Below are 247,477 nucleotides of genomic sequence, written 5' to 3'. Positions count from 1 at the left end.
CAAAATAACTGGTATTCCCCACAATTATTGCTCGCCTCTGGAAAACTCCAGGCACTGTCATTAACTTTGGATGCTTCAGTGATTAGGAAAGGTAGAAATTGAAGTTCCTGATGCTGTTCAGCCCAGCAAATTTACCCAATCATCAGAACGTACTATATAAACAAAATATTTACAGGAACTCATTAAAAAATAGCAAAAATGTTGATGTAATCCTGATTCTGTTCAATTGATTCATTTTTAAGAAGAGCCCAGGAAGTGAGACTTCCCCTTCAACTAGCTGCATGGGAAACCAAACTGATAGTTAATTGTGCTGCAGACATCACAGTACAAGTCATCCTGCCCCAAGTACTCGGTGAAACAATATTATAAACATCTTTGGTTTAAGGTTTTGGTGTTTATGGGATTTAAAGTAAGTTTACACAAGTGATGTACAAAAAGCCAAATGGATCCAAGTGTAACAGACTCATGTGAAACCAGAATCTTTTTCATCACTAGCAGATCTCTATGGTGCTGCTCATGTAAGTCAGAGGATGTACTGCTTTATGAGGACAGGAACGTTCTACCATGTGATGCACAATATATTATTCTGCAGCTAAGGTAGACCTGTGTGATGTGTTTCCCTTTAAGGCCACAGGTCTAATTGCAGTATAGCTATATCCTGACATCAATTATAGGCTAATGGCTCTTAGGAAGATCCTGAGGTCAATCAGAGAGTATTTTCTGTTGCTGGGGAAGTTTGTAGATTGATAATCCCTGACTGCTTCCTAAAGTCAAAAGAAGCCAAGAGGAAATCATTGGCCTTTTTCTCAAGTGTGACACAGAAACTTGCATGTGTGACACTTGAAGTATGGTAGACAGATCTCTGGTACCATTGCTTGCAGTGAGTCAGGGGATACGCTGTTTTATAACCATAAGGGCATTATTCCACATAATGCACCATGTGTTATCAAGCGCACTGATTTATGCAGACTAAATTAGTCAAATTCTGCTCTTATTGTGTTATTGTAGGATTTTTATTGTGTTTTGAGGATTGAATTCTATGATTGTTGATTTTCCTCTTAAAACTGTGGTCTTGATTAATCTTATTTTCATAAATGAGTGACCTTTATCTTCTTATGTATAATTTATTAAAAACCTTTTGTCTGATTGCTCTTCCTGTTCGTCACAATTACTTTCTGTTGTCACACCTTTGCCGTAACACTTTGCTGATTGGCTCAAAGCTAAACAGCAGCAAATCAGAATTGAAGAAGTAAGGAACATGCAACTCAATAGCCTGGAAAGCAGCTGGGAAACAGACAATGAAAATAACCATCCGAAATGAACACCCAGGAAACATACCAATAAAAATATTTTTTGAAAAAGTGAACCAATCAAATTACTCAATTTTTTCTTTGTAACTAAAATTTCTATTGTCCAAAATAAAGTTTTAAACAGAATTAAAAATTCAAAAAGTTACATATTTTCATAATAACCCGATTACATTTACCCATTAAATTATCTTTTAATACCTTCATTATAAGAACATAAGAAATAGGAGCAGGAGTAGGCCAATCGGCCCCTCGAGCCTGCTCCGCCATTCAATAAGATCATGGCTGATCTGATCCTAACCTCAAATCTAAATTCATGTCCAATTTCCTGCCCGCTCCCCGTAACCCCTAATTCCCTTTACTTCTAGGAAACTGTCTATTTCTGTTTTAAATTTATTTAATGATGTAGCTTCCACAGCTTCCTGGGGCAGCAAATTCCACAGACCTACTACCCTCTGAGTGAAGAAGTTTCTCCTCATCTCAGTTTTGAAAGAGCAGCCCCTTATTCTAAGATTATGCCCCCTAGTTCTAGTTTCACCCATCCTTGGGAACATCCTTACCGCATCCACCCGATCAAGCCCCTTCACAATCTTATATGTTTCAATAAGATCGCCTCTCATTCTTCTGAACTCCAATGAGTAGAGTCCCAATCTACTCAACCTCTCCTCATATGTCCGCCCCCTCATCCCCGGGATTAACCGAGTGAACCTTCTTTGTACTGCCTCGAGAGCAAGTATGTCTTTTCTTAAGTATGGAGACTAAAACTGTACGCAGTATTCCAGGTGCGGTCTCACCAATACCTTATATAACTGCAGCAATACCTCCCTGTTTTTATATTCTATCCCGTAGCAATAAAAGCCAATATTCCGTTGGCCAAATTGATCACCCGCTGCACCTGCATACTAACTTTTTGATTTTCTTGCACTAGGACCCCCAGATCCCTTTGTACTGCAGTACTTTCCAGTTTCTTGCCATTAAGATAATAACTTGCTCTCTGATTTTTCCTGCCATTATAGTTTTTATTTGAAAGTCCAAGCCTTTCCCAAAAGCCTGGCCTTAGATGTGATATTTTGCCCAGAGCTGTGACTCAATTTAGCTGATGGCAGGTACTGCAGGCTGGACATAAAGGGCTCAATTTTGAAATGGTGGCAGGTTGGCAGCGGACGGGTGAGGGTGCGTGTGGCAAACCCAAATAAAAAATACTTACCGTTTCCGACGCGATCGCAATGTAATTGATGGTGATTAAAGTTCTTTCCAGGTTTCGTGCCTGGTAGGCCCAGCCTGATTGCAGCTCCTGTTGGCAGTCAGTCTGTCAACACCGAATTTGGGAGGGTGGGGGGGGGGGGGGAAGAGGGGAAGATCGGAGGGACAGCGGGGGATAAAGAAGGGGAGATTGGGGGAACATCGGGCGGGTAAAGAGGGGGACATTGGGGAGGTGAAGAGGGGGACATTGGGGGACATTGTGGGGTGGGGGGAGGGAGAAGAGGGATGGGCAATAAATGCTGGCCTTGCCAGCGACGCCCACATCCCATGAACGAATTTAAAAAAGGGAGATTGGAGGGAGGCATAGGACATCGGAGCAGGTTGAAAAGGTAGGTTGATTTTGTGTTTTAACTTTGTGCAATGGTTTTTTATTTAATTTATTTAGTTTGTTTTTGCCTGATCTTGCCCTTCACACCTGGTTTTACCAGGCATGAATCAGAAGCCGTGGGAAAGCCGTCCAGGTAAGTTAAAAATTGTTCTAACTACCTAATATGTCACAAGTAAAGTACCTTAAGTACCTCAATGAGATACATTTGGTTCTTTAACTAGTTGAAAATAAGGAAATGCAGACTTGCTAAATAATTACTTTGTATCGGTCTTCACAGTAGAGGAAGAGAATAAAGAAACAGATAGGAGGAAACCAAAAACTAAATCACGGGTAAACCTTACTAGATTTAATATAAATAAGAAAATGGTAATGGAGAAAATAATGAGACTGAAGATTGACAAATCTCCAGGACCTGATGGTTTCCACAGGGTATTAAAAAAAGTACCTGAGAAAACTGCAGATCCTTACTCTGATCTTCCAAAACTCTCGATTGGAAAGTTGCCAATGTCACTCCATTATTTAAGACGGGTAGGAGAGATAAACTAGGAAATTATAGGCCTATTAATCTAACATCTGTTGCGGGGAAGTTACCAGAATCTGTTATTAGGGACAGAGCGATTGAGCAGAGAGAGCCAGCATGGATTTGTAAAGGGTAAGTCGTGTCTAACTAACCTAGTTGAATTTTTTTAGGCGGTTACTAGCATAGTAGATAAGGGAGTGTCTATGGATGTTATTTATATTGACTTCCAGAATGCAATCAATACAGTTCCACACAGGAGACTGTTAGCAAAAATGAAAGCATGTGGAATTGGAGGCAACCTATTGACATGGATAGGGAATTGGTTAGGAGGTAGGAGTCAGAAAGTAGGGATAATGGGCGTGTACTCAAATTGTCAGGATATGACTAGTGGTGTCCCCCAGGGATCTGCACTGGGGCCTCAGTTTTTCACTATATTTATCAATGACTTAGATGAAGGAATAGAGAGCTGTATATCCAAGTTTGCTGAAAAGTCTAAGTTAGTGGCTCAGTAAATAGTGTAGATGGGCAGCAGAAAGTTGCAAAGGGAAATTGTTAGATTAGTGAGTGGGCAAAACTGTGGCAAATGGAGTTCAATGTGGGGAAGTGTGAGGTCATCCACTTTGGACCCAAGAAAGATAGATTAGAGTATTCTCTAAATGGTGAGAAGCCAGGAACTGTGGAGGAGCAGAGAGATTTAGGGGCCCAAGTAAAGAAATCACTAAAAGCTGGTGGATAGGTACAAAAAATAATTTAAAAGGCTAATGGAATGATAGCCTTTACCTCAAGGGGGCTGGAATGCAAAGGGGTGGAAGTCATGCTACAGCTGTATAAAGGTCTGGTCAGACCGTATCTGGACTATTGTGTTCCGTTCTGGGCATTGCACTTCAGGTAAGATATATCAGCCTTGGAGGGGGTGCAGTGCAGATTCATCAGAGTGATATGGGATTAAAAGGGTTAAATTATGAGGACAGGTTGCATAGACTAGGGTTGTATTCCCTTTAGTATAGAAGATTAAGGGGTGATATAATTGAGGTGTTTCAGATTAAAGGATTTGATAGGGTAGATAGAAACTATTTCCTTTGGCGAGGGAGTCCAAAACAAGGGGCACAAAGTCTCCTCTTCTGTGATTTATAATTAACATTTCAGTGCAAGCATAAGAGGGAGTTGTTAATAAACATTACATAGAATGTTACAGTACAGTCCAAGCTCTTTGGCCTCTTGTGTTTTTCTCCACAAGCCACCCGGTCTAATTCCACACTCCTGCTCACTCCCTGCATCCTTTAATATTCCTCTTTTTCAAGCAACTATTCAATTCCCTTTTAACACAATTTATGGACTTTGCTCCAATAATGGCAGAAAATTCTAATTTCCCTCTAATTCTTTTTGTGAGGATCTTAAATTTGTGCTCCCTTGTTACTGTCTGACCAGTGAAAACAGCTGATCACACTATCATATCCCTTCATTATTTTGAAGGCTTCTAACAAGTCACCCCTTAACCTTCTCAGTCTGTCTTCATAACTGTAATCAGTGATCCTTGGTAACATCCCAGTGAATCTGCACTCCTCCTTCACTTAATTTAAAATCTCACTAAGTACTAAGACAAAAATGTCAGACAGAAAGTAGAACAACTACAGGGAGAGATAAGAACATAAGAGTTCACATAGAAACACATCCCTTTCCTGTTATGCCTTCTAATTGTATTTTGAAGAACCCCATTTCTTTGAAGTTGGCAGAACTTTCAAAAGACGTTTGATAAAGTGCTGCACGGTAGGCTTGTCATCAAGATTGCGGCCCATGGAATAAAGGGGGCAAAAGCAACATGGATACAGAATTGGCTAAGGGACAGGAAACAGTAGTGGTGAACGATTGTTTTTCGGACTGGACGGAGGTGTATTGTGCTGTTCCCCAGGGGTCGGTGCTGGGACCACTGCTTTTGTTGATATATATTAATAACTTGGACTTGGGTGTACAGGGCACAATTTCAAAATTTACAGATGACACAAAACTTGGAAGGGTAGTAAACAGTGAGGACAGAGATAGACTTCAAGATGATAGACAGGCTGATGGCATGGGCAGACGAAATTTAATGCAGAAAAATGTGAATGATACAATTCGGTAGGAAGAACGAGGAGAGGCAATATAAACTAAAGGGCACAACTCTAAATGGGGTACAGGAACAGAGAGATCCAGGGGTATTTGTGCACAAATCATTGAAGGTGGCAGGGCAGGTTGAGAAAGGTTAAAAACACAGGATTCTGGGTTTTATAAATAGAGGCAGAGTACAAAAGTATGGAAGTTACAACAAACCTTTATAAACACTGGTTTGACCACAAGTGGCATATTGTGTCCAGTTCTGGGCACCACTCTTTAGGAAAGATGTGAAGGCCTTCGAGAGGGTGCAGAAGAGATTTACTAGAATGATTCCAGGGATGAGGGACTTTAGTTACATGGATAGACTGGAGAAGCTGGGGTTGGTCTCCTTGGAACAGAGACGGTTGAGAGATTATTTGATAGAGGTATTCAAAATCATGAAGGGTCTAGACAGAGTAGATAGAGAGAAACTGTTCCCATTGGCAGAAGGGTCAAGAAACAGAGGATATAGATTCAAGGTGATTGGCAAATGAATTAAAGGTGACATGAGGAAAAGCTTTTTAACACAGCGAGTGATTAGGATCTGGAATGCACTGCCCGAGGGGGTGGTGGAGGCAGATTCAATCGCAGCCTTCAAAAGGGAACTGGATAAGTACTTGAAAGGAAAAAATTTTGCAGGGCTACAGGGATAGGGCAGGGGAGTGAGATTAGCTGGATTGCTCTTGCATAGAGCTGGCGTGGGATTAGCTGGATTGCTCTTGCATAGAGCTGGCGTGGACTTAATGGGCCAAATGGTCTCCTTCCATGCTGTAACCTTTCTATGATTCTATAAGTTGATAAAGTTGTTAAAAAAGTATATGGGATCCTTTGCTTTATAAATTAGAGGCACAGAGTACAAAAACAAGGTGGTTATAATCTTTATAAACCACATTAGGCCTCAGCTGGAGCATTGTGTCTAATTCTGGGCACCACACTTTAGGAAAGATGTCAAGGCCTTGGAGGGTGCAGAGGAGATTTGCTGGAATGAGACACTTCAGTTATATGGAGAAGCTGGGACTGTTCTCCTTAGAGCAGAGAAGGTGACAGAGTGAATTAATGGAGGCATTCACAATTATGAGGGATTTTGATACAGTAGATAGAGAGAAACTGTTTCAACTGAATCAGTAACCAGAAGAGACATTTAAGATAATTGGCAAAAGAGCCAAAGGAGAGATTAGATTTTTTTATAATGCAGCCAGTTGTTACGATCTGGAATACACTGCCTGGAAGGGCAGTGGAAGCAGTTTAATAGTAACTTCCAAAAGGGAATTGGACAAATACTTGAAAAGGAAAAATTTGCAGGGCTATGGTGAAATAGCAAGGGAGTGGGACAAATTGGATAGCTCTAAGAGCAGACACAGACACACTAGGCCCAATGGCCTCCTTCTGTGATCAAAACAGTAACAGTCACACCAGATAAGTGCCAGGCAATGACCATATCAAATAAGAGAGTCTAACCACCACCCCTTGACCTTGAACAGCATTACCATCACCAAATCCCCCACCATCAACATCCTGGGAGTCATCATTGACCAGAAACTTAACTGGACCAGCCATATAAATACTGTGGCTATGTAAGCAGGTCAGAGGCTGGGTATTCTGTGGCAAGTGGCTCACCTCCTGACTCCCCAAAGCCTTTCCACCATCTACAAGTCAGGAGTGTGATGGAATACTCTCCACTTGCCTGGATGAGTGCAGCTCCAACAACACTCAAGAAGCTCAACACCATCCAAGATAAAGCAGCCCACTTGATTGGCACCCCATCCACCACCCTAAACATTCACTCCCTTCACCACCGGCACACTGTGGCTGCAGTGTGTACCATCCACAGGATGCACTGCAGCAACTCACCAAGGCTTCTTCAACAGCACCTCCCAAACCCACAACCTCTCCCACCTAGAAGGAAAAGAGCAGCAGGTACATGGGAACAACACCATCCCAACTTGGAAATATATCACTATGCCTTCATCATCACTGGGTCAAAATCCTAGAACTCCCTTCCTAACAGCACTGTGGGAGAACCGTCACCACACAGACTGCAGCGGTTCAAGAAGGTTGCTCACCACCACCTTCTCAAGGGCAATTAGGGATGGGCAATAAATGCCAGGCTCACCAGCAACACACACATCCCATGAACAAATTTTTTAAAATTTTGAAACCAAAACTTAATGAAAGTTGTTAGATCTGCACTAGACTGCAATGCCAGCAAGCTTTTTATTAATATTTCAAAATATACTTTGTCATAGAATGTAAAGGTACACAAGTTCAAAGTAAATATCACAATTCCAGTACACTACATTTCAAACCAAGAACACCACAGACCGTACACAAAACAAGCTCATTACTACAATTCAGACACAGTCTGTCTTCTGCCGCCCTCACCGAGACCGACCAGCGCCGCCCGCGCATTCCAGCAGAGTAACGGGCTGGCCCCTGCCCTCACTATATATAGGCTGTGGCAAACCCCACCCCCTTCATGCTGATTGGTAGACAGATACATCAATCAATAGATCGACGCCCTCACTGGACACGCCTCGCCGCCGTTTAGCAGCATAGGCCCGCCCCTCTCTGCGGATTGGTCGGAGCGACTGTCACTCCGGCCGCGGGAGTCCCGCCCCTCGGGCGGCGTTGGGAGTCGGTGAAGGGCGGCAACGCGCGCGGGTCCTGAGGAGAAATTAAAACATTTTAAATTAATGTGAGTCGGCAGGAAAAGGAGCGCCATGGGGACGAGCGGGGTGCAGCCGTACGGTTAGTGACCCTTAATCCATCAATCTGTGTGAGGAAGACGGTCTGTTAGAGCGGGCTCTTAAAGGGACAACGTCCGGCTCTCTTTAAAGCTTGTGAGTGGGTCCCACAGGCTGCAGCTCAGGGTCCAGGGCTCAGGGGTCCAGGGGTCCAGGGCTCAGGCTGCAGCTCAGGGTCCAGGGGTCCAGGGCTCAGGCTGCAGCTCAGGGTCCAGGGCTCAGGGCTCAGGGGTCCAGGGCTCAGGCTGCAGCTCAGGGTCCAGGGCTCAGGGCTCAGGGGTCCAGGGCTCAGGCTGCAGCTCAGGGTCCAGGGGTCCAGGGCTCAGGGGTCCAGGGGTCCAGGGCTCAGGCTGCAGCTCAGGGTCCAGGGCTCAGGGTCCAGGGCTCAGGCTGCAGCTCAGGGTCCAGGGGTCCAGGGCTCAGGCTGAGGGCTCAGGCTGCAGCTCAGGGTCCAGGGGTCAGGCTGAGGGCTCAGGCTGCAGCTCAGGGTCCAGGGCTCAGGCTGAGGGCTCAGGCTGCAGCTCAGGGTCCAGGCTCCAGGGGTCCAGGCTTCAGGGCTGAGGCTCAGGGTCCAGGCTCCAGGGCTCAGGGCTGAGGCTCAGGGTCCAGGCTCCAGGGCTCAGGCTCTGCTGTGAACATTAATAAAAAGCTGCAGTGTGAGAATTATGCTCAGAATGAGTGAGGTGGGTTGCATGTTACTTATGTCCCAAATGGGTTACACTTCTCAACTCAGATGGAGCGAGACTTATTCCCTATGAATGGAAATTTGGATACTTGCCACGGTGCTAAATTTTCACAAGCTGCCTGTCCATTTTGCAATAGAAAAATATGATGGAACCATTTATGATTGTTTTTAATTTTCATGACACATTCATGTAAAACCCACAAAAAGAAATGTCCATGTGAACATTCCCTGATTGGCAGTGATATCTGCATGATGTTCCTAAATAAAACAGTGAGTTGCTCCACACCACTGCCCAGTAAGGATTATATTCCATCAGGATATAAGCAGATGTTAAATTGCCTTTATTTTTTGCATTGATGTTTCCTTTTTCAAAAAATAAATCCCCTCTTGCCCTTTTAACAATTGGCAGATCTCAGGCATAATTTCCATGTTTTGCTGGTTAGTGATTCAGACCACTCTTCAATTAACTTTTGTTTTTTCCACTAAGTGCTGGAAACCACACAGCAGATTTGTCAACATATGAAGGGGAAACGATGTTCCAGGTTCTCACAAGCCTGTCGGCCCAAAGCACTAAACCTGCCTTTCTCTATTTTCAATTTTTTTAATTACTCTTCTAATGATTGGTGCCCATGAGAAAATAAAGGATAAAAGATATGACATGGGTTTCTGAGCCTTTAAACTGTGAAATGTCCAGCCAACAATGCTGAAAGTATTTGTAATGGGTCTTGTCCAGCTTCTTTTAAGCACTGGAACCCATGTGCTATTCTACTTATTTAGTCACTAACTAATGTTAATGTTTGAAGAAAGCATTGCTTTATATAAAGGAAAATGATATCAGCAGAGAGCTACAATGTATTTGTGGTGATTTGATTGGTATCCTGGGAGTTGGTGTTAAGTGCTCACATTATGTGAAGCCTTTAGTTATGTTATTTGAGGTACACAGATGTAACTTTTCCAAGTTTGACTTTATTGAAGTGTTTCTGAGTTGGGATGGCTGCATTTTGTAGTTGGATTTCTTCTTTCCCCTGACTGAACCTTGACTTGAGGTGACAGCACCAGTATAAATCTGGGCATATGCCTGGCACTGCTCTGGAGGCCACGGCCATCGTGCAGAGATTGTATTGATGTTCAGACTCGCTGCTCAGGCTTTTATTAATGTGTCTGAATACCTAGTAAAGGTAAGCAATGTGATTTCCTGTTTACATCATTTATTCAGGAAGTCTGTTCTTGGGATTCAAATGAATTTGTTTTGCCAATTTTTTTCCTCCTCTCCTGAAGGCACAGACGCTTGCTGGTGTGCCGTTCCACCGGTACCAACCACTCTGCCGTACCTAACTCAAGTGACCAATCTTCAGGTGTGAGCCCAGGCACTGAGTGGATGCAGGCTGTTTACCGAGGAGCACATCACAGCCAGGTCCAGTCCTGCCTCTCCTGATGTTCACACATGTACATTTCCAGCAGGGGTAGCTAGGTAGTGACTGGGAGCAGATATCCTGGTTGATTTTTCCCTTTCTTAGCCCCAGGCTATTGAGGAGTTTGCAGTGCTCCTACCCTGCCTTGGCTAAGATCTGCTAACAGTGCAGACCAAAGATCAAATCTTGGACGTTACCATTGGGTAAACTCACTGAGCCATCGGCAGACACTTAACTGGAATGTCAGCTGTGTGTTGGACAGCTGAAGACATGGCTCAGTTTAAGTGCACTGTGTGTGATCCCTGCTTATGTATTATAAGAACATTACTGGGATTTTGAGAATACAGTCAACACATGAGTTTAGAATGCTATCTGTAAAGTACCTTAATGCCGATTATAAGGAATTAATGTTTGAAGCCAGTGAAGTTAATTTATTATCTATTATAGTGTTAAAGTACAATCTGAGATGTACTCTCTCTGACACAGAGCACAGTGTCTTTGCGCTTTGCGCTTGGATTGAAATTTCTAAACCAGGCTATTTTTAACACAGTAATTCAATTGTGTAAGGTCTAGTGACCCAAATAAAATTCGTAAAGCTCACTAATGACATTGTGCCTTTTGTGCTTTCTACATAATTTTGTTTGGTTAATAAATTGGAGTTATCTGAAAGATAGGAACAGGAGTAGGCCTCCCCTTGACATTCAACAGCATTACCATCGCCCAATCCCCCACCATCAACATCCTGGGGGTCACCATTGACCAGAAACTTAACTGGACCAGCCATATAAATACTGTGGCTACAAGAGCAGGTCAGAGGCTGGGTATTCTGCGGCGAGTGACTCACCTCCTGACTCCCCAAAGCCTTTCCACCATCTACAAGGCAGAAGTCAGGAGTGTGATGGAATACTCTCCACTTGCCTGGATGAGTGCAGCTCCAACAACACTCAAGAAACTCGACACCATCCAGGACAAAGCAGCCTGCTTGATTGGCACCCCATCCACCACCCTAAACATTCACTCCCTTCACCACCAGCGCACAGTGGCTGCAGTGTGCACCATCCACAGGATGCACTGCAGCAACTCATCAAGGCTTCTTCGATAGCACCTCCCAAACTCACAACCTCTACCACCTAGAAGGACAAGGACAAGGGCAGCAGGCATATGGGAACAACACCACCTGCACGTTCCCCTCCAAGTCACACACCATCCCGATTTGGAAATATATCACCGTTCTTTCATCGTCGCTGGGTCAAAATCCTGGAACTCCCTACCTAACAGCACTGTGGGAGAACCTTCACCACACGGACTGCAGCGGTTCAAGAAGGCGGCTCACCACCACCTTCTCAAGGGCAATTAGGGATAGGTAATAAATGCTGGCCTTGCCAGCGATGCCCACGTCCCATGAACGAATAAAAAAAAATTCAGCTCCTCGAGCCTGTTCTGTCATACAGTCAGATCATGGCTCATCTGTACCTCAACTCCATTTACCTGCTTTTGCTCCATATCCCTGGATACCCTTAACTAACAAGAATCTGTTGATCTCAATCTTTAAAATTTCAATTGACCCCCGACATCTACATCCTTTTCAGGGGAAAGAATTCCAGATTTCCACCATCCCTTGTGTGACGAAGTCCTTCTTGATTTCACTCCTAAACGGCCTAGCTGTAATTTTAAGATTGTATTCTCTTGTTCTAGATTCCCCCACCAGAGGAAATAGTTTCTCTCTATCTACCCTATCGAATTCCTTTATCATTTTGAAGACCTCGATTAAATCACTGCTCAACCTTCTAAATTCGAGGGAATACAAGCCAGGTTTATGCAATCTCTCCTTATAACTTAACCCTTGAAGCCCTGGTGTCATATCATTCTGGTGAATCTGTGCTGTACCTCCTCTAAGGCCAGTATATTCTTTCTGAGGTTCAGTGCCCAAAACTAAATGCAGAACTCCAGATAGGGCCTGACCAACGCTATTGGTTGGAGTGATGCTCTGCTGAAAAGATCCCTCTAACAACATCTTGCAACCTGGGCCAGATGTACCCGAGGGGACATGAGGCTGTAGACATTTGCTGAGATAGGGTAAGTAAGGTCATGGGGGAATTGTAGATGAAGACCAAGGTTTTAAATTTGATTTGTTGGGGGACGGGGAGCCAGTGCAGGTCAGTGAGGGTGGGGAAAGCGGGTTAGTATATCGAACAGAATGTGGGCTGTGGAGTTATGGACCAGTTGGAGTTGTTGGGCTGGAGGTCGTTGTGCTGTATAACAGGAGATGTGCACATGGGCTGTAGCTGCAGGGGTGCAGTGATGGAATCCTGAGAGGGCTGGGACTTGAATCCGAGACTGACCTTCAAACTTGGCCACCATCGCTGAGCAAGTGTTCCCAGTTTGCAGCCAGACAGATAGACGTGCTACTTACTGTTGGGGAGAGGAACGACATGGATGGGTCCCACCGAAACAAATATTGGCAACTTGCACTGGTTAGCTGCGAGTAGTGGAACTGTTGAGGTACACAGGGCAGATGCCACTCCCCCGCCTGGAAGAGGCTGCAAAGTGAGCAATTATTATTTATTACTATTTAATTTGGAAATTCAGCAGAAGTATATAGGCAGAATGCTTAAAAAAAAGACTTGCATTTATATGGTGCCTTCTGACGTCTTTCAGAAACATATTTCTGCTTCAAGTACAGTGAGTTAGCTCTGAAGTGCCGTGACTATTATGCAGGCAGTCATGTTTTTCATCTTGAAACGGCATCTTCCGCAGTGGTTCACTCCTAGGGTTCTGCTTTAGAATGTTAGCCTGCATTATAATCAACAACTGGAGACCCAGAGGCAAAAGTGCAACCAACTGAGCCACATTAAATAGCATATTTAACACAACTGTTGTTTACAGCTAGCCTGGTTTATAAGATAGTAATGGGATTTTTACTTGGGTCGCAATGAATAAAGAAAGTTATGTCTAACTTGACTGAAGTAACAGTTCAGCTGTACTGTAAGCCATTACAGATTAACCTTCTGAACGCCCAGCTCAGCTGTTTTCGTCTCGCTTCTTGTTCTTCCAAGTACTGGGCAGCGTTGCATGATAGACTGGAGCAAGTGACACCGCAGAAAAAGTAGTGAAAACTGTTGTAAATTGTCTGTACCTGTCTTTTGGTACATACCAGGTTTGAATGAGTAATAATCGTGACAAGTTTCCGCCTGCCCGGTTTGTTGCAGTTAAATTAGAAACAGAGACGTATCTGGCTCCCAGTTGTTTTGAGTAATTCCTGCCACATTCTTCCTCGTGAGTCACACTGTAATGAACCCTTCTTGGCCTGAATCTCCCAAGCAGCTTTCAAAATCCGTACCTCTATTAAATATGTAGCCTAGGGCACTTAAATCAAACCAAAGAAAGGACTTGCATTCTTGGAGCGCCTCTCTCATCCTTGGTGCACCCCAAAGGGCTTCACAACCCATTCATTACTTTTGAAGTGTAATCACTGTTGTCATGGAGAATAACAATAGGAAATTCAGGAGGAAGATTCTTATTAAAAGAGGAGTAAGTATGTGGAACAAATTACCGGCAAGGGGGTGGAACAAGAAACATTAATGGGTTTCAAGAAGGAACTCGGCAGGTTCTTGTCAACAAATGGGATTCAGGGTTATTAGAAATGCACCAACGGAATACTGTGGATAGGGGAGTTAGATGGGCCAAAGGGAATACCGTGGCTAGGTGGGCTGGAAAGACTGAAGGTCTTCTGCCTGAAACTGTTATAATGTTAGTAAACATGGCAGCGAATTTGTGATTCCACAAACAGCAATGGGATAAATGGTCAGTGAATCTGTGGTGATGGATGAAGGATAGATGTTGGTCAGGACGCCTGGACAACTCCCTGCTCTTCTTCAATTAGTGCCATTTAACATCACCTGAGCAAGCAGATGGGCCTTGCCTTAACATCACATCCAAAAGACGGCACCTCCGACAGTGCAGCATCCCCACAGTGCAGCACCCCTCAGTACCGACCCTCCGACAGGGCAGCGCTCCCTCAGTACCGACCCTCCGACGGGGCAGCGCTCCCTCAGTACCGACCCTCCGACGGGGCAGCGCTCCCTCGGTACCGACCCTCCGACGGGGCAGCGCTCCCTCGGTACCGTCCCTCCGACAGGGCAGCGCTCCCTCGGTACCGTCCCTCCGACAGGGCAGCGCTCCCTCGGCACCGTCCCTCCGACAGGGCAGCGCTCCCTCAGTACCGTCCCTCCGACAGGGCAGCGCTCCCTCAGTACCATCCCTCCGACAGGGCAGCGCTCCCTCAGTACCGTCCCTCCGACAGGGCAGCGCTCCCTCAGTACCGTCCCTCCGACAGGGCAGCGCTCCCTCAGTACCGTCCCTCCGACAGGGCAGCGCTCCCTCAGTACCGTCCCTCCGACAGGGCAGCGCTCCCTCAGTATTGTCTAATGACTTGTGTGGACAACGGGTGAGGCTTGGCTGTAATGCTCAAATCCGCTGCCGACACTCGCTGTCTGGGCTGATGTGACGAATAGTCACTTGGGTGAGGTATTGGAGGGCCTGTGAACCTGCACCCCACTCAGAGTCGGTGCCTTCAGGAGACGAGGTGGGGGGGAAGATGCACAGTTACAGAGAGTTCGGGTCCGTGTCTTGTGTGTCTGCGTCTGGTGGGTCCTGTGAACCCTCCTTCAGTGAGGTTGCTGGAGTCACTTGAGATACTCGTGTAAACAGAGCATTAACGCTCGGCTTTCTGTGTGGGTTCTTGGGTGATATTGCAGTATATATTTTAAAGAAAGGATTTTTGAGGATGCTTCTGACTGGAATTGGAAAATTGGCTAACGCAAGGCTTTAATTGCACATTATTGTAGAAATTAAATATTAATCTTTGTGAGGATTATCTCATCTCATCAGTAAAAGCTCCAGCTTTAGCTGCGGTGCACACGTGGTATTTCAGCAAAGGCTGTATTGTCTAGTTTGTTTTGAAAGAAATTGCAAAACCAAGCTAGAAAGGGGCCTTCCATGAAGTTTATAGATCGGGAAGGGAGGAAGGTTGAAATAATGGACTGCATGATACAAGAGGGGGTGATTTTTCTTTGCCAAATGTACATGTGTGATTTTCAATGCTTGCTCTGTTTATAATGTTATCAACTCCCTCTTTTATCTGGGCATTGGGCATGGGGGCATGTTTGAAAAATGTCTAAAAGCAACAGGATGTGATTTAAGAACCATGATTTTCAGTGTATGCAATTTATGGATCCCAGTAGTTACTGAAGGGTTTGGTTTCCCATCAAACACAAGTTGTGCAGAAGGACTGGGAGGAAATCACATGCACAGATGTAGCCGAGCTGTGGATTAATTTTTGATCCTATGTGGAGTTTGGGTGATTGCTTTTGTTTCTGTGGAGGGGACTAGGTTTCAGTATGGCCTTGAGAGCACTGGTGACAAGGTTTTTGTTGAATTTGTTCTCAGGATGTGGGTGATGCTGGCAAGGCCGGCATACATTGCCCATGTCTAGTTGCCCTGAGAAGGTGGTGGTGGGCTTTCTCCCCGAACTGTTGCAGTCTGTGTAGTGATGGTGCTCCCGCAATGCGGTTGGGGAAGGAGTTCCAGGATTCTGACCCAGTGACAATGATGGAACAGCGATATATGTCCAAATCAGGTTGGGGTGTGAATTGGGGGTGATGGTGATCCCAGGCCATTACTGCTCTTGTCCTTCTCGGTGGTGGAGATTGCTGGGGAGAGAGGTGCTGTCAGTAACCTTGGTTACCATCTTCAGGAAAAGAGTAAAGGGAAGAAATATGGGTGGGGGAAATGTCCTTTAATGTCAATTCTCAACCCTGAGTGGGTGATCAGATTTCCCACTGTTTAATGCACATTCCCACTCCCAGGCCATCCTGGTCATTCGGTACCAAATGGCAAAGTGGACCTGGTTGCGATGGGTGCTGATTTACTTGTTCAGTTTGGTCTGCGTGCATTGTATATGACTGGTTCCAGTGTACTTGTCTGATTAATTACAGTGATAGAACGTGCCTTATAATTAGGCTGAATGTGTTCTCTGAACAAGCGGTGGTTTGGTGAGTATGAGTGGCCTTGCTGTCGATGCACGCATTACTTCAGACCTTCATTTAGCTGCTGGCGTCAGTTCTGGGTTCCTAATTGATTCACTTAAATCATTACATTTATTGATTAAATCTGAAACGGGCAAGTCTTTTTACACAGTCTAATCAATCTATTGTGAACAGCTGACAGCAGTGCTTAAAACTGCTCTACCTATTCCAGTGAGATGATATCCATTTGTGACTTGCCCACTGATGGCAAGCTTCAGGCTGCTGGCCCTCTGCACCCTCCCTGTCTGCTTTCAGTTCTGCCGCTTGTTATTCTTGTTTTACCAGAGGCTGCTGAAGCCGCTCGTACTGGGATATGATTCCACAGGTGACAGCGACTCCCCAGCACCTTTCCCTAATGGCTGTTCTTTGCGTGTGAGTCTGGACAGTGAGCGTTGTCAGGATATTTCACGATGTGGAGATGCCGGTGATGGACTGAGGTTGACAATTGTAAACAATTTTACAACACCAAGTTATAGTCCAACAATTTTATTTTTAATCCCACAAGCTTTCGGAGGCTTCCTCCTTCCTCAGGTGAACGGTGTGGAAATAACATTTTCGAATCCTTCGCATTTTAAGATCACAGAACAATGCCTGGTGATTACTGCCCGTTGCCAAGGCAATCACAGTGAGCAGACAGAGAGGTGTCACCTAAAAAGGCCACCGAATATACAAACCCCCAAAAACAAAAAAAGAGAGAGAGAGATAAGGAAGACAGTCAATGATCCGTTATATTAAAAACAGATAACATTTGTTCGCTGGTGGGGTTACGTGTAGTGTGACATGAACCCAAGATCCCGGTTGAGGCCGTCCTCATGGGTGCGGAACTTGGCTATCAATTTCTGCTCGATGATTTTGCGTTGTCGTGTGTCTCGAAGGCCGCCTTGGAGTATGCTTACCCGAAGGTCGGTGGCTGAATGTCCATGACTGCTGAAGTGTTCCCCGACTGGGAGAGAACCCTCCTGTTTGGCGATTGTTGCGCGGTGTCCGTTCATCCGTTGTCGCAGCGTCTGCATGGTCTCGCCAATGTACCATGCTCTGGGGCATCCTTTCCTGCAACGTATGAGGTAGACAACGTTGGCCGAGTCACAGGAGTATGAACCGTGCACCTGGTGGGTGGTGTCCTCTCGTGTGATGGTGGTATCTGTGTCGATGATCTGGCATGTCTTGCAGAGGTTACCGTGGCAGGGTTGTGTGGTGTTGTGGACGCTGTTCTCCTGAAGGCTGGGTAATTTGCTGCGAACGATGGTTTGTTTGAGGTTGGGTGGCTGTTTAAAGGCGAGTAGTGGAGGTGTGGGGATGGCCATAGCGAGGTGTTCGTCATCATTGATGACATGTTGAAGGCTGCGGAGAACATGGTGTAGTTTCTCCGCTCCGGGGAAGTACTGGACGACAAAGGGTACTCCGTTGGTTGCGTCCCGTGTTAGTCTTCTGAGGAGGTCTACGCGATTTTTCGCTGTGGCCCGTCGGAACTGTCGATCGATGAGCCGAGCATCATATCCCGTTCTTACTAGGGCGTCTTTCAGCGACTGTAGGTGTCCATCGCGTTCCTCCTCGTCTGAGCAGACCCTGTGTATTCGCAGGGCCTGTCCATAGGGGATGGCCTCTTTGACGTGGTTAGGGTGGAAGCTGGAAAAGTGGAGCATCGTGAGGTTGTCCATGGGCTTGCGGTAGAGTGAGGTGCTGAGGTGCCCGTCTTTGATGGAGATTCGTGTGTCCAAGAAAGAAACTGATTCTGAGGAGTAGTCCATGGTGAGCTTGATGGTGGGATGGAACTTGTTGATGTTATCGTGTAGTCTCTTTAGTGATTCCTCACCATGGGTCCATAGAAAGAAAATGTCGTCGATGTATCTGGTGTATAGTGTTGGTTGGAGGTCCTGTGCAGTGAAGAAGTCCTGCTCGAACTTGTGCATGAAAATGTTGACGTATTGGGGTGCGAATTTGGTCCCCATGGCTGTTCCGTGTGTTTGGGTAAAGAACTGGTTATTGAAGGTGAAGACATTGTGATCTAGGATGAAGCGGATGAGTTGTAGGATGGCGTCTGGAGATTGGCTGTTGTTGGTGTTGAGTATTGATGCTGTCGCAGTGATGCCGTCATCGTGGGGGATACTGGTGTATAGTGCCGAGACGTCCATCGTGGTGAGAAGTGTTCCTGGTTCAACAGGTCCGTGGGTACTGAGTTTTTGTAGAAAGTCTGTAGTGTCGCGACAGAAGCTGGGGGTTCCCTGCACGATGGGTTTCAGGAGGTTCTCACACAGGGTTCCATTGCCTGATACGATAGGACGTCCGGGTGTGTTGGCTTTGTGTATCTTTGGGAGGCAGAAGAAGTCTCCCACGCGGGGAGGACGTGGGATGAGATTGCGTAGGATGTTTTGAAGGTCTGGATCGAAGGTCTTGATCAGTTTGTTGAGCTGATGGGTGTGTTCTTTGGTCGGGTCTGTGGGTAACCGTCTAGTGTTCCTGGTTGTCCAGTTGTCGGTATGCTTCTTTGCAATAGTCTGTTCTGTTCTGTATGACGATGGCTCCTCCTTTGTCCGCTGGTTTGATGACGATGTTGCGGTTGGTCTTGAGAGCTTTGATGGCATTGCGTTGTGCTCGGGTGACATTCTGGACTGTCTTCTGAGTGCGGCTGATGAATCTGGCATAGACGCATTTCCTGACAGCTTGAGCATACGTGTCAAGCTGAGGGCAGCGACCCTCTGGAGGAGTCCAGTGAGACTCTTTCCTCTTCGGTTGCTGTATCGCGGATCCCTCTGTCTGCTGTTCCGGATCGTTGATTGTCTCATTGGGTTCGCTGCTGAAATTTTGTGGTTTGTGGTAGAATTCCTGGAGCCTCATTCTCCTGTGCCTCAGCCTCATTCTGTGTCTGCCGCGAGACTAGTGGGGTCCATTTTGGTAGTGGGGCAGAAATTGAGCCCTCGGCTGAGAACTTCGATTTCGTCTGGTTGAAGGGTGTGGTCGGACAAATTGACGATAGACTTCCCTGTGGTTGCAACCGTGATACCAGGGGAAGCTTGGTCGATGCTGGTGGTGATGCCGAGTTTCTCAAGCTTCCTGCTCTTTGTTTTCATGTAGGCAGCGTAGTTCCGTTGCCTCGTCTGTTTGGCGGTATATCGTAGCTGGTCTGCTGTGTCCTGAGTACAGGTTGAGAGTATGGACTCTATCTTAGTTTCGAGGTTGCGGCGTCGCCTTCAAACAGCCACCCAACCTCAAACAGACCATCGTTCGCAGCAAATTACCCAGCCTTCAGGAGAACAGCGTCCACGACACCACACAACCCTGCCACGGTAACCTCTGCAAGACATGCCAGATCATCGACACAGATACCACCATCACACGAGAGGACACCACCCACCAGGTGCATGGTTCATACTCCTGTGACTCGGCCAACGTTGTCTACCTCATACGTTGCAGGAAAGGATGCCCCAGTGCATGGTACATTGGCGAGACCATGCAGACGCTGCGACAACGGATGAACGGACACCGCGCAACAATCGCCAAACAGGAGGGTTCTCTCCCTGTCTGGGAACACTTCAGCAGTCATGGACATTCAGCCACCGACCTTCGGGTAAGCATACTCCAAGGCGGCCTTCGAGACACACGACAACGCAAAATCGTCGAGCAGAAATTGATAGCCAAGTTCCGCACCCATGAGGACGGCCTCAACCGGGATCTTGGGTTCATGTCACACTACAGGTAACCCCACCAGCGAACAAATGTTATCTGTTTTTAATATAACGGGTCATTGACTGTCTTCCTTATCTCTCTCTCTTTTTTTGGGGGGGTTTGTATATTCGGTGGCCTTTTTAGGTGACACCTTTCTGTCTGCTCACTGTGATTGCCTTGGCAACGGGCAGTAATCACCAGGCATTGTTCTGTGATTTTAAAATGCGAAGGATTCGAAAATGTCATTTCCACACCACCTGAGGAAGGGGGAAGCCTCCGAAAGCTTGTGGGATTAAAAATAAAATTGTTGGACTATAACTTGGTGTTGTAAAATTGTTTACAGGATATTTCACAGTGGGGAGCATTATTAGCCAAGTCTGAGCCTGTCCTTACTCCAATCAACACACACCTGCGCTTTGCAGCAGTTGTCACTCAAGAGTGATCAGTAATGGGCATGTCTGCTGGTTTTTCCTTTTTTGGGAAGATGTAAGAGGGGGAATTGTAGAATGTGATTTAAAAATAGCTGAGTGCAGCTGGCTACTAAAACAAGCAAACAGCAGTTTAAATAAACCTCAGACTGAATGTTTTCATCACTCTTGCTAAGAACAGTCTTGTGCGCCGCTGCATTGGGATTTTCCGATTCTATGTTTTCCTGTTCAGTTTTTATAAGCTGTCCATCTCTCCAATACCTGTTCTCGTTTTAGTAACTTGCAGGCAACTTTTGGCTTGTTTCGGGAACCAGGAAAACTCCGTGGGGATGGGGGTGCTTCCTGACAGCAAGTTTATTCATCAAATAGGTGACCCATACAGACAAAGATGGTCGTAACTTAATCTGTGCTGAGCTAACCAGTGGGGGCGTGCTGAGTGGGAGGAGACTATGCTTGAACATAACAACCCTTCGTTAAGGAGAGGAATATCACCCACGGTTCCTGTTCTTGATCACTATTCACTCGTGTGGATGTGAGGCGAGGACAGGATTAGGATCGGCTGTGGATGTCCCTTGTACTTGAGTGGCCTGCTGAAACTCACTGTCCAGGCTTTAGGCCACTTCAGTGAGGTACCATGAGGTGACCAGCACCCATGGAACTGTACCCCACCATGGAGACCGCCCAGGACCTTCGGGAGAGGAGCAGAGAAAACCACTGGGGCGAAATAGGAAACTGTCCCCAAAAGCTCTGACGTTTCCTAATAAGCACAGTGTGAATGGTGGGAAACTACTGGAGCTGTGCAGCACCTCGAGGATTGTTTTCAGATTGTTGAAGCAGTTTAGAAACATACGGGATACATTTTGTTCATGTTTTCAGCTACAGACTGAGCATTGAGAGAAGCAGTTTTCTGATGCAGCGTTGTTATCTCTGCACTGGATTAATGTATTTACACTGGAGGACAAATCACACTTAAACAAATAGTTATGCTGATAAACCTTAAAATCTTCTCTCGAGACACAACCAGATTTGGAAGGGCAGAATCTAGCATTGTATTGCTGGGTACTTTTCAAATTTCAAGTGAACTCAGTATGAAAGTTTCACACCCAGCACTCCACTGAGACACACAGTCATAACAATGCTCACTGTTCCATTGAGACTATGCAGTTTCAGGGTTTGAACAGCTCCAGGGCAGGGGAGATTAAAGGCTTAAATCCACAGCCATTTGGGTGGAAGTTGGAACTCGTATCAGGATTCTACATGTACAATTAAGCTATCCTAAATATTGGATTTGTCAATAACTAGTCTGTGATTCAAATGTAAACATGCGCAGCGTAATCTGTAAATAACACTCCTGGGTGGGATTGTGACTGTGCTCTTTTTGTTGTCCTGCTCATTGTAGGGTTTTCTATCTTGTGCAGGGAGTGACCACCCACCCATTTTTGAAACTGACCGATCAGTTTTGGGAAAGTTAGCTGGTAATTTGAAGAAATGAAAACCAATTGAAAGGTCTGGTTTTCCAACAACAACAACTTGCATTTATTGCGCCTTTAACATGGCAAGAACGGCCCAGGGCGCTTCACAGGAACGTAATCAGACAAAACTTGACATAGAGCCACATAAGGAAATATTAGGACAGGCGATTAAAAGCTTGGTCAAAGAGGCGGAGAGGTTTAGAGAGGAAATTCCAGAGCTCAGGCCCTAGAGCTGAAGGCACGGCCGCAAATGGAGTGATTAAATCGGGGAATGGACAAGAGTCCAGAATTGGAGGAACACAGAGTTTTTGGAGGTTTGTAGGGCTGGAGGAGGTTACAGAGGTAGGGAGAGGACGAGGCCATGAAGGGATTTGAAAACAAGGATGAGAATTTTAAATTTGAGGCGTTGCTGGACTGGGAGCCAATGTCTGTCAACGAGCACAGGGGGTGATGGGTGAATGGGACTTCTCTTATTAACACTAGATTTATAAAAAGGTTGTGTACGTGTGAAATGGGGGGGTCGACCGTGTGTGTGTCAACGGGGGGGGGGGGTCGACCGTGTGTGTGTCAACGGGGGGGGGGGGTCGACCGTGTGTGTGTCAACGGGGGGGGGGGGGGGTCGACCGTGTGTGTGTCAACGGGGGGGGGGGGGGGGGGTCGACCGTGTGTGTGTCAACGGGGGGGGGGGGGGTCGACCGTGTGTGTGTCAACGGGGGGGGGGGGGGGGGGGTCGACCGTGTGTGTGTCAACGGGGGGGGGGGGGGTCGACCGTGTGTGTGTCAACGGGGGGGTCGTCGACCGTGTGTGTGTCAACGGGGGGGGGGGGGTCGACCGTGTGTGTGTCAACGGGGGGGGTCGTCGACCGTGTGTGTGTCAACGGGGGGGGGGGGGGGGGGTCGACCGTGTGTGTGTCAACGGGGGGGGGGGGTCGACCGTGTGTGTGTCAACGGGGGGGGGGGGTCGACCGTGTGAGTGTGTCAACGGGGGGGGGGGGGGGGGTCGACCGTGTGTGTGTCAACGGGGGGGGGGGGGGGGGGTCGACCGTGTGTGTGTCAACGGGGGGGGGTCGACCGTGTGTGTGTCAACGGGGGGGGGGGGGGGGGTCGACCGTGTGTGTGTCAACGGGGGGGTCGTCGACCGTGTGTGTGTCAACGGGGGGGGGGGGGGGGGTCGACCGTGTGTGTGTCAACGGGGGGGGGGGGGGGGGGGTTCGACCGTGTGAGCGGAGGGGGGTGGGGGGTCGACCGTGTGCGTGTGAACGCGGGGGGGGGGTCGACCGTGTGGGGGGTGGGGGTCGACCGTGTGAGCGGAGGGGGGGGGGGTCGACCGTGTAAGCGGAGGGGGGTGGGGGTCGACCGTGTGCGTGTGAAATGGTCTGCTGAGACGTACTTGGATACAATGGCCCGTTCGCGCAGTTCCATTGTTTTTTAGTTAGCCAATCCCAGGGTCGTTTTGCTTGACCCCCTTGTAGGGGATGGTTCCCATTAAAGCTGACAATCAGTTAGTCGGGTTTTTCTGGGTCAGGGTCTGTTTATCTACTTTGAAGAAATTTGAATTTAAAAAAAAATACTGCTTGTGTGTGCTTGCATGCAAGGGTTTGCATCAGACCCTGGGCAATAGTTTCTGCAATCCCTATTTATAAATTATAAATTACAGTCCAGTCCTGCCAAAACAGACAGGAACTCAAGAACGGTGTATAACAGGATCAGACTGTGTGGCAGCTGTACTGCAATGAGTGGTGAAGATAGAATTCTTTCATTTACACTTCCTTCCCCCATTCGCTCTTTCACCACTCCCACAACATGAGGGATTGCCCCATATATTATTTTTAATTTCATCTAAGATTGACTTCAGGTGGCTGCCAATTTTACTGTTTTGGTCAAGAGCAGGTAATTTTATAAGACTTTAGAGATGGTTTGTTACTTGATTATCATTGGAGAAAAGTCCAGGGGTTAGAAATGGGTTAACAGCTTGGACTAGCAACTATCCATTGAGAATGTTGGAGTCCAGATCCCCTGGGCCTTAAAGCCCTGATTCAGGGGGCACTCTGTTCATTCATCCCACATTACAGAAGGACTGCTCATGTGCAGTCAAGCACCCATCTCACCAAGGCCGACTGAATGAATTGTTAACAGTGGGTTGTACGTTATGTGCAGCATTTGATGCAGCTGGTGGAAATGGCAGTGTTCTGAACAGATATCCATGGGAATCAGTGAGACTGACTGAAGTGTTACTATACTCAGGCTCTTGCAGCTTGGGTGCGACCATTTTGAAAGTTTACTCACAGGATATTTTTCTTCCCACTGCTGATTTGCTCATTGTTCAGTTGCCAGGAACCCTGTCAGTACTTGACTATCCATCTTTTATCTGTTTCTCGGTGTGTTGCCTTGTAGGGTGCAGCATCTCGCTAATATCCCTTCTTTACACTATATCCTCTTGAAGTCTATCACTATCCTCCTCACTGTTTACTACCCTTCCAAGTTTTGTGTCATCTGCAAATTTTGAAATTGTGCCCCCAAGTCCAAGTTATTAATTTATATCAAGAAAAGCAGTGGTCCCAGCACCGACCCCTGAGGAACACCACTGTACACCTCCCTCCAGTCCGAAAAACAACTGTTCACCACTGCTCTCTGTTTCCTGTCACTTCGCCAGTTTTGTATCCATGCTGCTATTGCCCCTTTATTCCATGGGCCGCAGTCTTGATAATAAGCCTACCGTGCGGCACTTTATCAAACGCCTTTTGAATGTCCATATACACCACATCAACTGCATTGCCCTGATCTACCCTCTCTTGTTACCTCATCAAAAAACTCTATCAGGTTAGTTAAATACGATTTGCCTTTATCAAATCTGTGCTGGCTTTCCCTAATTCCTTACCTCCGAGAGCGGGAAGTGCGTCTGAGAGGTGAACGCAGTGCAAAAGGAGAGTCCGAGAGTGGGAAGAGAGTCTGAGAGGTGAATGCATTGTAAATCTAAGGCAAGTCGTGGCAGCAGAGCTCGCACCCGTGATATGCTCCTCCTGCACTCTGTGGGAAATCATGGATACTACAGGTGTCCCTGGCGACCATGTGTGCAGGAAATGTGTCCAGCTGCAGCTACTGGCTAACCGCATTTCGGAGCTGGAGCTGTGGGTGAATTCACTGTGGAGCATCCGCGATGCTGAGATTATCGTGGATAGCACGTTCAGTGAGGTGGTCACACCGCAGGTAAAGATTACGCAGGCAGAAAGGAAATGGGTGACCGCCAGGCAGAGTAAAAGGACTAGGCAGGTAGAGCAGGAGTCCCCTGGGGCCATCTCCCTCTCAAACAGATATACTGCTTTGCATACTGTTGGGGGAGATGGCTTATCAGGGGAAAGCAGCAAGAGCCAAGCTCATGGCAGCACGGGTGGCTCTGCTGCACAGGAAGGGAGGAATAAGAGTGGCAGGGCTACCTTGATCGGGGATTCAATTGTAAGGGGAACAGATAGGCATTTCTGCGGCTGCAAACATGACTCCAGGATGGTATGTTGCCTCCCTGGTGCGAGGGTCAAGGATGTTACGGAGCAGCTGCAGGACATTCTGGAGGGGGAGGGTGAACAGCCAGCAGTCGTGGTCCATATCAGCACCCACGACATAGGTTAAAAAAAAGGGATGAGGTCCTGCACGGTGAATTTAAGGAGTTAGGAGATAAATTAAAAAGCAGGACTTCAAAGGTCGTGATCTCAGGATTACTACCAGTGCCACGTGCTAGTGAGTATATGATATGTGGAGATGCCGGTGATGGACTGGGGTTGACAATTGTAAACAATTTTACAACACCAAGTTATAGTCCAGCAATTTTATTTTAAATTCACAAGCTTTCGGAGGCTTCCTCCTTCCTCAGGTGAATGTTGTGGAAAGTATAGGAACAGGAGAATAGACCAGATGAATGCGTGGCTGCAGGGATGGTGTAGGAGGGAGGGATTTAGATTCCTGGGACATTGGGACCGGTTCTGGGGAAGGTGGGACCTGTACAAGCGGGACGGGTTACACCCGAGCAGGACCGGGACCAACGTCCTCACGGGGGTGTTTGCTAGTGCTGTTGGGGAAGGTTTAAACAAGAATGGCAGGGGGATGGGAACCTGAGCAGGGAGACAGAGGAGGGGGAAACAAGGATAGAAACAAAAGACAGAAAGGGAAGAAGCAATAGTGAAAGGCAAAGAAAACAAGGGCAAAAAACAAATGGGGCCATAGCGCAAAATAAAACTAAGATGACTCGCAAGCTTAAAAAGACAAGTCTAAAGGCATTGTGTCTTAATGCGCGGAGCATTCGCAATAAGGTAGGTGAATTAACAGCGCAGATAGATATTAACGGTTATGATATAGTTGCGATTGTGGAGACATGGCTGCAGGGTGTCCAAGGATGGGAACTGAACATCCAGGGGTATTCAATATTTAGAAAGGACAGGCAAAAAGGGAAAGGAGGTGGGGTGGCGTTGTTAGTAAAGGAGGAAATCAATGCAATAGTGAGGAAGGATATTGGCTCGGAAAATCATGATAAGGGTGGAGCTGAGAAACACCAAGGGGCAGAAAATGTTGGTGGGGGTTGTCTATAGGCCCCAAAACGTAGTGGAGATGTAGGGGAGGGCATTAAACAGGAAATTAGAGATGCATGCAAGAAGGGTACAACTATAATCATGGGTGACTTTAATCTACATATAGATTGGTCAAACCAAATTAGCAATAATACTGTGGGGGAGGAATTCCTGGAGTGTGTACGTGATGGTTTTCTAGACCAATACGTTGAGGAACCAACTGGAGAACAGGCGATCCTAGACTGGGTATTGTGCAATGAGAAAGGATTAATTAACAATCTTGTTGTGGGGTCCCTTAGGGAAGAGCGACCATAACATGATAGAATTCCTCATTAAGATGGAGAGTGAAGCAGTTGAATCCGAAACTAGGGTCCTGAATCTAAATAAAGGAAATTACGAAAGTATGAGGTGCGAGTTGGCTATGATAGATTGGGGAACTTTACTAAAAGGAATGACGGTGGATAGGCAATGGCTAATATTTATAGAACGTGTGCAGGAATTACAACAATTATTCATTCCTGTCTGGTGCAAAAATCAAACAGGAAAGGTGGCTCAACCGTGGCTTACAAAAGAAGTTAGGGATGGTATTAGATCCAAAGAGGAGGCACATAAAATTGCCAGAAAAAGCGGCAAGCCTGAGGATTGGGAGCAGTTTAGAATTCAGCAAAGGAGGACAAAGAGATTGATTAAGAGGGGAAAAATAGAGTATGAGAGTAAACTAGCAGGGAACATAAAAACTGACTGTAAAAGCTTCTATGAATATGTCAAGAGAAAAAGATTAGTGATGACAAATGTAGGTCCCTTACAGTCAGAAAGGGGTGAAATTATAATGGGGAACAAAGAAATGGCGGAACAATTAGGGAACCAAGGGTCTAGTGAGAGGGAGGAACTGAAGGAAACCAGTATTAGTAAAAAACAAATAGTGCTAGGGAAGTTAATGGGGCTAAAGGCTGACAAATCCCCAGGGCCTGATAATCTACATCCCAGAGTACTAAAGGAAGTGGCCCTGGAAATAGTGGATGCATTGGTGATCATCTTCCAAAATTCGATAGACTCTGGAACAGTTCCTACAGATTGGAGGTTGGCAAATGTAACCCCACTATTTAAAAAAGGAGGGAAAGAAAAAACAGGGAATTACAGACCAGTTAGCCTAACATCAGTACTGGGGAAAATGCTAGAGTCTATTATAAAAGATGTGATAACCGAACACTTGGAAGGCATTAACGGTTTGGACAAAGTCAGCATGGGTTTATGAAAGGGAAATCATGCTAAACCAATCTACTGGAGTTTTTTGAGGATGTAACTAGTAGAATAGATAGGGGAGAACCAGTGGATGTGGTGTATTTGGATTTTCAGAAGGCTTTTGATAAGGTCCCACACAAGAGGTTAGTGTGCAAAATTAAAGCACATGGGATTGAGGGGAATATACTGGCATGGATTGAGAATTGGTTGACAGACAGGAAACAGAGAGTTGGAATAAACAGGTCTTTTTCCGGGTGGCTGGCAGTGACTAGTGGGGTACCGCAGGGATCAGTGCTTGGACCCCAGCTATTCACAATATATATCAATGATTTGGATGAGGGAACCAAATGTAATATTTCCAAGTTTGCTGACGACACAAAACTAGGTGGAATTGTGAGTTGTCAGGAGGATGCAAAGAGGCTCCAATGTGATTTGGACAAGTTGGTTGAGTGGGCAAGAACATGGCAGATGCAGTATAATGTGGATAAATGTGAGGTTATCCACTTTGGTTGTAAAAACAGAAAGGCAGATTATTATCTGAATGGTGATAGATTGTGAAAAGGGGAGGTGCAACGAGACCTGGGTGTCCTTGTACACCAGTCACTGAAAGCGAGCATTCAGGCGCAGCAAGCAGTTAGGAAGGCGAATGGTATGTTGGCCTTCATTGCAAGAGGATTTGAGTACAGGAGCAAGGATGTCTTAATGCAGTTATAAACAATTTTACAACACCAAGTTATCGTCCAACAAATTTATTTTAAATTCCACAAGCTTTCGGAGGCTTCCTCCTTCCTCAGGTGAACGGTGTGGAAACCTGACGAAGGAGGAAGCCTCCGAAAGCTTGTGGAATTTAAAATAAATTTGTTGGACTATAACTTGGTGTTGTAAAATTGTTTACAATTGTCAACCCCAGTCCGTCACCGGCATCTCCACATTAATGCAGTTATACAGGGCCTTGGTGAGACCACATCTGGAGTATTGTGTGTAGTTTTGGTCGTCTTACCTGAGGAAGGATGTCCTTGCCATGGAGGGAGTGCAACGAAGGTTTACCAGACTGATTCCTAGGATGGCAGGACTTTTTTATCTATTCGTTCATGGGATGTGGGCATCGCTGGCATGGCCAGCATTTATTGCCTATCCCTAATTGCCCTCGAGAAAGTGGTGGTGAGCCGCCGCCTTGAACCGCTGCAGTCCGTTTGGTGAAGGTTCTCCCACAGTGCTGTTAGGAAGGGAGTTCCAGGATTTTGACCCGGCGACGATGAAGGAACGGTGATATATTTCCAAGTCGGGATGGTGTGTGACTTGGAGGGGAATGTGCAGGTGGTGGTGTTCCCATTTGCCTGCTGCCCTTGTCCTAGGTGATGGGGTAGTGGGTTTGGGAGGTGCTATCGAAGAAGCCTTGGTGAGTTGATGCAGTGCATCCTGTGGATGGTACACACTGCAACCACTGTGTGCCGGTGGTGAAGGGAGTGAATATTTAGGGTGGTGCACTGTCCATCACTTTGCTGATGATTGAGAGTAGGCTGATGGGGCGGTATTTGGCCGGATTGGATTTGTCCTGCTTTTTGTGGTGAGGCCATACCTGGGCAATTTTCCAAATTGTCAGGTAGATGCCAGTGTTGTATCTATACTGGAACAGTTTGGCTAGAGGCGCGGCTAGTTCTGGAGCACAAGTCTTCAGCACTACAGCCGGGATGTTGTCGGGGCCCGTAGCCTTGGCTGAGTGCACTGGATACAGCAGTTTCTTGATATCACGTGGAGTGAATCGAATTGACTGAAGACTAGCTTCTGTGATGGTGGGGATATCGGGAGGAGGCTGAGATGGATCCATCCACTCAGCACTTCTGGCTGAAGATGGTTGCAAACGCTTCAGCCTTGTCTTTTGCACTCGCGTGCTGGACTCCGCCATCGTTGAGGATGGGGATGTTTACAGAGCCGCCTCCTCCCGTTAGTTGTTTAATTGTCCACCACCATTCACGACTGACGTATGAGGAGAGATTGGGTCAACTAGGCCTATTTTCACTCGAGTTTAGAAGAATGAGAGGTGATCTCATTGAAATATAAAATATAAAATTCTAAGAGGACTAGACAGACTAGATGCAGGGAGGATGTGCCCGATGGCTGGGGAGTCCAGAACCAGGGGTCACAGTCTCAGGATACGGGGTATGCCATTTAGAACCGAGATGAGGAGAAATTTCTTCACTCAGAGGGTGGTGAACCCGTGGAATTTTCTACCACAGAAGGCAGTGGAGGCCAAGTCATTAGATGTGTTCAAGAAGGAGATAGATATATTTCTTAATGCTAAAGGGACCAAGGGATATGGGGAAAATGCAGGAACAGGGTACTGAGTTCGACGATCAGCCATGATCATTTTGAATGGCGGAGCAGGCCCGACGGGCTGAATGGCCTACTCTTGCTCCTATCTTCTATGTTTCTAATCAATCCACACTTGTCCAAGTGAATGTTAATTTTGTCCCGGATTATCGTTTCTAAAAGTTTCCCCAGCACCAAGATTGAACTGACTGGCCTATAGTTGCTGGGTTTATCCTCACACCCTTTTTTGAACAAGGGTGTAACATTTGCAATTCTCCAGTCCTCTGGCACCACCCCCCTTATCTATGGTTGACCAGAAGAGTCCGAGTAAAATGGCTGTCTGCTCTTCGCTTCTATTACTTCTGTGGTGATACTTTGAACCTCTCCCATTTGTTAAGCTTATGACGACCAGATGTGAACAGTGTACAATACTTTTTTTGATTTGATTGAGCTATGATCCTCACTCGTTGCCTTACCAAGCACAAATTGGGACAAATTATCCCTTTCTGTTTTCTACAACATTGCACTCCTTTTTATTCACCTGTTTTTTTCACCAAAATTTTCACCAGGAAAATTCCGTATTGTTCAAACAGGATGTTAAATGTGTACTCGTTACTTCTCCTTTCCCACCTCATTTTAAAATGTCTTTAATCAGATTATGTACCATGTAAAAGGATGTGGAGATGCCGGTGATGGACTGGGGTTGACAATTGTAAACAATTTTACAACACCAAGTTATAGTCCAACAATTTTATTTGAAATTCACAAGCTTTCGGAGGCTTCCTCCTTCCTCAGGTGAATGTTGTGAATGATGTAAAAGGATGTGGAGATGCCGGTGATGGACTGGGATTGACAATTGTAAACAATTTTACGACACCAAGTTATAGTCCAACAAATTTATTTTAAATTCCACAAGCTTTCGGAGGCTTCCTCCTTCGTCAGGTGAAGGAGGAAGCCTCCGAAAGCTTGTGGAATTTAAAATAAATTTGTTGGACTATAACTTGGTGTTGTAAAATTGTTTACAGATGTAAAAGGAAGGAGAGGGGCCTTTACACAAACACCAGCAGTAAAGGCACTTGTCCAGCCACTGCTCAGAGTAATAAGAGAAACTAGCTTTTGGGTTGTGCCTCTTTTATTTCAAGTTGCTCCTTTATTTGTTGAGTTTCCAGTTAAACTGGTCTGGACAGTACTGAGCAGAGCAGCATGTTATACAGACATACAGGAAGAGACGTACTGTTCTGATCAGTGCAAGGTGCAGAGAGGACAGCAGTTCAACTCTTGTGAAGAATTTGCACAGTTTGAGACCATGAGCACGGAGGAGAATTTCTACGGGAAATATGGTAATAGTTCATGGGCCTTTGTGCATCCTGCTTGCGTACTGTGTTTGCTGATGCTGCGAGCTTCCTGTTTCTCTGGAGCGCGAAGTGCAGACTGTGTGAGAGATGCAGTTAAATAGACAGGCTTGTAACAATGTTTCCTGTAATAGAGCATTCACACAACCTTGTACCTACTTTATGCTCATGAGGCAGAAGAGGACTTGATTAAAATGTTCACTGGTCTTGTACAGACATTGGCTGGGCCTGAAATTACAAGGGACTGGGATTTTAATCAGGAAGAGTGAAACTAAATGTAATATCAGGTGCACACAGGAAACTAATTATACTTTATTTTTAAACCACAAAGAGAAACTCCTAACTGAAATGCGCAAGACTTGATGGGGCCTGATGCTGACTAGTATTTGACGAGGCTTTTAGTGAGGCTCCTGTTTGATTCTCATTAGTACAATTGCTGGAGATGTGTTTGGGTAGGTCAGTTCTTAAATTCTAAAGCAGATGTTTGACGAGTGGAGTCGTCTTCTTCTTTGGCAGTCCCTCAGGGTCGAGGATGACTTGCTTCCACTCCGGGAGGGTGGGTTCTGCGGTGGCTGAATAGTCCAATCCTGGAGCTACAGACTCTGCCACAGGTGGGGCAGGTAGTGTTTAATAAGGCGGGTGGGTGAGACGCTCTGGATTCTGCGCGTTCTTTCCGCTGTTTACACTTGGCCTTCATGTGCTCCACTCAGTGACGCTCGAGGTGATTGGCGCCTTCGTGGATGCTTCTTCTCCAGTTTGGGCGTTCTCGGGCAAGCGATTCCCACATGTCGGTGGGGATGTTGCATTTTTTTAGGGAGGCTTTGAGTGTCCTTATAGCGTTTCCTCTGCCCTCCTAGTGATCGCCTGCCATTGCGGAGCTCGGAGTAGAGCACTTGTTTCAGGAATCTTGTGTCGGGCATGCGGACAATGTGGCCCACCCATCGCAGCTGTTTGAGCATGACCAGTGCCTCGATACTAGGGATGTTAGCCTGAGAGAGAACGCTCATGTTGGTATGCCTATCCTGCCAGTGGATCAGTACCCATTGTCTCTCCAGGTGCAAGGCTTGGGAGCGGGATAACGAAATAGCATTTTTCACAAAGATTTCAAAGGTTATGAGTCACTCCAGGCCACGGGGGCGGGGTCCAGACAGAACACTTGAGTCAATACATCGGGCAGTATCGGGTGGGCTTTGCTCTGGGGTCTGCGCTCTGCTCTCTGCTTCTCGGCTTCAATCTACAGTGAGTCTCCCAAGTGGGGCTCGGCTCGATTCAACAGAACACCACTAGAAGCTGAGTACTGCTCTTCATCTCTCATCAACGGACCTGGAACTTGGATACTGCGTCGGCGGTACGGAACCAGGAGCGAGACGTGCAGGAAGAAGCTGCAAGCAAGACACCGGGCAATCGGGGTGAGCACATTGCCTGAGTCTACACATCCACAAGACCACTTAGCTGTGTGAGGGGGTGATTGTAAGTCCCAACCAAACCTTAGAGGGTTTTAGTGCTAGGGGGTTCTTGTGTTAGTTTATTTCATGGGGGTGGGGGGGTTTCTTTTATTAGGCCATGGTAATTTAACACGGTAGGGCTTATTGGACAAACCAGGGTTGTATGGTTTGTACTGTTTGCTAGTGTCATTGTTAATCTTATTAAATGCAATACGGTTGAGCTCGAAAACGTGTGTCCGAGTCTGATCTGTCCTTATAATCCCTATTGTTCCAGAATTTATAGTAAGAGGTGTGTTTTCCGCACGCCCGAGAAAACTACTTACAACTGCAGGAACATCCTGTTATTCAATTCAGCTCAAAGCTTATCCCTACAGTACAATGCATCGCCACAATACTTCAAGGTACTCCACTGCATACCGAAAACACGCCTCTTACTATTCCAGTTTGAGTCCAGGTCCGTTGATGAGGGATGAAGAGCAGCACTGAGCTTCTAGTGGTGTTCCGTTGAATTGAGCCGAGTCCCACTCGGGAGACTTGCTGTAGATTGAAGCGAGGAGCAGAGAGCAGAGCCGACCCGATACTCCCGATACTGCCCGATGTATTGACTCAAGCGATCTGTCTGGACGCCCCCCCACCCCTGCCATGGTGTGGAGTGACTCATGACCTTTGAAATCTTTGTGAAAAATGCTATTTCGTTATCCCGCTCCCAAGCCTTGCACCTGGAGAGACAATGGGTGCTGATTACTGGGTGTCTGTCGTTTCCTGAGTTGATGGCCCCCATTAGCAGGTAATGGGTTTCGATCTCAAACCGATCTTGCTTAACTGGCTTCTCTCCTGGAAGACAATGGCCCGGCCATCTCCTGCCTTCCACCAGGAGAATGAGTGTCTCGGAGTTACCTCTCGGGTTATTGTTCCCAGTAATTATGTTAAATGGTGATAACGTCAATCGGGCTGGGTTCCCTTCCACCCAGCCTGTCAGTGTGAAATGTCCGTTTGCATATGAATGCACCTTAGTCAGGTTAGCCTGGCTCGAAACTCCTGCCAGTCAATCCTATTCCCTAAGCAGCCACTCGCACAAGCTTGCCAGACAGTACAGTTCTTTCTTGGGGGTATTGGATTTAAAAATATGATTCATAAAAATGGCCAGAACGCTGGTGCTACACAGTTAAGTTTTCCTTGGCTGTTGCGCATTTTCTTCACATGTTTTAGCTCCCCATATGCTGCGATACAAATGCTGACGGTGCACGTGCCCTTTACCCTTACACTAAGTCTCATTTTAATTAGAAGTTTTATTTGCTAAAAATATCTGAGTTGTGGCACCAGCTTTAATGTCAATGTGTGAAATGCTCTGAAATTGTGATGGTAACTGGTGTTGAAGGTGCAGAGGGTGTTGCAAAGAATCACCACAATGGAGAAAGAGCAGAGGAAAGAAACTAACATTTAAAGATAGTGCCTTATCATGTCTCTCAGAAACAACCCGAAGTTCCTCTCACACAATGGATCACTCTGTGATGTAGCGACGGTTACGTCTGAGCATGAGTTGGTTTTATATTAAAGGGGTAAGTCGCTGCTTGACAAATGGTCTCCTGTTGTTGCAACACTCACAAATATAAAGCTGGCAATCTCTGGGGATGCACCAGCATCAGACACCCACCGAGCTGGCTCCTCTTACCTTTTTGAGGTGAGGGTTTTCCTGGAATGGAAGAATGAACAAACATAAACAGGGTGAGTGGGACACAGAGGTTACATAGAATTTACAGCACAGAAACAGGCCGTTCGACCCATCTGGTCCAGGCCAGTGTTTATGCTCCATGTGAGCCTTCTCCCACCCCTCTTCATCTAAGCCTATCAGCATATGTTGGTTGTGATCTCTGTTTGAGTGCTGCTTCCCTGAGACCACTTATTTAATATAAAAACATCTATTGATGTTCTTTTTTTTAAAAAAAAACTCCACGGAGCACTAGGGATGGCACAGTGGATAAATGCAGTGTGTGGTATGGTATTGAGTCATACAGACCAGGAAGGTTCTGGTTCAATCCCTGGCCTGTGCTAAGATAGCTCATCTCACCTAGACCAGCAGTAGCAGCATACAATTGACCTCAATGCCTGCCGGAGTTAGGAAAGGGAAAAAGCAGTCAGGGTGCCTGTTCTTGGTCAGTTGTCCGGCGACTTCAGCTGGGAATCCATGTGTGGACATCGGGTGAGGACGGGGTTAAGCTTGGGTGTGATATCCCCCATGGTGGACTATCCTGTCAGCATTTGCCTCAGGAAAAATGGCCACCAGAGTGAGATGCCATAGGGCTGACAACACCTATGGAACAGGAGGGGTAAGGGAAAGAAGTGGGAACAGGAGGCTCCACAGTAAATAATGGGGCATAATTACTCAGCATATTGGTGTGGAGTGAGTTGGAAGGGTAGACTGAGGGGAAGTAAAGGTGTGGGACAGAAGCTGCTCTGATAACAAGGCAACCCTGTTTCACCAAGATTCATCTGTGTAAAATTGGGAGTGTCAGGATGTGACTAGCAGAGGAGTGCAGCAAACCATGTGCTGAAAGCTGATAAACATATGAATAGGTTGCCTCGGGTGACAGAAATAGAATGAGATGGATAGTGGCAGTGAGGTTCTGGAGGAGAGAGGTGATTTTGCCTCGAACTCTCAGAAAGCTCTCTGGCTTGTCCAGAATTTTGTATTTATATTCAAAAAGTATTGAGTGAAATGTCAGGGTGAAGTGAAAATAGCAAAAAGTCTTTCTTTTCTCTGATAATATCCAGAAGGTTTATGAACAGGTTGAATTCTGACAGTTACTTTGCCTAGAAACCTTGTGCTTAGACCAGGGTTCCTGTGAAATGCTGGTCCAGCATGATAATGATCCAGTGGGCTGTGTCAAGCAAAAGGCACAACATGGTTTGATGCCTGTAATTTCTCACATAGCAAGTCCCCGTCTCTGCTGGCTTATCATGGGAAGGTGCAGAGTATACTTAACAAAAGGAGTTTTTTAAAATAAGCAAGGAGAGAAAGCATTTCATTTTGCAAATGACAATATTCTGTCCAATTTTATATTGATGCTGTCTCAGCCACTTTAATAATTGTTCCCCAAGAGACTCAGTAAAGGTTCCGTCTGGTGAGCTGTTGATCCATGCAGATCAGAAAGTTCGGCACTGAGTTAGTCAGCCAGAGCAACAGTTGGGATACTACAGTAGTTCTCGATGCCCATGGGTTAGGGAGAGGAGTTCCTGCTTTTGATTACTGTCCTTTGACCCCTGCTAGAAAAGGCACTTGTGGCCATCAGTTGAAAACAGAATTGGGTTCTGCTGTGATGACCTCGAGAGTTGAATAGCCTGCCAGCACTCACTCTGGGCCAACACATGGTGACCATGGAACTGTATAAGTCAGCATCTTTAGCAGATGAGGGGAGCAAACTAAATGTGATTAGATCGGGTATAACTTGGGTGAATTGCAGACATTGGGTCCTTTGTTGAAAAGCAGTTGCAGTGCGCAAAACACCCGGTTCAGAGAATGACTTAAAACTGTCGGGTGTGGTAAGGCTGTTCTCTATCACCTCGTTTGTTTAAACATAGAAAATAGGAGCAAGAGTAGGCCATTCAGCCCTTCGGGCCTGCTCCGCCATTCAAAATGATCATGGCTGATCGTCTGACTTTGTACCCTGTTCCCGCTTTTTCCCCATATCCCTTGATCCCTTTAGCATTAAGAAATATATCTATCTCCTTCTTGAATACTAATGACTTCGCCTCCACTGCCTTCTGTGGTAGAGAATTCCACAGGTTCACCACCCTCTGAGTGAAGAAATTTCTCCTCATCTCGGTTCTAAATGGCAAACACCATATCCTGAGACTGTGACCCCTGGTTCTGGACTCCCCAGCCATCGGGAACATCCTCCCTGCATCTGGTCAGTCTAGTCCTGACAGAATTTTATGTGTTTCGATGAGATCACCTCTCATTCTTCTAAACTCTAGTGAATATAGACCTAGTCGACCCAATCTCTCCTCATACATCAGTCCTGCCATCCCAGGAATCAGTGTGGTAAACCTTCGTTGCACTCCCTCCATGGCAAGGACATCCTCAGATAAGGAGACCAAAAATGCGCACAATAATCCAGATGTGGTCTCACCAAGGCCCTGTACAACTGCAGTAAGACATCCCTATTCCTGTACTCAAATCCTCTTGCAATGAAGGCCAACATACCATTCGCCTTCCTAACTGCTTGCTGCACCTGAATGCTCGCTTTCAGCGACTGGTGTACAAGGACACCCAGGTCTCATTGCACCTCCCCTTTTCCCAATCTATCACCATTCAGATAATAATCTGCCTTTCTGTTTTTACAACCAAAGTGGATAACCTCACATTTATCCACATTATACTGCATCTGCCATGTTCTTGCCCACTCACCCAACTTGTCTAAATCACATTGGAGCCCCTTTGCATCCTCCTCACAGCTCACATTCCACCCAGCTTTGTGTCGTCTGCAAACTTGGAAATGTTACATTTAGTTCCCTCATCCAAATCATTGATATATATTGTGAATAGCTGGGGCCCAAGCACTGATCCCTGCGGTACCCCACTAGTCACTGCCTGCCACCTGGAAAAAGACCCGTTTATTCCTACTCTCTGCTTCCTGTCTGTCAACCAATTCTCAATCTGTGCCAGTATATTCCCCTCAATCCCATGTGCTTTAATTTTGCACACTAACCCAGGGGCTGAATGGCTGGGTCCTGCTCCTACTTCTTGTGTTCTTTAGATTTGAGGTTAGGATCAGATCAGCCATGATCTTATAATGGCGGAGCAGGCTCGAGGGGCCGATTGGCCGACTCCTGCTCCTATTTCTTATGTTCTTATGTTCTAATCTCTTGTGTGGGACCTTGTCAAAAGCCTTCTGAAAATCCAAATACACCACATCCACTGGTTCTCCCCTATCTATTCTACAAGTTACCTCCTCAAAAAACTCCAGCAGATTTGTTAAGCATGATTTCCCTTTCATAAACCCCATACTGACTTTGTTCAATCCCGTTAATGCCCTCCAAGTGTTCTGTTATCACATCTTTTATAATAGACTCCAGCATTTTCCCCACTACTGATGTTAAGCTGACTGGTCTGTAATTCCCTGTTTTTTCTCTCCCTCCTTTTTTAAATAGTGGGGTTACATTTGCCACCCTCCAATCTGTAGGAACTATTCCAGAGTCTATAGAATTTTGGAAGATGATCACCAATGCATCCACTATTTCCAGGGCCACTTCCTTTAGTACTTTGGGATGTAGATTAATAGGCCCTGTGGATTTGTCAGCCTTTAGCTCCATTAATTTCCCTAGTACTATTTTTTTTACTAATACTGGTTTCCTTCGGTTCCTCCCTCTCACTAGACCCTTGGTTCCCTAACGTTTCTGGGAGGTTATTTGTGTCTTCCTTTGTGAAGGCAGAACCAAAGTATGTGTTTAATTGTTCTGCCATTTCTTTGTTCCCCATTATAATTTCCCCCATTTCTGACTGTAAGGGACCTACATTTGTCTTCACTAATCTTTTTCTCTTGACATATTTATAGAAGCTTTTACAGTCAGTTTTTATGTTCCCTGCTAGTTTACTCTCATACTCTATTTTTCCCCTCTTAATCAATCTCTTTGTCCTCCTTTGCTGAATTCTAAACTGCTCCCAATCCTCAGGCTTGCCGCTTTTTCTGGCAATTTTATGTCTCCTCTTTGGATCTAATACTATCCCTAATTTCTTTTGTAAGCCACGTTTGAGCCACCATTCCTGTTTTATTTTTGCACCAGACAGAAATGAATAATTGTTGTAATTCCTGCACACGTTGTTTAAATATTAGCCATTGCCTATCCACCGTCATCCCTTGTAGTAAAGTTCCCCAATCTATCATAGCCAACTCGCACCTCATACTTTCGTAATTTCCTTTATTTAGATTCAGGACCCTAGTTTCGGATTCAACTGCTTCACTCTCCATCTTAATGAGGAATTCTATCATGTTATGGTCGCTCTTCCCTAAGGGACCCCACAACAAGATTGTTAATTAATCCCTTCTCATTGCACAATACCCAGTCTAGGATCGCCTGTTCTCTAGTTGGTTCCTCAACATATTGGTCCAGAAAACCATCACGTACACACTCCAGGAATTCCTCCCCCACAGTATTATTGCTAATTTGGTTTGACCAATCTATGTGTAGATTAAAGTCACCCATGATTATAGTTGTACCCTTCTTGCATGCGTCTCTAATTTCCTGTTTAATGCCCTCCCCTACATCCCCACTACTGTTTGGGGGCCTATAGACAACCCCCACCAACGTTTTCTGCCCCTTGGTGTTTCTTAGCTCCACCCATACAGATTCCACATCGTGATTTTCCGAGCCAATATCCTTCCTCACTATTGCATTGATTTCCTCCTTTACTAACAACGCTACCCCACCTCCTTTCCCTTCTTTCCTGTCCTTCCTAAATATTGAATACCCCTGGATGTTCAGTTCCCATCCTTGGTCACCCTGCAGCCATGTCTCCACAATCGCAACTATATCATAACCGTTAATATCTATCTGCGCTGTTAATTCATCTACCTTATTGCGAATGCTCCGCGCATTAAGACACAATGCCTTTAGACTTGTCTTTTTAAGATTGCTAGTCATCTTAGTTTTATTTTGCGCTATGGCCCTATTTGTTTTTTGCCCTTGTTTTCTTTGCCTTCCACTATTGCTTCTTCCCTTTCTGTTTTTTGTTTCTATCCTTGTTACCCCCTCCTCTGTCTCCCTGCTCAGATTCCCATCCCCCTGCCATTCTGGTTTAAACCTTCCCCAACAGCTCTAGCAAACATCCCCGTGAGGACGTTTATCCCGGTCCTGCTTGGGTGTAACCCATCCCGCTTGTACAGGTCTCACCTTCCCCAGAACCGGTCCCAATGTCCCAGGAATCTAAATCCCTCCCTCCAACACCATCCCTGCAGCCACGCATTCATCTGGTCTATTCTCCTGTTCCTATACTCACTGGCACGTGACACTGGTAGTAATCCTGAGATCATTACCTTTGAGGTCCTGTTTTTTAATTTATCTCCTAACTCCTTAAGTTCTCCTTGCAGGACCTCATCCCTTTTTTTACCTATGTCGTTGGTACCGATATGGACCACGACTACTGGCTGTTCACCCTCCCCCTCCAGAATGCCCTGCAGCCGCTCCATGACATCCTTGACCCTAGCACCAGGGAGGCAACATACCATCCTGGAGTCACGTTTGTGGCCGCAGAAACGCCTATCTGTTCCCCTTACAATGGAATCCCCTATCACTATAGCCCTGCCACTCTTATTCCTCTCCTCCTGTGCAGCAGAGCCACCCATGGTGCCACGGACTTGGCTCTTGCTGCTTTCCCCTGATAAGCCATCTCCCCCAACAGTATCCAAAGCAGTATATCTGTTTGAGAGGGAGATGGCCCCAGGGGACTCCTGCTCTACCTGCCTAGTCCATTTACTCTGCCTGGCGGTCACCTATTTCCTTTCTGCCTGCGTAATCTTTACCTGCGGTGTGACCACCTCACTGAACGTGCTATCCACGATAATCTCAGCATCGCGGATGCTCCACAGTGAATCCACCCACAGCTCTAGCTCCGAAATGCGGTTAGCCAGTAGCTGCAGCTGGACACACTTCCTGCACACATGGTCGCCAGGGACACCAGTCGTGTCCATGACTTCCCACATAGAGCAGGAGGAGCATATCACGGGTACGAGCTTTGCTGCCATGACCTGCCTTAGTTTTACACTGCGTTCACTTCTTGGACTCTCTTCCCGCTCTCAGGACTCTCCTTTTACACTGTGCTCACCTCTCGGACTTTCCTTAACCAGAATTCTTGAATTGGTAAAGGACACAGTGATGAGTGACCTCTGTTGCAGTGTCACTGTTGCAGATGATGATGGTGACCTGCAGATTATCACCACAGAAGTGGATACAGCGGGTAGGAATTGTACAATGGGGCTGAAAAATGTGATCGTTTTTACGGCTAATGAAACTTGGAGATCTGATTTACGACGGGTCGCCAGTGAAACCCAGGACGTGTGCTTGTCCAGCTGGACCATGAGCACCGGTGGATCCTTTGGAGATATAAGTCAGAGAATTTCAGGTGCAGCAGGACAATTGAAAAAGACGACAAGCATCTGGAAATCAAAGCAATGAAGGTGACTGAAGCCAAGACTCTATCAGTGTCTCATTGCCTCGGCCATCCTTTATGGCAATAAGACATGGCCTTAAAAGGCAGAAGATAAACTAAAGGATTCTGTTTTCTAATGTTTTTCTTGTGGAAATTATTGGACATAAGCAGACTGCAACAATGATAGAAGGGGCACATCTGGTGACAATATGGACATGACTTTGTGTTACAGAATTGGGACAAGACAGCTACATTACTCAGGATACGTACAAAGAATGGCCACAGATGGATTGCTTATGTATATAATGAGCACGCACGTTAGTTGCACCATAAAGCGTGGTTTACCGGGTCAGTGGACTGATCTTATTGGAGAAGGGAGCCAGCAGTGACTGCATTCTGTAGAGGGGAGGGCTGGGCGGTGCCGAGGTGGGGTGGGAGGGCCGGGCGGTGCCGAGGCAGGGGGGGAGGGGGCGGGGGCCGGGCGGTGCCGAGGCTGGGGGGGGGGAGGGGGCCGGGCGGTGCCGAGGTAGGTGGGGGAGGGCCGGGCGGTGCTGAGGGGAGGGGGTGGGGGGGAGTGCGAGGGGAGGGGGTGGGGGGGAGTGCCAGGGGGGGTGGGCGGTGCCAGGGGGAGGGCCGGGCGGTGCCGGTGCCGGGGGCATGGGTGGTGCCAGGGGAGGACCACGTGATCGTGAGGCCTCAACAGTGGCGGCTTCAGCCCAGAGTTGGAAGAGAGGTGATGATGTGCCAGAGTTGATCTATTGCCAGCACACACATGAAACCTGCTTTGTGCCACACAAACCTCAAAGGAATGAGGATCTGGTGTACATTGATAAGTCACAAGTATATGATCAAAGAGTCAGCTGGACTGGACAATTGACACTTAGTGTGCTGAGCAGCATCAGCGCAAATAACTGGGGGACGTGGCCTACTTGGATCCACCGTGGTTGTGATCAGGATACATCATGAGGAGCAGTGGGATAAATTTTTAATTGTACAACTGGAAGTGTGGGAAAATATATTCTGGCTTTTCTGAGCCTCTTCGTCACTTTTTTTTCCCTGTTCCCCAAATTTCTCCCCTTCTGGCCCCAAGGTGCTGACCCTGGGTGGAGGATTTTTCTATGGGTTCCAGTAGCGAACCCAAGGATCTAGTTTTCACCTGAGCATACACGATGCTCGTTGGCAGATAAGAGAACTGTGAGAAAGGTATCACAAGCAAGCCTGTTCCTGCCTTCACCGGACTTGTGCATGTACAGATTTTCCAGCAGGGGTCCCAGGCTGTTGATTGAGAGCAGGAACCCTAGATGATTTTTGAATTCAGTTTTTGTTTAAAAATCTGGAAATAAAAATAAAGGTTGTATCAGTAAAGTTACCATGAAGCTGTCAGATGGCCATAGAAACCTACCTGGTTCACTGATGTCCTTCAGGGAAGGAAACCTGCTGTCCTTACTCGGCCTGGGCCTATTTGTGACTCCAGTCCCGCAACCACAAGGTTGTCTCTTAACTGCCCTCTGATATGGGCTAGCAAGCCATTCAGTTACCACCTTCTCAGCTCAACTAGAAATGGGCAATAAATACTATCCTTGCCAGCAGCACCCAGATCCCACAAATGAAAAATATATTCCTAAAGTGGAATGAGAAAAGGCCATTCAGCCCGTCAATATGCCTGGATCAGGTCTGCATTCACAGACTCCCTGTTAGTTCAGTGAATAAAATAGTGCCTGGTATTTAGTTGAGTCATATAGACCTGGAAGGTCTCCGGTCGGTGCTGATTTGATCCCTGATCTGTATTGAATAGCTAGTGGGACACTGGTGGAGATGTTACAACTGGTCTCAATCTCCCCAGGGTAGGGAAGAAGAGAGCATCAGCTGGGATTCCTGCTCTTGATCTCCATCTTGTGATCCCTCCTGGAAAGTGACATTGGTTGGGATAGGATCAGACTTGGTTGTGATGCCTCCATGGTTGAATAGTCTGTCAACATTCACCATCCAGGCTCACTGCTCGAGCTGACTTTGATGAGGTTGCAGAGGCTGCCTGGCATGTGTGGAATTTTACCTCAATATGATACAGCACTTTTAGGAGAGACGGGAAGAAAAGGAGGTGGAAATTAAGGGAGGGAGAAAATGTATGTTACTGGGAATCAACAGTGAAGGTCCTTCCCAGCCTCATGTGGAGGATGCTGAGAAATCACAGGCAAGGTTTTAAAAGTGAATCTGTAACCTACATAATACTGTTTGGTTTCCTTCAACCTTGGCCAAACACCACAGAGAGGCCTGAAATAACAGAATGTTGTGCAGGATTAATAGCTTGCCCTCCTTTGGGAGCACTGACATGGAAATTCCAACCATTTTCCATAGAAATTGGATTTAATTCTCAAAATGAAGGGAGTTTGGGCACAGTATATACAAAGCTTAGATTGGTAAGGTCAGGTTCAAACCATAAACCAGAAATTTGCAACTCCCTCAGTGGCTCAGGGTAAATCAGTTGAGTGGTGTGATACGGACCAGGAAGGTTCCAGATTCAATCCTGGAATTCCTCAGTCAGGGCAGCTTTAGGGAACTACCACTGACCTCACTACCCCTGGGTTCAGAAGGGGAAAATCAGCCAGGGTCGCTGCCTCTGATCACTACCTAGTGACTCCTGCTGGAGAGTGCGTGTTTGTGTGGTTGTCGGTGGGGATAGGATCGGGATTAGCTATGATGGCCCTGACAGTTGAATATCCCGCCAACTCTCACTCTCTAAGGGCACACGTGGGTATATGCTTAACGAGATACCAGAGGGCAGTTGGTGCCCATGAAAAGGTACACAAGCAAGGAAGCAGCAACTTCAGGAGAGGGTGAGGGGAGCGGGGTGGAATTAACAATAAATAATAAAAAAAAACATATTTTGTCTTGGTTTTCTCTCCCTTTAACTCATCAGTGTTGCTGGCTGCCGTACACTCTGATCCCCAGACTGGAGGAGGATAGTGTAGCCCAAGGACTTGGTCACGGCTGCCAACATTGGCTCCAATCTGGCCAATCCTGGCAATATCGTAGGTCGCTGCTTGTGGCTCAGCATCATTCCTGACTCCACGTCACTCCGAATATTCATACCTTTTCCCATAGAGGAGGAGGGTGAGCGTGTTGCTACAAGATACATAGTGTAATTAATGTGCCACTGTGTAGCACATTCCATTCCTTTGTCCCACATACTTCCACTGAAGTTCATTGTTCTGAGAGGCTTTAGGTGCTGGCTGTGTGTGTGTGCGTACATACATTCTCAGTAAAGACAATTCTCTGAGTATCCGTAGCAATGAGTGAGTATTCAAGTCACTTTTTTAACATTTCAAATAATATAAAGTCTGGCAAACTAGTTTTCCCCATCAATTTTGTGCACGGATCAGTCTTTCTGTATAGTGGGAGGGAGCAGGAATTATCAGAATTATACAGCGACGAGGATTTTAGTATAATGGAGACAAGATGTGGAAATGTGTTTTTTGTTGGAATTGTGTGCCTGGCAGGAGGAGGCTCTCGAGATGCTTGCTGACACCATGTTGCCAGATAGATTGCAGGGAGATGTTTGCTGTGCACTGATGGCAGTGGCAGAGTTTACAGTAAGGGCCAGTCAGTTTAGCAGAATGTTTCTTTATTTGATTCTTGTGGTGGTTGAAATAATTGAACTGTTGGGACCTGCTGCTTGTTCAGCATGACATTGCTGTCCAAGTGGCTGAAAGTGGGAGTATTTTGTGAGCCTTCTCACAGATTACATTACCAGGTTATAGTCCAACAAATTTATTTTAAAATCACAAGCTTTCGGAGATTATCCCCTTCGTCAGGTGAATGAGTGGAAGGTTCTCAAATTGCATATCTTATATTAGGCTGGGAGAGCATCACACCAATCAAAAGGTGTCGTTGTTGTTCAAACAGGCCAGTCACGGAGAACAGCACGTCCCAGTACACTGGATATACATTGTGTCAATTACACAGACAGAAAGAAAGAGACCCAAATGGCAGAGAGAGAGAGAATATTAAAACACATAACTTTTTTTTCCCTTTTTGCTGGTGGGGTTACGTGTAGCGTGACATGAACCCAAGATCCCAGTTGAGGCCGTCCTCATGGGTGCGGAACTTGGCTATCAACTTCTGCTCGACGATTTTGCGTTGTCGTGTGTCTCGAAGGCCGCCTTGGAGAACGCTGACCCGAAGATCGGTGGCTGAATATCCTTAACTGCTAAAGTGTTCCCCGACTGGGAGGGAACCCTCCTGTCTGGCAATTGTTGCGCGGTGTCCGTTCATCCGTTGTCGCAGCGTCTGCATGGTCTCGCCAATGTACCATGCTCCGGGGCATCCTTTCCTGCAACGTATGAGGTAGACAACGTTGGCCGAGTCACAGGAGTATGAACCATGTACCTGGTGGGTGGTGTCCTCTCGTGTGATGGTGGTATCTGTGTCGATGATCTGGCATGTCTTGCAGAGGTTACCGTGGCAGGGTTGTGTGGTGTCGTGGACGCTGTTCTCCTGAAAGCTGGGTAATTTGCTGCGAACGATGGTTCTCCGCAGCCTTCAACATGTCATCGATGACGACGAACACCTCGCTATGGCCATCCCCACACCTCCACTACTCGCCTTCAAACAGCCACCCAACCTCAAACAGACCATCGTTCGCAGCAAATTACCCAGCTTTCAGGAGAACAGCGTCCACGACACCACACAACCCTGCCACGGCAACCTCTGCAAGACATGCCAGATCATCGACACGGATACCACCATCGCACGAGAGGACACCACCCACCAGGTACATGGTTCATACTCCTGTGACTCGGCCAACGTTGTCTACCTCATACGTTGCAGGAAAGGATGCCCCGGAGCATGGTACATTGGCGCGACCATGCAGACACTGCGACAACGGATGAACGGACACCGCGCAACAATTGCCAGACAGGAGGGTTCCCTCCCAGTCGGGGAACACTTTAGCAGTCAAGGACATTCAGCCACCGATCTTCGGGTCAGCGTTCTCCAAGGCGGCCTTCGAGACACACGACAACGCAAAATCGTCGAGCAGAAGTTGATAGCCAAGTTCCGCACCCATGAGGACGGCCTCAACCGGGATCTTGGGTTCATGTCACGCTACACGTAACCCCACCAGCAAAAAGGGAAAAAAAAGTTGTGTTTTAATATTCTCTCTCTCTCTCTCTCTCTGCCATTTGGGTCTCTTTCTTTCTGTCTGTGTAATTGACACAATGTATATCCAGTGTACTGGGACGTGCTGTTCTCCGTGACTGGCCTGTTTGAACAACAACAACACCTTTTGATTGGTGTGATGCTGTCCCAGCCTAATATAAGATATGCGATTTGAGAACCTTCCACTCATTCACCTGACGAAGGGGATAATCTCCGAAAGCTTGTGATTTTAAAATAAATTTGTTGGACTATAACCTGGTGTTGTAAGATTCCTTACATTTGTCCACCCCAGTCCATCACCGGCATCTCCACATCACAGATTACATTGACAGTGACAGTCTGACATTTGTCCAGCCTCCTAAAGAGAAAGTGGAAGCCTCATCAAAGCAGTTGTCCACTTGGCTCAGTGGGCAACACTTGTGTTCCTGAATCAGAAGTTCTGTAGACGGCGCTGTTCCTTCGGATAAATCAATGTCTCTCTGTTGAGATGCATGCTAAGATTCCATGCCATGTCTGCCATTCAGGGCAACATTCTAATTCATAGGGTTCGTCTCTCAATAAATACCCAAACAAACAGATTAACTGGTGATTCACCTTATGCTGTTTGTAGGAGGTTGTAGTGTGCAGACTGACTGCCATGTCTGTGTGCATAACAGCAGTCACTGTCCTTCAAGAGTAATTCATGATTTGAAGCACTGTGAGATATGTTGACAGTATGATAAGTCACTGTCTTTCCAGTATTTCTGTTTTTCACATAAGTGTTTATTTCATTAATGCAAATGTCAGCAGCAGGAAGTGGGTAGCCTGAACCTTGTAGACCAACTTCCCACTCACCTTTGTACTGAATTACTCTGTTTAGTTTCTCTATTTAGCCCCCTACTCCAGGGCACTTCATTTCTTTCATTGGTTTTGTGTTGTTTTGGTTTGCGTTGATGCCATGTTGCCTGATGTTTGGCATAATGTCACCTGGCACATGCACACATGTGAAGGACAGCTGAGCTCAGACAGCAGTTAGTTTTCTGTGATGACGTTTCCTTCTGCAAAGCATTGAGTTGTTACAACCATGATTGAAGCCTTCCCGTAAAGTTGAGCAAAACATTTCTCAAGTAAAAAAAAACAGACGAATCAGCGTCTGTAAGGAGAAAAGATGGGTTAATGTTTTGTGTGGAGAACTTTCATCAGCAGTTGGCATTAGAACAGAACAGCTGTTGGATGTTCTGTGAATTTCGGCATTTATGGTTTTATCTCTAGATTCTGTTATTGGTTAACGCTGGTAGTCAGTAGGTTGTGTGGCAGGTATAAAATGGAGGGAGCACATTCTAAATGTTGCAGTGTTATTGATTTGTGTCTGAAGCCAGTACCACTGTTATTGTTAGCTTGTCTCAAACTTAAGGCATTATGCCGTTAGTTAAAAAGTATGAAAGAGGCAGTAGGAACTCCCTTTAAGTATACCACACCATATCCACCCATACCGAGTCAGTCTGGGAATTATTTGCTTCTTGGTTTCCATTTCCTGTTTATCAGATGTCAGCTGTCGCATCTGAGTCAGAAGGTTGTGGGTTCAAGTCCCACCATAGAGACTTGCGCGCATAATTTAAGCTGACACTCCAGTGCAGTACTGAGGGAGTGCTGCCCTGTTGGAAGTGGCCGTCTTTCGGATGAGACGTTAAACCGAGGCCTCATCAGGTAGATGTAAAAGATGGCACTATTCGAAGAAGAGCAAGGGAGTTCTCCCCAATGTCCCAGCCAATATTTATCCCTCTACCAATACCTAAAACAGATGATCTGGTCATTTATTTCATTGCTGTTGTGGGATCTTGTGCGCAAATTGGCTGCTGTGTTTCCTACATTACAACAGTGACTATACTTCAAAAGTAAATAATTGGCTGTAAAGGGCTTTGGGATGTCTTAACTTTAAAAAAAAGGCATTAGATTATCAATAAAGAGGGTATTGAATGTGTGATGTTATCTAGCAGACAATAATAATAGAATAAAAATTCAGAATCCTTAAGGAACTGACAGCTAAAAATAAAGTGGGTATTCCCACGTAATTGTTCAGCTGGTCCTGAGGTGCAGTGCGTTGATGTTTGTCACTTGCATTTTGTGACCACGATCTGCACAGGTTAAATGCCCCAGCTTTCACATAAAGTAAAGGGGCTACTATATGTAACAGCAATGCAAATGCAGTTAACAGCAATGTGCTTCCAATGTCATCATACACAGTTACTTAGGAACATAGGAATCGCTAAACTGAAAAAGACCAAGGTCCATCTAGTTTGCTTTCTACCATCCTGGTAATAGCATGATACAACGATCAAAGCAGTTCTTACCCTCTATGGTGAGCCTTGCTAATTGGGTGGGGGGGAGGGGGGGAGTTTGGGAGGGGTGGGTACTCAGTAGAGTCGAGGTGGTTCCAGAGAGGGATCTGAGAATTCAGGGTGGGCAGGGGGAACACATTGCATTGTTCTTGCAAGCCACCAGCCAATTGGTGAACGGCGCCGGTCCAGGACTGGGCGCGGGTTGGCCGGTCCAGGACTGGGCGCGGGTTGGCCGGTCCAGGACTGGGCGCGGGTTGGCCGGTCCAGGACTGGGCGCGGGTTGGCCGGTCCAGGACTGGGCGCGGGTTGGCCGGTCCAGGACTGGGCGCGGGTTGGCCGGTCCAGGACTGGGCGCGGGTTGGCCGGTCCAGGACTGGGCGCGGGTTGGCCGGTCCAGGACTGGGCGCGGGTTGGCCGGTCCAGGACTGGGCGCGGGTTGGCCGGTCCAGGACTGGGCGCGGGTTGGCCGGTCCAGGACTGGGCGCGGGTTGGCCGGTCCAGGACTGGGCGCGGGTTGGCCGGTCCAGGACTGGGCGCGGGTTGGCCGGTCCAGGACTGGGCGCGGGTTGGCCGGTCCAGGACTGGGCGCGGGTTGGCCGGTCCAGGACTGGGCGCGGGTTGGCCGGTCCAGGACTGGGCGCGGGTTGGCCGGTCACCCCTGTTGGTTTTGTATACATTTGAGGCACTTGAGTTCTGAATAATCTTTTTTCTGCTGCACCAGTAGAATGAGAGGCACCCCCTCGATCTCTAGAACACTGTAGTGATGCTCACTCCAAAAAGTATCGACTCCTTTTATGTAAACTCACTGCAAATGGTTCATCTGGAATATTTATTAAATGGCTGCATGTTGATTCAGGGTGAAACTTGCTGGATTTTACTTTAATTCTCTGTTTTTGGCTATTGTGCAGCTGGTGCAGATATTTTCCAGCTGATTCATTAGTCTCGAGGGTGTGTTGGAGATTTTTTTAACACAGAGAAGTGATCACATTTTCCAAAAGCGTTTTGGAAACAAAAAAGAAAAAAGAATGTGTAATTACTTTGGGCTGAGCAGAGCTAGAAGAACTGAGAGAGATGGGGCTGTTCCCAGTGCCCTACGGGGCCGGTGGTGCAGCTAGTGTAGATACTGGGTGAAAGAGAGGGTGCGGGGGAGAGGTCGTCCCTTCAATCGGGTGCAATGAAGCGTAAGTTTATTTTGGCCGGCTAGTTGTACAGCTGGACTGGTGGAGTGTATTTTGCATCATTGTCCTCTAGGCACTTTTTAAATCAAGTTGGTAACCCCTTTAATTTAAACGAGTTATTGACGTTGTTCAAACAACACCGAGAAATTTGTTGCAAGCATGTTAGCTCGTGCACTGGAAAACAGTTCACAGAAGAATCTCAATCCTTTTGTCAGATTTCTTAAGTCAGCACATGAACCCCAGCGTTCAAACTATAGATTGTGAAAACTTCATGTGAATGGCTTCCTCCCTGTGTCAGAACTTGTCACTTACATTCAGACGTGTGCTAAAGCCTCCATGTCATTACTTTATAGCACTGCTTTGTAATTAGATTCTAAAAGGCTGTCACAACCAAGGACCCTATTTAACCAACTACCAAGCATCTGTGGTGAGATTGTATATCAACAGGAAGAGTGCTAGTTATATTTCAGTTATTTGTGGTTGAAATTCTGTAACATGCTACAGCGCAAAGCTTAAACGGTATTGTGTAAATTTGCATTTGGTGTGTAATTTTGCATATAGCTTGTGTAAATTTGCATTTGAAATGTAATTTTGCATATAGCTTGTGTAAATTTGCATTTGAAATGTAATTTTGCATATAGCTTGTGTAAATTTGCATTTGGTGTGTAATTTTGCATATAGCTTGTGTAAATTTGCATTTGGTGTGTAATTTTGCATATAGCTTGCGTAAATTTGCATTTGAAATGTAATTTTGCACATAGCTTGTGTAATTTTGCATTTGAAATGTAATTTTGCATATAGCTTGTGTAAATTTGCATTTGAAATGTAATTGTGCATATAGCTTGTGTAAATTTGCATTTGTATAGATATTTTAATGTACTTTCCTTTTGTGTGTTTTAGGTGAACCAAAGAAATTTGACCCATCATTCAAAGGGCCGATTGAAAACAGGTAATCTTTTAGGAACAGGTCCAGCTGATGGTGATATTTGAGACTGGGAATGGTGTCTTGAGTTTTGCAACCCTTTTCATCCATTTTTCCCAGTTTTATTTCTGTTGCCCCCTCTTTCCCTGACTGCTGACTTCCTGGATACAGTCTCCCTCCAGTACCTACCCAAATGTCTATTCTTCGTGTGTGAGATTTGACAGTCAATGGTGACGGGATATTTGAGGCATTGCACCCAAGCCCACTCCTTTTCTTATTTGACATCTACACGCACACCCTTTGCAGCTGCTTTCACTGGATGGTGATGAGGAGCAGGAACCGTTGCAGATTTTTCTCCTTAGCTCCCATGAGTGCTGAGATCAGCTAACGCAGCGCAGATCAGGGATCAAACCCGGAGCCTTTTGCTCAGTTACATGTTGCCTTTGCAACTGGGGAGCACCCGATGAGTTTTTATCAGCAAAGCCAAGAACTCAAACCCTGCTGTCAGTCCTGTTCTGATCCCAGTTTAGGACTGGCAAAGGGTAGCAGCCCTACCCATCGGAGAACAAGTGGAGACTGGCTGGGGGCTGTGTGAAACCTCATGCTTATTTTCGCTTAAAATGTGGCATCAGTTTGCAAGCAAGAGAATACTATTAAGGCCAATGACGTGATGCAAAGCCATAGTATCCAGTGTGTGTCCTGGTTTGTTACTAACTTGTTCTGTCTCGGTCCCTGTCCCTGCAGGAGCTGCACTGACATCATGTGCTGCATCATCTTCTTTCTGGCCCTCGTAGGATACTTCATTGTGGGGATAGTGGGTAAGTGAACACTTACTAGTTGGTAGTGTGGGTGTCACAGACCAAGAAGTGACCTGTTACAAGTGTTGCTGTAGAACCAGCCCCCGGGAGCTGTGTGCAGCTCCATTATGTATTAACTCATTCTTTACCACCCTACTGTGGTGAAATATAGAGGATGGAGTCTCTGTAATGTGATAATGGGATCTTTTTCCATCCTTCCTTCCCCCACTTTTCCACCTTATATTTAGGTCCAGTTCCATGGGCGCTGGCAGCTCTCTGGGACCACACCAAAATGTTTCTTCATTCTTCAGGAACCCTGACAGTGATTGTTGACAGACGATTTGATTGTGGAGGGGCATCTGAGCTGGGCCCCACTCTGCTTGCACTCTAGGTCCACATCTGTAATTTTCCACCGGGGGAGGGGGTCATTTGGTAGCAATCTCATTTTCATTTTTCCCCTTCCTTCCCAGGGCACTGAGCTCAATTATAGACCTGGGATCAGCTGACTTCGCCAGCTTAGCCAGAACCGAACATGGAACCTGGTACCTTGGTCTGCATAGCTCAGTACCCACTGCATTCCCCCCACCCCCCCCCCCCAACTTCCCCCCCATTGGCGGTGCATTTACTCACTGAGCAATGGGGAGCTAGACATTTATAACCTGACCTGACCTGACTAATCAAAAGTTTGTAAATTGGAATTGATCCTTTTTTTATACATAAATAAGACAGCAAAGTACTTTGCTAACCTGCACACAAGCTCTCTGGGCTTGGGTAAATAGGAGTGTGTCTCTGCGGGAATAGAGTGTGCTCTATTATTTTTCAGTCTTGGGGTATGGGCATCGCTGGCAAAGCTGGCATTTATTGCCCAACCCTGGTTGCCCTTGAGGTGGTGGTGGTGGTATCAGGCAAACAGAACTCTATCTGTGTGCATTTATCAGTAGTTTGGTTTAGAGGCTCTTAAACATAGGTGATGGGGTTCTGTACATCAGACACCTGGCTGACCAATACAATTCACTCAATTACTTTGCAACAGGAAATGCACTGGTGAGAATTTAAAATAACTTTGTGTCAGTTTTATTTCCTTTAAGAATTGCCGTAGCATATTTTTGCACCTTCTCTTAAAAATAAAACCATGTAAACTTTATTCTGTTTTGATCTGACTGTAACCAGATCTGCTTCCTGTGTCTACACTCTCACTAATGTCAATATTTGCCTATTCACATTCCTGATTATATAAATTTTCTCCTCCCGCCCCCCCCCCCCACCTAAAGCTGTCAACTCTTGTCGTTTTGACAGGGGCCCAGGCACCCTCCACTGCCATACGGAGGTGGCTAGTCTTCCTTTGTGATTCCAGACAGTAAGTGTCAGCAGGATATTTGACTATGGTGGGCATCACAGAAGAATCTGATCCTGTCCACACACGCACGTATATGCACACACACGCTGCTAGTGCAGTGCTGATGATAAAGAGTTACTGACCCTTTGTGCTGTGAACTCAACACAAGTTGGATTGGGAGTGTCTGAACTGATTTTCCATAGGGTTTTAGAGTGGACAGAAAGAGGAGATTTATGGGCTGGAATCAAATCCAGCTCTCAGATGTCAAAGGATAGTGGCTATCCCAAAATACCCAGACTCTGACTGCAGGCCCATATACTTCATGTGTTGAAGGAGCAAGGGCCAATCAGTGTTGTTCTTCTGTGGAAAAATTATATTTAATCCTCAATGTATTAACAATAAATGAAGCCCACAGGAAAGCAAATCACACGTTAATTGAAAGATTATGGACTGAGTGATTCATTTAGAAACAATCTTCCCATTAACATGCCCACACTGTGCCTATTGCATTGTGCAGTAGATATTAACCTACAGGTTCTGCTTGTCGAATAAGAAATATAATGACACAACCCGCAGGCAACGTCTGTCCATTATACTGACAGTGGGGAAAATGCCTGTCTTATGGTCTGAACACTGTCCAAAAATGCTGCAACAACCCTCCCTGTTTGAAGAGATTCCAGCTTAGATTAAACTGACATTTAAAAAAAAATCATACTCTGGATGTGGGCGTCGCTGGCATGGCCGACATTTATTGCCCATCCCTAATTGCCCTTGAGAAGGTGGTGGTGAGCCGCCTTCTTGAACTGCTGCAGTCCGTGTGGTGAAGGTTCTCCCACAGTGCTGTTAGGAGGGAGTTCCAAGATTTTGACTCTGACGATGAAGGAACGGCGATATATTTCCAAGTCGGGATGATGCGTGACTTAGAGGGGAACTTGGAGGTGATGGTGTTCCCAGGACTCAATTTCTTGGCAGTCGAGCACCTTTATTCCTATCAGTGCCTTGGTTTTGCCCCTTATCTCTGACCTCCCTTTGTTAGTAACTTGCTGCATTGGGGCAGTAGTTCGAGTGACAAAGCGGGGATTTCTTCTGAAATTAAAATACTAAACTTGTTGGATATTATGTTGGATGTAGCTGTGTCTGTCTATGAGAGATTTCCAATGATTCTCCAAACATAATAGCCAGAGTATTGTACAGAGGCAGAGTGAGTGCATCACCAGACTGGCTGCTGAGTGGCTTTCATGCAACTGCTGTAGATTGGGAGGAGCTGAATTTCCTTGTCTTAGCATGTACCTGCTGTCTGACTGACTAAGCAGGGAGTGACATTCCTACATATATTCAGTAGGAATACAGTTCATAGAACCGTAGAAATTTGGTGCAAAGGAGCCCACTGTACCTGTAGTCTCATGGGTCATCTACTCTAACCCCATTTATCTGCTCATTCCTTGTAATTTTTGATGTTTTTCTTCGTGTGTAGGTTGAACATTATGACTGACCCAGCTTCCATAGCCACTGCTGATATATTCTATATTCTAATAGCCCTTTGCATGAATTCATTTCTTGTAATCTCCCCTTTATGCTTCTAATATTAATCCCAAATTACCAGAACTATTTACCCTTTCATAATTGTTTTCATTTGTTCTCAGGCTGTTGGCAACATTGACCAGACAATATTTATTGCCTGTTTCTTGTTGCCCTGAGGGTTTTCAGACCAGGCTCTGTTAGCTCTCTGCCTCCTTATTGCTCCCTGCTCCACTGAATACAGCCCAAGTGTCTCATCCTAACGGTATATTTGTCCTTCACCTCAGTGTTTGTAAACTACTGACCAATTCTTTTGAGGGGAAGGGGAATGTACACAGTAGAGGAAAAGCTATTTATTGTTTTAGTTTATTTTAAAGGATGTTGTACATATCCATAATGTAGAAGGTCAGTGTAGAATCCACAGTGTACTGGTGAAGTACTTGCTGCCTTGTGCACCAAGTATAGGATACGGTTGAGGGTGGAGGTGGTTTGGTTGTGCCCCTGGGGTTCTGTTTGGCTAAGGGTGGGGGAGAGTTTAGGCTGGGTCCTGAGGCATTTGCCTGCTTACCGTGCTGGTCTGCATGTTTCTCTTGGGGGCAATTTGTTATATTTTTCTTTTAAATAATAAAGAGAAAATTGGTACATTGACTGGTTTGGTTTACTGTGGTGATGATGTGTGCGTGTGATGGCTATTAATGAGATTTGTGTTTTCAGCATGGACACACGGAGACCCACGGAAAGTGATCTATCCGACGGACAGCCGCGGCGAGTTCTGTGGTCAAGTTGGAGGCCGGAATGAGTGAGTTTTCTTTCTTTCGCTGCATACCTGGTCAGTGACTTATGTGAGAGAGGCATAGAGCGAGTGGAATTGCAGAATCAGGTCACCAAAATGGCCATCAAAATCCCCAAATCCAATGGAATAAAAATGTCTTCAGTCACCATAAAGCAGTGGTTGACCTGTGATTTGGTTCACCGCTGGCGAACTAGGTTAAGGCACTGCCTGGGGTGACAGTGAGTCATTTAAACCAGAAGGTCCTGGATTCAAACCCTCACTCTGTACTCAGTTGGCTGATCTCAGCCAGGGTGCCAGTTGGATCCTCGAGTGGCCCTGGGCTCGATAGAGAGATAGAGAAAGTAAGAGAGGAAATGAGCCAGGGATCCCCCTCCTGATTGCTTCCCAGTGACCCCGGCTACATTAAAGAATGGTCACTTGGACAAGGTACCTTGGCAATCGACACACGTGCGTGGCTGGTACTCCAGCCAGGTGAGGAGGAGGTAAAGTACGTGTTGTAGAATAGTGCAAGGCATCACATGGGCGGGGGGGGAGGGAGGGGGGCAAGAGCCTCCTCAGGAGGAAGGTAAGAGGTAGGGTCATTGCTGGACCGCTGTTGCCTGTAAGCTGGCATTTGCATCGGGTTCCCAGCAAATGGCTGTTTACATAAGAACATAAGAAATAGGAGCAGGAGTAGGCCAATCGGCCCCTCGAGCCTGCTCCGCCATTCAATAAGATCATGGCTGATCTGATCCTAACCTCAAATCTAAATTCATGTCCAATTTCCTGCCCGCTCCCCGTTACCATCTTGGCTGCATGAGATGAGTGGCTGCGGAGGAAAATGAAGAGATTGAAACTTCAGTTTGAAAACAGTTGATGGCATTTCTCTTTTTGTGTCTTTTCCAGACACAAACCGTTTCTGTTTTATTTCAACATTCTCAAGTGCGCCAGCCCTCTGGCACTGTTGGAGTTTCAGTGCCCAACCCCACAGGTAAGAAAATTACTCCTTTCTGAGTGGAAATGGACAAAGCTTTTATGGTTTTAAATGTCACTGCCTTGCAATTATGGGAGGAAAGTTCCTCCTGTTGAGAATTTTAGCAGAAAATTTATGCGAGCACAAAAATGTCGGGGATTTTACTTTCCTAATGTGAAACGGTTACAAAATAAGATCAAGTTAAAACATTTTTGTGGATTTGTGAAAGGTAGGTCGTGCCTGACAAACCTGTGTCTTGGGGCCTCAATTATTCACAATATTTATTAACGACTTAGATGAAGGCATAGAAAGTCTCATATCTAAGTTTGCCAAAGACACAAAGATTGGTGGCATTGTAAGCAGTGGAGATGAAAACATAAAATTACAAAGCGATATTGATAGATTAGGTGAATGGGCAAAACTGTGGCAAATGGAATTCATTGTAGACAAATGTGAGGTCATCCACTTTGGATCAAAAAAGGATAGAACAGGGTACTTTCTAAATGGTAAAAAGGTAAAAACAGTGGATGTCCAAAGGGACTTTTAGGGGTTCAGGTACATAGATTATTGAAGTGTCATGAACAGGTGCAGAAAATAATCAAAAAGGCTAATGGAATGCTGGCCTTTATATCTGGAGGACTAGAGTACAAGGGGGCAGAAGTTATGCTGCAGCTATACAAAACCCTGGTTAGACTGCACCTGGAGTACTGTGAGCAGTTCTGGGCACCGCACCTTCGGAAGGACATATTGGCCTTGGAGGGAGTGCAGCGTTGGTTTACTAGAATGATACCCGGACTTCAAGGGTTAAGTTACGAGGAGAGATTACACAAATTGGGGTTGTATTCTCTAGAGTTTAGAAGGTTAAGGGGTGATCAGTTCGAAGTTTGTAAGATATTAAGGGGAACAGATAGGGTGGATAGAGAGAAACTATTTCCGCTGGTTGGGGATTCTAGGAGTAGTGGGCACAGTCTAAAAATTAGAGCCAGACCTTTCAGGAGCGAGATTAGAAAACATTTCTACACACAAAGGGTGGTAGAAGTTTGGAACTCTCTTCCGCAAACGGCAATTGATACTAGCTCAATTGATAAATTTAAATGTGAGATAGATAGCTTTTTGGCAACCAAAGGTATGAAGGGATATGGGCCAAAGGCGGGTATATGGAGTTAGATCACAGATCAGCACGAGGGGCTGAATGGCCTACTCCTGTTCCTATATTTAGATCAGCCTAGGAGGTGCACTGCAACTATCTGTGGCATAAAATGCGGCCAGGCCGGGTGTGGGTGTGATTTCCCGGGCCGGGTGTGGGTGTGATTTCCCGGGCCGGGTGTGGGTGTGATTTCCCGGGCCGGGTGTGGGTGTGATTTCCCGGGCCGGGTGTGGGTGTGATTTCCCGGGCCGGGTGTGGGTGTGATTTCCCGGGCCGGGTGTGGGTGTGATTTCCCGGGCCGGGTGTGGGTGTGATTACCCGGGCCGAGTGTGGGTGTGGGTGTGATTACCCGGGCCGGGTGTGGGTGTGATTACCCGGGCCGGGTGTGGGTGTGATTACCCGGGCCGGGTGTGGGTGTGATTACCCGGGCCGGGTGTGGGTGTGATTACCCGGGCCGGGTGTGGGTGTGATTACCCGGGCCGGGTGTGGGTGTGATTACCCGGGCCGGGTGTGGGTGTGATTACCCGGGCCGGGTGTGGGTGTGATTACCCGGGCCGGGTGTGGGTGTGATTACCCGGGGTGGGTGTGGGTGTGATTACCCGGGCCGAGTGTGGGTGTGGGTGTGATTACCCGGGCCGAGTGTGGGTGTGGGTGTGATTACCCGGGCCGGGTGTGGGTGTGATTACCCGGGCCGGGTGTGGGTGTGATTACCCGGGCCGGGTGTGGGTGTGATTACCCGGGCCGGGTGTGGGTGTGATTACCCGGGCCGAGTGTGGGTGTGGGTGTGATTACCCGGGCCGGGTGTGGGTGTGATTACCCGGGCCGGGTGTGGGTGTGATTACCCGGGCCGGGTGTGGGTGTGATTACCCGGGCCGGGTGTGGGTGTGATTACCCGGGCCGGGTGTGGGTGTGATTACCCGGGCCGGGTGTGGGGCCGGGTGTGGGTGTGATTTCCCGGGCCGGGTGTGGGTGTGATTTCCCGGGCCGGGTGTGGGTGTGATTTCCCGGGGTGGGTGTGGGTGTGATTTCCCGGGCCGGGTGTGGGTGTGGGTGTAATTGCCCGGGCCGGGTGTAGAAATAGACAAATGTCAGACTGGTGCAGTAGGCGGACCCAAGGCAAAATATGGTGTGGAATAAAGGATCTTTACTCTGTGTCTAACGCATGCTGTACCTGCCCTGGGAGTGTTTGATGGGACAGTGTAGAGGGGGCTTTACTCTGTATCTAACCCTGTACCTGCCCTGGGAGTGTTTGATGGGACAGTGTAGAGGGAGCTTTACTCTGTATCTAACCCATGCCATACCTGCCCTGGGAGTGTTTGGTGCTAACACTCGATCCATTCCCAAACACTAATGCACCTCACTTTGATGAACATATGAAAATTATTGAAAAAAATTTGATAGTCACCCTGCCCTTTGCTAATCCCATTGACTTTGTTTTTGCAGACCTGTGTTGATAAATGCCCAGATCGCTTTGATAGTTTCATAACTGCATTTGCGTTGCTGAAGATAAAACCAGAGAGGTGGAGGAATTACATCCGGTTCTGTAAACCAGGCTTTAATGATTCCGCCAAGGTGAGTTGCAATAATGTTGTTTTCACTTGTGTCTTTTTCCAGTTTTTCTCCTCCTCTCCTGGAGATGCTGATTTTGTTGGGTACAGATCCCCCCTCCTCCCCTAAAGACTCTGACTCTCCCTGGGATACAGTCCCCCCTCCTCCCCTAAAGGCACTGACTCTCCCTGGGATACAGTCCCCCTCCTCCCCTAAAGGCACTGACTCTCCCTGGGATACAGTTCCCCCTCCTCCCTTAAAGGCACTGACTCTCCCTGGGGTACAGTCCCCCCTCCTCCCCTAAAGGCTCTGACTCTCCCTGGGATACAGTCCCCCTCCTCCCCTAAAGGCTCTCACTCTCCCTGGGATACACTACCCCCTCCTCCCCTAAAGGCTCTGACTCTCCCTGGGATACACTACCCCCTCCTCCCCTAAAGGCTCTGACTCTCCCTGGGATACAGTTCCCCCTCCTCCCTTAAAGGCACTGACTCTCCCTGGAGTACAGTTCCCTCTCCACCCCTGAAGGCACTGACTCTCCCTGGGGTACAGTCCCCCCTCCTCCCCTAAAGGCTCTGACTCTCCCTGGGGTACAGTCCCCCCTCCTCCCCTAAAGGCACTGACTCTCCCTGGGGTACAGTCCCCCCTCCTCCCCTAAATGCACTGACTCTCCCTGGAGTACAGTTCCCTCTCCACCCCTGAAGGCACTGACTCTCCCTGGGATACAGTCCCCCCTCCTTCCCTAAAGGCACTGACTCTCCCTGGGATACAGTCCCCCTTCCTCCCTTAAAGGCACTGACTCTCCCTGGGGTACGGTCCCCCCTCCTCTCCTGAAGGCACTGACTCCCCCTGGGGTGCAGTTCCCAGGCACCAGCTGTCTCAGGTGACTTTCCCAAGGGGCCATTTTTCACGTGTGAGCCTAGACAATGAGTAGCAGTCGGGTACTGAATCGTAGGGAGTATCGCAGCAGAATCCCAACTCTCCTCACCCGACATCTACACACACTGGACAGCGATCGCGATCAGGAACCCTGGCAGATTTCCTTCTACTGCAGCTAACTTGGCACAGACTGGGGATGTAACCTGGGATCTTCTGGTCTTTATGGATCAGTACCACACTAGGCAGTGCATTACTTGCTGAGCCAGAGAACCCAAAAGATAACCCTGACAAAGGCAGTTGTGTGAGAAGGGGCAGAATGCAGCTTTGATTTCCTCCACTCCAAGTTCCAGATTGTTCTGTGGATCAATGTATTTTTCCAGACACAACCCAAATGTTGCTTGAAGCTGTTTTTGGGTTAATGAGCCTAAATCATCGTAAACCGTTTCCTGGAGCATACGTCGGAGGCCCACCATATTCTGCCATCGCATTGAAAGATAGAAAATGGCACATTGCAAGAGCAACACACACAGACTAAACCTCAAGCTCAGATGATATAATGTACAGAAGCAAAAAGACCCAGCATGATACCAGAGTAAAATAACCAAACTTGCCCAACTATTTTTTTTAAAGTGTGAAATGCTTGCAGTTCTCTCCAGTAAGTTCTCAGTAACAATCTCTGAATGGTGATCACAGAAGAAAAATCATTCCCAAGATTCCTATTTGTACTCCACATGAAGGCTAGATGACGTAGAATCACAGGTGGCTGGAGACCACGACAGTCCCTGGATTATATGGGTGTCCTTTCATGATATAAAAGCAAACCCTTTTAAGATGCCAGTTCACCAAACTCACATCACAGCAAACCATGCACTAATGGTCAGGGAATCTGACAGTCACACTTGCCCCGTTGCGATGATTCTCAACACCTGAGAACAGTTGGAAAGTATGAGCCCAACTGTGTGGTTGAAATGTAAACATCATCTGAAATACCCCTTGGCCTGCAAAAAAACCTATGATTTGATTAACTTGGGATCAAAGGTTTACTGAGGCTTTGATCTATAAATTTAATCTGAGACAGCTATTGCGGGGTTCTACAGAAGTGCTTGAAGTACATTTTGAGGGCATCTCGATTTTAAGGTAATATATGTGTCTAATGGGACGAAAACACTATTTTCATCATACAAGCATATTAATCAACTGTGTTACCACCTGTTAATCCTATGTTCACTGTTTGCCTTTCAGACGCCTGTACAAGTGTTTCGGGATGGAGACTGTCCTGCCTTGTTAACTCCCAGCAAGCCTTGTAAGTGTTCCTAGGTTTGATTCAGCAGCTGGGCGAGCTCTCCCGATCCCTCTTTCTGTATATTCCGTTTGATATAACCACAAAGTCTGAACCAGGAAGCAGAGGTTGGAGCTCAGAAGAGGGAAGGTGAACCGACAGTTTAGATTTGATAAACCATATCGAGGATTGAGGGGTATGAGGGACAGAGTGTAGGGTGGGATTGATCGGGTATGAGGGACAGAGTGTAGGGTGGGATTGAGGGGTATGAGGGACAGAGTGTAGGGTGGGATTGAGGGGTATGAGGGACAGAGTGTAGGGTGGGATTGATCGGGTATGAGGGACAGAGTGTAGGGTGGGATTGAGGGGTATGAGGGACAGTGTGTAGGGTGGGATTGAGGGGTATGAGGGACAGAGTGTAGGGTGGGATTGATCGGGTATGAGGGACAGAGTGTAGGGTGGGATTGAGGGGTATGAGGGACAGAGTGTAGGGTGGGATTGAGGGGTATGAGGGACAGAGTGTAGGGTGGGATTGATCGGGTATGAGGGACAGAGTGTAGGGTGGGATTGAGGGGTATGAGGGACAGTGTGTAGGGTGGGTTTGAGGGGTATGAGGGACAGAGTGTAGGGTGGGTTTGATCGGGTATGAGGGACAGTGTGTAGGGTGGGATTGAGGGGTATGAGGGACAGAGTGTAGGGTGGGTTTGATCGGGTATGAGGGACAGTGTGTAGGGTGGGATTGAGGGGTATGAGGGACAGAGTGTAGGGTGGGATTGATCGGGTATGAGGGACAAGAGTGTAGGGTGGGATTGAGGGGTATGAGGGACAGAGTGTAGGGTGGGTTTGATCGGGTATGAGGGACAGAGTGTAGGGTGGGATTGAGGGGTATGAGGGACAGAGTGTAGGGTGGGATTTTTTGAACTTTGGATCTGGCATTATGGATCATACTAGTCCTTTTCCTGTGTGCATCCATGTTTAGTGTGCATTGGTAATAGTTTGCTACCAAAATGCACTTTGTGTTTGATACCTAAGAGCAAATGTCTAGTTAATCAAAATCCTTAAATATTACTCTGACAGATGCAGCACAACAATGCCCACAGCACAGGGAGTAAGAGCAACACCCTACAAATAACAAAGGGAACCTAATCTTTATTGCGCTGTGAGGTTGAATCCTGTCAGACACGAGGAGATTGGTGTTAGGGGGCTGTGTAATGAGGCAACATCTTGCGCAAGGCATCCTACGGTGAAAATTGTTGTGTAGATGGGAGGCCAGATGTATGGAGTTTGAATAATGCCATTGCAAATGTAAGTAACATCTCCCATCACTCCACCTGTTAGTAAGTGGAACCAGTGGGCATTTATTTTAAAGAGACTTTGGCGTCCAGTTTATGTTTTTGAAATCCCAGCTCCTGGGAGGGGATGGGGGGCCAGGTTCCAACACAAGTACTAGTTGAAGTAAAGTTTCTCGCAAGCTGCAGGAAGTGTGACATCAGCTTAAGCCAGCTGACTGTTACTTAACTTCAGAATAGCAACAGAGAGGAAATGAGGCAACATGTACAGGCAATCCTGTTCTCACCTGTCACTCACATCAATATTTTTACAGCAGCGGGTCACTGTGTAGTGATGAGGAGCAGGGACCCTGGCTGATTTTTCTTTTTTTTGCCTGTGTGGGATTTAACCATATCCTCTGAAATAAACCAAGACAACTGCCCTTTGAAATGGATTCTCGGCTGCTGTTATTGGGTCTTTGTCCAGAGAGATTCCTAATGTTCCAAGGCTTACCTTAACCTCTTGTTTTGTGCAGTTACCCGGAGATGCTTCCCTGACCTAAAAACCAGTAAGGGTGTGATTACAGTGGGCAACAAGACTAATTTCAAGGCTTCAGATGGAGAATCTGTAAATGCTACACAGCTGCTGGAAGGAGCCAAGTTCGTAATCTTTTTTTCATTTTCTGGTGTGAATTTTGTTCTCATTGGAGCATGTTAGTGCTGGAGATGGGAACTCTTTCCCGCTGTGAGTACTCTTTATCAGTGCTAGCAGTGGGTGCTCCCAGGTCAGGTACGACACGGTTTAGATGCAGAGGAAAGCTCACTCTGTACTTTCAGGTCAGGCAAGTGTCAGCTTAGCTCAGTGGTAGCGCTCTCCCCTCTGAGAAAGAAAGTTGTGGGTTCAAGCCCGACTCCAAGACTTCGAGAACTTAATCTAGGCTGACGATTCAGTGCAAGACTGAAGCAGAGCTGAATTGCCAGAGGTGCCGTCTTTCGGATGAGATGTTAAACTGAGGCCTTGTCTGCCCTCTCAGTTGGACAGAAAAGATCCCAAGGCACTATTCAAAGCAAATCAGGGAGACCTCCCAGTGTCCTGGTCAACACTCACCTCTCAACCAACACCTGAAACAGATTGCCTGGCCATTCATCTCATTGCAGTTTGTACAGATTGGTGTGGAAGACAGTTTGTTCTTTCTTCTACTGCACGAATTAGATACAGAGTGAAGCTCCCTCGACACTGCCACAACAGTGTTCCTTTGTCACAAGCTCAGAGGAGTGCCTGTACTGCCTCAGTGTGATATTTTTCCATTTCACACACTTCCCTTACTGACACCGCCAAATGAGCAGCATTTGTAAGCCCCTGCCCATTACTAACGGGATTGAAGCTGCCCCGAATGCTTACAGGCAGCAGAGAGAAAAGATGTTCATGTCTTCAGCCTAAGCTGGATCTGAACCTGGTTCCAGACATAAAGGTCAATATCCTACCCGCTGTGCTACCCAGTCCCCCTCATGTACAGACCTGACAAAGGGTTAGACAGTAATGGCAACATGGACCTGTTTATGGTTCCAGCTGTTGGAATCGGTTTTAGTCCATCAGACCAAGTGGCATTGTGTTTATTCAGTGAGTACCTGACCCAGCAGACCTGTAGAGTCCCAAGTTCGATCTGTGGTCTGTGGTGAGTTAAGAGATCTCAGCTGGATAGCAGTCGGGATGCAACAAATAGCCTTGGTGTTTTTGGGCTAGGCAGAGGGCCCACTCCTCTGGACAGTCTAGTGCTTCATGCCGTAAATTTTGTTTATGTAGACATTAGGTGAGAATAGGATCAGGTTTGGCTGTGGTCGTGCACATGAGATATAGGTAACAGAGGAACATAGGGACAGGAGGAGGCCATTCAGCCCCTTGAGCCTGTTCCATCTTTCACTGAGATCGTGGCTGATCTGTATGCTAACTCCATTCACCCGCCTTGGCTCCATATCGCTTAAAACCCGTGGCCAGCAAAAATCTATCGATCTCAGATTTATAATTATTAATTGAGCTAGCATCTACTGCTTTTTGTGGGAGAGAGTTCCACACTTCTACCACCCTTTGCGTGAAAAAATGTTTCCTAACTTCTTTCCTGGCTCTGATTTTAAGGTAATGTTCCCTTGTCCTAGACTCCCCCACCAGCAGAAAAAGTTTCCCTCTATCTACCCTATCAATTCCCTTCAAAATCCTAAAAACCTCAATCAAATTACTCCTTAACCTTCAATATTCCAGGGAATACAAGCCTAGTTCATGTAATCTCTCTTCATAATTTAACCCTGGGAGCCCTGGTAACATTCTGGTGAATCTGCTCTGCACTCCTTCCAAGGCCAATATATCCTTTCTAAGGTGCGGTGCCCAGAACTGTACACAGTAGTTCCTAACCAGGGCGTTGTATCGCTGTAGCAAAACTATTTCTGTTCTACAGGGGAGCAAATATCGTTCTTGAAGCCAGAGAGGTGGCAATGAAGATATTTGAAGATTACACCAGATCTTGGTACTGGATTTTGATGTAAGTGTTTAATTAAATCTCACCTGTGCCTATAAGGTGGGACGAAATTTTACTCATTATTAGTGCGTCATTACCTCTGGAGTCCCCCATGGTTCTATCCTTGTCTCCCTTCCTATTTCTCATCTACATGCTGCCTCTTGGTGACATCATCCAAAAACACAATGTCAGGTTCCACCTGTATGCTGATGTCACCCAGCGCTACCTCACCACCACCTCTCGACCCCTCCAATTCCTTATTTGTCACGCTGCTTGTCCGACATTGGATGAGCAGAAACTTCCTCCAGTTAAACATTGGGAAGACCGCAGGCATTGTCTTCGGTCCCTGCTGCCAACTCCTTCCCACTCCCTGGCCACTGTCTGAGGCTGAACCAGTCCATTCACAACCTCGGCATCCTATTTGATCCTGAGCTGAGTTACAATTCCATATCCACTCCATCACCAAGAGCGCCTACTTCCACCTCTGTAACATCACCCGTCTCTGCCCCTGCCTCAGCTCGTATGCTGCTGAAACCCTCATGCATGTCTTTGTTACCTCCAGACTATTCCAATGCTCTCCTGGCTGGCCTCCTACATTGCACCATCCATAAACTTGAGCTTATCCAAAACTCTGCTGCTCATATCCTAACTTGCACCAAGTCTCGTTCACCCATCACCCCCTGTGCTCGCTGACCTACATTGGCTTCCGGTTCGGCAACACCTCGATTTTAAAATTCTCATCCTTGTTTTCAAATCCCTCCATGGCCTCGCCGCTCCTTATCTCTGTAATCTCCTCCAGCCCCACAACCCTCTGAGATCTCTGCGCTCCTCCGATTCTGGCCTCTTGCACACCCCCGATTTTAATCACTCCACCATTGGTGGCTGGCCCTTCAGCTACCTAGGCCCTAATCTCTAGAATTCCCTCCCTAAACCTCTCCCCCTCTTCACCTCTCTCTCCTCCTTTAAGACGCTCCTTAAAACTCTTTCACCAAGCCTTTGGTCACCTGTCCTAATATCTCCTTATGTAGCTCGGTGTCAAATTTTGTTTGATCATCGCTCCTGTGAAGCGCCTTGGGACGTTTTACTATGTTAAGGCGCTATATAAATGCAAGTTGTTGTTGTTATTGATTGGTTTTTGTCCTTGTTACTTTTGCAGTGGTATGATTATCGCGCTGGTGGTTAGTCTGCTCTTCGTCGTGTTGCTGCGTTTCATTGCCTCGGTAATGGTGTGGCTAATCATACTGATGGTCATTGCTGTCCTTGGCTACGGTACGTCAACAGCTCAGGCAAGAAGTCATCGATGCTGCCATTCCTCTTCATCTTCATAAGATCAAGACTACTCAAACTATTCTTCGACTGCCACACTCCTAGACTAATTGACAAGCACCTCCATGTGCTTGGCTTAGACCAGGAGAGCACAGCCCAGTGTAATGCTAGACCATACAGACCATGAGAGCACTGCCCAGTGTAATGGTGGGCCGGACAGACCAGGGGAACACTGCCCAGTATATTACTGGACCATACTGACCAGGGGAACACAGCCCAGTGTAATGCTGGGCCGGACAGACCAGGGGAGCACTGCCCAGTATATTACTGGACCATACAGACCAGGGGAGCACTGCCCAGTGTAATACTGGGCCGTACAGACCATGAGAGCACTGCCCAGTGTAATGGTGGGCCGGACAGACCAGGGGAACACTGCCCAGTATATTACTGGACCATACAGACCAGGGGAGCACTGCCCAGTGTAATACTGGGCCGGACAGACCAGGGGAACACTGCCCAGTATATTACTGGACCATACAGACCAGGGGAGCACTGCCCAGTGTAATACTGGGCCGTACAGACCAGGAGAGCACTGCCCAGTGTAATACTGGGCCGTACAGACCAGGGGAGCACAGCCTAGTGTAATGCTGGACCGTACAGACCAGGGGAACACGGCCCAGTGCATTACTGGACCATACAGACCTGGGGAGCACTGCCCAGTACATTACTGGACCATACAGACCAGGGGAGCACTGCCCAGTGTATTACTGGACCATACAGACCAGGGGAGCACTGCCCAGTGTATTACTGGACCATACAGATGAGGGGAGCACTGCCCAGTGTATTACTGGACCATACAGACCGGGGGAACACGGCCCAGTGCATTACTGGACCATACAGACCTGGGGAGCACTGCCCAGTACATTACTGGACCATACAGACCAGGGGAGCACTGCCCAGTGTATTACTGGACCATACAGACCAGGGGAGCACTGCCTGGTGTAATACTGGACCATACAGACCGGGGGAACACTGCCCAGTGTATTACTGGGCCATACAGACCAGGGTAGCACTGCCCAGTGCCTTACTGGACCATACAGACCAGGGGAGCACTGCCCAGTGTATTACTGGACCATACAGACCAGGGGAGCACTGCCTGGTGTAATACTGGACCATACAGATGAGGGGAGCACTGCCCAGTGTATTACTGGACCATACAGATGAGGGGAGCACTGCCCAGTGTATTACTGGACCATACAGACCTGGGGAGCACTGCCCAGTGCATTACTGGACCATACAGACCTGGGGAGCACTGCCCAGTGCATTACTGGACCATACAGACCTGGGGAGCACTGCCCAGTGTATTACTGGACCATACAGATGAGAGGAGCACTGCCCAGTGTATTACTGGATCATACAGACCTGGGGAGCACTGCCCAGTGCATTACTGGACCATACAGACCAGGGGAGCACTGCCCAGTGTATTACTGGACCATACAGCCCAGGGGAGCACTGCCCAGTGTATTACTGGACCATACAGATGAGGGGAGCACTGCCCAGTGTATTACTGGACCATACAGACCAGGGGAACACTGCCCAGTGTATTACTGGGCCATACAGACCAGGGGAGCACTGCCCAGTGCATTACTGGACCATACAGACCTGGGGAGCACTGCCCAGTGCATTACTGGACCATACAGACCTGGGGAGCACTGCCCAGTGCATTACTGGACCATACAGACCTGGGGAGCACTGCCCAGTGTATTACTGGACCAGACAGATGAGAGGAGCACTGCCCAGTGTATTACTGGACCATACAGACCAGGGGAGCACTGCCTGGTGTAATACTGGACCATACAGACCGGGGGAACACTGCCCAGTGTATTACTGGGCCATACAGACCAGGGGAGCACTGCCCGGTGTAATACTGGACCATACAGACCGGGGGAACATTGCCCAGTGTATTACTGGGCCATACAGACCAGGGGAGCACTGCCCAGTGCCTTACTGGACCATACAGACCAGGGGAGCACTGCCCAGTGTATTACTGGACCATACAGACCTGGGGAGCACTGCCCAGTGCATTACTGGACCATACAGACCTGGGGAGCACTGCCCAGTGCATTACTGGACCATACAGACCAGGGGAGCACTGCCTGGTGTAATACTGGACCATACAGACTGGGGGAACACTGCCCAGTGTATTACTGGGCCATACAGACCAGGGGAGCACTGCCCAGTGCCTTACTGGACCATACAGACCAGGGGAGCACTGCCCAGTGTATTACTGGACCATACAGACCAGTGGAGCACTGCCTGGTGTAATACTGGACCATACAGACCGGGGGAACACTGCCCAGTGTATTACTGGACCATACAGATGAGGGGAGCACTGCCTGGTGTAATACTGGACCTACAGACCAGGGGAGCACAGCCCAGTGTAATGGTGGACCGTACAGACCAGGGGAGCACTGCCCGGTGTTTTATTGGACCGTACAGACCAGGGGAGCACTGCCCGGTGTAATGGTGGACCGTACAGACCAGGGGAGCACTGCCCGGTGTTTTATTGGACTGTACAGACCAGGGGAGCACTGCCCAGTGTAATGCTGGGCCTACAGACCATGTTAGTTTCCTGGTTTGGATTGAGCTGATATCAGCTATGGCACAGTTCAGGCTCTACCATTGGCCTCAGTGCCCAGGGTCAAGGAAGGAAAAATCAGCCGGAGTTGCTGTTGTGATCATTATCCAATGCCCGTTGTTGGAACGTGTGTGGGGACATTGAGATTTGGATGAGGCTCGGCTGTGATGTCTCTGTGATCAGATCGCCTGCCTACAGTCATTGTCTAGGCTCACACTAGGAGAATGGGCATTTCATAGAATCATAGAAGTTACAACATGGAAACAGGCCCTTCGGCCCAACATGTCCATGTCGCCCAGTTTATACCACTAAGCTAGTCCCAATTGCCTGCACTTGGCCCATATCCCTCGATACCCATCTTCCCCATGTAACTGTCCAAATGCTTTTTAAAAGACAAAATTGTACCCGCCTCTACTACTGCCTCTGGCAGCTCGTTCCAGACACTCACCACCCTTTGAGTGAAAAAATTGCCCCTCTGGATCCTTTTGTATCTCTCCCCTCTCACCTTAAATCTGTGCCCCCTCGTTATAGACTCCCCTACCTTTGGGAAAAGATTTTGACTATCGACCTTATCTATGCCCCTCATTATTTTATAGACTTCTATAAGATCACCCCTTAACCTCCTACTCTCCAGGGAATAAAGTCCCAGTCTGTCTAACCTCTCCCTGTAAGTCAAACCATCAAGTCCCGGTAGCATCCTAGTAAATCTTTTCTGCACTCTTTCTAGTTTAATAATATCCTTTCTATAATAGGGTGACCAGAACTGAACACAGTACTCCAAGTGTGGCCTCACCAATGCCCTGTACAACTTCAACAAGACATCCCAACTCCTGCATTCAATGTTCTGACCAATGAAACCAAGCATGCTGAATGCCTTCTTCACCACCCTATCCACCTGTGACTCCACTTTCAAGGAGCTGTGAATCTGTACTCCTAGATCTCTTTGTTCTATAACTCTCCCCAACGCCCTACCATTAACGGAGTAGGTCCTGGCCCGATTCGATCTACCAAAATGCATCACCTCACATTTATCTAAATTAAACTCCATCTGCCATTCATCGGCCCACTGGCCCAATTTATCAAGATCCCGTTGCAATCCTAGATAACCTTCTTCACTGTCCACAATGCCACCAATCTTGGTGTCATCTGCAAACTTACTAACCATGCCTCCTAAATTCTCATCCAAATCATTAATATAAATAACAAATAACAGCGGACCCAGCACCGATCCCTGAGGCACACCGCTGGACACAGGCATCCAGTTTGAAAAACAACCCTCGACAACCACCCTCTGTCTTCTGTCGTCAAGCCAATTTTGTATCCAATTGGCTACCTCACCTTGGATCCCATGAGATTTAACCTTATGTAACAACCTACCATGCGGTACCTTGTCAAATGCTTTGCTGAAGTCCATGTAGACCACGTCTACTGCACAGCCCTCATCTATCTTCTTGGTTACCCCTTCAAAAAACTCAATCAAATTCGTGAGACATGATTTTCCTCTCACAAAACCATGCTGACTGTTCCTAATTAGTATGGTGGGAACTGTCTGAGGAGCTGCAAGAATCAGTACCTTCTGGAGAGGCAGGGAGAAATGGAAAGGAAAACAATCGAATGGAAGGTCTGTGAGGTCTGACCTATTGGGAGTTAGTGATGTTACAATGGGAATCAGTTAATTTATTTTGTTGTTGCAGGTATTTATCACTGTTTCATGGAATATCGAAGTCTGAAAGGAACGCCGGGGTCCGATGTCACAATCAAAGACCTGGGCTTCCAGACTGACTTCCGAGTGTATCTGCATCTGCGACAGACCTGGCTGGCATTCTGTAAGTCGCGGTTACTTTTACTGTGCCGTGTTACAGTGCGAGACTCTACTGTGTGAGATTGAGATTTGACCAGTCTGTTAGGGTGAGAGTATGGGGAGTTTACCAGTCATAGAGTTATACAGCACGGATAGAGGCCCTTCGGCCCATCGTGTCTGCGCCGGCCATCAGCCCTGTCTACTCTAATCCCATATTCCAGCATTTGGTCCGTAGCCTTGTATGCTATGGCATTTCAAGTGCTCATCCAAATGCTTCTTGAATGTTGTGAGGGTTCCTGCCTCCACAACCCTTTCAGGCAGTGAGTTCCAGACTCCAACCACCCTCTGGGTGAAAAAGTTCTTTCTCAAATCCCCTCTAAACCTCCTGCCTTTTACCTTGAATCTATGTCCCCTTGTTATAGTACCCTCAACGAAGGGAAAAAGCTCCTTAGTATCCATCCTATCTGTGCCCCTCATAATTTTGTACACCTCAATCATGTCCCCCCTCAGCCTCCTCTGCTCCAAGGAAAACAAACCCAATCTTCCCAGTCTCTCTTCATAGCTGAAGCGCTCCAGCCCTGGTAACATCCTGGTGAATCTCCTCTGCACCCTCTCCAAAGCGATCACATCCTTCCTGTAGTGTGGCGACCAGAACTGCACACAGTACTCCAGCTGTGGCCTAACCAGTGTTTTATACAGCTCCATCATAACCTCCTTGCTCTTATATTCTATGCCTCGGCTAATAAAGGGGTGAGAGTATGGGGAGTTTACCAGTCTGTTGGGGTGAGAGTATGGGGAGTTTACCAGTCTGCTGCATTTATTCAAGGCCCACAGGCCAGGTTTCGGAACAGCAGGGTCATTACCCAGGGATCATGTAGGGAGCACAGATTCATACTATTTCTGTTCTATTCCTTTACCAATTCGGAGAGGTTTGATCGGCTTTTGTTATTAATCAATTGCCAGTGGTCAGTATTATCATAAAATCATACAATGGTTACAGGAGAGAAGGCCATTCAGCATTCTCTAAGGCCTTCACATCCTTCCTAAAGTGCGGTGCCCAGAATTGGACACAATACTCCAGTTGTGGCCGATCCAGTGTTTTGTAAAGGTTCATCATAACTTCCTTACTTTTGTACTCTATGCCACTATTTATAAAGCCCAGGATCCCGTATGCCTTTTTAACTGCTTTCTCAACCTGCCCTGCCACCTTCAACGATTCGTGCACATATACCCCCAGGTGTCTCTGTTTCTGCACTGCCTTTAGAATTATACCCATTAGTTTATAATTCCTCTCCTTGTTCTTTCTACCAAAATGTATCACTTTGCACTTCTTTGCATTAAATTTCATCTGCCACGTGTCCGCCCATTCCACCAGCCTGTCTATGTCCTCCTGAAGTCTATCACTATCCTCCTCACTGTTCACTACACTTCCAAGTTTTGTGTCATCTGCAAATTTTGAAATTGTGCCCTGTACACCTAAGTCCAGGTCATTAATATATATCAACAAAAGCAGTGGTCCTGGTACTGACCCCTGGGGAACACCACTGTGCACCTCCCTCCAGTCCGATAAACAACCGTTTACCATTATTCTCTGTTTCCTGTCACTTAGCCAATTTCGTATCCATGCTGCCACTGCCCCGTTTATTCCATGGGCTTCAATCTTGATGACAAGCCTATTATGCAGCACTTTATCAAACACCTTTTGAAAGTCCATATACACCACATCAACTGCATTGTGGTCATCAACCCTCTCTGTTACCTCCTCAAAAAACTCTATCAGGTTAGTTAAACACGATTTGCCTTTAACAAATCCGTGCTGACTTTCCTTAATTAATCCATACTTGTCCAAGTGACTGTTAATTTTGTCCCGGATCATCGTTTCTAAAAGTTTTCCCACCACCGAGGTTAAACTGACTGGCCTGTAGTTGCTGGGTTTATCCTTACACCCTTTTTTAAACAAGGGTGTAACATTTGCAATTCTCCGGTCCTCTGGCAACACCCCTGTATCTAAGGATGTTTGAAAGATTATGGCCAGTACCTCTGCAATTTCCACCCTTACTTCCCTCAGCAATCTAGGATGCATCCCATCCGGACCAGGTGACTTATCTACTTTATGTCTTTCTAGTATCTCCTCTTTATCAATTTTTAGCCCCATCCAATATCTCAATTACCTCTTTTACTGAGACTTTGGCAGAGTTTGGCTAAAGACAGATGCAAAGTACAAATTTAGCACCTCAGCCATGCTCTCTGCCTCCATGAGTGAATCAAAAGGGACCTTTTTGGTCCCTAATTGGCCCCACCCTCCTCTTACTACCCGTTTATTATTTATATGTCTATAGAAGACTTTTGAATTCCCTTTTATGTTGGCTGCCAGTCTATTCTCATACTTGCTCTCTGCTTCTCTTATTTCCTTTTTCACTTCCCCTCTGAACTTTCTATATTCAGCCTGTTTCTCACTTGTGTTATCAACCTGACACCTGTCATACGCCCCGTTTTTCTGCTTCGTCTTACTCGCTATTTCTTTTTGTCATCCAGGGAGCACTGGCTTTCGTTGCCCTCCTTTCCCCCTCGTGGGAATGTCCCTAAACTGCACCCGAACCATCTCCTCTTTAAAGGCCGCCCATTGCTCGATTACGATCTTGCCTGCCAATCTTTGATTCCAATTTATCTGGGCCAGATTCTTTCTCAACCCACTGAAATCGTCCCTCCTCCAATTGAGTATTTTTACTCTAGATTGCTCCTTGTCCTTTTCCATAGGTAATCTAAGCCCTATGATACTATGATCACTATTCAGAGAAAATAATTAATAAGAGGTTTAAAAAACAAAGCCCTAATAATTGGGATGATGTGGAGATGCCGGTGATGGACTGGGGTGGACAAATGTACGGAGTCGTACAACACCAGGTTATAGTCCGACAGCTTTATTTGAAATCACAAGCTTTCGGAGCTTTGGGGTGAACCCTTTAAAACCTCCGGATAGTGTAATCGCCTGTATTGCGGAACCGTGTCCTAAGGAGGAGTTTCGTTTTATAACCCACACTGCCGGCTGTGCCGAAAGTCAGACAAACCACTTCCTGGTTCGGTGGCTGGTGATGTTTTTAATTTCAATCTCATCTCTGGGCCTCGAATTCCAGCCTCATTTTTTATGCCCAAATTTTAGTCATATTTTAGTTTTAATCTAGGAAAGATTGTAATAACATTTAGTTTTGCTTTCCATTATTTTTATTGTGTATTCAGGATTTTTTTTTCAAAATTTATGTTTCGGTAACCGTCTTTATTGGCGTTTCATTTCTCACACAACTCACATGAGCACAAGAAATGTTGAGAAATACTAAATCGGCTTGTATGAAAAGTGTAACTTCATTAGTTTGGTTTAATTTGTGTTCCAAAGGTCATGGATTGCTGACCAGTCCAGTGTTGCTTTAATTCTCAGTATTGAGTTGAACTATAATTTAGTCTCATCGCTCCTTTGAGTTTTAGTTTCAGAATCTAAAAGGTTGGTTCTAATTTTGATATTTGACAAAAGCACAATTTTCATCGACAAATATTTTGATTGGTTGGATCGTAGCTGCCCTTGCCCTAAATCAGGGGAAGGTCCTTAGGAGCCGACGGAATTAAACCCCCCGCCAGGCTGTAAGGGCAGGATGAGAGACCAGACCAGAAGGGTGTATCGTGCTGTGGCAGCCTCTGGAAGCAGGTAACCTTACCTTGGGATAGCAGGATTTATATTAGTGACGTTGGGTGACTTTTACCTGCCCATTCTCCTCTTCTCTAAGACAACAACAACAACTTGCATTTATATAGCGCCTTTAACATAGTAAAACCTCCCAAGGCACTTCACAGGAGCGATTATCAAACAGAATTTGACACCAAGTCACATAAGGAGATATTAGGACAGGTGACCAAAAGCTTGGTCAAAGAGGTAGATTTTAAGGAGCGTCTTAAAGGAGGGAAGAGAGGCGGAGAGATTCAGGGAGGGAATTCCAGAGTTTAGGGTCAAGGCAGCTGAAGGCACGGCCGCCAATGGTGGAACGATTAAAATCGGGGGTGCGCAAGAGGCAAGAATTTGAGGAGTGCAGAGATCTGGGAGGGTTGTAGGGCTGGAGGAGGTTACCGAGATAGGGAGGGGGAGGCCATGGAGAGATTTAAAAGCAAGGATGAGAATTTTAAATTCAAGGCATTCCCGGACCGGGAGCCAATGTAGGTCAGCGAGTACAGGGTGATGGGAGAACGGGACTTTGCGAGTTAGGATATGGGCAGCAGAGTTTTGAATGAGCTCAAGCTTATGGAGGGTGGAAGATGGGAGGACGACCAGGAGAGCATTGGAATAGTCGAGACTGGAGGCAACAAAAGCATGAATGAGGCTTTCAGCAGCAGATGAGCTGAGGCAGGGACGGAGACAGGTGATGTTAAGGAGGTGGTGGTCTTGGTGATGGAGCGGATATGTAGTCGGAAGCTCATCTCGGATGAAAATAGGAGGCTAAGGTCGCGAACGGTCAGGTTCAGTCTCAGACAGTGGCCAGGGAGAGGGATGGAGTTAGTGGCTAGGGAATGGAGTTTGCGGCGGGGACTGAAGACAGTGGCTTCGGTCTTCCCAATATTTAGTTGGAGGAAATTTTTGCTCATCCAGTACTGGATGTCAGACAAGGAGAGTGACAAATGAGAGACAGTGGAGGGGTCGAGAGAGGTAGAGCTGTACATGTGGGATCTGACATTGTGTCTTCGGATGATGTTGCCGAGGGGCAGCATGTAGATGAGAAATAGGAGGGGCCAAGGATAGATCCTTGGGGAACTCCAAAGGTAATGGTGTGGGAGCAGGAAGAGAAGCCATTTCAGGAGATTCTCTGGCTAAGACTGGATAGATAAGAATGGAACCAGGTGATGCAGTCCCACCCAGCTGGACAACGGAGGAGAGGCATTGGAGGAGGATGGTGTGGTCAACCGTGTCAAAGGCTGCATACAGGTCGAGAAGGATGAGGGGGGATAGTTTACCACGGTCACAGTCACATAGGATGTCATTGGGACTTTGATAAGGGCCGTTTCAGTACTGTGGCAGGGCGGAAACCTGATTGGAGGGATTCAAACATGGAGTTGTGGGAAAGATGGGCACGGATTTGGGAAGCGACAACACTTTCAAGGACTTTGGAGAGGAAAGGGAGGTTGGAGATAGGGCAGTAGTTTGTAAGGACAGAGGGACCAAGGGTGGGTTTTTTGAAGACTATGAAAACAAGAGATTCACTTGATTTTGTCAGACCGTGGAGGCTTGCATGAAGTCAAAACTGGACAAGAGGAATAATTAAACAACAGATCTCAAGCCTGGCGTTTAGAGTGTTGTAGTCAGTATGTGTATTTTTGATTTGTGTCTGTCCCCTGAGCCGAGAACTTACTGCCTTCTCTTTTGTTGCAGTGATCATTCTGTGCATCATTGAAGTTATAATCATTCTGATGTTAATATTCCTACGGAAAAGGATCCTAATTGCTATTGCCCTCATTAAGGAAGCAAGCAGGCGAGTTCAGTGTGATGACAGAGGGCGGGGCCGCGGAGGGTGGGCTCGGAGGGGCGGGGCCGCAGAGGGTGGGCCCGGCGGGGCCATGGAGGGTGGGCTCGGAGGGGCGGGGCCACAGAGGGTGGGCTCGGAGGGGCGGGGCCGCGGAGGGTGGGCCCGGCGGGGCCATGGAGGGTGGGCTCGGAGGGGCGGGGCTGCGGAGGGTGGGCCCGGCGGGGCCATGGAGGGTGGGCTCGGAGGGGCGGGGCCGCGGAGGGTGGGCCCGGCGGGGCCATGGAGGGTGGGCTCGGAGGGGCGGGGCCGCGGAGGGTGGGCCCGGCGGGGCCATGGAGGGTGGGCTCGGAGGGGCGGGGCCGCGGAGGGTGGGCCCGGCGGGGCCATGGAGGGTGGGCTCGGAGGGGCGGGGCCACAGAGGGTGGGCTCGGAGGGGCGGGGCCGCAGAGGGTGGGCCCGGCGGGGCCATGGAGGGTGGGCTCGGAGGGGCGGGGCCGCGGAGGGTGGGCCCGGCGGGGCCATGGAGGGTGGGCTCGGAGGGGCGGGGCCGCGGAGGGTGGGCCCGGCGGGGCCATGGAGAGTGGGCTTGGAGGGGCGGGGCCGCGGAGGGTGGGCCCGGCTTGATGCATGTGCACCGGGCTTGAAGTGTTCCCTAAGACGGAAAATTGCTATCCCATTGGAGGCAAGTGGCGCACAGCCAATGAGAGAGGGCAAACTCATCACACATCACAACGCAGGCCAGGCTGGTAGAAATTGGAGAGCTCCCCACTGATGCCAGTTCACATACTCAGCCAAAGGCAAGCATACGTGGCCTTAGAGGAGAAGGGGGATGAAAGTTTGATTAAAAGTATGAATCTTTTTAAAAACACATCAGTCACTTGTCATGTTTTCTTTGTCCTCTTTCCACAGAGCCATCGGATACATTATGTCCTCTCTGGTCTATCCTCTCATCACATTTGCCCTGCTGCTGTTCTGCATAACCTACTGGGCCATTACAGCTGTGTATCCTTCGACATAAACTAGCCCGCTAGTACTGAGAGATTTATTTAAACTAGCTGGCTATTACTGTGAGATTAAACTCGTTGGCTATCAGTTTAAACTGGTTGGTCCTGATGAGGTGGACATAAAAGATTCCACAGCACTATTCGAAGAAGAGCGGGTGAGTTTCTCCAGTGTCCTGGCCAACATTTATCCCTCAATCAACATCAGTAAAACAGATTATTTGGCCATTATCACATTGTTGTTTGTGGGAGTTTGCTGTGTGTAAATTGGCCTCCGTGTTTCCTACATTACAACAGGGCAGCGCTCCTGAACATTTACCTGAGGAAGGAGGAAGCCTCCGAAAGCTTGTGAATTTAAAATAAAATTGCTGGACTATAACTTGGTGTTGTAAAATTGTTTACAATTGTAAAGTGCTTTGGTTGTGAAAGGCACGATAGAAATGCAAGTTTCTTTCCCAGACCCTTGGAAACCCAGAGAACATGCCACAGGAAAGAAGGGAGCCCAAAACTATTCAAAAGAAATAAAAGAACTTAGTGTTTGATAATGGGATTTGGAGAGATGTTGACTGTCTCAGTGAGGAGCCTCTAACTGGTAAATGGGTAGCTAGTTGGATTTCAAGAAATGTGCCAGCCTGGCTCAGTTGGTAGCACTTGTGCTTCTGTGTCAGAAGCTTCAAGACACCCTTAATCTAGGCCGACACTCGAGTGCAGTACTGAGGGAGCGTTGCACTGTCGGAGGGTCAGTACCGAGGGAGCGCTGCCCTGTCGGAGGGTCAGTACCGAGGGAGCGCTGCCCTGTCGGAGGGTCGGTACCGAGGGAGCGCTGCCCTGTCGGAGGGTCGGTACCGAGGGAGCGCTGCCCTGTCGGAGGGTCAGTACCGAGGGAGCGCTGCCCTGTCGGAGGGTCAGTACCGAGGGAGCGCTGCCCTGTCGGAGGGTCAGTACCGAGGGAGCGCTGCCCTGTCGGAGGGTCAGTACCGAGGGAGCGCTGCCCTGTCGGAGGGTCAGTACCGAGGGAGCGCTGCCCTGTCGGAGGGTCAGTACCGAGGGAGCGCTGCCCTGTCGGAGGGTCAGTACCGAGGGAGCGCTGCCCTGTCGGAGGGTCAGTACCGAGGGAGCGCTGCCCTGTCGGAGGGTCAGTACCGAGGGAGCGCTGCCCTGTCGGAGGGTCAGTACCGAGGGAGCGCTGCCCTGTCGGAGGGTCAGTACCGAGGGAGCGCTGCCCTGTCGGAGGGTCAGTACCGAGGGAGCGCTGCCCTGTCGGAGGGTCAGTACCGAGGGAGCGCTGCCCTGTCGGAGGGTCAGTACCGAGGGAGCGCTGCCCTGTCGGAGGGTCAGTACCGAGGGAGCGCTGCCCTGTCGGAGGGTCAGTACCGAGGGAGCGCTGCCCTGTCGGAGGGTCAGTACCGAGGGAGCGCTGCCCTGTCGGAGGGTCAGTACCGAGGGAGCGCTGCCCTGTCGGAGGGTCAGTACCGAGGGAGCGCTGCCCTGTCGGAGGGTCAGTACCGAGGGAGCGCTGCCCTGTCGGAGGGTCAGTACCGAGGGAGCGCTGCCCTGTCGGAGGGTCAGTACCGAGGGAGCGCTGCCCTGTCGGAGGGTCAGTACCGAGGGAGCGCTGCCCTGTCGGAGGGTCAGTACCGAGGGAGCGCTGCCCTGTCGGAGGGTCAGTACCGAGGGAGCGCTGCCCTGTCGGAGGGTCAGTACCGAGGGAGCGCTGCCCTGTCGGAGGGTCAGTACCGAGGGAGCGCTGCCCTGTCGGAGGGTCAGTACCGAGGGAGCGCTGCCCTGTCGGAGGGTCAGTACCGAGGGAGCGCTGCCCTGTCGGAGGGTCAGTACCGAGGGAGCGCTGCCCTGTCGGAGGGTCAGTACCGAGGGAGCGCTGCCCTGTCGGAGGGTCAGTACCGAGGGAGCGCTGCCCTGTCGGAGGGTCAGTACCGAGGGAGCGCTGCCCTGTCGGAGGGTCAGTACCGAGGGAGCGCTGCCCTGTCGGAGGGTCAGTACCGAGGGAGCGCTGCCCTGTCGGAGGGTCAGTACCGAGGGAGCGCTGCCCTGTCGGAGGGTCAGTACCGAGGGAGCGCTGCCCTGTCGGAGACCCTGTCCTTTGAATGAGATGTTGAATCGAGTTCCTGTACTAAGGATTCTGTGGCAGCATTCGAAGAAGAGGAGGGATTCTCTGGTATCCTGGCCGACATTTCTCTCAAACGCCACCTAAATAAGTAACCTGTCATTCACCTCATTGCTGTCTACGGGACATTGGCTGATATATTCACTTACATAACACCTCAGAGTAATTCATAGCATGTGAAAGTCTCCTGGACAATCTGGGAACTGTGAGAAGGTGCTGTATAAATGCTCAGAGCTAATTACCACTTTTGAATTTCAAGCCCTCCATTTAAAGAAAGTCTCTAATTTCCTTGACTGCTTTTCTGAAGCTTCTTGTCAACTTCAGGCGAAGCAGTTTATAAAGTGTTTGCCAATGAGACGACCTGCAACTACAGCATGAAGACCTGTGACCCCAATGTAAGTGCTATTTTCTGTATAACAAGTGCTGAGGGAGAAGGGAATGTTTTATCCTCATTTTTTGTCACAGTGGAACCTGAAGCTGATTCCAAACCTGCCGTCACCGGCCCTCCTGACTTGCATGCACAGATTTGCCAGCCGGCATCACTGGGTGCAGTTCAGGAGCAGGAGCTCGGGCTGCTTTTTTGCAGGTCTGGTTCAGTGCAGAGTGGCCAGAGTATTCGGAGTGGTGAGAATGTGGAACTTGCTGTCACAAGGAGTAGTTGAGGTGACTAACACAGATGCATTTAATGGGAAGCTGGATAAACACATGAGGGAGAAAGAAATGGAAGGATATGCTGATAGAGTGAGATGGAGTAAGGTGGGTGGAGGCTTGTGTGGAGCATAAACCAATTGGGCTGAATGACCTGATTCTGTGCTGTAAATATTATGTAATTCTATGTATAATCCACCCCTTGTCCCACTGCCCCAGTGTCATGTTTCAATTTCTTTCTTGCGGTTGCTGCAGTCTGCCTGAGTGAGATTGTTGGATTTACATATATTTGTGATCAGTCCCATCTAGCAAAAAGGTGCTGCACCATTGTTGCCTTGTGCCCCAGGTTTACAACTGTATAGAACCATTCCAGCACCTGATGAAGAATTAACCGAAGTTCTCCCTCGGTAGCTGAGTGGGTTAATGACCTTTCTGTTGTGGTACTGAACCACACAGACCAACCAGGTCCGAGATTCTATTCCTGATCTTAGTCTGAGAAGTAGTTGAGGTGCTAAGTTGGCCTCACCACCCCTGGACTAGCGAGGGAAGAATCAGCTGGATTCTTGCTCCTGATCACTACACGGTGACCCTGCTGGAATGTGTGTGAGTGTGGCATCGGAGGAGGAACAGGAGCAGGCTCTGCCATGGACGCAGCTCACACACGATGAATGGCCATTTGGGCAAGGTGCTGGCCTCCGTGGAACCCCAGCCAGAGCCAGCACCCTACGAAGAGAATGGGCAGCGCAGATACCGCAACTGCGCAGATACCGCAACCGCGCAGATACCAGATGTGCACTGGCACTGATACCGATGTGCACTGGCGCCAGATCTACACTGACACCAGAGCCGAGCCTCAGCGAGCCTGAGTACACAGTTGCTCAGAGAGATGTGTGCCAGGACTGGATAGAGCCATATATCCACAGGGGGTTTCAGAGAGTGCAGTGGTTGGTGTATGAAATGTTTACGCTGGGTCCATCTGATCTGTTTTTAAAAAAAAGTCCAGCCTAACAATTCCAGATTCTGGGTAATGATCAGGAGAGGAAACACGTGCTGATTTGTTTGTGTCGCTCCCAACTTTAACTCGGGGCTGCTGAGTCTTCGCCTAATGCAGCATAGATCAAGGATTGAAGAATGTTGAGTCTAGTGGTGTAGAGAGAGTATGGGACAGCTCCATTGCAGTCTTAGGAGGCCTGCATGTTTTGTTACGGTTTATGAAGTGAGTATTTCTGTGAACCAAGATAATAACCTGTAGTCTCTCTCATTGCAGACATTCAATGTTTCCAACATCACAACGCAGTGCCCAGGAGCACAGTGTTTGTTTGCGTTCTATGGAGGCGAGTCCTATTATCATCGATACCTCATCTTCTTCCAATTCTACAATATCTTCCTCTTCTTCTGGCTCACCAATTTTGTCATCGCTCTGGGACAGGTTACACTAGCGGGAGCATTCGCCTCTTACTACTGGGCGTTCAATAAACCAGGCGACATGCCAACTTTCCCTGTGTTTGCTTCAATGGGACGAGCACTCAGGTAAGAGTTTAGGAACATAGCAGAAGGGGGAGACCATTCAGCATCTCGAGCCTGCTCTGCCATTTAATGGCTGATCTGTACCTCGACCCCATTTACCTGCCTTTGCTCCACATTCCTTAATGCCCTTACCCAACAAAATCTATCCATCTCCGTTTTTAATTCCCCTTCCTGAGTGGGGGAAGGGTGGCCGCGATAGGGAGAGAAGAGATAGATTGGGTCGTCATTGAGTCCCCCGTAAGCCCCATCAGAAGCACGTTCTGTTTTTAAGCTTCTGAAAACTGTGGAATTGATATGAGTTTATAAAGCAAATTGGTCCACTCTCACTGGGATCGGTAATGTATGTCTGGCTGCTTTCCGTGTTATGATGAAGCTGTTCTGTAATCCTCAGCGGGAATGTGGGAGGAGCTTCACACAGCGAACTCCACAGGCAAAGATGGAAATGGTTGCTGATTTTTCCAGTAACGCTGTATTGATCTCTCGCTGATGGCTCAGTTGGTACATTTATCAGCTGGCGTGACACTGAGCCAGAGGGCCCCACATTTCCTCCCCAGTCTGTACAAAGCCAGGATACTGTGAATGGTCTAAATACTAAAGAGCTGCACAGAAGTGGATCATTATCCAGTGAACCCTGCTGGAGAAGATCAGGGCCAAGTGTGATTGCCTCACGGTCGAATATCCCGCTGACAGGATTGAGGCTCATGCGTGAAGAATGGGCACTTGGGTGAGATACTGAATGGTGAAGCCACCCACCCGTGGAACCCGTACCCCAGGGAGAGTCAGCACCTTCAGGGGAGGAGGGGGGACTGTACCCCAGGGAGAGTCAGCACCTTCAGGGGAGATGGGGGGACTGTACCACAGGGAGAGTCAGCACCTTCAGGGGAGGAGGGGGGACTGTACCCCAGGGAGAGTCAGCACCTTCAGGGGAGGAGGGGGGACTGTACCCCAGGGAGAGTCAGCACCTTCAGGGGAGGAGGGGGGACTGTACCCCAGGGAGAGTCAGCACCTTCAGGGGAGGAGGGGGGACTGTACCCCAGGGAGAGTCAGCACCTTCAGGGGAGGAGGGGACTGTACCCCAGGGAGAGTCAGCACCTTCAGGGGAGGAGGGGGGACTGTACCCCAGGGAGAGTCAGCACCTTCAGGGGAGGAGGGGACTGTACCCCAGGGAGAGTCAGCACCTTCAGGGGAGGAGAGGGACTGTACCCCAGGGAGAGTCAGTGCCTTTAGGGGAGATGGGGGGACTGTACCCCAGGGAGAGTCAGTGCCTTTAGGGGAGGTGGGGGGACTGTACCCCAGGGAGAGTCAGTGCCTTTAGGGGAGGAGGGGGGACTGTACCCCAGGGAGAGTCAGTGCCTTCAGGGGAGGAGGGGCCAAAATATGTTACTGGGAGATTCTAAATGCTACAATTATTTTTAAGTAAATTGAAGAAAAGCCTTTCACGTAATCAGTCTTTAAACTTTCTAAAAATAACCAGTTGTTTTTTCTGCCATCCCTGACACTGTCGGCGGACCAGTGGTTTTGAACTTGCAATTCACATCTTGCTGCTTTGCTTCATTATTTAACGATGTGGAGATGCCGGTGATGGACTGGGGTTGACAATTGTAAACAATTTTACAACACCAAGTTATAGTCCAGCAATTTTATTTTAAATTCACAAGCTTTCGGAGATTTTCTCCTTCCTCAGGCAAATGTTTCAAGATCATTTAACGGTTTGTCCTGTTTGAATTTCCTGGGCCTGGAGTTTTGCAAAGGGCTGTACTTAGTGTTGTTGCTTCATCGGTGGATAATTCCCAAATCAGAATCCCCAGATCTGCCCTTCAACTGCCGTGACACCATGCATTGCTGCTTTAGGAACATAGGAACAGTGCATTGCTGTTTTAGCCATGCATTGCAGTTTTAATATGCATTGCTGCTTTACTGCAGTGCAGCGTTACTTAAATTTTAATTTCACTGAATTCTTTTTGATCAGTGCAGTGCTTGTTTCTTCTGTTCATTTTTTTTTCACTGATTTTTTTTTTCTCCTCTGGCCAGTCCACCCTCCAGATCATGTGTGTACACACACACACACACACACACACACACACACAGAACCCTGGCTGATTGTAGCGTCACGTCCTTTGTCCTAGTTAAGATCGGGTAGTTCGGCACACACCAGGTCATGAATCCACTGACTGAGCTTCCACTTGCTACAACTACTTGCATTTATATAGCACCTTAATGTAGAGAAACCTCCCAAGGCGCTGATCCAAAGAAGGATATATTAGAAGGGGTGACCAGAAGTTTTGTTGGGTGAGTTTTAAGGAGGGGAGAGAGGTGGAGTGGTTTAAGGAAGGAATTCCAGAGTGTGAGGCCGAGGTGGCTGAAGGCACAGCCGCCAGTTGTGGGGTGAAGGGGAAGGGCTGATGCACAAGAGGCCGGAATCCGAGGAATACAGACTTTGGAGAGGATTGTCGGGCTGGAGGAGGTTAGAGATGGGGAGGGGTGAGGTCATGGAGGAACACATATCCAGCATTTCTCCGAGAGGTGTTGTGATCGTGGACCAGGCCTCCACAACGGTTCGACAGGAATCCGCGGGCTGGCGCAGACATTGTTTAAATTGATCTGAATCTGGATCCACCTCAAATGTACTCGGACCTGAGCTCCTGGTTTGGTTTGTTTGGTCCGGGTGCCATCCGCTGGCTGGTTGGGGAAATGCAGCTTCAGGTTTGTGTTTCAGGCCTTTGGCCCGTCCTCAGCATTGGGAGAAATTACAGATGAGCAGCATTTAAAAAAGAACACAACGAGGCAAATAACACGGAAACACAGGAAAAGAAATAGAATGACCTGTGAAATGCTTGGATTGAAGGTGGAAGATGATTAGATGGCAGAAGTGATGGTAGCTGGAGACAAAAGGAGGCATAATGGGAGAAATCAAAGAAATACAAGATATTTGCAAGACAGGGCCTGAAACATCGACAGCTGATTTTCCACAGATTCTCCCTGACCTGCTGAGCACCTCCAGCCTTTTCTGTTTTTATTTTCCAGCATGTGCAGTATTTTATTTTTGTTCCGTTAGTGTTCACGGCCCTGACTGTGCAGCAGAAAGTGACGGAATCAGAATCCATAAAATGAAGTTCGGGATTCCTGTCCCTCCCTATAGGAATGGCAGGGAAACCGCGACAGCTTCTCTCCCCGGGCCGGGCCCGGTGCAGACGGCGGGCCGGGCCCGGTGCAGACGGCGGGCCGGGCCCGGTGCAGACGGTGTCTCCTCTGTTCTGGAATTGCAGGCTCGTGGAACAACAGAGCACATCACCAGTTGCCTGATCAGTGATGCCCCTTGTGTGTGTGTTGTGCTGTTGATGTTTTTTTTCCAATTCATTTTAAATAACCTCCTCTCTGACTCCCTCTCTCTGCAGGTATCACACCGGCACCTTGGCATTTGGGTCTCTCCTCTTAGCCATCGTCCAGGTTATCAGAGTTATATTGGAATATGTAGATCAGAAAGTAAAAGGTAAACAGCCGCAGCAATCAAAGCTTTAAACTCCCCCTTCCTTCTGCTTTACAGGCTTAAGCCCCCATCCTTTTAATTTCTCACCAGTTTCCCCCCCACCCTGCAATGGCACTGCCTCACACACGGATACAGTTTCATACATGCCACTCACCCCAACAAGTCATTCCTTGTGACGTTAAGCACTGAGTGTCAGCCTTGTGTGTGACCATGGAGGAGAATCATGTCTGAACCTGATCCTGTCCTCACCCCTCACCCAATATCCACACACCAGGACTAACGTCAGCTGCCCTTCCCACCCCACCCCCACAGCACTACTAACCCTATTTATACTGCACTGACCAGCGCACTGCTTGAGATCAGCTAACTTCAAGTATTATTTAAAGCTGGATTGGGTGATATGTGTTGAAGTTAGTTGTGCTGATGTGGTTTATTCTAGGTGACAGAGTATGAAAGTAAAATTCTGTTTCCATTTGTGGTTTACAGGTGCACAGAATAAAATTGCTAAATTTTTATTATCCTGCCTGAAATGTTGCTTCTGGTGCCTGGAGAAATTCCTGAAGTTTTTGAACAGGAATGCTTATATAATGGTGAGTGATTGCATTCCCTCCACACAGGAATTTACAGCTTGCTGGTGGTTCAGTGGTTACATTATCTGGTCATTTACCTCACCGCTGTTTCTGGGACCTTGCTCCGGCTCCCCCACGCCCTGTCTCGACCCCCCCTCCCCACGCCCTGTCTCGACCCCCCCTCCCCACGCCCTGTCTCGACCCCCCCCCTCCCCACGCCCTGTCTCGACCCCCCCTCCCCACGCCCTGTCTCGACCCCCCCTCCCCACGCCCTGTCTCGACCCCCCCCTCCCCACGCCCTGTCTCGACCCCCCCCCTCCCCACGCCCTGTCTCGACCCCCCCTCCCCACGCCCTGTCTCGACCCCCCCTCCCCACGCCCTGTCTCGACCCCCCCCCCTCCCCACGCCCTGTCTCGACCCCCCCTCCCCACGCCCTCGACCCCCTCCCCCGCGCCCTGGCTCGACCCCCTCCCCCGCGCCCTGGCTCGACCCCCTCCCCCGCGCCCTGGCTCGACCCCCTCCCCCGCGCCCTGGCTCGACCCCCTCCCCCGCGCCCTGGCTCGACCCCCTCCCCCGCGCCCTGGCTCGACCCCCTCCCCCGCGCCCTGGCTCGACCCCCTCCCCCGCGCCCTGGCTCGACCCCCTCCCCCGCGCCCTGGCTCGACCCCCTCCCCCGCGCCCTGGCTCGACCCCCTCCCCCGCGCCCTGGCTCGACCCCCTCCCCCGCGCCCTGGCTCGACCCCCTCCCCCGCGCCCTGGCTCGACCCCCTCCCCCGCGCCCTGGCTCGACCCCCTCCCCCGCGCCCTGGCTCGACCCCCTCCCCCGCGCCCTGGCTCGACCCCCTCCCCCGCGCCCTGGCTCGACCCCCTCCCCCGCGCCCTGGCTCGACCCCCTCCCCCGCGCCCTGGCTCGACCCCCTCCCCCGCGCCCTGGCTCGACCCCCTCCCCCGCGCCCTGGCTCGACCCCCTCCCCCGCGCCCTGGCTCGACCCCCTCCCCCGCGCCCTGGCTCGACCCCCTCCCCCGCGCCCTGGCTCGACCCCCCCCTCCCCACGCCCTGGCTCCATCTCTCTGCCCCTCACTGTCTCTCTCAGGCCACAGATTGAGTCACTGATCTCAGTCAGGTGCTGCTATCAGTCCCGATGTCTGTGAATTACCAACATTGTTATTTTGCTGTTTCTTTTCCTCCAGGTTGCAATTTATGGGAACAACTTCTGCACCTCAGCGAAAAATGCATTCTTCTTACTGATGAGGAATATCATCCGGTGAGTGAGTGAGTGTGGCGGGGGGGGGGGGTTTCAGGCGTGTGGTGGGGGGGTCCGGTGCGGGGGGTGGGGGATGGAGGGGTGGGGGTCTGGTGCGGGGGGAGGGGGAGGGTCCGGTGCAGGGGTGGGGGGGAGGGTCCGGTGCGGGGGGTGGGGGGGAGGGTCCGGTGCGGGGGGAGGGGGAGGGTCCGGTGCAGGGGTGGGGGGGGGAGGGTCCGGTGCGGGGGGAGGGGGAGGGTCCGGTGCAGGGGTGGGGGGGGGAGGGTCCGGTGCGGGGGGAGGGGGAGGGTCCGGTGCGGGGGGAGGGGGAGGGTCCGGTGCAGGGGTGGGGGAGGGTCCGGTGCGGGGGGAGGGGGAGGGTCCGGTGCAGGGGTGGGGGGGGGAGGGTCCGGTGCGGGGGGAGGGGGAGGGTCCGGTGCAGGGGTGGGGGGGGGAGGGTCCGGTGCGGGGGGAGGGGGAGGGTCCGGTGCAGGGGTGGGGGGGGGGAGGGTCCGGTGCTGAGCTGCAATTGGTAATCGGGTGTTGATGTTCTTTTCTCTCAGGGTGGTAGTTCTGGACAAAGTGACGGACTTCCTGCTGTTTTTGGCCAAACTGCTCATTGTTGGAGGAGTGGGTCAGTGGATGATTTTCTCTCTCTATTGTCGATGGTTTTAGTATTTGTTTAAGTAAATCACCTACCGATCGCCAGCCTGTGCTGAGTAAACTGGTCTTGGGCAGGATTGTGGCGATAGTTGGTTTCAGGGAAGGGAAATCCAGTCACTGATCCGGCTCCCGCTCCCTCTCCCCGCCCGGCGGCTCCCGCTCCCTCTCCCCGCCCAACGGCTCCCGCTCCCACTCCCGCCCGGCGGCTCCCGCTCCCGCTCCCGCCCCCCGCCCAGCGGCTCCCGCTCCCTCTCCCTGCCCCCCGCCCAACGGCTCCCGCTCCCGCTCCCCGCCCGGCAGCTCCCGCTCCCGCTCCCGCTCCCGCCCCCCGCCCGGCGGCTCCCGCTCCCTCTCCCCGCCCCCCGCCCAACGGCTCCCGCTCCCGCTCCCGCCCGGCAGCTCCCGCTCCCGCTCCCGCCCCCCGCCCGGCGGCTCCCGCCCCCCGCCCGGCAGCTCCCGCTCCCGCTCCCGCCCAACAGCTGCTGCTGGAAAGAGGACAGGATCAGGCTAAGCTGCAATGCTCGGGCTGTTGGTTCCTGTGGGAACCTTTCCCAGCAAGAGTTAGTGCCTCAGGTGAGGGGAGAAAATTGGAGGGAGAAAAATAAATCTCACTCAGTAAATGACAGAAAAGTTGAAATCAATCCTTTGCTTAAAATACTAACAGCTCCGAGATTCACGAATACACGTTCAGTGTTACTTTAAAGTTGTGTCCCTCACCCCGTTCTCAAAGTGATGAACTGGATTCTTTTACCCTCAGTCTGGTTCAGCGCAACACTGAATCGAATACACCTTTAAAGTTCAACACTATTTTATTAGAGCAGACCTTGGTCTGCAGCATTGATCTGGACTCCTGATAGAGTCCCACCTATGCTGACAGAACAAGACAAGAACATACAGAAAATACACACGTTTATACAGATCAATAGGGGTTGGAACATTGCTAACATGAGGTTCAACACCAATCATAAGCCGGGCATAGGTTGGCCATGAGGGGTTACCTAACTGCAGGCCAATCATGGACAATACAGTTAGCTGATCACGCCGCAGTGACAGACATAGATGGATGTCCCCTCATCTTCCAGCTTGGAATGTTTCCCCTAATCATCCCCATCCTTATCTGCTAACCTGGAATGTCTCTGGCCTCACTCAGCTCATTATTTTCTATTGATCAACCAGCTGTGCAGAAACACCCACACCAAACTCCCTACTCCCTAATGTTGCCATGCCAATGATGAGCATAAGCAGACCCCAACATCTAACGAGTTCCTCACACCACTATTAGCCTTGAAGGGGCCCATTGTCCAAACCTAAGCAGCTTCTAATTAACCCTTGCTTGTCATTCTTACTACTTTTCTACTTTGCCACTTAGGCATTTGTACTTTACTTACTTTACTGGACACTGACCACGTATGGGGACACTGACCATGTAGGGATTCTCAAAAGGACCGGTTCCCAACCATACTTTGTGCATCACCTGGTCAGTCGGGTACAGTTTGGGCAGTGAGATGAACCGTCCTCACTCAGGATGTTGAACCCTGTTTGATTAGGGCCCATTTGTTGTTAAATCAAAAAAAACGTAAGTCTCTGCTGTACCTTGTTACGTGTTGCACGTTGTGTAGCTGCTCCCATGTAATTATAGGTCTGAGGGGTTCCTTATCCAGCGGGTTTTATGCTACTTCGGTAAATAATACAGTAGTTGTTGTTCCACATGGTGACCCTTTCTGTAGAGTTGCAGTAGGTCTTGTAGTTTGAGTGCTCGACACCTCACCTGAGCGTATACTGAGTGGGAGCTGACGGGCCGCCTCGTCCCCTCGCTCCCGGGGCCCGCGTGCCGCCTCGTCCCCTCGCTCCCGGGGCCCGCGTGCCGCCTCGCTTCCGGGGCCCGCGTGCCGCCTCGTCCCCTCGCTCCCGGGGCCCGCGTGCCGCCTCGTCCCCTCGCTCCCGGGGCCCGCGTGCCGCCTCATCCCCTCGCTCCCGGGGCCCGCGTGCCGCCTCGTCCCCTCACCGTGCTGAGCAGGAACCTTCCATTGCCAGGCCAATCCGAGAGTACGTTGACGGTGTGGCAAAGTGAGATACTGGGCCATACAAACCCAGGATGTCTTGTGTTCCACGCCTAGTCTGTACTGAGTTTGCTGATCTCTGCCAGGGCAGTAGTCGGGGCTACAATTGGCCTCAGTACCCCTGGGCTAAGGAGGGGAAATAGCCAGAGTTCTAGACCCCGAGCGTGTGTGGTTCCAGGCGAAGGCCAGATCGGGATTGGGTATCTAATAACCTGCTGACACTCACTGTATAAGCTCACACATCAAGAATGGGCACTCGGGTGGAATCAAAGCCCAGCGAGAGTTGGCGCCGTCAGGAGAGGATGGGGGTAAACATTGTTATTCATGTTTTGACAAGGGCCCTGCTCCTGGATGCATGATGTTCCGTAATGTGAGGATCCTATAGAGTGTAGCACAATGTATTCCCTCTCCCTGCTCTCTTGGCCTTGTGTGTTTGGATTAATCACTAAGTGATTGCTCCTTCCTTCTATTCCGCAGGCGTCCTTGGATTCTTCTTCTTCACCAATCGAATAACGATAATTGAGGACAAGGCACCAACTCTGAATTACTACTGGGTTCCACTGCTGGTGAGAAATAGCCACCAGCGTTTGCTTTAAGTACAGCGTGCCCCACACAACCTTTCACGCTGGAGGTCCAGCAAGACCATGGCTCTGAGAATGTGTGCTTTTATTGGACTTGCACTGTTAAAAATATTTAGATGGAAATAAAGGTGGCGCTCAGTGTGTTTGTACTCAGTGTGTGAGTAACTGAGCCTTACAGACCAGGAAGGTCCTGTGCCTTTAATCCTCACTCTGTGCCAGTTAACTGATCTCGGCTAGCACTACAGTTGGGTTCACTGCATCGGGTGAGGGAGAGCGAAATTGGCCCAGGCTCCTGCTTCCAGTGACCATCTAGTGACCCCGGCTGGAAAATGTGTGTACGTGCACACATCAGGTGAGGGTCTTTCTGGGCTGTGATGCCCACCACAGTCCAACAGCCTGCCAACTGTCACTATAAGGAATAGCTACTTGCTGAGGTTCCGGAGGGCAGCCAGCACCCATGTAAATGTACCCCAGGGAGACTCAGTGCCTTCAGAGCATGAGGGAGGGCCATTGCTGAGGGAAATTACTGTTTCCGAGGAGTGTCGGTGATTGTAAAGTATTGGTCGCAGTGGAAAATGCGAGCGAGATATAAATCAGTATGAGCAGCATGCAGAATCCTAACTCCCTGTGATACATACTGTGCTGTACATTCCTGCGCTGGGTATTGGATATCCAGAGTATTTATTAATTGTGTAACTAACTCTAAGTTTGAATGTTGCAGCAGCTCTGAGACTAGCTCTGCAGGAGGCTGGCTGAGGCAGTAATGTATTCTGCTGTTTCTGTGTTGCAGACTCTGATTGTGGGTTCCTACCTGGTTGCACACGGATTCTTCAGCGTGTATGCAATGTGTGTGGACACACTGTTCCTCTGCTTTTGTGAGTACGCTGCAGGGCACTTTTAATCTGTGTATTTTTGAGTAACCCAGAGCTGTTGTAACTAGAGGTGGGCCAGCCAACAGATATCTGATATTTGCTTTGCTAATGATGAAAGTTGAATGGAAACTTTAATAATTGATCTTAAATAATGAAATATTGTAAGAGACTGAACTGGAAAATTGGATTTGTGTTTTTAAAATCTAACTTTAATTTTAGTCCTTTCTGGATGACTCAGCGAGTTTATCTGATGAACAGCTGATCCATACAGACCAGGAAGGCCTCGGCTTCAAACCCCAGCCTCTGCTGAATTAGCGAATCTCAGTTGCAGCGGCTGTATTGCTGCTACAATTGACCTCGGGGAGAGGCAAGAGTCAGCCTGAGGCTTCTGCTCCTGATATCCAGTGATTCCTGTTGGACAGCGCCTTTGTGTGTGGATGTCGGATGAAGACAGGATCAGGTTTGGTCCTGATGCTTCCTGATAGCTTGCCGACACTCGCATCTCGCTGTACGTGAAGAATGGCCACTTGGGGTGAGGTATTGGGGCGGCAGCTCCGCCCACTGAACTGTACCCCAGCGAGAGTCTGCACTTTCAGGACACCAATGGAGAAAACTAGCAAGAAAATAAATACCAAATTTAGCTCTGTGCCTATGAAAGGATTAAAAAAAACAGAAAACTTTAGAGTTGAGCCTTGCGGGTGTAATTGTAATGGTTTCAACATTATGCTGTCAGCCTGGATTCTGTTAAACTGCATGTTAGCAGAGACCAGAATTGTTTACAGGACATTCTGCTTAAGTTTCTTGCCAGTTTCACTGATGTTTCTGACTTACAAATGTTGTCTGCATCTGACTAGTCCTATTAGCAGAGTCAGCCAGGCCCTCATCAGGTCATTGAATCTGATCATTTACTTACAAATTCCCCTCCCCGCCACTTGTCCTCACTCCCACTGTTTCATGCTTTCTCCTATTCAGTTTGCTGTTTTATTTTCTCTGACACCACTGTTCCATCCGTTGCAATGGAATGGAATCTAAATCTACAAGGGCCGGATGGTCTGGATCAAGCACAAATCCACGACCTTTCCCCAGAGGGGTACTCTGGCCACAATTAGGTCCTGTAACCCACATGGAATCTCCCTGTTGATGCATTCCCAGCTCAACTGAAGCAAGTGACCAGCAGTCCTACAGCTCTCAGTTATAAGCAGTCGGGCACCAATAAAGACAGCTCTGAAACTGTACATCTATAAACCCAGAGGTAACCAGCAATTGGGTTTGTTGGAGCGAGCTATGAAGGTGGAGACCTGGCTACTCCTGTCAGCACGTTCAGCAAAATTGTGTCTGTAGAATTTATTAGGACCTTCACATTTGCTTCACTGTGGGGTTGGCTAGACCAGGGTGAGGTCCTGATTTATAATAGGAGAGATAAAAAGAGAAATACTGAACTACACAGCAAATCTGCTGGCATCTGATGAGAGAACAGACAGGTTAACATCCCTTTGCTGGTCTCTTTCCAGATACTGGTGGACTTGTACTTTCAGCCGGCTCTGTTTTTCCTGATCTCTAATCATTAATTGCCGGCTGACAGCCTGAACTCTGTATTTTTATGTGGTATTGTTTCCATTTACTGACTCTGATTATTACCTGCATCTTTCTCTTTTTCTCTCCCTCTCTTCTCCCTTGCTCTCACCCTGTCTCCCTCCATTCATCACTTCTGCACGGGGATGTGTTTGGATTCTTCTGCCTTTCCTCTGCTGCCGGGTAACCAGGTGAAGATCTGGAGAGGAATGACGGCTCCCCCGAGAGACCGTACTACACACTGCCAGAGCTGCGTGACATTCTGTACAAAAAGGAATGTGATTCTCCTCAGACACCAGAGTTGTAGCAAGAGTGACGAAGAGCTTCTGAACGAGGCAAAGTCACTTTTATTAAACTATTGATGAACCACATTAGCGAGACACCCTGGGAGGACCCTGTAACTAAACTATTGGCCCTGGTATCTGTTATTATGTCTCTGCAAAATTTCCCTTGTTAGTATTATAAACCAACGGTGTGATGTTGGGAATTTTTCTGTCATTACTGGGACTGCGTTGGAAGCCATTGTCTTCCTTTTACACCCAAAGGATTATCAAGTTATGGAATAAACTGGAGAGAAGGAATTGAGGGATAAGGTGAGGGGGTGGCAGCTGGGGACTGATTTGTGAAAAAAGGACAAACTAGCTGGACCTAATTCCCAGTCCCTAAAGATTCTTATAAACTTTGAGAACTTTCATTTGACATCACTGTGCGCTAGTTTAATGGAGGCTTTAACTTCTACACATAAAGTACTGTAATACAAACATGTTAGGCATTCAATTACTAATATCACTGTCATTTCTACACTTAAATTTCTTTGCAGTCTAACACTTTCACTGGAAACTATTTGTCTTTACTCGATCAACCATTAGCTGCTAAAGATCATCTTTTCTGAGCACCACCCGGGGCTCCTCCGATGAGGAACCAGTGTTTTGGGAGGCTGCTTTGTGGCGGGACAGGTTGCACGGTAGTAGGTGTTTGCGTACTGATACTGCACACGGTTTCTAGATTCTAGCCTCATTGGGATTTGTTATCTTCTTGTTTATACATTTGGTTGTGATATTGCTGTTCATGCAGTGGAAGACCAGGAGAGGAATGATGGCTCGACTGAGAAACCCTATTTCATGTCCAAGGAGCTTCTGAAGATCCTGGATAAGAAAAATGAGTGAGAACTATTGCAGATCAGGACAAGCCTGTACCTAAAGAACATGGATCCTCACTGGATCGACCCTGCCAGTGACGATGCGTGGAGCAAGACTATCCGAACATACACGTTAGAGTTCCGGCCTTTCCATGCTCTCAGCAACTGCCAGGGTCTCCTTTTGTGAGAGCTTTTTCTGCATTACAGCTGTCTCCAGCTGCACCCTACTGTGCCAAAAAAAATTTGGGTTATGGTTTGAGATAAAATTAGATTATCATCTGAGGTATTGTGTTTTATAAATATGGTTCTGCCTGGCAGACACCTGCTTCACACCTCCTGCTCTGATAACCACACAGTAAATGAGGATAAATTCAATGGTATTATTAACAAATAAGGTTATACATGGTCACATTCAAATGGCATTAAACTCCAGAGCTGTAGTTTCAGCTATATTTTGGCACACTGGCCTGGTTTTAGTGCTCTGCTTTGCCTGGAATGCTACACCTGACAATAAGGGGTGCGCATTCTCAGTTGTTAAACAAAGGTTTACTGTCTCTCTACTTGTAATGCTGATTTTTTTTTTCCCCTTTCTCCCCCCCTCCTCCTGACGGTGCTGACTCTCACTGTGGTACAGGTTCCACGGGCAGTGGGTTCCCTCCAGTACCTCACCCTCGTACTTGTTCTTCACGTGTGAGACTCGCCAGTGAGTCTTTTAAAACTGCTTAAAAACATTTTTGAGATATGCATCAGATATAATCTGGTCTTGTCCCCTGAAGTTAGTGCAATTTTTGTCCTGAAGTGGTAAGAGTAAATCAAACATTAAACGTCCGTCGTCCAAGAAATGAAAAAAAAAGGAAGTGCTTGATATGTCAGTGGTGGGTGTGCTGTAATAATGCTGCATGCAGCTCCTGGAGATTTGCTTTGAGCTGCCTTGGTCTGTTTACTGGCCAAGGCCTGTGAGTTACCCAGTTTAGGGTTGTTTTAATCATGTGATCCTCATGTCGTCACAGACGACATATTTGTCCAAAGAAAACCACCGCCTAACTGCTTGCGAGGTTTAGTGTTAATGAGTCCAGTCCTTTATGTCCACTGGAGCCTAGGCAACGGAACTCTGCACTCATATGTTAGGGGGAAGAATGCGGAATTGGCTTTATTAAATAACTGACATTTTGTGAGAATCTTGTTAAATCCAAGTTGTAGAAACAAACCTCCCTCAATCAGCAAAGACTCGGCCTAACTAAGAAGCAGTTTGCTTGTTTTATTTGTGTTTTTTAAAGGTTATGCTATTTTAACAGATGATAAATGTATAGTTTTCCTGTATAAATGGGACTGCATTATTGACTGAATGAGTGTGTGTCTAACAGGTATTATTTGCCCACATGTATATAACACATGGTGTACATACAGCCAATCTCTTTCTTGCATGTCGCAGTTATCAGCCAGTCAAATAAATTGTTGCTGTTACTCTTGTAACAGAAGGCTGGATTGGACGAGTCCATGTTAGCGGTTGCTGGAATTTATTCTTGCTCGGCAGCAGATTGATCCCACAGGATTGGTTCTTGCTATAAACAGCATTCCAAATACAATTAAAAGTGCCTGATTGAATCAGTTATTCTGTAATCATTGCTGCCTCCACTTTCTTTCATTTATTTATCTGCATGAAGTCTGTGTAGATCCAATAAATTATAATTTCCACAACCCAGTTATTTGATTTGTCAAGTCTAAAACTGGACAAGAGGTGAATGTTAGATGGGGCAGGGCTGGGACCGGGGTTCGGTGTGGGACCGGGGGGCAGGGCTAGGATCTGGGGTTTGGTGTGGGACCGGGGGGCGGGGCTGGGACCGGGGTTCGGTGTGGGACCGGGGGGCAGGGCTGGGACCGGGGGGCGGGGCTGGGATTGAGGTTCGGTGTGGGACAGGGGGCAGGGCTGGGACCAGGGTGAGGGCTGGGATCAGGGTTCGGTGTGGGACGGGGGCAGGGCTGGGGGGGGGGCAGGGCTAGGATCTGGGGTTCAGTGTGGGACCGGGGTTCAGTGTGGGACCGGGGTTCAGTGCGGGACCGGGGGCAGGGCTGGGATCAGGGTTCGGTGCGGGACCGGGGGGCAGGGCTGGGATCAGGGTTCGGTGTGGGATGGGGGCAGGGCTGGGGGGTGGCAGGGCTGGGACCGGGGGGAGGGCTAGGATCTGGGGTTCGGTGCGGGACCGGGGGCAGGGCTGGGATCTGGGGTTCGGTGCGGGACCGGGGGCTGGGCTGGGACCGGGGGCAGGGCTGGGACCGGGGGGCGGGGCTGGGATTGAGGTTCGGTGTGGGACAGGGGGCAGGGCTGGGACCAGGGTGAGGGCTAGGACGGGGGGCAGGGCTGGGACCGAGGGGCAGGGCTAGGATCTGGGGTTTGGTGTGGCGGCTGCTCTATAAATGTAAGTCTTTAAACTGAATGCTGTTATTAGTTTAGCCACTGTGTAAAATTTCATATTTTAAAACCTAGCTGTAAGAATCTGGTTTTCAATCCCTGCACTTTAGGAAATTGCTGCAACAATACAAGTGGCCCCAATACTGAACTCATTTAAGAAACAGTTGGAATGGAAGATGGTAGGGTTTGTATGCTGCAATGATGGAAAAAAAATGATTGAAGATCTTTCTTTATATGAATCTGTCTTGTGATCTTATGAAAACTTTCAATGACTTTACACACACTATTGTACCACAGAACCCCATTTTGACTTGGGCTGGTGAGGTGGGGTGAAGCATAGATCGATCCCATTTGGCTCTGTCCTGTAAGGAGCACAGCTTGTGATCCTGTGGTGTGGAGCTGGGGGTGTGTTGATATCAAAGCCACATCACATAACGTTAATGAAGGAACCAAAGTTCAGATTCACACATTGGAAAAATATTTCAAGATCAAAGTGTTCATGGTAACCCTCCAAACCCTGCCCCGCCCTATCCAAACCCCGCCCCGCCCTATCCAAACCCCGCCCCGCCCTATCCAAACCCCGCCCCGCCCTATCCAAACCCCGCCCCGCCCTATCCAAACCCCGCCCCGCCCTATCCAAACCCCGCCCCGCCCTATCCAAACCCCGCCCCGCCCTATCCAAACCCCGCCCTATCCAAACCCCGCCCCACCCTATCCAAACCCCGCCCCGCCCTATCCAAACCCCGCCCCGCCCTATCCAAACCCCGCCCCGCCCTATCCAAACCCCGCCCCGCCCTATCCAAACCCCGCCCTATCCAAACCCCGCCCCGCCCTATCCAAACCTTTTTGTGAGAGTGATTGAGATTGGTTCATTCACACCATCAGGAAGGGGTGCAGGTTATTTGTTTCAGCTCCAATAAAAAGCCTCTTGGTAGCTACTGCTGGGCGAGTTCATTAGTCTGTCAGTTCTGATCTTATTTATACAGGGCACTGGAGGTCAAAGCAGATCTGGTTCTCCATCAGCCACCAGGCACAAGCACAGCCGTTAATTACAAGCCCCCGATAAGGTGAGTCTCCGCTGCCCACGGAACAAGTCAGGTGGTTATATTCCTAACTGCAACTGATGGTGAGAAAAATGCACATTAGTTATCAGCTGCAGTTTTAAATTTAAAAGTGCGCCCAGGATAAGGTAAAGTTGCCTCTGGATTGTGAGCGGTTTGCATCGTCAGTCCCACACTATTGCTTTTGGACTGGTGTAACTCAGTGTTGATGAGAAAAATCAGTTCTTGAATATTATTAAAATAAGAGTTACCCACCATGATTTCAGTAATATCACTTTAGGTTTAAAGAAGGAACAAGAGCGTATATTCATAGTGACTTTTCCATCCTCAGGACATTTCAAAGCGCTTCACAGCCAATGAAGTACTTTTGAAGGATAATAGCAGTTATATAGTCAAACGTAGCAGCCAATTTGCATTCAGCAAGATCCCAAAAAACAGCAGTGAGATAAATGACCAGATAATCTGTTTTAGTGGTATAGTTGTGGGAGAAATGTTGGCCAAGTCACTGGTAGAACTCCCTGCTCTTTAAATAGTGCCGTGGGATCTTTTACGTCCAGTTGATAAGGTAGACGGGGCCTTCGTCAATCATCTCTTCTAAAACACGGCACCTTTGACAATGCAGCACCCCTTCATACCGCACTGTGGTGTCAGCTGAGATTGTGCTTAAATCCTGGAGTGGTTTAAACCAGCCACCTGCTGACTCGGGCGTGGGTTCCATCAACTGTGCCAAATTGGCACAGGCTTAGATGTCTTTAATGGCTCCACTTTCGTGCTCATAGTTTCCCCCCTCCCCATCCCCATCCCCATCCCCAAATCTCTTATCTTGATGGCACATGTGTAGCAACCACCCTCTAAAACCTCACCAAGTGGGTATTCTTCATGTGCAAGCCTGGGCAGTGTGTTGTTTAGTTCAGTTGTGGGAGCTATCATTGGCAAAGCTGAATGCTGTCCTTACCCAAGCATCCACACACACTTTCTAAGCAGGGGGCTGCTGGACAGTCATCCAGAAATGGCTTCTTCACTGATTTTTCTTCTCCCTAACCCAACAACACTAAGGTCTCATGTAGAACCCCATTACTGTCCTAGCTGAGCCCAACTAACTTAGCACTGACTGGGGCTCAAACCTAAGGTTGTCTGGTCTGTACGGCTCAGGTTCACACCATTTACTAACTGAACTGTTAAGGAGCTCACTCTCAAAGTTTATGTCATCTGAATCCCTCAATCATTTTATTACCTTGTAATAAAATACCTTGTAATGAAATTGATAGAGGGCAAAAATTGAATATGAGAGTAAACTAGCAAGAAATATAAAAACAGATTTAAGAGCTTCTACAAGTATCTAAAAAGGAAGAGATTAGCGAAAGTAAGCGTGGGTCCCTTAGAGGCTGAGACTGGAGAAATTATAATAGGGAATAAGGAAATGGCAGACACGTTAAATATTTTATATCTGTCTTCACAGTAGAAGACATAAAAAAAATACTGGAAATAATGGGGAACCAAGGATCTAATGAGAGGGAGGAACTTAGTGATTAAGATTAGTAAAGAAAAAGTATTAGAAAAGTTAATGGGACTAAAAGCCGACAAGTCCCCTGGACCTGATGGCCTCCATCCTAGGGTTTTAGAAGAGGTGGCTGCAGAGATAGTGGATGCATTGGTTTTGATTTTCTAGAATCTAGATTCTAGAACGGTCCCCGTGGATTGGAAGGTAGCAAAAGTAATCCCGTTATTCAAGAAAGGAGGGAGAGAGAAAACTGGGAACTACAGGCCAGTTAGTCTGACATCAGTAATAGGGAAAATGCTAGAATGAATCTATTATTAAGGACATAGTACCAGGGCACATAGAAAATCATAATATGATTAGGCAGAATCGACATGGTTTTATAAAAGGGAAATCGTATTTGACAAATTTATTAGAGTTTTTTGATGATGCAACTAGCAGGGTAGATAAGGGGGAACCAGTGAATGTAGTATATTTGGATTTTCAAAAGGCATTCGAAAAGGTCATAGAGTCATAGAGTAGAGTCATAGAGTCATACAGCACGGATAGAGGCCCTTCGGCCCATCGTGTCCGCGCCGGCCATCAGCCCTGTCTACTCTAATCCCATATTCCAGCATTTGGTCCGTAGCCTTGTATGCTATGGCATTTCAAGTGCTCATCCAAATGCTTCTTGAATGTTGTGAGGGTTCCTGCCTCCACAACCCTTTCAGGCAGTGAGTTCCAGACTCCAACCACCCTCTGGGTGAAAAAGTTCTTTCTCAAATGCCCTCTAAACCTCCCGCCTTTTACCTTGAATCTATGTCCCACATAAAAGGTTGTTACACAAGATTAGGGCTCATGGGATTGGGGATAATATTAATTAGCATGGATAGAGGATTGGTTATGGACAGAAAACAGAGAGTAGGGATAAACGGGTCATTCTCAGGTTGGCAGGCTGTAACTAGTGGGCTGTCGCAAAGGTTGGTGTTTGGGCCTCAGCTATTTACAATCTATATTAATGACTTAGATGAAGGGACCGAGAGTAATGTATCCAAGTTTGCTGACGATACAAAGCTAGGTGGGAAAGTAAGCCATGAGGAGGACACAAAGAGCCTGCAAAGGGATATGGACAGGTTAAGTGAGTGGGCAAGAAGGTGGTAGATGGAGTATAATGTGGGGAAATGTGAGGTTATTCACTTTGGTAGGAAAAATAGAAAAAACGGAATATTTCTTAAATGATGAGAAATTATTAAATGTTGGTGTTCAGAGGGATTTGGATGTCCTTGTACATGAAATACAGAATTAACATGCAGGTACAGCAAGCAGTTAGGAAGGCAAATGGTATGTTGGCCTTTATTGCAAGAGGGTTGGGGTACAAAGAGTAAGGAAGTCTTGCTGCAATTGTACAGGGCTTTGGTGAGACCACAACTGTAGTGCTGTGTACAGTTTTGGTCTCCTTACCTAAGGAAAGATATACTTGCCTTAGTGCCGGTGCAACGAAGGTTCACTAGATAAATTCCTGGGATGAGAGCATTCTCCTATGAGGAGAGATTGAGTAGAATGGGCCTATACTCTCTGGAGTTTGGAAGAATGAGAGGTGATCTCATTGAAACATGTAAAATTCTAAGAAGGCTTGACAAGGTAGATGCAGGGAGGATGTTTTCCCTGGCTAGAGAGTCTAGAATCAGGGGTCACAGTCTCAGGAGAAGGGGTCGGCCATTTAGGACTGAGATGAGGAGGAATTTCTTCACTCAGAGGATTGTAAATCTTTGGAATTCTCTACCCCAAAGGGCTGTGGATGCTCAGTCGTTGAGTATATTCAAGACTGAGATCAAAAGATTTTTGGACTCTAGGGGAATCTGGGGATCTGGCGGGAACGTGGAGTTGAGGTCAAAGATCAGCCATGATCTGATTGAATGGCACAGCAGGCTTGAGGGGCTGTCTAACCTACTCCTGCTCCTATTTCTTATGTAATAAGAATATGTGTTAAGGGTATTCAGAGCTCATCCGAATATGTGTTAAGGGTATTCAGAGCTCATCCCTATCGAACCCTAGCCTGCATCTGAGAATTCAACTCTAATTTGAACTCTAAAATCAATTTAATCATAGAAATGATAACACTGGTGGAGATCATTTGATCAATTGTGCCATAATATGGTGCTAACCTTTCAATTGGAGCTATCCTAATCTCATTTCCTTTACCCATACGATTTTGTATTCTTCCTTTTCAAATATTTATCCAGTTTCCTTCTAAGTAATGTTACAATGCCTATCTCAATAGCCGCTTGTGGTAAAGCAGCCCATGTTCTAACAATCCTCTGTGAAAACATTTCTAACTTTGTCTTTGATACTAATAATTACTGTTGTTACCAATTCATAGGAACACGAATAGGCCATCCAGCTTCTCGAGCCTGTTCTGCCATTCAATGAGATCATTGCTGATCTGTATCCTAATTCCATCCACTCGCCTTGGCTCCATATCCCTTAAAACCCTTGGCTAGCAAAAATCTATTGATCTCCGATTTAAAATGATTGATTGAGCATCTACTGCTTTTAGTGGGAGAGAGTTCCACATTTCTACCACCCTTTGCGTGAAGAAGTGTTTCCTAACTTCTCTCCTGAATGGCCTGGCTCTGATTTTAAGGTTTGTCTCCTTGTCCTAGACTCCCCCAGCAGAAAAAGTTTCTACCCTATAACTTCCTTTTCAAAATCCTAAAAACCTCAATCAAATCGCCCCATAACTTCCTATATTCCAGGGAATACAAGCCTAGTTTATGTAATCTCTCCTCATAATCGAACCCTTGTAGCCCTGGTAACATTCTGGTGAATCTGTGCTGCACTCCTTCCAAATGTACGGTGCCCAAAACTGTACACAGTAATCGAGATGTGGTCCAACCCGGGCTTTGTATAGCTGTAGCAAAATTTCCTTCCCTTTATATTCTAGCCCTCTGGATATAAAGGCTAACAAGCCTTTTTGATTTTTTTTGTACCTGATTACTACGTTTTAGTGATCTGTGTACATGGACCCCAAATCTCATTTTGGACCGCCACTATTCCTAGTGTTTCACCATTTTAAAAAAATACTTGGATTTATCCTTTTTTGGTCCAAAATGGATGACCTCACACTTATCCCACATTAAACTCCATCTGCCACAGTTTTGCCCACTCACTTAATCTATCAATGTCTCTTTGTAATTTTATGCTCCCGCCTACACTACCTACTATGCCATCAATCTCTGTATTTGGCAAACTTGGATATATGGCTCTCTATTGTGTTATCTAAGTCATTAATAAATATAGTGAATAGTCGAGGCCCCTGCACAGATCCTTGTGGGACACCACTAGTCACTTCCTTCCAATCTGAGTACATACCCATTATCCCTACTCTCTATCTTCTACAGCCTAACCAATCTCCTAACCAGGTCAATAATTTGCCTTTAATTCCATGAGCTTTAATTTTAGATAACAGTCTCTTATGTGGAACCTTATCAAATGCCTTCTGGAAGTCCATATAAACTACATCCATAGACACTCCCCCTTAGTTACTTCCTCAAAAAATTAAATTAGGTTCTTTAGACATGACCTGCCCTTTACAAATCCATGTTGGCTCTCTCTATTCAGCTCAAATTTCTCTAAGTGCTCAGTCACATGGTCCTTAATTATAGATTCCAATAACTTCCCCACAACAGATGTTAGACTAACAGGTCTATAATTTCCTGGTTTCTCTCTCTCACCTTTCTTAAATAATGGAGTTACATTTGTAATTTTCCAATCATAAGGGACACTTCCTGACTCGAGAGAACTTTGGAAGATTATGGCTAAAGCAACTGTAATTCCTCACCTACTTCCTTTAAAACCCTGGGGTGGAAACCCATCAGGTCCTGGGGATTGGTCAGTATCCAGTGCCATTATTTTTTCTAATACTGTTTTCTTGCTCACATTAACTTTACTGAGTTCCAGTCCTTGATTCGTTATTAGTTTCCCTGGAATATCAGGTATATTCTCCTCTTCCTCTGCTGTGAAGACTGACACAAAGTCATTATTCAACAAGTCTGCCATTTCCTTATTTTCATTTGAAATATTACCTGCACCTGTTTTTAAAAGGCCCACATTACCCTTGACTACGCTTTTTCTTCTAATATAATTGTAAAAACTTTTTGTGTTAATCTTGATATCCCTTGCAAGTTTCTTTTCATATTCCCTTTATGCAGCTCTTAATCTTTTTATCTTCCTTTGCTGTTCTTTATATCTCTCCCAGTCCCCTGGATTCACACTATTCTTTGCACTTTCGTGTTGTTATCTCTCATCTTTTGTCGACCATGACTTTTTTTATTTGGCAAGTAGAGCTCTTGCCCCTTAGGGGTATATACTGGTCCTGTATTAAGCTAAATTCTTTTCGAATACCTCCCACTGTTCATCTGTAGTTTTACCCAATTCACTGTCATCAGTCTCTGTCTCCTTCCATTAAAGTTAGCATTACCAAAATCTAGAATCTTAGTAACTGTGTTACGTTTCTTCTTTTCAAACCTAATGTTGAATTCGATCATATTATGTTCACTGTTAGACAAACGTTCCCTTACTGTTAGATTATTAACCAAGCCTGGCTCATTACTCATTACTAAATCTAGTATGGCCTGTCCTCTTGTTGGTTCTAGAACATATTGCTCCAGAAAACGATCTTGAATACACTCAAGAAATTCACTATCTTTCTGACTTGAGCTACTCTGCTCTTCCCAATCGATATGAAAATTAACGTCTCCCATTAAACAACTCTGATTTTGCTACAGGCCTCTCTGATCTCTGAATTAATACATTCTGGCACTTCATTACTGTTATCAGGAGGCCTGTAGACAACTTCCATTACAGTTTTAAGTCCTCTAACCATAGTTGCCGATGATTGCTTTCCCTTACCTATATCCTTTCTTACTAATATTGTAATAGTATATTTAATCAATATGGTTGATCCTCTTCCAGTTCCCCGATCCTGGAATATTTAACTCCCAATCATGACTAGCTTGCTGCCATCTCTCAGTAATGGCCACCATGTCATATCTGTATTTGAGCCTTTAAATCACTCAATTTATTTCTTATAGTGCGTTAGTATATAAAACTCTTATTTGGGCAAGAGACCCTAACCTGTCCTTCTGCATGATGCTGTCTTTTGTTCCCTATGTGTGATTTGATCGAAGTTTTCAAGATATTAAGAGGAATTGATAGGGTAGATAGAAACTATTTCCGCTGGTTGGGGAGTCCAGAACTAGGGGATGTAGCCTAAATGTTAGAGCCAAGACTTTCAAGAGTGAAGTTAGGAAACACTTCTACACCCAAAGGGTGGTAGAAATTTGGAACTCTCTTCTGCAAACGGCAGTTGATGCTAGCTCAATTATTAATTTTAAATTTGAGATTGATAGATTTTAGTTAACCAACGGTATTAAGGGATATGGGGCTAAGGCGGGTATATGGAGTTAGGTCACAGATCAGCCATGATTTCATTGAATGGCGAACAGGCTCGAGGGGCTAAATGGCCTACTTCTGTTCCTATGACATTGGTCCTGATATGGACCAAGGCAGCTGGATCTTCCCCCTCCCTTTCCAAATTCCTTTCCCAGCCACATTGAGAGATCCCTTACCGTGGCTCCAGGTAGCCAACACACCATTTGGGACTCTTGATTGTGGCTGCAGAGGATGCTATCTATCCCCCTAATTATTGAATCCCCTTTATTTACGACATTTCTATTCTGCTGCTCCCCCTCTTCAGACAGCCCTCTGCTCCACGGTGCTTGGTCAGCATTGCAGCTGTCCTCCCCGCACTCTTTCTCCTTATCCTCACAGGTATCGAGTACACTGTACCTATTGGATAGTTGTAAACAATTTTACAACACCAAGTTATAGTCCAGCAATTTTATTTTAAATTCACAAGCTTTCGGAGATTTTCTCCTTCCTCAGGCAAATGTTTCAAGATCTCCTTGATCCAATAGGACCCTGGTCCTATTGGATAGGACCAGGGTCTGTGGGATGTCCTCCTCGATCTCCCCTCTGTTCCCCCTGCCTTGTTGACTGGTAGTGGTTTCCTCTGAGGTGTGACTGTACTCTGGAGAAAACTATCCAGAAATTCCTCCTCCTTTAGGTGTCTCCAAGTTGCACTCCAACTCAAGAGCTCTGAGCTGCAGTGTCTCAAGGCACAAGAATCTTTCACTTTTTACCCATTTATAATTTTGAAAACCCTTCATCAGATTCCTCCTTTAACGGGGAGTGAGGAAACCTCTAATGTAGTTGCAGCCAGTCCTGCCCAGCTGTGCTGAGTGGAGCAGGCTGCAGCCGCCCAGCTGTGCTGAGTGGAGCAGGCTGCAGCCGCCCAGCTGTGCTGAGTGGAGCAGGCTGCAGCCGCCCAGCTGTGCTGAGTGGAGCAGGCTGCAGCCGCCCAGCTGTGCTGAGTGGAGCAGGCTGCAGCCGCCCAGCTGTGCTGAGTGGAGCAGGCTGCAGCCGCCCAGCTGTGCTGTGTGGAGCAGGCTGCAGCCGCCCAGCTGTGCTGTGTGGAGCAGGCTGCAGCCGCCCAGCTGTGCTGTGTGGAGCAGGCTGCAGCCGCCCAGCTGTGCTGTGTGGAGCAGGCTGCAGCCGCCCAGCTGTGCTGAGTGGAGCAGGCTGCAGCCGCCCAGCTGTGCTGTGTGGAGCAGGCTGCAGCCGCCCAGCTGTGCTGAGTGGAGCAGGCTGCAGCCGCCCAGCTGTGCTGTGTGGAGCAGGCTGCAGCCGCCCAGCTGTGCTGAGTGGAGCAGGCTGCAGCCGCCCAGCTGTGCTGAGTGGAGCAGGCTGCAGCCGCCCAGCTGTGCTGAGTGGAGCAGGCTGCAGCCGCCCAGCTGTGCTGTGTGGAGCAGGCTGCAGCCGCCCATTGTTAAAGTGGTGACAAAGAACTACATTGTCCAAACTGCAACGTGGGATGACGTTCAACGCACTGGGGGCGTGGCGTCCGCAGCGTCACGCGGGCTATTTGGCGCCGTGTGATTGGTGGGTTTGAATGATTCACGTGCGGCGGTGGGCGGAGCGAGCTACCTGGCGCCGCTGGTGCGCACGCGCAGTCGCGTCCATAAAAGGGGGGGGGTCCGTTGGCGGCACTGGGTCACGTGAGGCTTTTTGTCCTTTTCCCATCGAGTGTGCGGCCGGGAGCGAGTGAGGGTGAGTGAGCCGGGCCAAGGGAAAGGCGAGCTGGGCTGCTGCTAGGCCCGGAGTAGCAGGCCTGGGGCCTCGCTCCAAGTTCCCCTAACCGTCGGGCAGAGAGACCCTTGTTAGCCGTTGACCCCCCGTGTCGACAGCCTGAAGTGCGTCACTCGCGGCCTAAGCGACGAGGCGCCGGGGTAGGGGCTGTGGGGGATGGGGGAGGAGCGGGGCCGAGGCGGGTTGTGGGGGAGGTGAGTGAAGACTGTTGTCGGACCGGATCGGGGCCGGCGCGCCAGCTTGAATCCGATCCACGTTCCCTTCCCCCGCACCATGAGGCAGCGAGCGGCCGCGCTCAAAATGGCGGCGGGGCGGGGGGGAGGGGAGCCGCGCGGCGGGGAGGGGGCGGGGCCACGGCGGCAGGCCCCGCCCCCTCGCTCCACTATGTTCCTTGGGGTTATTTGCAGCTGATCAATGCCGGCCTTGGTCTCGCCCATTTCAGCTCGCTGTTTGGTACTGGTTCTGCACTGTGTCTCTGGGCATCACTCTCACTCATGGCACTGACCGAGCATCAGCATAGGTCGCCCATCTCCGGCATACAACCCTGCGGCTCAGGAGGAAGCCGTCCGGCGTGTCGTGCCTCTTCGAAAGAGCCCTCCAGTTAGTCCTGCTCTTTCCCCATTGCCCTGAATTTTTTTTTCTTTTCAAGTATTTATCCAATTCCCTTTTGAAAGTTACTATTGAATCTGCTTCCATCACCCTTTAAGGCAGTGCATTCCAGATCATCATAACTTGCTGCATAAAAAAAATTCTCCTCTCCCCTCCTGGTTCTTTTGCCCATTATCTTAAATCGGTGTCCTCTAGTTACCCACCTGCTAGTGGAAACAGTTCCTCCCTTTCTACTCTATCAAAACCCTTCATAATTTTGAACACCTCTATTAAATCTCCCCTGAACCTTCTCTGTTCTTAGAAGAGCAATCGCAGCTTCTCTAGTCTCTACGTAACAGAAGTCTGGCATTCTGATATTCTAGTAAATCTCCTCTGCACCCTCTTCCAAGACCTTGACATCCTTCCTAAAGTGCGGTGCCCAGAATTGGACACAATACTCCAGCTGAAGCCTAACCATTGATTTATACAAGCTTAGCATAACTTCCTTTTGTATTCATTATATCTATTTATAAAGCCAAGGATCCCATATGCTTTTTTAACAGCCTTCTCAACTTGTCCTGCCACCTTCATCGATGTTGTGCTGTGCCCCTTAATACCCTATGAGCTGAGCCACTAGTTTGTGGTTTTCATGGTTCTGCTGGAACCTAATTTAAAATATTCTTTTCAACATAATTAATATATTTGATCCCTATTAAGCCAGTGGTTCTGATTATAGGGAAAATGCTGGAGTTTATAATTAAGGATAGGGTGACTGAACACCTCGCAAATTTTCAGTTAATCAGAGAGAGCCAGCATGGATTTGTGAAAGGTAGGTCGTGTCTGACAAACCTGATTGAATTTTTTGAAGAGGTGACTAAAGTAGTGGACAGGGGAATGTCTATGGATGTTATTTATATGGACTTCCACAAGGCATTTGATAAGGTCCCACATAAGAGACTGTTAGCTAAGATAGAAGCCCATGGAATCGAGGGAAAAGTACGGACTTGGTTAGGAAGTTGGCTGAGCAAAAGGCGACAGAGAATAGGGATAATGGGTAGGTACGGGGGTGTTTGCTGGTGCTGTTGGGGAAGGTTTAAACTAGAGTGGCAGGGGGATGGGAACCTGAGTGGGGAGACAGAAGGGAGTAAATTTGAGAGCAGCAAGAGAGAGAAAGACCCAGGGGAAATTTACAATACAAATAGTAGAAACAGTTGTTCAAGAACAAGATAAAGGGAAAAGCGTAGAGCAGCAGAAAGAAGGTGTACTTTAGGCACTACAGATAAAGTGAAAACTAGAAGGCGTAAGGCGATTAACCCAGCATCAAAGCTGAAGGTCAGGCTATGATGTGTGGCCCAACTAAGAGTTCCATATACAAATACACAGAGTATAAGGAATAAATTAAATGAACTACAGGTTCAGGTTCAAATTCAAATTGGAGGGTGTGACATGATAGCTATTACTGAGACATGGCTGCAGGATGGTCAGGATTGGGAACTAAATATACTGGGTTATAAGGTCTACAGGAGAGATAGGGAAAATGGAAGAGGGGGAGGAGTAGCCTTAATGATTAGAGATGAAATCACTTCAATGATAAAGGAGGATATAATGAGAGGTAAGCAGCCAACAGAGACCTTATGGGTTGAATTGAGAAATAGAAAAGGATCTAAGACTATAGTGGGAATTGTGTATAGGAGCCCTGGCAGCAGCTCTGAAGTGCTAGATTGTATAAATGCAGAGATTAGCCAAGCATGTAAGAAAGGCATAGTGGTCTTAATGGGGGACTTTAACCTTCACATAGATTGGGAAAAGCAGACTAGCAACTGTTAGAAAGGTAACGAATTTCTTGTGTGTTCGGGATAGTTTTCTACAGCAGTATGTCCTAGATGCAACAAGGGGGCAAGCCATACTAGATTTAGTAATGAGTAATGAACCAGATTTAGTTAATGGCTTAACTGTATGCGAACATCTCTCCAATAGTGATCGTAACATGATCGAATTCAATGTAGTGTTTGAAAGGGAAAAGTGAATTGGCTGCTAAGATTATAGACTTGGGTAAGGCCGACTTCAATGGGATGAGACCGAGACTGTCCACAGTAAACTGGGCAAATCTGTTAATGGGCAAAACGACTGACTAACAGTGGGAAATGTTTAAAGAAACATTTAACGTGATACAGAATCGGTTTATACCCCTGAGGGGCAAGAACTCTACTTGCCAAAAAAAACAGCCATGGACGACTAAAGAGGTAAGGCACAGTATGAGAAATAAGGAAAGGGCATACAAAAAGGCAAAAAATAGCACAGATCCTGGCGAATGGGAAAGATACAAAGGGTCACAAAACAGATAGTAAGAGCTACAAAAAGAGAGTATGAAAAGAAACTTGCAAGGGATATCAAAACCAATACGAAGAACTTTTATAGTTACATTAGGAAAAAGAGGGTGGTCAGGAGCAGTGATGGCCCCTCAAAAACTGAAAGTTGGGATATTATCACTGACAATGGGGAAATGGTGGACATGTTGAACGATTACTTTGCGTCAGTATTTACAGTGGAAAAAGAGGATAGCATGCCTCTAGGTGAGCAGATTGCAGATGCCCTAACTATAATCTTTCAAAGTTCTCTAGATTTGGGAACTGTCCCTCTAGATTGGAAAATTGCACATGTCACTCCACTTTTTAAGAAAGGAGAGAGAGGAAAACTGGGAATTATAGACCGGTTAGCCTAACATCTGTTGTGGGGAAAATGCTGGAGTCTATAATTAAGGATAGGGTGACTGAACACCTCGAATTTTCAGTTAATCAGAGAGAGCCAGCGTGGATTTGTGAAAGGTAGGTCGTGCCTGACAAACCTGATTGAATTTTTTTGAAGAGGTGACTAAAGTAGTGGACAGGGGAATGCCTATGGATGTTATTTATATGGACTTCCACAAGGCATTTGATAAGGTCCCACATAAGAGACTGTTAGCTAAGATAGAAGCCCATGGAATCGAGGGAAAAGTACGGACTTGGTTAGGAAGTTGGCTGAGCGAAAGGCGACAGAGTAGGGATAATGGGTAGGTACTCACATTGGCAGGATGTGACTAGTGGAGTCCCGCAGGGATCTGTCTCGGGGCCTCAATTATTCACGATATCAACGATTTAGATGAAAGCATAGAAAGTCTCATATCTAAGTTTGCCAATGACAAAGATTGGCGGCATTGTAAGCAGTGTAGATGAAAACATAAAATTACAAAGGGATATTGATAGATTAGGTGAATGGGCAAAACTGTGGCAAATGGAATTCAATGTAGACAAATGTGAGGTCATCCACTTTGGATCAAAAAAGGATAGAACAGGGTAATTTCTACTTTCTAAATGGTAAAAAGTTAAAAACAGTGGATGTCCAAAGGGACTTATGGGTTCAGGTACATAGATCATTGAAGTGTCATGAACAGGTGCAGAAAATAATCAATAAGGCTAATGGAATGCTGGCCTTTATATCTGGAGGACTGGAGTACAAGGGGGCAGAAGTTATGCTGCAGCTGTACAAAACCCTGGTTAGACCGCACCTTCGGAAGGACATATTGGCCTTGGAGGGAGTGCAGCGTAGGTTTACTAAAATGATACCCAGACTTCACTGGTTAAGTTACGAGAAGAGATTACACAAATTGGGGTTGTATTCTCTCGAGTTTAGAAGGTTAAGGAGTGATCAGTTCGAAGGTTATAAGATATTAAGGGGAACAGATAGGGTGGATAGAGAGAAACTATTTCTGCTGGTTGGGGATTCCAGGACTAGGGGGCACAGTCTAAAAATTTGAGGAGTGAGATTAGAAAACATTTCTACACACAAAGGGTGGTTGAAGTTTGGAACTCCCTTGCGCAAACGGTAATTGATACTAGCTCAATTGCTAATTTTAAATGTGAGATAGATAGCTTTTTGGCAACCAAAGGTATTAATGGATATGGACCAAAGGCAGGTATATGGAGTTAGATCACAGATCAGCTATGATCTTATTAAATGGCAGAGCAGGCACGAGGGGCTGAATGGCCTACTCCTGTTCTTATAGAAAATAGGTACAGGTATCAAATTATATGGAGCAAAGGCAGGGAAATGGAGTTGAGGTACAGATCAGCCATGATCTAATTGAATGGTGGCACAGGCTTAAGGGGATAAATGTCCTACTCCTGTTCCTATGAAATAGGCATTTTTGTATTTTGAAGGAAAAATAGATTGTGGTGTATAACCTATAAGCATCAGGTGGGATCCTGTTTCATAAGACTAAAATTTCACTAATTGTCTGCAAATAGTAACGAAACAAAAAAACTGAAGATGCCAGAAATCTGAAACAAAAATGGAAAAAGCTGCAAACGCTCAGAGGGTCAGCAGCAGAGAGAACGGATAGTTTACATTTCAAGTGCATACCCTTCAGAACAGTTCTGAAGAAGGGTACCCATCTGAAACATAGACTCAGCTCTCTCCACGGATGTTGTTTGCTCAGTGTTTTTCCATCTTTTTCTGCTTTGTTGCTATAAACAAATGGCCTGGGCCTTTTATTAAATAAACACTAGCTGACATAGCTGCAGAATGCACTGGCAGTTATAAAGCTGAGAGGCATCTGTCTTGAAAATATTCAGCACCTTTCCTCAGTGTAGAACTTCAATGAAGACTGTTAGATAGTTGTAGTGACCTATCTGCTTTTCAACTTTTAGGCACATTAGAATTTACAATTTTTTAAAAAAGAAAAACCTGCAAATGCTGAAAATCTAAAGTTTAAAAACACAAAATGCTAGAACAACAGGAGCAGGTTAACCAGCATCTGTAAAAGGAAAGACAGGTTATGGCTACATGTGTAATTCTTCATTAGAGCCTGAAATGTTAACCTGCTTCTGTGGTGAGCCAAGTCTATGTTTCAGGTGAGTTCCCCTCAGAACTGTTACAAAGGGTACACACCTGAAATAAACACTCCGTTCTCTCAGATCCTGGCTGTGCCATGAATTTCCAGTAATCTGTGTTGAGGCTACCATGAGTTAATGCACTGCCATGAAGTTTGTACAGTTAGTTGTTGCCCTTCTCTAGTTTCATCAGTAGCTGATGTGCTTGCTCAGTTGGTTACAGGGAGGTATTTGTAGTACTTCAGTTTAAAAAAAACATAGCTTTGTATTGTAAAGTTTCTATGAAAGCAGCAGCTGTGTATTGGACCATGTGTGGAAGCAGTAACTTGGTGTTTTTAATTCTATCCCTCAGTAGATTGAGTGTTTTTCAAGATTGAAAGGGAGATGCCAAACAGAAAATGAGGGGACTAAAGTGCCAGATTTTTGAAGGAACGGAGAGGTAGGAAGGAGAAATAGAATAAATTTTGGGTAATGTGTCTACTCTAGTGAACTAGTATATATTTACAGGATTGTAAGTGTTGGAATTTTGTTATCTGACACATTATTCCCTTTTGCTTATTATACTTCGTGTTCCTCACCAGCAAGGAAACTTTGCCAATAATGTCTTTCAGTTGTGTTAATGTTAGACGGCATGTACTTAGCTTGAGTATTGAATTCTTGTCAGATGGTGATCTCCATGTGTTACATATAGCTTGATTTTGCCAGGACTTTTTGATTACATCTAGGTTATCTTATTGTACTTGGCTGTTTTAAAAAGCTGACTTGAATAGCCTATTTGAATATCTCCAGCTACTACATTCCTTTTGCTGGTGTTTGAAAATTTCTAGTTGTTGTAGTCTTTTAATACAAACCCTCCTACTGTGCAGCTAGAATCTGTTTGCTAATGTTAAAAGTTGTAGTTTTGTTTGCAGAGCTGGAAGATTCCTTAAACCTACTCACCTTGCTTCTGATTTTTGGCTTTAAACAAGTTGGCAAGTATACAGAGCACTTTCCTCACAGGCCACATCCGGCAGCTACAGACAAACTCACTGCACCTGTGATCTCATTTGTGGAACTGCCCTCTGAACAAGGTGATATTCTCACAACTTAAGATTACATAAACAAGGCTTGTATTCCCTGGAATATAGAAGTATAAGGGGTGATTTGATTAAGGCTTTTGAGGATTTTGAACTGAATTGATAGGGTAGATGGTAGCTGTGGAATCTAGGACAAGAGGATGTAACCTTAAAATCAGAGCCAGGCCATTCCAGAGAGAAGTTAGGAAACACTACTTCATGCACAGGGTGGAAAACTCGCAAAAAGCAATAGATGCTAGCTCAATGAGTAATTTTAAATCTGATTTTTGCTATCCGAGGCGGGTGGAGGGAGTTAGGATACAGATCAGCCGTGATCTCATTGAATGGCGGAACAGGCTTGAGGGGCTGAATGGCCTATTCCTGTTCCTATAACTTCTATTTCTATTTAAACACTTTTTTGTAGATGTAAAGAAACAATAAATCGTCGATTTTTGCATTAAGGGTATGTGGAATGTTAGTTTGGGAATCTGATCTCGATCTGTTGGCACTGTCTGGTTCTCCAACCACTTTCTGCCAGTTCTTGGCACAATTACATTCTGGATCTACTAATGACCGTCTTGGTGTCACATTCTTAACTCCAGCAAAGTTGAAAGCAATGTAGGAACATAGTGGTGTGGTTGCAGGTGCTTTGTTTGTATAGAGGAGAGGTGCACACTAATCTAACCTAAAAATGATTGAAGAGTGCTCCAGATGATCAGTTGCTCATCCTGATAATCCTTACAGGACAGGCCCAGTTCTTGCGTTGTTGGTAAGGCAGTATGTCACTTATGGGTGACGGTGAATGGCCAGATCTACACCTCCAAATGGTCAGAGAGACTTTGGCAAAACCCCAGGAGCAAGTTCTTTATTCTGACTTGGGCAGTGTGAGGATTAAAAACTATAATAGTTATGGTGGGCCTGAATGCTGTAGTGGTTTGTGGTTAGAGTTTTTGGAAACCTTAGCTTATATACCATGAATTAATAAACAAATGCTGATTTAAATCTGAACTCAATCATTTTTACATCCAAACTCTTGACATGTTGACTTCTGTTGTCGCTTATTCTTTAAGTTTTGTATTTTTCACTTCAGTGCCTTGCTAAGGTCTGAACATAGATGGTATCGTTTGTATTAACTTGTGTTCCTGCATGGAACTGGGGGGAGGGGGACACATTTTTAGCTGATGGTCACAGATAAGTGAGGTGGATTGCTGTTTTCAGTTGAGTAAAAACTCTTCTTAGTGAGCATGCGCTATGATATTGCGAATGAAGGTGCTGGAAGTAATTGTTATGTAGTAAAGCTGAACTTGAATTGACGACAGGATAACTCCAGCATTGGTCCATACCTCGGCTCCTGATTCGCGCTCTTGGTTGCGGAAACAGTTCTATAATTGTACAGGTTCCTGTTAAATGTCCCCTTTTTAACCACAGGGTTGATTTGGAAATGGAATTGCACCTTGCACATGCTACCAGGTTACAAGCTGGATTTTAAATTGCACATGTGGTTTGCATGTTGTGTAACTTTTATCATGCTGCTGAGACTCTTCTGGCTATTCTCTCCATGTTGATCGTCTATATGATTGCAGCTAAACCAAGACCAATCCAATGCAAGTGCTGCTGATTGCATTGGAACTTGTTTACACTACATTTTTGCTGTTGGGCATGCCCCTGTAAGGTAGAGAGCACTTAAATCCCCACAGCTCTGGAGGCAATGTTTGCTGCTTCCTGTCAGCAGGTATTGGTTGAATCTGAAGTGTTGGCTGAAACACATGAAAGATTAGATACAGCCATGGTGGGGGAGGGAGGAGGAGGTTATTTGTAAACATCACACCGGTTAACGCTGTTGATGGCTGTCAAACACTGCTAAATAGTTTTATTCCTAGTCTTCCGATCTCTAACTAAAGATTGTAAATCTTGGTAAAAGAATTTAATGGGTGTTACTTGATAAGGGGAACCCTCCAGTGGGACATACTGTGTAGAAGGCAGCAAAATGTTATACCTCAGCTGCATGATCTACACTGAAATATCTATATTAAATGGGTTTACAGATAGCATGGTTTATTTAGTAGTTGCTAAGCATTCACATCTGAAATTTATGCATTTAAGTATTAAAACAAAATGACTAAATCCAATTTGTGCTTTTTTTTTATCGTAATAAGTTTTACTTGGGTGAAATTTGTTGGCATAAGTAACTGCAGTTGTAAAATATTCTGAGCATTCTCCCTACGCCATAAGATATCTGCATGTACACTCGGCTAGAAACTTGGATTAATTGGACCTGGTTTCAGATCTCTGTACTTTTGAGTCAAGGGAGTTAACTGGAATTCAGTAGTACGTACAAATGATGTGGCAATTGCGTGAAGGTTCTAGCTCGTGCTAGAGTAATTTCTGCAGCTACACTTCTGGCACCTCACCCAGGTGGCCATTTATATTTGAGCTGAGGCAGTGAGTTTTAGCAAGTCATTATACATTGTGGAATCACAAATTAGCTCAAAGCTGCCCTCCCCTGACATCATGTCACTCCTTGGGATGACTGGAAAACAGGATTGGGAACCTTAGCAGATGAATACTGTTTGGCCCCCTACCCTGGGGCACGGAGGTAGATTGTGGCAATCCTACTGTTGCCTCAGCTGAGAGTGAACCTAGGACCTTGTGGGTAGCATAGCCTGCCAATGTGCTGACGTAGCAACTGAGCCATTAGGTAACTTGCAATTTTTTTAATAAGCTACTGTATGGAAATTGAGAACATTTAAAACAGTGACCTAGGCCCAACCATCTTCAGCTGCTTCATCAATGACCTTCCCTCCATCATAAGGTCAGAAATGGGGATATTCGCTGATGATTACACAATGTTCAGTTCCATTCGCAACCCCTCAGGTAATAAAGCAGTCTGCGCCCGTGTGCAGCAAGATCTGGACAACATTCAGGCTTGGGCTGTTAAGTGGCAAGTAACATTCGTGCCAGGCAATGACCATCTCCAACAAGAGAGAATCTAAGCACCACCTCTTGACATTCAACGGCATTAACATTCTGGGGGTTACCATTGACCAGAAACCTAACTGGACCAGCCACATAAATACTGTGGCTGCAAGAGCAAGTCAGAGGCTGGGTATTCTGCAGCGAGTGACTCACCTCCTGACTCCCCAAAGTCTTACCACCATCTACAAGGCACAAGTCAGGAGTGTGATGGAATACTCTCCACTTGCCTGGATGAGTGCAGCTCCAACAACACAAGAAGCTCGACACCATCCAGGACAAAGCAGCCCGCTTGATTGGCACCCCATCCACCACCCTAAACATTCACTCCCTTCACCACCGGCGCATTGTGGATGCAGGATGCACTGCAGCAATTTGCCAAGGCTGCATCGACAGCACTTCCCAAACCCGTGACCTCTACCACCTAGAAGGGCAGCAGGCACATGGGAACAACACCACCTGCACGTTCCCCTCCAAGTCTCTCACCATCCCGACTTGGAAATATATCGCCGTTCCTTCGTTGTCGCTGGGTCAAACTCCTGGAACTCCCTACCTAACGGCGCTGTGGGCGAACCTTCACCACACGGACTGCTGTGGCTCAAGAAGGCGGCTCACCACCACCTTCTCGAGGGCAATAAATGCTGGCCTTGCCAGTGACGCCCACATCTCATGAACAAATTTTTAAAAAACATTTAAAGCACACTTGTGTGCTTCCTTCAGCTTCTACCTTTTTAAAATCTTCTCTGCAACCTTGCATCCTGCTGCTGTAGTCCTTTTTGAGAAGTATTTGTTCTTTGCAGGTAAAATAGCCAACCACAACACTTGCTGTCTAGTAACAGCAAAGGCCAACCCTGTTCTCAGCTGACATCTCCTTGCATGCTTTCCAAGAGTTACCGAATAGTGATCAGAAACCCTTTGTTTTTTCTCCCCTTTCTTCTCTTCTTCCCCCCCCCCCCCCCCCACCCAGTTTCCTCTCTAGCACAAGAAAGGAAGCATACCATTGCTGAATTAATTCTTTAGCACAGATCAAGGATTGATTGTTTGACCTTGGTCTGCACGGCTTCATTTGTTTACCCTGTCTAAATTAGGCCATTCACCACCTAACATCAGGTAGTCTTGCTGGGCTTCTGCCAATCCTGGAGTAAGCGAACTGTAAACTGGTATGTGAAAGTGGACTAGAATTGACTGTCCTTCTAACCTTTCTTTGTTAACTCAGATGTTTGATCTGTCTGTTACATTGCAGCATGTTGATGCTCCCATAAGCCGTACCATTGATTGCTTCAGAGTAGTTTCTGCAGAGAGGTCTGAGTGCCACAGTTGTAAAGCTTCTGTTGGGATCAGGAGATAGCAATTGTTCAGTGAAATACATTCACAAAGGTAGCTAGGGAAGTGTGTAAAGCTGTAATACCATCTCAGTGCAGAGATGTATCCTTCACACTGTTGCATCATTTGGGTAAAACAAGTACTGGAAATGAACCTAACCTGCCAGTGCCTTGTAATCAGTGGAGCTTTGAAGCTTTATGCAAGGATTGCATTGAGGTCTTCCAGCAGGATTTGTACCAGTTCTAAACATGTACTTTCTAGATTATTTCAGTTGAGTTTTCATTGTGGTGGTTAGTAATTTGGAATGATAGCTGAAGATTTTCAGTTTTGATTTGATTTTTTAGGTATTTTACTCTGGAACTGAAGGCCTAACATTTTATATATCCCTTTTAAATTGAAATGCATTTTAGATTGATCACAAGTGTTGTTAATGGCAATGATGCTTTAAACTCAAATATTGAGTAATGGCTCCCCACATATTAAATGGCCAAAACTCTTGCACGTTTACTGTTGCTGTGAAGTCACTGGGACCTGCCATCCCACTGTAGAAATGGTCCTCTTTGGCTGTCTTTGTTCTGGAGGTGTATGTGCAGCCACAGCTCGTGTTGCTTTTCCAGCTTCCTGATTTTCTAGAATCTGCTCTTTGAGCAGGTGAATGTTGGTGATGAATTCCCTTAAATATTACCAGTTTTGTATCCCTCAAATATCCACAGGCAGTGATGGGAGTTCTTGTTTTGCTGTATGTGATCCTGATACTGTGTGCAATGCAGTAATGATGAATAATAGGTTAAGTTGCTTGCATTTTGGTAACAGATAAGCAGGATTGAATGGATGGAGCAGAGTGATGTGGCTTCAGAATGGCTACTTTGTAGAATGCACACACAATGGCATTAGTTCCTCTGTTCCAGTAAAGAATAGCTACTCAGGTTGATAGTGCCACATATGTCTTAACATTTGCATACCTTGATAATAGAATAACAACAACAACGTGCATTTATATAGCGCCTTTAATGTAGTAAAATGTCCCAAGGTGCTTCAGAGGAGCATAATGAGACAAATTGACACACCGCCAAAGAAGAAGTCATTAGGACAGGTGACCAAAAGCTTGGTCAAAGAGCTAGGTTTTACAGCGCATCTTGGAGAGAGAGGTTCAAGGGGGGAATTCCAGAACTTAGGACCTAGAGAGCTGATGGCGTGGCTGCCAATGGTGGGGTGAAGGAAATGGGGGATGCACAAGAGGCCAGAATTGGAGGAATGCACAGTTCTTGGTGGGTTGTAGGGATGGAGGAGGTTACAGAGATAGGGAGGGGAGGCCATGGAGAGATTTGAACACCAGGATGATAATTTTAAAATCGAGGCGTTGCTGGACTGGAAGCCAGGGGGTGATGAGTGAATGAGACTTAGGATACCAACAGCAGAGTTTTGGATGAGCTTAAGTTTATGGAAGGTGGAAGATAGGCCGGCCAGGAGAGCGTTGGAATAGTCGAATCTGGAGGTAAGGGTTTCAGCAGCCGATGGGCTGGAGCAGAGACTGAGACGGGCAATATTACAAAGGTGGAAATACTCAGCAAGTCAGGCAGCATCAGTGGAGAAAGAAACACAGTTAATGTTTTAGGTCGATGACCTTTCATCGAACTGTTTGTTTTTATTTCAGATTTCCAGCATCCGCAGTATTTTGCTTTTCATTACAAAGGTGGAAGTAGGCAGTCTTTGTGATGGAGAGGATATGGGATTGGAAGCTCAGCTCAGTCAGTCTCTATAAAAGTCTGGTTCAGCCTGAGACAGTGGCTAGGGATGAGGATGGAATGGTGACTTGGGAACGGAGTTTGTGGTGGGGACCGAAGTCAATGGCTTCAGTCTTCCCAAGGTTTAGTTGGAGGAAATTCTGGCTCATCCAGGACTGAATGTCAGACAAGCCGTTTCACAGCACAGAGGCAGTGGAGGGGTTTAGAGAAGTGGCGGCAAGGTAGAGCTGGGTGTCGTCAGCATACATGTGGATCCTAATTGTGTTTTCGGATGATGTCAGCAAGGGGCTGCATGTAGATGAGAATTAGGATCGGGCCGGGGGTGGGGGGGTGCTCCAGATGTAACTGTGCAGGGGTGGGACAAGAAACCATTGCACGAGATTCTCTGGCTATGACTGGATAGGTAAGAGTGGAACCAGGTGAGGGCAGTCCCACTCAACTGGTCAACGGAGGAGAGGCGTTGGAGCAGGATGGTGAGGTCAACCATATCAAAGGCTGCAGACAGGTCAAAGAATGAGTAGAGATATTATACCATGGTCACAGTCACATAGGATGTTATTTGGGTCTTTGATTATGGCTGTTTCAATGCTATGGCAGGGGTGGAATAGTTTGTAATGTTACAAGAGCCAAATGACTGAACACAGAGGTAAAGAAAAACTGAGTGTGTTAGAAATCTCAATTTCTAAAAGAAAATGCTGGACATACTCTGCGTTTGTTTTAGTCAGTCTGAAATATAAAATGGAGTAAAGTTTCAGATGGAGAGCCTTTATTAGAACATCAAATTATGCTGAGAATAGGTCAGTTTTAACTGTTGGTTACCTGAGTGCTTTGTAGAGGTAACTGCTAGCAGCGTTGCAAAGCAGCACTCGGCTGCATTCTAGTTTTCAGTTTATTGGGACAGTGCATATGTGGATTGGCAAGTTCAGATGAATTCTCTGACTTAGTACTTGAAGGTTGTGTTTGGGTTCCTAATATGTCAAATTTACTGTTGTGGATCCATGACCACGTAATGTGGCACTTATTGCTGTAGATTAAGAAGCTCATGGGTTTAATTTTTTTGCCAGTGCTGAGATAGTAAATTTCAGCAGAGTGGCAATGCTGGGGTGCTGCAGTTGGCCTTGGGTTTCTTGCTACTAATTGCAATTCCGGGATACCTGCTGGAAGTGCATCTGTGTGGATCATATTTGGTTATGAGCATGAGTCCTCACCTCTGCTGGATGAGAGGTAAGTAGGGGTGGGAGGGATTGTTTTTTTTTAAATCCTGATAATAGCTTTTCTTGATCCCTTGTGTTACGTACCATTCCTTCATCAAGAAGGTGCACAGATCATCTTACTGCGCTCCAAAATTCATATTTGTATGAGGATATTCAGGCCATTATAGCTGCATCAGCTCTGAGTTATCTACTTAGTCCCATTCCCATGTCTCTTCCAATATTTATCCACTTCCCTTTCAAAAGCTATTATTGATTTTGCTTCCACTGCCGTTTCTGCACTTTTTAAAAAAAAACTTTCTTAAACTCTTGCTTTGTTCTTTTAGTGATTGATCTTAGATTTATAACCTCCAGTTATCGAATCGCTGCTCATAGAATTGCATACAAATTACAACACCAAAACGGGCCAATCAGCCCAACCTGTCCCTGTTTATCCTCCCATGAGCAGTACTCCATACCCCATATGCTCACTCTGTTCCCATTTCCCCTTATTCCCCTTTCCTTCAATCATCTAACCTATTCTTAAATGATGACATGGTCTCTGATTCAATCACTAACTTATGAGTGAGACGGTGCACATTGGTAGACAGTAAAACAGTGGGGACATCAGAGCCAAACCCAACTGTGTCCCTATATGCACTTTCCAGCAGGTCACCAGATAGTGGTCTGGATTGATCTGGCTTTTCTTCCTTTCTCCTGCCCAATTAGCCTTCCATCGATCATGTAGATTAAATATGGACTAGTTCACTAATAAACTAGTAGTGGTCTTTGTTTTAGATTGTTTAGCTGGTTAGAAGTTAAGGTAGTTTAGTTGTCCTTTTTGCTGAAAGAGTATTGGTGTCGCCCATGTTTATCCTAAACCCTGCTTATCTATTGTGTCCTGTTGCCGGGTGGCTGTAGGTATTAAAGTGAACCTACATTGCAGTGCAGTAATAATTCTACGGTCGGTGGAATGCTTTCCTCGTTTGAAAGGATAAACATTTACTTGCAGGCTATGGTTCGTGGTGGCTCAAAGAAATCTCAAGGTGGTAAGAGAAAACTAAAGTTGATGCCACCACCACTGCCAATGTGGGACAAGAGGCAGGCTTACAAGGAGCTCCTGTACTGGGACGAACTCATTCGCAGTGGCAGGCGCCTGTACCTTCAGGACTACGATAGGTAAATGTTAGGCTTTACAGGTTGCCAGTTCAGAGTTTCATGACTAGCTGTGTAAAGCACATTGAAACCTGGAGGGAGGGGGCATGGGTGTCATGCTCTATCAGTCCACTGTGCCCGTGCTCAGTCTGAATTGAAGTGTGGCCTTTAAGGAATCATTGCAGCCTACATACTGCCCTTGGGATACTGTCTGCATGTTGCAGGGGGTATGATGATTACATTGATGTGCACAGCACCTTGCATTAAGGGCTGAAGAGTCTGCATCTGCAGTGCATAACATGGCCGTTGCTGTTACACTCCACTTTCATTAGCTGTTCAATCCCAAATCTGTTAGTGCTGCTCTTAACTGAGAGCATTACTAGTCATGAAGCTCCTTTCAGGGCCTGACATGAACTACTTTGACCTCTTGTCCTTGAGGCACATAGCTCTAAGGATTCTCATGCCCATATCAGTTGCCTTGATGGTAAAATACACTGCCTCACATCAAGCTTGCTTCATTGTATTTAGCGTTTTCAGTAGTTGTCTAGCTCGGTTTAATTGTAGTGTTTGTGCTGGGTCCATTTAAGTTCTTATTATTTTGAAATGAGTTCCTTTGTATATCAGAGAGTTTATATTCTGAATTTGTAATTTAGTAGCTGAACATTACAAGCATTTGTTTTAATATGTTCACCGTCAAACTTAATGTAAACTTGACCAAAACTTTTATTTAGAAGAAAAGCTGTATGGTAACTTGCCCAGTCAAATATTTCCACTTGCCCACAAGGTTGCCCAGGCAAGTTAATGTCGGGCTCTGCCAATGTTACTCCGATATGCTCACTATCAAGGACACTGAAACTAAAGTTTGAGGAAAGTGTGAATCTCATTGGATGAGAATTGAAGCATGCTTTAAATGGCGGGGAGGGTGATCAGCGCTCCTGTTGTTTTATTGTGGGTGTAACTAATTGTTGCTAGAACTGACCAAGATACGGCATCACTGAAACTGGAGTCTTATATTGGTCTGGTTGTCCACATGCCCTTATCTGAGTCCCCTTTTTTTTGTGGAACTGCTACTGTTGCTACATACATCACTGTAATCAAACATGAAAAATAAGGGGGATGAGTTGGGTCGTGCAGTGACTAGTTAATTGAATAATCGCGACCATTTTGTTTGCTGTTGAACACTGCCATGCTGAGAAATTTCCTTACTGTGTGGAAAACATGTTGGGTTGCTCCAAGTTGAGGAGGAAAGATTTAAAAACTCCAGTGATGTCTATAGAAGGAGATACAGGCATGTTTATTTGGCTGACCAGCAGCCCAAGCTTTTGTAAATGATGAAATGTATTTTGGTGGGGATGGGTAATATTGTTTTTGGGCAGCTTAATTCATGACTGCACAAAGTGATCCTGGGATCTTTGAGCATTCCCAAGTTGAAGTAGTTCTTGCTTGTGCATTGTTATCCATTTGTATAATTCCTAGACTTGAAGTGCTGTGGCTATTTTCTAATTACTGTTGTCTTTCCTGTAAGTAGATGGTGCACATAATGCATCTGTGATCAGGAATTGCAGGAACAATGTAGATTTGTGTAAAGGGGATAATAAAAGTAGAAAATTGTATCTAAATGTGATAATAGACAGGAACATAGTAGGTGGATTGATGTGGTTTAACAATGCATGATGGAGTATTACATTGAGCTATAACATTGCAGCATCAAAACTATAGCTGGGAGATACCCAGAAATCATTTGGGAAATTGCTGCAAGAGCAGGACCAGAGAGAATGTATTTGGGCTGAGGAGGAGCTTTAGAGCTGACCTTTTTTACTTTCTACTCTAGTGTAAGCAATGAACTTTTCCTCACAATCCTCCTAGATTGTACTGATCAAACAAGCCAGCTCTAAAATAGTGGTGGTTCAATTCATCCAAACTGACCTAGAAGACAAGTCTGGATAATTGGGATTATGTTTCCAGTATAAATTTAACCTTGTCTGGTTTACAGTGAGGTTGATCTAAAGGTTTGCACTGGAGCTGCAGCTTGAATATAGACACTAGCTGAATACGAAATCCTGTTATACGCTGCCTATGAGGGACGGTACAGGTTCTTATTAGTCTGTGTTTGATTGTAGATACGAGGAGCTGCGCCTGTGGTACGACTGTCTGTGCTTTGAGGAGGGGCTGAAATATTATCGTCTGAGAGCCTTAGAACAACTTCACAAAGCACCAAAGGAATCCCACAAGGAGTCAAAGGAGCCCCGCAAGGAAGAGCAGGTGGAGGCTGAAGCTACAATGGTAAGTGTAGCAGCATGGAAAGGGGAATTCTTTATCCTTATTGGCCAATGGCTGACTTAAATGTGGCATTGCTTTTAAAGGAGTAACTTGTGTTTGTCTGAGGGTGCTACAATCTTTTTTAAAATTCAAATCTGCTTCATTTGGGGAAAGACTAGTTATTTCAAATTTTATTTAGCAAAATAACTTAGGATTAATAGGAGTATTGTGTTCACCAGATGTGTCATTGTGCTCAGCTGTAAGTCTGGCTATTCAAGATGAGGAAGGCCATTCACTCCATCTTAGTTCATCCATTCATAATGACCCTAAGGATTCTGGAGTTTTCACCTCTACTACTCTATCTCATTCCAAGAGTTGATCACTGTTTTTGTGAAGAACTACTTGTTATTGGTCCTAAATTTATCTTTTACTAATTTGAACCTGTCTCACCTTGTTCTATTTTCTCAGTATAACCTATAGTAATGATCCAGATTTTGCTGTTCCGTGGCATATGCTACTGTGTATTCTACAAAGATCACTTTCTGACTTTCTTTCAAGACTGAAAAGCTCAAGTCTTTCCTTGTAACGCAGATAGCTGGCAACTGGAATCAGTCTTGGTGGCTGTTCTAACTCCATGTGATACAGAAGTACATGTACAGAATCTGTCCCTCTGTTTACCCCATTTTGACCCTTTTGACTGAATTTAAGTCAAGAATGAAGAAAATTCCCTAAAACCTACCTGGCTACGTTCGAGAGATCTGTGTTTAATACCTGTCTCGCATCCAGCTAGTGATGCATTTGATGTGAGTTGTGAGACAATCTATCCTTGGTTCATTTGCTGTAGCGAGTGAGCTTCCCAAACACTAGAATGATTTCTGAAGGAATGAGAGAAATCAAATTTCATGTTTCAAAAAGATATAACTAACCACTTAATGGCACCGTGAAGGTAGCATATTGCGGTGCTGCATACTGCAAAAATGGCTGTAATCATTGCCTCTGCATAGGAGGTTAGAAAAACAGAGAGAGTGAAAGTGAGAATAATAAAACATCAGATGGTATTTTTGGAGGGGAGGTGGAGGGGGGGGGGGGGTGGTGGGAGGAATCAATGGTTAGAGATGGCCACAATGAGGTTAGCACTTTCCACCTGGATATTAGTGTATTGGACACCGAGATTAAGAAACTGCACTTTTTCAGATTTCACTTTAAACCTGAGTAACTAGGCTTCCCTGATGCTCAGTTTGTTGAGGAGAGCCTCCTGTTGGATCCCTTCTGTGCTGAGCTGGGGTAGCAGTTGGGATGCTTCAGTGACCTAGGGCTAGGGAGGGGAAAGAACTGCTAAAGTTCACCCCCTGATTGCCGTATAGTGATCCCTGCCAAAAAGTGTGTGTGTCTATATTTGAGGATGGGATCTGGGTTAGCTGTGATGTCTGGTCATATAGCCGGTTTGTGGTCTCTGACTAGATTTACAAATGCTGCATCCTCAGTTGGATCTGGCTGGTGACCATGGGGTCGTACTCTGCAAGATTTGTATCCCCACTACCTTTAAACAGGCCGCTCAGGCATTACTGCTGTCTGCATTATCATGCAAGGGTATGTGTTCTGGATTGGGCATAAGGTGTGGTACATCCATTCAGCTTGTTTTGAAATGTGTGTATTTTCTTTTTAATGACTCCGAAGGAGAAATTGGTTCATTCTGATATTGGCATTGTATTGTAACTTGTTTATGTTCTGTCTGGCACATATGTAAAGGCTTTGCAGCCATTCACTTTTTTTCTTTTCCTTCCAGCGTCCCATGCGTATATTTGTGAATGATGACCGCCATGTAATGGCAAAACATGCTGCCATCTATCCAACTCAAGAGGAGCTGGAAGCGGTACAGAATATGGTGTCGCATACTGAGCGGGCACTGAAGGCAGTTTCTGATTGGCTGGATGAGCAGGAAAAGGCTGGTACTAAAACAGAGGTTACTGAAGTGATTGAGGCACCCACAACAGAAGGAGAGAACAAGGAGGGGTATGTAAGATTAATGTCTGAGTAAAATGGGGCAAAATGAGCTGCATGCAGTATGGAAAGCTTTGGTGTACTGTATATAATAGATTTATAAGAGGAGTGTGAATTAATGGTTACTACCAGTCCTATTCCGCTGTGGGTGATGATACTCTGCCTGTGTAAATGGTGTTGTTCAAATAACCATGTTTGCACTAAGCTTTCAAGGTTTTAGGGGCTGCAACTACCTGGAGACCTGTTTGCTTCTCCATTGTACCAAACTAGACCATTTAGCAGTAGTGTTACCAGACTGGCTTCTGTTCTTACCCACCCTCAAAAAAGTAGCTACTATCCCTAGAACTCTTTAAGAGGGAAGCTATCACCAGAGTATGATCAAACTGAATTGGAAAGCTGCAATTCTAGCAAGTATGTACTCCAGTTTGAGCAAATCAGGCTAAACTCTTCTTTAAAGTTGGGACTGTCTTTTTTTACTGATGTAATGTGATGTACTTAATTAAGGTAGGAGACTTACGTTGGCCACAGATTTGTACCATGGGCTTTTAAAATGAAGGCTTTGAATAAATCTGAATATTTTACCAACCCTGTGCTGCCATAAAAATGCTTTTTTGGAGAGGGAAGAAAAGTCTAGCGTATTTGAGGCAATATCTCTCATATGTTTTTGGCTTGAGGGGGTGAGTGTGGTTTACCCTTTAACTATACTTGGGCTCCAATGCTGTCTTGCAACTGCTGTCAGGATATCCTTTAGGCACAAAGCTATGAAGAAATTGAAAATACTTAGATATGGTATAGTTTACCTAAAGTTAGGTGGGATGGTTCAGGTTGTTAAGTAAGGCATGGATGGTGCATACGTTTCTGTGGTGACCTATTATTTTTCTTTTTCTTTCACAGAATGGAAGACCATGACAACTTTACCATGTATGCCAAATTTTATTATCATTGAATTGGTTGATTATGTGCAGAAGTAAAAGCTCTTTGACGACAAACATTAGCTCTCTGTTAACTTGTGTGATCATTCTGTAATCGTGCTACCGCCATTATCGCAAACGTAGACTTCTGAAATTATATGCACTACAATTTGAACCACTATTTTCTAACCTGATGTCTCCATAGTGCTTGCATGCTTAAACTTTGTTTTTAAAGGAGAAGGAAAAACTTTTTTTTGAAAAATTCTAATCGCCCTATTAGAAAACCCAATTTTAATGCAGTATTTTTAAACAACATGCATTTATACAGTGCCTTTAATGTTGAAAAACTTCCCAATGTGCTAGTTTCCCTTCCAGTGGTCTCTGCCAAAAGTTACACGGAATGGACTGTGTGTGTGTCCCAGAGCAACTCGTTTATGTGCACTGCAGTGTACTCAGTCATAGGTTTTCTTGGCTTGAGTAGATTAGAGCACCAGTCTGCTTTATAGCCAATGGAGCTGCATGCATGCCACTTGCATAACCAGAGCAGAAATCTGAAATGGGACTTTGCTAGAAAATACTGTAGAGATATCGCACAAGGGATGGGAAATGTTTTTTTTAAGAATTTAAAAGAATTTAGTGGAGGGTTCTCTTTCCCCACCAGCTCACTAGTCTTCTTTCTCCTTTAACATGGATACTAATCATACAGTTTCTGAATCCTGCTAAAATGTCAAAGCCTTGTATTGCAGTTAGATATTGTGGTGTTATAAATTGAAAGCTCCTTCATGGAAGAAGATTATATATTGGAGAACAGTACTGAGTTCAATTGGCAGGCCAGGAATTCCTCCAGGCAAAAATGGGGCAGCTGCTATCTGTGGAATTTCTTCGCTGGAAATCTGAAACTCCTTGTGTTAATGGAATACACGTTAAATTACCAAATATTTTGGCATCAACGGCATAACCTACAGGCCCATATAGTTAGTGGATTGCGGGCTTCCCGACTTCAGGTTGAACCTGTTACATTGCCCAGCAGACAAACTGAATATTTGGTTATATTGTCTGTCAATCAGTAACTGCCTTAATGGTTTAGAGACCCATGATTATGCACGTGAAGTTGTAATGCTAGGTAGACCTTGTGTGTATCAGCTCTGACACAGCAGCCTAGGCCATGAGCCACTTCATAGAATTTGCTACTCAATAAGCAGCTAGGAGTTACAGTCAAAGAGGTTAGGACAATTATCTTTCTACCAGGATTTCATCTAGTGGCATGGTTGAGAATGGATGACTCGGTCATGATTGGCTTGCAACCTTTAAGTCAAAGGCCGAACAACTTGAATTAATTGGGCTGGTCCAGCTTTTATCAGCTTCATCAATGACCTTCCCTCCGTCGTTAAGGTCAGAAATGGGGATGTTCGCTGATGATTGCACAGTGTTCAGTTCCATTCGCAACCCCTCAGATAATGAAGCAGTTCGTGCCCTAATGCAGCAAGACCTGGACAACATCCAGGCTTGGGCTCATAAGTGGCAAGTAACATTTGTGCCAAGCAATGACTATCTCCAACAAGTGAGAACCTAACCACCTCCCCTTGACATTCAACGGCATTACCATCGCCGAATCCCCCACCATCAACATCCTGGGGTTCACCATTGGCCAGAAACTTAACTGAACCAGCCACACGCATACTGTGGCTACAAGAGCATGTCAGAGGCTGGGTATTCTGCAGCGAGTAACTCACCTCCTGAATCCCCAAAGCCTTTCCACCATCTACAAGACACAAATCAGGAGCGTGATTGAATACTCTCCACTTGCCTGGATGAGTGCAGCTCCAACAACACTCAAGAAGCTCAAGCAGCCCGCTTGATTGGCACCCCATCCACCACCCTAAACATTTGCTCCCTTCACCACCGGCGCATTGTGGCTGCAGCGTGTACCATCCACAGGATGCACTGCGGTAACTCGCCGAGTCTTCGACAGCACTTCCCAAACACACGACCTCTACCACCTAGAAGGACAAGGGCAGCAGGCATGTGGGAACAACACCACCTGCACGTTCCCCTCCAAGTCACACACCATTCTGACTTGGAAATATATCGCCGTTCCTTCATCGTCGCTTGGTCAAACTCCTGGGACTCCCTTCCTAACAGCACTGTGGGAGAACCTTCACCACATGGACTGCAGTGGTTCAAGAAGGCGGCTCACCACCACCTTCTCAAGGGCAATTAGGGATGGGCAATAAATGCTGGCCTTGCTAGCGACGCCCACATCCCATGAACGAATATAAAAAAAAATTTGCTAACATGTCTTTACAGGTTAAGTCTTGCATGTGTATAGTTTAGTTAGTGTCCAAATTCTGAAATTACACCTTTTTAATGCTGCATATGTTTTCTGGGGTTTTAACTGCATCCAAGATTTTTAGGTAAAATTCTCCCATTGAAAGCCTCTGTTTGAGTCACTGGCTGGTCTGGGTAAAGGAAATGCAATGTTTTCAGTCCTCTTTCCCCAGTGTAGTGAAGTGTCTTCTCTTTAGCCCCCTTGACCCCAGAAGCCTATGGGTATAAACTTGCATACCATTATGCTAGTAAGTTTTATGTTCTCATCCACACTTATAAATAGTACAAAATACTTGAATTGGAAGTTTGTGACTTCAGTGCTCCTACACTAATCGATTTAAGCAATTAGATTGGATTCTATTTTAGTTGGTGTTACAGTGCTGTAGATATCATTTTGGAAGAGATTTTCTCCTGCCTCATTGGGAGTCTCTTTCCTCTATTAGGAGGTAGGATGGTCCAGCCTTTGAACATCTATCAAAACTGTTGATTGTCACTTGATGAGCCTGCTGGTACTTGCTTGACAATGTGGCAAGAACCTTACTAAAAGAAACCTGTGTGAATTTCCGGACTAATTTGGGTTTCCTTGGGTGGGAGACAACACTACCAATTTAGCGGCTGGCCTGGGGGGGTATTTTTTTTTCATCCATTTCTTTTTTTTTAAGACTCCATGCTGTATATTTTGGAAGCAAGAAAACCATGTTAGAAAATCTTTGGGTGGGAAGGAGAGTGACATGTATCTTTTTAAGTGATGATCTAGAGGTGAATTGTTTTGCTCCTTTCCCATAACAGGGAACAAAAGTCTACAGAACAGAATGCCAGCCGGACCCTACGGGGAGTGATGCGAGTTGGGCTGGTGGCCAAGGGCCTCCTTCTGAAGGGAGATCTTGACCTTGAACTTGTACTGCTGTGCAGGGACAAGCCTACCCGGACGCTATTGACAAAGGTCAAAGATAATCTGGCTGTACAATTTGCGGTAAGAAATGCCTTTTTTATTCCTGGTCAAAATTATTTACTTTTGGGAGTCCATCTTGTATTACTGGACAAAACAAGCTTCAGACTGGGTGGTCAACTTCTGGGCTATTAGAATAAATTTGGGAACATGGATGGTGGTTCTAGCAGGTGGGTCCTAAACTGATCCATTTGTCCTGGTTAAGAAAGGCAGCATCAGACTAGTCTGCAACCAGTCTTTAATAATTTGAGGTCATGGGAAGAGAAGAAATGGGCAACAAGAGTCCTGAATTGGTGTATCTAATGTTTGCTTATTTTTTCATTTATCTAGACTATTACTGAGGAAAAGTATGAAATAAATCCTTCAATTCAAGATGCAGCCATTATTATAAAGAATGACAAAGAGGAGCCACTAACCTTGAAGATTAAGTTGACCTCGCCCCTGGTCCGAGAAGAGCTTGAGAAGCAGGCTGCTGGAGGTAGGATGGGTTGTAGGTGGCAAACTCCAACCCGCAGTATACAATGTTTATTGGGCCTTCAATATAGCTTGTTCTTGGGTCATGTCTTTGAAGTTAAAGCTGCAATATATTATAGTAAGATACGAGTGACTACATGATGCTGTTCAGTGCAGTGTCTTTCCTTCTCTGGGGCCTGGTGTCGAGTGCAATGTAGACAGCAAGGACTCTTTAGTGGAGAACTGGTGTTTGAACACAGAGTTATAAACCTGGTTTCAAATCTAGCTTGGACAGAGGGGATGAAGGTCTCTTTTCTCTGAGGTTTGATTGTCCAATCTCCACTTAGTTCATTAATGCAGAAACACTACTACACAACTACCCTCCATCCAAGAATGAATAGGCAGTACTAGTGCTGTCAAATTTATTTTTGTCTGGAGTAGTTTTTCTCTGAAATAAGAGGGCCAGACTGAGTAAATTTGACCTATTACGCATAGAATCATAGAAGTTTTGTGTTGTCATTGCCAAATAGGCTGAGACTGTAATAAGATCGTAGATTGATACATTGGGGGCTGAAACTGGAACACTAACCTAGGGGGTGCTGTAATTAATCTAAGCTCTCAAATGGCATCCGTTAATGTGTCCTATTTACATTTATTGCTTAATGGTGGAGGGAGGCCTCTGTCTTATCCTTTTCCCCCCAGATGAAGGCCATGTTAGTGAGCAAATGAATAATTCTACCTGCAGTGAGATGCATTTTCCATGCTCTTTTGATGTCATTGGTCAGTAGAATTGCAAGACGGGTATGTGCATTTCTCTAGTACTATACTCTCTTCTGACCACCCTCTTCGAAAAATCTGGCTGCTGTCTCTCTAGTATGTAAAATCCACTCACCTGGTTGGCAGTTATGGGTTTATATATTTCACCATGGGCTTTGAAAATTCACTTTCTCCCGACTCCATTCCTCCATTGGGTCTGCAGAGAGGAGTAACCTAATAGGTACTGCCCATCAGTTACCTTGGGATTTGTGGTAGTGTATAAAGTTGTGTGCAGCTGGTTAACGTTTGTGATATAATTGGACTTGACTCTTTTAGACACTAGGGGGGAATGTTTTACACTTGTAGGTGCAGACCCAAATATGGAGCTGGGTTATATTGGTGAATTTTTTTTAAGCTTCTTGAGATTGTGTAGAAACAGCACTTTTCCAGTAGCATAGTCTTAGATAAATAACAGTGCCTCACTTTGAACAAATGTTAAATCTTCCAAGAGTGTTTTACTGGAGTGACTAGCCTAGTTTTGTCATATTGGAGTATGTATCAACTAATTCTATGTTATGGCCTGGAAAAGATCCGTCCCATATTAAGATGCACAATTTCCCGTAGACATTGAGATTGCTCTGATCTCCGATGACTTTTATATCTATCCCTTTAAAATTGTATTGTCTGTTACTGTGATCCTCCATGTGGTAGCTGAGGCAACAATGGTCTGTAGTATACTGCAGCTTTATATCCTGGATCTGCTTGACATGTTATCTTTGCAATTGTAGCCTTTTGATGGTCCAATACACAGTAAATGTTCTTAATACTTTAAATCTAGTTGTAATAAAATGACTTAAGGCTTCTGAACAACTAGCCCAGAAGACTTAAAGCTAAGTTGAGAATTGTCCTTGATGATCGTGCATGTGTTCAAGTTGTTCAAAACCACTGGTTTATATGTGAGTAAGTTTGCATTGCAGCAAAAATGACCATTTCTTGGGCCTTTTTCGAATGTTGCTTAGCTTCTGAAAAAGACCACCTGATACATGGCTGGCAGAGTTTTAGGTAATGTTTGGCTATTCATGGCCTGATTGGATCCAACCTTTTTATCCATTTTGAGATGTTGAAGTTGCAACATGTGTAGTGTAATCTTTATACTGTGCGGAGTCCCTAGTGAGTGACCATGTCCATTTGAGATGGTCAGTTTTATCCTCCCACTAAAGTGCTAATACTGTTTTCATCTAGGAGGCTGCTGATTAGGCATATTAAGATTCTTGGATTACTGAGCAACATTTTTTTCCAGTTGGCAGAAATAGAAGTGAAGACAAAGGTTAAATATTTGATGGTGACTAATGAGTAAATGAGCTTAAGAGCTGTGTAAATGCTCATCTATCTCTGGCTGGTAGTTCTCATTAGGCCTGAACCCTTGGGTGACAAATTATGGAGTTTCAGCACACTTTGAATCATGGCAGTTGTATATTTTTAATCTGTGATGTGACTGCTCAATTTAAATTTGTTCAGTGCTTTCCCTGGACTGGAGGAAATGCACATTACTGTCTCATATGCAGAATGTCACATTCAGAGATACTCTGGGAACTGGGTGGCTTAGTGGGTTCGACCCTGGTCTTTTACCTCCTGTGACCTGGATTCAAATCCAGCCCAATTTGATGGGATGAAATTCTCTGTCTGGCTTTACAGGCCCAATGTGAAATGGTCTGGGCAGTCACAGCAACAGTTAGTGGGCATTGGCCTATTGCACAAAACAGCCCAATTTGGCACCAGATGGCAATCTCACTCCAAGCCACTAACATGCCTCGTGTGTTTTTAAAGGCATTATTCCTTTATAAGTAAACTCTTTCTAATTGCTTTGCAATCAAACCTTTGCCTTAATTTGACATTTTAAAGCAAAGCCAGCAGTCAAGGTTAAGTACTTGGTGGCACATATAAATGGGCTCGGGGCTTTCATCTGGGAGGCGTTCAGGAAGCCATCACATTCATTTGATTAACTTGGTTGAACTATAGGAAAGGTTTTTATGTGTCAGGTAGCTGAAATTTTAACTTCACAGGGTGCAAGGGTTATATCCCAGGAAATATGTTCCCAGTGTACCAGTTCATCTCGTACTGCTGTCCTGCAACTCGTGTGGAGATGGTGGCTCGAAACTCCAGTCACAAAGCTTAAGTTATGGATGTTGGTCTAGCTTTATTTAGTATCTGTAAAATTAGCAGGTTTTTTGTATCCATGGGAGAGCTAAATTAGAAGTTTTTTTTGCAAGATACTATATTGTCTGTTACTGCTATTATCTTGTTACTTTTAATAAACCTCTTCCATAGTTTTAAAATCTACACAGTCTGATGGTGTTCCACTTTCCAAAGTCTAGAGAATTGAGAGGGCTTGTATAATCCAATAAGCTCAATATAAAATACCCCTAGAATTGAATTCAGCTGCTCCAGCACAGATAGTTTAATTCCGCACAGTCCTGAATTTGATCCTGGGACTTTTCCTGGTTCGTATGGCTCAATTCACTACAGTTACCAGGCTGGTTTGTGACTTCAGCCAGTTTTGCCAAGTATTCAATCGTCTGGCACTTAGTAAAACTGGTTTGAGGTGTACTGAATGACTTAATGTAACTGCCGGGCAACTCATAAGTTTTGTTGATGGGCGTTTGCGCTCATTAGTCAGGAATATCCATGACAAACTGACCTTATGTGAAACTCTGGTCAGTAATGGAACCACCAGACCATTCAGTTTTGCTGCAGTGCAGACGCCACCAAGTTTTGAATATGCAGTGGGAGACTGAGAAATGTAACAATGGAGCTAATATCTCATTTGATGGTGAAAGCCTGTGCACCAAACAGTTAAACTTGAGATAATGGTCTTAATCTGAACACTTAACAGCTTAAACCCACGAGACTGCTTTGTACAGACACTCTGTTTAACAGTTTCCCACTGTATATAAAATTTTATATGGTGTTTTTGATCTTTTTGATATTGCCTGTGGATTTACTATTTGATCACGTCTACCAAGCCTTCTAGTTTGTCAATTCTTTTAGGGACGCTGGACCTTTGACCAACTGGACGCTCTCTGTCATGGGGGCCTGGGCAGTCGACCCTCGTGGGCAGAGGGGGTATCCCCCGGACAGAGCCCCAAGCCTACTTGATAGTTTCCTTTTTCTGGTTCCTAGCTTAGTTCATTAAACATCCCTACACTTACTATGTGTTAGTTAATGTCTTATAACCAGTAGAACACTGTTCCCCCACACCACCACCACCACCACCACCACCAGTACCAGTACCATGAGTATAAGGCTGCAGCTACCATGTAGGACAGCATATTGAAGTGATAAGTATTGCAGACTTATAACTACAGGGATTAGTGTACATTCCTTTAGTCTATCTGCTCATTCAGTGTTCAGATGTACTCAGCTTGTATTATAAAACCTACCACTTCATGTAGACTAGTATTCTGCTCCCCGTTTAACTGCAAGAAAAAGTAGATTCAATAGAAATGTTGAGCGAGTGTTCACTGCAACTTGACTTTTGGTGGGGAGCCCTGTTTGCCCAATAGGATGCTGCCGCTCCCCGCCGCATGACAGAAACCCCTTGGTCAAACTGTGCCTGTCTTCTTATTCCACTCCATCAATAGAAACAGTAACGATGAGTGAGCCTGCGGATGTATTGGACAGGCAGAAATGCCTAACCGCCTTGGCGTCCCTGCGACACGCCAAATGGTTCCAGGTTTGGATCTTGTTCTTACATTATTGTCTAAAGTAGAAAACGTTTTTATTAAAATTTATTGATTCTGTTCAGTTTTTTAAATTACATGTGTGTGTTGAATTGATTTTGGAATTTTTAATTTCTGTGCAACATTTAGCTTCTGTCTTGACACAGCTGCTAATAAGCACTTAAGTAAATGAGTGTAACCTTTAGTAAGATGGCAGCTCTACATATGGGGGGTGGGGGTTTCAGGAATTAATATGTTGGTAAATATTTGCTTTGAGTATAATTGCATTGTTGCTGCTTTGTGTTAAGAGTAATTTTGCTCATTTTAAAATACTAGATTGATATGAATGTAGTTTTCATTTTAAATGTAAAGACTTTTACCCTTGACAAAGTAGCACTGCAGATTTGAAAGTTTTGCATTTTATGCTGAATTTACTTGCAGGTTAGTAACTGAGACACTAACTTTCTGCTCCATGGTTTTATAGGCTAGGGCAAACGGGCTGAAGTCATGTGTCATTGTCATCCGTGTTCTGCGGGATTTATGTTCAAGAGTTCCCACCTGGGCACCACTTAAAGGATGGGTATGTGGTGTTTTTTCTGTCTTATTGGTGTTGCAGTCATTAGGGCATCTCTGGTCAGACCTGCAGTCTGAAGCTTTCTGGTTGCTGGCTTTGGTGCATGGGGAATTTTTCTTAAACTGGATTCTTCAACTGAAGTTTGTTGCTCCAGTAGTTTATCCGTGTTCTGTACATACGAGTTAAGAGCAGGAGTAGGCCATTCGGGCCTGGTCTGCCATTTGATAAGATCATGGCTGATCTGATTGCGACCTCAACCCTACTTTCCCATCTACCTATTATAACCTTTGACTCCCTTGTTAATCAGGAATCTGTCTGACTCGGCCTTAAAAATATTCAATGACCCTGCCTCCACCGCTCTCTGGGGAAGGGAGTTCCACAGACTCACAACCCTCTGAGAAAAAATTTCTCCTCATTTTTAAACTGTGGCCCCTAGTTCTAGTCTCTTCCACGAGGGGAAACATCCTCTCAGGATCTTATACATCTCAATAAGATCACCTCTCATTCTTCTAAACTCCAGTGTGATGACAATTCAACTATTATCTCCTCCTCCCCCCTGCCCCCCCCCCCCACTTTTTTTTTAGAACCCTGTGACTAGTTTCAGTACTGTCATAGATGAGATCATTTTGGTTGGCTGGGGATTGAGCCTAGAACTTAATCTATCTTGGTACCATAGTGTAATCCTAACCCACTATGCCATAGTAGTACTGGCATCCTGTTCTATTGTGTTATGAGCTGTTTGTGCTTTGGTTTTTGAAGAATTCCAGCTTGCATCCTCCTACTTGTGCAGGGACTGATTTGAGTATGCATAATTAACTTCACAGCAAAGGCCAGAACTTAATCTTTGTTTTTAATTTTAGCCTTTAGAGTTGATCTGTGAAAAGGCAATTGGAACTGCAAACAGGCCTCTGGGTGCAGGAGAGGCAATGCGAAGAGTCTTGGAGTGTCTGGCTTCTGGAATTTTAATGCTAGGTACGTGCTTGGCACAGTTGATGCTTTTACCAGGCATTCACAAATAATTGAAATGTTTGTAAAAATATTTAAATTGCTTCTGCTTTTAGTTTGTTTTCTACCACTCTAGGTCCTGGCCCTTGGCATAACTGCAGGTAAACTGTACAAAATTATGTGCAGTTGCTTGGAGTCACATCACTTTTTAAAGCAACATCAGGAAGATTCCTACAGATCAATAGAGCTAAAAGTCTAAGATAGGTTAGCCAGTTGTTGCTGGTAGGGCCAATTTAACTTTACCATTGACAGCCAGAAGGCAGTGTAAAGGAGGCACAAGAGGTTGACACTAATTCGTTAGAACCATAGAAAAGATACAGCACAGAAGGGGGTCATTCGCCCCATCGTGTCCACGCCGGCTTGAAGAACAACCAGGTGCCCATTCTAATCCCACCTTCCAGCACCCGGTCCATAGCCCTGCAGCTTACAGCACTTTAGGTGCAGGTCCAGGTATTTTTTAAGAGTTGAGGGTCCCTGCCTCTACCACCAATTCGGGCAGCGAATTCCATACACCCACCCCCCTCTGGGTAAAAAAGTTTTTCCTCTTGTCCCCCCCCTAATCTTTCCGCCACTCAGCTTAAATTTATGTCCTCTAGTTCTTGAACCCTCCGCTAGGGGAAACAGGTATTTCCTGTCTACTCTATCTAGGCCCCTCATAATTTTGTACGCCTCAATCCAGTCTCCCCTCAGCCTCCTCTGCTCCAAGGAAAACAACCCCAACCTATCCAATCTCTGCTCGTAGCTGCAATTTTCAAGCCCTTGCAACATTCTTGTATATCTTCTCTGCACTTTCTCCAGACCAATGACGTCCTTCCTGTAATGTGACCAGAACTGCGCACAATACTCCAGCTGTGGCCTTACCAGCGTTTTACAGTTCCATCATTTCATCCCTGCTTTTGTATTCTATATCTCAGCTAATAACGGAGAGCATTCCGTATGCCGCCTTCACAACCTTATCTACCTGTATTGCCACCTTCAGGGACCTGTGCACATGCACTCCAAGGTCTCTCACTTCCTCTACCCCTCTCAATATATTCCCTTTTACTGTTTGCCCTCCCTAAGTGCACTACCTCACACTTCTCCGGGTTGAACTCCATTTGCCACTTTTCCGCCCATTCTACCAACCCATTGATTTCGTCTTGGAGTCTACAGCTATCCACTTCACTATCAACTACACGGCCAATTTTGTGTCGTCTGTAAATTTGCCAATTATGCCCCCTACATTCAAGTCTAGATCATTAATATATACCACAAACAGCAAGGGACCCATCACTGAGCCCTGTGGCACACCACTGGAAACGGATTTCCATTCGCAAAGACATCCATCGACTTTTACCCTTTGTTTCCTGTTACTGAGCCATTTCTCTGAATCCCATGGACTTTTACCTTTCTGACCAGTCTGCCATTGGGACCTTGTCAAATGCCTTACTCAAATCCATGTAGACAACATCCACTGCACTACCCTCATCAATCCTCCTTGTCACTTTCTCAAAGAATTTAATCAGATTTGTACGGCATGACCTTCCCTGAACAAATCCATGCTGACTATCCCTGATTAAACCATGCCTTTCCAAGTGACAGTTTATCCTATCTCTGTGTTGTTGTTCTTACGATTATCGGAATGGAGGGGAAGAGGTTTCTCTTCCTACATCATGTCTCTGATGTGATGTGTAAGGAAGTAGTCTTTTACCATTGGGAGGCCCTTTCATCTTCAATCTGGGTATGTAGTCTGATTACATACCTGTTTCTATGTCCATTGCCCTGAGTTGCCATAGCCCTAAATTGTGACATTGTCCTGGCCAACTGTCCCTATTGCTTTTCATTGGTTTTACAGATTCTGGGAAGAAATGTGTTGTGATTCTGACTTTTTCTCTCTCATGCTGGCTTTCTCTCTCTGTCTCTAGATGGGCCTGGCATCTATGATCCATGTGAAAAGGAAGCTACAGATGCCATTGGCACTCTTACCAGACAGCAAAGAGAGGACATAACCCAAAGCAGTCAGGTAAAAAATACTTTGTGTTTAACTACTTTGTTCTGTGCCTCTGAGTTGCATTATCTGAACTGTTTTAAACCATCTTTTTAAGCATGCACTGCGCCTGGCTGCTTTTGGACAGTTGCATAAGGTATTGGGAATGGATCCACTGCCTTCCAAACTCCCTAGAAAACCCAAAAATGAAAATCCAGTGGATTATACAGGTATGAAATGCAAACTGTGCAGCCCTTTAACTTCAAGATTGTAAATGTATTTGTGGTTTCACTGTTTGTATTTTTTGCATCACAACTGTACGACTTGATGATGTTTTGATCAGATTTCTGGTTCTAGCTTTTTCTCCTTGGTGCAATTCTAATAGCTAGGTGGCAATCAAGTATTGGGTGATCTGGCTTTATTAAAATTCCTTTTCTCTTCTACTCCCACCACAAACATCGATTATGATTACCTCACAGCTGTTCTGGCAGGTATTAGCTGACAGCACAGAGCAGGGATCAGATCCCAGGACATAACCTAGTCTGTGGGACTCAGTGCCACACTGTGCAGTGCATTTGCTTAATGAGCAGGGAGGGAGTGCTAGAATCAACAACCACAACTTGTATCTAGCAGTGGTTCTACAGCATCGTGCACTATTTGCTACAATTCATTTTCACGCCTCTTCTCCGTTTCTTTTCCACTTGGATTTTATGCGAAATAACATTTATCCAGAATGGCACCATCATATCTTGCCCTTTCTGTTGTGATTTTTTTTTTGCGCTCTGTTACAGCTTCTTCAAAAATGTTGACGCTCACACTTGGAGTTAAAACCTTGCGTTGGATTCCCAACCCATTCAACTCACTTAGAACTGCAGTGCGCATATCCATTGTGCATTCTGAGCACGGACTGAAGTTTTTTTTTATGTACAAACAATGACACAGTAAAAGACTCTCTGGTCTATCCAGCCTGTTCCACACAATTGTGATACCCTGTACATCACAATATATACACTCTCCACTCCACCCAAAACCATGTGATCTCCTGGGAGAGATGATAAACCAGATTAAAAAACCCAGGCCAATTGGATGGGGGGGAATCTGGAAAGTTCCTCTCTGACCCCCCTCAGCTCCCCTTTTTTTAGGCGATTGAAACTAGTCCAGGAGTTCACTGTGGCCCTGATAATTCTATGCAGTACCTATCTTTTGTGAGACGCAAGGTTACAACAAACCTAGGGGAAGGGGAACCATGAGTGCATTCTATAGTAGGAAAACAAGCTGTGCATTTAGGCCTAGAAGCTGTAGCCAGTTTTCCAACCTATTGCTATAATCTGTTTACCATTCCATTTAACGTTTGATTCTGTTCAATTTTTCAGTTCAAATTCCTCCAAGTGCATTCAGCACACCAGTGAAGCGGCCAATGGATGAAGACTCTGGTGAGGACAAGTCTCCAAACAAGAAGAAAAAGAAAACTCAAAAGAAAGGCAAGTTACTGCTGACTAGTGCTGTTTCTCAGGGTGTGATGGACAAATGAAAATATCATTTGATTAGAAAGCAGTAAAGTAGTGCACTGAATTGTGTATTGAGTACCCCACAACTACCGAGACAGGCACATCTTGTGTATAAAATGTACTGAAATAATGTCGTACAAGCTTGTACGACATGTGTGGAGGAAGGCAGAATCAAGTTCTGTTTTAAAGGGGGTCTAATGAGGAAATTACCCCTATACTTAAGGCTTTAGTAGAAAGTAAAATGTTACCATTCTGTAGAAAGTCTGCTGATGGCCATTTAGCCCCTTTAGGAAAAAACAATTTATCGGGTTTTGAAATCTGCACACCTCAGATTTGTAGTTAAGTAACAATGAACCTGTTGCTTCACTATCAATTTGAGTCTGGCAACAGTTGCTGTTGACTTATTTTCTTTTTTTGCATCCCTCATCCTAAGGTGTTGCCCCTTACTGAGGTATGGTTCAGTGGGTACCAGCAGTCCTTCATACCTTGTCCATGTGACTATTGTTCACATGCAAGCTTTGATTGGTGTCGTCAGATTATTTTTTTATGTTGAGATGGGAACATTACAGCCAAGCCCCGAGTCTGCCTTTACCTCACATCTACATGCATGTTCCAGGTTTGGACGTTGGATAATGATCTCGAGCAGGAACCCTGGCTGACTTCCCTTCCTTAGCCTAGGATTACTGAGGCTAATTATACCATCCCCATTCAGTTCAGCCAATTTCACTCAGACCAGGCCTGGTATGATATCACAGTGAATTTATGCATTGAGCCATATGAGGGGAGGGGAGGACTGAGAATGCCATTTTTTTAAGGGGGTGTCGGATTTTTCAGTAAACTCTGGATTATGTCTTACACTTGGTTTGTGACTGACAGCAGCAGAGGAAAAGGTCGAACCTGCCCAGGCAATGAATGCATTGATGAGACTCAACCAACTGCGACCAGGTCTTCAGTACAAATTGCTCTCTCAGACTGGTCCTGTCCATGCTCCAGTATTCACCATGTCTGTGGAAGTTGATGGAAAGAACTATGAAGCATCGGGGCCATCTAAAAAAACTGCGAAACTGCATGTAGCAGTCAAGGTTTGGTGCAGATTTTTATACCGAATTTAAAATACTCACCCTTCTCTATAAATCCCTCTGACCTCACCAACCCCCCCCCACTGGAAATCTGCAGCTTCTGCCTTCTTTCCCCTGCCGCCCCCACCCCACCCCCCCCCCCCCCCCCCCCCCAATCAGTAGCGGAGCCTTTAGATATCTCAGCCCTACCCTGTCATTGCTTCCTAAACCTCCTTTGCTTCTTTCCCTACCCCTTAAATGCATTCTGAGAACCCACTTCTGACCAACCCTTCAGTCCGAGCCAAATGGCCGCCTTTTGTGCCGTGAATTTTCTGTGAAACTCAAGTGGCAGTTTGAGAGGTCAAAAAGGTGTACTTTGTTATTGGTGTTTGGTCATGTGATTCAGAACACAATCAGAATTAGTCCTCCATAGAGTGATGGGTGAGCTGTATATTACAGCTGAATATGGGTCACCAAGGACTTTTTAAAAAAAAAAACTATTAACTTGAGATTGCAAATTTTTGGTAACAGAAATTCTATAAATAGCATCATATGGTCTTGAAGGGTTACAAAATACAATTCCTCCACTGCTGAGGCCGTTATTAATTTTTGTCCCTTGCAGAACTTCATCTCCCAGCTCTCTTAGCTCAGTGGTGAGACCGATGTCCACTTACATTGGCAGATGTGATCCTTTCCAACCAGCTTACTAAAATGACCAGGGAAAAGCTGCAATCTAAGCCGGTACTTGTGGAGAACAGGATCAGGGTTGGGTATGATGGCAGCTCCCCCTCCCCCTGTATTAGCTATCCAAACTCACCGATAAAGATTGGCCACATGAGCATGGTGCTGGAGGATGCCCTTCAGAAAAAGGGAGACATTGGCAGAGAAAAGTACAATCTGTGGATTTACAACCACAGCAGCAATGTCTAACTTTGCTAAGTTGCTATCTATATAATAGGTTGTCTCATCACAGCTGCCAATTTCCCTATGTGTGCCTTGCTAGTGGGAGGAATCTGGTTTGGGGAATTGGAACAGTAACGCCTGTTGAATACAGTAAATGCAGGTGCTGTTCCCGTTTTTGACTGAAAAACTAAATTACTTAGTTGACAAAATGGCAAGCATTGTACTATGTAATTGAGACGTCTCTGGCCTGTCATATAACTGGCCCACTTGTTTTCTGACAGGTTTTGCAGGATAAGGGGCTCCCGACTGGAGTGGAGCCTGAGAAAATTGAAGAAACTGTGGTTAAAGTGGAAACTAAGCCAGTTGCTCCAGTTCCCGCAGCAGTGCCTGTAAAACCACCTGCTGTAACTCCAGTGGCAGAAGCTGAGGTACATTACCCTGTCTGGCAACGTCTTTTGAGGTCTGCAAAGTTTAATAAAAGCTCCATGGTGGAGTGTACCGGGTTTCACACAGGACAGCAAAATTCACTAATTTGTCCAGTGATGAGGAGGTGGGACTCTTCTTGATGGGAATGATCCCTACATGTGTGGCGATGACCTTCAGCTGGGATAGTGATGATTGACTCTACTGTATTCTTGACTGATGGTCTGTGTACGATTATGAATACTTCTGTTTTTCAATTCAGAGTGCTCGTCAGCAAGGTCCAATTTTGACCAAACAGGGAAAAAATCCAGTTATGGAGCTGAATGAGAAGCGAAGGGGACTGAAGTATGAATTAATATCTGAGACGGGTGGCAGCCATGATAAGCGGTTTGTTATGGAGGTGAGTTGCTCCAGTTCCCGCAGCAGTGCCTGTAAAACCACCTGCTGTAACTCCAGTGGCAGAAGCTGAGGTATATTACCCTGTCTGGCAACATCTTTTGAAGTCTGCAAAATTTAATAAAAGCTCCATGGTGGAGTGTACCGGGTTTCACACAGGACAGCAAAATTCACTAATTTGTCCAGTGATTTTAGTAAGCTGGTGTTAAGTTGTAAGAATTATATATGGAAACAAGAACTATATTTTCTCTGAGGATCTTAAATCTGGTTAATGCAAATCTGAAATAATGCGAGGAATTTGCTTTTCCTCCAGGTTGAAGTTGATGGGCAGAAATTCACGGGTTCGGGCTCCAATAAAAAAGTGGCTAAAGCACATGCTGCACTGGCTGCTCTGGAAAAACTGTTCCCCCACCAGCCTCCTGTAGAAGTAAAGAAAAAGAGAATTGTTCAGGTAGGTCCTCTCTAGGGCTCTGCTTTTGCTGTTTATACAAAGAATGGAGTAAGAAAGGGCTGGCAGTGTGGACTCACTCCTTCCAAGTGACATTGTATAGTCTGCACCATCATGGATGTGCCCTAACATTGTCTCTTCTGCATTCAATCCATGTTGGGGTAATGGTTTTGTTGCTCATCTGAGCTTAGACTAGTCAACCAGAGAGCACATGTGAATGCATCCTACCCTGTTCTTGCCAACATCCATACACGCTTGTACAAGGGATCACAGGATCAGGAGTAGAAAGCTTGGGGGAAAAAAAAGCCATGCTAAAGGTTCCAGGTTCGATCACTAGGCTATGCTCACTTCAATCTGAGTGGTAATGGAGATCTTATAAAAATCAACCAGGGTTCCTGCTTCACGCTACTTGTCTAACCTCTGCGAGGATATGTGGCTGTTAGGTGAAAATGGGATCAGGCTTCACTGTTGTTACGTAGCTAACTGATACTCGTTTATCTAGGTTCCTTCGTGAGATAATGGTCGTTAAAGGGTGGCAGAACTGTACCACAATATGAGTTGGTCCTTCAGGCAAAAGGGGAGAAAATTTGAATGCAAATAAGTCAATGTATCCTGTGACACAAAAAGGCTAATGGGATACTGGGTTTTAAGGCAAGAGGTGTAGAATATAAAAGTCGAGATGTAATGGTGAATCTATATAAAACATTTAATAAGATGACTCTTAACTGTTTTTGGGCTCCACGTCATAGGTAGGATATTGAGGGTATAACACAGATTCATTAGGGTACTACCTAGTAAGAGGAAATACAAATACAAAGAAGGACTTGGAAAAATTGGGGTTGTTTTCATTAGAAGAGAGGAGATTAAGGATGATTTGATAGAGATGTTACAAAGGGTTGGAACAGACTGTGTTTCCAGAGGTTGAGGGGCCTCGAACAAGGGAACGTAAGATTAAATGTAAGAGATGTAGGGCAGAGAGTAGGAGAAACCTTTTGAGTTGAGGCTGTGGCATGCATAACCAGAGTTAGTGATTGAAGCAGAGACAACACAATTCTTGACAATGAGCTAGATAGATAATTAAAGGGATAATGGAAGAGAGTGGACAGCTCAGATTAGAGTTAATGCTCATGTGGGGGAAAATCAACAATGCAGACTGGCTGGGCCAAATGACCTGTTTCTGTATTGTAATTTCTGTCTAAATCTATGAAGTCTAAATGGTAGGCCATTTTACAGCTTGGTGTAATCTGTTTGAGTTACCTCCATTCCATGGAGCTAACCTGTATGTCCACTTCTGCATTCAGTGTTCAGTTAGTCTTTCAAGGGGCCTTGTAAACTTTTTTGTTTTATGCCCTGTTTTAGATTTATTGTTGGGCACCAGTATGTCGAGACTGTGTTTATAAAACACAAGCCCGACTGCAGATATGAAGGACTGGCACCCTGTGCTTAGCTTTTGCAACAAGGGACATTTAATCTGATATAAATTCGTAGATCCGCTCTTAGTGCATCTCCAAGTTTATACGGTGGCAATGGGGAGATTAAAATATCTGTTAGCAGCTAATGAGCAAAAACTTCAGTATTTCCCTGTGATGGTGAGAATCAAAGTAACTCGTATATCTCTCCAAACAGCCACAGCAGCACAACATGGGATTTAGTGGCGGCATGGGAATGGGAGTACTCCCTGCTGGTCCTCCTGCAGGTCCTCCTGTGCAGAGAGGTCGAGGCAGAGGCCGTGGAAGAGGTGGCAGAGGTGGTTTCAACGCATCCAACAATTCTGGCTACATGTCTTCTGGTAAGGTTTTTAATTTACTTTGTGTTCATTTAAGTTGGAGAATATAAAATCCCTCCTTCCCCCAGCAGTGTGCCACGGTGCGCCTTAGACTGCGCCCTCCTTCCCCCAGCAGTGTGCCACGGTGCGCCTTAGACTGCGCCCTAGACTGCTGATCTGTCAAAGTAGAGAGAGAATTCCTAGTTTGTCTGGTCTGCCTCGGGCCTGCAGTCTGCCTCCGTTTTCAATCAGGGCTTCATGTTCCCTGGTGAACTGTGTATAGAAACGGTGCAATTTAGGCATCTCCGCTGGGCTTCCAAATCGCTCAATTCTGGCAACTGATTTCTCACAGGTCTGACCCTTCACATTGTAGCCTGTTGGAATGGAGGGATTGCCCAAAGTCCAGTTTATGCTGCCAGAGCTGGTTTCTACGTAGTTGCGGAACCTTGCTGATGTAACATGGTTACTCAGGGCCACCGTGTTCAACGTCACTGTACTGCAGAAATGGACTCTGGATTATTGTGGCTCTTCAATCACTTACAGGACAGGGGCTGTTCTGCTGGCTCTAAGTGACAAGTGTTTCTTTTGCCCCTCAGGGACTGGCTATGGAGGTGGAAACTATGGATATGGTGGTGGAGGAGGAGGCGGAGGAGGAGGAGGAGGGGGTGGTGCTAACTACGGTTATGGATCCTCTAATTCCTCTGGTGGATACGGTAAGATTAATTGTAAAAAGTGTATCTAACTGAGCTTCATAAGATTGCGTACTGCATGTTCTTGAGCAAGAGGCTGAGGGCAATTTGCATGATCCCCTTAGGGACCTGTGTGTAAGAGAAGGGTAAAACTGAATAGAATGCATACTGCCCACACCCTCCGAGCTGGCATTGAGAATCCGCATAAATCGGCACACTCAAACTCTGATTTGACTTGATCTTTGTTACTTTCCTGTTGCATTTAAAGTTGAGTTCTGTGGAATGTGAGTGAAGCTGATTTAAAAACAAAAGGGCATGCAATCCCCGAAACCCTAGTTTAAAATTTCTGATTTCAGGCATCCTATCTAGAACATGACTTATTCAGTTACTGGCTGTAGGTGAAAAGGGGCTGGCGAGTAGTGCTGTAGACTATTAAAAAAAATAAGCATAGAAGTTTAGCATCTCAAAAGTAACCTAGCTGTGTAAAACTGCAGGAGTGAATTATCCAGGCACATCAGGTCAAGCTTCAATTCCCTTTCTCACCCTATTTGAATTATGCATGTTGCCTTGGAGCTGTCATTTTCGCAGTAGAGGCTGGCACTCTAAGGAGCTGCTGGGAAGTGGTATTGAAGTTTCAGCCAATTTTTGTTCACCTCATGTGGAGGGTAAACGCCAACACAGACTGGTTGGGCTGAATGGCCCGTTTCCATGTTGTAATTAATTTCTGTGTCTCCATCTGGGAATTATTGCCAGTTGGTCTCTTTAAATAGTGTCAATCCTGATGTTGGAGAGAGGGGCATAATCTAATTAAAACTGGATGAAAGATCCAAGACATAACTTTGTCCTCTTCAATATAGCAACTGGCTCCTATCCTTCAGCAGTCACTCTATTGGAGGTACAGCTCCATTAACGAGGACTCGTGCTGTAGATGTGCATACTCCAGGATGTGGTGTTTTAGTCCTATAAATTTTCATTTTAAGTCATGCTCTTTGTTTTAGTCTAAGAAATTCAATCTGGTTTTCCTTTTTGGATGATTAAAATGCTGCTGTGATGCTTAGAACAGCCCTTGTGTATCCTGCGCTTCCCAAGTTTCTGTAGGAGAAAGCTGTGGGTACATGCCAGAGATAGATTCTCACAGCTAATGTGGCGGGTTTTCTGCCCTTGGGTTAGTGCCAGCCTTCAGCAACCAGCTATTTGAAATGGTGGGGTTGGGTTTCTGAATATAAGGCACATTAATACAAGTGTACAGACATACTATCTCACTTGATTTTTTTCCCCCTCCTTTCCTGAAGACATCAACTCTTGCTAGATGCCCTCATCCATGTGTGGGTGAACCTAGGCAGAGACGGTCAGCAGGTTATTCTACCATGAGTGGCATCAGAGCTGAGGCTGATCCTGTCCTCACCTGACATCCTTTCATGCAGACTGTGCAGCAGCGTCACTGGGTGGTGATTAGGATGGAAACACTGGCTTCCCCTTTCTCTCCCCTCCCCCCACATTCTAGGGTGATGTACGTTGTAATCCAGTGGCTGAGATCCGTTAACTTGGCACAGACTGGACATTGTTCTGCACTTACCAACCAAGCCTCTGGTGAGCTAGGTCTTAATGCCAGAAGATTTTTCTCATTTGTATGTTTTATTTGCTGCCATTTGTACGCACTGCATATTGCTGAATTGTAGTTGGCACCTTTTATATTTCTCTGCTTTGTAAGCCACACGAAGCAAACCGCATTTATCAACAAACTGAAATCTGTACACGAGGAAGCAGCTTGCCTGAGAAAAAGCCACTTGCACGAGGTGACAGGAGCAGAGAAATCTAAAAAAATTGGCATTCTACCTATTACCAAGCACGCCTAATTTTTTTTTCTCTCTGCTCTGTCTCCCAGCTGTAGGTGACTTTTTCAAAGACAGCTTCCAAGATTTTCCCTCTGGCTAGAGGGTGAAAATTGATTCAAAAACCTGCCCCTCTCTCCCACTTTGGTCTAATTCATTTGAACTGTTGACGCCCAAAATCTGTAGACACATGCTGGACTATGCTGCTTCATCTGGACTCTGATATCTTGTCGTGCCCACCCAAATGGCAAACACCCACTGGTTTTTGACTCCGAATTCTGACATCCATCAGAGAAGTGTTTTTTGTCTGCAGTATTTGTCACCTTTGTATTGACGAGACTTTGGGGAGGAGGCTTCTACAAGACCACAAGACCTGAAAAGCAATAAATGTTAAAAGCAATGGAAAAGCAAAAGGATTTCACAGTCCAAAGAAGCAATTCTGGTTCTGAATAATTTTTACCCAGTGCTGAGTCCAGTGTGAATCAGCTCTTGGACCCCATTGAGAGTCGGCCTGAGTTTGAGTTTAAATCGGGTGCACGTTGAAGGTTGTCCTAAATGTGGTCTGTGCTGGTGATGTGCAACATTAACTGAACATGCAGCGGGAGCAGTTCAATACAGACTCCCATTTTAATTGGGTGTAGCATAGCTGCTATTCAATGTCGGGTAGTGTTCCCCGTAAATAACTAACCAGGCCAATTCTACATTTGTAAATAAATGCCAGCATAGACCAGTTGGGTCGAATGACCTGTTTCTGTGCTGTAGTTCCGATGTAACTTCACCAGCACTGTCTAGAGGCAGGACTTTGGGCCCAAAATTTAAAAATTTTAGTGCTTGAACACATTGTTGCACCAAAGTATTTTAATGCAGCTGTTTGTGGTTTCACACCTTGTAGGAGTTGTGCTGTAATGCAGTTGATACCAGTGGGAAGGGGCATGTCATTTATGCCAACTGATTTTGGGGAGGTGCTGCAGATGAGGGTGCTATGATTCTGACCAAAGTGGATATTTAACTATAGAATGCTTATAAATCTACATGTTGAAAAGGAGCACTCTGAAATTACAGCCAGGTTAGATATCCCCTGCCCCCTGCCCCCTGCCCCTGTCCCAGATTTATTTGTTACATAAAGTGTTACATTCTGTTCTGGTATTGGATTCATTTGACATCTGCTTTAGGTTCTAAAGGCAACAGAGAGGTGGAACTGAATCTGCACGTGGCATCTTGCTGCTTAAACAGCATGTAGCTTCCCTGAAAGCATTACATATCACTCTGCTAAGAACAACCTCAGTACTGATTTGGCTCGCTTTGAAATAGAATTGTCGTACTTCCCCACACTGCCCTATGGCCACTTTCCATCCCTGTAATTACATCATAAGCTATGTCCATGCATCTGTGTGTAATGGAGGCGTTTATCTGTCCAGGCAGCGAAGGGGTTTGGGCCCTCCAGTGGATATGTTGGACAACTGTATGGTATCTGGTTACTGTATAGGCAGCCACCAGTGTCAGTGCCTGTTACGTGAGTTAAGAGCAACATTTCTCGGAACAGAAAAGGCATATTGACCTAATGAGTTGTCGTTTTTCGTTAACCCAACTCATCTATCTTACCATATCCCTCAATCCCTTCGCACTGCAGAAACTCACGTTGTTATTTTATAGTTTCTGCTTCAGTGGCTTTCAATCAACTCTCTTTCCTCTGGGTGGAAAACAATGACACCTGACTTGCTGATTTTAGTTTGTCCTGTTGTTTGAGCCTTCTCTGTGGTAAACAATATGCCTGAATCAGATTAATTCTCTTCATAATTCAGTTCATGATGTGGAGCTGCCGGTGATGGACTGGGGTGGACAAATGTAAGGAGTCTTACAACACCAGGTTATAGTCCAACAGCTTTATTTGAAATGACAAGCTTTCGGAGCTTTCCTCCTTCGTCGGGTGAGTCGCCAGACGAAGGAGGAAAGCTCCGAAAGCTTGTCATTTCAAATAAAGCTGTTGGACTATAACCTGGTGTTGTAAGACTCCTTACATTAGTTCAGTTCACACAGTCTCTTCCTACTGAGCCAGCTTTGCGGGCATGGCTCTGGATGTAATGCACTGTTCGTCTCTCTGAGATTGCTAGGTTTTCGAAATGAAAATATAACTGCAGCATCTGTTGAGATGTTATTTGAAGTGCTGTTTTCCCTTTTGACGGTTTCACAGTGATTTCCAAAAGTAGAGCCTACCCCTCACACTAGAGTGCTTCTTTAACCTGCCCTTTCTGACAGTATGTGGCTCACTGCTAATAACATTGCAGTAAACTGCACAGGACCTTGTGTAAGCTGCATTTGCATGGAGTTATTTCAGTGAGTGGAATATTGTCACCAATCCAAAGTTTTACTGGCTGAAATTAACCAGAGTAATTTACACTTTTAAGGGCAGAGTGTAACATGCTGTCTGTCTGGTGGTACCTGAGTCAAAGTGACACTGCAGGGATTCCTGGCTTTGTTCTTGCTGGGCTTGATTTTAATGTCATTTCTTAGACCAATAAGTGTTTCCTACTGTAGGTCATATAAAACTTTTTTGACCCTACCCCATCAAAAAAAAATACAGGTTTCAGGTGAAGCAGTAGGGTTGCAATTCTTAATGGGATTTTCTGTATGACCTATCTTATTGTGCCTCTCTATTAGTTAACATTTTAATGCTTATTTTTATGTGTTGTAACTTTTTTTTTCTACAAGAGAGCAATTGTATAGCATCCTGAACAGGGCCGATGTCAGATTGTTTCATTCAAGTTCAATAAAAGTTTATAAGGAATACATCTGAGCTATGAGTGAAAATGGTTTTAACCGAGAATGGGGTGGGACTGTGATAGTGGTGTTTTATTCCGCCCCTGCAACACTTGGCTGAACTATTTGGGTAAATATGTTGTGTTGACTATTATTACTTGGTGTTTTGAACAAAAGAGCAGTGGTTACCCATCCTGAATTATTACACCCTCCAGCCGCTGCTCTAAAATTTTAGGACTTTTGAGAGTTATGTGGATGATCACGGACCTGTGATTTTCACAGAAAAATGAAATGGAATCATGGAAAGCGATCCCGAGAGTGCCAGTAAAAATCCCAGGTAATAAACAGAATTTGACTTGGTCACCACAAACCATGGCCCTGGTTTTGAGGCTTAAAATTGTGCAGTAGGGAAACATTTTTGCCTAATGGATGTTAAATGGCTTTTATCCAAAGTAAAAACTTTAGGGTTTGATGCACCTAAATGAGTGCTGTTAGGGTGTGGTGGGTGTGGCTATTTGAATACATCACTTGTGTAGTGCCACAAATTAATTTTGTTTTTTATTCATTCTCTGCATTGCTGGAAAGGCCAGCATTTATTGGCCATCCCTGGTTACCCTTGAGAAGGTTGTGAACTGTTGTAGTCCATGTGGTGAATGTGCTACCACCGTGCTCTTGGGTAGCCAGTTCCAGGATTTTGCCTGTGATGAAGGAGCAGTGATATATGTTCAAGTCAGGCTGGTGTGTGACTTGGAGGTGGTGGTGTTCCTATGCACCTGCTGCCTTTGTCCTTCTAGGTGGTGATAGGTGCTGGTTTGGGCGGTGTTGCCGAAGAAGCCTTGGTGAGTTTCTGCAGTGCATCCTGTAGATGGCACACACTGCAACCCTGGTATGCTGGTGGTGGAGGAAGTAGATATTTAAGCTGGTGGATGGGGTACTGTTCAAGCAGACTGCTTTGTCCTAAATTGTGTTGAGCTTCTTGAGTGTTGTTGCAGCTGCACCAATCCAGGCAAATGGAGAATATTCCATCACACTCCTGACTGGTGCTTTGTAGGTGGTGGAGAGGCTTTGGGAGTTAGGAGGTGAGCCACTTGCCACAGAATATCCAGCCTCTGACTTTCTTTAGTAGCCACAGCATTTATGTGGCTGATGCCGTTGAGTTTCTGGTCAGTGGTGATCCCCAGGATGTTCATGGGGGAGGATTCATTGATGGTTTATGCCAACTGTATGATCCGTGCTTGGATTTACCAGGAGAAAGCTGTTTTGAGTGACCAGGTAGTTTGGTGTCCTGCACTGCATGCCACTAGGAGTATTTTACCATGTGTGCCATCTCTTAGCCCTGGGAGGATTTCCTGTCCATTCAACAGCAACTAACATTTAGATAGTACCTTTCACAAGAAAAGCATTAGTGGGGGGTGGGTGGGGGAGTAGAAAGGAACAGATAATGGGCAAGTTGGGAGGTGACTGAGCAATTGAAAAGATGGGTTTTAAGAAGTCCATTCAGATGGAGAAGTGGAGATGTAGGGAGGGCTTTGCAAAGAGTAGGGCTGAGGTGATTGAAGGCTCTACCATCAAGATGCAATAAAGAGAAGTTGAGCAGACAAGGCTGATGTAGGAGAGGACTAAGGCTGGAGGAGGTTGAAGAAGTAGGTGGAGGGTTTGAAGGTGAGGGCAGGAACTTTACATTGGATTTGCTGGGATAGGGAGTCTGTGAGGATGGGCATGGAGAAGGCCAAGAGGGGATGTAATAGAGGTTTTAAAAATTACAGAGTAAATAAGGAAGGATATTCCTCTGGTTGCATAGTTGGTGACCAGGGGTCATCCAAATTGAATTATCATCTGAGTGGGGACAGAAATTTCTTTCCACACATGGTGTTGAAGCATGGTATGTTATGCCATAGGGAGTGGTTGAAGCGAAGACCATTGCATCTTCTAAGGGAAAATTGGAGTGAAGAAAGATACAGGGAGTGGGATTAGTTTTAGATTGCTTTAACAAAAAGCTGGCTCAGACGATGGACCAAATGGTCTTGTGCTGTAAACTTCTGATAGCTATTTGCACTGCAAGCTGAGCTTTGGATCGGTCAGAGTCTCTATGGCGGATTGGGGGTAGGCTAGGCAACAAGGATGTTTGAGGAATTAAGTCTAGTGATGATAAAAGCGGCTAAGGCTTTCTGTGTGGGTTCGATAGACCTGGAGGTGTCATTGTTGCAAAGGGTTATGGGATGTGGGGTTTGAAGCTCATCGTTGGGTCAGATTAGACACCAAGGTTTTCCTTGAGTGAGCAGCTGTGTGGGGATGGGGTGCGCTGGACAGGAAACTGGCTATAGTCTTCCCAATGTGTTCAATTTGGATGAAATCTGGATTTGTTATTGGGTGCAGAGGGAGAGCTGGGACTCTCGGAATGTAGCCAGTAAACCTCAACATCTGTTCTTTACAAATTACTGTATTCACGTACTCAGCGGTTTCTGTTCAAAAACTGAGTGCCACTGCTTTGTAGTTCCTGCAGTATGTATGCAAGAATAATATAACCATAACTTAAAGAACTTGATCACAGACGTGGCCATCTCCAACCACTTCCTTGTATTTCTCACCACCCAAATCCCCATAGCCCACATAATTGTGAGGTAATGCATTTTGGTAGGAAGAAAAAGGAGGCCTCATTCTGCTTGGATAATGAGTCTGAATGGGATAGAGGCGCAAAGGGGTCTAAGGATATAGGTACACAAATCACTAAACGTAGTGACGCAGATTAATATGGCTTTTTTAAAAAGACAAATGAAGCAGTTGGGGTTCATTTCTAGAGGGATAGAATTGAAAAACAAAGAAGTTATGATAAACTTGTATAGAACCTTGGTTAGACCATGCTTGGAGTATTGTGCACAGTTCTGGTCTCCATATTATAAGAAAGGATATAGAGGCACTGGAGGGGGTGTAAAAAAGATTCACAAGGATGATACCAGAACTGAGAGGAAATGTCTCAATTGGGGAAAGGCCAGTTTTAATAAGCTGAGGTGATTTAGCGAAAGTGGACTGGAAACAGCTACTTGAAGGTAAACCAGTGTCCGAACAGTGGGTGGCATTCATGGGAGAGATAGGGTTCAGAATAAACGTGTTCCCACAAAGGAAAAGGGCGGGACTGCCAAATCTAGAGCCCCCCTGGATGTCAAGGAGCATACAGGGTAAGATACGGCAAAAAGGGAAGCTTATGTCATACCGAGAGTTCAATACTGCAGAAAGCCTAGAGGAGTATAGAAAGTGCAGGGGTGAAATTATAAAGGAAATTAGGAAAGCAAAGAGAGGGCATGAAAAAAATACTGGCAAGTAAAGTCAAGAAAAACCCAAAGATGTCTTATAAATACATAAAGAGCAAGAGAGTAACTAAGCAAAGAGTAGGGCCCATTAGAGACCAAAAAGGTAACCCGTGTGTGGAGGCAGAAGATGTGGGTATGGTTCTCAATGAGTACTTGTCTGCCTTCACAAAAGAGAGGGACGATGCAGAGATTGTAGTTAAGGAGGAAGAGTGTGAAATATTGGATGGGATAAATTAGGATAGGGTTAGGGTTTCGCATCTTTGAAAGTAGATAAATCACCAGGCCCGGATGAAATTATCCCAGGCTGTTGAGAAGCAAGGAGGAAATAGCAGAGGCTCTGACCACCATTTTCCAATCCTGCCTAGCTACAAGCGGAGGATTGGAAGACTGCTAACGTTGTACTGTTGTTTAAAAAGAGAGAAAGGGATAGACCGAGTAATTATGGGCCGGTCAGCCTAACCTCGGTGGTGGGCAAATTATTGGAATCAATCCTGATGGACATCCTAAATCGTCACTTTAGAAAGGTATGGGTTAATCAAGGACAATCAGCATGGATTTGTTACGGGAAGGTTGTGTCTGACTAACTTGATTGAATTTTTTGAGGAGGTAACAAGGAGGCTCGATGAGGGTAGCGCGTTTGATGTAGTTTACATTGGATTTTAGTAAGGCTTTTGACAAGGTCTCACATGACAGACTGGTCAAAAAAGTAAAAGCCCATGGGATCCAAGGGAAAGTGGCAAGTTGGATCCAAAATTGGCTCAGTGGCAGGAAGCAAAGAGTAATGGTCATCTGGTATTTTTGTGACTGGAAGGCTGTTTCCAGTGGGGTTTCACAGGGCTCAGTGCTAGGTCCTTTTGCTTTTTGTGATTATATATTAATGATTTGGACTTGAATGTAGAGGGATTGAGCAAGAAGTTTGCAGATGGTACAAAAATTGGCCACATGGTTGATAGTGAGGAAGAAAGCTGTAGACTGCAGGAAGATGTCAATGGACTGTTCAGGTGGGCAGAAAAGTGGCAAATGGAATTCAATCCAGAGAAGTGTGAGGTAATGCATTTGGGGAGGGCAAACAAGGCAAGGGAATACACAATAAATGGGAGGATACTGAGAGGTGTAGAGGAAGTGAGGGACCTTGGAGTGCATGTCCACAGATCCCTGAAGATAGCAGGACAGGTAGATAAGGCGGTTAAGAAAGCATACAGGATACTTTCCTTTATTAGCCGAGGCATAGAATATAAGAGCAGGGAGGTTATACTAGAACTGTATAAAACACTAGTTAGGCTACAGCTTGAGTACTGTGTATAGTTCTGGTCACCACATTACAGGAAAGATGTGATTGCACTGGAGAGGGTACAGAGATTTATGAGGGTGTTGCCAGGACTGGAGAATTTTAGCTATGAGGAAAGATTGGATAGGCTGGGGTTGTTTTCTTTGGAACAAAGGAGGCTGAGGGGAGATTTAATTGAGGTGCATAAAATTATGACTGGACTAGATAGAATGGATAGGGAGGATCTTTTTCCTTTAGCAGAGGGGTCAATAACCAGGGGGCATAGATTTAAGGTAATTGGTAGAAGGATTAGAGGGGAGCTGAGGAGAAACTTTTTTTCACCCAGAGGGTGGTGGGGGTCTGGAACTCTGCCTGAAAGGGCGGTAGAAGCAGAAACCCTCAACTCATTTTAAAAAGTACTTGGATGTGCACCTGAAGTGCCGTAACCTACAGGGCTACGGACCAAGTGCTGGAAAGCAGGATTAAGCTGAATAGCTCTTTTCGATCGGTGTGGCACGATGGACCGAATGGCTTCCTTTGTACCATGGCTTTCTGTGATTCTATGACATCCTTTTCAGGAAAGGCTGAACAGACTGGGGCTCTTTTCTCTAGAAAAGGGAAGACTGAGGGGTGACCTGAGAGAGGCCTTTAAGATTATGAAAGGGTTTGATAGGGTAGACGCAGAGAAAATGTTTCCACAAATGTGGGGAGTCCAAAACTAGACCTCATAAATATAAAATAGTCACTAATAAATCCAATAGGGAATTCAGGAGAAACTTCTTTACCCAAAATGTGGAACCTACTACCACAAGGAGTAGCTGAGGCAAATAGCATAGATGCATTTAAGGGGAAGCTAGATAAGTACATGAGGGAGAAAGGAATAGACGGGTATCCGATAGGGTGAGATGAATTAGGGAGGGAGGAGGCTCATGTGGAGCATAAACACTGGCTTGGACTGAGTGGCCTGTTTCTCTGCTGTAGTTTTGATGTAACTCCAACATCACTATCTTCTGTGTCCATCCCTGGAACAAAATCTCTTTCCTCAAGTCCTCTGAATGTGTTGTCGCCTCAGCAATCCATGCCCATCTTTGGCTCAACTCCCTGTTTGAATCTCTCCAATCAGGTTTCTGCCCCTGCCACAACACACATGCCCCTAATCAAAGTCACAAATGACTGCTGCTCCATGATCTCTCTGCCGCCTTTTACACAGTCCATCCTCCTAATGCCTCCGTTCGGCTCAGTGGGACATCCCTTGCTTGGGTTCCACTATCCAATTATGGTGAGAATATCTCCAGCAATGTCTTCTCCACCCATCCCTACACATTACCTCAGGAGTCCCCATAGAATCTATCCTCCTCCTCCTCATCTACATGCTGCCCCGTTGTGACATCATCTGAAGAAATGAGGTCAGCTTCAACGTGTATGCAGATGGCATCCAGCTCTACCTCTCGACCCTTCACTGCCACTGTGCTGTCGGACTGCTTGTCTGTCATCCAGCCTTGGATTATTTCCAATTTCCTCCAATTCAACATTAGGAAGAATGAATCAATTGTCATTGGCCCCCACCCATTCCATCCCCCTTCATGACCTTGCCACTCTATCTCTGTAACCTCCTCCAGCGCTACACACATCTGTCCCTCAACTCTGGCCTCTTATGCATCCCTCCCTTTGTCTCACCATTGGTGGCCATGCTTTTGGCCACCTGGGCCCCAAGCTGTGGAATTCCCTTCCTGAGCCCTTCTACCCCTCCAAATTCATCCCTCCCCTCCTTAAACCCCACTTCTATGACCAAGCTTTTGATTGCCCTACCTAATATCTCCTTTTTCTCAGCTTTCTTTTTTGTGTGATTGCGCTGTGGACCGGTTTTCTACGTTGATGGTGCTAGATAAATGAAAGTAATCGTTGACTATCATCTGGAATGTTTTCATCCACGAACAAACGCACGCATGAGCACAATACAACCTGCAACCTGAGAAACTCAATACCTCACCTCAAATTAACCCAGTGACTGACCTGTACCCACCCTAGTGTTAGACACCTCAAAATCCAGGTGCATCCAATCTATAATTGTATTACAGTGTACTTCTCTCTGGATGTGGTGCTGGCATTGTACTGAAATCTCACTGACAGCACTGTTAGCCTTCGAATGTCTGACCTGTGAGGGTTCTTGCGGTTGCTAGTTCTAGTTTGCCCTTCGTGCCAGATTGATCTGAAGCAGTCCAACGTGTAATCCTTTCTACTGTACTGGTCAGTAAGAGTGGCCTCTTGGAAATTGTTCTTTGTAAACTTTAGATATGCTCATTTAAGCTGTACCACAAAACAAGAAAATATTTAACATCTGTCCCCAATTTCTTGCTCTCCAGTGCCTCACCCAACTGGCAGTTCTTCATGTCTGAGCCTGATGTGAGTGGCAGGCTATTTGACCATTAAGGCTGACCCTGTCCTCATGTCCAAGGCCACTGATTGTGGTTTTATGGAAAGACTAAGATGTCCAAAATACTGGTTAAGAATCCAGTGTAAAGAGAACTGAATTTGACTTGCTCCATCACCATAAAGCAGTGGCTATGTTGAGATCCACACAGGCTTTCTAGCTCACGTCACAGAGTAATGGTCAGGAGAGGGAGCGATTACTTTTTCTCTTTCTTCTCCTGCCCAGCCCACCTACACGGAGGCCAATTGTAAGATAGCTGACCGCTGCCTGAGATCCCCCAACACTGCGAACCGGGGATGCAACTTGGGGTCTTTTGGTCTTTAGCTGCGCATCACGCCAGGCAGGATGCAAGCAATATCTAAATCTTCATCTTTACTTCAATTTGGGGATCTAATGGGGTGAATTGAGCTCCTGTATTGCAGATCTGGTCCAAGATAGATTTGACTCTAGAGGAGTTTGGACAAAGTGACTGGACACTGTTAAATGTTTCCTTCTTCACCCCACAGGTAATTACTACAACAGTGGCGGCTACTCTGGTTCAGGCTCTTCAGGGGGCTACTCCTACAGTCAGAATGATGGTTACACCCCTCCGCCACCAAAGAAGCCAATCAAGCCACAACCCCCTCTGCAGAAACCATCATATGGTGGAGGTGGAGGTGGTTACCAGGCTCCTCAATCCTCATATAGCCAGAACCAGTACAGTAGCTACAGCCAACCCCCACTTCCAGCCCCAGCAAAACAGAAAGCCTACAACAGCCAGAACTATTCATATTCAGGCTCCTCCTACAGTAGTTCTTACTCTGGCCAGAATGTTGGCGCTAACGTGGAATACGAACGCAAGGGTGGTACGTATGTGAAATTTCTCTTTTTTATGTAGTTTTAGATATCCAATGGATCAGCCTGTGTGCAAAAGGATTTACGAGCAGGGTGTATTTAGTAGCAGAAACTTTTTTTTGAGAAGTGGAAGTGAGGAGCCTAGGCTTATTAATATAGGGCTACCCCCGGACCAAGGGGGGGGTGGGGTGAGGTGAGGAAATAATAGTGCCAAGCTTGGTTTGTAAGAGCCTGTTGCTTGTAGGTGGAAGGGAGGATTCCAAAGCTGTTCAAGGTCCTGTGAAAGTTTAGATTAGGGGACTTTATGGTGCATCTTGATTTCAATGCAGTAAGGATGTAGGGAGGAGGAAGAGTATGAGAGATGGAGTATGGGTATCTGCAGCTTAGGCATGAGAGAAGAAATGGCACACTTCATGTCCCTAAAGTCTGCCCCCCCATTGTCTGAAAACGCACTAGGTAGCGCCACATATGGAACTCTGTAGCTTGTTGCCTCTACCAGTAGTCTGAGGGGAGCGAGTGTTTAAACTGTTTGAGATTCAGAGCAGCTCATAGATGAGGTGCAGTGTGTCTAACCAAATGGGTGGGCAGGAGATGACTATCAGTTGGAGTGCTGTTATTTGGGCTTTGCTTCCTTTTGTCTGTTATGCAGAGAATACTGACGCTAGGCAGTGTGCATTGTAACCAACTGAAACCAGTTTCTAAATCCCTTTTGCTGTTTTGTAGGATACAGTGGCTCATCATATGGCTCCGGTGGGGGTAGTTCGTATTCTTCTAACACACAGGGAGGTTACGGAGGAGGCGGAGGCGGAGGTGCTGGTACTGGTGCTGGTGGCTCGTATTCTGGTAAGATCTGATGGAAATGCCTTGAATGTGGTCAACTGATGTGACCTTACTAATTAATTGCTGAGTTGATTCCTGCCTCATTTGTGAACTTAATGTTCTACATGGCAGGGTTTTTATTGAAACACTTTTTCCTGCTTCAAAATGTGCTAGGAAAATGGGAGCAGAGGACAACTGAAAGTAAATCCGCTATCAGGGAACAGCTACAGTACACGCTGATTAAATGTTTGGAATAATCTGTCAGGCAAGAATGTTCAGTTCAAAACAGTTTTATGCTAATGTGAGAATTGAGGTACTGGAGGAGAGAGGTTTTGGGGGCACTAAATGTCACTGATTTTTTTTTCCCTTTTTGTTTGGTATTAGTCTTGTACTGTTTCCCCTCTTCTGTCTTGAAAGCCCCCCTTGCTGGAGTAGTGTACCATCTGGTAACAATCCTCCAGTACCGTGCGCAAGTTCCTATTTGTGTGTGAGCTTGATGAATGTTGGCAGGACATTCAACTGGGGAGATGGGATACATCCAGTAACCAAAATTCACACACTTGGCATTTCCTATCTCTCTCTCTCTCTCTCTCACACCCTCACCACATAATCCTTTCCACTAGCACTGCGTACTCTTGGACACTGGGGCTAGCACCATTGAGATGGAATAACTTTGGATGGATCAAGTCTGGCACTGTCCTGTCTGCATAGTTCTGACACATTACTTCTTGACCACTGTAGGAATGTGTGGCATCACTTTTGTAGAAACTACTTGGCAACTGGCTTTGTCTGTCCAGCTGTCCCTTTATTCCTGGCTGGAGGAGATAGTAGGGTCCTGTGAGGGTGGGGGTGGCAGGTGTTATGTACCTATCCAATACTGCTAACACTGCAAATTGTTCACAGGGTATCCCTCCCAGAGTGGCTATAACGCACCATCGTCTGGGGGATATGGCTCGAGTCAGTCGTCCTATTCAAGCCCGGGTGGGGGCTATGGCCGAGGGGACCACAACATGAACACCTACCAGTACAGATAAACAATCCTGCCCAGGACCTGTTACAGAAGACCCTACACCCCTTGTTTTATTTTCTAACTGCTGTATCTTTTTTTCTTAAATGCTGCCGACAAATTTAAAAAAAACATCTTGTGTGACCACTTTCCACCAGCACTGCATACTCTTACGGTAGAGTTTAATGGCATTCCTGTAGTAAGTAGTGCTGTGGTGTGTGATGCTTCAATGTGACATTCAGGATCCAGACTTGGAATTCCAACACCACTGACCGACTGGCACATGCTGCCCTCTAGCCGGAAATCTGTTGGTGGCTTTTGATATGGCTGAGAGCCCAGTTCAGATAATTCTGCATAGTCATAATTGTATAAAATGTTAAATTATTGCGCTTGTGACTCAGATAGCGGACAGGGGCCTTGCTAGTCAGCAGTGTTCTCAACTACTGACCAAATAAAGAACCCTGCATTGGGTAATATGGCGGCTGTACTGACACAAGATCACAACAGAGCAATTTGGTGTTGGCTTGTATTGAATGAATGCTTTTTTTTTCTCTCCCCTTTTCCATCCATTTGGCCATTTTGGCTGCTAGTGCTCTTAACACTAGATCTGAACTTTTTGGTAGCTTTTATTTTTACCAGACTAGAGTGAAATTCCAATTCCTGTATTGTTGGCACCTTCAACGGTTCCTCTTTAAAATTGTTTTTAAAATAGTGTGCCGAAATAAACACTTAGGCATTTGGTTCTTGCAATCCACTTTGTAATGGTCATTTTTGCCTGGCAGTTGTGAATGCTTTAAATCTCTCCCTATCTGTAATGTATAATCTCTTAAATGATTTTCTTGCAGAGTTGTCTAGAAGTGAAGCTTTGTTCTAAAATGTACTTCTGCTTTTCCCAGTTTAGTTTTATATAATTGTGTGAATTATTTTAAGATACCATGTTTTGTACTTTTTTTTTTCTGTATTAGTTGAACAGTATTGCAGTTGACCTTCCTCTCAAAGTGGTTGAATAAAATGTTTATAAAGTAAAACAAATGCTGTGATTTGTTGGACCCTCTTTGTCATGACCGTTTGTCTTGATGCATACTTCCTTCCAAGAAGGAGGTTAGTGTGTCTGTGGGGGAGTGTAAATGGGGTGTGTTGTCACCTCTTGGGCCAGCAGTAGACATCATTAACTGAACCAGTGGCTGTTCATCGAGCAGTGTTTGCTCAGTAAGGTAACTTGCTAATAATCAGACTGTTTAATGAGTTTTTTAGGACACAGGCAAAAAGGAAGCTTCATTCATACAATAATGTAGATACAGCAATACTGCATTGAAGGGTCTTTGGGGGGTAGTCAGGGGCAGCAGTGGCAGGCATCTCTCATAGGTGGATGTTATCCTTCATCTCATAGCTCTCCTTCTCTGTCCTATTGAAGCTGCTCTTTTGACAGGTGCTGGAGACCTGAGCGAGGGGTTCCGGTCGGATGAGATACCTGATTTGAAAAAATGAAAGAAAATGCATGAGTTACACAGGAGGGACATGAGCTCGGCCTCTGATACTGTCCACGTCAGCTGAGACTGGGAGTGAGGTAACAGATGCTAGGAAGTCATAGGGCACTATTGTAGAAAATCTATTATATGTGTGAAATGAACATTTATCCTGACTGGTTGAGATTTACCCCATCTGCCCAACTCTTCCCCTTCCCACTCTGCCATTCACTCACACAATGTCGTTGAGCTCTAGTTGTGTGTCAGGGGTGGGGTTGATCAGGATGTAGGAAACAGTGTTGTCCTGGTCCTTCAGTTCAGCTGATAGAATGAATGAGGGAAAATTCAAGAGTTACAATGATGACACAACACCAATCGTCATTCTGCATTTTTAACAGAGTACAGATCCCAAAACCTAAATAAATAGTATTTTTTTTGTTGCTTAGCCTTTTTCCAAAATCCCCCCCACCCCGTCTGTCCATCTTGAAGATGCTGACTTTCCCTGGGGTACTACTCTCCCCTCCTGAAGGTGCTGACTCTCCGGGATACAGCTTCCCCCTCTCCAGAAGGCACGCACTTTCCCTGGGGTACAGCTTCCCCCTCTCCTGAAGGTGATGACTCTGAGGTACAGTTTCCTTCCACCCTCTAGTATCTAACCCAAGTTCCCAATCTGAGCCCAGCTGGTGTTCTGATGTAGTGGGGTGTCACATCCGATTTCTTCCCCACCCGATGCTCACACCCCCACTTCTCAGCAGGACTGGCTGGATATTGATCAGGAACCTGAGGCCACGGTCGCTGCCCAGCTGAGATCATCTACCTCAGTACAGACTAGGGATCAAATTTGAGCCTTTCCTCGTCCGTGCACTGAGCTCCCCAGGTGACATTTACCAACTGAGCACTTGGTTATGGAGTGGAGAGGGGCAAATTGTTCATTAGAAATTGCTTAGAGACAGCAGCATGTACAGTAACCAACCAATGACAATCCCAGATGCTTCATTCGGTTCCTCACTAATGCATTTAGCTCCTGACGCTCCGATCTCCTGTACACGGTCATGCGTTGTTGGTTGATTCTCTCTGCTGAACTTTTGCTTGAGTTTCTTGTCCCCTTCCTGCTCAACCGCCTCGCCTACTGCATGCTTTTACGTCTCAATAACGGGTGATCTGATTGGTCACTAGAGGTGGAGTTCCTGTGATTGGTGCAATAGCTGATTGGCTCTCGAGTGTCTTTGCCTTTGTTGTCCTCACTCTCTTCTCTATTGATGGAGACCTGGGACTGTCAAATGTGGGAGAGAATGTTTTTAACTACTGGTTCACAAAAACACACACTTTTACACTAATATTACATAAGAAATAGGAGCGGGAGTCGGCCACACGGCCCCTCGAACCTGCTCCACCAATCAGATCATGGCTGATCTTCAACCTCAACTCCACTTTCCCGCCAGATCCCCATATCCCTTGATTCCTCGAGAGTCCAGAAATCCATCGATCTCAGTCTTGAACAACTGAGCATCCACACATACATGTTCATAATTCCATGTATAAATGCACACATATATACATATATATACACGCCTATGTGCACACACGTGCATATAAACGGGTATATATACGTACGTGTGTACGTATACACGAGTGTACATACACATATATATATATATGCACACACAAACACACCATTGTGTGAGCACCATCACCAACGTGTGTGTATGCACGTATACATACATTATGTACACACAACACACTCTATATACACACTCCTCTACATACACACCTACACACTCCACACCTACACACACACTCCTCTACATACACACACACTACACACATACACACAATCACCAACCACTGCAGTTCAGGGAGAAAGCCCACACTACCTTAAGGCAACCAGCCCACAGATATTCGTTCTGCTTGAAGATGAAGGCTGAGTTTTCCTCCTTTGAGATGTAGATGTAGAAGCAGATATCACTGGAGGCCATGATGTGACAGGGACCAGGGTTTAGGAAAATATTGATATTACCTTCCCTGTGCATCCCAATCAAACACACCCTGTACCTGCAAACAACACAGACAGCAAACACAAAGACAGTCTTCATAACACAGAAAACCAAATGGACCAAACCCCTTCCCAGTCCCTCCCAATGTACACAATCCCAACAAACCAAACCCTTTCCCATTCTGACCCACCGTGCATACTCCAAACAAACCAAATCTCTTCCCATTTGCTCCCCTTATATTTAATCTTAATGGTCCAAATCCCTTCTCATTCGGTCCCATTGTACAGAATCCCAATGGACAAAAGCCCTTCCCATTCCTTCCCACTGTATATTGTTCTTGTCCAGCCTTTGTTCTGAAAATGACACACCTTCGTAGTGGGTTGGATTTTCCTTATACAATGACACCGTACTTGCTTTTTGTGCGCGTGAAAGGAGGCAAATGAGAAGCTCTTTCCCTCGTATTCTCCGAAGAACTTGCTCTCTCCCAGTTTGATGTGGTACTCTTCATTGGCTGAGCATCGGCTGTACATCCGCTGCCACTGGTCTGCTTGTCCCTGTGGACACAGATAGTAAATAGGATCCGATGCAGTGCTGCGTTGACACTGCAGGTACCCTGGGGAGCTCCTCCCAGCAGCTCTTTATATTTTTATGCACACACATACTCACAGATAGAAATACAAAGTTTTAGGTGCTTAAAAAGCACTGCAGAACTGATGGGAATAACCTCTGGAGCTTTTTTTGACTTCCCTGACCCTAGGCTACACACACAAAAGACAATGGCCCAAAGATGAATTTATGCTGAATTTAATTAAATAATTTACAGGTTTAACAGCTTCTACTTGAAGCATTTCTACAGCATGTTTTAGTTCCCGAGTGTCCACTCCATCTCCTGGAGTTCCAGCTCCTGGAGTTCCAGCTCCTGGAGTTCCAGCTCCTGGAGTTCCAGCTCCTGGAGTTCCAGCTCCTGGAGTTCCAGCTCCTGGAGTTCCAGCTCCTGGAGTTCCAGCTCCTGGAGTTCCAGCTCCTGGAGTTCCAGCTCCTGGAGTTCCAGCTCCTGGAGTTCCAGCTCCTGGAGTTCCAGCTCCTGGAGTAGAGGGGTTGGGGGTGCGGGTGTTGGGTGGGTGGGTGGGTGGGGGGCATTTATTTCCTGTCCCCTCTGCAACTATCACTGGTGAGCTTATCAGTCCACAGAGAGCGACACTCAATCGGCCATCTGTCCATGCACAGCGCACTGAACATTTCAGTCACTTCCGAGTTTTCACACTCTGCTGTCCCGAAAAAACCAAAGCAAACAGAATAGTTTTTTTAAAAACTTACTGTGCTGGAGGTGTGGGTGAGGAGGGTGATCAGTGTCGATGGAGCATTGCGTATTCAAACTCCTCCTCACACAGGCCCCGCCCCCTCAAGGCCCCGCCTACTCCTCACACAGGCATCGTCCCTCACAAGGCCCCGCCTACTCCTCACACAGGCCCCGCCCCTCCTCCTCACAGGCCCCGCCTACTCACAGGCCCCTCCTCCTCACAGGCCCCGCCTCCTCACAGGCCCCGCCTACTCGCACAGGCCCCACCTCCTCCTCACACGGGCCCCACCTCCTCCTCACACGGGCCCCGCCTCCTCACACGGGCCCCGCCTCCTCACACTGGCCCCGCCTCCTCACACGGGCCCCGCCTCCTCCTCCTCACACGGGCCCCGCCTCCTCCTCCTCACACGGGCCCCGCCTCCTCCTCCTCACACGGGCCCCGCCTCCTCCTCCTCACACGGGCCCCGCCTCCTCCTCCTCACACGGGCCCCGCCTCCTCCTCCTCACACGGGCCCCGCCTCCTCCTCCTCACACGGGCCCCGCCTCCTCCTCCTCACACGGGCCCCGCCTCCTCCTCCTCACACGGGCCCCGCCTCCTCCTCCTCACACGGGCCCCGCCTCCTCCTCCTCACACGGGCCCCGCCTCCTCCTCCTCACACGGGCCCCGCCTCCTCCTCCTCACACGGGCCCCGCCTCCTCCTCCTCACACGGGCCCCGCCTCCTCCTCCTCACACGGGCCCCGCCTCCTCCTCCTCACACGGGCCCCGCCTCCTCCTCCTCACACGGGCCCCGCCTCCTCCTCCTCACACGGGCCCCGCCTCCTCCTCCTCACACGGGCCCCGCCTCCTCCTCCTCACACGGGCCCCGCCTCCTCCTCCTCACACGGGCCCCGCCTCCTCCTCCTCACACGGGCCCCGCCTCCTCCTCCTCACACGGGCCCCGCCTCCTCCTCCTCACACGGGCCCCGCCTCCTCCTCCTCACACGGGCCCCGCCTCCTCCTCCTCACACGGGCCCCGCCTCCTCCTCCTCACACGGGCCCCGCCTCCTCCTCCTCACACGGGCCCCGCCTCCTCCTCCTCACACGGGCCCCGCCTCCTCCTCCTCACACGGGCCCCGCCTCCTCCTCCTCACACGGGCCCCGCCTCCTCCTCCTCACACGGGCCCCGCCTCCTCCTCCTCACACGGGCCCCGCCTCCTCCTCCTCACACGGGCCCCGCCTCCTCCTCCTCACACGGGCCCCGCCTCCTCCTCCTCACACGGGCCCCGCCTCCTCCTCCTCACACGGGCCCCGCCTCCTCCTCCTCACACGGGCCCCGCCTCCTCCTCCTCACACGGGCCCCGCCTCCTCCTCCTCACACGGGCCCCGCCTCCTCCTCCTCACACGGGCCCCGCCTCCTCCTCCTCACACGGGCCCGCAGCTAAAGATTACGCAGGCAGAAAGGAAATGGGTGACCGCCAGGCAGAGTAAATGGACTAGGCAGGTAGAGCAGGAGTCCCCTGGGGCCATCTCCCTCTCAAACAGATATACTGCTTTGGATACTGTTGGGGGAGATGGCTTATCAGGGGAAAGCAGCAAGAGCCAAGCTCATGGCAGCACGGGTGGCTCTGCTGCACAGGAGGAGAGGAATAAGAGTGGCAGGGCTATAGTGATAGGGGATTCAATTGTAAGGGGAACAGATAGGCGTTTCTGTGGCCGCAAACGTGACTCCAGGATGGTATGTTGCCTCCCTGGTGCTAGGGTCAAGGATGTCACGGAGCGGCTGCAGGACATTCTGAAGGGAGAGGGTGAACAGCCAGAGGCCGTGGTCCATATCGGTACCAACGACATAGGTAGAAAAAAGGGATGAGGTCCTGCAAGCAGAATATAGGGAGTGAGGAAATAAATTAAAAAGCAGGACCTCTAAGGTAGTAATCTCAGGATTATTCCCCGTGCCACTTGCTAGTGAGAGCAGAAATAGAATAGACCAGATGAATGTGTGGCTTGAGAGATGGTGCAGGAGGGAGGGGTTAAATTCCTGAGGCATTGGGACCGATTCTGGGAAAGGCGGGACCTGTACAAGCTGGACGGGCTGCACCCGAGCAGAACTGGGACCAATATCCTCGCGGGGGCAGTTGCTAGTTCTGTTGGGGAGGGTTTAAACTAGTATGGCAGGGGGATGGGAACCAAAGGGCAGGAACAGAAAGGACAAATTCAGACCAGGAAACGGGAAATAGAAAAGCAGTTAGTGACGTAGTTAGCGACTCAGAAAGGCAAAAGAAGCAAAGGTTAAATAGTGTTCAGCACAGGAATTTGACGGGGTTAAAGGGGATAGACTTCAATGCGAGGAATATTACAAACAAAGCAGATGAGCTAAGGGCACAGATAGACACATGGCAGCATGATATCATTGATATAACGGAAACCTGGCTTAAAGAGGGGGATAATTGGCAGCTCAGTATCCCTGGATATAGAGTTTTCAGGCAGGATAGAGTGGGTGATAAAAAAGGAGGGGGGTAGCATTATTGGTTAAAGAATCAATTACAGTTGTGAGAAGGGATGATCTGCTAAATGGATCATCAATCGAGGCCATATGGGTTGAGCTAAGAAATAAAAAAGGGGCAGTCACACTACTAGGAGTGTACTATAGACCCCCGAATAGTGAAAGGGAGATAGAAGAACAAATATGGAGGCAAATTTCTGAGTGCAAAAATAAGAGAGTAATAATAGTCGGGGACTTCAACTACCCTCACATCAACTGGGATTCAAACAGTGTGAGGGGCACAGCGGGCGCAAAATTCTTGATCAGTGTCCAGGAGAACTTTTTTAGCCAGTACGTGACAAGCCCAACAAGGGGGGATGCAATTCTAGATTTAGTCCTGGGAAATGAAGATGGGCAAGTGGGTGAAGTGACAGTGGGTGACCATATTGGGGATAGTGATCACAATTCAGTTAGTTTTAGCATTATTATGGAAAAGGACAGAGTTAAATCAGGAGTAAATGATTTAAATTGGGGGAAGGCAAATTTTACAGAACTAAGAGGTGATTTGGCAGAAGTGGACTGGACACAACTACTTGAGGAGAAATCAGTGGCAAGCCAGTGGGAGGCACTAAAAAGTGAAATTCTACGGGTACAATGCAGACACGTCCCCTCAAAGAAAAAGGGTGGCACTGGCAAATTTCGAGCCCCCTGGTTGTCTAGAGGTATATGGGGCAAGATAAAGCCGAAAAAGAAAGCTTATGACTGTCACAGAAAACTAAATACTGCGGAAAGCCTAGAGGAGTATAGAAAGTACAGGGATGACGTAAATAAGGAAAGCAAAGAGAGGGCATGAAAAAATATTAGCTAGTAAGATTAAAGAAAACCCAAAGATGTTTTATCAGTACATTAAGAACAAGAGGATAGCTAAGGAAAAGGTGGGACCTATCAGGGATGATAAGGGTAACTTGTGTGTAGAAGCAGAGGATGTGGGTAGGGTTTTAAATGAATATTTTCTCTCTGTATTCACAAAGGAAAGGGATGATCCGGACGTAGTAGTTAAAGGAGAGGTGTGAAATATTGGATAAGGTAAACATAACGAGAGAGGAAGTACTAGAGGGACTGGAATCCTTGAAAGTTGATAAGTCGCCAGGGCCGGATGGATTGTTTCCTAGGCTATTGAAGGAAGCCAGGGAGGAAATAGCGGATGCTCTGAGGATCATTTTCCAATCCTCACTAGATACAGGGGAGGTACCGGATGACTGGAAGACTGCAAACGTAGTACTATTGTTTAAAAAGGGTACGAGGGAAAGGCCGAACAATTATAGGCCGGTCAGTCTTACCTCGGTGGTGGGCAAACTATTAGAATCAATACTGAGAGATAGGATAAACTGTCACTTGGAAAGGCATGGTTTAATCAGGGATAGTCAGCATGGATTTGTTCAGGGAAGGTCATGCCTTACAAATCTGATTGAATTCTTTGAAGAAGTGACAAGGAGGATTGATGAGGGCAGTGCAGTGGATGTTATCTACATGGATTTTGGTAAGGCATGTGACAAGGTCCCACATGGCAGACTGGTCAGAAAGGTAAAAGCCCATGGGATACAGGGAAATGTGGCGAATTGGATCCAAAATTGGCTCAGTAACAGGAAACAAGGGTAAAATTCGATGGATGTCTTTGCGAATGGAAATCCGTTTCCAGTGGTGTGCCACAGGGCTCAGTGTTGGGTCCCTTGCTGTTTGTGGTATATATTAATGATTTGGACTTGAATGTAGGGGGCATGATTGGCAAATTTGCAGATGACATAAAAATTGTCCGTGTAGTTGATGGTGAAGAGGATAGCTGTAGACTCCAAGAAGATATCAATGGGTTGGTGGAGTGGGCGGAAAAGTGGCAAATGGAGTTCAACCCGGAGAAGTGTGAGGTAATGCACTTGGGGAGGACAAACAGTAAAAGGGAATACGCAGTAAACGGGAATATATTGAGAGGGGTAGTAGAAGTGAGAGACCTTGGAGTGCATGTGCACAGGTCCCTGAAGGTGGCAGTACCGGTAGATAAGGTTGTGAAGAAGGCATACGGAATGCTCTCCGTTATTAGCCGAGGTATAGAATACAAAAGCAGGGATGTAATGATGGAACTGTATAAAACGCTGGTAAGGCCACAGCTGGAGTATTGTGTGCAGTTCTGGTCACCATATTACAGGAAGGACGTAATTGCTCTGGATAGAGTGCAGAGAAGATTTACAAGAATGTTGCCAGGGCTTGAAAATTGCAGCTACGAGGAGAGATTGGATAGGCTGGGGTTGTTTTCCTTGGAGCAGAGGAGGCTGAGGGGAGACTTGATTGAGGTGTACAAAATTATGAGGGGCCCAGATAGAGTAGACAGGAAATACCTGTTTCCCCTAGCGGAGGGTTCAAGAACTAGATGACATAGATTTAAGCTGATTGGTGGAAGGATTAGAGGGGACATGAGGAAAAACCTTTTTACCCAGAGGGGGGTGGGTGTATGGAATTCGCTGCCCGAATTGGTGGTAGAGGCAGGGACCCTCAACTCTTTTAAAAAAATACCTGGACCTGCACCTAAAGTGCTGTAAGCTGCAGGGCTACGGACCGGGTGCTGGAAGGTGGGATTAGAATGGGCACCTGGTTGTTCTTCGAGCCGGCGCGGACACGATGGGCCGAATGGCCCCCTTCTATACTGTATCTTTTCTATGGTTCTATAGTGAAACGGACCTGTACCCAGCCCGTTATATGGGATGTACCTGTACTCAGCTCCTGTTATATGGGATGTACCTGTACTCAGCTCCTGTTATATGGGATGTACCTGTACTCAGCTCCTGTTATATGGGACGTACCTGTACTCAGCCCCTGTTATATGGGATGTACCTGTACTCAGCCCCTGTTATATGGGATGTACCTGTACTCAGCTCCTGTTATATGGGACGTACCTGTACTCAGCTCCTGTTATATGGGACGTACCTGTACTCAGCTCCTGTTATATGGGACGTACCTGTACTCAGCTCCTGTTATATGGGATGTACCTGTACTCAGCTCCTGTTATATGGGACGTACCTGTACTCAGCCCCTGTTATATGGGATGTACCTGTACTCAGCTCCTGTTATATGGGATGTACCTGTACTCAGCCCCTGTTATATGGGACGTACCTGTACTCAGCTCCTGTTATATGGGATGTACCTGTACTCAGCCCCTGTTATATGGGACGTACCTGTACTCAGCCCCTGTTATATGGGACGTACCTGTACTCAGCTCCTGTTATATGGGACGTACCTGTACTCAGCCCCTGTTATATGGGACGTACCTGTACTCAGCCCCTGTTATATGGGACGTACTTGCAAATTTCACATGGAACTTGTTTTCTGGTTTGAGGATCTGAACGTAGAGAGGACAGTTGGGGGCAAAGTCCTTCACGGCCCAGGCACGCAGGATAGTCTGATGATCCTGAAAGATAACAAGTGGTTTAGGAAATAATTTGCAATCAATGGAATGACCTGGGTTGATGAATGAGGAGATAATTCTCCATGTTAACCTCGAGACGGGGAAGATTTGCTCAGGTTTATTCCACAGGGGTCAGGAGCCACCTGCAGCATTGCCCAAGTGAGCAGAGACAGGATGTACCAGCGAGATATGTAACCATGGGGCCATCAGAGCCGAGCATGATCCTGTCCTCACTGGACATCTACACCGCTTTCCAGCAGCAGTCACTGGCCAGTGATCAGAGGCAGGAACCTTGGCTGATTTCCCCTCCCTAATGCAGAGGATCGGAGGACAATTGTACCCCATTTTTTGCCCCAGCTCACCCACAGATTCAGGACTCTCCCGGTCTGTACCATACTGGGCAGAGCAGGACGGAACACATGGACTGAAGTATGTTACACACAGGGTAACACATCGACTGGAGAATATTAAACACATGATAAAACACAGACTGGAATGTTCCAAATGCTCCTTAAAACCTACCTTTTTGACCAAGCATTTTGTCACCTGTCCTAATATCTCCTTATGTGGTTTGGTGTCAAATTTTGTTTGATAATCGCTCCTGTGAAGCGCCTTGGGACGTTTTACTACGTTAAAGGTGCTATATAAATGCAAGTTGCTGTTGTTGTTAACAGTTTGGAGTGCTACACACAGGTTGGGATTAGGGTTAGTGATTGAGGCTAGTGGTTAGTGACTGGGGTTAGGGGGTTAGGGTTAGTGATTGAGGCTAGTGGTTAGTGACTGGGGTTAGGGGGTTAGGGTTAGTGACTGGGGTTAGGGGGTTAGGCCAAGGGGTTAGTTGTTACAATTAGGGTTAGAAATCACTATTGACAACGTCGTTGTCATTACCTGCGTCCTTTATCATTTAATGTTTTTTTACCTCACGCAGACGAGTCACAAAACAGCCTCATGAATTGTTCATTTAAGGAACCTTCTTTCTGGCCCGAGCCCGATTTCCTCCTTTTTTTCACATCTCTACTCACAGAAAAAGACATCAGGGACATTAGACTTTGGGATTTTGGCACAAGCCCAGGCAGATCCAGGTGTTGCGCTGTTTAAATTCAATCGTCGGGCTGCCTGAAAAGGGCTTCTGACAAATAACATGTCACCATCTGATTCCACTGTCACATCTTCATCCATTACCCACCTTTCCCCTTCACTGGAGCTGGTTTCACCTCCATGGCCATTCCCCACACTGCTGATAGATTCACATTTTACAGTCTCACTGGAAGTGGTCCCTGGATTTGGTCTCAGAGAAAAACTCGCAGTCACCATCTCCTCATCCGGGGTGAAGCAGGACCTCTCCCTCTCAGACCCCCTCTGCTCTTCCATTCCCCTGCTCCACCTTTTAATGGTCAGATTTATTTAATTTAAAGCGGTGTTTAAAGGCAGAACAGAGGAGCGCAGGGCCCCGGGCGGAGGATCGAGGGCGGCAGGCGGAGGAGCGAGGGCCCTGGGCGGAGGAGCGAGGGCCCCGGGCGGAGGATCGAGGGCCCCGGGCGGAGGAGCGAGGGCGGCGGGCGGAGGAGCGAGGGCCCCGGGCGGAGGATCGAGGGCCCCGGGCGGAGGATCGAGGGCCCCGGGCGGAGGAGCGAGGGCGGCGGGCGGAGGAGCGAGGGCCCCGGGCGGAGGAGCGAGGGCCCCGGGCGGAGGAGCGAGGGCCCCGGGCGGAGGAGCGAGGGCCCCGGGCGGAGGAGCGAGGGCCCCGGGCGGAGGAGCGAGGGCCCCGGGCGGAGGAGCGAGGGCCCCGGGCGGAGGAGCGAGGGCGGCGGGCGGAGGAGCGAGGGCGGCGGGCGGAGGATCGAGGGCCCCGGGCGGAGGAGCGAGGGCCCCGGGCGGAGGAGCGAGGGCCCCGGGCGGAGGAGCGAGGGCCCCGGGCGGAGGAGCGAGGGCCCCGGGCGGAGGAGCGAGGGCCCCGGGCGGAGGATCGAGGGCCCCGGGCGGAGGAGCGAGGGCCCCGGGCGGAGGAGCGAGGGCCCCGGGCGGAGGAGCGAGGGCCCCGGGCGGAGGAGCGAGGGCCCCGGGCGGAGGAGCGAGGGCGGAGTGTGGGAAGGGCGTGAGCTGACCTCAAACCACAACGGCAAAAGTGTGAGCGGCCAGAGAGTGGGAAAAAGATAGGCTGTGATTGGAGGGTCAGCGAGCACGCGCGGGGGAGAGGTGTGGGTAGGGTGCGCAGGCAGGAGGCGCTCCCCCCAGGACAGAGCGACCTTGGAGCCCACCCGGGGGGACTGGGCGGCTTTAGGTTCGAAGCCCTGAATTCAGCTGTCAGGCTTTAGGGGGCACTCGGGAAAATTTCCCCTTTGCCAGTCTGCCTCTGAGATGTCTGCGGACCGAATGTTTGACACCCCTATGTTAGACAGTTGGAGGAAAGTGCAGCATGTGTTCGATGTACAGCTTGTGTGAGATATACAGTCGGAGGTACAGACAGCATGTTTTAGACAGACATTCAGGGGTACGTACAGCAGCTATCCTGTCCACTTCAAACCGGTTACTAAGAATAAAACAAGCTTCAGCATTATCCATTCTTCGACAGCCAATGGGAGGAAACATGGGGAGTCGAGTGAGGAGGAAAGAACAGGACGACATGTTAGCAACAATCACATCAAATCATAACCTCAGAAAAGTAACTTCACAGGAAACAAATGGCTGACAGCAAATTACTGTCTGTGTCTGTCCAGGCCTCACTTTGGGCGATGCCCTCTTACTTTGTGTCCTTCTATCTTTTTTAGTCTTATTCCTTGTTGATCTTCTTTTCTCACCCTGTTACTGTGTGTGTATTTGTGCTTCTCTGTGTATCTCTGTCTAAAGGTGTGTCTCTGTCTAGATATGTGTCCTATTTCAATGTGTATCTCTGTCTCAATGTGTTTCTTTGTCTGCCTTTGTTTCAGTATCTGTGTGTTTCTGTCGCTGTATGTCTCTTACTCTGTTACTTTCTCACTGACTGTATGTTCCTCTCTGCCAATGCGTGTGTCTTTCGCGCTGCCTCTTGTCACGTCTCTTTATGTGTATCCCTCTCTGTATGTGCCTCAGTGTCACTCTGCTCTCTATCTCTATATTAGAGTGTATCTCTATCTCTGTCTATCTATTTCTGCCTCAGTATGTGTGCGTGTCTGTCCCTTGCTCATTCTTTCTGTCTTTGTCTCGATGCATCTGTCCCTCCGCCTTCACATGTCAGCCTCTCTCTCTTTCACTCCCCACCACCTTACAGAGGAACAGGAGTGGGCCATTCGGCCCCTCGTGCCTGCTCCGCCATTTGATAAGATCATGGCTGATCTGTGATCTAACTCCATATACCTGCCTTTGGCCCATATCCCTTAATACCTTTGGTTGCCAAAAAGCTATCTATCTCAGATTTAAATTTAGCAATTGAGCTAGTATCAATTGCCGTTTGCGGAAGAGAGTTCCAAACTTCTACCACCCTTTGTGTGTAGAAATGTTTTCTAATCTCACTCCTGAAAGGTCTGGCTCTAATTTTTAGACTGTGCCCCCTACTCCGAAAATCCCCAACCAGCGGAAATAGTTTCTCTCTATCCACCCTATCTGTTCCCCTTAATATCTTATAAACTTCAATCAGATCACCCCTTAACCTTCTAAACTCCAGAGAATACAACCCCAATTTGTGTAATCTCTCCTCGTAACTTAACCCTTGAAGTCCTGGTATCATTCTAGTAAACCTACGCTGCACTCCCTCCAAGGCCAATATGTCCTTCCGAAGGTGCGGTGCCCAGAACTGCTCACAGTACTCCAGGTGCGGTCTAACCAGGGTTTTGTATAGCTGCAGCATAACTTCTGCCCCCTTGTACTCTAGTCCTCTAAATATAAAGGCCAGCATTCCATTTGCTTTCTTGATTATTTTCTGCACCTGTTCATGACACTTCAATGATCTATGTACCTGAACCCATAAGTCCCTTTGGACATCCACTGTTTTTAACTTTTTACCATTTAGAAAGTACCCTGTTCTATCCTGTTTTGATCCAAAGTGGATGACCTCACATTTGTCTACATTGAATTCCATTTGCCACAGTTTTGCCCATTCACCTAATCTATCAATATTCCTTTGTAATTTTATGTTTTCATCTACACTGCTTACAATGCCACCAATCTTTGTGTCACGGCAAACTTAGATATGAGACTTTCTATGCCTTCATCTAAGTCGTTAATAAATATTGTGAATAGTTGAGGCCCCAAGACAGATCCCTGCGGGACTCCACTAGTCACATCCTGCCAATGTGAGTACCAACCCATTATCCCTACTCTCTGTCGCCTTTCGCTCAGCCAACTTCCTAACCAAGTCCGTACTTTTCCCTCGATTCCATGGGCTTCTATCTTAGCTAACAGTCTCTTATGTGGGACCTTATCAAATAACATCCATTGACATTCCCCTGTCCACTACTTTAATCACCTCTTCAAAAAATTCAATCAGGTTTGTCAGGCACGACCTACCTTTCACAAATCCATGCTGGCTCTCTCTGATTAACTGAAAATTCTCGAGGTGTTCAGTCACCCTATCCTTAATTATAGACTCCAACAATTTCCCCACAACAGATGTTAGGCTAACTGGTCTATAATTCCCTGGTTTCCCCCTCTCTCCTTTCTTAAAAAGCGGAGTGACATGTGCAATTTTCCAATCTAGAGGGACAGTTCCTGAATCTAGAGAACTTTGAAAGATTATAGTTAGGGCATCTGCAATGTGCTCACCTACTTCCTTTAAAACCCTGGGATGGAAACCATCTGGTCCTGGGGATTTGTCACTCTTTAGTGCTATTATTTTCTTCATTACTGTTGCTTTACTTATGTTAATTTTAACAAGTCCCTGTCCCCGATTCAATATTAGTTTTCTTGGGATTTCCGGCATGCTTTCCTCTTTTTCTACTGTAAATACTGACACAAAGTAATTGTTCAACATGTCCGCCATTTACTGTCTCTGTCTGCGTGTACACCTATCTCTCGGAGTCTGCACTTTTAGTCAGTCCCCACTGAACGATGACAATCAGGATTACCAGAACTCAGCTGTCCCATTGCACAGTTTAATCTGACAGTTTAGGAGAGCCTGGCCTCCAATTTCAAATAACAGTCATATCACAACATCACCAGGTGAGCAACAGTTAGCTGAGTATGGCATGACATCAGCAGACAGCTTGTTATCACGAAAGTTTAGTTGCGTTATATTATCCTGCACAGACAAGACTAACTTTACCCTCATCAGATCCTGGTCCTTCAGTGCTGATCCGTGCAGGTAAACGACTCTTTGTGACCACAGAGGGATCTGCAGTGCGCGCCGAACCTGGAGACCCATCTCGGAGGGGCACAGAATCACAACGTAATAATCCTGGGGTCAGAACAAAATGTGCATCAGTGCAATGTGGCCGAGCCACAGGTTAACATGACCCAGTAACTGGGCAACTCTGCTACCAGACTCCGAGGAGTGGCTACTGTTCACACCATCGGCACAGACTTATCAGTCATTTTCATATCTTCCTCAACTCACAGATCCAGTTCTCTCAAGCTACAACTTTGCTCAAAACCTCGTCCTGTGACTGCAACAGTGCCCAGAATCCAAGAATATAAAGATCACCATCTCCACTCACCAGGCTCCCACCAACTGACACCCATTCACTCACTCACCAGGCGTGTACAATCGGACGCCCACACATCAGGATGTACAGCACAGGATGTACCTGTAGAATGTACAGGACAGACCCATGTAAACTGTAGGACATACATGACAGACCCATGTAAACTGTAGAACATACATGACAGACCCATGTAATCTGTAGAATGTACAGGACAGACCGTGTAGCCTGTAGAATGTACAGGACAGACCGTGTAGCCTGTACAATGTACAGGACAGACCGTGTAATCTGTAGGACATACAGGACAGACCGTGTAAACTGTAGAATGTACCGGACAGACCGTGTAAACTGTAGAATGTACAGGACAGATCCGTGTAAACTGTAGAATGAACAGGATAGACTGTGTAAACTGTAGAATGTACAGGACAGACCGTGTAAACTGTAGAATGTACAGGACAGATCCGTGTAAACTGTAGAATGAACAGGACAGACCGTGTAAACTGTAGAATGAACAGGACAGACCGTGTAAACTGTAGAATGAACAGGACAGACCGTGTAAACTGTAGAATGTACAGGATAGACCGTGTAATCTGTAGAATGTACAGGACAGATCCGTGTAAACTGTAGAATGTACAGGACAGATCCGTGTAAACTGTAGAATGTACAGGACAGATCCGTGTAAACTGTAGAATGTACAGGACAGATCCGTGTAAACTGTAGAATGAACAGGACAGACCGTGTAAACTGTAGAATGAACAGGACAGACCGTGTAAACTGTAGAATGAACAGGACAGACCGTGTAAACTGTAGAATGTACCGGACAGACCGTGTAAACTGTAGAATGTACAGGACAGACCGTGTAAACTGTAGAATGTACAGGACAGACCGTGTAAACTGTAGAATGTACAGGACAGACCGTGTAAACTGTAGAATGAACAGGATAGACTGTGTAAACTGTAGAATGAACAGGACAGACCGTGTAAACTGTAGAATGAACAGGACAGACCGTGTAAACTGTAGAATGTACCGGACAGACCGTGTAAACTGTAGAATGTACAGGACAGACCGTGTAAACTGTAGAATGTACAGGACAGACCGTGTAAACTGTAGAATGTACAGGACAGACCGTGTAAACTGTAGAATGAACAGGATAGACTGTGTAAACTGTAGAATGAACAGGACAGATCTGTGTAAACTGTAGAATGTACAGGACAGATCCGTGTAAACTGTAGAATGTACAGGAGAGATCCGTGTAATCTGTAGAATGTACAGGACAGATCCGTGTAAACTGTAGAATGTACAGGACAGATCCGTGTAAACTGTAGAATGTACAGGACAGATCCGTGTAAACTGTAGAATGTACAGGACAGATCCGTGTAAACTGTAGAATGTACCGGACAGACCGTGTAAACTGTAGAATGAACAGGATAGACCGTGTAAACTGTAGAATGTACAGGACAGACCGTGTAAACTGTAGAATGTACAGGACAGATCCGTGTAAACTGTAGAATGAACAGGACAGACAGTGTAAACTGTAGAATGAACAGGATAGACTGTGTAAACTGTAGAATGAACAGGATAGACCGTGTAAACTGTAGAATGTACAGGACAGACCGTGTAAACTGTAAAATGTACAGGACAGATCCGTGTAAACTGTAGAATGTACAGGACAGACCGTGTAAACTGTAGAATGTACAGGACAGACCGGTGTAACCTGTTGGAGGATGTACATTGCTAAGTGCCCTGTTGGAGGGACAATGCATTATGTGGACGCACTGAGGGACTGTGGTGCAAATGGTGACCTGTAATCTCGGGTGAGCATAGAATTCATTCAGAAAATCCATAAGGAGGTCGATTTTCAGCGAGCTAACGCACAGGACGACACGTCTCTCTGTCTGGGCTCTGTAACGGCTATAGTTGCCGCCAGATTTCTGCCTCTCCATCCACAGGTATGCCAGCTGCTCAAACTGGGAAAAAGCAAAAAAGAGATCAGCACATTAGAGATAGTGGAATCCCTTCACAAAGAGGCAGAAATCATTATATCACTATCCAAAATCAGGGCAATACAATCAGATATCATTACATCACCATCCAAAATCATGCAAGGAATGATTGGAAAGGTAAGTGCTCTGCTTGCTGTGATACCGAGCCATAGAGGCCGGGAAGATCATGGATTCTAATCCCAGTTTGTGTTGAGTTAGTCGTTCTCAGTCAGGGGGATGGGAGAGGCTCCAATTGGCTCAAGCACGCTTGGGTTAAAGATATCAGCCAGGGTTCCAGCCCCCGATCGTAAGTCAGTGACCCTGCTGGGAGGTGTATGTGCATGACCCCAACACAGAAGCATTGGAGGGCACCAGTGTACATGTGGAGCTGACCCCACATCTGTGGATAATGTCACCGAAGGGGATAAATGGGGCTGAGCAGGGGAACAAGGTTAAGTCCTTGCTGCTCGATGTGCTTCACTCAGCCATTGGACGAGCTGTAATAAACCAACTGAACTGTCATTGAGCATTTCAACAAAACCTAAAACTTAATCTCAGAGACCTCACTGAGAACCAGTTGGGTGAAGTTCTGTCGCACTGACTATCTTTGTCAGGAACATTTCATTCCTGCTAGACGATGGCAGGCTGCTGGCTTTCCGATTTTTCCTCATTCTTTCCCAGTCCCTCAGCTTTCCCTTCCTCTTACAATCTACAGGCTTTTAAAATCCAAGCTTGGCTTCACCCTAATGACTACAATGATTGACTTCACCATCTCCCCTGCTGATTTTCAACTTGCATTTTGGCCTCAGTCCCTCACTTAGGTTTCTCATTTTTAAAGAAGCATTCCTCCCCCCCCCACCCCCCGAGGAGCTTGCTCCCACTTCATAGCCCACCCTCCGGCAGCCCGTTCCCCCTCGGAGCTCCCCGCCACCGAAGCCTGCTTGCCCTGGCAGGTCACGCCCCCAAATTGTCCAGTATTTCACTCTTACCTGAACAGGCAACACAATCAGTGCCACGCAAATCATGATGACCACCAGGAGCTGGGACGGCCAAATCCTGGGTGTGACATCTCCAAACCCAACAGTGGAGAAGGTGACTATGCAGAAGTAAAGGGAGTCAAACAGGGTCAAGTTGTTCCCTGCTCGTTCGAGGTGCTGAATCCCGCAAATACTGAAAGAAAAACCAGTATTTCACTCAACGTTTCAGCAATACTGAATTTGTACAATGTCAGCATTAGGGATTTCCAGCTTTAATACAGGAACTGCTGCCTCACCCACCCACTCTGTTCAGTGACTCTAATACAGTGAGTAGCTCAATCAGGCAGTATCCCAGCTGGGATTTCCCTTCCCCCCAGTTGCCTGTCTGCTGTGTGAAGGGGTGGGGGGAGGTCCCAGAACAATCTCCTTCCTGTCCCGCAGCACCCGCTGGGCGTCGAGAATCCTGCCAGGAACCCACCCTGTTTATTCAATCATCCCCAACCCAGGGCTGATTTTTTTCGGGTCCTTTTCCCAGGGGCCCTGAGGCCAAATGAAGCAACTCAATCACAGACTAGGGAAAGAACAGGGGTCCGTCTGGTCTGTACGGCTCAGTTAAATGCTGCCCTTACCAAATGAGGCACGGGGGCTGTCACACGTCCTTTCTATCTCTCTTTCTTCACCCCCTCCTATCTGCTTATGTGCTCTGTCTTCCTGCCTCTCCCTCTCTATAGTGTCTCTCTCTCTCTCTCTCTCTCTCTCCTTCTGTTCTTTCTCCCATTCTGAACTCATCCACTAGATGGTGCCACAGTCTGACTTTCGTCACACGGTCAACTTTATCAGTTAATTTTCACACTTACTCTGTACAATAACACCCCAAGGTTAACTCTTCAATGGTACAGCTTTGACAGACCTTAACTGAGACCTGAAATGAGTCCTCTATTAAATTCACATTGAGAACACGCCTGGAGACTGACTGTTCATGCTGTCGTCAGGCTTTTCATGAGGCGTCAGATTAATGTGCAGTGAAAGGCAGTCTGTAGATCCCCATCACTCAGGTCCACAGTGCCGAATCAAACCACCGCATTAAAGCCCTGTAGTGAAGGCACTGAGTAACTGTGGCAGCCCCGAGTGACATGTACCTCACAGTGTACAGTGTGTGGGGGTCAGTGTATTGGATACAGGGCTCCAAATCCACATGTACTGGCTCCTCTCTGGCACTTTGCACACCTGGGCATTCTTATTGTGTGAACCTAGACAGTGAGTGTTAGCAGGATATTCAACTGTAGGGTGTATCACAGTCAAGCCTGATCCTGTCACACAGATCCTGTCACACGCTATCCAAAGGGGTTGCTGGATAGTGATCAGGAGCAGGACCTTTGACTGATTTTCCCCATTCCTAGCCCAGGGATAGACAGTTTCCTAGAAGTAAAGGGAATTAGGGCAGGAAATTGGACATGAATTTAGATTTGAGGTTAGGATCAGATCAGCCATGATCGTATTGAATGGCGGAGCAGGCTCGAGGGGCCGATTGGCCTACTCCTGCTCCTATTTCTTATGTTCTTAAGCCCATCCCACAGCCCGTGACTCACCAGGTAAACATTAGACACAGCAGGGTACAGATGAGGATGAGAACCTGGTTAAACATGGCAGAGTGAGTCCTCTGGATTGCATGGTGGAGATCATTCTAGAGTCAAGCAAACAAACATAACGAGAAGACCCTTCACCCACTCCACCAGACTTCCCTGCACTGCCCCTCAACTCACTCCCCCCCAGACACTGCCCCTCAACTCACTCCCCCCCAGACACTGCCCCTCAACTCACTCCCCCCCAGACACTGCCCCTCAACTCACTCCCCCCCAGACACTGCCCCTCAACTCACTCCCCCCCAGACACTGCCCCTCAACTCACTCCCCCCCAGACACTGCCCCTCAACTCACTCCCCCCCAGACACTGCCCCTCAACTCACTCCCCCCCAGACACTGCCCCTCAACTCACTCCCCCCCAGACACTGCCCCTCAACTCACTCCCCCCCAGACACTGCCCCTCAACTCACTCCCCCCCAGACACTGCCCCTCAACTCACTCCCCCCCAGACACTGCCCCTCAACTCACTCCCCCCCAGACACTGCCCCTCAACTCACTCCCCCCCAGACACTGCCCCTCAACTCACTCCCCCCCAGACACTGCCCCTCAACTCACTCCCCCCGACACTGCCCCTCAACTCACTCCCCCCCAGACACTGCCCCTCAACTCACTCCCCCCCAGACACTGCCCCTCAACTCACTCCCCCCCAGACACTGCCCCTCAACTCACTCCCCCCCAGACACTGCCCCTCAACTCACTCCCCCCCAGACACTGCCCCTCAACTCACTCCCCCCCAGACACTGCCCCTCAACTCACTCCCCCCCAGACACTGCCCCTCAACTCACTCCCCCCCAGACACTGCCCCTCAACTCACTCCCCCCCAGACACTGCCCCTCAACTCACTCCCCCCCAGACACTGCCCCTCAACTCACTCCCCTCTAGACACTGCCCCCACTTACTGCCCTCCAGTCTGTGGTCAGTCGAGTTATTAATTCACCACCAATGTCTGTTCCCCGGAGCCCAGGATTTTCACAGGGTTACAGCTGACGACAGGGACTCCCTTTACTCACAATCATGTTCTCCAGCGCGTGTTTGGCCAACCAGCAGTTCAGAAACACGGGGATGAAGAGATTCCTTAAGGGAAGCCAAATACCTGCAGACAGAGGGAACTGGAAAATGTTAGACTCAGAACGGGAGTAACACAGCAGGACTGGGAATAGCACACAGGGAATGGGAATATTACAACAAGCCTGGGGAAAGCAGACTGGGTACAGGAATATTACAGCAGGTCTGGGAGTAACACTGGGAATGGGAATATTACAAAGAGATGAAAAATGTTACAGATCAATTGCATAATTATAGCAAAATGGGAATATTGCAAGATAGGCAGGAATGTTATGGAGCAATTGTAATACTACAGCAGGAAGGAAATATCACAGGAAGAATGGGAATAGCGAAGGAAGAAATGGGAATGTTATCTCGTGTATCACCAACGCCCCCCCTGTCTCTCGTGTATCACCATCGTCCCCCCCCGTCTCTCGTGTATCACCATCGTCCCCCCCGTCTCTCGTGTATCACCATCGTCCCCCCCCATCTCTCGTGTATCACCATCGTCCCCCCCGTCTCTCGTGTATCACCAACGTCCCCCCCGTCTCTCGTGTATCACCAACGTCCCCCCCGTCTCTCGTGTATCACCATCGTCCCCCCCGTCTCTCGTGTATCACCAACGTCCCCCCCGTCTCTCGTGTATCACCAACGTCCCCCCCGTCTCTCGTGTATCACCAACGTCCCCCCCGTCTCTCGTGTATCACCATCGTCCCCCCCGTCTCTCGTGTATCACCATCGTCCCCCCCGTCTCTCGTGTATCACCATCGTCCCCCCCGTCTCTCGTGTATCACCATCGTCCCCCCCGTCTCTCGTGTATCACCAACGTCCCCCCCGTCTCTCGTGTATCACCAACGTCCCCCCCGTCTCTCGTGTATCACCAACGTCCCCCCCGTCTCTCGTGTATCACCAACGTCCCCCCCGTCTCTCGTGTATCACCATCGTCCCCCCCCATCTCTCGTGTATCACCATCGTCCCCCCCGTCTCTCGTGTATCACCATCGTCCCCCCCCATCTCTCGTGTATCACCAACGTCCCCCCCGTCTCTCGTGTATCACCATCGTCCCCCCCCATCTCTCGTGTATCACCATCGTCCCCCCCGTCTCTCGTGTATCACCATCGTCCCCCCCCATCTCTCGTGTATCACCAACGTCCCCCCCGTCTCTCGTGTATCACCATCGTCCCCCCCCATCTCTCGTGTATCACCAACGCCCCCCCTGTCTCTCGTGTATCACCATCGTCCCCCCCGTCTCTCGTGTATCACCATCGTCCCCCCCGTCTCTCGTGTATCACCATCGTCCCCCCCGTCTCTCGTGTATCACCAACGCCCCCCCCCCGTCTCTCGTCTATCACCAACCCCCCCCCCTGTCTCTCGTGTATCACCAACCCCCCCCCCTGTCTCTCGTGTATCACCATCGTCCCCCCTGTCTCTCGTGTATCACCAACGCCCCCCCCGTCTCTCGTGTATCACCAACGCCCCCCCGTCTCTCGTGTATCACCAACGCCCCCCCGTCTCTCGTGTATCACCAACGCCCCCCCCGTCTCTCGTGTATCACCAACGCCCCCCCGTCTCTCGTGTATCACCAACGCCCCCCCCGTCTCTCGTGTATCACCAACGCCCCCCCGTCTCTCGTCTATCACCAACGCCGCCCCCTGTCTCTCGTGTATCACCAACGCCCCCCCGTCTCTCGTGTATCACCATCTTCCCCCCCCCCGTCTCTCGTGTATTTTCAGCCTGTCTACTGTCCGCCAGGGGCAGTGTGTGGTGCAAGGAAACTGATGGGAAAGGAAATGCTTTTAACACGGCGTTTTCAGTCTCAACAAGAAGTAAATACCGAGGAAGCCACTTGTGTTGTGTTGATTGGCTGACCAGAACAGTAATGCCCTTAACCCACTATTAACCATCTCACTGCTGCTAGTGTCCAGATTGCCTGAAATTTCAAATGTCTCACTACAGGTCTTTGAAAAAAATCTCCAATAATCTCCCTTCTTCTCTGGACGGCCGCCACTCGTACTGTGTCCAATGCCCTTCACTACATCACCCCAACTGGCCACTCTTCCATGTGTGCCTAGACAGAATATTCAACCACGGACAGCATCACATCTAAGCCCGATCTTGTCCTCTCTCAATGTTCACACACCTGCATTTTGCAGCAGGAGTCACTGGATAGCGATCAGGGACAAATCTCCAGGCTAAGCCAGGGCACTGAGGCCAATTATAGACCCTGCTGCTGCCAAGACTGAGATCAACTAACTCATTAAAGAGAAGGGATTGAACCTGGACTGTGCTGCTCATATAACACCAGGTTTGGCTCCTGTTTGAGGAGCTGAATTACTGACCAAGTAACTGACTCTAAAGATCATGTATAGCTCTCCTGAAAATGCTTTCTCAATGAGGCAGAGTTCTTACCATGATGATGAAGGGGATGGTGTTCACCATCTCGAGTATGAATGGGACTCAGAGAATCTGCTCCCAGATATTTCCCTTGAAGAAGGGAAAGATCATAAGTCAAAAAGGAAGTGATGATGTGACAGGAAATGATACATTAACTTTGTTACATAAGAACACAAGAAGACAGGACCAAAACATTCTGCCCCTTGTGTACAGCACAGTCACAATCCACCTGCAATTCCTTCTTGGCTGCTTCAACCAAGCCTGCACTTGTTGTCCTAGCTCTTGGGCAGCCCATAGTTTAGCAGCTCTGCTCAATCTTTCCTTAGTTTGCAATCACATGGCCACAGTCCCAACATCAGTCCCATGGATTCCCTTTGATATGAGAGTCCTGGGCCACAAACTCTCCGAGAGCTAACAGCTCCCTCTACATTGTCCTGACATTGAAGCTTAACCAAACATCAGAGTTACTCTGCGACATTTAGAACATAACAAAAAAAATCCGGAGTGAAAAAGATATTTGGCTCATCAAACCTGCCCTTTCCACACTCTCACTCAGCCAGCCGGGTGTCCAACCCACCCACCCACCCACCCAGCCCGGTATCCAACTATATTACTACGCTGCAGTACTTGCACAGCGTTACAATGCTACAATACTACACTGCGTTACAATGCTGCAGTACTTGCACGGCGTTACAATGCTACAATACTACACTGCGTTACAATTCTGCAGTACCACAGTGCAGCAGTTCACTCACCTTGTAACTGAGGGAAACAAGCAGCATTGTCTCCAAAACACTGATCAGTGTGACAAGGACCTGTAAGAAACCATATTTATATTTTGTTCAGTACAAACTGCTCAAGAAGGGAAAGATAAATCAGGTAAGTATGGACCAGTTAGTCTCACATCATTGGTAGGCAAACGCTTAAAATAAAATTAGCGAACATTAGGAGATGCCTGGCATAATCAAGGACAGGCAGCACGGATTTGTTAAGGAAAGTTCTGTTCCACAAATTTAAGTTTTTTGAAGAAGTGACCGATTGGATAGATAAAGGGAACGCAGTAAGTGGGGTATATATGAATTTTCAAAAGGTGTTCGATAAAGTATCTCACAGCATGCTCGTTACAAAAATTCAGGCATATGGTAGATGAGAAAATCCATGAGCATGGATAGAAAGTTGATTGACAGATAGGAAACAAAGGGCTACTAGGTCCCTCTCAGATTGGAGATGAGTTCTGCTGGTGTACTCCAGGGGTCACTGCTGGCTCTGATTTTGTTCTCAATAAATAATGATGATTTCGGTGGGCCAAGGGAGCACGGTATCAAAATGTACTGACAACACAAAAGTAATGGGCTGGCAAGCTGCAAAGCAGATTGTAAAAGACTCCAGGAGGACAGTGACAGGATAGCAGAATGGGCAGACGGTGCCAGATCCAAGTTAATGCAGAGAAGTGTGAGGGAATACACTTTGGGAGGAACAACAAGGAATCGTTCTATAAACTCAAAAGAAGTGAGTCCAAGAGATAATGATAAATTTGTACAAGGCAATGGTTAGGCCAGTTTTGGGTGTCCTATTATAGAAAGGACATTAAAGCCATAAAGAGCGTACACTGTAGATTCTCCAGGATAATGCCAGGGATGGGAAACTCTGGTTACGAGGAAGGATTGAGATACTGGGACTATTTCCACTGGAGCAGAGAGGGTTAAGAGGAGATTTGATCGAGGTTTTAAAATTATAAAGAGTTTCGATCGAGTGAATAGGGAAAGACTATTACCTCTGGTTGGGGAGTCGGTGATGAGAGTGAGCAGAGAGGTTCGGAGACAGCAAAAAGTAACTAAAGGATTGATTAAGAAAGGGAAGTTAGATTATGAAAAGAAATTAGCAGGGAAGTGGCAGTAGGGATTGTGGATGCTTTGGTGATAGTTTTCCAAAATTCCCTGGACTCAGGAGAGGTCCCAGCAGATTGGAAAACTGCTAATGTAACACCGTTATTTAAAAAGGGTAGTAGGCAGAAGGCTGGAAATTAAAGGCCAGTTAGCTTAACATCTGTGGTGGGTAAAATTTTGGAGTCTATTATTAAGGAGACAGTAACGGAACATTTAGATAAGCATAATTTAATAGGACAAAGTCAGCATGGCTTTATGAAGGGGAAGTCATGTCTGACAAATTTGCTTGAGTTCTTTGAGGATATAACGTACAGGGTGGATAAAGGGGAACCAGTGGACGTAGTGTATTTAGACTTCCAGAAGGCATTCGACAAGGTGCCACATAAAAGATTATTACTTAAGATAAAAAATCACGGGATTGGGGGTAATATTCTGGCATGGGTGGAGGATTGGTTATCGAACAGGAAGCAGAGAGTTGGGATAAATGGTTCATTTTCGGACTGGCAACCAGTAACCAGTGGTGTTCCACAGGGGTCGGTGCTGGGTCCCCAACTCTTTACAATCTATATTAACGATTTGGAGGAGGGGACCGAGTGCAACATATCAAAATTTGCAGATGATACAAAGATGGGAGGGAAAGTAGAGAGTGAGGAGGACATAAAAAACCTGCAAGCGGATATAGACAGGCTGGGTGAGTGGGCGGAGATTTGGCAGATGCAATATAATATTGGAAAATGTGAGGTTATGCACTTTGGCAGGAAAAATCAGAGAGCAAGTTATTTTCTTAATGGCGAGAGACTGGAAAGTACTGCAGTACAAAGGGATCTGGGGGTCCTCGTGCAAGAAAATCAAAAAGTTGGTATGCAGGTGCAGCAGGTGATCAAGAAAGCCAACGGAATGTTGGCTTTTATTGCTAGGGGGATAGAATATAAAAACAGGGAGGTATTGCTGCAGTTATATAAGGTATTGGTGAGACCGCACCTGGAATACTGCATACAGTTTTGGTCTCCATACTTAAGAAAAGACATACTTGCTCTCGAGGCAGTACAAAGAAGGTTCACTCGGTTAATCCCGGGGATGAGGGGGCGGACATATGAGGAGAGGTTGAGTAGATTGGGACTCTACTCATTGGAGTTCAGAAGAATGAGAGGCGATCTTATTGAAACATATAAGATTGTGAAGGGTCTTGATCGGGTGGATGCGGTAAGGATGTTCCCAAAGATGGGTGAAACTAGAACTAGGGGGCATAATCTTAGAATAACGGGCTGCTCTTTCAAAACTGAGATGAGGAGAAACTTCTTCACTCAGAGGGTAGTAGGTCTGTGGAATTTGCTGCCCCAGGAAGCTGTGGAAGCTACATCATTAAATAAATTTAAAACAGAAATAGACAGTTTCCTAGAAGTAAAGGGAATTAGGGGTTATGGGGAGCGGGCAGGAAATTGGACATGAAGCTGAGTTCGGATCGGTCAATGCCCTGTGGGTGGCGGAGAGGGCCCAGGGGCTGTGTGGCCGGGTCCTGCTCCGACTTCTTGTGTTCTTTAGATTTGTGGTTGGGATCAGATCAGCCATGATCTTATTGAATGGCGGAGCAGGCTCGAGGGGCCGATTGGCCTACTCCTGCTCCAATTTCTTATGTTCTTATGTTCTTAAATGTGTTTACACAGAGGGTGTTTGGGGCATGGAATGCTTTGCTACAGGTTGAGGCAGAGACCACTGCATCTTTTAAGGTACAACTGGATAAATACTTGAGACACAAGAAGATATGGGCCTATGGGGAGAGAGTGGGATTAGTTTTGGATTGTGCTAGCAATAAGCTGGCACAGACACGATGAGCCGAGTGGCCTCCTTCTGTGCTATAAACTTCTATAGTTCTATGGACTGCAACAGGAAGGTAGCACTGGGACATTACTGATTTCTGGCTCTAATACAATCGTATGCTGCATCTCTGTAGTGTCAGTTTGGCTTAATTTATAGCTTCCTCTTATTTCTGAGTCCGAAGTTCATGGGTTCAAGCTCCACTGCAGATCTTGAGCACGTTATCTAGGCTGACCCTCAGGTGCACAGGTGCAGTACTGTGGGATTGCTGCACTGTCGGAGGTGCCATCATTCAGATGAAATCAAGGCTTGTCTGGCTGTTCAGGTGGATGTTGAAGAGTCCATGGCATTATTGAAACAAGAGTAGGGGGTTCTCATAGAATCAGAGAAAACTTACAGCACAGAAGGAGGCCATTCAGCCCATCGTGTCCGTGCTGGCTGAGAAACGAGCCACCCAGCCTAATCCCACTTTCCCGCATTTGGCCCGTAGCCCTGCAGGTCACGGCTCTTCAGGTGCACATTCCAGGGATTTTTTTTAATGAGTTGAGGGTTTCTGCCTCTCCCACCCTCTCAGGCAGTGAGTTCCAGACCCCCACCACCCTCTGGGTGAAAAATCTTTTCCTAATTTCCGCTGTAATCCTTCTACCAATCACTTTAAATCTATGCCCCCTGGTTAATGACCCCTCCGCCAAGGGAAATAGGTCCTTCCTATCCACTCTATCTCGGCCCCTCATTATTTTGTACACATCAATCAAATCACCCCTCGGCCTCCTCTGTTCCAAAGAGAACAACCCCAGCCTATCCAATCTGTCATCATAGCTAAAATTCTCCAGTCCTGGCAACATCCTTGTAAACCTCCTCTGCACCCTCTCTAGTGCGATCACATCCTTCCTGTAATGTGGTGACCAGAACAGTGCGCAGTACTCAAGCTGTGGCCTAACTAGTGTTTTATACTCCTGGTGTTTTAATCTCCTGGTGTTTTAATCTCCTGGTGTTTTAATCTCCTGGTGTTTTAATCTCCTGGTGTTTTAATCTCCTGGTGTTTTAATCTCCTGGTGTTTTAATCTCCTGGTGTTTTAATCTCCTGGTGTTTTAATCTCCTGGTGTCCTGGCCAATATTTCTCTTAAACAACATCACTAAAATGTATTAAATGGTCACTCACCTCATTGGTGCTTGTGGGATCTTGCTGTACAGATAATGGCTACCATTCTCACCCACATAACAAAACTTACAGCACTTGAATGTAATTCACTGTATGTGACGTGATTACAGATGTTGACGTGATTACAGATGTTGACGTGATTACAGATGTGCTTTGTAACTGCAAGTCATTCTAACACCTAAAGACGTTTCCTATAACACTAAGAGATCCTTACCTGTATGACCCCCTTACCTACAATACTGGGAGGCTCTGAGTCTCTTACCTGTAAAGCCCACAGAGACAGCGGTCTGTTCACCCAAATAATTGGAGACCTGTAGTCAGAAACAGTGAGTTGCCACCTTTATATATAGAGACACAAACTGGACAACATCAGTGTTAAATACACAGAGCACTCAGCTCACCCACACACAGCAAACCTCTCCCCAATGCCCGAGGGGCACATTGTCAGGCACTGGGAGCTCTTACCCAGGCTACAATTTATTACTTTGTTCAAAGAATCCTTTCTATCAGAATAGCATAGTTCCACATACCCACCATCTCCCTCATCCCTACACTCCCACCTACCCATCATCTCCCTCATCCCTACACTCCCACCATCTCCCTCAGACCCACCATCTCCCTCATCCCTACCTACCCACCATCTCCCACCTACCCACCATCTCCCTCATCCCTACCTACCCACCATCTCCCTCATCCCTACCTACCCACCATCTCCCTCATCCCTACCTACCCACCATCTCCCTCAGACCCACCTACCCACCATCTCCCTCAGACCCACCTACCCACCATCTCCCTCATCCCTACCTACCCATCATCTCCCTCAGACCCACCTACCCACCATCTCCCTCATCCCTACCTACCCACCATCTCCCTCATCCCTACCTACCCATCATCTCCCTCAGACCCACCTACCCACCATCTCCCACCTACCCACCATCTCCCTCATCCCTACCTACCCATCATCTCCCTCAGACCCACCTACCCACCATCTCCCTCATCCCTACCTACCCATCATCTCCCTCAGACCCACCTACCCACCATCTCCCTCATCCCTACCTACCCACCATCTCCCACCTACCCACCATCTCCCTCATCCCTACCTACCCACCATCTCCCTCAGGCTCAGCTACCCACCATACTCCTCATCTCCACTATCTCCGTCAGCCTCACCTACCCACCACCTCATCATATCCCTCAATTCCAACTACCCACCATCTCCCTCAGACCCACCTACCCACCATCTCCCTCAGACCCACCTACCCACCATCTCCCTCAGACCCACCTACCCACCATCTCCCTCAGACCCACCTACCCACCATCTTCCTCTCCATAAGCAAATAGCCACAAAACATGCACAAACACCTATACAACAATCTCTGGTAGTTCTGTGATCATATACTCCCTCTGCTCCAGACCACTCCTGAAGTATTTGTGAATGTCACTAGCAAAGGGGGAAAATTCCAGAGTTCAGAAATAGTGAGAGAAACTATTGACCTTTTCTGATATCAGACCTGCTAAGGCCCATTCCCGTGTTCCAAAAACATTGTTTTCAACTCGCTCCATTAAGTGTAGCGACTCGATCTACCATGTATGACGTGAAGCAGAGGGGAGTTGTTCTGCTTTCTGGAGCCAGTTCAGCCAGATCCCGAAATGCAGCTTTTGATGATGCTGCATGAACGTGGGCCGAAAAACCTGACTGACCACCATGAAAGGGATGGTGGACAACACCAACAGTTCAAATGAATAACAATGTACCTCAGCCTAAGGAGGGTGGGGTTTACTGGAGATAAGCAATAAAATGTCTAACATTCCACAGTGACTGGACACCCACTGGAGCAGCTTACAGAATGCAACACACTCACCAGTCAAAAGTCACCGTCTCCAGATGTGCAGAGTGGTTGTGTTTGGGGCAGCCCCAGCTGTGAATAAACATTGAAACTGATTATCAGCGTGTGGGACTGGAGAGTGTGATCACAGCACACTCTCAACAGTATGACTGTACACAGGAGGCAATTAGCATCTTACATTCCCTCACCCATGGCCCTTGGAAGTCTGGTTGTTCCATGTGCCTCTGGGCCTGCCTGGCTATGGCTCGGTGACTAAGCTGGGACTCAGTGCATTTCCCACTATACCAAAAAAAAGACAAGGAAATCCTATTGGGAGACAGGTTTATCCCAGAGCCACACAGCAAGAACGAGGCCCCTTCAAAATACAACTATCGGGCCAGGGGATTTTCAGCTTCATATAGCAAGCTGCCTACAAAATCAGGAGGATACCGTGTGGGGAATCACAGACACAGACCCCCGTTCCATCACCGTGTGAGGGGGAATCACAGACACAGACCCCCGTCCCATCACCGTGTGGGGGGGATCACAGACACAGACCCCCGTCCCATCACTGTGTGTGGGGGAATCACAGACACAGACCCCCCGTTCCATCACCGTGTGAGGGGGAATCACAGACACAGACCCCCCGTCCCATCACCGTGTGGGGGAATCACAGACACAGACCCCCCCGTCCCATCACCGTGTGAGGGGGAATCACAGACACAGACCCCCCGTCCCATCACCGTGTGGGGGAATCAGAGACACAGACCCCCCGTCCCATCACCGTGTGGGGGGGGATCACAGACACAGACCCCCGTCCCATCACCGTGTGGGGGGGATCACAGACACAGACCCCCGTCCCATCACCGTGTGGGGGAATCACAGACACAGACCCCCCGTCCCATCACCGTGTGGGGGAATCACAGACACAGACCCCCCGTCCCATCACCGTGTGGGGGGGAATCACAGACACAGACCCCCGTCCCATCACCGTGTGGGGAATCACAGGGACAGACCCCCCGTCCCATCACCGTGTGGGGGAATCACAGACACGGACCCCCCGTCCCATCACCGTGTGGGGAATCACAGACACAGACCCCCCGTCCCATCACCGTGTGGGGAATCACAGACACAGACCCCCCGTCCCATCACCGTGTGGGGGAATCACAGACACAGGCCCCCCGTCCCATCACCGTGTGGGGAATCACAGACACAGACCCCCCGTCCCATCACCGTGTGGGGGGGATCACAGACACAGACCCCCGTCCCATCACCGTGTGGGGGGGAATCACAGACACAGACCCCCCGTCCCATCACCGTGTGGGGGGGAATCACAGACACAGACCCCCGTCCCATCACCGTGTGGGGGGATCAGAGACACAGACCCCCCGTCCCATCACCGTGTGGGGGGGATCACAGACACAGACCCCCCGTCCCATCACCGTGTGGGGAATCACAGGGACAGACCCCCGTCCCATCACCGTGTGGGGAATCACAGACACAGACCCCCCGTCCCATCACCGTGTGGGGGGGATCACAGACACAGACCCCCCGTCCCATCACCGTGTGGGGAATCACAGGGACAGACCCCCGTCCCATCACCGTGTGGGGGAATCACAGACACAGACCCCCGTCCCATCACCGTGTGGGGGAATCACAGACACAGACCCCCGTCCCATCACCGTGTGGGGGAATCACAGACACAGACCCCCGTCCCATCACCGTGTGGGGGAATCACAGACACAGACCCCCGTCCCATCACCGTGTGGGGAATCACAGACACAGACCCCCCGTCCCATCACCGTGTGGGGGGGAATCACAGACACAGACCCCCCGTCCCATCACCGTGTGGGGGAATCACAGACACAGACCCCCCGTCCCATCACCGTGTGGGGGATCAGAGACACAGACCCCCCCGTCCCATCACCGTGTGGGGGAATCACAGACACAGACCCCCGTCCCATCACCGTGTGGGGAATCACAGACACAGACCCCCCGTCCCATCACCGTGTGGGGGGGAATCACAGACACAGACCCCCCGTCCCATCACCGTGTGGGGGAATCACAGACACAGACCCCCCGTCCCATCACCGTGTGGGGAATCACAGACACAGACCCCCCGTCCCATCACCGTGTGGGGGGGATCACAGACACAGACCCCCGTCCCATCACCGCGTGGGGGGGATCACAGACACAGACCCCCGTCCCATCACCGTGTGGGGGGGAATCACAGACACAGACCCCCCGTCCCATCACCGTGTGGGGAATCACAGACACAGACCCCCGTCCCATCACCGTGTGGGGGATCAGAGACACAGACCCCCCCGTCCCATCACCGTGTGGGGAATCACAGACACAGACCCCCGTCCCATCACCGTGTGGGGAATCACAGGGACAGACCCCCGTCCCATCACCGTGTGGGGGAATCACAGACACAGACCCCCCCGTCCCATCACCGTGTGGGGGAATCACAGACACAGACCCCCGTCCCATCACCGTGTGGGGGAATCACAGACACAGACCCCCGTCCCATCACCGTGTGGGGAATCACAGACACAGACCCCCGTCCCATCACCGTGTGGGGGGAATCACAGACACAGACCCCCGTCCCATCACCGTGTGGGGAATCACAGACACAGACCCCCGTCCCATCACCGTGTGGGGTAATCACAGACACAGACCCCCGTCCCATCACCGTGTGGGGAATCACAGACACAGACCCCCGTCCCATCACCGTGTGGGGTAATCACAGACACAGACCCCCGTCCCATCACCGTGTGGGGGATCAGAGACACAGACCCCCCCGTCCCATCACCGTGTGGGGAATCACAGACACAGACCCCCCCGTCCCATCACCGTGTGGGGAATCACAGACACAGACCCCCGTCCCATCACCGTGTGGGGGGGAATCACAGACACAGACCCCCGTCCCATCACCGTGTGGGGTAATCACAGACACAGACCCCCGTCCCATCACCGTGTGGGGGATCAGAGACACAGAACCCCCCGTCCCATCACCGTGTGGGGAATCACAGACACAGACCCCCCCGTCCCATCACCGTGTGGGGAATCACAGACACAGACCCCCGTCCCATCACCGTGTGGGGGAATCAGAGACACAGACCCCCGTCCCATCACCGTGTGGGGGAATCACAGACACAGACCCCCCGTCCCATCACCGTGTGGGGGAATCACAGGGACAGACCCCCGTCCCATCACCGTGTGGGGGAATCACAGACACAGACCCCCCGTCCCATCACCGTGTGGGGGAATCACAGACACAGACCCCCGTCCCATCACCGTGTGGGGGAATCACAGACACAGACCCCCGTCCCATCACCGTGTGGGGGAATCACAGACACAGACCCCCCGTCCCATCACCGTGTGGGGGAATCACAGACACAGACCCCCGTCCCATCACCGTGTGGGGGAATCACAGACACAGACCCCCGTCCCATCACCGTGTGGGGGAATCACAGACACAGACCCCCCGTCCCATCACCGTGTGGGGGAATCACAGACACAGACCCCCGTCCCATCACCGTGTGGGGAATCACAGGGACAGACCCCCGTCCCATCACCGTGTGGGGAATCACAGACACAGACCCCCATCCCATCACCGTGTGGGGGAATCACAGACACAGACCCCCCGTCCCATCACCGTGTGGGGGAATCACAGACACAGACCCCCCGTCCCATCACCGTGTGGGGGAATCACAGGGACAGACCCCCGTCCCATCACCGTGTGGGGAATCACAGACACAGACCCCCGTCCCATCACCGTGTGGGGGAATCACAGGGACAGACCCCCGTCCCATCACCGTGTGGGGGAATCACAGACACAGACCCCCCCGTCCCATCACCGTGTGGGGGAATCACAGACACAGACCCCCGTCCCATCACCGTGTGGGGGAATCACAGACACAGACCCCCGTCCCATCACCGTGTGGGGGAATCACAGACACAGACCCCCGTCCCATCACCGTGTGGGGAATCACAGACACAGACCCCCGTCCCATCACCGTGTGGGGGGAATCACAGACACAGACCCCCGTCCCATCACCGTGTGGGGAATCACAGACACAGACCCCCGTCCCATCACCGTGTGGGGTAATCACAGACACAGACCCCCGTCCCATCACCGTGTGGGGAATCACAGACACAGACCCCCGTCCCATCACCGTGTGGGGTAATCACAGACACAGACCCCCGTCCCATCACCGTGTGGGGGATCAGAGACACAGACCCCCCCGTCCCATCACCGTGTGGGGAATCACAGACACAGACCCCCCCGTCCCATCACCGTGTGGGGAATCACAGACACAGACCCCCGTCCCATCACCGTGTGGGGGGGAATCACAGACACAGACCCCCGTCCCATCACCGTGTGGGGTAATCACAGACACAGACCCCCGTCCCATCACCGTGTGGGGGATCAGAGACACAGAACCCCCCGTCCCATCACCGTGTGGGGAATCACAGACACAGACCCCCCCGTCCCATCACCGTGTGGGGAATCACAGACACAGACCCCCGTCCCATCACCGTGTGGGGGAATCAGAGACACAGACCCCCGTCCCATCACCGTGTGGGGGAATCACAGACACAGACCCCCCGTCCCATCACCGTGTGGGGGAATCACAGACACAGACCCCCGTCCCATCACCGTGTGGGGGAATCACAGGGACAGACCCCCGTCCCATCACCGTGTGGGGAATCACAGACACAAACCCCCCCGTCCCATCACCGTGTGGGGAATCACAGACACAGACCCCCGTCCCATCACCGTGTGGGGGAATCACAGACACAGACCCCCCGTCCCATCACCGTGTGGGGGAATCACAGACACAGACCCCCGTCCCATCACCGTGTGGGGGAATCACAGACACAGACCCCCGTCCCATCACCGTGTGGGGGAATCACAGACACAGACCCCCCGTCCCATCACCGTGTGGGGGAATCACAGACACAGACCCCCGTCCCATCACCGTGTGGGGAATCACAGGGACAGACCCCCGTCCCATCACCGTGTGGGGAATCACAGACACAGACCCCCATCCCATCACCGTGTGGGGGAATCACAGACACAGACCCCCCGTCCCATCACCGTGTGGGGGAATCACAGACACAGACCCCCGTCCCATCACCGTGTGGGGAATCACAGGGACAGACCCCCGTCCCATCACCGTGTGGGGAATCACAGACACAGACCCCCATCCCATCACCGTGTGGGGGAATCACAGACACAGGCCCCCTTCACATTACATTGTGCTGCAGTGTGTTACAGCATTGCTAAGAGTGCCTTGAGCCCCACATTGGTTGGGATTTTGACCTTTGACAAACATTCACATTGCTCTATGACTAAAAACACTATCACTGTAAGCTGTACCCACCCAGACCGTCAGTTAAATGACAGACTGCACAAATCTTTATATAATGAAGTATATATAATTACTCCAGTATAGTGCTCTTCACACTCTGTGAAAGTGATGGCCCCCTAATGAGATGTAGTTTTTGAAGATTTTTTTTTAACGTGCAAAAGTTTTTACGGGTAGAATGGAAATAAGAACCCAAACATTACAAATGCAGAATGTGGCAGAGCATGAAGGAGAGAGCTACCCAATACTTGGTGCAGATATCGTAAATATATTCAGAAAGAGTTCATCCGCTTTGTGTTTCCAACAACAGCCTGCATTTATATAGCGCCTTTAACATAGTAAAATGGCCCAGGGCGCTTCACAGGAGTGATTATCAAACAAAATTTGATACCGAGCCACATAAGGAGATATTAGGACAGGTGACCAAAAGCTTGGTCAAAGAGGTAGGTTTTAAGGAGCATCTTAAAGGAGGAGAGAGAGGCGGAGAGATTCAGGGAGGGAATTCCAGAGCTTAGGGCCTAGACAACTGAAGGCACGGCCGCCAATGGTGGAACGATTAAAATCGGGGGTGCGCAAGAGGCAAGAATTGGAGGAGCGCAGAGATCTGGGAGGGTTGTGGGGCTGGAGGAGGTTACCGAGATAGGGAGGGGGCGAGGCCATGGAGGGATTTGAACACACGGATGAGAATTTTAAATTCGAGTCATTCCCCGACTGGGAGCCAATGTAGGTCAGCGAGCACAGGGTGATGGGAGAACGGGACTTGGTGCGAGTTAGGCTACTGGCAGCAGAATTTTGGATGAGCTCAAGTTTATGGAGGGTGGAAGATGGGAGGCCGGCCAGGAGAGCATTGGAATAGTCGAGTCTGGAGGTAACAAAGGCATGGATATTCCGAGTGGAATAATAAACACTTTCAAAAAGGTGGTGCTTATTAAGGTTTGAAGATAGGCTCCAAGAGCTAAATTTACTGTCTGTCACTGGAGAAAAGCCTGAGTGGGGGGGGGGGTCGTGATCCAGGGATTGAAGACAGTGCAGGGAAACAGGTGACTTCATTTGGACAATGAGCCAGGACTGGAGAGCACCAGCACAAAATTAACAAGCCTGAGCAAGATTGGAGATTAACAAAAGTACTTCCTTACAGGATAGCGGATGTGGGGCATCCCAGAGAATCGAGCTGATTGGGTGAACTGCGATATTTAAAAGGAGCTGAATTGTTATCTTTTGGGAATTGACGGTTCGAGAAATGTTAACAGTGCTGCTTGATGTGTATTTTCAGGTGAAGTTGGAGAAGGAACTTATTGTCTCTAAAGTAGGAGATCAATAGAAGACGTAGGAGGGAATCCACGATAGAATAATCAAACATGGACTACATGGCCTTTTCCCACTTACGTTGAAAGGCCGCAGTTATAAACTGAGATGAACAAATACTCCATAAGTGATGATGGGTTCTGGATGGAGCTGGGTCTACTGACCAAGAGGCTTTTTCTTGATGTGGACCTCCTTATATTCTTATGCAGGACAGTCAGTGTATCTGAAAGAGAAAAGCCCAGGCTAATGTTCCTGCTGGGTCCTGGTGAAGGGTCTCTGCCCAAAACGTCAATCTATCTTTTCTCTTTTGGATTCAGACCAACTTGCTGTAAATTGACAGCATTTGTTTTTATTTGTGTGAGGTTTCTCTTGCACTGATGTACAGAAAGGTTCAGGGTTTATTACTCACCAGCCCCCTCCACCCTCACGGGGATGATCCAGCAGCACTCGGATTATAGAAATCAACAGCTTAATAACTCCAGAGACAATTTAAAGAGTCGAACTCTCAGACCTGCAACAGAGCAAATCATTCAACACATTACTGAAAGCACACGTCCAACATCAGCCACTCCTTGATTCCCCCCCAGCCTCCCCTCCCCCAGCCTTCCCTCCCCCCACCTCCCCCCCTCCCGCCCCAGCCACCCCTCCCCCCGCCCCAGCCTCCCCTCCCACCCAACCCTCCCCCTCCTCCTCTCCCCCCGCCCCAGCCTCCCCTCCCACCCAACCCTCCCCCTCCTCTCCCCCCACCCCCCTCCCCCCCTAGCCTCCCCTCCCCCCAGCCTCCCCTCCCACCCAACCCTCCCCTCCCCCCCACCCCTCCCCCCGCCCCAGCCTCCCCTCCCCCCCCGCCCCCGCCTCCCCTCCCCCCGCCCCAGCCTCCCCTCCCCCCGCCCCAGCCTCCCCTCCCCCCGCCTCAGCCTCCCCTCCCCCCGCCTCAGCCTCCCCTCCCCCCGCCTCAGCCTCCCCTCCCCCCGCCTCAGCCTCCCCTCCCCCCGCCTCAGCCTCCCCTCCACCCTCCACCCGCCTCCGCCTGCCTGCCGTGCACCCATCATTCCACATTCACTGAACCACCGCCTAACTAAAACTGACTCATTCAAGAGGTTCTACTTACTAGATTGTTGGTTTTTGATGAAAAATAATTTGAGTCGTTCTTTGAATGTATTTTCATTTACGTAAAACTCCACTTGCACTCTGCAGGAGAATCAAAAAAGAGATTAAATGAGAGACACCAAGGCAAGAATGGACACTAGACTGATCCAGACAATAAACACAGACCGATCTAAATGGCAAGTAACATTCGCGCCGGATAAGTGTCAGGCAATGACTATCTCCAACAAGAGAGAGTCTAACCACCTCCCCTTGACATTCAACGGCATTACCATCGCCGAATCCCCCACCATCAACATCCTGGGGGTCACCATTGACCAGAAACTGAACTGGACCAGCCATATAGAGTCATAGAGTTATACAGCACGGATAGAGGCCCTTCGGCCCATCGTGTCCACGCCGGCCATCAAGCCCTGTCTAATCTAATCCCATATTCCAGCATTTGGTCCGTAGCCTTGTATGCTATGGCATTTCAAGTGCTCATCCAAATGCTTCTTGAATGTTGTGAGGGTTCCTGCCTCCACAACCCTTTCAGGCAGTGAGTTCCAGACTCCAACCACCCTCTGGGTGAAAAAGTTCTTTCTCAAATCCCCTCTAAACCTCCCGCCTTTTACCTTGAATCTATGCCCCCTTGTTATAGAACCCTCAACGAAGGGAAAAAGCTCCTTAGTATCCATCCTATCTGTGCCCCTCATAATTTTGTACACCTCAATCATGTCCCCCCTCAGCCTCCTCTGCTCCAAGGAAAACAAACCCAATCTTCCCAGTCTCTCTTCATAGCTGAAGCGCTCCAGCCCTGGTAACATCCTGGTGAATCTCCTCTGCACCCTCTCCAAAGCGATCACATCCTTCCTGTAGTGTGGCGACCAGAACTGCACACAGTACTCCAGCTGTGGCCTAACCAGTGTTTTATACAGCTCCATCATAACCTCCTTGCTCTTATATTCTATGCCTCGGCTAATAAAGGCAAGTATCCCATATGCCTTCTTTACCACCTTATCTACCTGTTCCGCCGCCTTCAGGGATCTGTGAACTTGCACACCAAGATCCCTCTGACCCTCTGTCTTGCCTAGGGTCCTCCCATTCATTGTGTATTCCCTTGCCTTGTTAGTCCCTCCAAAGTGCATCACCTCGCACTTTTCCGGGTTAAATTCCATTTGCCACTGTTCCGCCCATCTGACCAACCCATCTATATCGTCCTGCAGACTGAGGCTATCCTCCTCGCTATTTACCACCCTACCAATTTTTGTATCATCAGCGAACTTACTGATCATACCTTTTACATTCATATCCAAGTCATTAATGTAGACCCCAAACAGCAAGGGCCCCAGCACCGATCCCTGTGGCACCCCACTGGGATCTCACACTGGAACGGTTACCAGGAGAGGCAGGAAAGCAGCTATCGTTTATCTCACTCTCCTGTTTTCCCCTGGGGTCGGCTCAACTCATCTCAGACACGGACTCAAATTCAGGGAATCACTGATGGGAAATTGTTAACACAACACCAGTGTCACCCCGCAATATAAACTGGTCCAGAGACATGGACAGCACCCAGGTCATTTACCCCACACCCCATCTCACTGAGAGTCTCCCCCATTTACCCCACACCCCATCCCACTGAGAGTCTCCCCCATTTACCCCACCCCACTGAGAGTCTTCCCCATTTACCCCCACATCCCATCCCACTGAGAGTCTCCCCCATTTACCCCACACCCCATCTCACTGAGAGTCTCCCCCATTTACCCCACCCCACTGAGAGTCTTCCCCATTTACCCCCACACCCCATCCCACTGAGAGTCTCCCCCATTTACCCCACACCCCATCCCACTGAGAGTCTCCCCAATTTACCCCATACCCCATCCCACTGAGAGTCTCCCCCATTTACCCCACACCCCACTGAGAGTCTCCCTCATTTACCCCACACCCCACTGAGAGTCTCCCCCATTTACCCCACACCCCATCTCACTGAGAGTCTCCCCCATTTACCCCACACCCCATACAACTGAGAGTCTCCCCCATTTACCCCACACCCCATCCCACTGAGAGTCTCCCCCCTTTACCCCACACCCCATCCCACTGAGAGTCTCCCTCATTTACCCCACACCCCACTGAGAGTCTCCCCCCTTTACCCCACACCCCATCCCACTGAGAGTCTCCCCCATTTACCCCACACCCCATCCCACTGAGAGTCTCCCCCATTTACCCCACACCCCATCCCACTGAGAATCACCCCCATTTACCCCACACCCCATCCCACTGAGAGTCTCCCCAATTTACACCACACCCCATCCCATTGAGAGTCTCCCCCATTTACCCCACACCCCACTGAGAGTCTCCCCCATTTACCCCACCCCACTGAGAGTCTCCCCCATTTACCCCATACCCCATCCTACTGAGAGTCTCCCCCATTTACCCCACACCCCACTGAGAGTCTCCCACATTTACCCCACACCCCATCTCATTGAGAGTCTCCCCCATTTACCACAAACCCCATCCCATTGAGAGTTTCCCCCATTTACCCCAAACCCCATCCCATTGAGAGTCTCCCTCCTTTACACCAAACCCATCCCATTGAGAGTCTCCCCCATTTACCCCACACCCCATCCCACTGAGAGTCTCCCCCATTTACCCCACACCCCATCCCACTGAGAGTCTCCCCCATTTACCCCACATCCCATCCCACTGAGAGTCTCCCCCATTTACCCCACACCCCATCCCACTGAGAGTCTCCCCCATTTACCCCACTGAGAGTCTCCCCCATTTACCCCACACCACATCCCACTGAGAGTCTCCCCCATTTACCCCACACCCCATCCCACTGAGAGTCTCCCCATTTACTCCACACCCCACTGAGAGTCTCCCCCATTTACCCCACCCCACTGAGAGTCTCCCCCATTTACCCCATCCCACTGAGAGTCTCCCCCATTTACCCCACACCCCATCCCACTGAGAGTCTCCCCCATTTACCCCACTGAGAGTCTCCCCCATTTACCCCACACCACATCCCACTGAGAGTCTCCCCCATTTACCCCACACCCCATCCCACTGAGAGTCTCCCCATTTACTCCACACCCCACTGAGAGTCTCCCCCATTTACCCCACCCCACTGAGAGTCTCCCCCATTTACCCCATCCCACTGAGAGTCTCCCCCTTTACCGCACACCCCATCCCACCGAGAATCTCCCCCATTTACCCCACACCCCATCCCACTGAGAGTCTCCCCATTTACTCCACACCCCACCAAGAGTCTCCCCCATTTACCCCACACCCCACTGAGAGTCTCCCCCATTTACCCCACACCCCATCCCACTGAGAGTCTCCCCCATTTACCCCACTGAGAGTCTCCCCCATTTACCCCACCCCACTGAGAGTCTCCCCCATTTACCCCATACCCCATCCCACTGAGAGTCTCCCCCATTTACCCCACACCCCACTGAGAGTCTCCCCCATTTACCTCACACCCCATCCCATTGAGAGTATCCCCCATTTACCCCACACCCCATCTCACTGAGAGTCTCCCCCATTTACCCCACACCCCATCCCACTGAGAGTCTCCCCCATTTACCTCACACCACATCCCATTGAGAGTCTCCCCCATTTACCCCACACCCCATCCCATTGAGAGTCTCCCCCATTTACCACAAACCCCATCCCATTGAGAGTTTCCCCCATTTACCCCAAACCCCATCCCATTGAGAGTCTCCCTCCTTTACACCAAACCCATCCCATTGAGAGTCTCCCCCATTCACCCCACACCCCATCCCACTGAGAGTCTCCCCCATTTACCCCACACCCCATCCCACTGAGAGTCTCCCCCATTTACCCCACACCCCATCCCAATGAGAGTCTCCCCCATTTACCCCACTGAGAGTCTCCCCCATTTACCCCACACCACATCCCACTGAGAGTCTCCCCCATTTACCCCACACCCCATCCCACTGAGAGTCTCCCCATTTACTCCACACCCCACTGAGAGTCTCCCCCATTTACCCCACCCCACTGAGAGTCTCCCCCATTTACCCCATACCCCATCCCACTGAGAGTCTCCCCCATTTACCCCACACCCCATCTCACTGAGAGTCTCCCCCATTTACCTCACACCCCATCCCATTGAGAGTCTCCCGCATTTACCCCACAACCCATCCCTTTGAGAGTCTCCCCCATTTACCCCACACCCCATCCCATTGAGAGTCACCCCCATTTACCCCACACTCCATCCCATTGAGAGTCTCCCCCATTTACCCCACACCCCATCCCATTGAGAGTCTCCCCCATTTACCCCACACTCCATCCCATTGAGAGTCTCCCCCATTTACCCCACACCATCCCTTCCTCCTTTATAGTTTGATTTGGTACAATGAAGCTCGACACCAGTCCTCAAACCATTTGCATCTCTCTGTTGCTCAGGAGTGATGGGCCTGCGTGCGGGAGGCAGGCGGCTGAGAGTTCTGCAGTGAGCAATGAAATACACTTCACATTAAGAGTAACGATCCTTTCAGTTCCTTATTTGGTGTCTTTAATCTAGTCTGTCATTACTGGCCACCCAGAGACATTTGAACCATTAACACATCCTAACACTGACCTCCAACTGCTGCAGCTGTACTGAATGTTAATTTACATTGCTGAGGATCATAGTCAGTGATTACATTCTGCAGATGCGTGATTCTGCAAACATTTCCCAAATCTGCTCACTCACTCTGATGATGCTGCTTCTGGATTGTTAGCTCCCAGCCTCTGCACTGTTTACACATTTTCACATGTGCACAGACACCACTGCCCTCAGACTTTAGGTTTGCTGTACTCCAGGCAACAAGATCAATGGGCTTGAAATGTTGAGTTTTTTCAAATTTGCCCCCCCTTCTGAAGGTGCCAACTCATGCTGGAATGCCATTTCCCCCTCCTCTCCTGAGGGCACTGACTCTCCCTGGGGTACAGTCCCCTCCTCTCCTGAGGGCACTGACTCTCCCTGCGGTTCAGTCCCCATCTCTCCTGAGGGCACTGACTCTCCCTGGGGTACAGTCCCCTCCTCTCCTGAGGGCACTGACTCTCCCTGGGGTACAGTCCCCTCCTCTCCTGAGGGCACTGACTCTCCCTGAGGTTCAGTCCCCTCCTCTCCTGAGGGCACTGACTCTCCCTGGGGTTCAGTCCCCTCCTCTCCTGAGGGCACTGACTCTCCCTGGGGTACAGTCCCCTCCTCTCCTGAGGGCACTGACTCTCCCTGGGGTACAGTCCCCTCCTCTCCTGAGGGCACTGACTCTCCCTGGGGTTCAGTCCCCTCCTCTCCTGAGGGCACTGACTCTCCCTGGGGTACAGTCCCCATCTCTCCTGAGGGCACTGACTCTCCCTGGGGTACAGTCCCCATCTCTCCTGAGGGCACTGACTCTCCCTGAGGTACAGTCCCCATCTCTCCTGAGGGCACTGACTCTCCCTGGGGTTCAGTCTCTGGTACCACACCCCGTTGCCCATTGTTCATGATGTGTGAGCCCAGACAGCGAATGCCAGTGGAATATTTAAGTGTGGGAGGCCTGTGGAGAGGTCGCAGTCAAGCCTGATTCTACCCTCACCCACTGCCCTAACAAGCAATCAGCAGCAGGAACCCTGATTGAGTTGTCCCCTCCCTACTGCAGGGCTGTGTCTAAGCAACTGTCCCAGTTGTAATTTTGCTCCCTCGATCCTGGATATTTTCTTGCAGATTATTACAGTCTCACTGATGTCATTGAGTTTGTAATAAGACACATCTGTGTGCAGCTCCCAGAGTTTACACAGTGACGGCATGTGATATCCTACTGACACTGACTTACTTCATGCCCAACAGTCTCTCTGCTAAAAGCACCACAGGGATACCCATTTCAGGCCCGGCTCAAATGGGAATTAAACTGCTGCCCTGAGATGAGAGGAGGGAGTGGTGCTCACTCTGGGAACTAGACAAGGCTTTCAGAGTCCAAGCTCAGAACGTAACCTTTGCCAGGTGCCCTCTCCTAGACTTCAGGGATCAGTTGACTTACCCGAAAGTGTCTGAGTCCCAGCAAAGTTGTAGGGTTCATGAATATTAAGCAGCATCTGTTCTGATTACTCGTATGGAATCATCAGCTTCCGATCTCGGATCTATAAATATCACAAACTGTCCTGTTTTTTTCTGCTGGAATCATAGAATCGTACAGCACACAGAAAGAGGCCATTCGGCCCCTCATGCCTATGCCTGCTCTTTCTTCGTAACCCTATAAATTTTTCCTTTTCAAGTATTTAACCAATTCCCTTTTGAAAGTTATTATTGAATCTGCTTCAATCGCCCTTTCAGGCAGCTCATTCCAGATCATAATAGAATCTGGAAACACATTGGTTACCGAGTGGAATAGTGTGTGAGCACTGTGCTTTCAAGATCTTGGATTTACTCAGATCAGTAACAGGTTGATTTTCCTAACCCAGAGGTGCTGTTCAATTAGAACACTGACTGCTGCTCTTCTGAGGCCATCTATCTCAGCACAGGCTGGAGACAGAACCTGAGCCCTTCCTGCTCTCTGTGGGGGTCAGTACCACACCAAATAAGACCAGCTAACAGACTGCTGGCATTATTTCACTTTAAAAATCATGCCTTTAAGTTTACGCTGGTCTGTCTAGGAAAGGGTTAAAACTGCTGAATAATCTGAAGCCCCAGGGAGCCGGCTGATGTTAATAAAGTTTCTCTATTCAGCTATTGGAATGGTAATGTCTTCTTGTTTCCATGGTCACCACTCACCAGGCAGTGATGTGGCCAGCATCAGGCACTGACACACAGAGCTCTAACCTCAGCCGATCGGGATCACATCACAATCAACACAAACCATAACGTCCCCCCACAGTGTCTCCAGGATTCTCCCTGTTCCGCAATATCCCCCAATAGCAGAATCCACCAAAATCCACCAATACCAGAATCCCCCAAATCCCCCAATACCAGAATCCCGAAAACCAGAATCCCCAAGATCCCCCAATAGCAGAATCCCCAAAATCAGAATCCCCAAAATCCCCCAAAACCAGAACCCCCAAAATCCCCCAATACCAGAATCCCCCAAAATCCCCCAATACCAGAATCCCCCAAAATCCCCCAATACCAGAATCCCCCAAAATCCCCCAATACCAGAATCCCCCAAAATCCCCCAATACCAGAATCCCCCAAACCCCCCCAATACCAGAATCAGTGACAGAGTTATCCGCTGAGTGCCAATATTCACCCCTAGTACCTGCTGCATCTCACTGTCTCTGGGTGGGGGGTGGGGGGAGGTGGGTGGCTGCTGTTATTGGCTCTTTTTTTCCCTCCAAGACTGATGACTCAAGCAGGGATTGGTTCCAAAGGTGCTGGCCCATGTTGTATTTCACCCAATCGGTGGGCCCAGACAGTGAGTGCCTATTAAATCGCGGGTCTGATCCTGTCTTCACATAACCTCCAGGCTTGGGCTGATAAGTGGCAAGTAACATTCGCGCCAGACAAGTGCCAGGCAATGACCATCTCCAACAAGAGAGAATCTAACCACCTCCCCATGACATTCAATGGCATTACCATCGCCGAATCCCCCACCATCAACATCCTGGGGGTCACCATTGACTAGAAAGTTAACTGGACCAGCCACATAAATACTGTGGCTACAAGAGTAGGTCAGAGGTTGGGTATTCTGCGGCGAGTGACTCACCTCCTGACTCCCCAAAGCCTTTCCACCATCTACAAGGCAGAAGTCAGGAGTGTGATGGAATACTCTCCACTTGCCTGGATGAGTGCAGCTCCAACAACACTCAAGAAGCTCGACGCCATCCAGGACAAAGCAGCCCGCTTGATTGGCACCCCATCCACCACCCTAAACATTCACTCCCTTCACCACCAGCGCACAGTGGCTGCAGTGTGCACCATCCACAGGATGCACTCCAGCAACTCGCCAAGGCTTCTTCGACAGCACCTCCCAAACCCACGACCTCTACCACCTAGAAGGACAAGAGCAGCAGGTGCATGGGAACAACACGACCTGCACGTTCCCCTCCAAGTCACACACCATCCCGACTTGGAAATATATCGCCGTTCCTTCATCGTCGCTGGGTCAAAATCCTGGAACTCCCTTCCTAACAGCACTGTGGGAGAACCTTCACCACACGGACTGCAGCAGTTCAAGAAGGCGGCTCACCACCACCTTCTCAAGGGCAATTAAGGATGGGCAATAAATGCCGGCCTCGCCAGCGATGCCCACATCCCATGAACGAATAAAAAGAACTGCACATCAAACTGCTTTTCCAAACACGACAGAGAGGAGATTCCCACTGGTGCCAGTACTGAGGCTGGGGTGAAAATAAATCACATCAATTGGCAGAAGGATTCACGAGAAACTCCGTGCCAGCAGGAGACAATGAGTAATGGTGCGGAGAGGGCCGGAATGGCTCGAAGGGCCGAATGGCCTACTCCTGCTCCTATTTTCTATGTTTCTGTCTTTCTCTTTCTAACAGTCTCTCTCTCTTTCTGTCATTCTCTCTCACTTGTTAGTCTCTCTTTCTATCAGTCTATCTATCAACCCAGGGATACGATGGTCCAGGAGTGTGTTAGCTGCTCCCTTAACCCTTTTAAGGGTCTGAAATTCCCTGTTGCTGTTTGAGCAGGACTGGCCCAGATTGAGCAAGATGACAGAACGGGACTGTTAATCACACCTTCATCCAGTCTCCTCAGTCCCTACATTAAACAATTTTACAACACCAAGTTATAGTCCAGCAATTTTATTTTAAATTCACAAGCTTTCGGAGGCTTCCTCCTTCGTCAGGTGAACGATGTGAAGGCTTTCGGAGGCTTCCTCATTCACCTGAGGAAGGAGGAAGCCTCCGAAAGCTTGTGAATTTAAAATAAAATTGCTGGACTATAACTTGGTGTTGTAAAATTGTTTACAATTGTCAACCCCAGTCCATCACCGGCATCTCCACATCATGACTACATTAAACAGCAGAGTGCTCTCCACACAACAAAACCAGCTTGCTCACAGAAACCTTGCTCCTTCCCCAGCACTCAACACAGTGACACCTTTCAGCCGGTCTCAGACAGGCAGCAACTGACAGCAGCTCTCAGACAGACAGCTGGTCTCAGACAGACAGCCCCACTCTCTCCTGCTTTTCCTTAGACTGCTTTTCACACCTAATTTTGTAGCCTGCAGCTATCTGTTGGACAGGAGCTGAACAATAATGATTCAGTCCTGCTGACCTGATTCCTGGGTTTGATCTCCCTTGGATTGTAATTTTAAAGGTACGGTCAGCATTTTATACTTGTGTTTGTAACTTTTTATTATACAGGTAAATAGTTTAAAGGATTTTTGTTAGATTTATGTGTCAAGATATTGACAAACATAGATTATCAACACCCATGGGCTGTGGGAACACAGGAACAGGAGGAGGCCATTCAGCCCCTGATCCGCCTGATCTGCATCTTAACTCTATCTATCTGCCTTGGTTCTGTAATCCTTAATGCCCTTGCCAAACAAAAATTTATCAATCTCAGTTTTGACATTTTGAATTGACCCGCTGGCCTACACAGCTTTTTGGGGGAGAAAGTTCCAGATTCCCACTCCCCTTTGTGTGTAGAAGTGCTTCCTGACATCACCCCTGAATGGCCTCGCTCCAATTTTATGGTTATGCTCCAGCACTAGAGTTCAGAACTGTATCCCAACAGAATCCCAGCACAAATCCCATAGGATTGGGGGCGAGGGGGTCACGGTGTTGTGGATATTGGGGGCGAGGGGGTCACGGTGTTGTGGATATTGGGGGCGAGGGGGTCACGGTGTTGTGGATATTGGGGGCGAGGGGGTCACGGTGTTGTGGATATTGGGGGTGAGGGGGCCACAGTGTTATGGATACAGTAGTAACAAAGGCTCTTGATTCTATATCAGTCATTCACTCAGCATGGCTTTACGAAGGGGAAGTCATGTCTGACAAATTTGCTTGAGTTCTTTGAGGACATAACGTACAGGGTGGATAAAGGGGAACCAGTGGACGTAGTGTATTTAGACTTCCAGAAGGAATTCGACAAGGTGCCACATAAAAGATTATTGCTCAAGATAAAGAATCACTGGATTGGGGGTAATATTCTGGCATGGGTGGAGGATTGGTTATCTAACAGGAAGCAGAGAGTTGGGATAAATGGTTCATTCTCGGACTGGCAACCAGTAGCCAGTGGTGTTCCGCAGGGGTCGGTGCTGGGTCCCCAACTCTTTACAATCTATATTAACGATTTGGAGGAGGGGACCGAGTATAACATATCAAAGTTTGCAGATGATACAAAGATGGAGGGAAAGTGGAGAGTGAGGAGGACATAAAAAACCTACAAGGGGATATAGACAGGCTGGGTGAGTGGGCGGAGATTTGGCAGATGCAATACAATATTGGAAAATGTGAGGTTATGCACTTTGGCAGGAAAAATCAGAGAGCAAGTTATTATCTTAATGGCGTGAAACTGGAAAGTACTGCAGTACAAAGGGATCTGGGGGTCCTAGTGCAAGAAAATCAAAAAGTTAGTATGCAGGTGCAGCAGGTGATCAAGAAGGCCAACGGAATGTTGGCGTTTATTGCTAGGGGGGTAGAATATAAAAACAGGGAGGTATTGGTGAGATCGCACCTGGAATACTGCATACAGTTTTGGTCTCCATACTTAAGAAAAGACATACTTGCTCTCGAGGCAGTACAAAGAAGGTTCACTCGGTTAATCCCGGGGATGAGGGGGCGGACATATGAGGAGAGGTTGAGTAGATTGGGACTCTACTCATTGGAGTTCAGAAGAATGAGAGGCGATCTTATTGAAACATATAAGATTGTGAAGGGGCTTGATCGGGTGGATGCAGTAAGGATGTTCCCAAGGATGGGTGAAACTAGAACTAGGGGGCATAATCTTAGAATAAGGGGCTGCTCTTTCAAAACTGAGATGAGGAGGAACTTCTTCACTCAGAGGGTAGTAGGTCTGTGGAATTTGCTGCCCCAGGAAGCTGTGGAAGCTACATCATTAAATAACTTTAAAACAGAAATAGACAGTTTCCTAGAAGTAAAGGGAATTAGGGGTTATGGGGAGCGGGCAGGAAATTGGACATGAATTTAGATTTGAGGTTAGGATCAGATCAGCCATGATCTTATTGAATGGCGGAGCAGGCTCGAGGGGCCGATTGGCCTACTCCTGCTCCTATTTCTTATGTTCTTATCTCTGATATCAGCTTCCAAATGTCTAGAACAAACCAGAAATTAGGAAGGCAAATGGAATGTTGTCATTTATTGCAAGGGGAATGGAATATAAAAGTAGAGATGTTTTGCTCCAGTTGTACAGGGCATTGGTGAGGCCACATCTAGAATACTGTGTGCAGTTTTGGTCGCCTTATTTAAGAAAGGACATAATTGCTTTGGAGGCGACTCAGAGAAGGTTCACTCGACTGATTCCTGGGATGAGGGGGTTATCTTATGAGGAAAGATTGGACAAGTTGGGCCTGTATACACTGGAGTTTAGAAGAATGAGAGGTGATCCTATTGAAACATATAAGATCCTGAGGGGACTGGAAGGGGTAGATGCTGAGAGGATGTTTCCCCTTGTGGGAGAGACTAGAACTAGAGGCCATGGTATAAAAATAAGGGGTCTCCCATTTAAGATGGAGATGAGGAGAATTTTTTTGTCTGAGGGTCGTGAGTCTGTGGAAGTCCCTTCCCCAGAGAGCAGTGGAGGCAGGGTCATTGAATATTTTTAAGGCTGAGTTAGAGAGATTCCTGATTAACAAGGGAGTCAATGGTTATAGTAGGTAGACGGGAAAGTAGGGTTGAGGTCATAATCAGATCAGCCATGATCTTATCAAATGGCAGAGCAGGATTGAGGGGCCGAATGGCCTTCTCCTGCTCTTAATTCGTCTGTTCGTAAGTAAACTGATCGAGATCATTGAGAGTAATTCAACCCACCTGTCCCCACTCAGCAGATGATGCTGCCTGGGACGCCACAGCAGAACGGACACAGGGAAGTACCTCATTTAATAACAAAAGATTCATTAATACCAGCTTTACAGATAAGGGACTAAGGGTTAGAACAACCTTTGCATTTTTATGGATACTATTGATAAACAGGGTAGCAGAGGCTGGAGCTGGTTCTAAAACTGGATTTTAATTGAGCTGTTCAGATACGATGGTGGACTCTGAACAGCAGTTTACTGATGTCGTCACACTGGAATGAGATTAGAGCCTCAGAAGCACTAAATTAAACAATCAACTTCTCTCTTTAAACGATGTGTTCCCCATTATAGACACACTGTGTATATTGTGTCCAATAAGTTCCACTGACATCGTTGTTGTAGAACAAACTACATCATGATTCCCAGAGTGCATCGTTAACACCAACGGCAACGTGCATTTATACAGCGCCGTTAATGTAGTGAAACGTCCCAGGGTGCTTCACAGGACCGATTATCAAACAAAACTTGACACCGAGCCACATAAGGAGATATTAGGACAGTTGAAAGAGGTAAGTTTTAAGGAGCGTCTTAAAAGGAACAGAGAGAGGTGGAGAGGTTTAGGGAGGGAATTCCAGAGCTTAGGGCTTAGAGGGCTGAAGGCACGGCCACCAATGGTGGGGCGAAGTGGGGGGGACACAAGAGGCCAGAATTGGAGGAGTGCAGAGATCTCGGAGGGTTGTAGGGCTGGGGGAGGTTACAGAGGTCGGGGGGGGCGAGGCCATGGAGGGATTTGAACACACAATCAAGGCGTCATGAACTGTTTGTAATGGTGATGGAGTTACAGTGGCTGGTTGTGTAAGAAATTAACCAGCACTTTAACCTTGAGGTCATCATTGACACCAAAAGTGCAACCAACACGAATACCGGCCCGACACAGAGACCGAATCCGAGACCGAATCCGACACAGAGACCGAATCAGAGACAGAGACCGAATCCGAGACCGAATCCGAGACCGAATCCGAGACCGAATCCGAGACCGAGACCGAATCCGAGACCGAGACCGAATCCGAGACCGAGACCGAATCAGAGACCGAATCCGAGACCGAGACCGAATCCGACACTGATAATAATCCCGATACTGACACCGACAGTGATAATAATCCCGATATTGACACCAGCACTGATAATAATCCCGATATTGACACCGGCACTGATAATAATCCCGATACTGACACCAGCACTGATAATAATCCCGATACTGACACCAGCACTGATAATAATCCCGATATTGACACTGATAATAATCCCGATATTGACACCGGCACTGATAATAATCCCGATATTGACACCAGCACTGATAATAATCCCGATACTGACACCAGCACTGATAATAATCCCGATACTGACACCAGCACTGATAATAATCCCGATATTGACACTGATAATAATCCCGATATTGACACCAGCACTGATAATAATCCCGATACTGACACCGACAGTGATAATAATCCCGATACTGACACCAGCACTGATAATAATCCCGATATTGACACTGATAATAATCCCGATATTGACACCGGCACTGATAATAATCCCGATATTGACACTGATAATAATCCCGATATTGACACCGGCACTGATAATAATCCCGATATTGACACCAGCACTGATAATAATCCCGATATTGACACCAGCACTGATAATAATCCCGATATTGACACCAGCACTGATAATAATCCCGATATTGACACCGACACTGATAATAATCCCGATATTGACACCGGCACTGATAATAATCCCGATATTGACACCGACACTGATACTATCGCTGATACCAACACTCTCAATTTTGATACTGATACCAGTTTGATGCTACAGCCAATAAACAATGGAAGAAATAAAGACCGTGAGATTCAGAGGTTTGTGAGGGAGCTCCCATTAACCTGTTGCCATAATGTTCCTTGTCCACACTTCAGATTTGCTTGGATTTAGTTTATTCAAAGACAGGTGTGAAACACAAGGAACAGACATTTCCCCCCAAGAAATACATAAATCCCTTGGAATGGGAGACACTAGTGGAGTTTGAAAGCTCTGTGCAAAATTCTGCAATCGCAGGGTTAAATCAAACAATTTAAAGCAAAAGAAAATACTATTGTACCGTCAGATTGTCAGAATTTGTTTTAATGATGTGCTAAATTGTCACTCTTGCCGTATAATTATGGAAGAACAGCTGCTTGGAATAAATCGACCTACCGCTCGTCTTCCTGCCACTCACCCAGCAGCAGGTCCCGGAATCGATACCGAGGAGGGAGGGAGAGAACATCTTTTTCCAGCTCCATCATCTTCAGCGTCAGATTTCAGTTTCTTAACAGACCCAGGGTTCCAAAGGGTCTTTTAACTCCAGTAAACAAATTGCCCAGCTGCTACCTCCCGAGCCTGGCTTCAAACTCTGCCTCCTTTCAAAGAAACAAATAAGAGTTTTAAAACAATTTTATAATTTAAGAGAAAGCGGAGACTAAGGTTCTGCTGGGCTGCTGCAGGATGACGAGGAGCAAAAGGCTTTTTCGCTTTTCAGAAGATGCTCATTACAACTGCTACTTAGTAGAGCCCCTGTTGAGCGAGAGACAAGAGGCAATGTGTGGCTTACAGCAGAGACATCATCTCCAAGCTCTGTGCATCTTTCTTACACACACAGCTGGAAATAGCCAACAGAATGCATAATGTGCAAGAATCCAAACAATAAGCTGTCCTTTGGGCTTGGATTTAGGGCAGCACAGCCTCTCACCCCTTGCAGACTGCCTCAGACCGACCGGTTCCACTATCACTTTGGCACAGGCTGAATTTCTGGCAGCATAAGATGTTCAGTTAGGAATGAGAGAGAGAATATTATCACCAAGGGGATGATCAACAAAGCAGTGACACAACAGACTGTTAATCACCATTAGTTTGAAAAACAAAAGCAGAAATGGCTTCTTGTCATTTAATAAGAATTACCCAGATTTTATGTTGTTGCCCAATCATTTCATGCCAATCATCTCTTGATTCTCAATTGATAAACTTATAAAGATTAAATGACAAACATTAACCCTCTGTGTGCCCAGTGTCACAGATCAGTGCAGCGGCTGCTGCTCATCGTCAACTTCTGTTGGCAAAGAACAAAACCGCATGAAGCTGACAGTAGATGATAGATAAATAATACTTAAGCTCGCAGGCTCTGTGAGTTTCTGCAGTAAGTAGCTGAGCCACAGAGAGGTTCAATATCCCAGATTCCATCTCCGGGCTGTGTTGAGATAGCTGGCTTCAGCTGAGGGAACAGTTGAGCTTACAATTGGCCTCAGCACTCTTGTTAAGGTTGGGAAAAGTCAGCAAGGATTCCTGGTGTGTGTCGGTGTGTATCTGTGGTGTGTATGTCTGTATCTGTCTGTGTGTGTACATGTCGAGGGAGGGACCATGCTTGGCCAGGATCAGGATGGCTGTGATGGACCTGGCCATGTTTAACAGTCTGCTGAAGGATATAGACTCTGGGTCCACGTTACTGCATGGATCAAGAATCTGGGCCGGAAACTGAATTATGGGACAATAACATATCCTGGAGAAATTGCAGGGCTGCTGGTATCTTCAGTGGTTATGGTGATGGATGGATACTGGCAGTGACTGCTGATTCCTGTGGCAGTGGTTACTATGGCTGATGATTAGCGTAATTGATGGTTACTATGGTCAGTGGTTGATGATTAGTATAATTGATGGTTACTGTGGTCAGTGGTTGATTGTTAGTATAATTGATGGTTACTGTGGTTGATTGTTAGTATAATTGATGGTTACTGTGGTCAGTGGTTGATTGTTAGTATAACTGACGGTTACTGTGGTTGATTGTTAGTTAGTATAATTGATGGTTATTGTGGTTGATGATTAGTATAATTGATGGTTACTGTGGTTGATGATTAGTATAATTGATGGTTACTGTGGTCAGTGGTTGATGATTAGTATAATTGATGGTTACTGTGGTCAGTGGTTGATGATTAGTATAATTGATGGTTACTGTGGTCAGTGGTTGATGATTAGTATAATTGATGGTTACTTGGTCAATGGTTACTGTTTTTGATGTTACTGTAACATAGTTACTGTAGTTATTGGGATATAGGAGTCAATGGTTCCCATGAATGGTGGGTCACTTTGGTCAATGATTACTATTGTTGACAATTACTGTGATCAACAGTTATTTTTCCTGATAGTTACTGAGATCGATGGTTACTCTGAGTTAGTGCACACTGTGGCTGATTGACCAAGGGAGCCATCTCTCCCACTGGTTGGGGAAATTGTAAAACTCTCGGCTGCATCATGTCCCACACATTAGACTGACCATTGGGGTCACTAAATGAATTATTCCTTTGTTCTGTTACTGGCAGCTGTAAAACAGTTGGATGTGAAGGGTTTTTAAATGCGACATATTTTCACACATTTAATGTGGTGAGTACATTAACCTTTTCTCCCTTTTTTAAAAACTTAATTTTAATGTTGATTTTGGTTCTATTAGTCTCTGTGGAAACCGCTACTGGCTCCAACTACACCATCCAGTGGAGCGAGTCACACTGCGTGTGGTTACAGTGCACACAACCACAAACCTTCATATACGGGCAAGACAATTGCTCACAAGCCCATAAGCACCTTTTGTGATAATTCTGTGCTCCATGTTCAGAAATTCAAGCCACTCCCTGGCTGGAATACACAGGTGTCTCTCTCTCCTCGCACTGCGTGGGGTCCGACCCCGGGCTCCCACCGCGTGGGGTCCGACCCCGGGCTATCACCGCGGGGGGTCCGACCCCGGGCTCCCACCGCGCGGGGTCCGACCCCGGGCTCCCACCGCGGGGGGTCCGACCCCGGGCTATCACCGCGGGGGGTCCGACCCCGGGCTCCCACCGCGCGGGGTCCGACCCCGGGCTCCCACCGCGCGGGGTCCGACCCCGGGCTCCCACCGCGCGGGGTCCGACCCCGGGCTCCCACCGCGCGGGGTCCGACCCCGGGCTCCCACCGCGGGGGGTCCGACCCCGGGCTATCACCGCGCGGGTCCGACCCCGGGCTATCACCGCGCGGGGTCCGACCCCGGGCTCCCACCGCGGGGGGTCCGACCCCGGGCTCCCACCGCGGGGGGTCCGACCCCGGGCTATCACCGCGCGGGTCCGACCCCGGGCTATCACCGCGCGGGGTCCGACCCCGGGCTCCCACCGCGGGGGGTCCGACCCCGGGCTCCCACCGCGCGGGGTCCGACCCCGGGCTCCCACCGCGGGGGGTCCGACCCCGGGCTATCACCGCGCGGGGTCCGACCCCGGGCTATCACCGCGCGGGGTCCGACCCCGGGCTCCCACCGCGCGGGGTCCGACCCCGGGCTCCCACCGCGCGGGGTCCGACCCCGGGCTATCACCGCGGGGGGTCCGACCCCGGGCTCCCACCGCGCGGGGTCCGACCCCGGGCTATCACCGCGGGGGGTCCGACCCCGGGCTATCACCGCGCGGGGTCCGACCCCGGGCTATCACCGCGGGGGGTCCGACCCCGGGCTCCCACCGCGGGGGGTCCGACCCCAGGCTGGGAGTCCATGCCCTGGGTTTGGGAAAGAATTTTTTTTTAACCAAGGTTCCTGTTCCTCATCGCTAGCTAGTGGCTCCCAGTAAAAAGGGAGTCTATGTTGGGTGAAGATATGAACGGGCTCAGCTGTGATGTCCCCACAGTTGAATATCTTAGTGACAGTCTTTGTGAAGAATGAGCACTTTGGTGAGCAAGTGTCAGCACTTTTAGAGGAGAAGATTTAATTTGGGCTGGAGCGTTAGGCTCACCTGTCACATTACAGTCGAGCAGATTGGAACAGGAAGCAGTGGTGCGAGTTGGGACCCTTCTGGTTGGAGTTTATTACCGTTAAACCCTTTGCTGCACCTTTACGTAGAAGCTCCAGTCTCGGCCTGTTCGCTATCACAACGCTCTGGGAAACAATCCATCACAGAGGCATTACGCTGGGAGCCAAGGTATCACCAGACTCGGGACAGGTCCCACGGCTTCATATTCTTATGTCAGGAGTTAGATCCAACCAACTTACAGTAAGGATCCTCCGGCCATCCCTTCCCACCTCCCCGAGCACCCTGAACACCATGAGCTTCAGGCAGACACAGGCCAGCACCAGTGTACTCCGAGAGTCAGGTGCTGGAATGTGTGTAACGCACTGCAGACTGATGAAGCATTTCTTAAAAATCACTTTTATTTTCAAAAATATATTAGACAGCGATACAACATGGGTGATTGCAACAGTGCTGTGACCACTCAGTTCACAAACACCTTGATTCTGGAGTCAGAGTGACTCACACGTGATCCTGACATTAATGAATTCGTAGTTAAGAGTGTTGAGTGAGCCCACTGGCCCTCTCACTGCCTGCTGCCAATCCTCACCCACCATCAGGCTCCTTATTAAACTCATGGACCGAGCCTGAGCCCAGGCACACTCGCCAACTAACAGTGAGTCCAGGCACACTCGCCAACTAACAGTGAGTCCAGGCACACTCGCCGACTAGCAGTGAGTCCAGACACACTCGCCGACTAGCAGTGAGCCCAGGCACACTCGCCGACTAGCAGTGAGCCCAGACACACTCGCCGACTAACAGTGAGCCCAGACACACTCGCCGACTAACAGTGAGCCCAGGCACACTCGCCAACTAACAGTGAGTCCAGGCACACTCGCCGACTAGCAGTGAGCCCAGGCACACTCGCCGACTAGCAGTGAGCCCAGACACACTCGCCGACTAGCAGCGAGCCCAGACACACTCGCCGACTAGCAGCGAGCCCAGACACACTCGCCGACTAACAGTGAGCCCAGACACACTCGCCGACTAACAGTGAGCCCAGACACACTCGCCGACTAACAGTGAGCCCAGGCACACTCGCCGACTAACAGTGAGCCCAGGCACACTCGCCGACTAGCAGTGAGCCCAGACACACTCGCCGACTAGCAGTGAGCCCAGACACACTCGCCGACTAGCAGTGAGCCCAGGCACACTCGCCGACTAGCAGTGAGTCCAGACACACTCGCCAACTAACAGTGAGCCCAGGCACACTCGCCGACTAACAGTGAGCCCAGGCACACTCGCCGACTAGCAGTGAGTCCAGACACACTCGCCGACGAACAGTGAGTCCAGACACACTCGCCGACTAACAGTGAGTCCAGACACACTCGCCGACTAGCAGCGAGCCCAGGCACACTCGCCGACTAGCAGTGAGCCCAGGCATACTCGCCGACTAGCAGTGAGTCCAGACACACTCGCCGACTAACAGTGAGCCCAGACACACTCGCCGACTAGCAGTGAGCCCAGGCACACTCGCCGACTAGCAGTGAGTCCAGACACACTCGCCGACTAACAGTGAGTCCAGGCACACTCGCCAACTAACAGTGAGCCCAGGCACACTCGCCGACTAGCAGCGAGCCCAGGCACACTCGCCAACTAACAGTGAGCCCAGGCACACTCGCCGACTAGCAGTGAGTCCAGACACACTCGCCAACTAACAGTGAGCCCAGGCACACTCGCCGACTAACAGTGAGCCCAGACACACTCGCCGACTAGCAGCGAGCCCAGACACACTCGCCGACTAGCAGCGAGCCCAGGCACACTCGCCGACTAACAGTGAGCCCAGGCACACTCGCCGACTAACAGTGAGCCCAGACACACTCGCCGACTAACAGTGAGCCCAGACACACTCGCCGACTAGCAGTGAGTCCAGACACACTCGCCGACTAACAGTGAGCCCAGGCACACTCGCCGACTAGCAGTGAGCCCAGACACACTCGCCGACTAGCAGCGAGCCCAGGCACACTCGCCGACTAACAGTGAGCCCAGACACACTCGCCGACTAACAGTGAGCCCAGGCACACTCGCCGACTAACAGTGAGCCCAGACACACTCGCCGACTAGCAGTGAGCCCAGGCACACTCGCCGACTAGCAGTGAGCCCAGACACACTCGCCGACTAACAGTGAGCCCAGACACACTCGCCGACTAACAGTGAGCCCAGGCACACTCGCCAACTAACAGTGAGTCCAGGCACACTCGCCGACTAGCAGTGAGCCCAGGCACACTCGCCGACTAGCAGTGAGCCCAGACACACTCGCCGACTAGCAGCGAGCCCAGACACACTCGCCGACTAGCAGCGAGCCCAGACACACTCGCCGACTAACAGTGAGCCCAGACACACTCGCCGACTAACAGTGAGCCCTGACACACTCGCCGACTAACAGTGAGCCCAGGCACACTCGCCGACTAACAGTGAGCCCAGGCACACTCGCCGACTAGCAGTGAGCCCAGACACACTCGCCGACTAGCAGTGAGCCCAGACACACTCGCCGACTAGCAGTGAGCCCAGGCACACTCGCCGACTAGCAGTGAGTCCAGACACACTCGCCAACTAACAGTGAGCCCAGGCACACTCGCCGACTAACAGTGAGCCCAGGCACACTCGCCGACTAGCAGTGAGTCCAGACACACTCGCCGACGAACAGTGAGTCCAGACACACTCGCCGACTAACAGTGAGTCCAGACACACTCGCCGACTAGCAGCGAGCCCAGGCACACTCGCCGACTAGCAGTGAGCCCAGGCATACTCGCCGACTAGCAGTGAGTCCAGACACACTCGCCGACTAACAGTGAGCCCAGACACACTCGCCGACTAGCAGTGAGCCCAGGCACACTCGCCGACTAGCAGTGAGTCCAGACACACTCGCCGACTAACAGTGAGTCCAGGCACACTCGCCAACTAACAGTGAGCCCAGGCACACTCGCCGACTAGCAGCGAGCCCAGGCACACTCGCCAACTAACAGTGAGCCCAGGCACACTCGCCGACTAGCAGTGAGTCCAGACACACTCGCCAACTAACAGTGAGCCCAGGCACACTCGCCGACTAACAGTGAGCCCAGACACACTCGCCGACTAGCAGCGAGCCCAGACACACTCGCCGACTAGCAGCGAGCCCAGGCACACTCGCCGACTAACAGTGAGCCCAGGCACACTCGCCGACTAACAGTGAGCCCAGACACACTCGCCGACTAACAGTGAGCCCAGACACACTCGCCGACTAGCAGTGAGTCCAGACACACTCGCCGACTAACAGTGAGCCCAGGCACACTCGCCGACTAGCAGTGAGCCCAGACACACTCGCCGACTAGCAGCGAGCCCAGGCACACTCGCCGACTAACAGTGAGCCCAGACACACTCGCCGACTAACAGTGAGCCCAGGCACACTCGCCGACTAACAGTGAGCCCAGACACACTCACCGACTAGCAGCGAGCCCAGACACACTCACCGACTAACAGTGAGCCCAGACACACTCACCGACTAGCAGCGAGCCCAGACACACTCACCGACTAACAGTGAGCCCAGGCACACTCGCCGACTAGCAGCGAGTCCAGACACACTCGCCGACTAACAGTGAGCCCAGACACACTCGCCGACTAACAGTGAGCCCAGACACACTCGCCGACTAACAGTGAGCCCAGACACACTCACCGACTAACAGTGAGCCCAGGCACACTCGCCAACTAACAGTGAGCCCAGACACACTCGCCGACTAGCAGCGAGTCCAGACACACTCGCCGACTAACAGTGAGCCCAGACACACTCACCGACTAACAGTGAGCCCAGACACACTCACCGACTAACAGTGAGCCCAGACACACTCGCCGACTAGCAGTGAGCCCAGACACACTCGCCGACTAGCAGTGAGCCCAGACACACTCGCCGACTAACAGTGAGCCCAGACACACTCACCGACTAACAGTGAGCCCAGACACACTCGCCAACTAACAGTGAGCCCAGACACACTCGCCAACTAACAGTGAGCCCAGACACACTCACCGACTAACAGTGAGCCCAGGCACACTCGCCGACTAACAGTGAGCCCAGGCACACTCGCCAACTAACAGTGAGCCCAGACACACTCACCGACTAACAGTGAGCCCAGACACACTCGCCAACTAACAGTGAGCCCAGACACACTCGCCGACTAGCAGTGAGCCCAGGCACACTCGCCGACTAGCAGTGAGTCCAGACACACTCGCCGACTAGCAGTGAGCCCAGGCACACTCGCCGACTAGCAGTGAGTCCAGACACACTCGCCGACTAGCAGTGAGCCCAGACACACTCGCCGACTAGCAGTGAGCCCAGGCACACTCGCCGACTAGCAGTGAGTCCAGACACACTCGCCGACTATCAGTGAGCCCAGGCACACTCGCCGACTAGCAGTGAGCCCAGACACACTCGCCAACTAACAGTGAGCCCAGGCACACTCGCCGACTAGCAGTGAGCCCAGACACACTCGCCAACTAGCAGCGAGTCCAGGCACACTCGCCGACTAGCAGTGAGCCCAGACACACTCGCCGACTAACAGTGAGCCCAGGCACACTCGCCGACTAGCAGTGAGCCCAGGCACACTCGCCAACTAACAGTGAGCCCAGGCACACTCGCCGACTAGCAGTGAGCCCAGGCACACTCGCCGACTAGCAGCGAGCCCAGACACACTCGCCGACTAGCAGTGAGCCCAGACACACTCGCCGACTAGCAGTGAGTCCAGACACACTCGCCGACTAGCAGTGAGTCCAGACACACTCGCCGACTAGCAGTGAGTCCAGGCACACTCGCCGACTAGCAGTGAGCCCAGGCACACTCGCCGACTAGCAGTGAGTCCAGACACACTCGCCGACTAGCAGTGAGTCCAGGCACACTCGCCGACTAGCAGCGAGCCCAGGCACACTCGCCGACTAGCAGTGAGTCCAGACACACTCACCGACTAGCAGTGAGCCCAGGCACACTCGCCGACTAGCAGCGAGCCCAGACACACTCGCCGACTAGCAGTGAGTCCAGGCACACTCACCGACTAGCAGCGAGTCCAGACACACTCGCCGACTAGCAGTGAGCCCAGGCACACTCGCCGACTAGCAGTGAGTCCAGACACACTCGCCGACTAGCAGTGAGTCCAGGCACACTCGCCGACTAGCAGCGAGTCCAGGCACACTCGCCGACTAGCAGCGAGTCCAGGCACACTCGCCGACTAGCAGCGAGCCCAGGCACACTCGCCGACTAGCAGCGAGTCCAGACACACTCGCCGACTAGCAGCGAGTCCAGACACACTCGCCGACTAGCAGCGAGTCCAGGCACACTCGCCGACTAGCAGCGAGTCCAGGCACACTCGCCGACTAGCAGCGAGTCCAGGCACACTCGCCGACTAGCAGCGAGTCCAGGCACACTCGCCGACTAGCAGTGAGTCCAGACACACTCGCCGACTAGCAGTGAGCCCAGGCACACTCACTCACTGACACCACAGTGCCCTCTGACACTCACTGACCGCTCCGTGCTGCCTGAGGATTACAAAAAATTTCAAGGTCAAAGGAGGAGCATTTCTCTGCGTAGTGATATCACAAATCCTCATCAAACAAGCCGTAACCATGGACATACACCGCCTCGCACAACATCTGGGGAATCGGAGGCTCATTTCCTGCTGGAAGGTGTCCCTTTCCCTTCAGATGTCATGAGGCGAGACCCTCACCTTCACACAGCAACAAGTGCTGGGAAGACAGGAGTTTCCCTGATTCCGATCCCTCTATTCCAGTGTAACATTGACAGTGCTGAGCGCATCAACAGCCCAGCGAGGGTATTGTTCCGCATTCCTGTACATCCTCTTCATGAACTGCTGAATGAAGACTGGGAATCGTCCCTGTTGAATACTCTCACGGATTGAGTGCATCAGGTTCAGCTGCAAAACATAAGAAAATGCCTTAGAAACAAAACCAAAACCGATGAACTCCCGAGTGCAATAATGAGTCCGTCAGAGCAGGAAGATCATAGGATCCAGCCCTGATGTACTGAGTGTTCAGGGATGCCGCTGTTACCAATGGTGCCCTGCGATGGAGCGCAGAGAAGCTGCCAGGCTTCCTGCTGCTGATCGCTTTCTTCGGAATGTGCACATGGCCAAACATCAAAAGAATAAATGTTCTTCATAGTGATACTCACACATGAAAAATGGTCATTTAACCAAGGTACTGGAAGCAGCCGGCAACTGCAGCACCGTGAGTGAGTACCATCAGGAAAGGGGAAAAAACTGTGGAGAGACACGCACCAACAGCGCGAGCCCCCTGCGCCAACAGCGCGAGCCCCCTGCGCCAACAGCGCGAGCACCACACAGCACAGAGTCAGCACTTTCAGGAAAGGGGAGAGACAGGTAGCAACAACATGGGCACCTTTGTTTGATTTTAATAATTTTGTGTCATCAAGGTGAAGGATGGTAGTTGGGTACACGGAACACTTTCCATTTCAGGTACTCACTGTCTCATCAAACACTCCCAGGGCAGGTACAGCACGGGTTAGATACAGAATAAAGCTCCCTCTACACTGTCCCATCAAACACTCCCAGGGCAGGTACAGCACGGGTTAGATACAGAGTAAAGCTCCTCACCTGCCAACTGCTCTCACTCACCTGGTAGGCGATATTGTGGACGGTAATGTGGTGGAGGGCGGCAGTGTCACTCCTGAACAGGGCGTGGAGGAATGCGCGAGTGTACCTGCCAAAGAGAGAAGAGCGGCTTAGGCAGATTAACAAGATAGCTGGGGGTAGCAGCTCCCCTCTGACCCCAAGTCCCAAAAGGCGAATTTCTTGTTTCCTGCAAAATTCTGCCCCCCTCCCCTGAAGGTACTGACTCTGCCTGGGGTGCAGTTCCAAAGGTGCATGCTGCTCTCCAATACCTTGTTCAAATGGCCATTCTTCATGTTTGAGTCTACACAGGCGGTTTATTATAGATGGTATCAAGGCTGAGCCCGATCTTGATCTCACCCGATACCCGTACACACGCACACACTTTCCAGCAGGAGTCACAGGAAACTTCCTCTAACCCAGGGGCTAAGGCTAATTGTATCACCTTAAATGCTGCTCAGCTGAGGTCAGCAAACTTAGCATGGACTGGGGATCGAACCAGGCACCTTTTGGTCTGCAGGGCTCAGAAAACAAGTAGAGAGGGCATTCACCCACAGTCACCTCCAGGCAGCAGCTGACCAGTGATGAGCAGATTGCAATCAGCCACCCATTCTCTTACCTCTTACACGTAGGACAGGAGCAGTCCTCATCGATGGGCTTGAAATCCTTGGCATATTGTCTGTGTTTCAGCTGCAGAGAACCCCAGGGAACGAGCGCAGATCCAAACCGCTGAGAGATCAGAGGGGAGAGATTAGACCAGAGCTGAAGCGAGCAATTAACAGCAACTACAGTGACAGGAGGCAGCTAACCTTCAGCCTGAGGATGTAGTGGCTCAGAGACTCCCCAATGCCCCGTATTGGCTCCATGCAGGGACTGTGTTCCTGATCTCAACATTCCCATCGCCCCAAAACCCAGGGGGACACCTGATTGGACAAGGTCTCCCCAGGGGGACATTTCTCACTCACCAAGGCCAACAGGCTCTAACTGTCTTCACCTCCGGCTTGAACCTTGAACCAGCAAAGATTATTTGATCCATTCTCAGTCTCCCTGTGCCACACCACACTCTGCCCAACCGGCCATGGTTATCAGTCTCTTGCTAGATCTCCTGTCACAGCTTACAAAGCCTCTCTAATTAGCCCTAAATCGCAGCGTATTGAGGTGCCTTGGAAGGTCCTGTGCATCTTTTGGTCCGACCCAATTCTCTCCTCAACCTTTAGACCAACAACCTGCTCTCAAGATTCTACAAAAGCTGCTCTAAGGACAGAAAACAATGATACAATCACACCTCATCGGGTCTCCCACAAGTAAAGGATTTCATATCCAACCAGCTGAGCTCGCCTGTTGTTACAAACAAAAAAATCCTTACCGCAGTCCGAGTGGGGAACACACAGTCAAACATGTCACAGCCCAGAGCCACACACACCACGAGATCCGTCGCATATCTGGGGAGAGAGAGGACCAGAGATTTTAAATACATATTGCACAGTGTTCTCATCTCTTTCATCTGTTAGACTGTACATATGGTGAGAAGGTGGTTAGATTGGGTTGTGGGATATATACACACCATCATAATTTTTGGGAATAAGAATATCCCTCAACCCCACCTTCTCACCATATCCATAGAAAGTAAGATGAATTTTTTTCTTCCTTTAATTCCAGTTGCTTGTTACTTGATTCAATTGATGTGGAGAATGGAGATGCTCATCGAGCCAGAGGTGGCCTGTGATCTGCTCTCCGTGCACTGACAGCAGGATTTTAAAATAAGCCGGCCAGCGGTTGTATCAATGGTCCACAGTTCACAAGCTCCTCTTTCAGTGGCAGATAGCACCCATGCCCACCCCACCTCCTTCCGATTCCACAGGCAGGTACTGACTGGCCTTGCAGTATAGCTGCCAGAAAGCCCTGGTCAGCTATGTTCACTCCCGCTTACAGTTGCCAGTGCTGAGTCTGTTTTATGTCCCAATGATCAACTCAGTTCTAGCCCCAGGGTTTTGTGATGAGAGCTTCTCATTTAAAATGCTCAAACTCCCAATGTGAATTTCCAACAGGAAGCCCACCCCAGAGGGAAACACACAGCATTGTTCAGTAGTACCACTGATATATATACACATGTGCACAGGCACAGGCAGGCAGGCAGAGTCACGCACACGGGCACAGGCAGGCAGAGTCACGCACAACGGGCACAGGCAGACAGTCACGCACACGGGCACAGGCAGGCAGAGTCACGCACAACGGGCACAGGCAGACAGTCACGCACACGGGCACAGGCAGGCAGAGTCACGCACACGGGCACAGGCAGACAGTCACGCACACGGGCACAGGCAGGCAGAGTCACGCACAACGGGCACAGGCAGACAGAGTCACGCACAACGGGCACAGGCAGACAGAGTCACACACACAGGCACAGGCAGACAGAGTCACACACAACGGGCACAGGCAGGCAGAGTCACGCACACAAACTGTCTCGTACCCCACTCCCATCAGGTAGCGTGGCTTTTCCCGTGGAAGGTAATCCGTGCTGAGTGTCACCATTCTCCAGAAATGGTCCTTCTCCTCTCCACCACTCAGTCCCCCGATGGCAAAACCAGGCACTTCACGCTTGATCATCTCTGAAATCATAAAGCAAATATGAATAGTGAGAAAAGGAGAGGCCAGCAATGGGCATGGAGACAGCACAAGCCAGGCTCAGCATCAGTACACAGAAAGGAGCATACAATCAATATCAGACACTGACAGCCAGTGAGCACGAGAGGGGTCAGTGTGGCAGGGTAGACCCACCTCACCTGGGCATCACCAGGAGGCACAGAATAGGCATGGGGAGGGGCAACGATTGGTGGAATAACTAATGTATCATCCATTGGAAGATCAGGTCAAATGATCCATTGTACCCCCTTCCCCTCCCGCCCGCCCCGCACCCCCCCTCGCGCCTCCCCCTCCCCCCACCCACCTCCCCCCTCCCGCCTCCCCCCACCCACCTCCCCCTCCCCCCACCCGCCTCCCCCCCCACCCGCGCCTCCCCCACCCGCCTCCCCTCCCCCACCCGCCTCCCCCCCACCCCGCTCGCGCCTCCCCCACCCGCCTCCCCCCACCCCCCCGCTCGCGCCTCCCCCACCTGCCTCCCCTCCCCCACCCGCCTCCCCCCACCCCCCCGCTCGCGCCTCCCCCCACCCCCCCATCCCCCCTCCCCCCCTCCACAAGTTGCTGATTTGTGCTCATTGTTTGTCATTTCCCTGCAGAGACAGAAGAGAGAAGCTAACTAGCCAGAGAGAGCTCGATGTCAGCACAACTCAATAACCAGGGGGCATAGATTTAAAGTAATTGGTAGAGGATTAGCGGGAAGCTGAGGAGAACTTTATTCACCCAGAGGGTGGTGGGGGTCTGGAATTCATTACCTGAGAGGGTGGTAGAGGCAGAAACCCTCATCACATTTAAAAGGTACTTGGATGTGCAGCTGAAGTGCCGTAACCTACAGGGCTACACTAAGTGCTGGAAAGTGGGATTAGGCTGGCTAGCTCTTTCTCGATCGGCACAGACACGATGGGGCGAATGGCCTCCTTCTGTGCCGTAAATTTTTCTATGTTTCTATGTAATTCCAACACAACATTGACCAACTGCTTAGAGAGCAGCCAGGAGCAGGTCAACAGCAGAGCCTGTTATAAAACAAGGCAACGAGAGGTGTCAATCAGCATCAATGTAAAAACATTTTTACAAAAAGAAATCTCCAGTTTAAAATCTAAATACAGCAGAAAAATTACAAGATCGAAGCCTCACCTTTCAGACATTTCTTACGCAGTTCAGCATCCAGACCACCCTGAATAATCGCAAACAGGTTCTGCTGGGCTGGATTCTTGTTTGCTGCAATGCAGCGATCCAGCCACCGGACAGACCTGAGAGAGAGAGAGAGAGAGAGAGAGAGACAGAGTTACTGCCACCGGACAGACCTGGGAGAGAGAGAGAGAGAGAGACAGAGTTACTGCCACCAGACAGACCTGAGAGAGAGAGGGAGTTACTGCCACCAGGCAGACCTGAGAGAGAGAGACAGAGTTACTGCCACTGGACAGACGAGAGAGAGAGAGAGAGAGAGAGAGAGAGAGAAAGAAAAAAGAATTACTGCCACCGGACTGACCTGAGAGAGAAAGAGTTACTGCCACTCAGAACAGATATGTGAGAGAGTGCGCATGCACAAGAGCGAGTGTGACAGGATGAGTGGACGTGTCAGAGTGAGAGTGAGTGTGTGCCACTGTGAGCGTGAGAGTGTGTAAGAGTGAATGTGTGTGTCAGTCAGTGTTAGAATGTGCATGTTAATGTGTGAGAATGAGTGTAATAGTGAATGTGAGAGCTAATGAGAGTGAAAATGAGTGTGTGAGCATGTATGCATATATTTGTGTTTGTTTCAGGCTTATAGTTCAAAAAGGAAAGGAGGGCTGGATTGGACTGTTGGAAACGAAGAGGGCAAGTACATAATGTAAGGATTCAAAATCATCGAGGAAACAGCAACCATAACATAATGATGTTCGATATGAGAAATGGAAAAGAGAAGAAAGAGCCAAATATAAAGGCCCCTGACTGGAATAAGACCAATTTCAATGAGATGGGAGAAAGGAGTAGAAGGATATGTTGATAGGGGTAGATGAAGTAAGGTCGGGGGGGGGTCGGGGGGGGGGGGGGGGGGGGGTAGGGGAGGAGGCTCATGTGGACCGTAAACACCGTCTTAGAGCAGTTGGGCCGAATGGCCTGTTTCTGTGCTGTAAATTCTATGTATGTAATAAAGAAAAAATACGTGGAGCTCAAAATGGAAAAGGCCCTGGGCCACGATGGCTGGACCCTAAAACAGCGAGAGACGTCAGAGAGGGAGTAGAAGAGGCTCTGACCACAATCTTTCAAACACTGCTGGATATGGAAGTTGTGACAAAGGACGAGAGGGATGTCAGTGTAACCCTTCTATTCAAAAAGAGAGAAAGGAATAAACCAAGTAACTAAAGACCAGTCAGGTTAACAACAGCAGCAGATAAACTTCTAGAGGTCACAATACAGGATAAAATGAATACTCACCTAGAAAGACAAGGATTAATTAAGGACAGCCAGGAGGAATTTGTAAAAGGCAAGTTGTGTCTGACAAATTTAATGGAGTTCTTTGAGGAAATAAGAGTGTATGGATAAAGGAAATGCAGTGAATGTTGTGTATATGATTTTTAAAAGGAGTTCGTCAAAGTGCCACATAGGAGGCTTGTTGATAAAATTAAGGCACATTGTGTGAAAGGGAATGTGGCAGCATGGTCAGAAATATGGTTAAAGGACAGGAAGCAGAAAGTTATGGTTAATGGATGTTTTTTGGACTGGAGGGATGAAAGCAGTGGTATCCCCAGGGGTCAGTGTTGGGACCATTGCTCTCTTCAATTATATATAAATGATTCGGACTTGGGTCTGAGGGTGCACGGTATCAAAATTTGCTGACGGCATCAACAGGAAGCGCGGTTAACTGTGAAATAGGCTGTATGTGACGTCTGGACGAGAGACAGGTTAGCGGATCAGGCAGATAGATGTCAGATTAAATTTAATACAGAAAAATGTGAGGCGATACATTTTAGGAGAAAGAATATATATAATAAATGGTAAAACTTTAAAATGAGCAGAGAAGCAAAAAGCCTTAGCGGTGTCAAAGAGCATTTGGGATCCCGGGTTTTATAAAAAAGGGTACAGAGTACAAAAGGGTACTAAAGGCCCTGGAAATAGTGGATGCATTGGTGATCATCTTCCAAAATTCCATAGACTCTGGAACAGTTCCTACAGATTGGAGGGTGGCAAATGTAACCCCACTATTTAAAAAAGGAGGGAGAGAAAAAACAGGGAATTACAGACCAGTCAGCTTAACATCAGTAGTGGGGAAAATGCTAGAGTCAATTGTAAAAGATGTGATAACAGGACACTTGGAAGGCATTAACGGGATTGGACAAAGTCAGCATGGGTTTATGAAAGGGAAATCATGCTTAACAAATCTACCGGAGTTTTTTGAGGATGTAACTAGTAGAATAGATAGGGGAGAACCAGTGGATGTGGTGTATTTGGATTTTCAGGAGGCTTTTGATAAGGTCCCACTCAAGAGGTTAGTGTGCAAAATTAAAGCACATGGGATTGAGGGGGAATATACTGGCATGGATTGAGAATTGGTTGACAGACAGGAAACAGAGTGTAGGAATAAACGGGTCTTTTAACCGGGTGGCAGGCAGTGACTAGTGGGGTACCGCAGGAATCAGTGCTTGGGCCCCAGCTATTCACAATATATATCAATAATTTGGATGAGGGAACTAAATGTAACATTTCCAAGTTTGCAGACAACACAAAGCTGGGGTGGAATGTGAGCTGTGAGGAGGACGCAAAGAGGCTCCAATGTGATTTAGACAAGTTGGTTGAGTGGGCAAGAACATGGCAGATGCAGTATAATGTGGATAAATGTGAGGTTATTCACTTTGGTTGTAAAAACAGAAAGGCAGATTATTATCTGAATGGTGATAGATTGGGAAAAGGGGAGGTGCAACGAGACCTGGGTGTCCTTGTACACTAGTCGCTGAAAGCAAGCATTCTGGTGCAGCAAGCAGTTAGGAAGGCGAATGGTATGTTGGCCTTCATTGCAAGAGGATTTGAGTACAGGAGCAGGGATGTCTTACTGCAGTTATACAAGGCCTTGGTGAGACCACATCTGGAGTATTGTGTGCAGTTTTGGTCTCCTTATCTGAGGAAGGATGTCCTTGCCATGGAGGGAGTGCAATGAAGGTTTACCAGACTGATTCCTGGGATGGCAGGACTGACGTATGAGGAGAGATTGGGTCGACTAGGCCTGTATTCACTAGAGTTTAGAAGAATGAGAGGTGATCTCATCGAAACACATAAAATTCTAACAGGACTAGACAGACTAGATGCAGGGAGGATGTTCCCGATGGCTGGGGAGTCCAGAACCAGGGGTCACAGTCTCAGGATACGGGGGATGCCGTTTAGAACCGAGATGAGGAGAAATTTCTTCACTCGGGGGTGGTGAACCTGTGGAATTCTCTACCACAGAAGGCAGTGGAGGCCAAGTCATTAGATGTATTCAAGAAGGAGATAGATATATTTCTTAATGCTAAAGGGATCAAGGGATATGGAGAAAAAGCCGGAACAGGGTACTGAGTTCGACGATCAGCCATGATCATTTTGAATGGCGGAGCAGGCCCGAAGGGCCGAATGGCCTACTCTTGCTCCTATTTTCTATGTTTCTAAAGCGAAGAGGCAATGCTAAACCTTCACAAATCATTGGTTAGGTCAATGTTTAAATATTGTGTCCAGTTTAGGGAGCCTTACTTTAGGGAGGTTGGAGGTTGCAGAAAAGATTCATTAAAATAGTATCAGAGTTGAGAGGCAAAGAGGAAAGACAAGAGAAATTGGGGCTCTTTTCATTCAAACAGAGAAGGTTAAGAGGAGATCTGACAGAGGTGTTCAAAGTTGTAAGGGGTTTTCACGAGGTAAATTGGGAGAAACTATTTCCACTGCTCAATGAGTTGCTAACTTAAGATCATCATCAAAAGAACAGAGAGGTTAGGGGGAAATGGTTTTACCCAGAAGGTCGTAATGCCCAGCCAGAAACAGTGAAGGAAGGAGAATCTATAATAGCTTTTAAGAGGCAAGTGGATAAATATTTTAAATAGTAAAATTTAAAGAGTTTGTGGAAAGAGCAGGGGAAAGAGATTAATTGGAGAACCCGCATCAGCACAATGGGCTGAATGGCCCCTTCTGCACTGTAAAATTCTGTAATTCTAACCACGAGTGTGCACACAGAAACAGAGTTACAGCCACATATCAGCAAACCTACAAGTGCTGGAAATCTGAAATAAAAATAAATTGCTGGAAATACACAGATCAGTCAGTGTCTGTGGAGAGAAGAGAGATCAACATTTGCATTGTGCACCTTTCAACAGCACATAAAGAGAGACAGAGTTACAGAGACAGCCAGCAAACAGTCTGTGGGACACAAAGGTCATAATAACAAGCATACAAGGCAGTTTCCCCACAAATAACTCACTTACTGACTGAAAGACCTTGTGTGAGTGGTGAGAGGTATTCCCACTGACCTGTACATGGCTTCCTCCACTCTGGGGCCTGACACTGTACTGCTCACAACATCGTCCAACTGCATCATGATGTCTGAACCTAGCTCAGCAACGAGAGCAAGAGAGAGAGACAAGTAACAATCCAGGAATAGAATCTCTCCACATTTCCCCCCTGCCCCTCCCCCCACTGCACCCCATTACCCCAATGCACCCCACCCCCACTGTATCCCTCCCTCCCCCCACTGCACCCTGCCCCATCCGTTCCCCCACTGCACCCGCACCCCTCCCCCCCACTGCAGCCTTCCCTCCCCCCACTGCACCCCCATCCCTCCCTCCCCCCACTGCACCCCCATCCATCCCTCCCCCCACTGCACCCCCATCCCTCCCTCCCCCCACTGCACCCCCATCCCTCCCTCCCCCCACTGCACCCCCATCCATCCCTCCCCCCACTGCACCCCCATCCCTCCCTCCCCCCACTGCACCCCCATCCCTCCCTCCCCCCACTGGACCCCCATCCCTCCCCCCACTGCACCCCCATCCCTCCCTCCCCCCAACCCCCATCCCTCCCCCCACTGCACCCCCATCCCTCCCTCCCCCCACTGCACCCCCATCCCTCCCTCCCCCCACTGCACCCCCATCCCTCCCTCCCCCCACTGCACCTCCAATCCTTTCTTTCTCACTTCCTTTTATAACACTGACCTCTTCCTTTAATCATAATGCATTGGGATTACACCTGGGTAACATCACAAGGATTATCGATAAATCCAGCAATCTGAGCACCTGGATACCTTGACCCAGAGTTAGTTCATCCGTCAGTCCTGTCATCACTGAGCTTTACTCAGCTACATAAACAATCCCTGTCTGTCTCCAAATGTAACAACAGAACTGTGGCTGTGACTGACTGATTGAAGGTCCCCAGATAGTTACCGAGAGCATTCTGTATTTCAATAGATTTCTCTGGTGACAGAAGAATCTCCTTCCCATCATAAGGAGAGCAGAAACGCACTCCTTCCTCTGTCACATCTGCCAACTCCACCAAAGACACCATCTGGAAGCCACCACTATCCTGCAAGGAGAAGGGATGTAAACCAGCAGCAGAGAGACATCCATCCACCAGACACCCGCTGACAAATCAGGTTGTCCCTCACACACTCGCCCACCTGCTATGCATTTATAGATTTCCCTGGTTTTATTTCAGATTGTGTTCTTTTTCTTGTTATGTAAGGGCAGGGGAATGTCCAGGAAACAGTGACCATAATACAAATAGGTCTAATATAACAACTTACCTTTATATAGAGCATTTAACATAGTAAAACGTCCCAAGGCGCTTCACGGGAGCGTATCAATTAACACGAGCCATAGAAGGAGATATTAGGACAGGTGAACAAAAGCTTGATCAAAGAGGGAGGTTTCAAGGAGCGTCTTCAAGGAGGAGAGAGAGACGGAGAGGTTCAGGGAGGGAGTTCCAGCATTTAGGGCCTTGGCAGCTGAAGGAGGGATTGGATTATGAAAAGCGAATATGTAAATTGGACATGTTCTCACTGGAAAAGAGGAGGTTGAAAGGTGATAGGCTTTCTGTTTTTAGGATTCTAAAGGGACTGGATACTGTAGACCATGAGAAGCTGTTTCACCTTGTCCAGAACAGTAGAACCAAAGGACACGGCCTGTGCTCGAAGGGGGTAAATTCAAATCTAATCTGCAGAAACAATATTTCAGTGAGCGAGTGATCAATCTATTGAAGGACTCCCTGGGGAGACGGTGGGAGCAGTTAGTATTGATTCATTCAAATGCAAATTAGAAAGATTTCTTTCATAATAACATTTTGGGATCCAGTATATGAGTAATTTGAGACATGACGTGTGGTTAAGTGTAACAGGCTTGGGAGCAACAGGTGACTTTGGACCTGTGGTTCCCAAAACTCTCCATCACTGGGGGTTTTCCTTGCATCATGTCTGGGTCTGTTGGAGACTAATTGATAGAGATTGATTACTATGATTAGTCAACAATCCGTTATCGTTGTATCATTAGAATTACATAGAATATACAGCACAGAAACAGGCCATTCGGCCCAACAGATCTATGCCAGTGTTTATGCTCCACACGAGCCTCCTCCCTCCCTACTTCATCTCACCCTATCAGGATATCCTTCTATTCCTTTCTCCCTCATGTGTTTATCTAGCTTCCCCTTAAATGCAGCTGTGCTATTCGCCTCAACTACTTCATGTGGGAGCGAGTTCCACATTCTCACCACTCTCTGGGTAAAGAAGTTTCTCCTGAATTCCCGATTAGATTTATAAGTGAATATCTTATATTTAAGGCCTCCCCCTCAAGTGGAAACATCTTCTCTACATTTACCCTATCAAACCCTTTCATAATCTTAAAGACTTCGATCAGGTCATCCCTCAGTCTTCTCTTTTCCAGAGAAAAGAGCCCCAGCCTGCTCAATCTTTCCTGATAGGTATAACCTCTCAGTTCTGGTAAATCTTTTTTGCACCTTCTCCAGTGCCTCTATATCCTTTCTATAATTTAGAGACCAGAACTGTTCACAGTACTCCAAGTGTGGTCTAACCAAGGTTCTAAACATGTTTAGCATAACTTCTCTGCTTTTCAATTCTATCCCTCTAGAAATGAACCTCAGTGTTTGGTTTGCTTTTTTATGGCCTTATTAACCTGCGTCGCTACTTTTAGTGATTTGTGTATTTGTACCCCCAGATCCCTCTGCTCCTCTACCCCATTTAGACTCTTATTATGCAAGCAGTATGTGGCCTCCTTATTCTTCCCACCAAAATGTAATACCTCACACTTATCTATATTGAAATTCATTTGCCAATTACACGCCCATTCTGCAAGTTTATTAATGTCTTCCTGTCCTCCTCGGTATTAACTACACCTCCCAATTTGGTGTCGCCCGCAAATTTTGAAATTGTACTTCCGATTCCCGAGTCCAAATTGTTGATGTAAATAGTGAACAACAGAGGTCCCAGCACCGATCCCTGTGGAACACCACTTCCCACCTTTTGCCAGTCTGAGTAACCACCTTTAACCCCTACTCTGTTTTCTGTTTTGTAGCCAGCTTGCTATCCATTCTGCTATTTGTCCCCTGACTCCACATGTTCTGACCTTAATCATGAGTCTACTATACAGTACCTTATTGAAGGCCTTTTGAAAATCCAAATATATTACATCTGCTGCATTAGATGGTTGGTCAAGCATAACCTTCCCTTTTGAAATCTTGGCTGACTGTTCTTTATTATATTTTTGGTTTCTAGATGTTTTTCTATTACATCTTTGAGTATGGATTCCATTATCTTTCCTACCACCAACATTAAGGTAACTGGTCTATAGTTCCCTGGACTGGTTCCATCTCCCTTTTTAAATACAGGAATCACATTAACTGTCCACCAGTCCTCTCTTTTCTAATGAATTTTTATATAAATGTAATCGTGCCTCTGCTATCTCTTCCCTAGCTTCTTTTAATATGCACGGATGCAATCCATCCGGACCAGGGGTTTTATCCTCTCTAAGTTTGATTAGTTTATCAATTATCTGCCCCCTTTCTATCTTAAATGTCTTTATATCTTTGTTGATCTCTTCTTCTAATGTCATGCTAGTCTCCCTGATAAATTGAGACAAAGTAATTATTTAATTTTTCTGCCATTTCGCTGTCATTACCTGTGAGTTTATCTTGTGCATCCTTAGTGGCCCTATCCCTATCCTGATTTTTCTTTTGTTATTTATGTGTCTGTAGAATACTTTATTATTTCTTTTTATATTCCTTGATAATTTAATTTTGTAGTTTCTCTTTGCCTTCCTAATTGTTTTTTTTAAACTTCTTTCCTAACTGTTTCATATTCCTTTTTGTCATTCTCTCCTTTATTGTCTCTGTACTCAGTGTTTGCCTTTTTCTTTAGTTTCAATTTTGCCTTTATTTCTTTATTCATCCAGTGTGTCATTACTGGCTAGTTTGTTCTTGATTTTAGTGGGATATATTTCTCCTGGACTCTACTGATCACCGTTTGAAATGTTTCCCACTGCTGTTCTATTTCTTTGTTTATCAGTAAATTTGTCTAGTTTATCATCATGCAACTACCAGGATGGTGGACGGTGAAGTCTATGGACCCAAGATAAAAAGGCTAGTGTCAATGATAGAGAGAAACATTGCATCTAAGTAGCAGTTCTCTAAAGTGCACATTATCTCTGGTGTTAAATGGTTCCGTTAAACACTCACCGTTAGCAACGCTCTCTTCCAGTTCATGAAACCATGCAGTCCATTTGCCTTTGCAATAAGTTCTGGCCCCTGAAAAGAAAGATTTGTCACAAGAGAGCAGGCTGTTGGTGCTGTGCATTGTGCTGGCTCAGTAACTGCTCTGCTCGGTGTAGTACTGAGTCTTAGGGAGCAGGAAGATCCCAGTTCCATTCTTGGTCTGTGCTGAGCCAGCTGATCTATCATTACCCTAAGCGCCCCAGGCTAAGCAGCAGGGAAAACAAGCCAGGGCTCATTCTCCATTGATAAAGAGAGAGAAAATTAAATACAAGAGTAAACTAGCAAGAAATACGTAAAAGGAAGACAGTTTAAGAAAGGAGAGAGAGGGAAACCAGGGAATTATAGACCTGTTAGCCTAATATCTGTTGTGGGGAAAATGCTGGAGTCTATAATAAAGGATAGGGTGACTGAACACCTCGAGAATTTTCAGTTAATCAGAGAGAGCCAGCATGGATTTGTGAAAGGTAGGTCGTGCCTGACAAACCTGATTGAATTTTTTGAAGAGATGACTAAAGTGGTGGACAGGGGAATGTCAATGGATGTTATTTATATGGACTTCCACAAGGCATTTGATAAGGTCCCACATAAAAGACTGTTGGCTAAGACAGAAGCCCATGGAATCGAGGGAAAAGTACGGACTTGGTTAGGAAGTTGGCTGAGCGAAAGGCGACAGAGAGTAGGGATAATGGGTAGGTACTCACATTGGCAGGATGTGACTAGTGGAGTCCCGCAGGGATCTGTCTTGGGGCCTCAATTATTCACAATATTTATTAACGACTTAGATGAAGGCATAGAAAGTCTAATATCTAAGTTTGCCAATGACACAAAGATTGGTGGTATTGTAAGCAGTGTAGATGAAAACATAAAATTACAAAGCGATATTGATAGATTAGGTGAATGGGCAAAACTGTGGCAAATGGAATTCAATGTAGACAAATGTGAGGTCATCCACTTTGGATCAAAAAAGGAGAGAACATGGTACTTTCTACTTTCTAAATGGTAAAAAGTTAAAAACAGTGGATGTCCAAAGGGACCTAGGGGTACAGGTACATAGATCATTGAAGTGTCATGAACAGGTGCAGAAAATAATCAAGAAGGCTAATGGAATGCTGGCCTTTATATTTAGAGGACGAGAGTACAAGGGGGCAGAAGTTATGCTGCAGCTATACAAAACCCTGGTTAGACCGCACCTGGAGTACTGTGAGCAGTTCTGGGCACCGCACCTTCGGAAGGACATATTGGCCTTGGAGGGAGTGCAGCGTAGGTTTACTAGAATGATACCAGGACTTCAAGGGTTAAGTTACGAGGAGAGATTACACAAATTGGGGTTGTATTCTCTGGAGTTTCGAAGGTTAAGGGGTGATCTGATCGAAGTTTATAAGATATTAAGGGGAACAGATAGGGTGGATAGAGAGAAACTATTTCCACTGGTTGGGGATTCTAGGAGTAGGGGGCACAGTCTAAAAATTAGAGCCAGACCTTTCAGGAGCGAGATTAGAAAACATTTCTACACACAAAGGATGGTAGAAGTTTGGAACTCTCTTCCGCAAACGGCAATTGATACCAGCTCAATTGCTAAATTTAAATCTGAGATAGATAGCTTTTTGGCAACCAAAGGTATTAAGGGATATGGGCCAAAGGCAGGTATATGGAGTTAGATCACAGATCAGCCATGATCTTATCAAATGGCGGAGCAGGCACGAGGGGCTGAATGGCCTACTCCTGTTCCTATGTTCCTAAAAGTAAACGTGGGCCTCTTGGAGGCGGAGACAGGAGAAATTATAATGGGGAATAAGGAAATGGCAGAGACGTTAAACAAATATTTTATATCTGTTTTCACAGTAGAAGACACAAAAAACATACCGGAAATAGTGGGGAACCAAGGAGCTAATGAGGGGTAGGAACTTAAAGCAATTAAGATTAGTAAAGAGAAAGAACTGGAGAAATTAATGGGACTAAAAGCCGACAAATCCCCAGGACCTGATGGCCGACATCCTATGGTTTTAAAAGAGGTGGCTGCAGAGATGGTGGATGCATTGGTTATCCGTAGACTCTAGAACTGACTCCATGGATCGGAATGTAGCAAATGTAACCCCGCTATTCAAGAAAGGAGGGAGAGAGAAAACAGGGAACTACAGGCCAGTTAGCCTGACATCAGTAGTAGGGAAAATGCTGGAATCCATTATTAAGGACATAGTAACAGGGCACTTCGAAAATCAGAATATGATTAGGCAGAGTCAACATGGTTTTATGAAAGGGAAATCGTGTTTGACAAATCTGAGATGAGGAGGAATTTCTTCACTCGGGGTTGTGAATCTTTGGAATTCTCTACCCCAGAGGCTGTGGAAGCTGAATCATTGAATATGTTCAAGGCTGAGATAGATGGATTTTTGGACTTGAGGGGAATGAAGGCAAGGGATTGGGGATCGGGCGGGAAAGTGGAGTTCACGTTGAAGATCAGCCATGATCTGATTGAATGGGGGAGCAGGGTCGAGGGGCCGAATGGCCGACTCCCGCTCCTATTGTGTCCCATCCTGAGAGCAAACACGGAGCGTGTGCCTGGGTCGCGGGTCGCGGGTCGCGGGGGTCAGGACCCTCCGCATTTGCAAACTTGGACAAACTGAGGGAATGGGGGGGGCGAGGGCTCGGTCAGGTTCCCCCCCTCTCCCCAGGCCCCGATCCCCCCCTCTCCCCAGGCCCCGATCCCCCCCTCTCCCCAGGCCCCGATCCCCCCCCTCCCCCCAGGCCCCGATCCCCCCCTCCCCCCTCTCTCCCCAGGCCCCGATCCCCCCCTCTCCCCAGGCCCCGATCCCCCCCCTCTCCCCAGGCCCCGATCCCCCCTCTCCCAGGCCCCGATCCCCCCCTCCCCCCAGGCCCCGATCCCCCCCCTCCCCCCTCTCTCCCCAGGCCCCGATCCCCCCCTCTCCCCAGGCCCCGATCCCCCCCTCCCCCCTCTCTCCCCAGGCCCCGATCCCCCCCTCTCCCCAGGCCCCGATCCCCCCCCCTCTCCCCAGGCCCCGATCCCCCCTCTCCCCAGGCCCCGATCCCCCCCTCTCTCCCCCCCCTCTCCCCCCCAGGCCCCTCTCCCCCCAGGCCCCTCTCCCCCCCCTCTCCCCCCAGGCCCCTCTCCCCCCCCCTCTCCCCCCAGGCCCCTCTCCCCAGGCCCCGATCCCCGGCTCTCTCACCGGCCGCATCCCCAGGTGGTAGGTGTTTCCCAAGCAGATCTGGCAGCCGAGCGCCTCAAGTTGCGACACCGCGATTCCCTTCAGCGTTCCCTGGGTCCCGACCGGCATAAAGACCGGGGTGTCGACGGCCTGATGCGGGAGCAGGAGGCGGCAGAGCCGGGCCCGGGTGACGGGGCACTCGGCCAGAGTGAGGAGCGAGAGCGGGGCCGCCATCGCCGGGGCGAAAGCGGAAACTGCGGAGCCCGTGGCAACCGGCGGGGGGAGGGGGGCCGACAGCTGCGGCCAACATCTGCCCGGCCCCCCCCCCGCCCAACATCTGCCCGCCCCCCCCCCCCCGCCCAACATCTGCCCGCCCCCCCCCCCCCGCCCAACATCTGCCCGGCCCGCCCCCCCCGCCCAACATCTGCCCCGGCCCCCCCCCGCCCAACATCTGCCCGGCCCCCCCCGCCCAACATCTGCCCGCCCCCTCCCCCCCCGCCCAACATCTGCCCGGCCCACCCCCCCCCGCCCAACATCTGCCCGGCCCCCCCCCGCCCAACATCTGCCCGGCCCCCCCCCGCCCAACATCTGCCCGGCCACCCCCCGCCCAACATCTGCCCGGCCCCCCCCCGCCCAACATCTGCCCGGCCCCCCCCGCCCAACATCTGCCCGCCCCCCCCCGCCCAACATCTGCCCGCCCCCCCCCGCCCAACATCTGCCCGCCCCCCCCGCCCAACATCTGCCCGACCCGCCCCCCCCCGCCCAACATCTGCCCGGCCCCCCCCCACCCAACATCTGCCCGGCCCGCCCCCCCCCGCCCAACATCTGCCCGCCCCCCCCGCCCAACATCTGCCCGCCCCCCCGCCCAACATCTGCCCGGCCCCCCCCCCCGCCCAACATCTGCCCGGCCCCCCCCGCCCAACATCTGCCCGCCCCCCCCGCCCAACATCTGCCCGCCCCCCCCCCGCCCAACATCTGCCCGGCCCCGCCCCCCCCGCCCAACATCTGCCCGGCACCCCCCCCCGCCCAACATCTGCCCGCCCCCCCGCCCAACATCTGCCCGCCCCCCCCCCCGCCCAACATCTGCCCGCCCCCCCCCGCCCAACATCTGCCCGCCCCCCCCGCCCAACATCTGCCCGGCCCCCCCGCCCAACATCTGCCCGGCCCGCCCCCCCCCGCCCAACATCTGCCCGGCCCGCCCCCCCCGCCCAACATCTGCCCGGCCCCCCCCCCGCCCAACATCTGCCCGCCCCCCCCCCGCCCAACATCTGCCCGGCCCCCCCGCCCAACATCTGCCCGGCCCGCCCCCCCCGCCCAACATCTGCCCGGCCCCCCCCGCCCAACATCTGCCCGGCCCCCCCCCGCCCCAACATCTGCCCGGCCCCCCCCCACCCAACATCTGCCCGGCCCCCCCGCCCAACATCTGCCCACATGATTCTGCACAGTTTCCAATGTATTTTAATTTGCCGATCCGGGGCCCGGGGCCCGGGGGTCGGGGCTGAGACTCTGACTGTGTTTAGAGCGATGGTTCGCCGGGTCCGACAGTGAACCTCGGCCCGGGGCCGGGGCCTGGGGCCTGGGGCCGGGGACAGGCTGCAACCCCGGCTTCAGCGGCCTTCCTCGGGAGGGTGAGAAACTGCCCGGGAATCAGACCCACCAATCCTGCTTCATCGACCCTCGTGGCCCGCATTAAAATATGAATCCACGTTCCCATTAATTCCCGTGCCCAGGGGGTCCCGACTGAGGAACAGCCTCAGGGGCCAAACTCACATAATGTACAGCACAGAAACAGGCCATTCGGCCCAACTGGTCCATGCTGGTGAAGCACTGGGGCTCATGGGCTGGGTTGCCAGTCCCAGTGTGGGGGGGGGCATTGCCAGTCCCAGTGTGAGGGGGGGGCATTGCCAGTCCCAGTGTGTGTGGGGGCATTGCCAGTCCCAGTGTGAGGGGGGGCATTGCCAGTCCCAGTGTGAGGGGGGGCATTGCCAGTCCCAGTGTGTGGGGGGCATTGCCAGTCCCAGTGTGAGGGGGGCATTGCCAGTCCCAGTGTGAGGGGGAGCATTGCCAGTCCCAGTGTGGGGGGGGCATTGCCAGTCCCAGTGTGGGGGGGAGCATTGCCAGTCCCAGTGTGGGGGGGGTATTGCCAGTCCCAGTGTGAGGGGGGGCATTGCCAGTCCCAGTGTGGGGAGGGGGCATTGCCAGTCCCAGTGTGGGGGGGAGCATTGCCAGTCCCAGTGTGGGGGGAGCATTGCCAGTCCCAGTGTGGGGGGGAGCATTGCCAGTCCCAGTGTGAGGGGGGGCATTGCCAGTCCCAGTGTGTGGGGGGGCATTGCCAGTCCCAGTGTGGGGGGGCATTGCCAGTCCCAGTGTGAGGGGGGCATTGCCAGTCCCAGTGTGGGGGGGCATTGCCAGTCCCAGTGTGAGGGGGGGCATTGCCAGTCCCAGTGTGGGGGGGCATTGCCAGTCCCAGTGTGTGGGGGGCATTGCCAGTCCCAGTGTGGGGGGGGGCATTGCCAGTCCCAGTGTGGGGGGAGCATTGCCAGTCCCAGTGTGAGGGGGGCATTGCCAGTCCCAGTGTGAGGGGGGCATTGCCAGTCCCAGTGTGTGGGGGCATTGCCAGTCCCAGTGTGAGAGGGAGCATTGCCAGTCCCAGTGTGAGGGGGAGCATTGCCAGTCCCAGTGTGAGGGGGGAGCATTGCCAGTCCCAGTGTGGGGGGGGGCATTGCCAGTCCCAGTGTGAGGGGGGCATTGCCAGTCCCAGTGTGAGGGGGGCATTGCCAGTCCCAGTGTGAGGGGGGCATTGCCAGTCCCAGTGTGTGGGGGCATTGCCAGTCCCAGTGTGAGGGGGGAGCATTGCCAGTCCCAGTGCGAGGGGGGGGCATTGCCAGTCCCAGTGTGAGGGGGGGCATTGCCAGTCCCAGTGTGAGGGGGGGCATTGCCAGTCCCAGTGTGGGGAGGGGGCATTGCCAGTCCCAGTGTGTGGGGGGGCATTGCCAGTCCCAGTGTGAGGGGGGGCATTGCCAGTCCCAGTGTGGGGAGGGGGCATTGCCAGTCCCAGTGTGGGGGGGCATTGCCAGTCCCAGTGTGAGGGGGGGCATTGCCAGTCCCAGTGTGGGGGGGCATTGCCAGTCCCAGTGTGTGGGGGGGGCATTGCCAGTCCCAGTGTGGGGGGGCATTGCCAGTCCCAGTGTGAGGGGGGCATTGCCAGTCCCAGTGTGAGGGGGGGCATTGCCAGTCCCAGTGTGTGGGGGCATTGCCAGTCCCAGTGTGAGGGGGGAGCATTGCCAGTCCCAGTGTGTGGGGGCATTGCCAGTCCCAGTGTGTGGGGGGCATTGCCAGTCCCAGTGTGAGGGGGGGCATTGCCAGTCCCAGTGTGAGGGGGGCATTGCCAGTCCCAGTGTGTGGGGGCATTGCCAGTCCCAGTGTGAGGGGGAGCATTGCCAGTCCCAGTGTGAGGGGGGCATTGCCAGTCCCAGTGTCAGGGGGGGCATTGCCAGTCCCAGTGTGAGGGGGGGCATTGCCAGTCCCAGTGTGAGGGGGGGCATTGCCAGTCCCAGTGTGAGGGGGGAGCATTGCCAGTCCCAGTGTGAGGGGGGCATTGCCAGTCCCAGTGTGTAGGGGGCATTGCCAGTCCCAGTGTGAGGGGGGGCATTGCCAGTCCCAGTGTGTGGGGGGCATTGCCAGTCCCAGTGTGACGGGGAGCATTGCCAGTCCCAGTGTGAGGGGGGGCATTGCCAGTCCCAGTGTGAGGGGGAGCATTGCCAGTCCCAGTGTGAGGGGGGAGCATTGCCAGTCCCAGTGTGTGGGGGGAGCATTGCCAGTCCCAGTGTGGGGGGCATTGCCAGTCCCAGTGTGGGGGGGGGGCATTGCCAGTCCCAGTGTGTGGGGGCATTGCCAGTCCCAGTGTGAGGGGGAGCATTGCCAGTCCCAGTGTGGGGGGGAGCATTGCCAGTCCCAGTGTGGGGGGGAGCATTGCCAGTCCCAGTGTGAGGGGGAGCATTGCCAGTCCCAGTGTGAGGGGGGCATTGCCAGTCCCAGTGTGAGGGGGAGCATTGCCAGTCCCAGTGTGGGGGGGAGCATTGCCAGTCCCAGTGTGAGGGGGGAGCATTGCCAGTCCCAGTGTGGGGGGGCATTGCCAGTCCCAGTGTGAGGGGGGGCATTGCCAGTCCTAGTGTGAGGGGGGGCATTGCCAGTCCCAGTGTGTGGGGGCATTGCCAGTCCCAGTGTGAGGGGGGAGCATTGCCAGTCCCAGTGTGTGGGGGCATTGCCAGTCCCAGTGTGAGGGGGGGCATTGCCAGTCCCAGTGTGAGGGGGAGCATTGCCAGTCCCAGTGTGAGGGGGAGCATTGCCAGTCCCAGTGTTGGGGGGCATTGCCAGTCCCAGTGTGAGGGGGGAGCATTGCCAGTCCCAGTGTGGGGGGGCATTGCCAGTCCCAGTGTGGGGGGGAGCATTGCCAGTCCCAGTGTGAGGGGGGGCATTGCCAGTCCCAGTGTGAGGGGGGGCATTGCCAGTCCCAGTGTGTGGGGGCATTGCCAGTCTCAGTGTGAGGGAGGAGCATTGCCAGTCCCAGTGTGTGGGGGCATTGCCAGTCCCAGTGTGAGGGGGGGCATTGCCAGTCCCAGTGTGAGGGGGGGCATTGCCAGTCCCAGTGTGAGGGGGGAGCATTGCCAGTCCCAGTGTGAGGGGGCATTGCCAGTCCCAGTGTGTAGGGGGCATTGCCAGTCCCAGTGTGAGGGGGGGCATTGCCAGTCCCAGTGTGTGGGGGGCATTGCCAGTCCCAGTGTGACGGGGAGCATTGCCAGTCCCAGTGTGAGGGGGGGCATTGCCAGTCCCAGTGTGAGGGGGAGCATTGCCAGTCCCAGTGTGAGGGGGGAGCATTGCCAGTCCCAGTGTGTGGGGGGAGCATTGCCAGTCCCAGTGTGGGGGGCATTGCCAGTCCCAGTGTGGGGGGGGCATTGCCAGTCCCAGTGTGTGGGGGGCATTGCCAGTCCCAGTGTGAGGGGGAGCATTGCCAGTCCCAGTGTGGGGGGGAGCATTGCCAGTCCCAGTGTGGGGGGGAGCATTGCCAGTCCCAGTGTGAGGGGGAGCATTGCCAGTCCCAGTGTGAGGGGGGCATTGCCAGTCCCAGTGTGAGGGGGAGCATTGCCAGTCCCAGTGTGGGGGGGAGCATTGCCAGTCCCAGTGTGAGGGGGGAGCATTGCCAGTCCCAGTGTGGGGGGGCATTGCCAGTCCCAGTGTGAGGGGGGGGCATTGCCAGTCCCAGTGTGAGGGGGGGCATTGCCAGTCCCAGTGTGTGGGGGCATTGCCAGTCCCAGTGTGAGGGGGGAGCATTGCCAGTCCCAGTGTGTGGGGGCATTGCCAGTCCCAGTGTGAGGGGGGGCATTGCCAGTCCCAGTGTGAGGGGGAGCATTGCCAGTCCCAGTGTGAGGGGGAGCATTGCCAGTCCCAGTGTTGGGGGGCATTGCCAGTCCCAGTGTGAGGGGGGAGCATTGCCAGTCCCAGTGTGGGGGGGCATTGCCAGTCCCAGTGTGGGGGGGAGCATTGCCAGTCCCAGTGTGAGGGGGGGCATTGCCAGTCCCAGTGTGAGGGGGGGCATTGCCAGTCCCAGTGTGTGGGGGCATTGCCAGTCCCAGTGTGAGGGAGGAGCATTGCCAGTCCCAGTGTGTGGGGGCATTGCCAGTCCCAGTGTGAGGGGGGGCATTGCCAGTCCCAGTGTGAGGGGGGCATTGCCAGTCCCAGTGTGAGGGGGGCATTGCCAGTCCCAATGTGTGGGGGCATTGCCAGTCCCAATGTGTGGGGGCATTGCCAGTCCCAGTGTGAGGGGGGGCATTGCCAGTCCCAGTGTGAGGGGGGCATTGCCAGTCCCAGTGTGTGGGGGCATTGCCAGTCCCAGTGTGAGGGGGGAGCATTGCCAGTCCCAGTGTGTGGGGGCATTGCCAGTCCCAGTGTGTGGGGGGCATTGCCAGTCCCAGTGTGAGGGGGGGCATTGCCAGTCCCAGTGTGAGGGGGGCATTGCCAGTCCCAGTGTGTGGGGGCATTGCCAGTCCCAGTGTGAGGGGGAGCATTGCCAGTCCCAGTGTGAGGGGGGAGCATTGCCAGTCCCAGTGTGGGGGGGGCATTGCCAGTCCCAGTGTGGGGGGGAGCATTGCCAGTCCCAGTGTGAGGGGGGGCATTGCCAGTCCCAGTGTGAGGGGGGGCATTGCCAGTCCCAGTGTGTGGGGGCATTGCCAGTCCCAGTGTGAGGGGGGAGCATTGCCAGTCCCAGTGTGTGGGGGCATTGCCAGTCCCAGTGTGTGGGGGGGCATTGCCTGTCCCAGTGTGAGGTGGGGCATTGCCAGTCCCAGTGTGAAGGGGGCATTGCCAGTCCCAGTGTGTGGGGGCATTGCCAGTCCCAGTGTGAGGGGGAGCATTGCCAGTCCCAGTGTGAGGGGGAGCATTGCCAGTCCCAGTGTGTGGGGGGCATTGCCAGTCCCAGTGTGAGGGGGGGCATTGCCAGTCCCAGTGTGTGGGGGGCATTGCCAGTCCCAGTGTGAGGGGGGAGCATTGCCAGTCCCAGTGTGTGGGGGCATTGCCAGTCCCAGTGTGAGGGGGGGCATTGCCAGTCCCAGTGTGAGGGGGAGCATTGCCAGTCCCAGTGTGAGGGGGAGCATTGCCAGTCCCAGTGTTGGGGGGCATTGCCAGTCCCAGTGTGAGGGGGGAGCATTGCCAGTCCCAGTGTGGGGGGGGCATTGCCAGTCCCAGTGTGGGGGGGAGCATTGCCAGTCCCAGTGTGAGGGGGGGCATTGCCAGTCCCAGTGTGAGGGGGGGCATTGCCAGTCCCAGTGTGTGGGGGCATTGCCAGTCCCAGTGTGAGGGGGGAGCATTGCCAGTCCCAGTGTGTGGGGGGCATTGCCAGTCCCAGTGTGAGGGGGGGCATTGCCAGTCCCAGTGTGAGGGGGGCATTGCCAGTCCCAGTGTGAGGGGGGCATTGCCAGTCCCAATGTGTGGGGGCATTGCCAGTCCCAGTGTGAGGGGGAGCATTGCCAGTCCCAGTGTGAGGGGGGGCATTGCCAGTCCCAGTGTGTGGGGGCATTGCCAGTCCCAGTGTGAGGGGGGAGCATTGCCAGTCCCAGTGTGTGGGGGCATTGCCAGTCCCAGTGTGTGGGGGGCATTGCCAGTCCCAGTGTGAGGGGGGGCATTGCCAGTCCCAGTGTGAGGGGGGCATTGCCAGTCCCAGTGTGTGGGGGCATTGCCAGTCCCAGTGTGAGGGGGAGCATTGCCAGTCCCAGTGTGAGGGGGGGCATTGCCAGTCCCAGTGTGAGGGGGAGCATTGCCAGTCCCAGTGTGAGGGGGAGCATTGCCAGTCCCAGTGTGAGGGGGAGCATTGCCAGTCCCAGTGTGAGGGGGGAGCATTGCCAGTCCCAGTGTGGGGGGGGCATTGCCAGTCCCAGTGTGGGGGGGAGCATTGCCAGTCCCAGTGTGAGGGGGGGCATTGCCAGTCCCAGTGTGAGGGGGGGCATTGCCAGTCCCAGTGTGTGGGGGCATTGCCAGTCCCAGTGTGAGGGGGGAGCATTGCCAGTCCCAGTGTGTGGGGGCATTGCCAGTCCCAGTGTGTGGGGGGCATTGCCTGTCCCAGTGTGAGGTGGGGCATTGCCAGTCCCAGTGTGAGGGGGGCATTGCCAGTCCCAGTGTGTGGGGGCATTGCCAGTCCCAGTGTGAGGGGGAGCATTGCCAGTCCCAGTGTGAGGGGGGGCATTGCCAGTCCCAGTGTGAGGGGGAGCATTGCCAGTCCCAGTGTGAGGGGGGCATTGCCAGTCCCAGTGTGTGGGGGGCATTGCCAGTCCCAGTGTGAGGGGGAGCATTGCCAGTCCCAGTGTGAGGGGGGGCATTGCCAGTCCCAGTGTGAGGGGGAGCATTGCCAGTCCCAGTGTGAGGGGGAGCATTGCCAGTCCCAGTGTGTGGGGGGAGCATTGCCAGTCCCAGTCTGGGGGGGGCATTGCCAGTCCCAGTGTGAGGGGGAGAATTGCCAGTCCCAGTGTGAGGGGGGAGCATTGCCAGTCCCAGTGTGGGGGGGGGCATTGCCAGTCCCAGTGTGGGGGGGGGGCATTGCCAGTCCCAGTGTGGGGGGGGGCATTGCCAGTCCCAGTGTGAGGCGGGGCATTGCCAGTCCCAGTGTGAGGGGGAGCATTGCCAGTCCCAGTGTGAGGGGGGAGCATTACCAGTCCCAGTGTGTGGGGGGCATTGCCAGTCCCAGTGTGAGGGGGGGCATTGCCAGTCCCAGTGTGAGGGGGGCATTGCCAGTCCCAGTGTGTGGGGGCATTGCCAGTCCCAGTGTGAGGGGGGAGCATTACCAGTCCCAGTGTGTGGGGGCATTGCCAGTCCCAGTGTGGGGGGGCATTGCCAGTCCCAGTGTGGGGGGGGCATTGCCAGTCCCAGTGTGAGGGGGGGCATTACCAGTCCCAGTGTGTGGGGGCATTGCCAGTCCCAGTGTGGGGGGGCATTGCCAGTCCCAGTGTGTGGGGGGGCATTGCCAGTCCCAGTGTGGGGGGGCATTGCCAGTCCCAGTGTGAGGGGGGCATTGCCAGTCCCAGTGTGAGGGGGGCATTGCCAGTCCCAGTGTGTGGGGGCATTGCCAGTCCCAGTGTGAGGGGGGAGCATTGCCAGTCCCAGTGTGTGGGGGCATTGCCAGTCCCAGTGTGTGGGGGGCATTGCCAGTCCCAGTGTGAGGGGGGGCATTGCCAGTCCCAGTGTGAGGGGGGCATTGCCAGTCCCAGTGTGTGGGGGCATTGCCAGTCCCAGTGTGAGGGGGAGCATTGCCAGTCCCAGTGTGAGGGGGGCATTGCCAGTCCCAGTGTGAGGGGGGCATTGCCAGTCCCAGTGTGAGGGGGGGCATTGCCAGTCCCAGTGTGAGGGGGGGCATTGCCAGTCCCAGTGTGAGGGGGGAGCATTGCCAGTCCCAGTGTGAGGGGGGCATTGCCAGTCCCAGTGTGTGGGGGGCATTGCCAGTCCCAGTGTGAGGGGGGGCATTGCCAGTCCCAGTGTGTGGGGGGCATTGCCAGTCCCAGTGTGACGGGGAGCATTGCCAGTCCCAGTGTGAGGGGGGGCATTGCCAGTCCCAGTGTGAGGGGGAGCATTGCCAGTCCCAGTGTGAGGGGGGAGCATTGCCAGTCCCAGTGTGTGGGGGGAGCATTGCCAGTCCCAGTGTGGGGGGCATTGCCAGTCCCAGTGTGGGGGGGAGCATTGCCAGTCCCAGTGTGAGGGGGAGCATTGCCAGTCCCAGTGTGGGGGGGAGCATTGCCAGTCCCAGTGTGAGGGGGGAGCATTGCCAGTCCCAGTGTGGGGGGGCATTGCCAGTCCCAGTGTGAGGGGGGGCATTGCCAGTCCCAGTGTGAGGGGGGCATTGCCAGTCCCAGTGTGTGGGGGCATTGCCAGTCCCAGTGTGAGGGGGGAGCATTGCCAGTCCCAGTGTGTGGGGGCATTGCCAGTCCCAGTGTGAGGGGGGGCATTGCCAGTCCCAGTGTGAGGGGGAGCATTGCCAGTCCCAGTGTGAGGGGGAGCATTGCCAGTCCCAGTGTTGGGGGGCATTGCCAGTCCCAGTGTGAGGGGGGAGCATTGCCAGTCCCAGTGTGGGGGGGGCATTGCCAGTCCCAGTGTGGGGAGGAGCATTGCCAGTCCCAGTGTGAGGGGGGGCATTGCCAGTCCCAGTGTGAGGGGGGGCATTGCCAGTCCCAGTGTGTGGGGGCATTGCCAGTCCCAGTGTGAGGGGGGAGCATTGCCAGTCCCAGTGTGTGGGGGCATTGCCAGTCCCAGTGTGAGGGGGGGCATTGCCAGTCCCAGTGTGAGGGGGGCATTGCCAGTCCCAGTGTGAGGGGGGCATTGCCAGTCCCAATGTGTGGGGGCATTGCCAGTCCCAGTGTGAGGGGGAGCATTGCCAGTCCCAGTGTGAGGGGGGGCATTGCCAGTCCCAGTGTGTGGGGGCATTGCC

General features: G+C 48.5%; 3 protein-coding genes and 1 pseudogene across 8 annotated transcripts; 2 read left to right on the top strand and 2 right to left on the bottom strand.

The window, feature by feature from the left end:
* Positions 1-8,156: 8,156 nt before the first annotated feature.
* Positions 8,157-95,000, top strand: slc44a2 (solute carrier family 44 member 2 (CTL2 blood group)). 3 transcript variants are annotated; one of them, XM_067972899.1, is made up of 22 exons: positions 8,157-8,296; positions 50,642-50,690; positions 51,408-51,481; positions 55,029-55,113; positions 55,993-56,077; positions 58,650-58,778; positions 60,873-60,933; positions 62,714-62,837; positions 64,628-64,711; positions 65,844-65,956; positions 70,286-70,417; positions 75,800-75,899; positions 76,803-76,895; positions 79,327-79,414; positions 80,935-81,197; positions 84,590-84,684; positions 85,168-85,271; positions 86,442-86,515; positions 87,058-87,128; positions 89,695-89,783; positions 90,589-90,673; positions 93,317-95,000. In XM_067972899.1, exons 1-22 carry the CDS (start codon positions 8,269-8,271, stop codon positions 93,406-93,408), a joined length of 2,118 nt encoding a protein of 705 aa, XP_067829000.1. In that variant the 5' UTR covers positions 8,157-8,268; the 3' UTR covers positions 93,409-95,000. The 3 variants fall into 3 exon arrangements, with proteins under 3 accessions (XP_067829000.1, XP_067828999.1, XP_067829001.1); XM_067972898.1 differs by lacking the exon at positions 8,157-8,296 and adding an exon at positions 31,437-31,485; XM_067972900.1 differs by lacking the exon at positions 8,157-8,296 and adding an exon at positions 49,689-49,744.
* A 10,421-nt stretch (positions 95,001-105,421) lies between these two features.
* ilf3b (interleukin enhancer binding factor 3b) lies at positions 105,422-159,831 on the top strand. Of its 3 annotated transcripts, none has more exons than XM_067972895.1 (22): positions 105,422-105,498; positions 120,292-120,458; positions 122,555-122,717; positions 124,480-124,706; positions 125,589-125,615; positions 128,723-128,906; positions 129,213-129,360; positions 133,733-133,824; positions 134,295-134,390; positions 135,245-135,356; positions 137,294-137,391; positions 137,474-137,585; positions 138,729-138,836; positions 139,743-139,945; positions 141,106-141,252; positions 141,510-141,647; positions 141,957-142,094; positions 143,718-143,880; positions 144,453-144,569; positions 156,647-156,985; positions 157,698-157,817; positions 158,697-159,831. In XM_067972895.1, the coding sequence occupies exons 2-22, from the start codon at positions 120,295-120,297 to the stop codon at positions 158,825-158,827; spliced, it is 3,027 nt and encodes a 1,008-aa protein (XP_067828996.1). In that variant the 5' UTR covers positions 105,422-105,498; positions 120,292-120,294; the 3' UTR covers positions 158,828-159,831. The 3 variants fall into 3 exon arrangements, with proteins under 3 accessions (XP_067828996.1, XP_067828995.1, XP_067828997.1); XM_067972894.1 differs by having other exon boundaries at positions 139,740-139,945; XM_067972896.1 differs by lacking the exons at positions 156,647-156,985; positions 157,698-157,817; positions 158,697-159,831 and adding an exon at positions 146,431-147,479 and having other exon boundaries at positions 139,740-139,945.
* Positions 159,832-160,014: 183 nt separating this feature from the next.
* On the bottom strand, positions 160,015-211,957 carry LOC137304229 (potassium channel subfamily T member 2-like; annotated as a pseudogene).
* qtrt1 (queuine tRNA-ribosyltransferase 1) lies at positions 211,888-237,834 on the bottom strand. 2 transcript variants are annotated; one of them, XR_010958561.1, is made up of 11 exons: positions 237,535-237,834; positions 234,314-234,382; positions 231,013-231,151; positions 230,107-230,185; positions 225,776-225,891; positions 224,475-224,613; positions 223,371-223,446; positions 222,624-222,733; positions 222,011-222,095; positions 221,084-221,290; positions 211,888-211,970 (listed from the first exon to the last, which is right to left on the bottom strand). XR_010958561.1 is itself a non-coding variant. In XM_067972897.1 (10 exons), the coding sequence occupies exons 1-10, from the start codon at positions 237,745-237,747 to the stop codon at positions 221,138-221,140; spliced, it is 1,179 nt and encodes a 392-aa protein (XP_067828998.1). In that variant the 5' UTR covers positions 237,748-237,834; the 3' UTR covers positions 220,464-221,137. The 2 variants fall into 2 exon arrangements, 1 of the variants encoding a protein (XP_067828998.1); XM_067972897.1 differs by lacking the exon at positions 211,888-211,970 and having other exon boundaries at positions 220,464-221,290.
* Between the last annotated feature and the right edge of the window lie 9,643 nt (positions 237,835-247,477).

The sequence above is a fragment of the Heptranchias perlo genome, chromosome 37 (genome assembly GCF_035084215.1).
Source record: "Heptranchias perlo isolate sHepPer1 chromosome 37, sHepPer1.hap1, whole genome shotgun sequence".
Taxonomy (NCBI): Eukaryota; Metazoa; Chordata; class Chondrichthyes; order Hexanchiformes; family Hexanchidae; genus Heptranchias; species Heptranchias perlo.
This window is presented reverse-complemented; position numbering and strand designations above follow the sequence as displayed.

Excerpts from the sequence above, each read along its gene's own strand:
- slc44a2 (XM_067972898.1), top strand. The coding sequence starts at position 31,452 with ATGAGCACGGAGGAGAATTTCTACGGGAAATATG. Across the intron at positions 56,078-58,649 it reads TTCAGTGCCCAACCCCACAG|ACCTGTGTTGATAAATGCCC; the intron begins GTAAGAAAATTA and ends TTGTTTTTGCAG. Across the intron at positions 90,674-93,316 it reads CACACTGTTCCTCTGCTTTT|TGGAAGACCAGGAGAGGAAT; the intron begins GTGAGTACGCTG and ends CTGTTCATGCAG.
- ilf3b (XM_067972894.1), top strand. The coding sequence starts at position 120,295 with ATGGTTCGTGGTGGCTCAAAGAAATCTCAAGGTGGTAAGAGAAAACTA. Across the intron at positions 128,907-129,212 it reads ATCTGGCTGTACAATTTGCG|ACTATTACTGAGGAAAAGTA; the intron begins GTAAGAAATGCC and ends TCATTTATCTAG. Across the intron at positions 156,986-157,697 it reads GGAATACGAACGCAAGGGTG|GATACAGTGGCTCATCATAT; the intron begins GTACGTATGTGA and ends GCTGTTTTGTAG.
- qtrt1 (XM_067972897.1), bottom strand. The coding sequence starts at position 237,747 with ATGGCGGCCCCGCTCTCGCTCCTCACTCTGGCCGAGTGCCCCGTCACC. Across the intron at positions 231,152-234,313 it reads GGAAGAGAGCGTTGCTAACG|GATAGTGGTGGCTTCCAGAT; the intron begins GTGAGTGTTTAA and ends TTCTCCTTGCAG. Across the intron at positions 222,096-222,623 it reads TCCTGTCCTACGTGTAAGAG|GTACACTCGCGCATTCCTCC; the intron begins GTAAGAGAATGG and ends TCTCTTTGGCAG.